Here is a 288,358-nt window from a genome sequence, read left to right on the forward strand (position 1 = left end):
GGTATTGCCTCTAAAAGAAATAAGGTTAGGAATTGAATAGGCCATGCCAATGGGGGGCAGGAGCGAGGGGGTAGGGAGCAGAAGGGGAGGTGGAGTTGCATTTTATTTTATATATATATATATTTTTAATTAATTTATTTTTGTTACAGATGTCTCTCCTTTTCCCCCCACTGATTCCTCCCTCCTCCCTGCTCTGTCCCCAGCTTTGTTGTCCATGTTCATTGTTCATGCACAGATGCATATAAGTTCTGTGGTTTATCTCTCCCCCCTACCCCTTCTTCTGGGGATTGTCAGTCTGTACCCCACTTCCACATCTCTGGGACTACCCCATTCCTCAGACTGTTATGTTCATCCCACAAATAAGTGAGATCATATGATACTTGTCTTTCTCTGTTTGGCTTGTTTCACTTAGAGTAATACTTTTCAGGTCCCTCCACGTTGTCTCAAAGGATAAGAGATCTTTCTTTCTTACAGCTGCATAGTACTCCATTGTGTATATGTACCACTGCTTTTTTTATCCATTTGTCTACTGATGGACATTTGGGCTGTTTCCAGATCTTAGCTATTGTAAATAGTGCTGCTACAAGCATGGGGATACATATATTCTTTCTGATTGGTGTTTCAGGCTTCTTAGGGTATATTCCTAGAAGTGGGATCACTGGGTCAAATGAGTTCAATTTTTAATTTTTTGAGGAAACACCATATTGTTTTTCATAGTGGCTGCACCAGTCTGCATTCCCACCAGCAGTGTACTAGAGTCCCCTTTTCTCCACACTCGCCAACACTTGTTGTTTGATGATTTGTTGATGGCGGTCGTTCTGACACGCGTGAGGTGATACCTCATTGTTGTTTTAATTTGCATCTCTCTGATGATTAGTGATGTTGAACATTTCTTCATATGTCTCTTAGCCATTTGTATGTCCTGTTTGGAGAGGTGTCTGTTTACTTCCTCTGCCCATTTTTTAATTGGGGTCTTTGTCTTCCTTTTGTGGAGTTGTATGAGCACTCTATATATATTGGAAATTAACCCCTTATCTGATGTATCATTGGCAGTTATGCTCTCCCATAGAGTGGGTTGCCTTTCCATTTTGGTGGTTGTTTCTTTGCCGTGCAGAAGCTTTTGAGGTGGATATAGTCCCATGTGTTCATTTCCTCCTTTGTTTCTGTTGCCTTAGGTGATGTATCAGTGAAAATTCTGCTTCGTATGATGTCTGAAATTTTGTTGCCTACATTTTCTTCTAGGATTTTTATAGATTCATGAGTCACATTTAAGTCTTTTATCCATTTTGAGTTTATTCTTGTGTATGGTATAAATTGATGGTCTAGTTTCATTTTTTTGCATGTAGCTGTCCAATTTTCCCAACACCATTTATTGAAGAGGCTGTCTTTACTCCGCTGTGTGCTCTTGCCTCCTTTGTCAAATTTTAATTGAGCATATTGTCTTGGGTCCGTGGAGTTGCATTTTAAATAAGGTGGTCAGGGAAACTGCTTGAATGGCGACACTAGAGCTAGGCATGTGCTTACCTGGGCAAAGAGGGCTTTGGGTAAAGAAAATATGAAGCGTGAAACCCTGAAATTGGGGGCCTGCGAGGAAGCCAGTGCGCCTCGAGTGCTGTGCAGGGGTCACAGGGGGAGGACGGAGGCAGAGAGGTCGTGGCAGGGCGTGTTTGGCACCCACGGCAGATTGGTTTTATACCTCCTCCTTTATATGACACATGCTTTTCAATATGAAATAAAATAAATGACAAGAATGGCTAGAAAATGAACATACATAGACACTAAAATCGTCTTTCATTGGATTTTGTATGTGTAATTATGCCAGTGAAAATAATTTTAAAAATGAAAAACAAAATAAAAATTACATACATAAAGGAAGAAGTAATGAATGAATACCTTTCAATTACATGAATGTATGTGTACAAAGGAAGAACACATACATTGTAATTAATAGTAGTATTGCAGTAACTAATAAATGGATTTTGATGAAATCAAAACATCTGCAAAAGGTCAAATTTGGGCAATTATCAATAATAAAATGTTCTATGCATGTAACATTTTATTTCCATGACCCACTTTTTAGTTTTAAAACAATTAAAAAATTTGAAAGGAAAAAATATATTTCATTTCATAGATATTGTTCAAATTGGTAATTTATTTTAAGTATGAACTAAAACTTGCACTTACCATACAAAAACATTTTAACTTGCAATGTGCACTCTATTTCATTCTTTTTGACAAAGAGCCTTGGGGGAAAAAACAAAAAAACTAGACAATTAAAGTGGAGCCAGGATGGAAATCGGAATGATCTAGCTAAGGAGTTAGGTTTTGTGCGGTTTGCAGAATGCATCCCTTGGAGGTGTCACAGTAGCCCACCAAACTCTTCAGCTCTCCACAGTTCAATTCTGCTCACGTGTGTGAAGTATCCTAGACCTTACAAAGAGAATCCAGAGATCACTGCGGCTAGAATCCCACCCTTACGCTCGGTCTACTGAAGCCATGCTCCTGAATGTAAATGTTCTGTGTTCTCTACTTTCCTCCAGCTGCTCTTGTGACCCATGTTACCAAAGGGCTTCGACCAGCTCTTCCCTCACTGACAGGTTCAAGATCGGATGGCCACAGATATGTAAATCGTTCATTGCTTCGCTGGGTCCTCTGGGATGACTTCCTCCTATACAAACTGGAGGGTTCAGAATCTGATGTTTGAAAGTGGTTGGTTGTTGGAATATGTGAACTGGTGATAGAAACAAGGCAGCCCGGGGACTCCTGAGGCAAAGGGGAAAGAAGTACTCCACCTTTCCCACTCACGGCTGACACGGGACCAAGGAGGGGAAGGCCCCCTGTTCTATCAATGCCTTTCCCCTGGGCTCTCATTTCTGCCCCTATTCTAGGCATGGCTGCCCCTCCAACTGCCTCCAAAGGGGCAGAGACACAAGTTAGGTGGCTGAGCTAGCTCCCCCATGGCCTATGGGAGTCAAGTGCCAGAACTTGAATAAATCCTAGGCTCTGCTTGGTCTTTCTTATAAAATTAGCCTTAGGCATTGCGGTATCTACTGTAATTTGGTGTGGACCATTGAAGCAACCATTCTTTTTTATTTAATTGCTTCTGTTTGGAATTTTAAAAAACATTCTCTTATAAGTATTCATTGTTTTACTCTATTATGGAGTCAATTCGATTTCCTAATGCTTTATGTGTCCCGGGCTTGGAGGCCTTCACTGCCCTTTGGGTCCACCAACTTTGTTTTGGGGACCATTCCTATAGCTTTTTATACATAGGTGAAAAATGGCTCTTATCACACTCAAGGGAAAGAACCATTCATCTTCAAATCCAAGCACTTCACTCAGGGAGTGGCAGATATGGCAGGTGCTCAATAAATAATGTGTAAATAAATCGGTCACTTTTTCTACCTTGGAAGTTTGCGTTACAGTGTTCCATTTTTCAGATTAGGTAAGTGCTTACAGAATTTTTCCTTTAGGATGGTCAGTGACAGACTGGAAAAGAGAATTATACCAGATATTGTCTATGGTCTGTTCAAATCCCTTGATGCCTTCAATGCCCTCACAGACATTTGTGACCTGTACCTGCATCTCTGCAGAGGTTGTCCTTCAGCCCCTTTGCCTATCCCAGCAAAGACCAAAAGTACCTGGAGTTTCCTGCCCACCCCCACCTGCCCAAGCAGCCCTGAGCCAATGACTAAGGCTGGCGCCTGAAGAGCTCCTCCCTTGCCAAGGCTTGGGACACTGAGGTGAAGTCTATATTCTAATGCTTCCTGACAGCATTGGATTGAAGTTAAGCTTTGTCCTGAAATCACTTTATTTGTCTTATCTTTCACTCCCTTACCAGTTTCTCCTAGAAATATTTCCCTTAGAAAATAAATCCATGTCTCAGTGTCTGTTTTTGGGGAACCCAACTTCAGAAAAGGACTAAGTATTTCTAATGTATGTACCCTCCTAGATCTATAGTTTCCATCAACCCATTTCTTCTTGGGGGGAGATCACCTGCTATATAGTAATGATTTCATCTTTTCATTCTCTCACCTGGCTGTTACCGCTCTCACTGCCAAGCCTCTCGTTTCCTCTCTCCTTGATTTTAAATGTTCCATGCGACCACCCTGAATTTGTTCTAACCGTTCTTCCTGCCTAAGATCCTAGGATGGTTAACCTGAGACAGCAAGCTCATTTCGCACTGCTGGAAACGTGCTGAGTGTAGTCACGGACTCGAGGCATCTCGACGCTGATGCCACACCGCCACGGCGCACTGTGTGTTTAGTCGCTGCATCGACCCAGAAGGTCTGGTTAACATTCTGGGAGGCTTTCCAGGTGACTGGCCACAAGAACAAATCTACACAGACTGCCAGTTGCATGGCTTGTTGGTTGAGCACATTAAGTGCCAGCAAGAATGAGTCAAATGCTAACCATGTTTGTCACGTAAGTCACCAACAGGAATCTGACTAGTGGCCAAAAAGATGCCCAGCGCTGTCAGATCAATAATACCTTGGTGAGCACTGAACGTGCCTCTCTGCCCCCCTCACTGCTGCTGAAGACGCTGATAACCGCGCAGCTCAGTGAAGAACGTTGCACCCCAGGGAAAAGGCATTTCCCAAACTGGTGTCTCTGCTCAAAGAACGGGTTCAATTTCATTTGTCAACTCAAGAGGCTTCCCCAGGAAGAAAAGATCTGGGATGAGGTGAGATGATTACAAAAATGTGGGATGGATTTAGGTATTACAGTAAACAGGATCCCAAGATCTATCCTAAGAAGACAATAAACCTCTAAATTGATGTCCTGAAGCTAGTTGATTTCTTTTTTTTCTACTTTTTATTTTTATTTTATTTTTGTTACAGATGTTTCTCCTTTTTTCCCCCATTGACACCCTCCTACCCATCACCCCTGCCCCATCCCCGGCTTTGTTGTCCATGTCCATTGTTCATGCATACATGCATATAAGTTCTGTGGTTTATCTCTTCCCTCCTCCCACCACCCCCCTTTCTGAGGGCTGTCTGTACCCTACTTCCATGTTTCTGGGTCTATCCTATTCCTCAGTCTGTTATGTTCATTATATTCCATAAATAAGTGAGATCATGTGGTATTTGTCTTTTTCTGCTTGGCTTGTTTCACTTAGGATAATACTTTCCAGGTCCCTCCATGTCGTCTCAAAGGATAAGAGATCTTTCTTTCTTACAGCTGCATAGTACTCCATTGTGTATATGTACAGCTTTTTTATCCATTCGTCTACTGAAGGACACTAGGGCTGTTTCTAGATCTAGCTATTATAAATAGCACTGCTATGAACATGGGGGTGCACATATTCTTTATGATGGTGTTTCAGGCTTCTTAGGGTATATTCCTAGAAGTGGGATCACTGGGTCAAATGGAAGTTCAATTATTAATTTTTTGAGGTAACATCATATTGTTTTCCATAGTGGCTGCACCAATCTGTGTTCCCATGAGCCGTGTACTAGAGTCCCCTTTTCTAGCACTACAGGCCTACATCAAGAAACAAGAAAAATTTCGAATTCACTGTCTAACCTCACAACTTAAAGAAATAGAAAGCAAACAAAAAGAAAACCCCAGAGCAAGTAGAAGGAAGGAAATAGTAAAGATCAGAGCAGAAATAAATGACATAGAGACCAAAAAAAACAATTCAAAGGATCAATGAAACAAAGAGCTGGTTTTTCGAAAAGATAAACAAGATTGATGGACCCTTAGCTAAACTCACCAAGAAACAAAGAGAGAGAACCCAATACACAAAATCAGAATGAAAGAGGAGAAGTAACAACTGACAGCACTAAAATACAAAAGATTGTTAACAGCTACTATGAACAATTATATGGCAACAAATTCAACAATCTAAGAGAAATGGACAAATTTCTAGAAACACACAGTGTCCCAAAACTGGACCAGGAAGAGATAGAAAACTTGAACAGACCAATAACAACAAGGAAATTGAAGATGTAATCAAGACTCTCCCAGCAAACAAAAGCCCAGGCCCGGATGGCTTCACGGGGAGTTTTACCGAACATTCAAAAAAGAACTAACACCCATTCTCCTCAAACTGTTTCAAAAAAATCAAGAAGAAGGAAGACTTCCTTTTATTAGGCCAGCATAATTCTAATTCCAAAACCAGAAAAAGACACTACAAAGAAAGAAAACTACAGGCCAATATCCCTGATGAACATAGACGCCAAAATCCTGAACAAAATACTAGCAAATTGGATCCAGCAATACATCAAAAAAATTATTCACCATGATAAGTGGGATTCATTCCTGGGATGCAAGGCTGGTATTCAAATCAAAAAATGTGATACACCATATAAACAAAGTGAAGAATAAAAACCACATGATCACATCAATAGATGCTGAAAAACATTCGACAAAATCCAGCACCCATTTCTGATAAAAACACTCAGCAATGTGGGAATAGAGGGATCATATCTCGACATAGAAAAGGCCATATATGAAAGACCTACAGCCAACATCATACTCAATGGGCAGAAACTGAAAGCATTTCCCTTAAGAACAGAAAAAGACAGGGATGCCCACTTTCGACACTCTTATTTAACATAGTACTGGAAGTCTTAGCCACAACAATCAGACATGAAGAAAAAATAAAAGGGATCCAAATTGTAAAGGAGGAAGTGAAACTGTCATTATTTGCAGATGACATGATATTATACATAGAAAACCCTAAAGACTCCATCAAAAATCCACTAGACTTAAAAAATGAATTTGGCAAAGTAGCAGGATACAAAATTAACGTCAAGAAATCAACAGCATTCTTATATACCAATGATGAACTCATAGAAAGAGAAACTGAAAAAAATATCTCATTTGCCATTGCAGCAAAAAAATTAAGATACCTAGGAATAAACTTAACCAAAGAAGTAAAGTACCTATTTGCAGAAAACTACAGAACATTTAAAAAAGAAGTAGAGGAAGGTATAAAAAAGTAGAAACACATACCTTATTCATGGATTGAAAGAATTAACATCATTAAAATGTTCATATTGCACAAAGCAATCTATAGATTCAATGCAATCCCCATCAAAATACCAATGACATATTTCATAGAACTAGAACAAATACTTCAAAAGTTCATATGGAACCAAAAAAGACCCCAAATAGCCACAGCAATCTTGAAAAAGAGGGACAAAGCAGGTGAGATCACAATACCAGATATCAGGTTATACTACAAAGCAACTGTAATCAAAACAGCCTGGTACTGGCACAAGAACAGGCATATAGACCAGTGGAACAGAATAGAGAACCCAATAATGGACCCAAGGCAATATGCTCAATTAATATTTGACAAAGTTAGCAAGAGCATACAGTGGAGTAAAGACAGCCTCTTTAATAAATGGTGTTGGGAAAATTGGACAGCTACATGCAAAAAAATGAACCTAGACCATCAATTTACACCATACACAAAAATAAACTCAAAATGGATAAAAGACTTAAATATTTGTGACTCGTGAATCCATAAAAATTCTAGAAGAAAATGTAGGCAACACAATTTCAGACATCATACGCTAGTTGATTTCTTACTAATCAATTTCAGATGATCTGACCTGGTTGGAGAGATGAGGATTCATTTAAGATATTCAGACCTGCCCATGGTCCAGGATCAATTATTCTTCCCCCCCTTATCTGAAGAGTGGACTAGATTGAATATCTTAAGGACTAGAGTTTTATTTATTTATTTTTTGGCATAAATTATCAACCAGCTTCAAGAATACAAGATATTAAACACGATCCTGTGGCCCTGGCCGGTTTGGCTCAGCGGTTAGAGCGTCGGCCTGCGGTCCGGAGAGACCCGGGTTCGGTTCCCGCTAAGGGCGCGTACTTCAGTTGCAGTTTGTCCCCGGCCCTGGTTGGTCGTGCGGGTGGCAGCCACTCGATGTGTCCCTTCACATCGATGTTTCTCCCTCTCTCTCCCTCCCACTCTATCTGTACAAAAAATGGAAAAAAATAAAATAAAAATAAACACGATCCTGTGTTTTTTGCCTTTGGCTGGTGGCAATGTTTTTCCCACTGAACTTACATCAGGTGATTGTTTTGTCAAGAATACAGCACTGAGATCTCTAACAGTAAGCAGGGAAAACTGGGCTCACCTCAAGGGGGAGAATCCATCAGCAGGCTTTATTCCCTCCAGGGACAGCTTTTTAAAAAAAACTTTTATTTTTATTGTTGAAAGTATTACAGATGTCCTCCCTTTTTCCTCCATTAACCCTCCTTCCTGCCTTCGCCACACGAATGTCTATGTCCATGGGTTGTGCATATATGCATATAAGTTCTTTGGTTAGTCTCCTCCCACCCACCCCGGCTTCCCTCTGAGATTCGTCAGTCTGTTCCATGCTTCCATGTCTCTGGGTCTATTTTGTTCATCAGTTTATTTTGTAATACAGAGTAGGGAATGCATAGGGACAAACATAGCATTTCCAAAGGAAACATACCACAAACTGTCCTGTCAACACTGTGGAAGTCGGCAGGGAACACTGTAGATGTTTATTCCCCAGAGACATGGGCTAACAGGATAGGATAGCAAAAAGATCAAGCACACACCACCTGCAACCACATCTGAATCTGGACTGTTTTGTACAGGTCTTTGCATCTCAGTGGAGATCTTGAGGACTTGGAAATTATCCAAGAAGGGCCTATTTATAAAGCAATTTTTCAGGGCAGGCAGATGATGAAACATGAAGGGCTGCAAAAGGAAATCTGAAAAGAAAGTTGACTCTTTTGAAGAGGAAGTAATTGACTCTGTAAACAAAGGCTGTAGGTAAGTCACTCTATCTTATTTTAAATAAGTAAAAATAAACAGATTAACTAAAAAATAATTTTGAGCAGTTGGTAAATCATAAATAATTGCATTTTAATTAACATAGAATTATATTTGTTCAATTCCTAGAAGCGTGTAGTATGTTCATTAGTTCATTCATTCTCCCCTTAGGCATTCTTTTATTTACTCCTTTACTGATTCTCATAGCACATTAAATAGCTATGCTTTATGCAAGGCCAAGACTTAAGAATTCTCCTTAAAGCTTGAGATATGTAGGAAAAAAAATTATGTGCCACATTTAATCTTCTTCGATTTTTGCAGTTATGCCTGAGGTAATAAATAATATTCTCAGGAAACTAAGATGCAGACATAGTGACTAATTTGCTCAAAATAACGAATTAAAGAAATCAGGATTAGAGCTCAGACCTGTCTGACTCCTAAGTTTATATTCTTTTAAAAATATGTGTATTTTACTGATTTTAGAGAGCGAGGAAGGAAGACGGAGAGAGAGATAGAAACATGGATGAGAGAGACACATCAATTGACTGCCTCCTGCATACCCACTACTGGGGATTGAGCCGGCAACCCAAGCATATCCCATGACCAGGAATCGAACCAGTGACCTCTTGGTACATGGGATGACACTCAACAAACCGAGCCACACTAGCCTGAGCTTATACTCTTTTATTAAAATAATTTTCTTTATTGATTTTAGAGAGGAAGGGAGAGGGAGAAAGATAGAGACATCGATGAGAGAGAACATTGACTGGCCGCCTCCTGCATGCCCTCCACTGGGGATCAGGTCCACAACCTGAACATGTGCCCTGACCAGGAATCAAACTGGCGACCTCTTGATGCATGGGTTGATGCTCAACCACTGAGCCACACTGGCCAGGCTGAACTTATACTCTTAACTGCCATATGCCATTGCCTAAAAAAAGACTTATGAGATTGACTTTATCCAGGTGCTGTGTGGTCCCTGATAACATGGTCAAACATGGGGTACTGGTCAAGAGTCCATTTATTTCAGCTAATGTGGCTGCTACTATGACCCCAGAGGCCACTTTGCCCTCATATAGGCTCTAAATGTAGTCCCAGAGTTCTGTTGGCCTGAGCCAACTACTACGCTGGGACACCTGTGAGCCTTACTATCTGCTGTGCTAGTGTGAGGTGTGGGCAGATACAAAGATCTGGCCTGTCCCAAACATGATTCTTGGTAACCAGACCAAATCAGATTCCAGGATCCATCTAGGGTAGATGCAAACCTACACAATCATCTCCAGATTAAGCCAGTTTCTAATTAGTCATGGACTGTGGCTAAATTCTTGCTGCTATTTAAGTCTTAACAAATTCTCAAAGCTAACCTTGGGCTAGGTCATGAGAGAACCAGCTTAGCTTTCAGGAGAAAGCATCCAGCCGGCTGTTGAGTCAACTTATCTTGTACTTTGCTCAGTTCCTGAGCAGACCAGGAACAAAGAGTGGCCTTGGGGTCCTACACTGCTTTCTCAGAGTGTTGTCCCTTAAGTGTTCCTGCATGGACTTATATCAAATGGGCATTCACCTAATAGGGAGGTATCTTTTCTATCTTTATAACCTATGTTTCCCTGGTCACATAAACCTGGGACAGTAGTCAAAAACAGGATCACAAAAGTCCTCCACTCTAAAGGCCCTGTTGAGTGATCAAGAAGGTCCTCCACTCTGAAGGCCCTGTTGAGTGATCAAGAAGGCCCTCCACTCTGAATGAAGGCCCTGTTGAGTGACCAAGAAGGTCCTCCACTCTGAATGAAGGCCCTGTTGAGTGATCAAGAAGGCCCTCCACTCTGAATGAAGGCCCTGTTGAGTGATCAAGAAGGTCCTCCACTCTAAAGGCCCTGTTGAGTGATCAAGAAGGTCCTCCACTCTAAAGGCCCTGTTGAGTGATCAAGAAGGTCCTCCACTCTGAATGAAGGCCCTGTTGAGTGATCAAGAAGGTCTTCCACTCTAAAGGCCCTGTTGAGTGATCAAGAAGGTCCTCCACTCTAAAGGCCCTGTTGAGTGATCAAGAAGGTCCTCCACTCTGAATGAAGGCCCTCTTGAGTGATCAATAAGGTCTGCAGACTGTTGCATGCAAGACTCCTGGTTACAGCATGCTCTTCCCTCCTGCAACTTGTGTTGGCTGTGTGAGCCACAGACCACCACCCTGAGATGATCTCTGCTGATTCCATGAGGCTTCTCTGGGCCTTGCCCAACCCTGAAATTGGTTGCAGAGTACACTCAGCTTCTACAATTGCATGCCACTGTGTCATCCTGGTGACATTCTCCATCTCTCTTAACCATTTTCTATCTCCTTTAGCCATTTGGAGCCATGGTCAGACTGTTTATGTCACCTTTGTTTCTCTTTATGATGTCATTAGCCACTAGCAACATGCATCTTTCACATCACAGAGTCACATTACTGCCAGGTGACAGAGGCCACAGATGTTTTCTGTCCACCTGCTGTTATTACACTCTGACACAAAGACCACAGAGTGGGCCTTTACTATTCATTTCTCTATCTCTGTCTCTGTCTCTATCTCATTTTATCACAGATTTCTTTTACTTGGGCCCTTGCAAAAGTTTCTAAAGGTAGGGTAAAACCAGATAGCAGATTGAAAAATTGATGCCCAGTTGTACTTAAATGTTGCCCCTGTTCTGTAAAATCGAGTGTTTGGCTTTCAAACACATTTTCTTGCCTCAATGGTCTCTTCTCCTGGTTTGAGAATCTTCCAAGCAGAGTCTTTGCACGTGTGTACAAATACGCCTTTAAATCCCTCTACATGTTGAGATAGTCTTTGTAGCATATACCTAATGGCTCTAATTCCACAGCCACCTCCACATGCCCACCATGTAAATGGACAGTCAAACTCATTAAACACAACACAGGAATCACTATACTGTGTATTGTCGGTTGTTTTATTCATAGTCTTATTGTTTTGGTTAAGTTTATTTGTATTGAATGAAGAACAGATGTTCACTGACAAAGGAGGAAAAATAAATCAACAGTGATTATATTTTTTTTATTCAACCATGCCACAGCTGCTGGCTGAGGCCCAACTATGGCCCTGTGCTAGGTGCAGAGTAGGAAGATGAAATGAATCAGACCTGGTTTCTACCCTCAGAGAATGTGCTTTCCGGTTAACGTGAGGTTGCATGGGGGTTGGAGGAAGTTGAAACACTACAGGACCATAATACAAGGTAAAAAGAGCCTCATGCCACACAAAAGAAGGACATGTAGAGTGTGATGTATGTGTGGATACAGAGACCTCCCTTCTGGCCTGGCAGAGCAGTGACATTGTAACTGGATCTTGAGAAATGGGTAAGATTTTGATATGTGAAGATAAGAGTAAAAAATATTGATGCCCCCAAAGAGAAAACAGGATGAGCAAAGGTATTAGTGAGAAAATTGCTGTATCATGGAAACAAGCGAGTTACTGGGTGCTGGGAATAATAGTTTGCTTCATTACTGAGTACAAGAAGAAATGTCTAAGATGAAGCCAGATATGGCCAGGGCAAAGGGTCTTGAAATATTTAGTAAGCAGTCTGTACCTTATTTGGTAGATAATTTAGACTATGAAGGGTTTCTGACCACGGATGTGACATGATCAGAATTGGGCAGTAGAATTCAAAGAGAACTTGAGAAGCAAAGTTAGAGAGACCTCAGCTGGGGAAAGCAGTTAAAAGGTTCTTATAATCATCAGGTGGTGCCCAGGGGTCCTGGAGAAGAGGAGGGTCTGCATGACAGACACTGCCAGGAGAGTGCAGGGACATAGGAATCGGGGGGGGGGGGGCACCATTAGATAAAGTAGTCAGGGAAGGTTGCATTGAAGAGGGGACATGTGAGATAAAACCTGAAGGAAAAGAACTCGCCCTGGCCGGTTTGGCTCAGCGGTTACAGCTTCGGCCTGCGGTCCAGAGAGGCCTGGGTTTGGTTCCCACTAAGGGCACGTACCTCGGTTGCAGTTTGTCCCTGGACCTGCTTGGTCATGCAGGTGGCAGCCACTTGATGTGTCCCTTTCACGTCGATGTTTCTCTCTCTCTCTTCCTCTCTCTCCCTCCCACTCTATCTGAACAAAAAATGGAAAAAAAATGTCCTCGGGTGAGGATAAAAACAAAAAACAAAAAACAACCTGAAGGAAAAGAACTCAGTCATGGGGGGGGGTGGGGCTGGCAGTGCAGGGAGCATTGGAGAGGAAAGGATGGCGAGGGCAGACTTTCCGAGGAAGAAAGGAGCTTGGTGTGTTTAGGAGGCCAAGGCTCTCAACACCTCCAGGAAAGGCGTGTTTTGTTGTTATTTGTATGTCTCTTCAATTTTCAAGAAAGTCATTTTGTTGAGAGAGTGTAGAGGGTTATTTTAACAAGTCTAATGGAAACCAAAATGCGAGCCAACTATTGTGTGGCAGCAGTTTTCAAGTTTTTAATGCATAAAGAAGTGAGCATAGTTCAAACCAAGACAGACTCGATATGACCCTGAAAAGCTGTGAAAGCAGGGGCTGAGCAAGTTCAAGCAGAGACATAGGTTTCTCTGGTTTCATGATTTTACTCTCTCAGCAGTGGAAGTTGATCTCTTCTGTAATTGATAGTCAGGTTCAAGAGAACATATATGAAAACTAAAAACTCTCTCTAAAGGAGGTCGTACTCCTGATAGCAATCCATTAGATGGTTGCCTTTCTTGACCCCTGGGTTTTCAGTGCTGCAAACATTTCATCCTGGGAAACAACGTGGGAGGGACACAGCAGGGAACCCACAGGCTGAGGTCCTGGACCCCGCTCCCGCTCCTCCGCTCACTCACGGACAAGTTACTGAGCCTTCTCGAGGGTCTGGTACCTCATCAAAGCAAGGAGGATAGTAATCTCCTGTCTTCCTCCTGAGATCGTTATGAGGCTTAAATGAGAGACCGAGTATAAAACTATTTTGTACACTCTTAACTCTCTGTGTACAAAGCAAGGAATAATAGCATCTGCAGTGTTAGGAAATGACCAGAACTTTACAAAGATGTTGCTTTGATTCAACATTACTGGAATAGACCCCGTCATTTTATTAGCCAGAGTGAAAGACTCCACTACAGAAAAAGAGAAAGATTGATGTTAGCACAACAGAATTACACATTCTACTTGCCTTTTTAAATACAGAATAATTTATTATAGCATACACTAAATACATGGCTCTGAATAAATAATTGTGTTTTCCAGTCAGTACGTCTGCAAGTGGGCACATGCACAGTTGTGTGAGCACATGAGGACACAGGTGGCACACGCGTATTTCCATCCTCGGGTCACTCCATGTCAGTGAGGAGGCCCCGAATCAGGGCTCTTCTCTGTGGATAAGAGCTGTGTACCTTGGTGTGGACATACAGGGGACCCTCTCCAGTGATTTGGATCAGGTGACTGTCCCTTTCTCTTCCAAGTCCCGGTCAGAAAGCATACTGGGCACAGGTAAACTCTGCCTTCCGCTTGGGGCGCTCTCCCAGGTTCTTTTCCTCAAAACTTTCAAACACCTATTCCTAAGAAAATGCACACATTGAAAGGATTTCACGGCTGTTGACTTGGCAGTCAGGACCCCTCCCTGGGCACTGCTTTTTTAGGCTCTTACCTCCTTATATGAAGTTATATAGGTTTCAGGTGCACAATTCTATAATACGTCATCTGTACACTGCATCATGTGCCCACCACCCAAAGTCAAGTCTCCTGCTGTCACCAATTTATCCCCCGTTTACCCTCTTCTACCTCCCCTCATATCTGGTGGTCGTCTGTGGGTTTGATTGTTTTGTGCTTAATCCCCTCACCTTTTTCACCTATCCCCCAACCTCCCCACTTCCCCTCAACAGCTGTCAGTCCGTTTTCTGCATCTATGAGTCTGTTTCTATTTTGTTTGTTAGTTCATTTTGTTCATTAGATTCCACATATGAGTGAAATCATGATACTTATCTTTCTGTGACTGGCTTATTTCACTTAGCATAATACCCTCCAGGTCTATCCATGATGTCACAAAAAGTAAAATTTCCTTCTTTTTTATGGCTGAGTAGTATTTCATTGTGTAATGTACCACAGCTTTTTTAATCTACTCATCCATCTATTGATGGGCACTTGGGCTGCTTCCAAATCACGACTATTCTAAATAATGCTGCAATGAACACAGGGGCTCATATGTTCATTCAAATTAGTGTTTTGCGTTTCTTCGGATACCTTCCCAGAGGTGGAATCGCTGGGTCATAAGGCAGATCCATTTTCAGTGTTTTGAGTAAGTCCATACTGCTCTCCAGAGAGGCTGCTGCGTCCCCCCAGCAGTGCGCGGGCTCCCTTCTCTCAGCAGCACTTGCTGTTCGTTGATCTATTGAGCACATTGCTCTTGCTTGCCCCTGGGTTGTAGACCATCTCCAACTTGTCCTGACTGCCGCCCCCCACTTTTGAAAAATAAGAAAAACTATCCATTTTAGAAAAAGACATTCAGAGTTGTCATATCACTACTGAAGCTGACTTTGTAAATGGAAACACGTCTTTCTGTACCAAGGAAGACAATGATGCCGCAGCCTATTTTAATGATTCTTCGCACTCTATTTTAAAACCAGAAGCAACAAGGTACCTTCAGGGCTGGGAAAACACCATGCTCCCAGAGGTATTTGTAGTCACAGAGCCACCAACCACGCTCGGTTCAACCAGGGAAGGGAATGATTGCAGACGTGGTTGGTAGCAGCAGGACACTCAACCCTGCCCTCACATTCACCTAGGATTTGATGTGCACAGTAACAATGTCGCTTTTGCTTTGAAATGATATTTGTGGACTTTCTGCTAGAATTCAGTATTGCCGGCTGAGCTAACAGAAACCTGGGTGTTCTCTGTGCTGAATAAATCCAGTATAACCTAACTAATAGCCACGATATAGGGGATGTTTCTGTTTTCTGAAAACTGAAGCCTCACACTTCAGAAATGTGTAGGTTGTGTAATGACTTACATCAATGGTAACATAATATGTTGTAGCACAAGACTAACTTTTATAAAAAATAACAGAGTGGAGGGGTAAAAATTCCTGGCGTCGGGCATGTGAGATGAGGAGTCTTAAAATTCAACAGTTGATAGGGTCAGAAAAGGTAGAGATTGGGAGACAGTACCAGAGCTCTTTGATGTGTATGATGTTCCCTTCTTTTCCAGGAATACAGGCTGGACCAACTACACAATTTGTGGGGCCCAGTGCAGAATGAAAGTGTGGGGAGCTTTATTCAAGGAATGTTAAGATGCCAACAGCAGAGCATTAAAGCAAAAGTGGGGTCCTTCAAAGTATGGGCACTCTGTGACAGGTCATATGTCCATGAAGCCAGCCCTAGACACAGGAGACTAGACTCCCCAGTGGGTGGTAGAAGAGACATGCGCCACTTCCAGCGTCTGGCGGTGACGAGGCCTCGGGTGATCTCCAGGCCTTTCTTCCCCTCTGGAGTCCTGTGTTAAGTGGGTGGAGCCGTCAGAGGGAAGCAGTCACCACTCTGAGCAGAGCTCTCAAGGAGTCTCCTGGACCGAGAAGGAAGTTCTTGTGTGTTAAGCCACTGAGACGTGGGAGTTGTCTGTTACTGCAGCATCAGCTTAGGCGATCCTTACTAATGTAGGGGAGGGCCAGAAGCAGAAGGAAATGTCTCAGATCTGAAAATCACTACAAAGAAAAGGAAACTAAACAGTGAAGATCATGTGATGGTTCCCACGCATTCATTTCTCTACCAATGAAATAAGAATTCGAAAATGGTGTTACAATTCGATGACTATCCATAGGGCTACTTTCCCTCAATTTATTTTAAAAAATCTGTTATGTAAGAAGAAAGAGTACAGCTTCTCCTTTAGCCGTCCAGCCTCTTGGCCCATTGCCACCCTTGGCTCAGTCGTGATTCATCGAACATGTCGAACACTTTCAGAGGCCAAGAGGAAGGCACTCTCCTGGGGGAGTGCTCTGCTCTGCAGAATGTTTTATCAAACAGACTTTAATTTGTCACCATGATTGAATAGGTGCTTGATTCCAAAAATTCCTGCGGATATTGTAAGAGTCTCATTGCTTTAAAAAAAATCACGGAAACGGGTCCCTTCTGTCGTTGTTTCCATGTTTTATCAACTTGAATATCCCATTGCCTTTAGAGTTATTCCTCGTTGCTCTCAAACACTGGATTGCTGTAAGACACCCCCTTGCCACATTCCGGCAGATCAGAATGGGACGTTTGGTTTAGTGGGGGCCAACGGGGGTCATTTGCCAAGGCCCTGTGCCATACCCGATACTGGCTTTTTGATCGATAGCCAAAATGCCTTTTGATTGTCATCCACAGGGCGCGGTTTTCAATAATGGCCTCCTGCAAAATAGAAGAGTTGCTCTTTACAACCAGAGGTCAAGTGTTCTCAGGTTATGGACCCCCATAGACTCTAGTAATATGCTTCTGCATTGGCTGTTTAGACCCTGCTTGATATAAAACTTCAGCCCTGGACAAACACATCCAAAGTGGTTTCACATGATAGATCTTAGCTTCTCAAACCTTTCCACTGAAGGAACTCTTCTAGGAGGAGAGAAAAGTACATACTTTCAAGAATTTGGAAACATAGCCTGAAGCAGTCTGCCTCAAGGATGAACTTTCTTTTGAATCTCATAAAGAAATTAAATTTAGCCCTGGCTGGTTTTGCTCAGCTGTTAGAGCATCGGCTTGTGGTCCAGAGAGACCCGGGTTCGGTTCCCGCTAAGGGCACGTACCTCGGTTGCAGTTTGTCCCCAGCCCTGGTTGGATCATGAGAGTGGCAACCACTCGATGTGTCCCTTTCACATCGATGTTTCTCTCTCTCTCTCTCTCCCTCCCACTCTATCTGAAAAAAATATGGAAAAATGTCCTCGGGTGAGGATAAAAAAGAAAAAGAAAAATTAAATTTAAAATCATTCAAATGTTTCAGTCCACTCCATACCACATCCATATTTGACTTAATATAAAATGACGTTTAAAATAACCACCAACTGAAATTGACCCTATAGAAAGATGTATGGTGGGCCTTTCGTATACCCTGGCACAGTGCTGCACAGTCAAGAACAGAGGTCAGTAAAACTGGAATATGGGCCATAGCCTTGGAGTTGAACAGATCTAGATTTGAATTCCAGCTCTGATACCTACCATGGGCAAATTACTTACTTTATCTGAGCCTCCGTGATTAGAAATAATAATTCTTTCCTCTTAGGTTTGTCCTAAGGATTATATAACCCTCCTAACAATGCAGGACACGGCATGGCTCCTGCCTCCCTTTTATACCCTTCTGAACTATTCATTTAACAGGCCATGCACTATGGCCCTGTTCACATACATCTCTAACCTTCACCTACAAAAAATTGCAATGCATTTTTTAAGATTACAAGGTAGCTCTCTTTGGAAACATTTTGGACTGCCATTTTATTTCATGAGTTAGACTTAGCCTCAAATAGAGCCCAGGATATAAGTTACAATACAGAGTGGGTGAGAGATTATGGTAATTTTTCATTTTTATCATGTTTAGTCATAAAACCGGAGATCCTCGTGACTTTGATTAAATTTAGTTTTAAATCCTAGCTCTAGAAATAATATATCTCTCTCTGCCTGTCTATACCCCTCAGAGACCTATTTTTTCCCTGGATAATCTGCAACCCCCAAGACAGCAGAAGACAGTTGCCTGGACCCAGCTAATGATCACAAGGCCTGGACCTCTAGCAGGCTTGACCTAAGTTATGTTTCAGTTCCTGAGCCCTAAGATGGAATTGGCTTCTTTCACCCCCTGGCTACTTTCCTATGAGACCAAACAGAGGGATGCTGGACAAAATCTCAGAGCTGTCTTCAAGACCTGATGAAATGATTCATTACTTTTACTTCACCTCTGACCAATTAGCTCCCAGCAGGACCATGAACCCCTAACCCACGTGTCTTGTGATTTTGCTCCATATAATCTGTAACCTACACACAATAAGGGAGTTCATTCATAATAAAAGAGCCAGTCTTTCTCCACTGCATTTCTCGGGGTCTAGTGTTTGGCTTTGCTAGTGCCCAGGGACAAACTCTTTCTGTTCTCTAACAGTCACAAAAGTTGGCCATCTTAGAAGTTATGAAAGAAACAAAGAAAAAAAATATGAGGAGCCAAGCTGTCCCACAGAATTAGAACTGGTTTTGGGGTCTATCAGTGGTATCTTTGTTAACCTGAAAGAATTAATTCTGTAGTATTCTACAAGAAACTTTGCCAGAAATAAGAATTTTCTGAAATCCACCCATCTTTGACACTGAGTCCCGTTGCCAATGAAAAGAATAGAGAACAACTAGTCTTAACCTTCCTGTAAAAACTGATCTTTTGCAAACAGGCTTTTAAAGACCCACATGGCTAGCAAACCTCGGGCCTCACCTAGCCAGACCTGCTATTCTACTTTCCCACAGCAAGGCTTTTGTCCTCTTTAATTTAATAAGAGAGCAGTAGTTCTCCTTGGAGCTGGAGTAAGGCAGGATTCTGGGTATCCAATTAGAGTTTTTAATTTTTTAAAAATCTAATTTACCTTCTGGAAATCTTAGCAGGCTTTAAACAAAACAATGAAACAAATCAAAACACACACACATGCACACAAAGAAAGACTTTAGTGGTCTACACCATGCCTTGAAGTATGATGACCTTTGTTGCTTTGCTACTCTGGAAAAGAAAACTGAAACCCTGAGTGATAATCTGTCCTGTCACTCTACATCGTAAATTAAATTCAGAACTAGAAACAAAAGGAATGCCTTGATAAGATGCCATTCCTAAAACAACAAACAAACCAAAAAAAACCCAACTTTGCCACATGCGCACTCCTGACTGGCTACTCAGGTAATTCATACATATATACATACAATATTAGCCCCTGTGCTATCCAGCGGAAGGTTAGATCATGCAAATCGGCAAAGTAAGGATAAGGTGTCACTCAAACCTGTCTGTTTGCTGAGCTTCTCTAAGATTCATCAGGCTCAGATCTTTCAGCAGACCAGACTATACTCAGCACTCCGCAAAAGGAAGCTGGCCAGCCCCCACGCTTCTCCCTCAGTGCTTCTCTGGACCACCTGTTCCATAGCTTGGCCAGTAGTATGGAGTTAGCAAAGATACTAGGAATCCCTATTCTCCTGTTTCAGACATACCTAGACCACCCGAGGAAAACATCTTGCAGCACCCACAATAGTCTGAGGTCTTTCACCTACTCTTCTAGGCTCACCTCAGGAGGCAGGAAGTCTCAGTGTCCCTAATTCTCCATTACAACTGTCTCCATCCAAGACTCAAAGGGCTTGCGTTTGTTCCTGAGTATGTACTTTCAGCAGGGGAACAGGTAACTTCACGGAGGAGACTTGGGGTGGGACCTGGAACCCTGCAATTAAAGCTGCTGGGAACCCACGCTAAGCGTCCACGAGAGTCTCAACTTCTCACACAACATGAGAAAAAATGGAGAAACCCTATCTTGCATGAGTGTCAAACTGCCCTCTCCTTTGGCTGGTATCATGCCCTGGGCTATGGCACATGGTCAACAACTGCTCGTGGAAAGAGTGAATGAATAAACAAATGCCTGAGTGATTGGGGGATACAAGGTAAGAAAGGCTAAATACCACACAGGTAATACACTAATCATAGCTTGTACTCATGAAGCTTACTCTGTGCTTTGCACTGCCCACATGTCCTGCTCACAGTAACCCCTGAGGTAAGGTATCATTAGTATCACTATTTTACAGATGAGGAAACAGAGACACAGAGAAGTGGAGGAGCAAGTGCTGTCCAAAGTCAGGCAGCAAGAAATGGGGAAGCCAGGATTCAAACCCGGGGAAACTACCCCGGCCTCTGCTCTTGACAACAACTGTGCTGACAAGGGGACCGTGGCAGACTGTGTTTCTTGATTACCCCTACAACCCATTCCTGCCAAGTCTTCCCTGCTTTCCTGAAAGGAAAAAACATACGAACAGCCTAAGATGATCTGCTTAACGTTTTGGCATACATCTACTTTCCCAGAAGCCTTTTCTACTCAGGATGCCAATGAGACACAGTTATAACCAATGGGACATAAGGAAAATCCGCAGGTGGGCTATAGGAATTTTTTTTGTTCATTGGTAAAAGATTCATACTTGAAGGAAAAAGCATGCTGGTGCCTCCCCTGCCTTTCCCCCCCACACTGAAAACAGATGCAATGCCCCGCTGTGCAGAAGCCACCTGGGCACCACAAGCAACAAGCACAAACATGAAAGGCCAAAATCCAAGGCTCGTGGGACAGAAAGGTAAGGGAATGCGGATCCCCAGTGACACCCGGTCACTAAACCAGCTCTATAGCCACTTACCTCCAACCTTCTTAAGTGAGTCGATAAATATCTGTATTGTTTAAGCCACTGTTAGCTGAGTTTTGTTACTTGCCTAACTGGTCTAGGCATCGAGAAAGATTTGTGAAGAGGATAGGTCTGCAGCTGTGCCACAGAGGGTAGAATAGCATATCAGTGTGCAGGATGGGAAAGACGTACTAGGCAGAGGGAACAAGGAGATTTCAGGCAGGGACAGGATACATTTTCCTTTAAAGGCAAGGACCATCTCCTTTCCCATCTATAAAGTAAAAATGATACAGGTTCTTAAGTGAAAGAAGTCAGACACAAAAGGCCACATACTGTATGACCCCCTTTATATGAAATGTCCAGAACAGGCAAATCCATAGAGACAGAAAATAAATGAGGAGGAAGACAGGGGAATGAGGAGAGACTGCTAATGGGTACAGGATTTTTGGGGGGATGACGAGAACGTTCCATAATTACATAGTGGTGCTGGTTACACAACTCAATGAACATACTAAACATTTCTAAATTGTACGCTTTTAAAAGGTACATTTTATGGTGTGTGAATCATATCTTGATTTCAAAAAATGAATTCAGATGGGTCTAAATTTTAGAAATAATAGGGCCTCAGAAATCTTAATTCTAGTCGCCCCAGCTCCTCTTTACAGGTGGGAAAACAAACACCTTGTTTTGAACTCATCAGAAGAAAGTACCACTGCTCATGTTGCCAAGGAAGGGAGCCCCTGGCACCGCTGGGCCTTGTCAGCCAAAGCTGTTCCTTTTCAGACTTCCCAAAAATGTCACCACCACCCTCAGTGGTCAGCGGCCTGAGGGCACTTACCTCCACAACAAAGGACACGATGAAATTGCAGCTGAGCATGATGACAATGTAGACCCTCCACAGAACAGGAGTGCAGAGCAACTGGCCAGAGATAAAGAAGCAAGTTAGTCTGAAGACAGATGCATGCTGGAAAATGTTCACGTGTTCACAGTGTACATTTTCATAGGTTATAAATCACACATGCAATAGACACATACATGTGTGTATGTGTTATATACATGTGTATGTATGTTTATGTGTGTGATATTTCTATGTATGCATGCACAGAAAATAGTGTGGAAAGATTCTATCCAATGATTTCAATGATCTAAGGACTGTGATAGCTATTTTCTTTCCTTTATCTTCCTTTTTTCCTTCTCTTTTCCCCTGTCATTTCTAAATCTCCTAAAATAAATCTGGTCACCTTACAACAAAAAATAATAGTGAAAGTATTTTTTGTCTGCTTGTGTTTTGCTTTCACTAGGGCATCCAGGAATGTGGCTCTGCTCCCAGGAGGCGCTGAAGGAACACATGGCACACCTCGGCGGGGACACTGCCCTCTTCTCTCGGCCACAGTCTCCTCAGAGCCCTGCTGCTGCACCCTTGACCAGGCTGCACCACCAGGACTGTGTGTCCAGTGGCATAGGTGCTCGCCAACAGTACAAAGGGCTGCAATCATTGTCACTACCTGTTTCTTCCCCCGCTTCCTCTGTATCTTCTTTAGCCCCTGCCCAGGCTCAAGATATATATGTTATTTTTGTATATTAAATGGGCGGATGAATGAGTGAATGAAACAAAGCCAGGTGTACTGCCTCTTACATTGCCTTTACCCTGGGGAGAGTAAAGACTGGTACAATTCCAGGGAGGGACATGCTATTAAAATGAAAAGTTCAGTCTGGCTGGTGTGGCTCAGTGGTTGAGCATCGACCCATGCACCAAGAGGATGCCAGTTCGATTCCTGGTCAGGGCACATGCCCAGGTTGTGGGCCTGATTCCCAGTGAGGGACATGCAGGAGGTGGCCAGTCAATGTTCTCTCTCATCGATGTTTCTATCTCGTTCTCCCTCTCACTTCTTCTCTCTAAAATCAATAAAGAAAAAAAATTAAAAATAAAATAAAAAGTTCACATTTATTTCTAGGAATTTATCCTGGAGATGTACTGATACATGGTTGAAATGATCTATGTATAAGGTTATGTTATGGCAGCTTTGTTTACAATAGTGAAAAATTAGAAACAATCTAAATGTCGATCAGTAGGGGACTACACATTAATTATGATGTATATATAACAAAATAGTATATTAGCATAAAAAGTGAGGATGTTTTATGTACTGATATACAGACAGTTAAACAAAAGCACAAGGTGCAGGACTGTCTACGTGATGTGGCAGCCAGGACAGTGCTCCACTCAGACCTCCTCTGCGGGGAGGGTAAGCGACAGATGCCCAGGTGGTAGGCACAGAATCAGCCACCACAGTCACCCTAAGGCCACACTTCCATGGGCTGCTCAGAGCTAACACTTGACAACCTCAGGGCTTCCAATCACACTCACTTTTGTGAGACACCAGACACCTCTGAGGGCAACTTTGGCTCAACTTCCTTAGAACTGTGCTGTTGTCTGAAACCCGCCTCACCTACCCCTCCTTCCTTCCCTCTCTCCCTCATAGGGGTCAGACCACATAGTGTGGTACCTTCCCACCTCCTCTAGCTTCCTGATTTTTTTCTCCTAGAGGCAATTCCTGCAATAACTTTCTTACACATTTCATCTCACCCTGGATATCTCTATTTCAAAAGACCTGCACGAATGTAATAATTAGCTACTACGTGTGTAACAATGTGGCAGAATATACATATAAGACACACATACACACACATATACATTTGGCAATGACTTCACCGTGCTCCCTTCCGACCCAGTACTTTCCCTACTTTATCATGCCGGAGGACCGAGCCTTTGGTTAGTCTTCACGATTAGAGAGTGTGACCAGACCCAACACATCTTAATCTTAACTTCCGCAGGACTACCAAGTTTCAGCTCACTTGGAACACTCGTGGACAAAGGCTGTTTATCTCCATCAGTACTTCATGTAATTCATGAAGACACTTCACCACAGTGGCAATTACCCTGTTAACCACGGCCATGCAATTATAAAAACAAAGCTGAATGTAGACCTTATACGTCACACTGGGTTTGTGAAGGTGCTGTTGTTCAGAGTGCACTGTGTGCTCCGAGTACTTGTCTACATTTAGGGAACACAGCCACCTGTCAGTCGTTCGTACGCGAGGCACTGCCTACTCAAGAACGAATGAGGTAGGACATTGACCCTCAGGAAACTCGTCTTGGAGACAGAGAGGCAGGGAGGCAGGTCCTACAAAGCACTGGGTGAAAAAAAGCCCAGTTTCTCAATTTCTCTTCTGCTTTCTATTTACTAGTCTCAAGGACATTTAGTAATGATCAACTTCTAATGGAAAAATAGGGTAAGTTAGAATAACCAAAATATATACTTTCCCTTGCTAGAATACGTAAAAGTGCTGTCTCTTACAGAATTTCAAAGGTGTAACAAAATCTAAGAGAGTTCCTGAGGTAAGGCCTGGCTCTTTAAAGGGAAGTTTTTCTGCCATTAAGTATGAACATCAGAAAAGCACATTTCTGAAGAGGCTAAAAAAAAAAAAAGATGTAAGAACAGATTTAAGAATTAACTGAAAAAGTGTTATAGGCAAAATGGTTTTGAAGAGCTTCAAAACAGAATCACTTAGGTGAAATTCTCTCATATATGAAAAAGAAAGAAATAAATACATTTTCCGATCTTAAAGGGAATCTTTTAAAAGAAAAGTGTTTAATGCTTTGGAAATACTTGAAATCAAGACTAGGCAAAATTTTACTTTCTGACCAGCTTAAATGAAAAATATGGATAAAAGAATAATTATTGTCAAAAATCCAGGTCAATTGCGGTTGTGAACTGCTTTTTGAAGTCAGGGTGTTAACTGTAAAACATCACCATATCCCAGAGATAAGACTTACATCCAAACGCCCATATAAATCTGGAATATCAGCAAATAGAATGAATAGACACACGGCCAGCTGTACCATCAGCATTAGGACAAATATATCTGAGGAAATAAGAACACAAGCTATCATCTAGAGAAATCAAAATATAGACTGTCACATCTATTGAAAGACATATTCTAGATTAATGCTGATTAAATTTACTTGATTTCCACATCCAAACACAGCATAATGAATGGAAAGTACTCATTTCTATGCAGTGGGTCTCACCTCTAAAATTTCTACGTATGTCCTTGAGGCAAGTGGAAATTTTCACATCCGTGTTATAGGTTTCAGTTAATAAAATTGGGAAATATATATAGGGTAACATTGACAAAATACAACTCTATTATTACAAAACGTTATTTTTATTATTACAAAATAAATGAACTCAAGTATCTGAGTCTCTTTAATGCAAATCATCCACCTCAAATCCTTTTCTAGAAGAAAAGGAGGACTGTAAATAAACAAATGTTTACATTGCAATCATGTAGAAGTCCACGTTCAATGACTTTGTCATCCCAAGAAGAAGGGCAAATAATTTTCTCTGGACAAACTTTTATGAAGATACTGTTTTTTTTAACTTGTACTTCTAAATTTTCCAATCAGAGGGGTGGTGATGGTATCCAAATAAATGTCCCAAAGGCAAAGCAGGTCACCTACTTCTAACAACGCTCCATCCCCAGCCCAGAATGTAAGGAAGTAGGAGGTAGTTTGGCCAAGAGCCTCCACAGCTGTCTGTAGTCAGGTTCCTCCAGGCTGGAGCCACTCCCAGCCTTCCAGCCACACAATGCCATCCTGACCACTGTCTTTATGGCAAGGGACACCCTCCAACTGAGTGCTGTGTCCCTTCTCCCCACCTCCTCCAGGACAAATTCTGACAATAGAGAAATAAGTGAGTCTTGCTAATTTGGAGTGATCCCATGAAAAGACACCTAGAGACAAACTTCTGGTGAAGGTCCAAGGTGGATAAAGAAGCCTTAATACACTCTGGCTGGTGTTGCTAAGTGGTTAGAGCATCCGCCTGCGGTCCAGAGAGACCCGGGTTCAGTTCCTGCTAAGGGCACGTACCTTGGTTGCAGTTTGTTCCCGGCCCTGGTTGAGTTGTGTGGGTGGCAGCCACTCGATATGTCCTTTTCACGTTGATGTTTCTCTGTCTCTCTCTTCCTCTCTCTCCCTCCCACTCTATTTGAACAAAAAATGGAAAAATGTCCTCAGGTGAGGATAAAAAAAAAAAAGGAGCCTTAATATTTCCTGCAGCTTTGAGGAAGGAAGCAAAAGACTACAAAATAAGGCTGCACAAAGTGTCTTACAGAGACCTGGAGTGGAGGTGAACAGACCCAGGATAAGTGCCAGTTCTGCAGCTGCTCCCTGGACAACCCAGGTGTGGCTGTGCTCCTCTCCGAGGACCGCTCGCCTCCGACCCCGTACAATGCTACTCACAGTTTTTATAGGTCGGTTGCCTAAATGGTTTTCCTTTAGAGAAGACAAGAGCCACAATAATACAGTTGATTGTTCCCAAGAACCATATAGTCGTGTTCTCAAAACTGGTGTAGGCATCATTACTTTCAACTTTCTCTGGAGTAGTGGGAGGGGTAGTTAAATCTGAAATGTTTTTCTGTTGCACCGTGCAGGCACTAAAAAGGAAACCAAAGAAGTGAATGAAGTAAGATGACAGACAAACACCAGTGGAGCATACCATGTCCTCAATGTTTCTATTATTGCCTAGACTTTGGGAAAAAATACACTGAAAATTCGGAGAAAAAAACAGCACAGATAGATCTATGTTTTGGATAGATGGATAAATGATAGATAGATAGATAGATAGATAGATAGATAGATAGATAGATAGATAGATAGAAAAATAGATTCAAATTATTTATTTAAAAAAATTGAGCACCAATCATATATTAATGCTATGAGGGAGAGAGAGACAGACAAGTAAATCATAATTCTTCCCTCTATTGTTTAAAAATCTCTAAGCAGTTTCAAATAGAGTGACCATATCATTTATCATTTAGCAAGAACAGATTTGAATGTGAAAAGACATTAATAATGTCAGTAGATACCAGGCTTAAACCGGGGATGTCCAAGCAAACTACAATGCATGGTCCCCCTGGATAGAAAAGATGATCATAGATAATTATCTAAAACAGGCAAAGATGAGTGCCAATAAGTGTTACCATCAAATTGTGCTACAGAGAAATGAAGATGATTGGAAAATTACCAGAGACTGATGGAAGCCAAATCCTTTGGCAGAATGGAGACCCAGTCGCTTCCATCAGGTTGGCCAGGTGATGTTTGATAGAAATTAGAGAGTGAGAAGCTGGAATGAAGTCTGTGATCCTACCTGTGCACCCCCGTGTTATACCAAGGCTGCCTCTGAACCAGAATGAAGCCCACAATGTGCATAGCCAGGCTGAGAAGGATGTTGAAAACCACGGAGAGCAGCAACGGTGGTGAGATCAGCCGTCCTGCGGGTCGGAAAGGCACCAGCTTGGGGTAGGCACCATTCAAATTCACTATAAAAGAAATTCAAGTTTTAATGTATGAGAGCAGGAAATGTTATATTCTTCTGAAGAAGAATGGTATAACTTCTTGGGCCCACAGAGCTGAGGAAACTGACAAATTGAACTAGCTCACAAACTGAGTGAACAATACAATAAATGGATTCAAACTGAAGTCATGTGAGAAATTCTCAAGACAGCACACATAGAACAACCTCAAGATGGGGTCTGTTAAGTGAGCAAAAACTATTAAATTATAGGTAAGGGAGTATTAAAATGCACACTTTTCTTACACTGCTTGTGGGAATATAAATTCACAAAACCTTCGCTAGGGCAACTTGGCAATGGATACAAAGAGATTAAAAATTTTTCATAACTTATTATATAGTTATTCCACTCCTGAAATTGTATCCTATGCTAAAAAATCAGAGATGTAGAAAGATGTTCATCACAGCACCATTTACAATAAAGTATGGCACATCTATATAATGGAACAACATTCAGTCACTAAGAAGTAATGCTTTCAAATAGTTAGGAAATAAAATGATGAGCAACATCAGCAAAATAGCAGAGTAAGCAGTTCCAAGATCCCCATCCCTGCCCAGAAATATTGAAAAATAGGCAGAAACTGTAAGAACCAACTTTTTCAGAACTCTGAAAAATAGACAAAGGATTACAGCACCCAAACAAATGCTGCATCAAGTAAAAGGCAACTTAAAAATGTTAGGAAAGCTTTGTGCATTTCCACTTGCCCTCTCGCCCCTACCCCCAGCTCAGGGACAATCTTAAAGATGGTAGGATATATATCGGGTTGGGGACCCTGGTCCCTACAGAGAGAGAAGAGCAGGATTTAGCCATAAATTATTCTGCATGACTGTTCCAACTTGTCTGGGGACTCCCTGAAGTACTGGTATAAGGTGCTCATCTCTGTTTCACCGAATGCAAAACTTCCTTGGGGTGGGAAAGCAGCATGCATTGATCCAAAGCACTGTACCTTTAACAAACTACCTGCAGTTACCTGGGACAAAAGATTACATTTGCACATAAAATGAATGCCTAAAGCCTGGGAAGAAAAGCTAAAGTACGTTTCTTTGGGAAATCATGGTATTAGGGAACATAGAAAGTCACGCACATGCCCAGGCAGATGCATGCTCAGAAAGGACCAGAAAAGCCTTACGCGTTCAGCTCTGAATGATCCCCAGACTCAGGATGAGCCTGGCTAAGTGTTGAAGTGCCCAGCACAGAACCAATCTGCAAAGATTGGGAGAGGTATTTCTTTGTTCATATTTTTAAATTTACAGAGTTCAAGGAAATCTCTGTCAAAACACTACTTGAACAAAAGCCAAAGGAATAGAAATTTCAGTGACCACACATGACAACTGATACAGTCTTTACAAAAATAGTTAAGAAAAGTCAATAAACAAATGGATTACTATAGCCTTCAAAAAAACCCCAGCAAAACAAAAAAGACATCAAGCCTAAGGGACAGGGGAGAATCTGATTTCCAGAGTTAAGACATAAAATTCAACGGCACAAAACAAATTAACAGAAACCCTCTCTGAAGAAGCCCAGATATTGGACTTACTGAGCAGAGACTTTAAAACAGTTGTCATAAATATGCTCAAAGAACTCAATAAAATCAGGAAAACAATGTATAAGCAAAATGAGGATATCAGTAAAGAGATAGAAATTATAAAGAGAAGCCAAAAGAAATTCTTTTTTTAAAAAAAATCTTTATTGTTGAATGTATTACAGATGTTCCTCATTTTTCCCCCATTGACCCCCTCCTCCCCACTCCCGCCCCCCTCCCGCCTTTTCCCACACTATTGTCTGTGTCCATTGGTTATGCATATAAGTCCTTTGGTTTATTTCTTCCCACCCCCTAACCCCTTTCCCTTTGAGGTTTGTCAGTCTAGCAACCAATTTGTACTTCTTAATCTCTTCACCTTTTTCACCCATTCCCCCAACCTCCCTCACATCTGGCAACCAACAAAATGTTCTCTGTATCTATGAGAATGTTTCTGTTCTACCTGTTCATTTTGTTTGTAGATTCCATTGTTGATAGACATGTGTTCATTGACATTTTGTTTGTTCATATAGTTTATCTTTTTCTTCAAGAAAACCCTTCATCATTTCATATAATAACGGTTTGGTGGTGATGAACTCCTTTAACTTTTTCTTGTCTGGGAAAGTCTTTATATGGCCATCGATTCTAAATGACAGCTTTGCAGGATAGAGTACTCTTGGTTGTAGGTTCTTGCTTTTCATCACTTCGAGTATTTCTTGCCACTCCCTTCTGGCCTGCAAAGTTTCTTTTGAGAAATCAGGTGACAGCCTTATGGGAACTCCCTTGTAGATAACTAACTGCTTTTCTCTTGCTGCTTTTAAGATTCTCTCTTTGTCTTGAACCTTTTGCATTTTGATGATGTGTCTTGGTGTGAGCCTCTTGGGGTTCATCTTGTTTGGGACTCTCTATGCTTCCTGGACTTGTATGTCTGTTTCCTTCACCAAGTTCGGAAAGTTTTCTGCCATTATTGTTTCAAACAGGTTTTCAATTTCTTGTTCTCTCTCTTCTCCTTCTGGCACCCCCAAGATGCAAATGTTGGCATGCTTGAAGTTGTCCCAGAGGCTCCTTACACTATCCTCCTTTTTTTGGATTCTTTTTTCTTTTTACTGTTCTGATTGGGCGTTTTTGTTTCTTTATATTCCAAATCAATGGTTTGCTTCTGGGATTTACATACTGTACTATTGAATCTGTGTCAATTATTCATTTCAGTTAGTGCCTCCTTCATTTCTGACTGTGCATCCATCATTTCTGACTGGTCCTTTTTTATGCTCTTGAGGCCCTCACTAAGTTCATTGAGCATCCTTATAACCAGTATTTTGAACTCAGCATCTGTTAGGTTACTTATCTCTATTTCACTTAGTTCTTTTCTTGGGGTTTTGTTCTGTTCTTTCATTTGGGACCTGTTTCTTTGTCTCCTCATTTTGGCTGCCTCTCTGTGTTTTTTTCTGTGTATTACTTAACGAGAGGTATGGGGTTATCTGAGAACAGATGCTGCTTGTTTGAAAGAATTTAGGAAAAACCTGAAGCAGGATCCAAGACAGGCTAATCCTATGGTTAAGCAAGTGGCAACAGCTTGGGTGGGCCTGAAAGTTGGGTGGGGCAGGGCCTCAGGGAATCACCAGGGTGGGGCAAACAGTGTGAGCCAGGTTGCTGGAGTCCCAGATATGGTGACTGTCTGCTGCCCCAGGGAAGGATTCGCCAAAGGAACAAAGGCCTCTGACAGCACGTTTGTCCCCCTCTCCAGCCCTCACCCCAATGCCAAACAGCTCAGTTCTTCCCTGTATGTCTCTGGTGCCCCTCGAGCTGCCTCCCCTCCAAGCTTAGAGGGAGTGAGTCTGATAAGTCTGTGCACGGGCCCTTTAAGGAGCTGCCTGGGGCTCCAGCCGCATCAGCTTCCCTGAGCCTCAGTTCCTGCTGGGTTTTCCCCGCCAGAAGTTATGGGGACTTCTCAAGAAATTCTTTTTAAAGCATACTTTTTTAAAATTCTCACCGGAGGATATTTTTTTCATTTATCTTCAGATAGAGTGAGAGGGAGGGAGGGAGGATGAGAGAGAGAAACATCAACGTGAGAGACACACATCGCTTGGTTGCCTCCCACACGTGCCCTTGGCAGGAATCGAACCTGTTACTCTTTGGTCTGCAGGCCAACGCTCGAACCACTGAGCAAGACTGGCCAGGGCTGAAACATCCTTTTTATAATTTCTAACTCTTTATTGACATTATAATTTTGTCTAGTAAAGGTAACTATTTGGGCAAATATAAAAGTAAGTAGTATTGTATTTTTGGTTTTTAACTCTACTTTTGGTTTCAACATTATTTAAAAGACAAATAAATAAAAATAATTACAGTGATACCTCAGTTCTCGAACATAATTCATTCCAGGAGGACGGTCGAGAACCAAATTGTTCGAGAACCGAAGCAATGAAACCCAATAGGAAATAATGGAAACTGGATTAATTCGTTCCAAGCCCCAGAAAATGCCTATTTACTGGCCTAATTTGTATATAATATGTAGAAAAACATAAGTCTCAACAAGAAATAAAAGTGTACAGAATGTCTAAGGGTTAAATTCAGTGTAAAGCGTGACTCTCTCCATAAAGTGTGACTCTCTCTCTGCACTCACACTGATGACGCAAGCAAGGCGCGCTGGGCCGAATGAACGCCATTCGGCTCAACTCGGCTCATCTCGGAAGTTCGAGTTCCAAATATTTGTTCGGATTCCAAGACAAAAGTTTCTCGAATCTCCTGGTCGAATACCGATTTGGTCGAAAGTCAAGGCGTTCGAGAACCGAGGTATCACTATATCTAAGTTACTGGGCACACAATTCATAAAGACATCATAATTTGTGATGACATAAAAAGGGGAGACAGAGCTGTATAGTAGCAGAGTTTGGGCATGCTGTGGGCTTTAAGGTATCAGTTCGAACTAGATTGTTATAAATTGAGGATGTTACATGGATTCCCCATGATTGTGTATTTTGTTATGAAAAACCCACAGCTAACATGATACTCAAGGGTGAAAGACTGAAAGCTTTTCCCCTGCGATCTGGAACAAGGAAATGATGCCCACTTTTGCCTCTGCTATTTAACATTGTACTGGAAGTTATATCCAGAGCAACTATCTCAACTCACAAGTGGCATTAATCTATATATTGGAATCTCAAAGAATCCACAAGAAAGCTACTAGAGTTAATAAACAAATTCAGCCTTGTTGTAGGGTACAAGACCAATACATAAAATCAGTTGCATTTTTATACATTGCTGACAAACAATTTAAAAAGAAAATTAAAATACAATTTCAATTCAATAGCATCCAAAAGAATACATACTTAGGAAAAAGCCTAACCAAAAAGAAGAAAGACTTGTACACTGAAAATTATAAAATGTCGTTGAAAGAAACTAAAGAAAACATAAATAAATTGAAATGCATCCAAATGTTTATGGATTAGAAGATGTAATATTGTTACAATGTCAATACTACTTAAAAGAGAGCTACAGATTCAGTGCGATCCCTATCAAAATTTTTGGTTTTGCAAAATAGAAAAGTTGATCTTCCAATTCAAACAAATCTTGAAAAGGAGAACAATATTGTAAGACTCCCACATTCTGATTTTTAACTTATTATAAAAGTAGTAATCAAAACAATGTGTTTGTTACTGGCACAAAGATAGACATATAGACCAGTGGAATAGAACTGAGGATCCAAAAATAAACTCATACATCTATGGCCAATTGATTTTTCAACATGAGTGTCAAGACTATTAAATGGGGGAAAGAACAGTTTTCTTAACAAATGGTGTTGGGACAACTGGATTTTCACATGTAAAATAATGAAGTTGGACCCCTGGCTCACACTATATATAGAAAATGAATCAATGACCCAAAAACAAGAGCTAAAAATCATAAATTCTCAGAGAAAAACAGGGTAAATCTTCACGACCTTGGATTTGACAATGGACTCTTAGATATGACAATGAAAGCATAAGCAACCCAGAAAATAGATAAATTGGACTTACTCAAAATTAAACACCTTTATACAACAAAGGACAGTATCAGGAAAGTAAAAATACAACATATAGAATGGGAGAGATTATTTTCAATCATATATCTGATAAGGTTTTAATATCCACAGTATATGAAGAACTCCAGGATTCAGGAATCAAAAGGTAGAAATTTAGTTAAGGAATAGACTTTAATAAACATTTCTCCAAATAAAACATACAAATGGCCACAAAGATTTATACAGTGCAAATTGCAAGCACATGAAAATATGCTCAATATTATTAGTCATTAGAGAGATGAAAAATCAAAATCACCAAAAGATACTACTCCATACAATTAGAATATCTAAAATAATTTTTTAAAGTTAAATAACAAGTATTCATGAGGCTGTGGAGAAATTGGAACCCTCATACACTGCGGGTGAAAATGAAAATTGAGGGGGAACAAAAAATGGCGGCGGAGTGAACAGAAGCTACACAGACCGTCTCCCAGAACCAAACTGGAATTACAACTATAACACAGACAAATCGAAGGGAAAAACCAACAGAAAAGCAGCTTGCGAGGACCATAGAACAAGGGACACTGACTCGATCCTGGTAGGCTTGCAAAGGCACGAGACAGGGGGCTGGGAGCCCACGGTCGGCTGGTTGGCAGCTCGGCAGCAGCCTCAGCTGGGAGCAGCGCCCTCGGGTCACACTCCCAGGCGGCCCCACAGCGCAGAGCCGGGACAGAGGCTAAAACAGCCACAGCCACTCACCTTGGGCTCCGGCAGAGGGAGGGCAGACTGGACTGGAACTGTGTCGGGACACTCAGGATTTGGAGGGCACTGAGAATTTTTGCTGAGTGCAGCCACCCAGGACGGTGGCCACATTGCTCCTTCCCAGGGCTCTGAGGAGAGGCAGCAGCCCCTCCCTCGGAGATCCAACCCCACCCTGTGGGCCATTGAAGTGCTAATTGAAGCTCATTAACAACCAGCATCTGCCCCACCCTCGGGAAATCCCCTTGTGCTGAGCACCTGAGGGAGCTTTTCAATCAACTGACAACCCAAAACTCATCAAGTAACCTCCATTGCTAGCCTCCAGGCAAAAAGCTAGAGGATAACAGTACTTTTCATGGGCTGGCAACTTGTTAAGTAAGACTTGACAGTGGTGTTTAACATGGGTCCTCCCTCACTCATCTAAACCCAGGAGAGGGAGCCACAAACAGCAGAACACCAACACCCACACGGAAAACTTGACAGGTTCCAAAGCCCACAGTGATAGCCAAAATGGTGAAACACAGAAACAGAAGCCAAATGAAAGAGCAAGAGACCTCCACCGAAGATGAGATCAAAGTGGAGCAATTAGGCATGTTAACAGAGCTAGAATTCAGAGCCATGATCTTGAGGAAGCTGAACAGCATGACTAAGGACAAAGAGGCACTGAAAATAAGCCAATTGGAAATTAAAAACCATCAAGAAGAGATAAAAAAATGACATATCAGAAATGAAAAACACATTGGAAGGTTTAAAAAGCAGAGTAGAGGAAGCTGAGGACCGGATCAGTGAATTAGAAGACAGGGTAGAAAAAATCAACCAATCAGAAAAACAAAAGGAAAAAACTATTAAAAAACAGGAAGACAGCTTAAGAGAACTGTGGGACAACTGGAAACGTAATAATATTCGCATCATAGGAGTCCCCGAAGAAGAAGAAAATGAGCAAGGGATAGAGAATATATACAAAAAAATAGTGACAGAAAACTTCCCTAATTTGGAGAAGGAAGAAGGCATTCAAGTTCAAGAAGCACAGAGAGTCCCAAGTAAGTAGAACCCAAACAGGCCCACACCAAGACACATAGTAATTAAAATGTCACAAATTAAAGACAAAGAGAGAATCCTAAAAGCAGCAAGAGATAAGCAACAGGTTACCTACAAAGGAAACCCCATAAGGCTCTCAACTGACTTCTCACAAGAAACACTACAGGCCAGAAGGGAATGGCATGAAGTAATCAAAGTCATGAAAAACAAGAATTTGAATCCAAGACTACTCTACCCAGCAAGGCTATCATTCAAAATAGAAGGTCAAATAAAGAGCTTCCCAGACAAAAAAAAGGCTAAGGGAATACATTATCACCAAACCAGCACTGCAAGAAATGTTAAAAGGACTGCTGTAATTAGCAGTAGAAATGGGAAGAAAAATAGAACCACACTAAACAAAAATGGCAATAAATAAGTACATATCAATAATCACCTTAAACGTAAATGGATTGAATGCTCCCATAAAAAGACACAGAGTAGCTGATTGTATAAGAAAGCATGATTCATCTATATGTTGTTTACAAGAGATCCACCTCACAACAAAAGACTCACATAGGTTGAAAGTGAAGGGATGGAAAAAAATTTTCCAAGCAAATGGAAAGCAAAAAAAAAGTTGGGGTAGCAATTCTCATATCTGATAAAATAGATTTCAAAATGAAGACCATAACTAGAGACAAAGAAGGCCACTATATAATATTGAAAGGATCTATCCAACAGGAAGATATAACCTTGATAAACATATATGCATCCAATATAGGAGCACCAAAATATATTAAAAATCTTGTGGAGGACTTCAAAGGAGAAATCAACAACAATACAATCATAGCAGGGGACTTCAACACCCTGTTGACAGCACTAGATAAATCCTCTAGGCAAAAAATTAGCAAGGAAACAGAGACTCTAAATGAAGCACTAGACCAAATGGATTTAATAGATATCTACAGAGAATTACACCACAAAACTACAGAATACACATTCTTCTCAAGTGCACATGGGACATTCTCAAAGACAGACCACATGATAGGACACAAACTAAATCTCTACAAGTTCAAGAAGAATGAAATCATATCAAGCATCTTCTCAGATCACAATGGCATGAAACTAGAAATCAATTGCAACAAGAACATGAAAAGACATTTCAACACATGGAGGCTAAATAGCATGTTATTAAACAATGAATGGGTCACCGAGGAGATCACAGAAGAAATTGAAAACTTCCTGGAAACCAATGAAAATGAAGACACAACAACACAAAATCTATGGGATGCAGCGAAAGCAGTTCTGAGAGGGAAGTTCATAGCACTACAGGCCTACCTCAAAAAACAAGAAAAATTTCTAATTGACTGTCTAACCTCACAACTTAAAGAATTAGAAAGCAAACAAAAAGAAAACCCCAGAGCAAGTAGAACGAAGGAAATAGTAAAGATCAGAGCAGAAATAAATGACATAGAGACCAAAAAAACAATTCAAAGGATCAATGAAACAAAGAGCTGGTCTTTTGAAAAGATAAACAAGATTGATGGACCCTTAGCTAGACTCACCAAGAAACAAAGAGAGAGAACCCAAATACACAAAATCAGAAATGAAAGAGGAGAAGTAACAACCAACACCATGGAAATACAAAAGATCGTTAACAACTACTATGAACAAATATATGGCAACAAATTCGACAATCTAAACGAAATGGACAAATTTCTAGAAACACACAGTCTCCCAAAACTACACCCGGAAGAGATAGAAAACTTGAACAGACCAATAACAACTAAGGAAATTGAAGAGGTAATCAAGACTCTCCCAGCAAACAAAAGCCCAGGCCCAGATGGTTTCACGGGGGAGTTTTACCAAACATTCAAAAAAGAACTAACACCCATTCTCCTCAAACTATTTCAAAAAATTCAAGAAGAAGGAAGACTTCCAAACACGTTCTATGAGGCCAGCATAATTCTAATTCCAAAACCAGAAAAAGACACTACGAAGAAAGAAAACTACAGGCCAATATCCCTGATGAACATAGACGCCAAAATCCTGAACAAAATACTAGCAAATTGGATCCAGAAATGCATCAAAAAAATTATTCACCATGACCAAGTGGGATTCATTCCACGGATGCAAGGCTGGTACAATATTCACAAATCAATAAACGTGATACACCACATAAACAAAATGAAGAATAAAAACCACATGATCATATCAATAGATGCTGAAAAAGCATTCGACAAAATCCAGCATCCATTTCTGATAAAAACCCTCAGCAATGTAGGAATAGAGGGATCATATCTAGACATAATAAAGGCCATATATGAAAGACCTACAGCCAACATAATACTCAATGGACAGAAACTAAAAACATTTCCATTAAGAACAGGAACAAGACAGGGATGTCCACTTTCACCACTCTTATTTAACATTGTACGGAAGTCTTAGCCACAGCAATCAGACAGGAAGAAAAAATAAAAGGGATCCAAATTGGAAAGGAGGAAGTGAAACTGTCATTATTTGCAGATGACATGATATTATACATCGAAAACCCTAAAGACTCCATCAAAAATCTACTAGACTTAATAAATGAATTTGGCAAAGTAGCAGGATACAAAGTTAACATCAAGAAATCGACGGCATTCTTGTACACCAATGATGAACTCATAGAAAGAGAAACTGAGAAAACAATCCCATTTACTATCGTGCCAAAAAAATTACGATACCTAGGAATAAACTTAACCAAAGAAGTAAAGGACCTATTTTCAGAAAACTACAGGTCATTGAAAAAAGAAATAGAGGAAGGTATAAGAAAGTGGAAGCACATACCCTGTTCATGGATTGGAAGAATTAACATCATTAAAATGTCCATACTACCCAAAGCAATCCATAGATTCAATGCAATCCCCATCAAAATACCAACGACATATTTCATAGAACTAGAACAAATACTTCAAAAGTTCATATGGAACCAAAAAAGACCCCGAATAGCCACAGAAATCTTGAAAAAGAAGGACAAAGTTGGAGGGATCACAATACCCGATATCAGGTTATACTACAAAGCGACTGTAACCAAAACAGCCTGGTACTGGCACAAGAACAGGCATATAGACCAGTGGAACAGAACTGAAAACCCAGATATTGACCCAAGTCATTATGCTCAATTAATATTTGACAAAGGGGGCAAAAGCATACAGTGGAGTAAATACAGTCTCTTTAATAAATGGTGTTGGGAAAATTGGACAGCTACATGCAAAAAAAATGAAACTAGACCATCATCTTACACCATATACAAAAATAAACTCAAAATGGATAAAAGACTTAAATGTGACCCATGAATCCATAAAAATTCTAGAAGAAAATGTAGGCAACAAAATTTCGGACATCATACGGAGCAGAATTTTCACTGATACATCACCTAAGGCAACAGAAACAAAGGAAAAAATGAACACATGGGACTACATCAAACTCAAAAGCTTCTGCACAGCAAAAGAAACAATCATCAAAATGGAAAGGCAACCCAGTGTATGGGAGAACATCATTGCCAATGATGTATCAGATAAGGGGTTAATTTCCAATATATATAGAGTGCTCATACAACTCAACAAAAGGAAGACAAAAAACTCAATTAAAAAATGGGCAGAGGAGCTGAATAGACACCTCTCCAAACAGGACATACAAATGGCCAAAAGACATATGAAGAAATGCTCAACATCACTAATCATCAGAGAGATGCAAATTAAAACAACAATGAGGTATCACCTCACACCTGTCAGAATGGCCGCCATCAACAAATCATCAAACAACAAGTGTTGGCGAGGGTGTGGAGAAAAGGGGACTCTAATACACTGTTGGTGGGAATGCAGACCGGTGCAGCCGCTGTGGAAAACAATATGGTGTTACCTCAAAAAATTAAAAATTGAACTTCCATTTGACCCAGTGATCCCACTGCTAGGAATATACCCTAAGAAGCCTGAAACACCAATCAGGAAGAATATATGTACCCCCATGTTCATTGCAGCACTATTTACAATAGCTAAGATCTGGAAACAGCCCAAGTGTCCATCAGTAGACGAATGGATCAAAAAGCTGTGGTACATATACACAATGGAGTACTATGCAGCGGTAAGAAAGAAAGATCTCTTATCCTTTGAGACGACACGGAGGGACCTGGAAAGTATTATCCTAAGTGAAAGAAGCCAAGCAGAAAAAGACAAATACCACATGATCTCACTTATATATGGAATATAATGAACATAACAGTCTGAGGAATACAGTAGACCCAGAAACATGGAAGTAGGGCACAGACTGACATCCCTCAGAAAAGGGGGTGGGGGGTGGGAGAGATAAACCACAGAACTTATATGCATGTATGCATGACCAATGGACATGGACAACTAAGCCTGGGACGGGGCGGGGGTGGGGTTGGGAGGGGGGTGCCAATGGGATAAAAAAGGTAAAATATCTGTAATAAAAAAATAAATAAAAATTTATTAAAAAGAAAATGAAAATTGATGCAGTCTCTATGGATAATAGTTATATATGATTACCATATAACACATTCATTCTATTCCTATAGCAAAAAGAATTGAAAACAGAAACTCAAACAGATATTTTATGCAAATATTCATGGTAGCATTATTAACAATAGACAAAAAGTAGAAGAAACCAAAGTCCATCAATGGATAAATGGATAACAAAATGTGGTATATATGTGCAAGAGAATATTATTCAGCTGTAAAAAAGGAATGAAGTTCTGATATAAAGTGAAATATAAATGAACCTTGAAAACATTGTGTTAACTGAAATAAGCCAGACACAAAGGGACAAATATTGTATGATTTGATTTATTTAAAATATCCTGAATAGGCAATTCATAGACACAAAAAGTAGATTGGAGGTTACCAGAGGCTAGGAGGGAGGGCAATGGGAGTTAATGTTTAATGGTTACAAAGTTTCTGTTTGAAGTGATGGAAAGTTTTGGAAATAGATAGTGGTGTAATTGCACAACAGTATGAATGTAATTAATGCCCCTGAACTATACACGTACAAATGGCAAAAGTGGTAAACTTTGTTATATATATTTTACCACAATGAAAAAGAATTTAAATATTTAATAACATTTAAAAATAGTTATAAAATTAAATGAAAAAAAAACCACAGGATGCATATTTACATAGAGAACACAATTCAACTTTATATATATGTATATGACTAGAAGGAAATAAGTCAAAATGCTTTACTTGGTTAACTCTGGATAGTAGGATAAAGATAGTTTTTTTTCATTGTTATATCTTCTTTTTACAATGAACATATGTTAATCAATGATGAATATAGAAAAGAATCAAATTATTTGTTCCACATAATAGAAAAACCCTGGAGATGCTTGTTACGTGGAGGAGAATAATCACAGAATAAATGAGAACTGTTATTTGATATTTTCAAACATCTTAAAGACTGCTATGGGGAGGAAATTTAGCCTATGCCATGCTACCGCAAATGGCAGAACTGTGATGTAAAACTTACACACAGAGAGATCTGGCCTGATGTAAAAGAAAACTCTCTGAACAATAATCGCTGTCCCAGGGTGTTCTTTCAGTAGATTTAGCAAATACTTAATGGGCTCCTTTACTATGTCAGGCACTGTTAGATGTACTGGGAAACAGCAGCGAGGTGCTGTTCTGAAGTGCACACACTCTGGGTGGGGGAGGCAGGCAAGAGCAAATAAAAACAGGTGAATATCATAATTCAGATTGTGACAAGTACTGTGAAAAGATAAAGCAGAATTGTGAGCTAGAGAATAATTGGCTTGGTCATTATTTAAAATGACCTTTATGAGGTGGTGACATTTGAGCTAAAATCTGAATAATAAAAAAAGTCAAAGTCACATGAAAATCTGAAAGGAAAGTGGTTTAGGCAAAGGAAATAGCAAAATCAAAGTTGCTGAGGGGACCACAAACTTGGCAATGCCCAAGAGACAGAAAGACCAGGTGCCTATAACAGTAAGTGAGTAGGAATATGGTTAGACATAAAGTTGGAGAAGTAGACAAAGAAAAAATTATGTTAGACTTTGGATTTAGTGGAAATGAGAAGCCACTTGAGCACTTTAAGCAAGAATATGACAATAAAATTTAAACTAAAAAAACTATCACTATTACCACTGTTGGAAAGGTTATTGGAGGTGCAGGGAAGGGCATAAGAGTGGAAGCAAGATCATTGTAAGGTCATTGCAGTAATCTACAAGAGAAGTGGCATTGTTCTGCACAGTGTCTACAGTAGAGATAGAGAGAAGGGATACAGGATATTTTTTGGAGGTAGAGTCAATGGAAATTTTACATGTACTGTATGTGAAGGGTAAAAAAAAAAGAGAGCGAGAGAAATTAAGGATGACTCCAGGTCTTCGAACAACTAGGAAGATAGTAGTGCTATTTTAAGAAATTTTTTTTTCATTTACATATTCCAGGTGCCAATATCAATTAACTTTGACCAAGAACTGCAAGGCAGAAAAAAAAAATCTTTATTTGGGACTTTAGGAATTGCAATTTATGATGACACTCAGAAACCTGATTGTGTACCAAGGGAAAAAGAAAAAGACAGAAAAGGAAGGGTTTCAAAAGGAATTATACACATTGTTTTGAAGGAGCTGTGGGTGGTGCTGACAAGCAGACTTATATTATATATATGATTAATTGCTTATGCCTGTTTCTAGCTGAAATTTTTATTTCTTAATAGAGAGTTCAGTGATGCAGAGCCAATTCAGGATGTAGCCATTTGTGTGTTAGTCCAGTTCAAAAGTTCAGTTTCACATGAGGGAGGTGAGTTAGCTCAGCTTCACAGAGGCCTCCCAGTTCATTTTACACTGCTCTCTTGACATTAACTCCATTTTGCTGTTTTTCTTTCACACCTATTACAGTAAGTAGTACAAACTAGACATTCAATATTTAATGCTTTTGTTAATTATAAGAACTGAGAAAAAACAGAGTTCTATTTGGACATGTTAGGTCTACATTCTGTTAAATATCCAAAATTAGGTTCTGTGTAGTTGCATTTCTCGAGCTCAGGGTAGGCATCAAGGCCAAGGATATACATTTGGGATTCATCAGTGTGCAGATGACATTAAAGTCATAGGCTTCGTTGAAATCACTTAGGGAGATGTTGTAGATTGAAAAGACCAAAGAACCCAAGAACAAGGTTTGGAACATTCCAAAAGTTAGGAGACAAGTCATGAAGCAGAGGCCAGCGGACGAGGTAGGAAAACTACTCGCAGAAGTGAAAGATAATCCAGGCGTGCATGGTATTACAGAACCCAAAACAAGAAACATTCTGCGGAAGGAGAGTGCTGTTGGGAGAGTCAAGTCCAGTCAGGAGAGTGGTCATTGTGGTCAACGGAAGTCACTGATGGACTTGGCAAGAGCAGCACTGTCAGGTGACTGCTGAAGTGCACATAGTAGGTGCTCCCCGTGAGCTCGTTCTCCAAAAACAGAGGTTTTGAACAAGTTTTTAAAATGGTAAGGTGGTATGATGGTTGTTAAAATTACGATGAGAAGATATAAGAGGAAATAATGTGAAAGCAAGACCGTGAGGCAAAGAGAATCTAATGTACTTCTGCATGGGCCAGCAATGTGCGCCCTCCCAGCTGTGGTGGCTGGAGATGGCTCACAAGGGCCAATTTCTGCTAGATTTGCAAGGTGGTTATTAAATGCAGCCATTATCAAAAGCAAACTATGTAAACTTACAATTAGATATATGACAGACAAAGATAATGAACACGCAAAAATGATAACTTCTTAATTATCTTACATTTTTAAATTATCTGTATTCTTGGAGTTAATAATGGAGATTAAACTTAAAAGTGTGTCATGTTTGTAGCCATTACATCATGAACAAACTGTTTTGTGTGCATATGTATGTTTCCTGAGGAAATACTCTTCCAGCCTGCAAGAACCATTATCCAAGTCAACAAATAAGTTGCTCATATCACTGATGAATGGTTAAAGTGTCAACATAAGTTTGTGTTGTTTTGCCATTCAGGGAAAGAAAAATGTCAGTAAAGATTCATGTTAAACCAAATTCCATCATCAGTAGCATAGGTTGACTATGGATACCAGAATTTGGTAAAACTCCATGAAAACATTCTGTGAGATTTAATTGGCTACATGGAGTTTACAAGAAAGACATTGAATCGTTTTTTATTATTTGAAAACGTCTCTTGCCTGGCTGGTGTGGTTCAGTGGTTGAGCGTCAACCTACCACCAAGAGGTTGCCAGTTCGATTCCCAGTCAGGGCACATGCCCAGGTTGTGGGCCAAATCCCCAGTGTGGAGCATGCAGGAGGCAACTAATCGATGTCCTTGCTCATTGATGTTTCTCTCTTCCTCTCCCCTCCTCTCTCTAAAAATCAATAAAGAAAAATAAATTAAAAAAGAAAACTTCTCATCACACATTTTTCTTTTTCAGTAATGTTTATAATGTACATGAGCATATATGTACAAACAATTTTTTTTGGAAAGCCCATTGTTAAACATTTGCCAACCTACCACTGCCTCCCACCAAACCAACACAAGCCAAACATCCAAATGTATGTCTCTGAATGTTAGAATCTTGCTGAAATGATAGAATTAGAGATGGCAAGTGGAGAAAGTGGGCATACACAGCTACTCAGGGAGTTTTACAATAAGGGGCAAAGCAGAGGGGGTGGATTTGGGTCAAAGAAGAACTTTGAAAGAAAGAAGGTATGGAAATATATTTCTATACTGCTGGAAATGATCCAGTAGCCCAGAGAAAAGTTGACCATGATAGAGGAAGGGATATTACATGAACAAAGTCCTTAAGAAGGTGAGAGGAGGTAGGATTTAAAGTGCAGGTGGAGCTGTTAACATTTATATGTAACAGAGAGGCAAGCAGAGAATTTGATAAAGATGATGGTTAGTGGGTGCGCTGGAAGAAAATCACATAACAGGGAAATTGAAAAGACAATTTATATATTAATTAGAGGGGGGTGGGAGGGGCAGAATTTAATCTCTGTTCTAGATCTTGAGAGGCTAGAATTTAGAGATGGAAAACATATCAGCTATACACTGAGCACATTCTAACTATAACTGTGCCTAAAAGCACACTGAAGTCAGTGTTCCTGATTTTCAAGGTGCTTTTGTAAAATATTTAGTGACCTTTTATGGAAGCTCTGTACTTTCTGGAAAACAGCAAAATAACAAGCCAGCTTTTTCTTTGCGAACACTTTCTTTCAACACTCAAAAATGAGGATTGTTTTCCTTTCCCTCTCCGTACATACCTCTGGGAATAAGTCAAAGGTCATATCTGCCGCAGCTGCTGTCCCTCCCCTCCCACTGGGCTAGCCCTTCTGGAGCTGAAGGGATCACCTCTGGGAAGAAAGTTTTACAAATGTCTTACTTGTTACACCAATCAGAGTTGTAATGGCCAGATCCTGGAACAGAAACTGGTAATTTGATAGGCTGTTTATCTCCTGAAAATAAAAAGGAAAACCGGTCAAAGGAATTACGACCTTCTGGATGAAGTTTGACATCAGTTTCACTTTCTCACTGCAACATAGGATTGTCAAGTAAATTACCAAGGAGATGGTGTGGTCACGGGCCTGTTTATGCCAGTGAGAGCACCCAAGACAAGGCTGCGGAATCCTAACTCTCTGGGCTGGGTCCTTCGTGTATCACTCACCCCCATTGAAGGGAATATCTCGCTCTACCTGATTCATCTCTGCTCTTTTCTCCACTTGTTGGCAGAAAAGTTGGGGTGTGGTCTGGCAAACTAACAGAGCACATTCCCAGCGGTAACAAGTGACAAATGTGTCGTGAGCTTTCCTAAATTTTACTGATGGAAAATGACAACAACTGAACCAACTATTTGCATTCTTGGGTGTTGTTAGAAAGTCTCTGGTAAAGCACCTTGATATTCTTGAGGAAAAAACATTTAGGTCTTATAGACTGCAAGTAACTTACCTCCTTGCCCCCCACCCCTTGATGGAAAGGAGATAATGACGACCCTTGTTTAACTCTAGTTTTGAGCAAGAGTTGCTGTGATTTCAAAGTAGGACCAAATGTTTATAAATAGCCTCTTTTCCTCCAGTTTATTCATTAGTAAGTGGGAAAGTAATCTGAAGATAACTACAACTTTCAACCCAGGAGCGAGAGGGCAAGATATAGAGATGAATCCAGATATCTCCAGCACATATAGAGTTTCCCTTTCTCTGTGTTAGCTAATAGAAAAGCCTTACATGTTGTGTCCACAAGCAGTAGCCACGAATGTTCTCCTTTTATGTTTGGTTAAATGGTAAAATCCATCACAAGACCTATGTATTTTTTGTGGTGTGATATGCCAAATTTTAAATCCCTATGTTCAGGGAATCAATGATATGCTGGCTTGTAATAGCTCATAAAAGGACATTGCTAGATTTTTAAAATTTTTATGAACTGGCTGTTAAACACAACCAACATAAAATCTTAAATTATACAAATTTACTATTAAATAAATTATACTGGAAAAGAGGTAATAAATACTAAAAACCCAGCACTTCCTAATTATTTTCCTACACTTTACTGTTGTCTATGTTCTTGAGGTTATTCACAACTCTTGTATCTATATGGTGCAAGTACTTTGTAAGGGTAGGCTACTGTACATCTCTCCTCAATTCCATGTTCAGACGGGTAGCTTGAAACCAGCCGTGGGGGAGTATTTACACCACTGCAATTGGCAAACATTAATAATCAGGGCTTATTTTTCCAGGGAGAGCCAGTTATGAAACATTCCAGCCCCCAATCAGAGAATCATCTTTTTAGTGGATGGTGTGCAAGGGGAGAGCCAGGCTGGATTGGAAAGAGACCAGGTCTAAACAGGGGAAGGCAACGGGGAGGTCAGCTACCACTCGATCATTTCTCTCAGAGTCAGAGAAGTCACACCAACTTTTCCTGTGTACATTGGTCTACTTCTGATTTATTTTCAAAACGTGAAAGATCGTTTTAGAGGGGCCGTGAGTGCTTAGCTCTCCTCTGTGCACTTGTTTGAGAGGGACTGCGTATTGAGAGCGACCGCCCTGGTCTCAGTTCTCACTAACCAAGAGGCTAGGTCCCAAGTCATACCCAGTAGAGCAGCAGAACACCAATATACTGAATCATGCTGTACAGAGCCATGTACTTAAACATGCAAAATGAGGTAACGAGGGCTGCACGTCCTTCCCTGTGTGAGAAAAGAAATGAAAGAGTAATGAAATGAAAGTAATGGAAGGAAATACGCTCAGGATTCTGTGCTGCTTCAGCAGAGCTCAGGAGAAAAGATCAGAAGTCTGATTATGCCATTGTTTGCCAGACAGACTGGACAGCCCTGTGCCAGGGGGAGCTGGCTGTCAGTGTGCTAAATGACGACGTTTGCAGGAAAGGCCAATTCCACTCCACGGTCCACGGGCCTGGAGCCAGCCGGGGGCCAGCTTTAGAGTTACTCTCGTCCTTTGTGCAGACATTATTTCTGCTCAGAGTCTGGGGACTTGGGCTGGTCTCAGACCTCATACCTACTCACTAATGTGATTTGAAAGGTCATTTCCCTTCTCTTGGTCATAGTTTCTTTATCTGTGAAGTGAGGAATATAAGTAAGATTGTAGGTTTGGGGGCTATTTTCTTGCAGGTGCTTCAGGAGTTTGGCAGCAGTTCATTCACATTCCATTTGCAAGTCCCAACTTTTTCTAAAACTGGACTAAGATAACATACACACTCAAATTAGTCATTTATCAAATGTAAATATACTGGAAACGATGAGTATGTTCATTTTTGTGACTATTGTTTTCCTTGGAGTAAATAGTATATATTTAAAGCATAAAGTAAATTATTGATGAAATAACACTTTTCCTTCTTTCCTTTGGGAAAATATAGAGTACGAACTTACTTCTGGGCATCATGTTTTCCTGGGATTCCAAAGCCTGATCCTCGCTCACGCTCCCTGCAGATTAGAGCTTTGCTGCCGCCGCCTGCTCTCCCTGGACCGCAGTTTCTCCCCATCCCTCACCTCCTTCAAGAGGCATTTTCATTTACCCCACCTGATGCCGCCAGTTCCACCTCCCTGGTCATCCTCCCGGCTCTCAAGTTACCCCTGATTTATCTGTGCACGTGTTTAGTGCCTGACTTCTTCACTGGAGGAAAACGCCGGGAGATTGAGGGATGTTTGATTTACTGGCTTCTGGATCCCCAGGGCCTCCGACTGCTCCTGGCATTAAGTGTCTACATTGTAAATATTTGTGGAATGCATGAATACATTTTAAAAATGAGAAGGAGCTAGCCAAATTATTATTTTAATGTGGTGAAAGGAGTATGACATTTGTAGATAAAACACATTTAAACAAAATTAACTCTGACAAATTAATCTAACAAAATTGGATATTTAAATAATTCCCAATCCTATATGGCTCTGCGAGCTTGGGTAGTTCTCTGAGAGCCTCAATTTCCTCCTCTTCTTTTTTTTTAAACTTAAAAAATTTTTAATTTTTATGGTATTACCGATGTCCCCATTTACCCTGCCCCTTTTGCCCACCTAAAACCAGCCCCCACTCCAGGTCTCAATTTCTTTTTTTGTAGAAGAAATAGTGACCATTCCTACATTTCCAGGCTTATTTATTTATTTCGTGGTACGTGCCCCTAGCAGAAACCGAACCCGGGACTCCCTGGTCCACAGGCCGATGCTCAACCGCTGAGCCAAACTGGCCAGGGCACCAGGCTTTTTGAAGTACAAGAAGATAGGCATTAGAGCACTTTATAAACTGTAAACACATATTAGTTATAATAACTGAAAGCAGCCACAATGCTAAGCATCTCTGCCATTGAAATAAAATGCAGCAGAAGTACATATCCGCGGGAGGGGAGGTGGGGGAATAAGGTGTGAAGGGAAATTTTAGTACAAGCAACAAAGACAAATATTTTGGAAACCAGAGATGAGAAGGATATCCCAAGGTAGCTTCAGAAAGCAAGAGGAAGGAAGGCGAATGGGGAATAGAAAGTTTCAATCCCCCGTTATAAAGCATCTAAGGAGATACATTTAAAATAATAATAATAATAATTACCATTTTCAAAGCAGTAACAAGTTCCAGGTTCCAATTTTCCAAAAATAACCTATTCAGTGCTTTTCACTGGAAATGCTACTGTTCTCCCACGGTTGTTTTTACTCCTGGTAAATCCACTGGGGAGTAGAATGTTCGACTGCATTTTCCTGCAAAGTGCCCTCCCCACCCAAGGATGCAAAGTTTCCCTGGGCTTTGACTTGCAGAAAAATAATGGGATCTGATAAGTCAGTCAGAGAAAGATAAGTACCATGTAATTTCACTTGTAAGTGGAATCTAAAGAATAATAAAATGAACAATCAAAACAGAAACAGACTCGCAGATGCAGAGAACAGACTGATGGTTCCCAGAACACAGCGGGGTTAGGGGACTGGGTGAAAAGGTGAAGGGATCGAGAAGCACAGATTAATAGTGACGAGCAGACACGGGGATGGAAAGCACAGCAGAAGGAATATGGTCAATAATACGGTGCCAGTTGGGAAACGCTTCATAAAGTGATTGTCTAACCACTCCGCGTGCACCCGAAACCAAGACAAAATAATACTGAATGTCAACTGTCATTGAAAACAATTTTTTGAAGAAATAATACAATAAAAAGAACAGTGGGATCTGGACCTAGAAGTCAGGGGAGATTAAAGCAATGTAGGTGAGAAGTGTTACTTACTTGATAAGCTGAGGTACACACTCAATGTTTGACGTTTTGGAAGTGAAAGGTGAGGCCACAGATGCCTCCTGCTCGGATAAAGAGATGCCCACATGAGCCATTTTCAAAGCCTGAAAGCAGAGAGTCAGTTTACTTTACATGGACAGGCACATCCATCTCCCCTGAGGCCTCACAAGAAGGCCAGTTAAGCTATCCACAAGGTGGTGTGTGGACCCAGGCTCTAGCTAGGATATGGCCTGGTTTTTCTCTGCTTGCCACATAAGAAGGAGATGCTCAGGACACCCAGTGTTATGCTGCCCCACTCAGTCTATAATGACCACTGAGTTACTGTGCAGCTTTGGTCAAGACTCTCCCAAACCTTCGATATCTGTTTCTCCGGGAGGAGTGGAGAGAGTGTATACCCAGCAGATATTATCCTTACAGGACTCTGGGCAAGTACCATTGAGGGTGAGATGATGCTCCCGCACACTGGCACTACTTACCCCACAGTCGTTGGCTCCATCCCCGCACATACCTACAAAGTAACTAAAGGCAAACCGTGTCAATTGTAGAAGAGATCAAAGCAATCTTAAATGCTAATTTCTCTAATTAAAGGGATAAAATGAGTGTCATTACTTAGGGTTCAAACTTATTACTTCAGGGGTGTTTCCCTAATAGTATGGTTTAACCAAAAAGTGAAATTTGACTCAGCAATTCCTACAATGGATAAGAAATTCCGGACATTAATCCTGACTCCAAGCACTTCAGGGAGACCCTGCACATCACTGTTCAGGAAGGAGCTTTGGCAGATGTCAAACGGGATGCTCGCAGTTGTATGATAAGGCATCATGACATGGTAGAGAGGACACAGGATTTGAAACCAGAAGATCTACATCATTGATATGATCACGTGATGGTTGGAACTATCATTTTTCTCCCCTACAAAGTGTTATGAATATTCAGTGAGGTCCTATATGGAAAAGTGCCTTGTAAATTCTAAAATGATAGATAAAACTAACTTGTTGGTGCTGTTAATAGTACACAAGAAAAACACTTCCATGTTAGCAGTCACTCAATAAAAAATACAGTGCCAAACCCTGAAGTGGAAGAAAGAAAATACATCCCTTCTCCAGGATGGTTTTTTGAGGCTGAATGAATACTGCTCTTTTAAATGGTTGTCAAAGATCATGTATAGTCTGTTTTGAGGGTAAGAGCACTCTGACAGCATTTACAGAACGTGCTGTGCTCCATACACACTGCTGAACGGCAGCGTGTTCACCGCCTGGGTTTTCAACCGTGCTGAGACGACAGGGCTTTCTGAACAACGGAGAAGCCTGCCTGGTGACTGAATCGGGTAAGTAGCAGGATGGAGCAGCAGTGAGAAGGAGTAGAGTCATATCTATGTGTTCCAGCACCAGAAATAGAGGAAGCCTTCAGGACTCCGGGTTCCATTAATAAGCAAACAAATAAATAGTCTCAAGTGATGGGCACTTTCTTTGAACTGCCCAGTCTATCAAAGGAGACCCTTTGCGTTAGAAAAGAAATTGTCTGATTTAGGATAAGGAGGATGCTTTGGCATAGAATGTTTTCATTGTTTGATGGTTATGTGAATCTCTTGTCACAGAAATCTCCCTATATGATAACTGTGACAACCATTCATAAAAATGAAGTCTCAGTGTTCATTATCTGTTGGGGAGCTGAGCTCGGATGACCTTTCCAGGCTTGTTTCTCACCGTGCTTTTGCATGCTCCTAATGTTCTAGTCAGTGCTTCTCAAGTCTGAAGGCAAAATTGACTTATGTGAGGAGCTTTGAAGCAATACTGATGTCGAAGCCCCATGTGAGCAATCGAATCAGAACTGCTATTTTTTCAAAGCTCCCAAGGTGACTGACATGTGCAGACAGGTTAAGAGCCACTGTCCTAGCCAAGTAGAGTGACTTTCTGCAGCTCTTACTCTGCCCCTGCCTGCCATGCCTCCACGCACTTCACACCACCGAATTGGTAAAGAACCTACTCCAGTTTCTGAAATTCTTCCACCAGGTTGGATTTCTGCCCAGGAGACATTCTTGCAAAAATGGTCCCATTCATCAGTATCTGTAAGGAACCGAAGAGAGAAATATTTTACTATGTCAGCTGGTCATACATAAAATAATGAATAATACTCTTAACACTGGCAGGGCAATGATATCCATGAGTGAGAAGAAAAAGAATTGTTTTCTAAGAAGTCTTCCTTTGGATTTTAAAATAGATATGAGGACATTGGTCATCAGAGAAGTGACCAGGGAGACCAAAATCAGTAAAGATGACTACTCATAAAAATATTTGGTGAGAAGGATGGCCTACAAGAATTTAGGTCAGCTGCCATGGAGAATGTGGTCCTGAAAAATCCTGAGCTTAATGGAACCTTGAGCCAGTAGAGCATGAGAAATTGCAAGGATCCCAGAAACTGCAACTGCTTCTAAGAAATTGTTCAGAACAGCAGAAAATCAACCTACTGGTGAAGTAGTCAATTGAGTATTTGTGGCCTTTGACTGAACCGCACCATCCGGATTTGATCAATTGTAAAATTCAGCTGATATCCCAAGCCTAATTTGGACTATGGAGCACTGATGGTTCGATGCTTTATGAAGCTCTACCAGCCCCTCCACCTGCGTTCCATTCCGCAGAATCCAAATTCTTCTGTGTTAGATCTGCATGCTCCCTGCTCTCCCTGGCAGTGAACTCAGCCTCGTGTTCACTCAGCCTCAAAGTCTTTATTCTTTTTTTCTTAAGCAGTGCCTAAGATGGTGAGTAATCGAATACAAATAAATCATCTGCCCCCACTATGGGTTTATTCTTCATCAGAAAAGTTGTTAAGTTTGACCCTCTTTTCTATCGAAACCTAATGAAATTCCTCTATTCCTGGCCCATCTTCTCGTATAATTGCTGGATTTCCACTCTACTGTGAGACTCCAAAACCATGGCAATAGAATAACAGCTACCGAAAGCAATTTTGATGACTTGAGAAGTCGCTAGTACCTTAATCCTATAAATCAGTGATTTTCCGGACAGTTTTGTGTTTTTTTTTCCTCACCCGAGGATATTTTTCCATTTTTTGGACAGATAGAGTGGGAGGGAGAGAGAAGAAGGGAGAGAGAGAGAGAAACATCGACGTGAAGGGACACATCGAGTGGCTGCCACCCGCACGACCAACCAGGGCCGGGGACAAACTGCAACCGAAGTACGTGCCCTCAGCGGGAACCGAACCCGGCTCTCTCCGGACCGCAGGCCGACGCTCTAACCGCTGAGCCAAACTGGCCAGGGCTAAATCAGTGATTTTCAACCCTTTTCACCTCATGGCACACATAAACTAATTATTAAAATTCTGCGGCATACCAAAAATATATATTTTTGCTGGTCTGACAAAAAAAAAAAGGTATAATTTTAATTCATTCACACCAGATGGCTATTGTGTTTGCTGTTGTCATTTTTCATTTGACAATCTAAGGGAAAAGAAGTCAGCGTTTCTGACTAAATAGTCAGGTATTGAATGTTTTAAAAATTCTTACAGCACACTGATGCTGTAAATGATAGAAAATTGGCTAATCAAGTTTACTTATTTGAAATCTAGTAGGAAATGAGACAACAGTCACCTCTGTAAAAACTATCTGCCTCTTTTATGATATATTCGGTATAGCTTACCTATTTAGAGGTTTGAAATTACTGAGGACCGTGCTCTATAAATGACATTGTCGGCATCTTTACCAGAAGATCAGTACCCTCTTAGAACTTACCTTTGGCAGTAGGCTGCTGAAATGTTGACTTATAACCTGAAAAGATTTTCCATTTAGGGCAAAATGGTAAGTTCCTTCTTTGCTATTATCAGAGACTTCTTCCCCGATGTTAATGTAATTATCCTGCAAAGCAAGACACAGTTATCTTAGACTAATAGAGTGGTTAGGATCATAGCATATCTGAGAGAAGACAATGATGGCAGTCTGGGGTCTCTCTTTAAAAGCCACTCTCTAGTCCTGATTCCTCAGAGAAGCACTTTCTTTTTTGCTGGATCCATCTTTGCCCATCACAGCCTCTAGAGTGAATAGGAGAATAACACTTACTCATGTCCTGTTCTCATCCTGATTTGATCTCGGTGAATTCCCAGAGAAGAGCACATTTCACACAGTTCAAGTGTAAAATACAAAAGCACTGCAGCGTAACAAATCTCTCCCTGAAGTGAGAACTTACTTTTTTTTTTTTTCTTAGAGAATTAATATTGTTCCACAAGGACACAACAGAGATAGGATACTGACAAGATTGGAAATAAATGAATACAACTTTCTACCCTACGCTGAAGATATAGTCTGATTTTCCAATGCACACACTGGTATCTCTCCTAGGGATTAGATCCTCTTTGAACTCAACAGGGTGGCTGGTAAGCAAAGGAAAAATGGGAAATTAAATTTGCAACCCCCCCCCCCTTGTTATATTCTTTCTCATACAGAGCCAAAACCTTTTTAATTTTAAAAGAAAGGATTATTTCCAGCACCCAGGAAAGCACTGTACCTTAAAGCTCAGTTGGAAAGATATGGGAGACTGATATAATTGAGCTCTTCACACTGCCTATGTGTTAGTCATTTGGAGAAGTATGTTGACCCTTGGTCACCTGTACACCTCTGTCCGTCAAAGCTGCTCAGTTGCCAACACTGTGAAACAAGTGAGATAACATGGCAGAAAGTCTGTCCTTAGGTATACCTCATTCCCATACGCAATACATTTCTTCTCTTCTACTAACTTCCAAGATATAGATGCTGATGAGGACCCAGTACTTTCACTCGCTTCAATGAGGATGACTTTCTGGCCTTTGGAAACCATTCCAGACTTTCTGGCCACTGTTATTGCAGTCTGAAGATTGTCACCTAGAAGAAAGGAAGAAAGAATATCTTAACGTGAGGTTGAAGCCACAGAGCAAATTCATAGAGGGTCTGGGAAACTAGGTTAAGGAGTTAAGACTGTATTGTAGATGTGAAGAGATACAAGGTCTAAGGTCTCCCTCAGCCCTGACCTTCCTTGATTTCATGATCCCTCTTCTGGTTCTTGCTGCTTTTCATCTAGTTACTTCATGACCTACCAGTATATTTTTGTTGGAGAGTGGGAAGAAAAAACAAAAAGGCAAAATTCAAATCTATTTCTGTTAACGGCTTGGTGAACATTTAACAAGAGCCTGCTGGTTTCTATAGTATCTGGTGGTTCCGTTTCCAGGAGAGATGGAGTTATCTCACTATAATCTGTCTATCTCACTGACAACAACGGAAAACTCTGAACAAAAATACAAAAAGTAACTATCCAAGGAAGTTGAAAGTAGACATAAGCAGGCAGAATATGGAAGAGGGTTCAACTTGGAGAAAAATCTACAAAGTGCTAAGATTCTAGGCTTTTTCTTCTCTTTTGTCTCACATATTTGACCCTAGAGCTGTGCAGGTAGCAAAGACTCTGAGAAACTAGCCTTTCTAGCCAGAAGAACTAGGAAAGGGGGTGCCTGAGGACTAAAGAGTTATGACAGAAATTCTAGAGAAGAAAGACCTAGACAAGGAAACTAATTCAGTATGTGAACAGTGTAAGTCCTTGGCCCAACTTAGAGCTGTGTACATGCAGAACAAACCCAAAGAAGAATAACAAAGGGGATATTAATCACTTTCTATATTCCTGAGTTTTTCTAGGAAAAAAAAAAAAAAGGGCACCAAAAAACCTTCTCATTCTTCAGGGAATTTTAACAGTATCCAAAATCTCAAAGCGTCATATTTGAAATACCTAGAATGCTCAACATTCAGAAAAACCTGGAAAGTCTGGTCAGTTCTCAAGAATTGCTTGTCCCAAAATAACCCAGATGCTGTGATTATTACACAATGGTTTTAAAGGAGCTATTGTAAGTCTCATCCACATGGTAAAGGTTAATACTCTTGAAATGAATGGTGAGCTAGAAGTCCTCAACAATAAAAATCTATACTCTATAAAAAGGAACTGCCCTGCCAGTGTGACTCACTGGTTGAGCGTCGACTCATGTACCAAGAAGTCGCCAGTTTGATTCCCGGTCAGGGTACATGCCCAGGTTGTGGGCCAAATCCCCAGGGGGGGCCATGCAGGAGGCGGCCAATCGATGTTCTCTCTCATTGATGTTTCTATCCCCCTCTCTCTCTCTAAAATCAATAAAAAAAAAAGATCTAAAAAGGAACCAAATAGCTACTTTAGAACTAAACAATATAATAACTAAAATTTTAAACATTCAGTAAATGCACTCAGCAACAGAATGGAGATGGGGAGAAAGAGTCAATGAATTTGAATATAGAGAAATATAAATTCTACATTCTGAAGAACAGAGAAAAAAACTTAAAATAAAAGAGACTGAACAACATTAAATGTCATTAAATCACCCCCAAAAAAGGAAAAAGAGATTGAAAAAGGAAAGTTATTTTTGAAGAAATAATAGCAGAATGTGTTTAAAATTTTAAATTTACAAATTTAAGAAGCTCAGTAAATCCCTAACAACTCAGTGAAAACCACATCCAGACACATAATCATACTGCTAAAAAGCAAAGATAAAGAAAATATCTTAGAAGCAGCTAGAAAAAAAAAATACATTTAAGGAAATAATGACTCAAATTAAAATTAGCACAGATTTCTGATTAAAAAATAATGGAGGCAAGATGACAGTGTAACGACATCTTTAAAGTGCAGAGAGAAAAACCTATCAACTCAGACTGTTATAGATAATGAGAATATCTTTCAGGAATAAAGAACAAATAAAGGCATTCTTCAATAAAGGGAAACTAAGATAATTTTTTGCCAGACAACATGCTCAAAAACAAAATGCTAAAAGAAAACGATACCAGAGGGAAACTTAGAACATAAGGAATGAAAACATAGCAACAGAAATAATAAAAGTTTGGGTAAATATAAAAGCCTACTTTTCTTTACAAATGTTCTTGAACTCTTGACTATTGAAAGTAAAAACTTGAACATTGTCCAGTGGGGTTTTCATTGTCTGTTATATACATGGCCACTATAGCCTAAAGGAGAGAAGGTAAAGAATGTTTATGGTTGTAAGGCTTCTTGAAAGGGTAGGTATGGATGTTGTAATTGCTAGAACTACTGAAAAATAAATACTATAAGATCTGGCTGGCTACCCTTAACAGAGTTTCGGGTTTCTACCGAAATCCTTCTGAGGATCCTCAAAAGAGCAGACTGGTGGGAAAGAGCTGCTGCACCCTGAGGTTGGAAGAGTGTAGGGGGCACTGAGCGCTAAGGGGTTTCCTCCACCTGCCTCAGCAGGACTCCAGGAGCTGGTCTGCTTTGCAGTGCAGGCCCATTTTGCTCTACCCATCAGAGTTCTACTGTCTAAGATACACAGCCCGGGCCTAAGCCTCAGTCATCTAACAAAGACACGTAACAACCTATTTAAGAAACCCCAGTAGGTAGACAGGAAAAGATCGGGTGAAACACCAGGACACACAATGGGTAAAATAGAGTAGCTGCAGGAGACAGACAAAACCTGCACTAAAACAAGGAAAAAAGGTTTTCTAGAGCACTCTCACCACAAAACATAATTTCATAATTTAAGAACTTAATTCGGCAGGTAATTTGGAGAAGATAATAATTATTTTTGAGACCCGCATTTGTGGTTTGAAAAAACTGGGTGCAAAAAAAAAATCTTAAAGCACGAAGCAAATTTATAGAAATATAGTAGTCACCAGGAAAAGATAAGAAACTGTGAGGATCGATCCAGGTGGCCTGTCATGTGAGAAATAGAAACTCCAGAGGGAGGAAGGGAAGAGAGAGAAGAGAGGCAATAATGAAATGAACAATAGAAGAAATTTTTGAACAATAGAAGAAAATTTTCTGAGAGGAAGAAGACAGATTAAAAGTGCTCACTGTGTTCCAGACCAAATTAATAAAAAATGAGAAACCTATAGGCATATTCTGGTAACATTTCTAAACTTCAAAGTTAAAGGAAAAGGATTATATGTAGAAAAGAACAAGTTACCCACAGTGGACTGGCATCGAACTTATAATATGCAATACCAAAACAAAAGCAGAGGAAAAAGCAAAAATACCTACAGATTATTAAGGGAAAAAAGGGATGTAACCCAAAAATTCTATGCTCATTCAACAGTCAGAGCAAAGAAATATATTCCAGGCTGTGTAAGAAATTAGAGAGCACATCACCCTTCTAGCCTATCCAAGGACAGTTTTTGAGAAAAAATTATAACCAAGCAAGGAAAGAAACAGAACATAAATTTAATATGAAGGAAGAAGTAAAGGGGGAGGGTGATCAACTCTTATTTCTACATAAGTCTAAACGAGTAACGATAGATTATGAGAATGTGTAATACAGTGCTAAATAAAGATATTTGAAACAGAGGCATCATAATTAGGGGAAATTTTAATAAGTAGCAAATTAACTCAGCAATGCCTAAAAATTGAATTGAGGGACTGGAAAGGGAGGGAGTAAAAGCGATCCAAAATTCTCTTGGATTGTGGAGACAGGAATAGGGGGTGGAAAGTATAGAAGGGGAAGTAAACATATTCTAGAGTTCCCAACAGTAGAATTGGGTTCAGGGGACATCAGGTGCGGAAATAGTCTATTTTGGTAACATAATTAATAGAGTTGAATGCATCTGATTGCGAGGGAAAGAGAAGACACTAAAAAAAAAAAAATTAATGCATTAGGAAATCATGTATTCTCCATTTAGAATCATTCATTAGGAAATTTCACACATTTCTCTTGCATGATCCTTTCTCACCTCTCCCTTCTTTATGTCATTTGGTGCTAGGGGGTAGAAATAAAGAGATTTTTTTTTTAATCTCCAGAATTGTAGGTGTTATTATTGATGGACTTTCAGTGCAGTTGACAGACCATGCTGACTAAGCATTTTCCTCTCCTAACATTTAACAATAAAATCATCATCTTTGCATGGCCTGTATCTTCTCATTCAGGTGATATCTCAAATGTCCCCTTTCAGAGAAGACACCTCATCTAAATTAGTCAGTCAGACACTGCCATATCAGCCTGTTTGGTTTTATGTACCTCATAACACTCATTACTAGCCATTTATTTGATGATTTGATTATTGATTGATTGACTGATTTTCTATCGCACCCCACCTGAATGGAAGCTCCCTGAAAACAATAACTCTGCCTTCTTGTTGCCCATCTCCAGCACCTAGAATGGTGTCTGGTCAACAATATTTGCTAAATAAATGAATTTCTATTTCCACATCAAATTCTTAACTGTTTCTACTTTTTTATATACCTGTGATCATTACTGTCCTTATCTTGGCTGAGATGAGCTCTTCTAGGACAGGTTTTGTCTCTTCCTTCAATCGATTCTCCAAGATCAGCAGTCCCAGAAATATCAGGTCGCATTCTACCTCATCCCTGGAGGATGTATATATATCGTTATGAATGATTAAACAAAAATAGTACATCATAGTCCTTCTTACAGGAAACAAAACAACAGCAAAGACAAGTATCTTCCTGTCAGAGTGGTACCAACTCACTTCTTTGAACTCCATTCCTGAGGCATCAAATATATGTCAGGAACCAACCAGATAGGAAGGGGACACACAGGTCCTGAGAAATTTACTCTGACTCAAGAGGAAGAAAGAGTAGTTATTAAGCAAAAGACTGACTTTAACCTTTGTAGAGGATGAACTAGTTGTTGCAGCCCTGATTCCACACATAGGTGCTAGCAATAGACTCCTTCATTTTGTTTTAATGGAGACAGCTGAGCATTTATTGAGTTTATTACTTTTGTAATCCATTGTATTTTTGCTTATATTTTTACTGTATAGGATGGCATCATATGTACTTTTATAAAGAATATGTACAGGATATACACACATGAATTTATGTTAGTATATAAAAGGAAGTGGTACAAAATATAATTACAACAAGAGAGTGTTGTTCAGTCTGACAGGGTTAGACCTCTCAAATTTAAAATCCTAAATAACAAAATAAACCTTGATTATCTCCATAGCAGTGTTACCACTAATGGCTGGAACAGAGTACTGAACGTGGCACTGAAGGTGAAATAAACACAGTAGCCTAAAAACTGGAAAATAAAATAAGTAAAATGGAACTAATAGTCCATTTTAGCTCTTGAGGACCCCTCTTCTAATCCAATCATATCAAAACCTTCTTTACAATGGCCGCTTGGAAGCTCTTCTTGTTTATCTATAGACAACTTAGTTTATGTAAATCCGAGCTAAATGTTTTTCATTAAGTTGTGTGTTTCTTACCAAGATTTTTTTTACACAAATGTTGTTTTCTAATTTTCAACTAATTCACCAACTATAATTTTAAACATTAACTACTTGTACTTGTTTCGAAATGGGGACATGACCCTAATTTCACACTATGAAACATTGCTTATAGTCATATATCTGTATTCACAAAGCTGCACAACCACACCCTGTTTCATAGCATATACAGCCATTTCTCATAAATTCTCCCAGTCAGTGTGCACATCAGCTTTTTGATTCAGACAGGGTAGGGATGACTATGTCCCTGTCTACTAAGTACAGAGACATTTCATGCACAAGAACCCAGCACTCGGTGTTGCTCAGTCTACTACCTGACCAGTGCACCTTCCCACCAGACCTCCCCCTTTGTGAAAACCCTGCCCACGCACCTGGCCAAGGCAGTGGTGTGGTGGTCCATGTCCAGCTTTCTGTAGGCCAGTGCTATGACCCGGAAGCCCTGGGTCGTGTAAATCTGAAGTTCGCTAACAAAGCTAGTTGGTACTGTTCAGAAAATAATACAAGGTTAGTAGGCAATATTTACTCCTCCATTGGTACTGGTGGAGAAATTCTTTACAAACAGATTACCAGAACCACATCTCGAAAAAGGTACACAACAAGTCAGTGGGAGCCCACCCTAAATATAACTATATAGTCAGGATTGACCTCTTGGTATTCAGTGAAGCTGAAATGAGAAGGAAGCATTTTTGAAAAAAAAAAAAAGGATGGAAAAAGTGTATCATTCATTTTTATCCAGTATTTATTGACAGTCTACTATATGCCAGGCATTGGTTCTGCACAGGTTAAACTGCAGGCCCTCTCTCAGGCTCTCTGTCTCGTAGGGTAACAGGCAGCAGACTAACAATACAATTGAATGAGATCACTGCTGTGACCCAGGCGACTGCAGTGTCCCACGGCTATGGAAGCAGCTAGGCACGCACACAGCAGCCTGGGAGGAAGTGGTTAGAGGAAGGAATAAAGGGCATTTTGGCTGAGGGAGCACCATGTGCTCAGGCATGGACACATGAGAAGCCAGCTTTGAGCAGTTAGTTGAGTTCAGGGAAAGCACAGAATGTGAGGATAGGTGTGGAGAGGCGTGCAGAGTTCCTTGCCACTTCGCACTTCAACTAGCGTGGCTTCACTCTTCACGGTTTTTTCAAATACATTCATTAAAAAGTTGATCAAGATAGTGAAAATGATACAGCATGCGCTCAGTTGCCTGAGTCAATTATATGCCCCTGTATTACAATTAAAATTAAAATTACTGTATGTGTAGACTGTAGGCCTCTGTATTCGAGCACCCCAGGGATCCTTCAATGCCAGGTGCAACCACTAGAGTCTGGAACGGATTAACCGCGATAAACGAGGGATGACTGCATCTGGAAACTTTAATGGGAATCAGAAGGCCTTACTAAGATTTTGAAGGAGCCTAGCAGGTGTGGCTCAGTGGATTGAGTGTCGACCCATGGACTGAGAGGTCCCCGTTTGATTCCCGGTCAGGGCACATGCCTGGGTTGCAGGCTTGATCCCTAGTGGGGGGCGTGCAGGAGGCAGCCAATAGATGTCTCTCTCTCACATTGATGTTTCTACCTCTCTTTACCTTCCTCTCTCTCTCTAAAAAATCAATTAAAAATATTTTAAAAACAGATCTTGAAGGAACTTGAGATTTTCCTGGAGCCCATGGGAAGCAACCAGAAGAAGAAACATGGAAAGTGACTACATAGTTGTATTAGGAGATGGAAAACCAACCTAGTCAGAATATGAAGGGTAAATTGGGGAAGGAGTGACTGGGAGCAGGGGGTCAATTCACCATCACTGGAGTGATCCAGGAGAGGGAGGATGAGGGCCTGAGCGGACAGAGCCACAGGGCTGTGGATTAGCCACTGGCAGGACGGAGGCGCTGAGGGAGAGGGCAGATCTGGGAAGCACCTTAAGCTGTGGGTAGGAGAAGGTAGTACCATTCACCATGATGGGAAATACAGGAATGAGAAAGAGAATTTTGATTTTGGTATTGAATTTGGGATGTAAATGAGTCATCCTATTGACAATGATCAGCAGGCAACTGGATTCATAGATCAAGTACTAAGGGGACCTATTTGGGCTGAAAATACAAATTAGGCAGCTGTAAAACAAGTCTGTTCATTTACCTGTCTCAGGTTGGCAAAAGCTGGCCACCTTCTCTGGGGCACCTTTCATGAATACCAGCCGGTCACCCCCCAGCTCTTGGACAATGACTGTCATCCTCTGCAGTGCTGATGAGAAGGGGAACTGATGCAGGATTGCAATTCCTTCCACTGGCACCTGGTTGAGGGATAGGAATGGAGAGGGAGGGACACACCAACCTGCAGGTTAATATAGGCTGATTACCTGTTGGGAATTAACTATTCCTCCCTTAACCCTTTTTCAGCAAATAAGGGACACAAGTTCTCACCAATTTTCTCATGTAGAATTCGAAGAAGGCACATTTGTGACCTTTCACAAACGTGGGCCTGACGGGACTTTCCCCTTGAGGTTGGGTGTCGCGGGGTGGGGAGCAGGCGAGGCTTACCTGGCTGGCTGATTTGCAGGGCTTCACTACCATGGAGTGTGCCGGCGCTCCCTTGATGTGGACACTGTGCCCAGAAACAGCCATTTCCTATTTCACAAATGGGATATTTTTGTTGTAGGGATTTACTTCTTGTTCATCCACTGATACTTTGCTCAAACTCTTCCTTTGAGAAAATCCTTAGACCACCTCAATGTATTCTCGGTTCTCCTCCCTTGTCTAGATGGAGGTGAACCAGTCTTATTTTGCTACAGAAAACAATAATGAATTGAAAGTGCTGTGGAACTTCAAGGGCAGACACTTCTGAATTATTCATGCAATTTATCCTGCCTTCCCTGTTGGAGTGTGCTGTACGAAGGGCTCGGTGTCTGTTTCTGAGGAGCTTGACTTGAAAATAGTCAGCATGAAGAGCCAGACGTACTGTGTGTGAGGCGAGTACCTTCCTGTCTTTCTTTCCCTGGAGTCCCTCTCTGTCTAATTTGAACTGATGGTCCTCAGGGTGCAGCACGGCAGGGACTGTGGTGTGTGTGGCTGATGTTCAGTAAACACTCAGTAATTGCTGTAACGATGACCCTATAGTCAAAGGAACCTTTTACCAAAGATGTCAAAATTCTTTGTAACCATCACATTGAGCGGCAGAAAAAATCTCAGAGAGGAAATTGTAACCCCTACTTAAAGATACAGAAACAGTAACCCAGGGAGGATAAAAGATTGGCCAAGTCATATCAGACTTTCAGAGTCGTTCCCACTGGAGCTGGAAGGAAGCCGAAGGACTGCTCTGCCTTCCAGAGAGGCTCACACATGTAGCACAGTGGCCCACAGCCGCCCCTGGCTGCAAGGGGTAGAGGTGGGCTGGGGGAGCAGGTGAGGATGAGTGTTCCCTAATCTCTACCTTGACTCCCCATCTCAACCACAGCAACTCCAACTATTTATTTTGTTTGTTTGTTTGTTTTTGGGTACGTGCCCCTAGTGGGAACCAAACCCGGGACTCTCTGGCCTGCAGGCCGATGCTCCAACTGCTGAGCCAAACCGGCCGGGGTGAACTATTCATTTATAGAAGGTGCTTCTAAATAAGGTTTCCTCTTTAAAAAAAAAAAAAAAGATTCCAGCTTTTTTGTTTTGTTTTATGTGAACACTGCTGGTCTACTGCAACCTCCTCATGTTAAGCTCATGGGAGCAGAGCCCCAGCATGAGAGAGGACGTCACAGGGTCAGGTAGTCAGTCAGAGCAGAGCCCGAGCTGGAACGGGACAGCCAGTTCCTCTTCCTGAACAACACCCCTTGCTCTCAGATCTGGTCTCAACGAAAGCACTCACGCTTTCCTTTCTGTTGTCTCCAGTCTTAGAAACAAAATCAATGCCATGTTAGTAGGAATACAACTCCTGTTAACAACAAGCCATCCTAAGCACAGGGGTCAGTGCTGTTTCCTAATCCCCATGTTCTAGAAAAATTTGAAACCAGACATTGCTCATACTATAATCTAAAAAACTGGAAAATAGTCATATAATAATTATAATTTCATTAACATGATTGAGCCTGTAATATGTGCCGGGAATTTTTCAGGGGCATCATTCCATTTAATCTCAGGACCCCTGCCACGAAGAGACAGTGCACAGGAGGAAAATGGCTCCCGCTGGTTTGCCCCTCACTGCCTTATGCACTCCATACTGGCCACCTCACCTTTGACAAGCATGGACTGTCAGTAATAAAACCTGTGCTGCTCGGGCATTGAAGAAGCTTCTTGGATTCTCTGCAGATCAGGAGCTTACCCACTTGGTGGCTTCAAACATTTTGAGGTCCAGAGGGTCTCCCTGGATGGTCTCGTCGAGAAGGACCAAGGAGTGGCAGCTGGCCATGGCGGCGCACAGTGGGCCCCACGGCAAAGCCCTGCCCGAGGCAGAGCAGTGGACTTCCTGGAAGCTAAAGGACACAAGGGAAGGGCTTCAGTCCAATTCTCCATCCAAAGGGGTGCTTCCAGGGGTGACTTATTTTTTTTTCCAGAGGTGACTTTTAAAAAGGAATTTAATGTGCTTTGTTCGATGATGTGCCCACTGTCCAGTCCCCCAAATTAACAGTACTTCGTTTAGCCATCATCCTAACAGGAGTTCAGTGAGTATGAGCAAGGTCGCTGAGTTTTTTTCAAGCTCTTTCTTCCCTCTTTTGCTCACTCTTTCTCTGGCACGGATTTAATTCCAGAGGTATGGAAGGAACTAGAAGTATCACTTTTAATTCTAAGCACATCCACTCCCGCTCCACCCACCAGACCCCTTCATTTCCAATGCTGTGAAATAGAACAGCCTGGCTCACGCTATGGCTGTTTGTCTCTCCCTCATTAATCCTTCAGGGCAGGGCGATGTGGTCTCTCTCTCTCCAACATATTTGATGTTTGACCAACGTTAGACAGTCAATAAAGGTATGAGTGAATAAATGAATGAGTAGGTACTGAAATATGAAAGACAATGCTGGTAAAGAACTATAACCTAAACAGATTTTTTAAAGGGACACTGCATTCCCCTCTTCCACCTCGGCGCCCAGTGCATCGCCTTGCAGTCATCGTCACCATCACTTCCTACAGAAACTGGCTTCACCTAAAACCCATTGAGCTACAGCTTCAACGTCACCTGCAGTGTGCTTTCACCAACTCAGGGTTGAAGTCATCAAGCTCAGCCTCTGGCCCATTAGAGGACTGTCCTCTGCAGCCAAGTTGTCAGTCCCTTCTTAAATGTGTAGCACAGTAGATGTTTCATAGAGCAGCTCATCCTGGGCGGACTTCTGATGGCAGAGGTGCTTCTTGAACATTGAGGCAAAACGTGCTTCATGGAGCCAGTCAGAATCTACTTGTTCTCCCTCCTCCACATGCCCACAGTTGTGGACCAGCTCAGCTGTACCCTTTCTCAACCTCTCTTCCTCCGGGGGCTACAGACACCTCTAGCTGTGCCTTCAGTAGGTAGTTTGCAGACCACTCACCTTTCTAGTTACTGTCTTGAAAAAAGTTTTTATTTGTCACAGTTTGCCTTAAAATGTGGTCTTGAGGATCAGACTGTTATTAGTATGATACGGACACTGCATTCTTTAAATACTGCCTTGGGTTGCTCGAGCCTTTGGTTCTTGAACGCCTCCACATCCCACTGTTGACTCATAGTCCAGCCATATTTCTTCCTGGCTTCCTCAAGAGTTCGAAACCTCTCAGCTGATTACCAACCCTGTTGAACATGTCTGTTGTCATATACCAAAGGATCCAGTTATCTTAGAGGTTTACAACAGCCTCCTGGTATTTTAGTAAACATGTAAAAGGAAGAAACCACCAGCAGTGTGATTAACGCTGCAGCTAAAGCTCACACCGAAACGCAAACACAGATCAGGAAAAGTGGAATCTTGTTTTTAAGACGGCACACACACTGACATCAGCATGTAATTCTGAATTCCTGAAATTGGGCCAGACTGTGGCTTACACAACAAATAAATAGAACACTCTGTCATCTCTTCCTTGTATTTTTATGTGAATGCTTGTGATTTATGAAGCTCAGGGAGCCCAGGTAGTATGCCGATGGTTCTTCAAGTGTCTGGCACATAGGGCAAGCCCTGTTACTTTTTGGAAAAGTAAGAATTATTAGAGCTCACCTTTTATAAACAGATATTTAATAGCCTGCAAGTCAGGTGCTAAATTCTTACCTGAAATTGAATCTGCTTTCTCTCATGTTATGAATTAAATTTGGCAATTTTTAAAAAAATTTAAATTGTTCTTTTAGTCATTTGAAGCCAACTTTCACCCTTTTGAATAAAGAGCAGGAATAAAGAGCAAGGCCAAAATAGTATATCAATTATCTTTATTTAATCAGTGGTCTAAATAGTATATCAATTATCTTTATTTAAACTTGACAAGTTGCATTTAGAAATAAAAATTTTGGTGAACAAGTTTGATGTCAACTCAGTTAAGTAGAATAACATTCAAAAGATGGAACACACTAGTTAACAGACATACTGTGCATCACTCTGGGTGCCTGATATCAGGCTACACGTTAGGACACAGATATAAATAAGAAAACGAGTGCCCTCAAGGTGCTCACCCGTGTTGATAAATGCATACACTTTTTGAACAAGCTGAAACAGAAAAATAGTAACAAACAAGGAGACCAGGTATATATCTAAATCTATCTTCAAGGTTAATTTCTTTAACCCAGGAAATAGGCTTGTTTATAAATATGTTATATTCATGTTTTAATACGAAAATGTATTGGACCCGTGTAGTTAAAACATCGTATGGATAAATTGTCATCAGCATAATGGGGAAGAATGGCTATGGACCTTTTAGGAATAAAATGCTTTGTGATTTCGTTTGTAAGTGAGAAATTCTTTTATTAACACACACACACACACACACACACACACACACACACCCAATGTTTCCTGTTCCGATCACACTGGAGGTTGCAGTAGAGAGAGCAGGCAGAGGAGTAAACCCAGAAACGACCGCCAGAGGGCCTCAGGAGAGGCCGTGCAAGCCTTCACCACACCGAGCTAGCTGAAAGCTGCCCAAATGCGAAGTCCTCAAACCTAGAATACCAAGGAAAATGAGCTGCTAGCTCCCGGTCCACAGATGTTCCTCTTACTGAAACTCAGTGTACACAGTTGAGTATGGTGTTCTTCCTCCTCGCACACCAGAAGGCTTCAATTTGTTCAAGGAATGTTACCTCCCTGAAGGACAGTGTCCTAGGTAGTGTCCAAATTAGGTACATGGGCCAGCTTTAGGCCCCTAACTAATATGCTGATTGCAAGTTATAGTTTAAGGAGGATTTTTTTTTTTTTTTTGGCACGTGCCCCTAGCAGGAACTGAACCCAGGACTCTCTGGTCCAAAGGCCAACGCTCCAACCGCTGAGCCAAACCGGCCAGGGCTTAAGGAGGATTTGAACGCAATGTCAGAACTTTTTCATCTTCTGGGTTTGTGTATGGCATGTGGCAGGGGCTGGGGTGGGGGGACACATCTGTGTTTTAGTGCAAAGTGTTAGTGGAAGTATTTAAGAGGCAAAATTAAATGAAGCTGTGTGGCAACCACTGCTTGCTAAAGCCAAAGCTAAAATGTCTCTTAGTTTTCATAAGAAAACACAGAGTTCTGGGAAAAGCGAAACTACAGTGCATTTAGTCCAAGGTACTGTGGACCATAAAGGGGTTCTATTTAAAGTAACCTCACAAGTGATTCGATCATAAATTCCTAACTGGGCAGGTCATAGTAGTTAGTCACGCCCCAGGCCTATAACTTCTTTAGTAAAAGGTTTATCTTTGCCTTAAGTAAGCCCTCTCTATTGTTTTTGTGTACCTAGGTTAATGCACCTTTGAAATAAGCCTTTGAAGTAACCACAAAATCTTGTGAACTATCCTGTAACCCAATCCCTGCCCTGCTTTCTCCCTCCTTCACGCAGTCTTCCTATGGTCCCGCCTTCATTTCAAATGCGTAAAAGAAATTTCGAAATGGCCACTCTCCAGAGCATTTGAGATCGTGCTTCTCAGCACTTGTCATCAGTTTTGGTTCAAATAAACTCTTGTAAAAGTTCTCCACAGGTTTGGGTGTTTTTACATCAACAGTACTCACCCATTCTTGCCGCAGGGCACGACTCCCCAGAGATCCAAGCCCTCCCTTGTCAAGGTGCCTGTCTGAACAGAAACAAGCACTCAGTTCACTCTGAAGAGCCATCTCCCATGGTAAAGACTAACAAGGTATGTTTTAATAGAAAAACATATGTTACAATTTTATTGAGACCAGCACTTCAAGCAAGAACACAGTAAGGTGGGTATCTGAACTCCTTGGGAAGCTTTGATGAGCTCATACCAGCTGTCTGACAAGCTAGCACTTAATCTCTGTGTACTTAGTGTTCCCAGCAATAAAAAAAGAAACTCATATCTGCCTTACATATTTCAGAGGCTTGTTTTGAGGTTCCAAGGGCAGACTAAACAGATGGGAAATTTCTTGGTAAGCCTGTAAGAGCTATAAAATGAGTGAATCCCAGTTTTTGTAGCAGAAGTTAAAAGTTTGTCATCAGAAATAGTAATGGGACTAGAATAATTTTTTATGGTTCTGAAGAAATGGTTTGTTATTTGACACATATTTGGTTAAAAGGTGGTTGTTGTTATTTCTCTCAGTGCAGTATTATGATGAAGAGCTTATCTGGGTTAAAACACCAGCTGTATGATCTAAGAAAATCATGGAATTCCTCTAAACATGAGAGCTTTTACTTGTAACATGGTTATAACCATATAGGATTGTTGTAAAGATTAATTGAGATATTACAGTAAAGTGCTTAATTTAATGTCTGGCATAGAGTAAGAGCTAATAATAATGATAATTAGTCATAATTATTATTTATTTTATATTCAAATTCTTGTCACAATTTCTTGTCCCGCCCCATTTTTTCCCCAAGTCCAAGGATAATATGATTTGATAAATGAAGCATCTTTCCTTATGATGCTAGTTTGGTCACAAAATAATACTGATATAGTGGCAAAGTCCATATTAACCTTCTGTTCTCAGTGGTTGCTCGATAGTCCAACAATTAGATAATACAGCTCTGATCTCATTAATTCTCTGCTATCAAAAACCCTTAATGTGAATATGGTACAGAAGTTAAAAAAGAAAAGAAGAAAAAGAAAAAGAAAAAGAGAAAAAATCTTCAATGTACTGTTAGTGAGTACAGATTTTACATTTGGGAAGGTGAATAAAATTCTGGAGATGGGTTGTAGTGATGGTTGCATAACAATTTGAATGCACTGGAAGCCACTTAAAAAGGTTAAAATGGTAAATTTTATGTAATGTATGTTTTACCACAATAAAAAGAATAAGAAAAGGAAAGGCAACAATAAAAAATTAAAAAATTAAATCACTTCCCACTGCTTAAAGAGTATGTGAAAGGTTCTCAGCCTGACAGTCAAGGTCTATAAACACCTCTCTCATTACTAAAGTCCTGCTCTGGTCAAAACCACACTTTATTGTTCTTCTGACTCTATTCCTTTGCCCACATTTACCTGCCTACAATGCCTTTGTATTGTAATGTTTTGACATCTTAAAATGTCTTTCTAACTGGAGAGAGACTTCCTCTCTGGGGCTGGAAATTCTTAGAAATAGCCAAGGACTCAGGCAAGATAAGCAAATTAACCAGTGGGTAGCCAAACCTCCTCTGTCTGGCCACATTCCCCAGGAGACAATATTTCTCTTTCTTCATCGTCCCAGGGTCCTGTACCAGACAACTAGGGACCATCTCTATAGCCAGAAGCTCACCCAAATCATTCAAACTAACCAACCGGTAGTTGTTTACCCACCTTGTCTTGCGTTTCCTGCAGAAACCCCAGTAAAGGCCATAGCCTAAGCACTAACCCTTCCTCCTGCTTTGCTTCCCGATCAAAACCTGGCTTTCTTCCAGTGGCCCTGCATGGGGAGGTATGCCTCTTCTTTCTAGGGGGACTGTGAGTAACACTAAATTTTTCTTTCAATGTCATTGACCATTCCCTGTCATCGCTCAGTCACCTTTATAAATTAAGACTCAGGCACAAAACCGCCCTTCATTCCCGTCTTATCCTCTTACAGCTCCCACCTTTACTCTAGCACATGTGTATACAGAGCAAAAAAATACCTTCCAGAGAAGGTAGACTAAGAGGCTGGCTGGGAGTAACTACCATAATATAACCAATATATTGCAGATGGGAAAATATAGTAAGTGTTTGATTGGGGCTTTATTGTAATCAAGTCAAACAGTAAGGCACAGCTAAATAAAGTCCTCCCTCCCTCCCTCCCTCCCTCCCTCCTTCCCTCCCTCCCTTCCTTCTTTCCTTCTTTCCTTCCTTCCTTCCTTCCTTCCTCCTTCCTTCCATAAATGTTTATTCAGCGCTGACTACACCAGGCAATATTCTTAACATTAGGGATACAGCAGTAACCATAGTAAAAGGTTTAAATTTTGTTCTGAGGGTTTTGATGATAGACAGAATACTATTTTAATTAGTTGTGTTTTGTAGAGTATTGAAGCAGGAAGGATCCTAAAAGATTCACTGGTGCCGTATCTGTGGTTCTTTCTCCAAACCCTAGAATCTGAGAGCTCAATAGACCTCTTAGGTCACACAGCCAGCCAGGGATAAGTGAAGTCACATACCCAAATCTTATGTTTCCTGCCTCATGAGAGTGTAAAGCACCTACACAGGATGACAATGACGGTAAAAATGGGGGTGAGAATGATGAAACACACATACCTTGTCAAAGCAGACGAGGTTTAATTGCCCACAGACATTGATCCTCTGGGGACTGATACAAAAGATGCCTCTCTTCTTTAGCCTCCTCTGGGCATAGATAATGCCTGTGGTCAGGGCAGCAGGTAGAGCAGGAGGAACTGCAATTGTGATGACATCCAGGGCCTTCTTCACCACCTCCTCGGGTGCTTCCTGGAAGACACATCACTCTTCACTGTTCCTGCTAAATTGGTCACGGACAGCTTTGTACACATGACTTTCTCCTTCTTTTTGTTTAGTTCTTTAGGTCAAATCACGAGAAACAATGTGAGCAGGTTAAACATGGGTAAAAGGGTATGAACATCTTTTGGCTCTCAATACGTTTTGCCAAAGTGCAATGAAAAGGCTCGTAAGGATTCGTCTGTTACCCGCAGAGAACCATGGACCAACTGGCTACGTACCCTTAACAACACTGAGTATTTCTCTGGGTTTTCATTAAAACTCCTCACTTCATAGCTACAAAATACTACATTATTAAACTAAATATATTCCCAGATTGAAAATAGTGTAAGGAAATAGTGTGCAAGAGTAGAAGCATATTGCTATCTCAATAAACAAAACATCTTATCCCATCAGATCTCATTGTTAGGGACCTTGGTGATCAACTGCTTACATTGAGCTGGGAGAATACAGGCCAGTTTCAGCATTTGGCTCTGTTTTGCAGGTTTGTAAACCGCCCCTAGATTAAGGTCAAGATGTAGAGTATAAAGCGGGCATTGGCCAGCGTGTCTGGGTGTGTAGTAGAAGAACAAAAGCGGCTTACCCCACTGAGCACGTAGACACACAAAGTATAGATCATCCCAATGGTGGCAGTCCCTACGAGGCACAGGAGGAACCTGATGGCGTCCCTGTAGAGCTTAAAATTCATCGGCTTGGGATACAGAATGGATCTCACAAGGTCCCCCTTTGCCGTGTTGAACCCTGAAGCGATAAACACACGCCCCCCCTCTAATGATGACAAATCCATTGCTGGCGCTCCTCTCACCCCCAGCACTGCCTTTAACAGCGTTGAACCCCACATGCACCTACAGGATGACTGGGAAGATAGCTAAGTGCTGGATGGAAATGTCGTATCTATCTCAGAGCCTATCGCTCTGCCCTTCCTTCCCTCTCCTTTCAATGACAATGTGTCCCAGAGACAGGAAAGTACTATCCTGGGGACAGCACAGCTTTTCCAAATGCAGCTTCCTTCTAAGGATGTGACTCATGAGTGTACATGCACACACAGAAGTCACTAGAATTTAAACTAAATGGCCCAGTAAATACGAATGGACTCAATTTTTAATACTTTTCAATGTCAAATTTTCAGTTTCCAGTTCTACCTAGAAAAAACTTGGGATTTGAGGTTAGAAGACCTGAGTTCTGGGTCCAGCTCTGCCCATGCCTAGCCGTACAATATGTGAATGGTTCAACTGAATTGTGTGGGCCCCAGAGCACATGCCCAGAACAGGGACAGTAGGCATCTTTGTTCTGCAAGTATGATATGTGCTAATAGTTCATAAACTGCAAAGCACATAAAGAGAAATAGTGTCATCATGATTGTTACTTTTAAAAGGCATATGCCGTAGTTCAATTCACATTTAAAATCTATACGTTTAATACATTGGGTTTGTTGTCTAAAGACTGCTTCTTACAGAATACATTTAACACACTAGACACTGAACAGAAATATTTTATTCAAATAACAAAGTGAAAGGAAGAGGGCTGACTCACCCGTCTGCAGTACCACGGCTCTCACGGCCCCGGAGCAAGCCGCCTTGGCCTGGATGACCTCTGTCCCGCAGAAGAGGACATGCCGCTTGTAGTCCGCCTCGCTCTGGGTTTTCCAGGGCACACAGCTGTCCATCTGGGGTAACGGAGTTTTAGTGACCGGAATACTTTCTCCTACAGAAAACAAGCAATGCATTTTGTGAGGCAAGAGGCCTTCACTCCTTTCTATCACACGCACACTCACTCATCCCACAGTAGACGTTTGTCGCGGGCCTGCCATGTGGCAGGGACAACTCTTGACATGGGAAATACACGGAGAAACATAGAGAAACTTGTTTTTAAGAGGTGTGCAGTCCAGAGAGGATCAAAGACATATAAATTGTGAGTATCCTCAAATCAAACGCAGATGCTGAAATAGGCTGGAAGGAACCGTGTAGGGAAGAGCAAATCGTGCGGTTTAGAATGCGGGGGTGTTGGGAGTAAACCCATGAGACCTATGTAGGAGTCAAAGCCTTCAGGGCTGTAAGTGCACGTGTTTCATTGTTCTTTCCATAGACACTAGTGGCAGAAAGGGAGTGAGGAGCTGTGTAACTGTTGTGTTAGGTTGGAGGCTGGACACTGAGTTAGAGAATGATCGTGAGAGACCCTAGTGGAAAAGATGAGGCTTGAAGCATGACAGTTGGCAGTGAGAGTAGAGAGGAAATGCTGGATTTCAGAAATAAAGAAGTAAGAAGCCACAAAACTTGGGGGAGGTTTTTATATTGGCAAGTTAGAGGGACAGAGAAATTTAAAGTGGTTACGTGGTTTCTGACTTGGGAGACTGAGCAGCAGGTGCCATTAGTTATCGACATAGGGACCAAGGAGGAAGAAAGAACTGCCTTTGGACACCCAGAGCTGGCAATGCCTGTGGAATGACCATGTTGAGATGCCTCGCAGACAGAAATGATTGGGGTCTGGAGCTCAGGGGAGAGGTTTGACCAGGTGTTTAGTCAGAGCTCATCACCTTAGAGATGACAATGAAGGCAATGAGAGACCACCTGGGGACGGAGTGGCGGGTACGAAGAGGAAAAGGCCAGGACGTAGCAGTGACAAAGACATGGAGGGAGAAGAACAGCACAGGAAGCCGACCGGTGTGGATGGAAGTAGAAGAATTGGAGAGACAGCGGTATCTTGTAAGCTAGGGAGGAGAGAGTTTTCAAAAGACAGAGCTGGTGAGAATAGTCCAAAGCAGCAGAGAGGTCAACAAAAAAAGAAATTTAAAGAATTTGGCAGTTGAGACATCAGCCACTTTTGCCAGTGCAGGGGGAGGGGTGGACTGCTGTGGGTTGAAGTGCAAATGCAGGTGGTAAATGAAGCTGTGACAGTAGGGACGCCCCTGAGGGACAGAGCTTGCAAAGCCTCCCCTGGTCTCTGCAGAGTGGCCAGTAAAAGTCAGTCATGTGTTCCGTAGAGTAGGGCCGCTTCCATCAGGAAACAGTACTTGGCATTGCAAAAGTCCAGGCACTCGGGGATGTGCATCCATCTATGGATTCCTTAGAGAAAGGAACCAGACCTGCCCTGTTTCCTTGGCTGTTTTTGTTTGTTTGGGTAAGCTCACATAGGAGAGAGGTGTGTGTTTGTTCCCATCTCATACCTTTCTGGTCTGCCCAAGACGAATGGATTTGACTTGGACTGTAATGGGAACCACAGTGTGCACTGTGTATTCATAGCCTCCCATTTCGTCTCTGAAGACTTTATGATTCTTCTCTTTCTCACAGAAATATTGACATACCACCTCCTAATAAACACATATGGGAGTGAGAACTCAAAGCACTATGACCTTGAGCAAGTGACTTCTACTCTCGGGACCTCAGTTTTCATACCAATGAGAAGCAGTGACTTGTAAGGACTTTCCCAGCTCCAGGATGCTATTTAAAAATGAGCCCTGGCTGGTTTGGCTTAGCGGGTAGAGTGTGGGCCAATGGACCAAAGGGTCTCAGGTTCAATTACCGGCCAAGGACATGCACCTAGGTTGTGGCTTCAAACCCTGGTTGGGTTCATGAAGGAGGCAACCAATTGATCCCTCCCCCCTTCCATTCTATCTAAAAAATCAATGGAAAAATATTGTCAGGTGACAATTAACCTAAAAAAAGGAAAGAAAAAGGAAAAGAAAAGAGAGAGAGAGAGAGAGAGAGAGAACAGTTAGTCCCAAATACCCAGGTTTGCCAAATCCTGCATCATAACCTTTTTCAATATTTTCAAGCCAAGCTAGGAAGACCTTGGACTTAACTGTGAATTTCAGGATGTTCTTAAATGTTTGTAAACCCCACAAATATATCTGAAGACACATTTTATATAAACATAGTAAACATAAAAGCCACAGCTAATTCTGAAACATCTCATGCTCTCTACAGTCTTTTACGGTAGATGACAGGGTTGTAGCAACTCTTTGTTCAGGAAGAAAACGCTAAAGATTCTCAAAGTGATGACTGTATCCAACATAGCACACAGAAAGCAGCGTTGAACTGAACTCTCGTGTATAACCAGAGCAGAACTGTTAACGAGATTGGTGGGGACAGGGAGAGCCCACAGCAGCCCCCCACTTTGCCCTTGTCATTCCGGCAGAGGAGGAGCCTGGGAGGCGGGAGCTGAGGAGTGGGAGAGCCACACCTGTCAGCATGCCTTCGTTTACCACACAGCTGCCATCTATCAGGATGGCATCACATGGCATCTGCACTTTGTTTCCTGTCAAAATTAATAGATCTCCAGGGACGAGGACGCGAGATTCCAGCTCTTGGACTCCAGCTGAAAGTGTGAGAAGACAGAGTCCAGTCATTTTCTTTTCCCCAACAAAACACAGCCCAACATCTACCTACGTTAGAAATCAATGAAAAAAACACAAGCAGGGCACTTGAGAAAAGGTTATTTCTCAATATTGATTCAAAATCCAGAAACAATAAGGGGGGAAAAAGGCAATAAATTCAATTACATAAAATTTTAAAAAACTTTGTGAGCAAAAAGTAAATAAGCAAAGTAAAAATGAATCATAAATTCAGAAAACATGTTTGAAGCTTAAAATATAGACAAAAGATTAATATTCCTCAGATAGAGAGTTCCTAAGAAAAGAGATGTATGGCAAATGACCGCATAGCAACATTGATAGATGTTAACAGAGAGTTCATACACACACACACAAATTGCAAGGAACATGTTAAACATTCGAAAAGTTGCTCATTCTTACTCATAAGAAAAATGGGAATTCCTTCCTGTTTTCCTGCCTTCCTTTACTTCTTTCCTTGCTTATTCAGCCCCAATGCTAAACGGAGTTAAGCAAGATAAGCACCCATGCAGGATGCTGGGGGAGGTGGGGTCGGGTAGCAGCCTGCTGTGGGTGCTGGAACCTAAGAAGGATGGCCTGGTGCGGGGTGTCAGGGCCCATGGAGAGAGAGGAGGACCCCCAGAGTGGCAGTGGCTTGGTGTAGGATGTGGGAGCCTGAGCATGGCAGTGGGGGAGGGGAGCATCAGCATGACTCCAGGTGAGACTGATAATTAGATATCAAGAGGCTCAGGGAGGCCAGGTTTCTCAATGAAGCCAGAAAGTTACAAATATAGACAAAAATAAAACTAGAACGAACTCTGTGGTCTCCATAGACTTGAAGACAACTGATGGTTTTCATTAGACAGGAAAGTAATATAGATGCAAATGGCAATCCATTAATATAGAAGGAAAGATAAAATTAGAAAATCACTATTTAGCAACAATTAGAGCAATAATCTAGCCAAGAAATACCAATGGATGCTAAAAATAGTGGGTAAAATTTTGAAGAGGATGTTTATTTACATAGTGTCAAAGTATTTCTTAACAAAATAACTACTAATTACAGAGAAAAAAGTAAATTTACAATAGAGAAACCTGGCAGACACCATTTAATTAAGTAATTCAAGTTAATATCACCAGTATAGGATACATTTAAATTATGTACCACATGAGAGGAAGGATGAGAACTCAGCATTACTTCTGTGATATTCCAGCTAAAAGAAATGCATAACCTGAATTTAACTATAAGGGAACAGCAAACAAATTCAAATTGAGGGACATTCTGTGAAATAACCAGATCAAAGAGTCAAGATCATAAAAGTCAAGGAAAGATTGAAGAAGATTAAAGAGACAAACAGTATAATCCTGAGTCCTTTTCTATAAATAACATGACTGAGACAACTGAGCAATTTGAATGGGTCTACGCATTTGTTGGTTTTAATATATCAATATTTATTTCCTGATACAAATGTTTGCACTGTTGTTTATATAGAAGAATGTCCTTGTCTAAAGGCCCTGTTGGTTTTGCTCAGTGGTTAGACTGTTGGCCCTCGGACTAAAGGTCAAGGGTTTGATTCCAGGTCAAGGGCATGTACCTAGGTTGTCGGTTCAATCCCCAGCCCTGGTCCAGGTTGCGTGGAAGGCAACCAATTGGTGTGTCTCTCTCTCACATCGATGTTTCTCTCTTTCCCTCTCCCTCTCCCTCCCTTCCACTCTATCTAAAAAAAAAAAATCAATGGAAAAATATCCTCGGGTGAGGATTAACAAAAAAAAAAAGAAAGAAAGAAATATGCACTGAAGTATGAGGGATAGATCCTATGTCAGCACCTTATTCTCAAATGGCTCAGGAAAAAAAGTAATTTGAACTATTCTTGCTAAAACTTCATACATTTTAAATTATTTCCTAAAAAGAAAGAAATATACATGAGATAACATTGCTCACTTATCTGATTAGAAAAACCTACAAGTGTGCCAGCCTATTGGCACATGTGAGGAAACAGGCGTTTTCACACATTTCTGGTACAAATGCAAACTGGTACAGAGTCTGAGGAAAGACACTCGGCATATCAACCTTTTAAAAGTGCAAAGGCATTTATTCAACTCAGCAATTTTGCTTCTCAAAATCTATACCAAAGATAGACTGGCAAAAGTATGAACAGACAAAAATAAAGTATGAAAAACATATGCACAAGGCTTTATTTATTACAGCACTATTTATAATAGTAACAAATTGAAAAAAAAAATCCTTCAGTAGAGAACTGATTGAGTAAACAATGATTTATCCGCATAAGACAGCACTACGCATATGCAGTTGAAACAATGAATGAAGAATATCTACATATCTTTCTATGAACGGGTCCCTGGGAAACATAGTTAAGTATGTAAAACATACACACCAGGAAATATAAGTTAAGTGAGTATGTTATACTCCTGTTACCTAAAAAACAGCAGTATAAATACATGTCCTTTTCTGTAAATATACTATATAGCTAGAAATATTATATGTAATTTGTATTTTTTAAATGTAAGAATATACCAAAAACAAACAAAATGATAACTATAAAGGGAATGAGTACATAAGGAAGAGAGAAAAGGGATAGAGATTAGAATCAGCTGAATGTCTTCTGTATTAAAAATTCAACTTCCAAACCATGGATATAATTTATATAATATCTACACAAACTAATACCAAAATAAATTTGGAAAACTAACAGTAAAAGGCTAAAGCAAAATGAATGAGATGAACCTATCATGTTATTGGCATAACCATACACAAAAGAAATATTTTGAGTGACTTTACAATATGATTTTTCTGTAAATCAAGCCTCCCATGCTTTTAATTTATTAAAATATGATTTTTTTAAAAGCATAATTTCACTGTACATTCTTAATGGTATAGCACAAACAGAGGAAAGAAAGAACTTTAAAAAATCTTAAATTGTTTTTAGGAATCCTATTGTTGCTGGGTGTGTTGGTTTGTTATTCCGAGATTATTGTGTATAATAACAGGATAAAGCAAATGACTAATTTGTTGCTGTCATTGAGAATCAGGACTTAGGTATGGAGAAAGCAGAGACAGAGGTAAGTAAAAAACCCATACTTAAATTGGAAATGTCAGTATGAACTCATAATGTATTTTACCTTTAAAACATTATTTCCTAGGTAGGCCTTCTGAAAAGGCCAGAAACAATTAGTCACACCATAGAAACGAGCACTCCTAATTCTCTGAGTTCTCTAAGTACCATACATAAGAGCTCCTTGGCAAAATGAGTGTGTCTCAGTTTGGAGCAAGAATTGTTCAAGATGAGTTTAGAATACCTTGTTATAGCAGAAATCACTAAAATATTCAAAGACTACTAGAATCCTGTCAAAAGAACTCAGAAGCCAACCTAAAGAGGCTCTGAATGGCTGAAGATTGAACAACTTGAGCAAGAATAAGAATAAAAACGGCAATAGTTGGAAATGTATCAACTATGTTTAACATTATACATTCACAATGACACTAAACAAAAAAATTGAAAACCTGTTATTTTGGAAGCTGATAAAGAGGAAAAGCCAGATATTTATACTTTTTTAAACTGAATCTCTGGATAACAAAATAGTTTTCTGGATTATTTACAGAAATATTCCATTTAATATATAAAAATGGCATGATAGAAGTTGAAATTTGAAATTCCTAATGAAATAAGAAATCTAGATCATAAGCATTTATGTCTTCTTATTATCACAAAAAGAAGACAAGCAGATACTATGTAACTCTCATTAGAAGTACACAATACCAACTAAGAAGTATTCTTGCCAAAACACAAACCTCATATCAGACTACCAATTTATAGAAAAAAACAAAGAATATAACATTATGTTAAATAACTCCATGAGTATGCAATTAATATAATCTAAACTGTGGAAACTACATGACAAACCACTTTACTTCATCAAAAAATTTGCAAGGAGACTTCCGGTCAAGATGGCGGCGTGGGTAAACACAGTATTGCCTCCTCCCACAACCACATTAAAATTAGAACTAAACTATAAAATAATCATCATTCAAAACCACCTGAAATCAAGCTGAATGTAAGTCCTACAACTATAAAATTAAAGAAGAAGCCATATAGAGACTGGTAGAAGGGGCAGAGGTGGAGGGGCTGGTCCTACACCTACATGTGGCAGATAAAAATCAGGAGGACACCTCGGCCGGGAAGGTCCTCCCTAAGGAGTGAGGGGTCCCCGTCCAACACCAGGCCCCCTAGTTCAGGGTTCCAGTGCCAGGAAGAGAATCCCCATAACTTCTGGCTGTAAAACAAGTGGGAACTGAGGCTGAGGGAGGCTGAGGGTTCTGGAGTCCCAGGCAGTTCCTCTTAAAGAGCCCCTGCACGCACCAAGCTCCAGCATCAGGGAGGCAGCTTGAACAGCACCAGAGCCATATGGGGAAGAACTGAGTTGTTTGGCATTGGGGCAAGAGCTGTAGGGCAGCTTTCTTCCAGCTAGACATGCTGGCGGAGGCTGATGTTCCTTTGGTGAGCCCTTTCCCCATGGGGCAGGCAAACAGGCACCATATCTGGGACTCTAGCAAACTGTTTGCTACACCCTGGTAATTCCCTGCGGCCCAGTCTCACCCAACTTTCAGACCCACCTGAGCTGTTTCCAGTGGCTTTACCAGAGGAGTGGTCTGTCTTGGCTCCCATTTCAGATTTTCCTAAATTCTCTCAAAAAAGCAGCATCTGGCCTCAGCTAGCCCCATACCTCTCACTAATGCCCCAGGCCTGGCACTAGGAGCAGCCAACCTTCGTTCACAGCTTGGCCTCTCCTGAACACCTCCAAGCCCAGCACAAGAAGCAGCCATCTGCAGATCACTTTGTAGTTTATTCCTGGTGGCCCTGGGTAGAACACAGGCAGAGGCTGACCTTGCCCCAGAGCCAGCTTCAGACCACAGTGAAGCACCACCACCCAACCACCTCCACAAGTGACACACTCAAGGAATGGATTCAGTGGGTACCAGAGTCCTGCTAAAGTAAGTCTTGCTCTGTGTGGTGGGCCACTGCACAGCTGGTCCTCCAAGGTAGTCAGAGGTCAGTTGTCAGTGGGGACAGCCAGTCCTTGCAGTTGATCAGCCCGAGTAAATCCCTCCCATTGATGTGCCAACAGCAATCAAGGCTCAATTACAACAGAAGGGTATACAGTCCATACATGGGGTGCACCTTGAGGGCACAGCTGGATCCTACAGGACACCTACTACAATAGGCTACCGAGGAAGCCAAGGAGGCATAGGAACTCTACCTAACACACAGAAACAAACACAGGGAGGCAGCCAAAATTAGGAGACAAAGAAACATGTCCCAAATGAAAGAACAAAACAAAACTGCAGGAAAATAACTAAACAAAATGGAAATAAGCAATCTAACAGATGTAGAGTTCAAAACACTGATAATGAGGATTCACAATGAACTTAGTGAGGGTCTCAAGAGTGAAAAAGGGGCCAGTCAGAAATGAAGGATGCACAGTCAGAAATAAAGGAGGCATTAACTGAAATAAAGAATAATTTACACAGATTCAATAGTAGAATAGGTAAAGCCAAGAAGCAAACCATAGATTTGGAATATAAGGAAGCAAAAAACACCCAATCAGAACTGCAAAGAGAAAAAAGAATCCAAAAAAATGAGGATAGTGTAAGGAGCCTCTGGGACAATTTCAAGAATACCAACATTCGCATCATGGGGGTGCCAGAAGGAGAAGAGAGAGAGAGAGCAAGGTCTATTTAAAAAAATAATGACTGAAAAATTCCCTAACTTGTTGAAAGAAACAGACATGCAAGTTCAGGAAGTACATAGAGTCCCAAACAAAATGAACCCCAAGAGTCCCACACCAAGACACATTATAATCAACATGCAAAAAGTTAAGGACAAAGAGAATCTTTTTTGTGTTTTATTTTTTTTCTTTATTGCTTTTTAGAGAGAGAGGAAGGGAGAAGGAGAGAGAGATAAAAACATCGATGAGAGAGAATATCGATTGGCTGCCTCCTGCATAACCCCACTGGGATTGGGCCCACAACCTGGGCATGTGCCCTGACCGGGAATCTTGGTATATGAGTAAATGCTCAACCACTGACCCATGCTGGCCAGAAAATCTTGAAAACAGCAAGAGAAAAGCATTTACCTACAAAGGAGCTCCCATAGAACTGTCAGCTGATTTCTCAAAAGAAATTTTGCAGGCCAAAAGGGAGTGGCAAGAGATACTCAAGATGATGAAAAGCAGTGACCTACAACCAAGATTACTCTATCCAGCAAAGCTATCATTTAGAATCAATGGACACATCAAGAATTTCCCAGAAAAGAAAAAGCTAAAGGAGTTCATCACCACTAAACCAGTATTATATGAAATGTTGAAGGGTCTTCTTGAAGGAGAAGAAGAACAAAAATATGAACAATAAAATGGCAGTAAATACATATCAATCAACAACTGAATCTACAAACACAATGAACAAGCAGAACAGAAACAGAATCACAGATACAGAAAATTTTTTGTTAGTTGCCAGATGGGAGGGGAGTTGGGGGAATAGTTGAAAAAGATGAAGGAATTAAGAAGTACAAATTGGTTGTTAGACTGACAAACCTCAAAGGGAAGGGGGAAGTGGGGCAGGAAGAGATAAACCAAAGAATTTATATGCATATATGCATAACCAATGGACACAGACAATTGTGTGTGGAAGGCAGGAAGGAGGCGGGAATGGGGAGGAAGGGGGTTATAGGGGGAAAAGGAGGGACATCTGTCATACATTCAACAATAAAGATAAGTTTTTAAAAATTTTGCAAAGAAAGAAAATTTGACTTTGGCTGGTAGGCACACAATGCAAAATACAGGTGATGATCATTGAATTGTACACTTAAAACTTATATAATTGTATTAACCAATGTCACCCCAACAAATTTAATTTTAAAAAATTGCAAAGAAAAAAAAGATATAAAGGAGTGAAAGTTTGGATCACAATAAATTTGAGCCTGGACCATGTGGCTCAGTGGTCTGAGCGTCGTCCCATGGACTGAGAGGTTCTAGTTTGATTCCCAGTAAGGGCACATGCCCAGGTTGCGGCTCCATCCCCAGTAGGGGGTGTGCAGGAGGCAGCCGATCGATGTTTCTCTCTCACATTAATGTTTCTATCTCTCTCTCACTTCCTCTCTCTCTAAAAAAATCAATAAAAACATATTTTAAAAATAAATAAACTTGAAACATATCAACCAATTACAGTATATGGACTTTATTTGGCTTCTGATTTGAAAATTAATGTATTATATAGCATATATATCATAAATATATATATGTATGCACACACATATACACACTTGTAATTCAATTGATAAATTTTTTTTAATCCTCACCAGAGGATATTTTTCCATTTATCTTCAGATAAAGAGAGAGGGAGGGAGGGGGTGAGACACAGAGAGAGAGAAACATCAATGTGAGAGAAATATATTGATTGGTTGCCTCCCACAGGACCCTGACCAGGGTTGGGGACCAAACTCCAATCACGGTACCTGCCCTTGACCAGAATCAAACCCAAGATTCTTTGGTCTGCTCACCGATGTGCTAACTGCAGGGCCAAACCAGCCAGGGCTCACTTGATAAATTTTTAACATTGCCTGTATAGTTGATAATTTTTTAAATTATAATGGGTTTATTTTAGATGTTAAAAGGACTTGAAAAAGAGTCTTTAACTTTTAGGTATATACTAAAATGTTTTTGAATGAAATGACATGGCAACTGGAATAGTTAAAAAATAATTCAAGGTGAAGGAGGAAGTAGAACAGGTGAAAAGAGATTCAATGAGTTGATAATCACTGAATCTGTGTGGTAGGTACATAGGGTTTCATTATCATAGTCTCTCCATTGTCATAAATATTCAAAATATTTTATCATAAAAGTTAAAACAAGAAGCCCTGGACATTTTTAAAAGGTAAAGGTTCACTTCCAGCCAAGATGTAACAAAAAGAACTAGATTCATCTTCCACCTGAAACAACCAAAAACCATACAAAATATATAAAGCAATCATTTTTAGACACTGAACATAAGCTAAAAATGAAAAGGGAAACAAAGGTGTCCAAAATTGCTCAATTCACTGCCTTTTGAGAGTTTCCAGGCCACTATACAGGGAGGGGAGCCCAGATTACGTTCAGAGAACACCTGAGTTCGGTACAGACATGAAAGTCAATAGAAATCAAGGTGGCTTGAGTTCACAGGACAGAATATTGGAGAGGAGACAACTGCCCAGAGGGACAGCCCCCTTCCATGTTCAGCAGACTAGTGATAAACACATGTACGTAAGAAAACTATTAGCAAATGAACAATTGGACATTTACATTTTAAAATATCATTTGCAACAGCATCAAAATATAAAATAGTTAGGAATAAATCTGAAAAAGAATGGAAAGACCCATACACTGAAACTAAAAGAAATCACGAAAAACCTAAATAAATAGAGAGAGATACCATGGTATGCGTCACAAGACCCAAATTTGTTAATATGCTGATTTCCCACAAATTGATTTATAGATTCAACACAATCCCAATAAAAAATCTCAGCATGGTTTTTGGTGGGGTTTTTTTTGGTGGAAATGGATAGGTTGATTCTAAAAGTCATACGGAAATTCAAAGGGCCCAACATTGCCAAAACAACTCTGAAACAGAATAACAAAGATGGAGGATTAACATTATCCTATTTCAAGTCTTATTATAAGCCACATTGTTTGGAATTGGTGTAAAGGCAGACAAATAGATTGGTAGAATAAAATGAGGCCAGAAATAGACCCACCCATATATAGGCAACTGATTTTTGACAAAGCTACAAAGGCAATTCAGTGGAGAAAGATTAGTCTTTTCAACAAATGGTATTGGAACATCTGAATATCTGATTACATAAAATAAACTTTGATTAAAAAAAACTCAAAATACAACATAGATCTAAATGTAAAACTATAAAACTTGTAGAAGGCAACATAGGAAATCTTGATGACCTTGGATTAGACAAAGATGTCTTAGATATGACACAAAAAGCATGATGCACAACAGAAAAAAATTGATAAAATGGACTTTAACAAAAATAAAAGCATTTGCCCTTTGAAAGACCCTGATTTTATAAAAAAATGATTTTATGATTTTTTTTCATTATTTATGTAAAAAATAAGTTGTAGCCTGGGAAAAATTATTTGTAAATCTTATCTGATGAAGGACTAGTATCCAAGATATAGAAAAACTCTCAAAATTTAATAAGAAAATAATGTAGTAAGCAAGAGATTTGAACAGACACTTTACCACAGAAGTAATAAAATAAGCTCTTGAAAAGATGTTCAGTGTCATTAGTTATTAGGAAAATGCAAAGTAAAGCAATAATGAGATATAACCATATACCTGTTAAAATGGCTAAGATTAAAAAGACTGACATATCAAATGTTGGCAGAAATGTGGAGCAACTGGAATTCTCACTCATGGCTGGTGGGCATATAAAATGGCACAACCACTTTGGCAAACAGTTTGGCATTTTCCTTAAAAGTTAAACATCTTTCTACCACATGATATAGCTACTCTACAGTTATGCATTTTTCCATGAGAAATAAAAATGTCTGCTCATACAAAGACTTAAACCCAAATGTTCATTGTAACATTATTTGTAATAGCCAAGAACTGAAGACAATCCAAATTTCCATCAAGAGGTGAATGAATGAACAAATCCATACAATGGGATTCTATTCAGAAATAAAAAGAAATGAACTATTGATATACTTAACAAAATGGATGAATTTTAAAATATTTATAATTTTAATCCCAATAAAATTAACCCAAAATATATTATAAAAGACAGAAATACATATTGTACAATACCATACTTATAAATTCTAAACGTGAAAACTGGTTGCCTAAAGAGGTAGAAAGAAGTTGAGAGAGAAGATTACAAACAGGCAACAAGCAATGGTGGGAGGTAATGAAGTCATTATTTTTATCTTGGTGATAATTTTATGGGTGTGTGTATATGTCAAAACTATCAAATTGTATACTTTAAATATGTACATTTTATTCTATGTCAATTTTACCTCAATAAAGTTGGATATTTTTAAGGTAAAAAGATCTCCAGTTTCTCATCACTTTAAGTAAATGCACAAGAAGAGATTAAAAGAACGCATTAGTAGGAACCATTATAAATATAAATTTAAATTATTTTCTGATTCCATGTGGACAACACATAGATCTAAAATAATAGGACTTACCTTTTCTCCCACATACAGGGACTGTAATGCTATTATGTGATGCAACCAGACGGTGGAGTTTTACGGATTGCTGAAAAGGAGGGAAAACAGAAAAAGGCTTATTTATTTGAAGATAGGTCCCAGGTATTATTCAGTAAAGTGCTATCCCTCTTTCAAGACGGAGCACTATGATTTCACCTTTATTAAGCAACTTTGTGTGAAATACTTTTATCCAATTCTGGGGGGGGGGGGGTGTTAAATATCCCCATCATTCAGTGTGTGTGTGTTTTTATTCTGATTTTGTCATTTAATGCACTCTCTAAATCTCCTAGTTTTAAACCATTTAAAAATCTAATTAATAAGTCCTAAGAATGATTAATAAAATATATAAGGTCAAAGACAGAGTGTTCTGCTATTAACTCATTCTTTTATTTATTCAGACATTCACTCAACATTTACTGAACAGTCTTTATGTGTCCAGGATTATGCTAACAGTTGGGGATAAAATGAATAGTCAACAACAAAAATTTTGTTCTTATCATCAAGGAATTTACAACCTAATGGGAGAAATACATTTAATCAAATACAGTCGTCCCTCACCACTTCGCGCTTTGACTTTCACGGCTTCGCTCTATTGCACTTTTTTTCAAATATATTCATTAAAAAGTTGATCGAGAACGTGAAAATGATACAGCACGCTCAGTTGTCTGAGTCAATTATACACCCCTGTATTACAATTACAATTAAAATTACTGTACGTATGGACTGTAGGCCTATGTATTCGAGCACCCCAGGAATCCTTCAACACCAGGTGCAACTGCTAGAATCTAGAATGGATTAATCGTGATGTATATAAATGTATCATTACAATCAGTATTAAGAGGGTGATTTCAGAGCACTTATAGACAATGGATGCAGTAGAAATCTTTCTTGAAGAAGTGACATTAAATGAAATAGGTAAAGGATCTGAATCTGGAACTCAAAGAGGTAGTTGGACTTGAGATATATATATAAGTTTAGAAGTCATTACTACGTGCCTTTAGAAGTCATTGATATATGCAGCTATAAAAATAATGAAGAATCAATGTACTCAAATGAAAAGACCCTCAAGACATATTAATAATAATAAAGCTAGGAAGAAAGTAATATAAGTATGCTACCTTTATATAAGAAAGAAAAAAAGCAAAAATAATATACTTCTATTTGCTTGAATTGCCTAAAACAGTTTCTGGAAGAATGCACAGGAAATGAAGAAAAGTGATTGAACCAGTGGAGGAGGAGAGGAAGATGGAATACACATGGTATACACTGTGAGTATGTATTGTATACATTTTGTATGTTTTAATCTTGAAACATTCATTTTTTAAAAGGCCAGGTGGAGGAAATAATAAACTATAAATGAGAATGGAAAAGAGCAGCTAGACAGCACGGAGAATGTGTTGTCAGTGAAGCCAAAGGGAAAGAGTACTTGGTAAAGAAGCACTAGAGCCATTGACTGTGTCAAATGCAACTGAGAGATAGTGACATCTAAGTGTCCACTGAGGGAAGGGACCCATAAAATCAGCAAGCAAAGACCAACAACCCAGCAAAACTTAATGGAGCACATGAATACAGTTCATAGTAAAAGAAATGTAAATAGCTTAAAACATGAGCAAGCTCTCTACTCATAGTGGAAACCATGCTATTAAATTTATGGGATTCTATTTTTGCTTATATTGGCAAAGATAAGGAAAACACTTGTCTACTGTTGGGAGGAGTGTAAATTGCTATTACTTATTTAAGGGGAATTTGGACAACCTTTATTAAAATAATAAAACTCAACACCAAAAAAATAAACAATCCAATTTAAAAATGGGCAAAAGACCTGAATAGACATTTCTCCAAAGAGGACATACAGATGACCAATAGACAAATGAAAAGATGCCCAATGTCACTAATCATCAGAGAAATGCAAATTAATACCACAATGAGATGTGACCTCACATCTGTCCAAATGGCTATTACAATAAATCAATAAACAATAAGTGTTGGTGAGGATGGGGAGAAAAGGGAACCCTTGTGCACTGTTGGTGGGAATGCGGATTGGTGCAGCCACTGTGGAAAGGAGTGTGGAGTTACCTCAAAAAATTAAAAATGGAGCTGCCTTATGACCCAGCAATTCCACTGCTGGGAATTTATCTGAAGAAATCTGAAACATTAAATTTGAAAGAATATATGTACCCCTATGTTCATTGCAACATATTTACAATAGCCAAGATTTGGAAACAGCCCAAGAGTCCATCAGTATATGAGTGGATAAAAAGCTGTGATACATTTACACAATGCAATTCTTCTCTGTCTTAAAAAGGAAGGAAATTTTACCCTTTGCAACAGCATGGATGGACCTGGAGAACATTATGCTAAGTAAAATAAGCCAGCCAGAGAAAGACAAGTCCCTTATGATTTCACCCATATGTAAAATTTAATGAACAAACTTAACTACCAAAGAAATTACAGACTCATAGATAGAGAGCAAGCAGATAGCAGGTGGTGTTGTGGGAGACTTCTTGGGGGAGGAGTAGAAATATTGAGCAAAAAAGAGAGAACTCATGGACATGGACGACAGTGTGGTGATTGCAGGGGGGAGAGGGTGGAGGAGGTGGAAGGGGCCATAGAGGGGATAAATGGTGATGAAAAAAATAAAATAAAATAATATACCTAACTAATGAGTATATACATTTTATATCTTCATATCAATATAGATATAGCTAAACATACATATATATCTGTTATATATATGAAATTATATGTGATATAAATTATATGCTTGTTATTTATATATATTTATAAACACACATATAGATGGATGTGTAAAACAATATATGTGCAAAAATCATTATTGCAGCATTATTTTAATAGCAAAAGACTAGAAACAACTTAGTATCCATCAACATAAAACCGGTTTAAAAATTATGGTACAGCCCTGGCTGGTGTGTCTTAGTAGTTAGAGCAGTGGCCCATGGACCAAAGGGTCGTGGGCTCGATCCCCAGCCCCAGTCGAGGCATATGTGGGAGGCAACCAATCTATGTGTCTCTCTGACATTGATGTTTCTCTCTGTCTCCCCTCCCTCCCTTCCACTCTCTCTAAAATATCCTGCAGTGAGGATAAACAAACAAACAAAAAAATGATGGTACATGTAGAAAATACATATTTCTGCAGATAAAGAAATATATTCAAGATTTATTCAGTAAAAAATTAAAGTACAGAATAGTATACATAGTGTAAATGTATACATTCCATTTGTGTAAAACAAACTAATGCATATGTGTTTAATATTGCTGAAAGTATATATACTATCTGGTCCCCTAGGTGCCTCTTGGAAGGTAACCTGGACACTGGGAGAACTGAAGTGGAAGGAATATTTGCTTTTCATTTACACTGTTTTATTGTTTGAAATTTTTAACCAAGTCCATATATATTACTCCTTCTATTAAGAAAAAAATAACTAGTTAAAAAAAAAGAAATTTTTAAAACATTTAAAACTATCTACCAGCCTTAAGATCATAGGGGTGACTTTAACAAGAGTTGCTTACATAGAGTCCCAAGAGGAGCAGCCAGGCCAGTATAGGCAAAAAGTGAGAGGGAGATGAGTAAATATTGACAGTGTGCATAAGGAACTCAAGAATGTTTCCTATGAAAGGGACAAGAGAGATAGAGTAATCGCTGAAGGTAAAAGAATGGTCCAGAGAACACGCTGTTTTATTTGTTTGAGTTTTTTAAGTTGGGAGAAGCTTGAGCATGTTTGAGTGCAGATGAGAAGGCTCTTGTGGAGAGGGCGCACAAAGGGGTCATCTGCTGACTGAATAAGCCCTCTGAGAAGGCTGGAGAGGATGCTATCTCAAGCCAGGCAGAGGGCACTTTCTCCTCTGCAAATGAAAGACCAAGGCAGGCTGGAGGTGGAGACAAGGGTCATTTGGCAATTAGAAAGTGGGAAGTTAAGTAAATCCCTGTATTATGGCTTCTGTCTGTATAAAACAAGTGGTTAGATCATCTGTTGAATCAGAGAAAAAGTGGAATATGGGCAGCTAGGAATTTCAGAAACTTAAGGAGAGATTTGGTTTGAAACCGTAATGTCAAAGAATGGGATTAGACATCAGAGAGATGCAAATTGAAACAACAATGAGGTATCACCTCACACCCATCAGAATGGCCACCATCAACAAATCATCAAACAACCAGTGTTGGCGAGGGTGTGGAGAAAAGGGGACTCTAGTACACTGCTGGTGGGAATGCAGACTGGTGCAGCCACTATGGAAAACAATATGGTGTTACCTCAAAAATTTAAAAATCGAACTGCCATTTGACCCAGTAATCCCATTTCTAGGAATATGCCCTAAGAAGCTTGAAACACCAATCAGAAAGAATATATGTACCCCCATGTTTGTAGCAGCACTATTTACAATAGCTAAGATCTGGAAACAGCCCAAATGTCCATCGGTAGACGAATGGATAAAAAAGCAGTGGTACATATACACAATGGAGTACTATGCAGCTGTAAGAGAGACCTCTTATCCTTTGAGACGACATGGAGGGACCTGGAAAGTGTTATCTTAAGTGAAACAAGCCAAACAGAGAAAGACGAGTATCATATGATCTCACTTATTTGTGGAATATAATGAACATAACAGTCTGAGGAATGGGATAGTCCCAGAGTCATGGAAGTGGGGTACAGACTGATAATCCCCAGAAGAGGGGGTGGGGAGGGAGAGATAAAAAACAGAACTTATATACAAGTATGCATGAACAATGAACATGGGCAACAAAGCTGGGGACAGGGCAGGGAGGGAGGGGGAGAGGGGAATCAGTGAGGGGAAAAGGAGAAACATCTGTAACAAAAATAAATTAATTAATTTTAAAAAATAATAATAATAAAATTAAAATAATGGAATTAGAGACACATAGAATGCTTGCCCAGATGAGGTTGGTATTTATGACTTATGGTGTAATCAACCGATCTGTTCCATATGATTTTTTTTCCCAGCAGCACCTACATCCCCTGGTGTAGACATAAAGAAAGCCACAATATGGATTGAGGCTTTGACAAGTAAGGACCAACCTTTACCCCTCTTCCCCCATCTTCAACATCCATCAATATTTTCTAGACATATTTTTTCACTTATTCACAACTCATAACTCTGTGCATAGTCTTCTGGCTAATCAGTCTGAATAAGTCAAAGAGAGGGCAAAAATAACTTGAAAGTTTAGGAATTAGGGTGTGAGAGAAGAAAAAGTTACAAACGTGGTCTCATTGATAATGGAGTGGGCAATGACTATGTCCTGAGTGTCCTTTCTCACAAAATTTCAATGAAGTTACTACTGTTCTCTTTCTGAGACCTCAAAACTGGTGGAAAAACTTACCTCTCTGAGATCATATACTGTCAAAGATATGGAAATGATGGACATTAATATGATGGCCAAAGCATATTCCTTATAGTCTTCACTAAACCACAAACAGACACTGAAGAGTTGAAATATGTAAAATGGATTTAAAACCTGTGGGCACACACGAAAACAGGAAGATAAGGGAACTATTTAGGCTTCACACTTAGCTATTCATTGACATTTGTTTTCATGATCATTTCTATGTCAAATCATCCCACACAATATTCACATTCTTATTGTATTTATTCAGAAATTGTCATATGAAAACACTGCACTAAGCAACTTCACCTGAATTTGCTCATTTAATTATCATAATTACCTTATTAACAAAATGTCATTACTTAGCTCCATTGTAAAGATGAAGAAACTGAAACTTATATCTTGTGAAGCTTGCCCAAGATCACAGAGCTATGACTATAACTGGTCAGGACTTGAACCCAGATGATCTGGCTCCAGAGCACCTACTTTTAATCACTGCTATCCTTATAATTTACAAAGTAATGCCTCACAAATACTCATCTTGACCATCACAACAATTGTATAAGGAGTAAATATTACCATGTCCAGTTTACTGGCCTTCGGAAGGATGAAGTATTAGCTCAGCTTTACGAAGTTAAAATGCTTTCTAGTCTATTGTTCTTTATGACAGAATATTTGCCATATTTAAAGCCATTAAAGTACTTTTAGATTAATGGATGTGTTAAAGATGGTATTTTGCATAAGTAAAGAGCCAAGCTGAAAATGGTAAGGTGTAGCTGAGCGTGTGGAAGCCTGGGCGAAAGTAGAGGCTAACTCCAACAATTGTAGTCCTACTTCGGCTGAAAACATTTTTGGGCCCTTAGTTTCCATCTATCAAAAACAGGAATGGTAATCCTAGCCTCTGGTGAAGGAAGAACCACGCAGGAACTTTGCCTACTGGTTTTCTTTGCCTTTTTTCATGCCTGAAAGCTTACTAGAAAACACGTTAAGTTTTTAAGCATTTTTTTTAAGGCAAGGAGGAGTGCAGGCAAAGTGCAGAAAACCCAGAGTATAGCTGTATGGTTATAGCTTCATAACTAATCACTATTAAATAAAAAAATAAGCCCAGTGATAGAACCAAAGGGGAAAAATTGAGCTCAGTAATGATGGCCAAATCCCTCTTTTCCTCTCACACACACTTTGAGATCAGTAGAACTAAGATTGAACAGGTGTTTTTCTTTCTACAGTTTTAGGTGCTGAAGAAATTGTATATGTTTCCCATAAGAAAAGAACAGGTTTTCAAATTTTCATTATTATTTTAGTGTCATAAAATTGAAAAAGACTAAGAAGCAAAGAATTAAAGAATATGTTTATCCAGTCAGTAGGGGGTAAGTAGACACATGAGCATCGTATTTTATACTGTATCTGGAAATGTATGCAAAAGATAGACTTCAAGAAAATGAGTAGAAAGAGATATAAAGAAAATATGCTTGTCATTCTCTTAAAATATCCCAAATTACAATGACCAACTAACAAGTAGCATTCTTGATCAATTGACTAGAACCAAACTTCTTTATTTCCTATCCAGCACCAAAAAAAAAAAAAAGGCAATATTACCTCCTTGACGAGCAGTTTCCAAATTGGTGTGATTTCAACATCAATAGTGTTAGGCCCACATATTAACCTCCTAGGGAGAGATCACAGATCACTCAGTTACTAATAAAAATAAAACTCATTTCTTGCCCATTCAAAAAAGATCTAGCTCATGTTCACTTTCTCACTTATGCTCAACATAAGCCTCTCTTGTTACATAACACCCCATCCTTCTCAAAATAACTGGGGAGGTGAAGTGGTTCCCAGGTGCCAAGAAAATAAACATGATCATATTGCATCTATTAAGCCAGACTCCTAAATGTTTAAACATTTCCCTCAGGGTAATTTGAGTATTTAATATTAGCAATAGTCTCATTCAAGTGTTTCAAGATTGGCATTCTCTCAACTCTGATTCTCCTCAACTTGGCTCCATAGAAGTGGGAAGGAGGGGTCAACAGAGAGAGTAGTTCTACTGATAAGGAATACGGTACCAAGCTTCCTACTCCCAATCAGTTCTAGGAAGCTTGCAAACTGTATTTCAATGAGTGGAAAGGTGTTATGTTCTCAAAAATAGTTCTACACAGAGTTATAAAGCCCTTTAATTGAAAACCCAGAGATGTGTTTCTTTGATTATCATAGTAATGACCCTTTATGAGTTCTTTTGCTGTTGAGAACACTGACCACTGTCTCTGTGCCTTCTAAACTTTAATGTTTGTATGGATAATTTTGTTATCTTGTTAACATGAAGATTCTGATTCAATTGGTGTGAGATATGGTCTAAGATTCTGCATTTCTAACAAGCTCCAGGTGATGCTGATACTGCAAAGTTCTAGGTCTATTCAAAGTACAGAAAATGGGGTGTAGAGGAGTGTGAGAATCAAAGGAACTTAGCACCAGCAATGCCTTTATAGAGTTCTCTTTCCCCTTTTAACCATTGGGAAATGAAAGCCCAGAGAGGAGGAACTATTTGCGCAAAGCCACATAGTGAATTAGCTAGACTTTTGATCTTCAATCCAGTGCCTCTCCTAAAACGTGCCCCTCTGCCCAGAAACAGATTTGGAACTGTGGAGCTACCGGTCTTACATGATATTCTCCTGCTGCTCCACAATTATTATTTAACTATGTTATTGTAGTATAATATATATTTCCTGAGGCAGTCAAAACTGGCTCAACCCTATTATTATAATAACTTTGAGAGGTCTTGTGTAGAATAGAGAAAGCACCAAGCCAACAGTCAGATGTGTGAGACTTCGTTCTTACTCGATCATTTCCCATCTGTGTGATCTTATGCAGGCCATTAAACCTCTCTGAACCTCAGATTTTCTATCTGCTTCACAAAGCTGCCCTGATAAAGTGAGATAACATGTGTGAAAGCATTTACTTTAATACTACTAAGGAGAGCATTACAATGTTTGCTGATATTGACCTGTTAGGATGACTATTAACTGGACTGTCCACTTAGCTAACTGGTAAGAGTCCTTTTGAATGGGTATAAATAATGGTATGTGTGGTACCTAATCTCTTGTTCTTCTCTTGTTAGACCTGATCCAAATTTTAGATGGATCTTGGCAGAACTGAGCCAGTCTTCCAAAGAGCTAAAATAATAATAATGAGAAAGAAATATTAAGCAATAATATTTTTGAGATAATATTTTTCTTTTTTGGATGCAAATGCTGAAACAACTTACCCAATTTTTTGAAATTGTCCCTCTGAGTTGTTCCAAACATATCTTATTTTCTGCACTTTTATGCACCTCACCTACAAAAGAAAAGTACTAAGAAAATCTCTAGTTTAAAGATCAGCAAATATATAGAAGTGTAATGGCTAAAGAAGCATTTGAGGAAGAAGCAAAAATATAGCCCTACTATACTTATTTAAGATTTTATCTTTTTCTAACACACTATCTTTCCCTACTACACAAATGGCATTCTAATTTCATTAGAAGTCATCATTCGATCTTGGGCCTACTACATGGATAAGTATATGAATAAAACTTAGTCTCTGCATTTCACTACCTTATAACCTAACAAGGAAAGAAAATAAGTTACCAAAAAAAAAAAAAGGAAGAAGAAAACTATGCTATCAAATATATATGAGTCAAAGAAATAAAAATACAGTAAAGTTAAAAATATAGTATTGAAATACTATAGAAATATGGAGAGGGCAGATGATAGAGGCATCATGGAGAACATGGCATCTGAGCTGCAGCCTTGAAAGCCTGGAAGAATTTTGCTCAGATGAGAAGGCAAGAGAGCATTTCAAAGAAATTATGCACATGTTAGTGGGGGTGGGGGGCAAGTGAGCGAGTCTATTTGAGGAATGGAGAATGAGGGTGGAAAGATAAATAAAGATCAGATCTTACTGCCTTAAATGCTAGAACGAGGTATTTAGGACTTTGTCTTAGAGGCAATGAATGCGCAGAGTAACCTAAAATGGGGGCACGAGAAAAGATAAGGCTGGCAGAAGGTACTGGAAGGAGTGAGAAGGTTATTGCAAGAAACGTGGTCCAGGAAGAGAGGATCTGAGGGTAGTGGTCATGGGAAGGAAAGAAAAGGTCTGTGCTTATGACAGTTATGCCATTTCGTTTCTGATTTCTTTAAGCATCTTTTCATATGAATCTGAATTTACATTAACTGGTGACCTAATTAACCACAAAGAAAAATAGTGAGACTGTCAAATTGCTGTGGAGCAATGATTTAACCTCATTTTGCCCACGAGAATCAACTGGGAAGCTTTAAAAAGTACTGACGCTGGGTCCCATCCCCAAGAGATTCTGATTTCATTTGCCTGGGGTACAGCCTGGGCATAGATATTTTAAATTTCCTCAAATAATTCTAATATGCAGCCGAAGTTGAGAAACAGGGTTCAAGACTTTCTTTTATACCACTGTAATAATTGTGTCCTTGAGAAATTCAACTAACTTTCTCTGCACCTCAGTTTCTTTGTGGATAAATCAAGGCAACTGGCTAGATTATTCCTGAGTTCCACTGCAACTCTTCTGAAGATGTTCTGTACCTACATATATTATAGTCAGTATAACCATTGGATAAATGCTAAAACTGGGAAGGGCATATAGCTGGTACATAATAAGTACTCAATACAGTTTTTGTTAAATAAAGAATGTTTTGTACAACCACATGTACAATAAATAAATAGTTCAGATTCACTTGAGGCACCCCATGTCTTGGAGGTAAGGGATTTAAACTCCACTTCATGAGAGATTTAGACTCTTCATTTCCCCCCCAAAGTTCATTTTTGTTAAGTAACTTGCCCAAGATGGTACCTATTAAGAAGCAAGGTGAGCATTCAAACTCAAGCCCATCTGGCCCCAAAGTCCAGTTTCTCAAATGACCTAATAGGCTAGTCTCAGAAGAAGGTCTGAAAACCCCATAACTTCCAGGATTCAAATGATATAAAGGGGGGAAGGGTCCCGTACTTTATTAAGTCTGTAAGTTCAAAATCCTTATTGGGAAATTTTAAAGGACAAATGATGGTAGAACAAAGTTAGAGAATGACGGTCAAGAGGCCTTTAATTGAGATGGAGAAATTTATAAAACATAATAAACACAAAACATCAGCAGAGGAAGGCAGCAATAATGAGGAATAAAGAGGTTACTAATAAGTTTTACCTCAGGCCAGAAAAAAGAAAATTCCATTAAATCCTGACAATTTCTAAGGCCCTTCTTCACAGAGTAAGAATAATCGTCATAGACCTTTACATCCCTTTGGGATTCCCCTAGCAGGAAATACCTCTGCCCAGAGTTTTCTCTGCTTCCCTCATCACCTTCTGAGGCTCTAGAGGCTGGTAAGTAGGGAACTATTAAGTTTACAAGGGGTGGAGTTTATTTGCCCATTTCCTGGAACTTGAGACCAAGAAATAGTAATTAGAATATCAGGGTTCTGCTGCAGGTTGAATTTCATCCTTCTGTTCAGAACCAGGAAGCTTCTCCCTCACCAGGCTTCCTGCTCTTCATTTCTCATTGAAGTCTGTTGTGAGAGTATCCTGTTTAACAGGTTAAGCATTGGGTTTCAGTGGTGCATGCAATCCTACCAGATGGTTCTGAGAGGCTCCTCTTAGCTTGCATTTGCAAACTTGACAAAGTCCTTTGCTGCAATCTCCAAACTCCCCCTAAATGGCCCTGACTAGTTATCATTTTAGTTTTGTTGATATTGTTATTGCCATCAGTGTTGTCATGACTGAGCCTGTGACATCTCCTCCAATTTTAATGAAAGTTTCTGTCCTTTATGAACATAGCTTATTATAGTTCATAAATCACCTTAATATCCACCTTCTCCTTTTAGGTTCAAACTGCCCCGAGAAACAGGCAAAGATGGAGTTGTTACTCTTATTTGATAATATGAAACTCAAGGCTCAGAGGGGCAGTAACCGGCCAAACTCTCCATGCCTTATGCCGGTACATGAAGATGTCAAGAGTGAGTGTCAGATGTTCCACTTTAAGACCTCTGCCCCTTCCTCACATTTCATTTGTTTATTTGAGCATTCCTTCATTCCTCTGTCCACTTGTTTGCCTCGTGCAATTAAAGATGCTGGAGGTTGCCCTGGCCAGTTTGGCTCAGCGGTTAGAGCATCGGCCTGCGGTCCAGAGAGACCCGGGTTTGGTTCCCGCTAAGGGCATGTACCTCGGATACAGTTTGTCCCCGGCCCTGGTTGTGTCGTGTGGATGGCAACCAACTACTCAGTGTGTCCCTGTCATGTGGATGTTTCTCTTTCTCTCTCTCTCTCTCTCTCCCTCCCACTCTATCTGAAAAAAAAAAAAAGGAAAAATGTCCTCGGGTGAGGAAAAAAAAAAGATGCTGGAGGTTAATAATACGCTGAGGCCATGTCCATAAGGCTGATTCGGGATGCTTACTTCTCCAGGTGAATGGCCACCTAACATCGTAAGCAATCTGTTCCTTGGAGGTGCTTGGCCTCCCTAGTTTTTGTTTGTTAGGATAATTGGGTAATAACAATACAGAAACACCTCAAAAACTGACCATTGTTATTTTAAAAAATTAACCTTGAGTTCATATAACGAATTTAAACAGCTATCTACACATACATAAATGTGAGAGAAAATGGTCTGTCTGTCTTATAAAATGTTTTTAATATGAATGGTAACTAATCATAATCCAAGTAGTGCTCATTTAATATGGAGAGGTGGGAGTAATTCAAATACATTTAAATGACAGAGTCAAACTAAGATCATCTTGCAGGCATAGCAAACTCCCTGGGATATTCCTGAGTGATTACCTTTACTGCAAAATACACTTTGTTACATAGCATGATGCTACTAAGAGCTAACATGTACTGAACATCTATACACATGGCACCATATTAATCTTCGTATTTCTTAATTTATTAAATTTCATCAATTAATATTAGAGGTAAGCAGAGCTTAGTAATTGATTCAAGGTTGTCATGAAGGTTGCACCTAACCATTCATATTGTTCTACACTGTCAGTTGAAGATTAGCACAGTGGAGGACCTAAATTAATCTTACATTTTTTTGTGGGGGGGAAGGATTAAATTTTTCTAGCATCAGCAGTAACCCTAAATGTACTTACCTTTAGGTCTGGCTTTTGTATGGCTCTATTTATGAGACACTCCTCATCTGTAATGAGAGGGTGGTCAGGAGTGAGAGCAAACGCGCTGTTTAATGCAGACAGGTAGATCCACACTACCTTTTTCCAAGAGTAGGTTTGGAATTCATCCTGAGGGAAGAGACACCAAAACCCCAATGAAATTAAGAGAAGTCATCAGGCTAAAACTCAACCTGAAAAACATCGTTTTAGTATAATTCTATATATTTGTGACGCTCATCAATATTCTAGACAGTTCTATACCGTTGAAAGCTGGTAGACACAGAGCCTTGAGGAAAAGAGTGTTGTCGTCACTCACTGAGGATGGCACACACAATGGAGCTCAAGGTCGAGAGGCAGCCTCTCAGGTAAGAGTGAAGATATAGTAGTTGTAGCTAATCTCTCACATCGATTCTCCTCAAGAAAAACCCACCTACATGCCTTTGCTCCTGCTGCTTTCTTAGTCTGGAATTCATATCCTCCTTTGCTCTCCATAAGTTTCCATGTGGCTAGGTCCCAACCATCCATTTAGGGTCCAACTCAAGGTTTGGGAACATCCCTAATTTCTCTAGGTGACCTTTCCCATAAACGAATCGGGTACAGAGATTCTTACCACACTGCACCACCACGGCAGTGCTTTTTGTCTTATCACTCTTCTTGGATTGTAGGTGAGGCTGTGTCTGGTGCATGTCTGTGTTCCAGCCAGGCTTAGCACAGGGTGTGTGTGTGGGGGTCGGGGGGGAGAGAGAGAGAAAGATGGGAGGAAGGGGGAAAACAAAACAAAGGAAGTGGAGAGAGTAGAAAAAGAAAACGGGGGGGGGGGCTAGTAGAAATCTGAGAGTTAACAAATTAATTTAAAAAAACAGCAAAATGGTCTATTACCTCGTATTTTAAAAGATTACCAAATCAAATCAAATTTGCATGGAGTTACTTTCTGAACTTAAGAATGATTGAAGATAGCTAAATTTCTAATGACTGAGCCAATGAACTGATAGATATGGTCTAGGTGTTGTAGAACAGGTGACTTAGCAAAGCAGGGACATCTGTAATACTTTCAACAATTAAGATAAAAAAATTTTTTAAATAATAAATTAAAAGAAATTTTTTAAAAGAAGACATCTTGATGTAGTTCTCCTTTACAGAGCTTTGCCTTTGACCACCTCAAAGAAGGCTTTGTTATAAGAATTTTGAGTTTCTAGTAAAAACAAAAATAAAAATCGTTAATATTTATTTAATACTTACTATGGCCTAAGCATATAGTGCTACATATGTATTATTTCATTTAATGCTCAAAAATCCTATCATTCTCTTCCTCATCTATAGGTAAGAAACCTGAGACATACTGGGTAACTGTTAGAACAGGGATTGAACCCCCATTCCATGCTACCTACCCCCTCTAGAGTCCCCTGTGACCCTCTCCTCTACATTTAGTTTAAAAATACACATTTATTGGACTCCCATTTTTATATGCATCCTGAACTGGGCTGCCAAAGAACAAACTTCATGGAAAAATTTGGTAATAAAACACATACATTTGTAGGTAAATAGGAACACAAATTATAAAAGCACCGTCAAGACAAGAGACCTCTGGCCACCAAGTGAGGACAAGTAGGAAGACAGCTACCCTTGGTCCTCTTAAGTAAAATAATATTAACTACTAAGTTTTTATAATTACTTATTATTTTATAAAAACTTTTTGTGTCAGTTATTTTATTTTAGGCTCAATTCTTTAATGTTGGTATTATCTGAAAGGACAGAAAACAAGTTTTTCTTTTTTTTCTTTACAGTTTTTTTTTTTTTCCTACAATTTAAGAGAAGCACCTGGGAATTAAACACGGAGATTGCTGGCATCTGAAATTGCCTTTCTACCCAACCGAAAGGGGCAGGAAAGAATATTAAGATTAATAGAAAATATTAGAAGAAAAAGCCCACTCTGACCTGGCTAGGAAGTGTGCACCTTGGGAGTTTATCTCAGGAATGCTGTTCATTCTCCTAATGAGGACAAGGAGGAGTATCAGACATCACGGAAAGATTAAAAACCTGATTATCGGGACACTGGACCCTGGACCTCGCTGGCAGCCAGCCCCCCACCCTCATTCCTTCTCTCCTTTTTCCCTAGCATATTTTACAGGCTCTAGAAGATATGATAAGAAATCCCCCTGGCACAACTGCCCTTTACTCCCAAAAGCCCGCAATAAAAGAACAATCACTTTTTCTGCTCTGCCTTTGTATTGCCAGTCAGTGCATGGGTCCTTTCCCTGTCTACGGGGAAAGAGAAATAATTTCCTCCTTTTTCTCTCTTGTCTCAGCTGTGAATTCTTTCGCAAGCCTGCGTCACTGGCCTCAGCACAACCCTAACATCATCTACCTCTATTTTGGAAATGAGAAAACTCTCCAGATTGCGGCTCCTTCCTCTTTGTTTCAATAAGTTGCCCCATGGTGTTTGTGGTTCATGAATGAAAATCACTTTGAATTGTGTACTGTGTAGCAAATAGCATCCAGCTTCTCAGAATTTCTACTGTCTTGGCAGCAGAGAACCTGATTCCTAAAATCAAGCTGCCATCCTGTGACACACCTCTAGATTATAATGCCTAAGAAGGAAAATGCCCGGCTGGTGTGGCTCAGTGGTTGAGCATTGACCCATGCACCAAGAAGTCGCAGGTTCTATTTCTGGTCAGGGCACATGCCCAGGTTGTGGGCCAAATCCCCAGTGTGGGGCATGCAGGAGGCGGCCAATTGATATTCTCTCTCATTTCTATCTCTCTTCCTCTCTCTCTAAAATCAATAAAGGAAAAAAATATTTTTAAAAAGGAAGGAAACCCAGAATGAAACATTGGAACTCCCAAGTTCTCACAAACCAGTGGTAATCCAATGCACTAACTGCATGCCTTAGCCAAAGTGAGTATTAAAGACTAATATTCATCAATATGCCTCTGTCTTATTATAGCCTCTATCATGACTAAATGGAAGGTGTTTGAATACATTTGCCTTTAGATCATTTCCTGTCATCCTGTGACCCCTGGGTCCTCTATCTCATAATTCTGTATAATGCAAAGTAGAATTCTATAGTCTAATGAAGATACCAAGTGAGTCAACCATTTTTCTTAAAGTAAGGTAGTATTACTGAGTTTTTTCTTGTTTACTACCCTGTTTAAAAAAAAAACAAAAAACAAAACTCCATAAACTCATCCATATTTTTAAAGAAATTCACTCAACTTTTTAAGGAAAATAGGCAAAGAAATTGAAGCAAAGTAAGTCAAAGTGAAGTGGTCACTCCAAGTAACATCATCAATTTCTCTCAGTTTTCAGTTTGGCATTGTCCAATATGGAAAGAACAAGGCCCCTTCCTGAGTCCAAATCTCAGCTCCAACCAGTCGAAAACCACTACAACTCTCTGAGCCTAATTTTCTTTATCTGGCAAGCACGGATAATAATACGTATTTCATGGCTGTTTGAAGGATTAAATGCAGTAACATACGATGCACCCCTCTGAGGTGTGGCACACTCCAGGTGCAACAAATACCAGCTGACCACCTCACAATAAAAGACTAACACAGGATGAAACTGAAAGGATGGAAAAAAAATTTCCAAGCAAATGGAAATGGAAAAAAAAGCTGGTGCAGCACTACTCATATCTGATAAGATAGACTTCAAAACGAGGACCATAATAAGAGACAAAGAAGATCACTTCAGGGCTGTGCCCTCGCACAGCTCCCAGGGCCAGAGGGGCCTCTCACCAGCCTGTTCCCGTGACCCCAGAGGAGCGGTCGCAGATCACCCCACAGCTCGAGGAAGGCAGGTGGAGAGTAGCCCACGTCAGGCCCAGAGGAAGCTCCCAATTTTCAGAAATTGAACATAGGACTTCCGGTCAAGATGGCGGCGTAGGTAAACACGGTATCACGTCCTCCCACAACCACATCAAAGTTACAACTAAACTACAGAACAACCATCATTCAAAATTGCCTGAAATCAAGCTGAATGGAAGTCCTACAACTACGGAATTAAAGCAGCAGCCACATCCAGACTGGTAGGAGGGGCAGAGGCGAGAGGGACGGCGGTGCGACAGGCTGGTCCCACACCCAAGTGTGGCAGATAAAAATCAGGAGGATACCTTGGCTGGGAAGGTGCTTCCTGAGAACTAAAGGGTCCCTGCTCAGGGTTCCAGTGCCAGGAAGAGAATCCCCATAACTTCTGACTGGAAAAACCAGCGGGAACTGAGACTCAGGGAGACTCGAGCCCTAGGCAGCTCCCTAAAGGGCCCGCGCACGGACTTATCGGACTCTCTCCCTCTAAGCTTGGAGGGGAGGCAGCTCAAGGGGCACCAGAAACATACAGGGAAGAACTGAGCTGTTTGGCACTGGAGCGAGGGCTGGAGAGGGGGCTTTCTCCGGGACAGACGTGCTGTCAGAGGCCATTGTTCCTTTGGTGAGCCCTTCCCAGGGGCGGCAGATAGAAGCCATATCTGGGACTCCAGCAACCTGGCTCACACTGGTAGCCCCGCCCTGGTGACTCCCTGAGGCCCCACCCCACCCAACTTTCAGGCCCACCCAAGCTGTTGCCACTTGCTTAACCATAGGATTGGCTTGTCTTGGATCCTGCTTCAGGTTTTTTCTAAATTCTTTCAAATGAGCAGCATCTGGTCTCAGCTAGCCCCATACTGCTCGTTAACTAATACACAGAAACAAACACAGGGAGGCAGTCAAAATGAGGAGACAAAGAAACAGAACAAAACCCCAAGAAAAGAACTAAGCGAAATGGAGATAAGCAACCTAACAGATGCTGAGTTCAAAATACTGCTTATAAGGTTGCTCAATGAACTTAGTGAGAACAGCAGTGAACTTAGTGAGGGCCTCAAGAGCATAAAAAAGGACCAGTCAGAAATCATGGATGCACAGTTATAATTGAAGGAGGCATTAACTGAAATAAAGAATAATTTACACAATTTCAATAATAGAGTATGTAAATCCAAGGAGCAAACCATCGATTTGGAATATAAGGAAGCAAAAAATGCCCAATCAGAACAGCAAAAAGAAAAAAGAATCCAAAAAAATGAGGATAGTGTAAGGAGCCTCTGGGACAACTTCAAGCGTGCCAACATTCACATCTTGGGGGTGCCAGAAGGAGAAGAGCAAGAACAGGAAATTGAAAACCTGTTTGAAACAATAATGGCAGAAAACTTTCCGAACTTGGTGAAGGAAACAGACATACAAGTCCAGGAAGCATAGAGAGTCCCAAACAAGATGAACCCCAAGAGGCCCACACCAAGACACATCATCATCAAAATGCAAAAGGTTCAAGACAAAGAGAGAATCTTAAAAGCAGCAAGAGAAAGGCAGCTAGTTACCTACAAGGGAGTTCCCATAAGGCTGTCAGCTGATCTCTCAAAAGAAACTTTGCAGGCCAGAAGGGAATGGCAAGAAATATTCAGAGTGATGAAAAGCAAGACCCTACAACCAAGATTACTCTATCCTGCAAAGCTGTCATTTAGAATCAATGGCCATATAAAGACTTTCCCAGACAAGAAAAAGTTAAAGGAGTTCATCACCACCAAATCGTTATTATATGAAATGATGAAGCGTCTTTTTGAAGAAAAAGATAAAATATATGAACAAACAAAATGGCAATGAATACATATCTATCAACAATGGAATCTACAAATAAAATGAACAGGCAGAACAGAAACATTCTCATAGATACAGGGAACATTTTGTTGGTTGCCAGATGGGAGGGGGGTTGGGGGAATGGGTTAAAAAGGTGAAGAGATTAAGAAGTACAAATTCATTACTAGACTGACAAACCTCAAAGGGAAAGGGGTTGGGGGGGATGGGAAGAAATAAACCAAAGAACTTAAATGCATAACCAATGGACACAGACAATAGTGTGGGAAAAGGCGGGAGGTGGGCGGGAGTGGGGAGGAGGGGGTCAATGGGGGGAAAATGTGGAACATCTGTAATACATTTTACATTCAACAATAAAGATTTCAAAAAAAAAAAAAAAAGATCACTTCATAATATTAAAAAGATTAATCCAACAAGAGGATATAACCCTGGTAAAAATATATGCACCAAATACAAGAGCACCAAAATATATGTAAAAACTCCTAGAGGGCTTCAAGGGAGAGATCAATAGCAATACAATCAGTGGGTGACTTTAACACCCCACTGACACCACTGGATAGATCTTCTAGACAAAAAATTAATGCAGACACAGAGTCCTTAAATGACAAACTAGATCAGTTGGATTTAGTTGATATTTACAGAACATTTCACCCCAAAGCTGCAGAATACACATTCTTTTCAAGTGCACACGAGACATTTGCAAAAAATAGACCACATGTTGGGAAACAAACTAAATATCTACAAGTTCAAGAAGATTGAAATCATATCAAGAATCTTCTCAGATCACAATGGCATGAAACTACAAATCAATTACAACAAAAATATTCAAACACATGGAGGCTAAATAGCATGTTATTAAACAACAAATGAGTTACCGAGATCAAGAAAGAAATTTAAAAAGTCCTGGAAACCAGTGAAAATGAACACACAACACAAAAATCTATGGGACTCAGTGAAAGCAGTCCTGAGCAGGAAGTTCATAGCACTACAGGCCTACCTCAAGAAACAAGAAAAATTCCTAATTGACTTTCTAACCCTACAACTTAAAGAACTAGAAAGTAAACAAAAAGAAAAATCCAGGGCAAGTAGAAAGAAAAAAATAGTGAAGGTCAGAGCAGAAATAAATGACATAGAAACTGAAAAAACAAACAAACAAACAAAAAACAATTTCAAAAGATCAATGAAACAGAGCTGGTTCTTTGAAAAGATAAACAAGATTGATGGACCCTTAAACAGACTCACCAAGAAACAAAAAGAGAGGACCTGAATAAACAAAATCAGAAACAAAAGAGGAGAAGTAACAACTGACACCACAGAAATACAAAGAATCATTAAAATATACTATGAACAATTATATGCCAACAAATTGGACAATCTAGGAGAAATGGACAAATTTCTAGAAACACACAGTCTCTCAAAACTGAACCAGGAAGAGATAGAAAACTTGAACAGACCAATAAAAACTAAGGAAATTGAAAATGTAATCAAGAAACTCCCAGCAAACAAAAGCCCAGGCCCAGATGGCTTCACAGGGGAGTTTTACCGAACATTCAAAAAAGATCTAATACTCATTCTCCTCAAACTATTCCAAAAAATCCAAGAAGATGGAACACTTCCAAACTCATTTTATGAGGCCAGCATAATCCTAATTCCAAAACTGGATAAAGATACTTCAAAGAAAGAAAACTACAGGCCAATATTCCTGATGAACACAGATATTAAATTCTTAATAAAATATTAGCAAATCGGATCCAGCAATACATCAAAAAATTATTTACCATGACCAAGTGGGATTCATCCCAGGGTTGCAATGCTGGTACAATATTCACAAATCAATAAATGTGATACATCGCATAAACAAAATGAAAGATAAAAACCACATGATCACATCAATAGATGCTGAAAAACCATTTGACAAAATCCAGCACCCATTTCTGATAATTCCCAGCAATGTGGGAATAGAGGAATCATGTCTTGACGTAATAAAGGTCATATATGAAAAACCTCTGGCCAACATCATACTCAATGGGCAAAAATTAAAAGCATTTCCCTTAAGAACTGGAACAAGATAGGGATGTCCACTTTTGTGACTCTTATTTAACATAGTACTGGAAGTCTTAGCCACAGCAATTAGACATGAAGAAAGAGTAAAAGGGATCCAAATTGGAAAGGAAGAAATGAAACTGTCATTATTTGCAGATGATATGATATTGTACATAGAAAACCCTAAAGACTCCATCAAAAATCTACTACATTTAATAAATAAATTTGGCAAAGTAGCAGGATACAAAATTAACATCAAGAAATTGATGGCGCCCTGGCCGGTTTGGCTCAGCGGTTAGAGCATCGGCCTGCGGTCCGGAGAGACCCGGGTTTGGTTCCCGCTAAGGGCACGTACCTCGGTTGCAGTTTGTCCCCGGCCCTGGTTGGTCATGCGGGTGGCAGCCACTCGATGTGTCCCTTTCACATCGATGTTTCTCTCTCTCTCTGCTCCTCTCTCTCCCTTCCACACTACCTGAACAAAAAATAGAAAAATGTCCTCGGATGAGGATAAAAAAAAAAAAAGAAAGAAAGAAATTGATGGCATTCTTATACACCAACAATGAACTCACAGAAAGAGAAACTTAAAAATAATCCACTTTACCATCGCAGCAAAAAAAATTAAGATACCTAGGAATAAACTTAACCAAAGAAGTAAAGGACCTCTTTAAAGAAAACTACAGGTCATTGAATAAAGAAATAGAGGAAGATATAAAAAAGTGGAAGCACATACCTTGTTCATAGATTGGAAGAATTAACATTGTTAAAATGTCCATACTACCCAAAGCAATCTACAGATTCAATGCAATCCCCATCAAAATACCAATGACATATTTCACAGAACTAAAACAAATATTCCAAAAGTCTATATGAAACCAAAAAAGACCCCGAATAGCCACAGCAATCTTGAAAAAGAAGAACAAAGTAGGAGGGATCACAATACCAAATATCAAGTTATACTACAAAGCCACTCTAATCAAAACAGCCTGGTACTGGCACAAGAACAGGCATATAGACCAATAGAACAAAACAGAGAACCCAGAAATTGACCCAAGTCATTATGCTCAATTAATATTTGACAAAGGTGGCAAGAGCATACAGTGGAGTAAAGACAGCCTCTTCAATAAATGGTGTTGGGAAAATTGGACAGCTACATGTAAAAAAATGAAGCTAGACCACCAACTTACACCATACACAAGAATAAACTCAAAATGAATAAATGACTTAAGTGTGACTGGTGAATCCATAAAAATCCTAGAAGAAAATGTAGGCAACAAAATTTCAGACATCATACTCAGCAGAGTTTTTATTGATACAATGCCTAAGGCAAGAGAAACAAAGGGAAAAATGAACACATTAAACTACATTAAACTCAAAAGCCTCTGCACAGCAAAAGAAACAAGCATCAAAATGGAAGGGGAACCCACTATATAGGAGAGCATAATTGCCAACAATATGTCAGATAAGGGGTTAATTTCCAAAATATATAGAGTACTCACACAACTCAACAAAAGGAAGACAAAGAATCCAATTAAAAAGTGGGCAGAGGACCTAAGAGACACCTCTCCAAACAGGACATACAAATGGCCAAGAGACGTATAAAAAAATGCTCAATGTCACTAATCATCAGAGAGATGCAAATTAAAACAACAATGAGGTATCACCTCACACCTGTCAGAATGGCTGCCATCAACAAATCATCAAACAACAAGTGCTGGCGAGGGTGTGGAGAAAAGGGGACTCTAGTACCCTGCTGGAGGGAATGCAGACTGGTGCAGCCACTATGGAAGGCAGTATGTTGTTACCTCAAAAAGTTAAAAATTGAACTGCCATTTGATTGAGTATTCCTACTTCTAGGAATATACACTAAGAAGCCTGAAACACCAATCAGAAAAAATTTATGTATCCCTATGTTCATAGCAACACTATTTATAATCACTAAGATCTAGAAACAGCCCAACTATAGATGAGTAGATAAAAAAAGCTGTAGGACATGTACACAATGGAACACTATGCAGCTGTAAGAAAGAAAGATACCTTATCGTTTGAGAAGACATGGAGGGACCTGGAGAGTATCCTAAGCGAAACAAGCCAATCAGAGAAAGATAAATATCCCATTATCTCACTTATTTGTGGAATATAATGAACAAAACAAGCTGATGAATAAAATAGACCCAGAGACATAAAAGTAGGGTACAGACTGACAAACCTCAGAGGAGGGGATTTGCGGGGGAGGGAAGAGATAAACCACAGAACTTAAATGCATGTATGCATAACTATGGACATAGACAACAAAGCTGGAGATGGGGTAGGAGGGTGTCTGGAGGAGGGTGTCAATGGGGGGAAAAGAAGAAACATCTGTAACAAAAAGTAATTAATAAAAAAAATTAAAAATACATAAAAAAAAAAAAAAAGAAAGCACCAGTCAAAAAAAGAAAGAAAAATAAATAAATAAATACCAGCTAAGTACAGCTCTGTCCCTCATTTTTCACAGGATGTTGTTCCTGGGATACTTATTTAAATAAAAACCTCTTTTCCCTTGGAGTAAACTTCAGAATGTATTGTGCGAAAAGCTCTTACACAAGTCACAGCATTGGCCTGAACTTGAAGTGACTGTTACACAGCTTTTAAATTCCAAGAGATGAAATGCTTGGAGTCTGTTTATTGTCTCTTTCTTGTAAGAAAGTGTCTTTACTTGGAAATGGCTATTTCCATTTCAGTCTGTTTCCCAGCTCTCTGAAGAAGTTAATGATTTGTAAAGTACTTAAATGCGCCAGAGGAGCTACCACTTTAAATAATTGCTTTGTAGTACAAATAATCCACACTACCAATAAAACTAGACTTTTAACGCCTGACTTGTCATTGAGCAGGCTTTACTTCCTCTTTCTCAAGAGAATTAACCACATCAGTCCTTGAGTTCTAAGAGAGCAGAATTTAAAATAATTTAAGAGTGCATTTCAAAGAACTGAATGTACACAGAGGACCTGTGTTTGACCTGGAGAAAGACCCAGAAGGAAACCTGGGCATTTTTTATTTCCTGGGGCCTTGCACTTCCTACACCTGAAAGCCAGACTAGCTTTTATCTGTGAGTGAAGTGAGTGACTTCGCTTATCTTCTTCCAACCTTTTGCTCTAAGCTTCATCTCTTGGAATTTAAAAGTAGTGTAATGGTCACTTCAAGTTCAGGCCGATACTGTGACTTATCCCCTGGTGGAAGAGTTTTCTCCACAAAAACGTACTTCTGAGTTTCCCTTAAAATGAAAAAGTAACCCATTGCAAAGAGACATTAGGAAATCAGTACTTTTCCCTTGGAGGTGAAGACACTGCAATGTTAAAAGGCTGAACTCCAACTCAGGTGAAGTACTTAGGGAATTATAGATAAAGCAATAACTTGCATTTTGTAGGCTCTTTCTAAAACACTGTGCTACCTTTGCAGACCCATAGCTTTGGCAAAAACCTATTCTTTCTATATTTAAGTGTCATTTTTCTTCTTTTTCTTTCCCCTTTTTGGTCAGACCCACTGATACTCTAGTCATCTTAGCCTCGCAATCCCAAAGTTGCCTAGCTGGGAAAAGTTGACATTGGCTAGAACATAGAATTTAGTTATTAAAATATAGAGAAAAAGTTCTAAGCGTTGGAGAAATCTCACATTAATTATTTTCTCAGCACTCCTGAGACTTGTTGACAAAAGACAAAAAAAAAAGTAAGTGGAGTTTGTGAGTGCCAAAGCAGGGAAGTTACATGACAAAGCCAAGGCTTGAAGGCTGTGTCCACGTTTGTATGCAAAACAAGAAAATCCTGAACGAGGCAGCATATGTTTCCAGAGAGACTGGTATTCTTTGTTTGTTTGTTTGTTTTTACAGTCATTTTCTGAGGGGACAGCAAGTAATGAATTATCTGAACTATCGGAGATGCATTGTATGGTTAAGAAGCAATGAATAAAAAGTTAAAATTGGGTTTAAAATGTGTGTAGTAACCAGTGGCCATGGGCTGCCTCCATGCCAGGCATAGTTTCATCTCAGCGCTTACAACATACCACCTCATTTAGTCCCCATGACAGTGAGGTAGGTACTACTGTTAGCCCCACTTAACGGAAGAGGTAATAGAGGCAGAAAGGGGGTGATAACTTACTCATTACATACTGAATTCCCCAAAATTCATATGTTGAAGACCTATTCCTCAATGTACCTGCATTTGAAGACAGGGCCTTTAAAGGGGTGATCAAGGTTAAGTGAGGTCACCCTCATCTAACAGGGCTGGTGCCCTTCTAAGAAGAGATGGATAGCAGAGCCCCCCCTCGATCACATGAGAACACAGAGAGACACCCAGAAGTCTGCAAGCCAGAAAGAAAATTCTCATCAGAAACCAACCCTTGATTGTGGACTTCTCTCTTCCAGAACATTGAGAAATTTCTGTGGTTTAAGGAACCATCTGTGGTATTCTGTTATGGCAACCCGAGCTAAGACGTTACCCAAGGTAGGTCAAAGAAAACACTGGGAATCAAACCCAGACACTCAGGCTCCACTCTTACAATGAAACCACTTCACCATATGCCTCTCGAGAGCCCAGTCCCTGAACAGGAAGTAACAAGATTTCCAGTTTACACTCTAGTTCAACTCTCCATAGAAGTTTGCTTCCATTGCTTATAGCTATGGTTGCTGAGCCTTTCTTTTAACTTCTCTCTGCCTCCATCTGTAAAATGGGGGAAAAAATAACCTCTGCCAGTAAAGACCTAATGAGACAATGTATATGCAAATACTTTGCAAACTGTAAATCACAAAATAAATGGCCCTGTGTTATAAAGTATAATGATCTCAAAACTATTTGTCTTAACATAGAATCATTCCTGAAAGGCCAGCCCACAGCTTCTCAGGGGATGTGTAAGGAAAACCCAGGTTGAAATGGAGGGAGGGGAATGGGATTCAGAAGAGGGAATGTGTACTTAAAAGAAACAATACTGTCTTCTCTCACCTTCTCAATCGTGATGTTTCATTTTAGTGTCTTTGGAATACAATGCGGGTAGAAACTGCAAAACCGTTTATTACAGATTCAATTATATTTATTTAATGGAATTAAATAATACTGAACACCTGCTGCAACCATATGCTAGGTGCTGTGGGAATGAAAAGTGAGCCATGGTTACTGTATTCGAAATGCTTATCATCTAATAGAAGAAAAAGCTTAGTGGAAAATAAGCTTTTAATAGAAGAAATGTAGCATAGTGGAAAAATACTCCAGATCTTGAGCGTCAGAAGACAGGTTCAAGTTCTTTGTCCACCTATTCCCTTTACCTGGACCATTTCGATGTGTTCCCCCCCACCTGCCACCATTACCTTTTAACTCAACATCCATTGGAGCTCGGAAAAGTTTATCCTGGCTTTCTTGAGTTGGTCAAATCCCTCTTCTATAATCCTAACATACCTATGAAGCTTCCCTAGGTAGCTCTTATAACAGTTGAAATTTTTACGTTTATCTGTGTAGTGATCTCCCTGATATCAAGAACTCTTATTTTCCTAATTGTTATACTCTCTGCCCCAGCCGTGAGCTACCACGGTGGCTGGCACACAACCACCGTGCTCATCAAATTCATGAAGGAGGGAGGAAGGGAGGCACTTGGTGGGCATTTACTAGTTGGCAAAGTTACTTGTTCACTCAATAGAGATAATAATGCCCATTTTCCAGGCTTATTATGAGAATTAAATAAAATAATCAATGAGATGCTATTTTACAAGATTTAAAGTGAATATCATTTTACTACAAGGTAGACTGCTAAAGGCTCTATAGCAGTCGGAGATGAAAATACAGACCTAAAAAAGAATGAAGGGAAGGTCGTTAATTCCCTCCGGAATTAGGACAGAGAATGGATCAACGAAGACTTAACAGAGAAGGTAATATATGGCAGAGGAATATGGAGGGTTGAATAAGTAGAGATATAATACCTACTTTCTATATTTACTCTATAGAAAATGTGTGTGCATGAGTGTGTGCATGTGTGTGTGGGTGTGTATGTGTGTTTGAGTTGACTCTTTACCAGAATACCACTCTGTAAGAATATGGTTTTCTCTCTGTTTTGTTCATAGCTATATTCTCAATGCCTATAAATGTCTGGGACATGATTGGAGCTCAATAAATATTTATTGAATGAATAAATAATAATGAACCAATAATAATGAATGAATGAATGAATGAATGAATAAAGGAGATAGGGAGGATCAGATGAAATTTTATGAGTAAAAGCATTGACAAAACATAGAAAATGGTGTTAATGTGTGAAACCTGGGCTTGGAGAGACCAGGTTGCAGACAAGGAGGGAGGAGAGGAGGTAAGAGATCCAGGAAATTTAAACATAAACGCTGGTGGCTGATGAATGCCCTGGTGGGCTCCTGGACTTTAGATCACATTTGCATGGCATATTTACAGAATTTCTGAGTTTGCAAACAAAAGCCCCTAGCACTGACATCCTTAGATGAAATGGAAGGGGAAATGCTCCTATTATTAAAACACTGAAGTGAAATTCCCTTGGTCAGGCTTAATAACCAATCATCACTAAGTCCTCCTCCGCACAACATGGGACTTTGACAACATGCAATGACAGTAAAGGCAAAAATGTGTCTGTGATTGTAATAAAGATGAAACTATGGGAATCATCAGGAGCATCTGAATTCAAAATGCCAGTGAATATAAATCATGTTATTTGCATAGAAATGTGACATCGCAACAGATATTGGTTAAAATTCAAAAGTAGATGAATAATAAATAAAGTGCTGCCTTTAAAATTATAAAATAAAAGTGTAATTGCTCTTATCTTTTGGAAAAATCTCACTCATAAAGGCACTTTATATGAGAAGGGGAACTGAAAATAACCTGGATGCTAAAGACTTTCAGTCAGTGCATGATGGCCTGTTTTTTAAAGTGTTAAGAAATTACTACCTAATCAGTATCTGTGCTAATGATCTGTAATCTTACCAGTGTGTGATTGATGATAAATACCAAGTACTGATTTTTTAATAACATAAAAAGAACAGATATACAACATATTTCCAAGTCATTTAGTCTGCCTTAATGGAAAGTCTTTACAGTCCAGCTATTGTGATATAATTCAAATAAAATCTTTTTTTAAGGTGTCATTTTAATGCAAATAACCTAGCGACAGATTTTTAAACTATTGGTGCCCAAAGCTTATTTTTATCTAAGGCTCAGCAATAATTAAATTCTTGTCTAATTACATAACCCTCTAATTTAGAATCTCATTTATTTAGAGAGTCTTAAATCCATTTGAAATGACACAGAAAAGCAGGTAATTAAAAATTAAAGTGGGAATCAAGATGAAAAAGGCAAGGTTGAAGCTAGTTTTGACTGTGCTGATTAGTCGAGGACAGTGAAATGGTGGATAGGCTTGGTAGACTTTCCAAGAGGCAAAGAAAGAGGCAGGATAATGGAGCGCAGCTCCCTGAGGCACCAATCACTTTTTAAATCTTTCTGGTGTGTTTCCAGTTGCAAAGCCGACAACATGCAACTAGAAGAGATTACTTGATTGGGTATTGATGTTTGTTGAGATTCCCAGCCACAGGAAACCTTCTCCATGTCTCCTGTCCTATAAGAGAATGCCAGTCTTCCTGGCTGGTTTAGAGGAGTGGACAGCATCCAGTGAGCAGGGCCATTCTACATGGGTGTGCCTAGTCTACAGTGAGCCCTTTGGTACAGCAAGCTCATGGAGGTGCTTGAGCAACAATACACACACACACACACACAATCAAGATGGTCTTTGATAATGAATTTTATAGTTTGTGAATGGTTTTTACATACATAATCTCACTTCATCCTCATGCCAGCCCGAAAAAGAACAAGTACTTTCACTAGTCCCATTTTACAAGTGGAGAAATTGAGGTCTTGAAGGGTTAGGTAACAAATCTAAGGTACTAGGACTAGACTTCAAAAGTTTTCACTCCAAATCCCAAAATATACTAACTGCCTCATTGTTGACACCTTTTTATTTCTTTCACCCTTACTTCTCCATCTTCATTTTCCTTTTACCAACTTCCTCGCCATTTCTTTCATTCTTCTCCCTTCCCTTGCCATATCCTGCTCACTTCCTCTTGTTCCTATCTGTGCTTTGACTCTGCCAGCACCTCAGAGAGGGTCACTCAGCTGAGCGGCGTCCTCAGACGGGAAGAGTCTGGTGACGCGCCCTCAGAGGCAGAGAGCTTTTCTGTTTCTGAGGTTATTTCTGCTGCAGCCAAAGCATCGCCCACTGAGAGCTAGTTCTGGGAAAAGGAAGTACCCATGGGGTAGATGTAAGTACTTTTCCAAATTCGCCTTTTATACCAAAAAATAAGATGTCATAGGTCCTTAAGTTCACATGGAGGAGGTCAGTCTATGAAAGGATCCCCAATATGTGGCCTTCAGTATGTTCTTATGTCCCAACTCGGAGCTACAGAAAGCAAACCTCTGTCCCTGCTCCAGGAAGACAGGTAGGCTCTGTACAGAAAGACCAATTGTAACACTTATTAAATTCTTGATAAATATGTAAAGGCAAAGCTGTGATGGAATCTGAGGCTGGAGCCTCTTCTTGCCACCTGCATTGTGCACATCTCTCCACAACCGTCCCATAACACAATGGAGAGTTTGACCAGGTACAAAACCAAGCACACACTTACTGTTGTCCTCAGCAACACGACGTCTGCTTCTTGCAAGGAACATGGGACACAATTTGCCCATACGTGCCAAGCGGGTCTCCAATAAAACACCAAGGGGAGAATCCCAAGTGAGAAGATGGATCCAGCAAGGCAGAGGGTTTTCCGGCAGCTGTGAGTCTGGTAGCCAAACATCTCCTGAGGCAGAACCAAAAGGACCCAAATATTAATTGAGCACAATAAGCAACATGTAAACAAATTAGGATGTTGGTGATGAAACGGAGAGCAGAGGAAAGAAGTTGAGCGAGATGATGGGGAGGACAGGATGAGGGGTTGAGAGAGCAGAGAAGAATCCCTGACAAAATGGAAGACATGATCCCAGGCCTCCAAGAAGTCACAATCTAACTGGGAAATTCAGTTTCTGTGATTTGAACACCCAGGTACCCAATGCCAAGCACTATGCTAGGTGTTCTGTTATCTTGTTTGAGTCTCACAATCATCCTGAATAGGATATCACCCTCATTTCATAAATGACGACATTGAGCTCAGAAAGGCTGAATGGAATGACTTGTTCAGGGTCACAGAGCTAAGAAGTTGGGATGCCAATATTCAAACTCAGGTCTGTCAGCCTACAAACCTTGAGCATGATCCACAGCCTTCACAGATGTGACCATGAGACAGGTGACAGGAGCACTAGGTGATCCCAGCAATCAGTGATTCCTTTAGCTGGGACCAACAGCCTCATAGGTAAGAGGGACAAGAGCCAGGCATTCAGTCTGGAGTCAGGATTTGGTGAAAGTGTTTGACCACAAGAAGATGAACAACTAAATACTAACTTGCCTTTGGGATTTTAGGGTAGAGCTATGCATTCACAACCTCCTCTCTTGTTCAATAGCAAAGAGAATTTTACAGAAAGAGGAGAAAATCACAGAGATTATTTGATTTATTTTACTAAGGCCTATTGGGCACCTGCTATGTGCCATGAGGGGACAGGAGGCCCGGGAGGACATGAATATGAAAGGGTAAGAGACCTACCGCTAATAAATTTTTAATTTGGACAAACTTCTTTCTTTCAAGTAAAGCCTGGGACAGAACAGAAAACCATCCCAAGTTTATGGCCTCAGTTTCACAGGTACATCCCACAAAGCCACAGGTACATTTTATACTGGTTAAAATGGCTCAAATTGAGAAGTAGAGAGTCCCCGTTAAAAGCCCATTCTCCGGACCAAGACACTTTGGGTTCAAAGCCTAGCTCTGCCACTCACTCACTGAGTGATACCTGGAGGAAGTTATAGAACCTCTTCCTTCCTCAGTTTGTCATCCATAAAATGGGGCTGGTGATGGTTCCCACCTCACAAGATTGCTGGAAAGCTTAAATTTGTTAATATGTGTACATTTTAGGTAAGCATTTACTGCTGCTGCTGTTGCTATGACTACCATTTTACCATTTCTCAAAACATAAACCTGGAATTCTACCCCCTTGTTTATTGGCATTCAGATCTAAACATTCCAAGTGTCAATAATTCTGCTCTTATTAGAATTGCCTGTTGGGATAACAAGAAGTGGGAACATGCAACTTTAAATCCACCAGCTTCTCTATCTGCCTTGATAAAGATCATGATCCTTGGCTGAAAGTTGCTTTCATGTGTAATTATTAGGCTCCTCCCTTTCATTAGCAACACCTGCAGGTGCTGACTAGCTTCTGTGGGTATAGTCCCCATTTGGTATGCCTTTAATGAAATATTCACATGGACTCAGAAATACAAGCTCTTGACTGAGTTTGCAAAATAGCAAGTCTATCCTAACATAAAAACTCTTCTGTCCCAAGCTCCAGTGTTGCTCAGCAGATGTCATGCCTGGAATGGCTCGGTTCCCTCACCACACCTGGACCAATGCTCTATCAATCCCACAGTGTGCAGGATCCCAATTCTAAATTTCATACCTGTCCTGAGTCCATCCTACCATCTTTCCCCATGTGTTTTTTTATGTTCTGACACTTTAAAGTAGATCAGCTTCTACCATCCAACTGGGCCATTTTATCATCTTTTTAAAATACTATATTTAAAAGCTTTCTTATATTGCCATTGAGCCCCATCTTATCTGCCGAGTTATGCGGTCTTAGCACAAGCCCTGTGGCCATGCATTCTTTTGCAGGCTAAGCAATGAGAGCCCTTGGTATTTTCGAAGGGTCTTCATGGTCATCATCAAAATTAAGTAAGTAGAATGATTATCCTCAATTTCCAGCTAAGAACTATGAAAGTTTAAAGTTATTATATGTAATAATTATTATTAGCAACTATTTAGTAACAATAATAGCAGCTAACATTAATTGAATATTTTAAAACACTTTACCAAGCACTTGACACATTCAGTGAAACACATTAAATAAGCATCCCAAGGCATAAATCCCACCCACAACTCAAAACTGAGTTTCCAGTCTAGACCTTTGCAGCACAAGAAGATAACGTGAGCTGGCCACTTTTACTCTAAGGCTCTTTCTCTTTCTGTCTTGAATTTTAGTTCAATTTAACAACCATTTTTTAAGTGTCCCCCAAATAGCAGGTGTTAGAGGCAGAGATGAAAGAGACCATGTCTCTAACCTCAAAAAGCTCATTAGTTTAATGGGAAGAGAGACACATAAGTAGATAAGAACAGATAAGGTCAGAGCAATAAAAGGAATACATAGAGGGGTGACTATACAAATTGTCATCTAAATGAGGTCCTATTAATAACATGGAACAACAGGGGTAGATCAGAAGGAACCCAGAAAAGTCAGGTGAACACTCCCCTGGTTATGCCAGAGTATTTCTCTGACAGCTTGTCTGCTCTCAGTCTTGTGGGCGCTATAACACCAGTTAGTAGCTCCTGACCCATAATCCACTGCCAAATTTCAGTAGGAAAGCTGAAATAATATGGATAAGGAGTGTTCAATTACTGTCTGTTGAAGTAAATTGAATTGTGCTAACTTAAAGTGAATTGCATTGCAGGGAACATTAGTAGATACTAGGTTTAAAATGGCAATAACCACCATGGTGCTGTTTATTACCACCCCATAGCAATTTACTTTCTCCCATGTCCCTGAATACACTTGAGGGAACTATCTCAGCCACCCCACACTCCACCCAGTCTTACCTCCCACAAGAAGGAAGCAATCAGCCAAAAATAGAATATTGGGAAAATGTCAAAAGAATATTCCACTCATGGCAGTCTACGTGCATTATGCATTTGCACACTGTCCTTTTCTTTATCCCCCTCTGACCCACAGATTCTTCTCTTTCTGTCCCTGGGCATCTAATCTTGTGCATCTTTAAGGGCTTCACCTTTAGCTTCCATGTATACAGACCGTCTCCCCCGCAGAAGTCCAACTGTGGTCCCCAAAGCAATGGTTTAAACTTTGTTACCAAATAATTGCCAAAGCCAACTGAACCCCTAATGAATCTATAAATTCTCTCCCCAGAAAAATACACAAAGATGCACACACATAAATGTCTCCACAGAGTAGGGAGGCTCCCAGCACCTAGAGAAGACACTGCCCTAGATGGTTCCTGAGGCTGAATCAAGGCCGGTCCTGCAGAGTTGAGACTCTGTGCTTAACTCAGGTCCTGACACTACGTAAGCACTTCGTGAATGTAGAGGTATGAAGACAGGGGCTCAGGGAAATGCAGGTGAGGGCGAGAGCAGGGCAGTGGCTGATTCCAAGAAGCTTCATAGAGTGCATCCCCTGGGCTCACCAAGCCCTGGGAGTGGCTCGCAGCCTTCTTAGCCCATGGCCTGCCAGCAGGGAAGACTCCAGTGAACCAGGTCTTAGGGATGGAGGGATGAGAGAGTGAGATGTAGGTATACAACTGTCCAACCAGATAAATATATGCGTAGGCATTAAGAGTTTGTTTCTCCCTAATGGCACCATCGCCACAGTTGTGACTGTCATGCTGTGGAGCCATAAGCAAGCATAGCGCTTAAAATGAGCTCTGGAATCTCCTCTGACCATCTCCACCCCGAGTGACATACCTTCTTTAAACATATTAATTTATCCCATCAAATTACAATCATATCCTGTTGGTTTAAGAGCCATTTATTCTCTTTAAGACAATTTTGCATTTCTCTACTGGCTTCATTAAATATTTGGAAGTCTAAATAATTCATTTCTTAAAGTTTACCTTCCTAAGATGATCTCTTTTCTCTTATTCTGGTGGGGAAGAAAAAGTTTTACTATAATTTTCATGCATGACAACAATTCACCTCATTGTTTATCACAAGCCCTATTCACATTTCTGCCTCAGTAGTTTCTTGCTTCACACACTTCCCGCTGAAGGATGATTCTCCAAGTGTCCTGTAAGTTAACTCGACTTCTGATCCGGGTGAGAAAATTTTAACCTGAGTGATGTAATCTAGAAATCTTAAATCAGAGACTTAAAAATTACGACTCTTTATGACCTGCTAAATATTTCTTAAAACTTTAAATTGGTCCTCCAGTTATTTTCATATAAAAATTATAATGTCTACCTTTTCTTTAAAATAAATCAGGAATTGTAAGCCCTGGCAGTGTGGCTCAGTTGGTTACAGCATCGTCCCAATACACCAAGGTTGTGGATTAGATCCCCAGTTGGGGCACATACAAGAATCAACCAACAAATGCATAATAGGAGGAACCACAAGTCTGTCTGTCTGTCTCTGTAAAATCAATAAAATTTTTAAAATACAATAAATCAGAAATTGTGACGGCACGGTGCCCACATTCTCGCACTGTAAGAATCAGCTGGAGAACACCAGGACACATTGTGCATCATCACCCAGGAGCTAACCCCACCCCATCCAGAGAGAGGCAGCACGCGGCGCGTTCACACGGGGGCCCTTAAACAGCAAATCAACTCCAGCAACATGCAGTGTGGATGATCCTCATAATAGAATAAATAAGAAATGAAACAAGTCAGTGGGAAGGATTACATCAACATGAAAACTTTTTCATAAGGTTAACAACAACTAAAACGTAAAACATATTTTTAGGATACACTTAGATAAAAGAAAACTCTGTAGAAAGGAAAGCAAGGGAGTAATGAACACATGAGGCCGGACAGTGCTTGCCTGTACTGGGGCAAGGCAGGGATATGAGCGGCTACCTTGGCAGATGTAGGTTGTTGTCAAGGTCTTAGCTTGTGTCTGGGGTGGTTGGATCATCACATTATTACAGAGATCTAATTAACTAACTAACTAACTAACACAGCATGGCAAATGACAGTATGCCATGAACCAAGGACAATCTCATTGTGAGCACTGAAGTCTTAGGGGAAAAAGGAAAATCAGCCAGAGCGAGGAAGAGATGCTCCCCTTTAAATGATCAAGCGGTCCTTTTCCCATGGCCTTGCCATGGTTTTTTTTCTCCCAACACTGAGGCCATAAGTCAGATTCCATTTCTCAGCTCATACGGGGCCTACTCATGGGAGTTACCGCCTTACCCTATAGGCCAGTGGTTTGTAACCAAACCAACGGTAATTTTGTCCCACAAGGGACATTTGGCATTAGCTGGAGACATTTTGGGTCATTCTCAACTGGGTTACAGGTGCCACTGATGTCTGATGAGTAGAGACCAAGAATACTGCTAAATACCCTGCAATGCAGAGGACAGCTGTCCCCAAGAAAAAATTATCTGCTCCCAAATAATGCCATGGTTGATAAGCTCCCTGTAGGCATATTGGTCTCCCCCACCTAAACTATGAAGATCTCTAGGTCCGAATGCCAAGAAGGTCATCCTCAGCACCCAGAGAACTAGAGCATTTTGACATGAAATCTATATTAAAAAAGGATTTGCACTCAACGCCAAATGACCACGAAGGTCCGTCATGGTTACAGCAACTCATTTTGCAGCTGAGGGAACTGAGCTGTTAAGAAAGAAAGACAATTGTCCACGTGGTCTGCATGTGATTCCATCCCTGACCTGAGCCACTCTATCTCACTCTCCTGAAGCCACAAGGACTCGACTTTACCTTGAACTCAGGGGGCCCCTTCCTGTCTCGGGCTCTTCCCATGGCTGGCTGATTCTCATCCTTCCAAGTTTCCTTTCACTGTTTTCTGCTCAGAGAGGTTTCAGCCACTCTCTTATCTTTTAAATATAAGCACCTGATCTCATACACTCTTTACACATAGGTTTTTAGCATTTGCACAATGTGCAGTTAGTATTTTTTGCTTGCTCTTCTCATTGTTTCTCTTTTCTGCCCCCACAACGAGACTTTAAGTTCTGTCAGTTTCGGATCCATTCAAGTTGTTTTCTTCTAGTGCTGTTTACCCAGCACCGAGTGCCTTACCTGCATATAGTGGGCACTCAGAACACACTTGCTGGATGAGGACAGGAAAGCAGGAAAGGAGGCAGGCAGAGAGGGAGGGAGGAAAATGAATACACATCACTCTCCTTGTTCCTAGCCCAACTAGTTTAACTCTGTCCTGTTCTTGGACGCTCTAAACACTAAATCAGTCCACAGTGGGAGGGGGAGTGAGGAAATATAAGCAACCCCCCGATACAGCTCTTTGCCTTTGGTCTTAGCAAGTGTTAACTAGTCTCATCATTGGCATCACACTCAAGTTACTGTAAGGCTAGGTTTCTTAAACATCCTTGACAGATCCTTATAATCTGTCTCCAAAAGTTCAAAAGTTGCTAAAGTTAAGACTGAATTTCACAAACTTCTTACCTTCAACAGAGACAAACCGAGAGTCTGGGCTGGAAGGGACTATCTGATTTGGATATCTGCTGCCCGGGCTTCTGCTATGGACCAAAAGGTGTGTTCACACTTGCCTTGGGGTGATCTGTGCTAATTCCCCAGTCTTATAAAGAAAATTTTTCAAAGAAATATTTTCCAACAAGGACTACTTGACAGCTGTCCCGTTTCTATGAGCGATGTTGACATGTGCTGAGTGGCGGCAGGAGTGAGCCTTGAGGGGATGCTTAGGAGTCACGTGGCCTGGCTACCCTTCTCTGTCCCAGGCTGCTCAAATGTCATGTCAACTCAATTCCTGGCCTTGGAATTTCACTTCTCTCTCAGTCCTAGCCTCGGAATGCCGCCTCGCTGGCCATCGAGTCCCAGCGTTATCACACAGTCGCTATGGGAAACGGTGAAACGACACCTGTGTCGAGCGTCTGGTCGCAGAACCGAGGAGCTCGTCCTCGGTGCCGCATCCCGGGCATAAAGCCCGAGGTGTCTGTTCAATTCAAATCGCCTCCTGTATCTAAGGCCACGGAGAAGGTGGGTCTGCTGGAGACGAATTTCCCACCTTCAAGGGGCTGACAGGAAAGAGGATGAATTGAAAAATAAGTAGAGTTCAGAGCAGAAAACATTGTCATATGTGTTCTGAGGGGAAATGCTATTAGCTTCCGATGATAAAGATATACTACTGAGATGATGAAGAAAAACTTTTTTCAGAATTGCTACCTGAGGTGAACTCGGAAAGAACTGTTAGAATTTCAACAGTTGCTAAAGGAGGGGAGGGGAGAGGGCCCAATGGAGCTAGCCTTCAGCAAAGGTGCAAAATTTGAAAACATGGAGTGTATTTAAGGACAAGATGTAAGGTTATGGTGTTGCAGGTTCATGTGTCATTGTGTTACAGTGAAGCCAGTCACATATGGACAAATAATGCAACTTTCTGTGGCACTTTTGGATTCTTGAACACGTAGTCTACTCCAGCTAGCCACTGGCCAAAAGAATTTGCTGAACCCTTAAAAACTGCACCTCCATTTTCCCCCTCCACAGCCAGCAGGTTGACCTCACAGGGCTTCCCGAAAGCTGTGTCCTGAGGCAAAGTCAGGGGTAGAGGGGCCACTGCCTCTGGCCATTCTGACTGGGCAGCAGTCAGGTGATGGAAGCGAGATGAACATACGTGCTTGGGACATTCGTGTGCTTTGACCGATCGGGGTTTCCTTTTCTCAGCCCCGGAGGTTGATTGGCTGGCAGAAAAGCAACCTGCCCTACCCACCCCTCCGTGGCAGGCAAGGTAACACCCTGCCTTGTGGATAATTGTCCACTTGGCATGAAAACACAGTTCGTGCGAATAATTACTTATTATGTCTCACTCACCCTAAATACTTATTTTTCACATTCTGCTTTAATCCTATAAGGAAGGTAATATTAGCTGTGGGCAAGAAATAAGGAAGGCAGATTTCATGGAAGTTAAGGAATGTACCCAGACTGACCCAGATGGTAGGTAACAGAGCTGGATTCTTCTTACTTAGCTCTTCCTGCCTCTCACGTAGACACTCCCTTTTCAGCCCTCATCTGGCAGGTGTCATGAGGGACAGTACTTGAACTTGGGCTGATTGTTTACATTTGAACTAAAGAATTTGCTGCCCAGACAAGTTATGTTCCCTGAAACAGGTTTTCACAAGCTTCAAACTGCAGAGTGAGAGGGTATGGCCAAGAGAGACTCCACCCAACCAGAGGGTGGTTTCTACAAGTAACATTTTAATCTTCTGATCTGGCCATCTGGGGCCAAAGGCATGTTCTAGGTTCTCATGTGATGCTGAAACTAAAACATTTTTGCTGGTGACGTTTGAGAAATGTAAGACGGTCAGAGCACACACAGGTCAGTATCTGGAAATGCCATCCTGTCTGGGAACTTACTCACTGCACTGACTGACTCTCAGGATAGAGACCCGACACAAGGCAGAGCAAGAGAAAGGCCACATTGAAAGACAAAACACATGGATTCAAGACCTGTTTCTGCCATTTATTAATTTTATCATCTGGAAGTCACTATCCCACTTAAAAAATAAGGCTACTAATGACTGACTCACAACACTGTTACGACAATGAAATGGGATGACGGTGGTGAAAGTGTTATCCATATATAAGCTGCTATTTTGAAGGCAATTAATTAGACTAAAGGCTCCCTGAGGCACCCCCAGTGACACCCTAGCCTGTCTGGCCCCTCCTTGCTCAGATCAGCTTCCCTGACCACCAGCAGAAAGTAGCTGCCTAGCACAGCATGCTGTTTTAAATCTCTGCGTGATATTTTTCTTTTTCTTTTTTTTTTTTTTTTTAGAAACTGTTACTGGAATATAAGTAGGTCTGCTTTGTTCATTGTTACAATTCTGGCACACAGTTAAACAGCTCCTGGCACTTAGCAGACTCAAATATACTTTTCAAGTGAACAAATGTCTTAGATTACATTGTAGGGATTGCAGTTGAAGGAAGTAAATTGGAATATTAGTAGACTGGTAAACAGAGTGGCCAGAAATGACGGTCATAGACTGTAGACTGTAAGCGTCTGGTGGGACTCAGCAAACATCCAGTCAAACATAACTTTGCAGAGAAGAAAACTGAGAACTTAAGAGAATCTCCAATAGGATGATGCAGGGAAAAATCACAGAAAAAGCGATGATCTCCTTCCAGAGGCATACTTCCACTCTTCGATCACGGGGGCATGTATCTTGGCAATAAGTTGTATCCCCAAGTATTATTTGTCTTTATTCCCTTCCCATAGGATTTCTGACAATGAAAGAGGGAGAAGGATGCTATCATGAACTCTGAGGGAAGGAAGGGTCAGAGATGGTCTGGCTCTGCCTTTCTTTTACAACTTGAAACACTCACACCTCCAACGAAGCAAACTTGACCTCCTGGGGAAGCCTGTTCCGTTTTCAGAGGCCTATCAATAATGGCACCATGTGCCAGATATTGGGTTAGAGCTCATTCTCACTCACCACACACATGGCCACACACAAACACTTCCTTTCCCACCAGAACAACTACATTTTTATTTGTTCAAGCAACATAAGATCAATGTAACTATATTGAGCTTTCCTTACAAGTTTATATCTAAACAAGGGCCTGTGTAGATAAAAAATTATTTTGAAAATCACTCTCTTACCAGTCTCTCTTATTGAGAAGGCCTAAAATCTTTTCCATCTAATGAAAGTAGACGGCAAGCATGCTATAGAACAATGGTTACCATGCTTTTTTTTTTTTTTTTTTTTTTTAGCATAAAAAGCCCTTTTTTAACATTGTTGGCAAAAGATAAATTGTTAAAAACCACTTTGGAAACCAGTTTTGCACTCTATAATTAGGCTAAAGTTAGGCACACTGTGTGATCCAGTAATTTCACTTTTATCTTCTCTACAGAAATGTGTGCCATGTGCACCAAGAGATGCAAAACAAAGAAAAATTCAAAGCTGAAAACAATCTGAAAGTCCAGCAACAATGAAATGAACTTTTAAAAACAAAGTGTAGACTTCCGGTCAAGATGGCGGCGTAGGTAAACGTGGCATTGCATCCTCCTACAACCACATCAAAATTACAACTAAACTACAACACAACCATCATTCAGAACCCCCTAAAATCGAGCTGAATGGAAGTCCTACAGCTACGGAATTAAAGGAACAGCCACACAGAGACTGGTAGGAGGGGCGGAGGCACGGATGGGCTGGTCCCACACCAACGTGAGGTGCATAAAAACCAGAAGGGACACCTTCCCTGGGAATGTCCTCCCTGAGGAGGGAGGGGTCCCCGTCCCACACCAGCCGCCTAGCTCAGGGTTCTAGTGCCCATAACTTCTGGCTGTAAAAACCAGCGGGAACTGAGGCTGAGGGAGGCTGAGGCTGCTGGAACCCCAAGCAGCTCCTCTTAAAGGGCCCATGTGAGGATTTACTTGAATTTGCTCCTTCTGGGCTCCAGTGTGGGGAAGGCAGCTTGAGGGGTGCCACAGACATACAGGGAAGAATTGAGCTGTTTGGCCTCAGAACGAGGGCTGGAGGGGCAGCTTTCTCATGGACAGAGATGCTGGCAGAGGCTGTTTCTTTGGTGAGCCCTCAGCAGACAGTCGCTATATCTGGGATTCCAGCAACCTGGGTCACACTGTTTGCCTTGCCCTGGTGATTCCCTGGGGCCCTGCCCCACCCAACTTTCTGGCCCACCTAAGCTGTTTCCAAAGTTTACCATAGGATTGGCCTGTCTTGGATCCTGCTTCAGAGTTTCCTAAAATCTCTGAAACAAGCAGCATCTGGTCTCAGCAAGCCCCATACCTCTTGTTAAGTGGCCCTAGGCCTGGCACTAGAAGCAGCCGGCCTTGGTTCACAACTTGGTTTTTCCTGAACACCTCCAAGCCCAGCACAAGAAGCAGCCATCAGAAGATCACTTTGTAGCTTATGCCAGGTGGCCCTGGATAGAACACAGGCAGTGGCTGACCTTGCCCCAGAGCCAGCACACCCAGTGGACAGCTTCAGACCACATTGATACACTCAATGAGCAGACTCAGTGGGTACCAGAGCCCTGATGAAGTAAGTCTTGCTCTGTGTAGTGGGCCCCTACACAGCTGATCCTCCAAGGTAGACAGAGGCCAGTGGCTAGTGGGCACAGCCAGTCCTTGCAGCTGATTAGCCTGAGTAAATCCCTCCCATTCATGTGCCAACACCAATTAAGACTCAATTACAACAAAGGGTGTATAGTCCACACTAAGGGTATAACTCAAGGGCCCAGCTGGGGTGATCAGGGAGGCTGTGCCATTGGCCACCCTACAAAGCCTAGGAGACATAGCAACTCCACCTAACACATAGAAACAATCACAGGAAGCAGCCAAAATAAGGAGTCAAAGAAACATGTCCCAAATGAAAGAAAAGAACAAAACTCCAGGAAAAGAACTGAGCAAAATGGAGATAAGCAATCAATCAGATGCAGAGTTCAAAACACAGGTTATAAAGTTGCTCAAGGAACTTGGTGAGACATTCAAAGGACTTAGTGGGACCTTCAGGGAACTTAAGGAAAACTCCAAGGAACTTAGTAAGAACATCAACTAAGGACCAGTCAAAAATTAAGAATGCACTAATTGAAATAAAGAATAATTTACAGGAAATCAATAGTAGAGTAGGTAAAGCCAAGAAGCAAACCATCGATTTGGAATATAAGGAAGCAGAAAACACTCAATCAGAACAGCAAGAAGAAAAAAAAATCCAAAATAATGAGGGTAGTGTAAGGAGCCTCTGGGACAACTTCAAGCATGCCAACATTCAGATCATGGAGATGCCAGAAGAAGAGAGAGAGCAAGAAATTGAAAACCTATTTGAAATAATAATGACAGAAAACGTCCCTAATTTGGTGAAGGAAACAGACATGCAAGTCCAGGAAGCACAGAGAGTCTCAAACAAGTTGAACCCAAAGAGGTCCACACCAAGACATATCATACAGAGAATCTTTTTTTTTAATCCTCACCCAAGGACATTTTTTCATTTTTTGTTCAGATAGAGTGGGAGGGAGAGAGAGAAAGAAAGAGAGAGGAACATCGACATGAAAGGTACACATCGAGTGGCTGCCACCCACACGACCCAACCAGGGCTGGGGACAAACTGCAACCGAGCTACGTGCCCTTAGTGGGAACCGAACCTGGGTCTCTCTGGACCACAGGCCGACGCTCTAACTGCTAAGCCAAACTGGCCAGGGCCAAAGAGAGAATCTTAAAGCAACAACATAAAAGCAGTTTATTACCTACCAAGGAGCTCCCATAAGACCAGCAGCTGATTTCTCAAAAGAAACTTTGCAGGCCACAAAGGTGTGACAAGAGATGTTCAAGGTGATGAAAAGCAGTGACCTACAACCAAGATTACTCTATCCTGCAAAGCTGTCAGTTAGAATTGATGGACACATAAAGAGCTTCTCAGACAAGAAAAAGCTAAAGGAGTTCATCACCACCAAACCAGTATTATATGAAATGTTGAAGGGTTTTCTTGAAGGGGAAGAAGAACAAAAATATGAACAATAAAATGGCAATTAATACATATCTATCAACAATTGAATCTACAAACAAAATGAGCAAGCAGAACAGAAACAGACTCATAGATTCAGAGAAGTTTTTGTTGCTTGCTAGATGAGTGTGGGCTAGGGAGATGGGTGAAAAAGATGAAGGTATTAAGAAGTACAAATTGTTTGTTAGACTGACGAACCTCAAAGGGAAGGGGGGAGGGAGGGCGGGATGAGATAAACCAAAGAACTTCTATGCATGTACGAATAACCAATGGACACAGACAATAGTGTGAGGAAGGCAGGAGGGGGGCAGGATTGGGGATGAGGGTGTCAATGGGGAAAAAAGGGGAGAACATCTGTAATACATTCAACAATAAAGATGAGTTATAAATAAATAAGAACAAAGTGTAGTCCTACTTTAATATAGTCTGACATGATGAAGATGAAAAAATTACAATTTCATGCAATAATATGGATACATCTCACAAAAGAATAAATGTGATCACAATCATGTAAACTTCAAAAATATTATTATTGGATGCATACAAATTTAGAAAAAAATACTTTTTAATAGGCAAAAATATAATCATAATTACAAAAGTCAGGTGAGAGGTTTCCTCCGGGCTGGAGGAGGGCAACAGAGATGGCTTGTAGTTAGAAAGGGCCCCAGGAGAAGTTCTGGAATGCTAGCAGTGTTCTCTTTGCAACTTAGGCAATGATCGTATGGCTTTTGATTTATTACTAAAATGTTTTTATGCATTTTTTACACCTTTATATGACATTTAAAAAATGTCACATATTATCAAATGATATACTGCTACTTCTGCTTATGGGAGCTATATTAATGCTTGTTGGGCATATGAGTCCTTGGACCCACAACAATAACCCTAAGACTTACTTAGAGTCAGGGCCCACAGGGTTGCAAACACTGGGATAGCAATTACAAAAAGAGCATTGATTTGGAGATAGCAGAGCCTGGGTTCTAGTCTGAACTCTGGTCCTATTAAACAATCCCTTTCCCCTCTCTGAACCTCAGTTTCTCCATCGGCAACAGAGAGGATTGAATTATATGGTCTCTTGAGTCCCTCTAAATTTTGAAACCCATAGTTCTTGTAACAATAGAAACCTCCCCGTGTGATAGCCTACAGCCCTCTCATGGGTGCACACCTAAGGTCATAAATCCCTTTCATGGAGATGCCTCCACTTCAAAGTCCACGTCCACATGGCCTTCACGCAAGCTTCAACATTCTTTTAAGGAAAAATAAAAAGTGGTTTCTATTGCACCATTTGTACAGATTGATGCCAACATAGTGTGCAGACCACCTGCCTCAGAACTATTAGACAGCTTTCTTTGGAAGACTAAGAATGCCCCCTGCTTGACCCTGAGAATGGGTGCTAGCACACCAACGTGTGACTCTCTGGCCACTATGCCATATTTATCGACTGAGCATCGGAATCCCTCAGTATAAAACTACTTGATTCATTTCTATAACTTGTACTCAGACTTGAGCATGGCCTTGGGGAAAGTTTCTCATATTCTGTAAGATGACATTATCAAGCCTCATGCATAATTCTGGTTTTCACTGATAGTAAGAGAGCAAAAAAATTTAATTTTTGTTTCATTTTGCATTCTAATAAAAATAATGTAATTTTATGTCGATTTAAGTTTGACTCAAAGGGACTTTCTTAACACGATGTTTCCAATTTTTTTTCATATAATAAAACCCATATTCAGACAATATTTGCATAATGCAGATCAGGTAAAAAGATGAGGCTGTTTAAATCTGAAGGGGCCCGATAGTTTGACATTCCTATAAGGACCTCTGTAATGCATCTGTAAAACCCCAGTGCCATCCATGCAACCCCAGTCCTGTAGCCCTGCCTTATCCTATATGTATAGCAAAATAATACCTTTCTCTTCTCTTATCTCCTTCAGTCTAATCATACCCATTATCTGGCAAAGTTGCACCTAACATGAGTATGTCCTACAACTACTCATTATTCCTAGAAATCTTCTAACAATTTTTAAAAGCACTAGTCAAATGCTTCAGCCGGTTTGGCTCAGTGGTTAGAGCATCAGCCTGAGGTCCAGAGAGACCCGGGTTTGGTTCCTGCTAAGGACACGTACCTTGGTTGCAGTTTGTCCCTGGCCCTGGTTGGTCATGTGGGTGGCAGCCACTCGATGTGTCCCTTTCACGTCGATGTCTCTCTCTCTCTCTCTCTCTCTCTCTTTCTCTCTCTCTCTCTCCCCCCCACTCTATCTGAACATAAAATGGAAAAAAAAAATGTCCTCGGGTGAGGATAAAAAAAATAAAATAAAAATAAAAGCACTAGTCAAATAAAACTTTCTTTGTGAAGCATCCTCATTTAGTATTAATCTCAAGCTCATCCACACCCTCTTCTCTCTTTGAATCATCACCACCACTATACATCCAGTTATATGACTTAAAAATCTAAAAATTCCTTTTACTATTCTCCTCTTCCTCTCTCAACATCTAAGTAGTTCAAGGTCTCTCTCTCTTTTTTTTTTTTTGCAAATATTCATAGGAGCTTTATAAGCCAAACTTGGAATAACCCAAACTACAGACAGATCAATGGATAAACAAAGTGATTATCTATGGAACACAGTACTGCTCAGCAATAAGAAGAATTAATTATTCATATAAGCATTATTGTTGAATCTCAAAAAAACTGTGTAGCATGAAGGAAACCAGTAGTTTTAAAAGAATATACACCTTATGATGCCTAAAATTATGGAAAATATGAAATAATATATTGTAGAGAAAGATAAATCTATGATCTCCTGGAGGGCTGGGGAAGGCAGGGAGAGAGATTGTAAAAGGGCAGGGGGTACATACGGGGTGGGGTGAAGGTAGGTCAAGTTCTATTGATTGTGTCCTTGATATTTCTCAAGTTGGCCTCCTCTGCACATTCCTGATGCTATTGCCTTAGTTCAACCTGTATTCTCTCTAAAATCACTGCAGAAACCACTGTTTCCAGTCCCACCTCCATCTACACTGTTGTCCACACTGCTACAGAGTTATCTTTATAAAACAATTACAGTTCCTTATAGAGTGACCAACTGTCCTGCTTTGTTCAGGACTGAGGGGTTTCTTAGAATGTAGGTGTCAGTGCGAATGCCCAGAAAGTCCAGACAAACCAGGATGGTCGGTCACTTACTTAAACCACTAAATCCATTTAGAATGGCAAGACAAGTTCTACTCATCTTTCCACACTATCTTTTCAGCCTCAACTCTGTTTTCTCCATCCTGCCCCATCACTCATACATACACTCTGCGCACCGGCTTTGCCAAGCTACATTCAGTTCTCCGAATGGAATGTGCTTTGTTCCTTAACATCTCAGTACCTTTGTACATTGTGCCTCCCTGATCTAGAATGTCCTTTGCCTTATCTAGGTTTTGGTAAACCCCTATCCGCCTATCATCTAAGTAGGGATCTGGGACTTTCATCTCTACCAGGTAGCAACAAGCACCGTTCCCCAACTGGTGTCAGTGGAAACCATGTGGAGCCTGACCTTCACTCCCACTCAGCAGTGACAAAACTCCCCTCACCCTCCATGGTGGGGTGCTGTTAGAGGAAGTCTAGTGGAGAGAGTCATGATTTTTTACTACCACCTAATAATAACAAGACTCCATCCAAAAGCATCGTGTGGGGAATAGTGAAAGATTCCCAATCCTCCAAGCCATAGAGGTATGATTGAGATATAATAAAAAGTTGGAACACCCCACTTCAATCAACAATAATGATGAGTCTCCCCTTCTCATGTCAATGGAGGTTGAGTAGTCAACCTGGACCTTCACCACCAACTGACAGTTAGAGGTGGTAACTTACTCTTATTCTATTAGGGCATTGTCAACAGAAGCCAACTAAGACATCAGTTTTAAATAAAATCCAGAGTTTTACAATACTACCTAGTTACATAATACATAAAATGTCTAGGTTTTCACTTTTAAATAGTCTCATCAAGCACAAGAAGATCTTAAACTGAATAAAAAAGCACAACCAATAAATGCCAACACCAAGATAAGAGAGATATAAGAATTATCTGGTAAGCAGCCATCATAAAAATGCTCTAAGTAATTACAATCACATTGAAAACAAACAAAAATGTGGAATATTTCAACAAAGAAATAGAAAATATAAAGTAGAACCAAATGGAGATTTTGAAACTGAATAATCACAATTACTGTTTTAAAAACTTAATTGATGGACCGAGCAGTAGAATGAAGGGGCAGGAAAGAATCAGTGAAATGAAAACTAGAACAATAAAAAGTGCCCAATCTGAATTACAGAGAGAAAATAGTCCAAAAATGTTGAACAGGGCCTGTGAAACTATAAGATCATGTCATTGGAATCCTGGAAGGAGAAGAGAAAGAGGTCGTGACTGAAAAAATACTCAATAGCTGTAATTGCCAAATTTTGGCAAAAGACATATGCCAGCAAATTCAAGAATTTGAGCAAACCCTAAACAGAATAAACCAAAAGAAACCCACAAAAATAAATGTAATAATCAGACTTGGAAAATTGAAGACAAAAAAAAAAAAAAGTCTTGAAAGCAGCCCCAAAATAGCAATACCTACCTACAGAGGGAAAAACAACTTGAATAATTGCATATTTTTTCATCAGAAAATATGAAGGCCAGAAGAAAATAACACAACACATTTCAGGAGCTAAAGAAAAAGAGCATGTTGCCAACACATCAACCGTAAATGAATGACAAAGAAAATATTTTCTAAAGAGGAAATAAATAAAAGAAGAAATCGTGGGATATCAGGAAGAAAGAGAGAAATTATGATAAACAGAAATAAGAGCAAATAGATTTCTTCTTGAGTTTTCTAAATTATGTTTGTGGTTGAAGAATTATAACACTGATATGGTTTTAAATGTATGTAGACATTTGAGACAATATAAACAAGTGGTAAAAAGATAAAAAGATTAAGATTCTTAAATTTCACTTGATCTGATAAAGAGAGGACAGTAGTAGCCCTGGACGGTTTGGCTCAGAGGTTAGAGTGTTGGCTGCAGACCAGAGAGTCTAGGGTTCGGTTCCCGCTAAGGGCATGTACCTTGGTTACAGTTTGTTCCCAGCCCCAGTTGGAGTAGTGTGGGTGGCAACCAGTCAATATGTCTCTTTTTTTTTTTTAATCCTCACCCGAGGACATTTTTGCATTTATTTTCAGATAGAGCAGGAGGGAGAGATGGAGAAAGAGAAAGAGAGAAACATCAATGTGATAGAACCACACTGACTGGTTGCCACCCACACAACCCCAACTGGGGCCAGGGACAAACTGCAACCAAGGTACATGCCCTTAGCGGGGGCTGAACTCAGGTCTCCCTGGTCCGCAGCCCAATGCTCTAACCGCTGAGCCAAACTGGCTAGGGCCAATATGTCTCTTTTATATCTATGTTTCTCTCTCTCTTTCTTCCCCGCTCTCTCCCTCCCGCTCTATCTGAAGATAAAGGCAAAAAATGTCCTTGGGGAAGGATAAAAAAAAAGAGAGAGAGAGAGAACACTAGTCAAGTGTGGCAAGTTATGTATATACAACTTAATATTTAAAACAACCACTAAAAATTCAATACAAAGAAATATGTTTACAAACAGTATCCATTAATCAAAAGGGTATTCTAAAAATTGTTTACATAGCCCACAAGAAGATTAAAAAAAAAGTCAAACAAAAAAAGACAGAAAACAAAACAAAAAATAAAATGGCAGACATGTTCTATCAATAATTACATTAATTTTAAATGGTCTAAATATGGTTTAAATACATCAATTAAAAGACAGAGATCATCTAAGTGAGTTAAAAAAACATGACCTGACTATATGCAATCTATAAGACTTGCTTCAATGTAACAATATAGGAAGGTTGAAATTTTTAAAAAATTTTTAATTACAATTTACATTCAATATTATTTTGTATTTATTTCAGGTGTACAGAATAGTGGTTAGAAAATCATATATTTTACAAAGTGTTCCCCCTGAAATTTCCAGTGCCTCAAATAGGCAGGTTGAAATTAAAAATGGAAAAAGATATATCAGTCAAATATTAGTCAAAAGAAGTCAGAGTGACTATATTAATATGAGATATACTTCAAAACAAAGAAAATTACCAGAAACATAGAGGGACAGTATATAATGAGAAAACATTACTGCACCAAGAAAACATGGTAATCCTAAAAGTGTACACATCAAATAAGGGGGCTGAAAAACACATAAAACAAAACTAACAGAACAGGAAGAAAAAACAGACAAATACACAATTATAGTTGAAGACTTCAACACCTCTCTCTCTCTCACCAATTCTTTGAACAACTAGACAGAAAATTAACAAAAACTTCAAAAACTTATTCAACTAACAGTTTCAAATGGATATTTATAGAACACTCCACCAACAATAGCAGAATACACATTTTTTACAAGTGTTCATAGAATATATCCAAAGATGGACCATATCCTAGGCCATTAAAAAAAAAAATACCTCAACAAATTTAAGAGAATTAAAATCATATATATTGTCCTCTAACCACAATAGAACAAAAATGAAAATTATTAATAGAAATACAACAGGAAAGTGCCCAACCTCTTGGAAACTAAATAACACACTTTTAAATCATTCATGGTTCCAAGAGGAAGACTCAAGGAAAAATTTTAAAATACTTTGAACTGAGTGAAAATGAAAACACAACCTATAAAAATGTTGGGGACACAGCTCAAGCAGTGCTGAAAGGGAAATTTTTATTACAAAAGAGTAAATTTCCAATACATTAATCTAAGTTTCCACCTCAAGAACCAGAAAAACAAGAGCCAAAAAAAAGCTCAAAGCAACAGAACAAAGGAAATAATAAAGATAAGAATAGATATAAATGCAATTATAAACAAAAATACAATAGAGCTCATTCTTTGAAAAGATTGATAAAATTAACAAACCTCTGGTAAGACTGAGAGAGAAAAAAAGAGAGAATATACAAATTATTAATATCAGGAATAAAGATATCAGAAAAGAAAGAAAATATTATGAATAACTCTATATACATAAATTTGATAACTTAGATTAAATGGACCAATTCCTGGAAAGACATAACCTACCACATACATGTAACATCCAGAAACAGAAGAGGATAGAACGTTTCCAATTCATTATATGAAGCTAGTGTTACCCTGTTAACAAACTATTTTGTACAGACACTACACAAAATGAAGAAAAGAAGCAAGGGGGTGTGGGAGGAAGGAATGGAAGGAAGGAGGAAACTATAGATGAGTATCCCTCAGGAATTCAGATGCAAAAGTCCCCATTGAAATAGCAGCAAATATAATTCAGCAATATGTCAAAAGAATTATTCACCATTACCAAGCAGGATTTATTCCAGGGATACGAGGCTACTTCAGCATTCAAAAATCAATGACATAAAGAAGAAAAAAATTACAATCATCATATAAATTGATGCAGAAATAATATTTGATGAAATTTCACACCCCTTCATAAAAAACTTTCAGAGAAATAGGAATGCAAGGGAAATGCTAATTGATATAGAGCATATTTTAAAAACCTATAGGCAGCATTATATTTAATGATGAAAGACTAAATTTTCCCTTAAGGTCAGGAACAAAAAAGAATGTTCATTCTCACTCTTATTCAACATAGTGCTGGAATTGTAGCAAGACAAGAAAAAGAAAGAAGCAACACACAGAAATAAAACTGTTTCTACTTGCATATGACATGATTTCTATAAAGAAAATCCCAAAGAATCTACAAAAAAAAAAAAAAAAAACTTTTAAAACCAATAATTGAGTTCATTCATGATCACAAGATACAATATAAACATACAAAGATTATTACTATATGTACGAGTAATGAACATGTGGATACTAAATTAAAAATACAGGACTTTTACCATCACTTAAAAAATGAAATACTTAGGGTAAATCTAACAAAACAAGTATAGGACTTGTATGTTGTAAACTATAAAATGCTGGTGAAAGAAATCAAAGAAGGTTTAAATAAATGGAGAGACATTCCATGTTCATGCTTTAGAAAAGTTAACATAGTAAAGATTTTATGTCTCCCCAAACTGATATATGAATTTAATATAATTTCTATCAAAATCTTAGTAAGACTTTTTATAGATATATAAGATTGTTCTAAAATTTATATGGAAAAGTAAAAGAACAATAATTGCTAAAACAATTTTGAAAAAATAAGATAGTGATAGTAAACTGATTTCAAGACATTATATAATTATAGAGACATTAACTGAGACTGAGTAGTATTAGCACATAGATTAATTTAACAGAATAGAAGCCAAGAAATAGATCTACATAAATATGCCCAACTGATTTTTTATAAATGTGCAAAAATAATTCAATGAAAAAAATAGCCTTTTCAATAAATGGTGCTAAAGCAATTGGACCTCCATAGGCCAAAAAAAAAAAAAAAAAACCTCAAACTGTTTCACACCTTATATACAAAAATTAATTCACAATAGATTGCACACTTAAATGTAAAACATAAAACTTTAAGGAAAAAAATAGGAAAAAAGTCTTGAGACCTAGGCCTAAGCAAAGAGCTCTTAGGCTTGACATCAAAGTCACTATCCATAAAAGAAAAAATTGATAAATTAGATTTCACCAAAATTGTAAAATTTTGCTCTGTGAAAGAGCCTGTTAAGAGGAGGAAAAGAGAAGCTATCATCTGGGGGAAAATATTTGTAAACCACATACCCAACAAAGGACTAGTATCTAGAATATATGAAGAACTAAAATTTTGTAAAAACAATTCAATTAGATAATTGACAAAAGACATAAAGATACAGATGGCAAATAAACACACAAAAAGATGTTCAAAGTCATTACCTATTAGAGAAATGCAAACTAACACCGCAATAACATATCACTACACACTTATGAGAATGGTTAAAATAAAAAATAATGACAACAGCAAAATGCTGGTGAGGATGTGGAGAACCTGGATTACTCATACATTGCTAATGGGAAGTAAAATGATACAGCCAATCTGAAAAACATTTTGGAATTATTTTTTAAACTAAACATGTAACTACCATACAACACAGTAATTGCCCTCTTGAGTATTTATGCCAGAGAAACAAAAACTTATGTGTACACAAAAACCTATGCACAATATTTTTAATAGCTTTATTCACCACAGCCAAATACTAGAAATAACTCAGATGTCCTTCAATGGGTGAATGGTTAAATCAACCACAGCATCACAGTATGGAACACTATGAAACACTGCTCAGCAATAAAAAGGAATGAACTAGCCCTGGCTGGTTTGGCTTAGCAGTTGGAGCCATCGATCCGCGGACTGAAGAGTCGCAGGGTCGATTCTGGCCAAGAACACATCGTACCTTGGTTGTGGTTCAGTCTCTGACCCTGCTTGAAGTTATGCGGGAGGCAGCTAGTTGATATGTCTCTCTCACATCAGTGCCCCACCCCAATCTGTCTGAAGATAAATGGAAAAAAGAATATCCTCGGGTGAGGATTTAAAGAAAAAAAAGGAAAAGAAATGAACTTGTCATACACACAAACAACCTGGATCAATCTCCAGAGAATTACATTGAATAAAAAAGCCAATCCCAAAGTTCACATACTGTATAATTAAAATTATATGATGTTCTTGAGAAATAAAGAGCAGGTTATGGTTGCCAGGCCTTAAAGAGGGGCTGCACATAAAAAGAGGATGGATGTGGGACGGATGAGATAAACCAAAGAACTTATATGCACGTATGGGTAACCAATGGACATGGACAATAATGCTGAGGGGTTGGTGAGATAGAGAGGAAGATGTCTAGGGGGGAAAAGGAGAAACATCTGTAACAAAAATAAATTAATTAATAAAAATAAAAAGGGGGAAGAGGATCTGAATAGATACTTCTTCAAAGAGGACATACAAATGGCCAAGAGACATGAAAAAATGCTCAACGCCACTAATCATCAGAGAGATGCAAATTAAAATGGCTATAAGTTAACACCTCACACCTGCCAGAATGGCTGCCATCAACAAATCATCAAACAAGTGCCGGCGAGGATGTGGAGAAAAGGGGACACTAGTACACTACTGGTGGGAATGCAGACTGGTACAGCCACTATGGAAAACAATATGGAGTTTCCTCAAAAAATTAAAAATGGAACTGCCATTTGATCCAGTGATCCCACTTCTAGGAATATACCCTAAGAAACCTGAAACACCAATCAGAAAGAATATATGCACTCCTATGTTCATTGCAGCACTATGTACAATAACTAAGATCTGGAAACAGCCTAAATGCCCATCAGTAGATGAGTGGATAAAAAAGCTGTGGTGCATTTACACAATGGAATATTATGCAGCTGTAAGAAAGAAAGATCTCTTATCCTTTGAGACCACATGGAGAGACCTGGAGAGTATTATGCTAAGTGAACTAAGGCAGTCAGAGAAAGGCAAGTACCACAAGATCTCACTTATTTGTGAAATAGAATGTACACAATAAGCTGTCGAACAAAACAGACCCAGAGACATGGAAGTACAGAACAGACTGTCAAACCTCAGAGGGAAATGGGTAGGGGTGCCGGTAGAGATAAACCAAAGACCTTATATGCATATAAGCGTAACCAATGGACACAGACAACAACGTGGTGAAGGCAGGGATGGGACGGCAGGAGCCGGGTGGGGGATGTCAACGTGGGGGGAGGGACAATAAAGATAAATTAAAAAAGGAAAGAAAGAAAGAGGGTGGATGTGGCTATAAAAAGACAAAAGGAAATATCCTTGTAGTGAAGGAAATGTTCTCTACCTTGACTGTATCAAAGTCAGTTCCGTGATTGTGCTATTATACTGTAGTTTGGCAAGATATTACCAGTGGGAGGAAATGAGAAAAGAATACACAGTATCTCTGTGTATTTTATTTCTTGCAACTGTATGTATATTTACAACTATCTTTACCAAAAAAAATTAATGTGTTAGACTAGATTATCTCTGACTGATTTTCTATATCTGAAATTCCATGATTTGGGGAGGGGGTGTTCTAAGGATCCATTGATTCTTGGTTATAAATGGCTGCACTGTTTTCAGCAGGTGAAGTTTCTTTCTTTAATATATTTTTATTGATTTTGGGGAGATAGAAACATCGATATGAGGGAGAAACATTGATCGTCTGCCTCCTGCACGCCCCCTACTGGGGATCGAGCCTGAAGCCTGGACATGTGCCCTGACTGGCAATCAAACCCGGACCTCTCAGTCCTTGGGACAACGTTCAATCTGCTGAGCCACACCAGCTGGACAGCAGGTGAACTTACAGATCTGGACACCAATGTTCATGATGATAAATAAATAAGGCTCTGGACAACATCAAAATGAGGTTGTAACTGAGTATGTAAAAATGAGGTATGTAACTAAATCAGACAGGGCCTACAGATCTATATCTATTTAGAGATGGAAAAAGCAGAAGCCAGGCAAAGGAAAACGCCTCACAGAAAATGAATGGTCAATGAAATAATTCATATTAAGAAGAGCCGAGGACAGTTTCTAAATACCTGCTGACCTAACAGGCTGTCCAGACCCTTAAACATCACCCAGCCCAAGTGTTTTCAGAGCAGTACTAGATCAATACCAGCGGATGAAAATACTTGGGCAATCCTAACAAGTGACATTTTACTATGGCAATAAAGAAAAAGTTAAAATTAAAAAATTAAATTAAAAAAAGGAATGAGGCCAGAAAGGAAAGAAAAATAGCAAAGGCCTGTCCACTTTTTCTGTAAAGGACTAGATAGAAACTATTTTCATCTTTGTGGCCCATCCAGGCTCCTTCACAGCTACTCAGCTCAGGTGCTGTTGAGCAAAACCAGCCAGAGACAACCTCTAGGCAAATGCAGGGAGCTGTTGTCAACAAAACTATTTTCAGAACAATCTGTGGCCAGATTTCACCCACAACTCATAGTTTGCAGACCCCTGCCATAGAAAAACAATAGAAATATTTAGTGTTTGCACCTGTAGCTATAGATAGTACTTACCTAATGGGGTTATTGCGAATTTAAAATGAACTAGCACATGAAAGTGCTTAGCAATGGTCATAGGACCTTGCCAGTAGTCAACAAATGTTAATTTAAGCATGAAACAGTCTGATCAGATAGATACCTGTCTGGATCTGAACAGACAGGTTTGAACTCCTTACAATCAGCAACCTTAGTAACACAGTAAATGGCAGCTGTCCTTCATGTTCCACCTGGTAGGTGCCCCTTTGTCCCAGACTCCCTGTGGATTTCAAAGAGACAATCACACTAAGAGAGAGTGGCTTCTTTAAACTACCATAGAAGATATCTTTCTAAGACTTTCTGAGGTAAATTCCCAAGTCCTAGGCCACATAAAAAGTGGTTGAAAAAACTGAGTGTGCTTGGATTGAAGAAGACATGCCTGGAAGGGTGGAGGTGGGGGACATAGAAGAACAATTTTTAAATGCCTGGCTTGTAGAAATGGAAGCCAGATTTTTGAAAGGTGGCCCCAAAAGGCAAAAGAAGTAAGACTAATAAATACAGGTTAATAGAACCATATTTAAGTTCAACACAAGGAATAAATTTTTAAATAGTCAGCTCTGTCTTATAAGTAATGTATTTTATGCTAAGTTTTCTTCTATAAGGGCATTTATGAAAAGGTTGGATGGGTGACCTAAGGGGCAGGAGAAAGTCAGATAAACTTTGAGGAAGCTTCTTGCCTGAGATTCAATGATTCTATGGAATAGGTGAGACAGAGTGTAGTAAATCCATCACCTATATCTCTACATTCAAATTCATATTTACCTTTAGATTTGTATACTATTTCATATAATTTTGGAATATAACTGTAACTAGTTATATTCACTTATTTATGTATTCTAAAGATATATAGTGTATACTTACTATATGCCAGGCATTTTTTCTAAACATTGGAGATATAGCAGTAAATAGTTGATTTTAAAAATGAAATAGAAAAGTATATCTTCCTTGGGGTAATGAAATATTCCACTTGTATTTGCACATTAATTTTGCTACTTTCAATTGACCAAATTATTTATACAGGAACACTCTGTAGGCAATTATTTCAATGATGTTAAAACTAAAATAATATTTTTTTTCCTGCTCTGAGATCTTGTGCAAAAAGTTCAGAAGGAAGAGGATTAGTGTTTTATACCCATAAGGTTGAAAGCACCCGTACTCGGGCCTTTATTAAAGAACAGATACTATAACTGTGACCACAGGGGATAGAGTTGATACCTAGATAATAGAAATTCAAGTTTTTATTTATTCCTTCTGGGGCAGGAATCGCAAAGCGAGAGCTACATAGAAAACTTTTCTGAAACTGCCCCCTACCCCAGTCTGCTGCTAGAGCCTCGTTCACCTCTGCGCCATGACTCTTCTGTGGTCCAAATTGATCCTTTATATATGTGTGTGTGCATGATACCTTTTGCCTAAAATGCCTTTAAATAAATAGAACCTTCACCGCTTCCTATTAAGCACACCCTCTTCACAGTTCTCTGAGATGAAGAATGGCAAACATGGTGTTTTTGAGCATCGAAATCATATCTCTTCATGGAAGTTCCTCATTCGTCCTGATCTCAACTCCTGAGATGGGTATTGAAAACCGATGTGGCCTTACGAATGCGCAGAAAACCGAAGGGTATGATTTTAGGTCACTAAGAATCTCTTTCTTTAAAAAAAATCCCTCCAGCTTATACAAAACCCAGACAAGTTTTATATGCAGGATGGTTCACTGCAGTATTATTAGTAGTAAATAGAAAGCAATCTATGTATATGAGAATAGTAAGCATTAAAGAATACTATATAGCCATTAAAGTTTTGTTTATAAAGTATTTTAATAACATGAGGAAAATATGTATGAAATAATATTAAGAGAAACAACATAAAATTATGCAGTGTGATTTCAAATGTAATTGAAAAATGGTGAGGCACAAACAAAAAAGACTGGAAGATAAATGTATCAAATATTTGCCTAGAGTAATGACATTATTGTGATTCTTCTTTTACTTCTATAATGTATGCATTTTAATCATTAAATATATTTCACTTTTTAAATCAGAAAATAAATATTTATTTTTTAAAAGTCTTTTTCTGCCTCTTCACAGATATCAAAATATCAGCAGGATAGCTCTATATTTTATATTCTCTCTTGCAAAGAAAATCGCCTGGGGAACCTGACCACGTTAAATACCATTGGTTCAGTTCAGTTAAACTATTATTTATTAACTGTCAGATTGATTCTGTTCGTTTGTCTATTTGTATTTTTTGTTTGGACCTCCCAATTACCATTGATGTCATTTCAGGTAATCGTATCCAATACCCAATTCTCTTGTCAAACCACCCTCACCACCCTCAGCTGATGTGTTTCATGTAGAGTTGACTCTGATCCCAACTCCAGGAGTGAGCATGTGACTAGGAGCATGATATTCAAACATTAATAAACTTGAAAAGGGGAGATGATCCAATGAGGAAAAAAATGAGTATTTTACTGAGACTTTTGAAAGAAAACCAAATTTGTTTTTCCCACTGGTATGGAACCTAGGGATATGTAACCCTAAAGTGATCAGAAGACCCCATTGAGTCTGAGAATAAAACCAGTATGACCAAACTGACAAAGATTAACTATTTCTACGTAGGAAGTCTCCCAGGACACAAGCAAAAATCCATTGACCCTGGATGAAAGACAAAAGCAAAAACCCTCTTCTACTAATTACCTTGAAACCAAGATTCTATAAAACCAAGCCCAAGTAACTGCTAGAGGAGGGGCAGGAAACCGCACCAAAGGCCAATGACAGATAGAAGACAGGATGAAAGGAACGTTGACAAAGACCACTCCCCAAATCCCAGACACCAAGAGACAGCCCAAGACTAAGTTGAACAGAGCAACAGATAACTCTCTCCCCACTGCTAGGAGCCAGCACTGAGTAACAAGCCAAGGAGGCCACCTCTGGGGGAGGGGCAAGAACATGAGCAGAGATCACTTCCGTGATGCAGGCATGCATGCGTGGCTGAAAACAAAAGGGGTATCCAAGCCATCTGAATCCAGCAACTGTGCCCCTATTCATCTCTATTCCCCCAAAATCAGAGAGCTATGACTTTTATAAAATGAGACCTGGATGTTTTATTTCTCAAAGCTCAAAATGAGTCCAAACTATAAAACAGCTGCTAAAAGAGCACACACTGTCTTGGGCTTAAATAATAATAATAGTAGTAGCAGCAGCAGCAGCAGCAGCAGTGTAGTAGTGATGGTAATAGTGGCAGGAGTAATAAGTGGCAATAGCGATGGCAATAGTACTACTAGTGGTAGTTAGGGTAGAAGTAGCAGCCTCCGTGGCAGTGGTATGGTGGTAGCAATAGTGGTGGTGGTAATGGTAGTAGTCTTGGTAGTGGGGGTAGTGGTGGCAGCAGTGGTGGGAGCCGAAGGCCCTGTCTGAAGGCCTAAGGCAGTTCACTATTGGAGTTAGAGCAGGAGCCCTGAGTGAACCAGCCTAGATTCAAGGTCTGTTTTTGCTACCCCTTAGCATCCAGATTTGGACAAATAATATAATTTCTCAGTGCTTCATTTTGTAAAATTGGGACCAACAACTCAAATGAGTCTGAACAAAAGAGAAAATCTTTGGTAATATTTTGTACAAAAAAATCTTCAATTCATCTTATCAGAAACATATTAAGTAACTTCTACGTTACATGTAAGGTATAGACATGAAATATGACACAATCCCTGCCAATAACAACTCACATTCAGCTGGGGGAGAAAGACAGACACCTGACTCTGCTATAAAACCTGGCGAAAATAGCTATATGAGGTATTCAAACCTACTCCCGACAAGGAAGTAATTAAGAGTGATTCAGGGGCACACAGATGGCTTAATGAAGAAAATCAGACTCAAGGTGGGTTCTGATGGATGGACAGAAATCTGATGACCAGGCACGAGCATGAAGTACCTGGCAGAGAAAGTTTGTAATATTTAAAAAAAAAAAAAATTTCTTTATTGATTTAGAGAGAGAAGAAAGGAGAGGAAGAGATAAAAACATCGATGAGAGAGAACATCGATTGGCTGCCTCCTGCATGCCCCCCACTGGGGATCAGGCCCAAACCCTGGGCTTGTGCCCTGACTGGGAATCGAATTGGTGACCTCTTGGTTCATGGGTTGTCACTCAACCACTGAGCCACACCAGCCAGGCAAGTTTGTAATATATTAATGCAAGAACAAACAGACCACATTTGGGTGGTTGGAGAAGATGGAAAGTAAAAAACTATCTCTTGGAATTAGCCCCAGGAAAAACCCACACAGGGTGGCTTGGCCTCTGATGCAAAGATCCTTGTTCTGCTTGGTGATTCCAAGTTGAAAGAGAGCAAAGTTGTAGGTAAATGTGTGCCATAAAAATTAACCTGCTTCTTCATTAAAAAGCAAATAGAAGTAACCACTCATCTACTGAAACTTAATTCTTGGATACTTTTGTTTTAGAACTGACCTCAAAACATTGATCTGTCCTCACAATATCACCTTATGTGTACTGATTCAGAGATTTGAGTACCAGAGTTTCAAAGTTCTCTAGCCATGGTTCCCCCAAGAAACTAATAGGTTGCAAAAATTTCTCAGATGATTACAGTCTCAGCCAGGGCTCTATGTTGCAACAACTAAAATCAGAAAATGACCTGGACAGGAGGACATATATTTCTCTGGAAAGCATAGGTATAGTTGGGCGTCCTCTCTGGTCTTTTTCGGGGTGGGGGGAGGGGGGCATGTAGGGCATCGCTGTGCTCACTGTCCATCAGAGCAGCCTTAGGCTGAGGGCGGAGTTGAGGAAGCTGTGTTCCGAGCTCTTTCAATCCTTCCCCAGGCTGTGGTTTCAGGCAACTCACCAAGGTTTACGTGATGGCACCCAGAAATAGCTATAAGCCATTTAGGTAGGTGGTCTCACTCTGGCTAGTATTCACAAAGCTTTGAAATAGCCACAAAGTTTTGAAACTGGCACCCCAGGATGAATCTCCTCTGGACACATCACCAAATCACCAACTCTTTGGAAGGTCAAATCCCTGTGCTTTATGTCTTCTGTGGGATTTAGCATTGGTCATCATTCATTGTTAGATTCATTCTTTAGTCCTTTATTTATGAATAATTCAAACAACAATGGCCATAAATTTCTAGTTCCCACTTAATGAAATATCTCCAGATATGTTCTCCTTTTCTTGACTAAAAAATCTTACAGTGCTTTGAAAAATTCAAGAGATCACTTAAATTCGTAAGATGTTTCACAATGATTTCATCCACCTGTTTTAAAACTTTTAAATTATATCTTTTTGTAGGTGTTGGAGAGGACCTCAAGAATATCTGCATTGGTCCCTGGTTGAAACCAATAAGATATTATTATCTTCACCTTATAAAAGAGGTGAAATCAAGGAGAAGTGACTATGATTTATTTTAAGAATGTAAGAATAAATAGTGGCAGAGCCAACACCAAAATGCTGGTCTCCAGCCTCCTAATGTTTTGGGTGTTCTTCCAATTACACTTGCTGTTTTTTCCACCATTAATAAATAAAATAGTGCATCCAGAATTTAGCAAAACCAAGAAACAGGAGACCACTATGTTTGAAGCGAGGACTTAAGCTATAGCTTGTCATTTACTTAGCCATATGAATGTGGGCATATCATTTAATCTCCTTGTGATTCAGTTTCTTCACTTGTAGAAGAGAGATGATAATTCCATATAGGGCTGCTGCAGGGATTAAATAAATTACTAAAAGTTCTTAATCCTTATCAATCACCATATAAGTATTTATTATTGCTCTTGCCATCTCCACTCCCAACCTGTTCCTAATTTTCCCAAAGGAATTAAGTGGTAGTATCATCTTCTCCCACTGGACAAACTAGGAACTATTTATTTATTTATTTATTTATTTATTTATTTATTTATTTATTTTAATCCTCACCTGAGGATATGTGTATCACACCCCAACTGAGGATTGAACCCGCCACTTTTTGGTGCAAAGGATAATGTTCCAACCAACTGAGCCACCCGGCCAGGCCCAAACCAGGAACTTTAAAGACATCCTTAATAACTACCCCATCTCTCTTACCCCACAGTCTATTAACTATAAAGTCTTTTTAATTCTCATTTTAAAATATCTCTTAATTCCATTCTCTACTCAGTATCCTATCTGACAAGGCTATAGATTCAACCTGAATGCCTCACTTGAACTATTTCAAACACCTCTTCCTGGTGTCTTCTCTTCCAACCGACCTTCCTTATCCCATGATATTCTTTGGAAAGGCAAATCCCAGCAGAATATTCCCTGTTTCAAATTGTCTTGTGGCTTCCCTGTTGTGTTCACCAGGCTGGCTTCACAGTCATTCTGACCAAGTCCAGCTCCACCATCAAAGATTCTGACTCAACCCTGGCCAGTGTGTCTAAGTGGTTAGCGTGTTGGCCTGCAGACCAGAGAGTCACAGGTTCAATTCTGCTCAAGAGTATGTAACGTGGTTGCAGTTCGATCCCGGCCCTGGTCAGGGTCGTGCGGGAGGCAACCAATCGATGCATCTCTCTCACACCGATGTTTCTCTCCCTCCCTCCCACTCTATCTGAAGATAAATGGAAAAGCATCTTCAGGTGAAGATTTAAAAAATAATAATAATAAAGATTCTAATTCAGTGGGTCTGGAATGGGGGCTAGGAATCTCTTTTTCATATACACCTCAGTTTTTTCCATGGACCAATTTCTGGGAATCATTGGAAAAGATAAAATGTATGCTCATTAGGATATCTTATAAAATCCTTCACACTCTGACCCTCAACTACCCCTGCAGGAAAATTAAATGGCATCTTTCCCCTTTAAGTTGTCTTTGGCTGAGTTGCTCCTCCCGTGCTCCCAAAGCTCTGTATGCATAATTCCCCAATGACACCTACTTCATTCCACTGCCTTGTGTTTGCACCACTAGTTCCCCACTTGCAGGGCCAGCTTTATGGGTGTGCAGCCTGTGCAGTCACACGGAGCCCTCCTCTCAAAAGGGCCCTGAACTTGGTTTGATGCTCTGCTACAGCCATCCTGAAATTCTGAATAATTGTTGAACAGGGGGCACCTCATTTTCATTTTGCACTGGGCCCACAAGTTCTCGTTCCTGCCCACTCGACTGTGAACTCTTTGAAAACAGAAGCCATTTGTTATTCACTCAAAATCCTTCTTGGTTAAAACAGAGGACGCCTGGTACAGGGTAAGGGTTTGGTAAATATTTGTTGAGTTTACATATGAATGGATGAAAGGATAAAACAAAGTATTGCATAGAAAAAAAACAGTGTGTAATGGCTAATTAACTGTGAAGAATAAGTTTTGTTTATGCTTGAGGAAGAGAGGAATCAATTGATAAGTTCACAAGACAACTGACCTTTTCAGATAAGTAACATAAATTTTCTTAGATTTCTCTTTAAATTGCTTCAACTGCTTCTCCTTTGAGCCCTGCTGCCTCGTTGTTCTCGAAATGCTGAATCGCTGGTTAATGGAGCTTGCAATGGCTCTATCATAAAATATGCCCTGAGTGTTTGTGCCAAGCACTGTGCTAACTTTGGGGGTTACTGGGAAAGGGAAAAAGGAAGCCATAGAAGGTGAATCATGCAGGGTCCCTATTCTCAAGAAGCAATTTAATCTTATTCTTTAAGACCTTCTGTCAAAGACGAGTTGATGTCCAAAAGATGGGAGTTTTGCAGCAATGAATTGAAAATAAAGGCACTAGTCTTGGCCAGTGGCCCGGCTTCCTGAACATTTCAACTGACAAAATGTCTCAGGAATTGAACACAATTCCTCCACTATGAGATCTGTGGGTTCACTAGTTAACACTGGCAACCAACTAGGAGGTGCTCATGAAGCATAATAAATAAGGGGCTATTGAGGTGGGGGAGGTGCTTTTGCTCCCTGGTGTTAGAGAAGAAAAGACGAACACCAGCTATCAAAGTGAGCCAAATAATTGGTGAGAGCAGATAGATGTCCCTAGCTTATGCTGAAGGCATAACAGGACTTCCAACGTGGCAAAGCCCACACGCCACTCTGCTGCCACGTTAGTGCTGGTGGCAGTACTAACTTCCTGCTGTTCTCAGAAATGACATGGACCTTCAAAAAGAGTTTCTTTTTCTGTTTCACAATCCCCAGTCTACTAGTTGATAAACCATCAGTGATAACATTAAGAGATTGTAATAAAAAAAAAAAAGTACAAATGCCAATAAACTTATACAGATTTGCCCAACTTCAGGTCAAGGAAATGTAAAAATAATGCAGCCATAAAGTATCATTTTCACATACCAGATTAGAAGAACGAAGTTCAAAAGATAGATAGTTTTTAACATTGGCAAGAACGGTGGAGAAAGCCAGTAGTCTCAGAAACATTGCTAGCCAGAATATAAATTAGGACAACCACGATCCTAAAGAGGGCAATTTGTCATTATATACCCATCAAAATTTAAAATGCACATCCCCTTTCATGCAGCAGTGCCATTTCCAGGAATCTATCCTAAGGAAATAATCTGACAAATAGGTAAAAATGCATGTACAAAGTTGTCCATCACAGCCAAAAGTTTAGAAATACCCTACGTGTGCAACATGAAAGATTTCCTTAATGTTGCATAGTTCATCCAAACACAGTTTAGTTAAACATTAGAGAAGCTCATTTATTGTATCCCCTTCCCGGTTAGTGTCAACTCTTTAAATGTGTTTTCTGATTATATACTTAACCTATGATTAAAATAGAAAATTTCAGACACTGAAAAAAAAAAATCATTTAAACATCAAAATGGTTATATGAAACTATTAGTATCAAAAGGGAAACATATCCATAATATATTTTGAGATGTAATAAAAAGTCCAGCTTAAAAAATGGTATATATAAAATAACTCAATTTTTGGTTAAAAAAATATAATTTTGTGAGTACGTGGGTCCATTCTTTTAAGAAGAGATTGTGATTGATTTTGCTTCGGCATAATGCATAGTGCAGATGTGTGGATGATTGTATTTGGTGGGGTACAAAGGTAAGTCTTGAGGAAATAATATGTTCAGTGGTATGTTGGTAAATATTTAACAACTGCCTTCAGGTCAGGCAGGGTAAAAGTCCTATATAGCATTTACCAATTTCTATCACAAATACTCCTGGCATTACGCTTTTCAAGCTACTAATGTGACGTCACTGGATGCGGAGTTGGGAAGAGATGTACAGTAGCACATCGTTACATAGTATTTCCATGATACATATACAACCTACAAATAATCGCATGAGTATAGATAATGTTAAAATCCAGTAAACTAATTTGAAAGTGATGAGTTTTGTGGATGTATTTTTTCTAAATCTGGTAGGAGAGTCACCAATATAATAATATTGATCATGTCTGAGTGGAAATTTCATGAATCTATTTACTTCATTCTTTAGGCCTTTATATGTCATTTTCACATTTTTACAAAAATAATTCAAGGTGTTATTATTTCTTATTTGTTAAAATCTAAGAAAGAAAAATATCAGGGAACATTACTTTTAACACAAGTCTCACTAGAACAAAACACTCTTCAGAAAGGGGTTTGATTCCATTAGTGTGTCACTCAGGATAATGGTGAGCAACATTTGAATAAATTAATCTATGATATCTTTGTTTAGAAGTGGTGAAGAAAATGAGCATTCAGTGTTTATAAGACCTTTCAAAATATGAATATGTAACATCTGAATTCAAATGCCCTGTGATACTCTTACTTAAAAAATAAGGAAAGTGAGTCCTAAGACAGGTAGGTAGTTTCCCAAGGTAAGCACTACAAGGCAGTGTATAAGGTAATTCAAATAATCTTCATGTATACATGGTCTCTGTAGCTTGTGACCCAAGTATATATATTCCTCACTTGTCGCTATTTGTTAAGAAGAGATGACCTCATTCTGGGAAGTACTATTCATTCGGTCAGCTAATTGCTCAAGACTGGACTTTTCCATCTTTGTTTAGATAAGAGCAGCTTATACTTCTCCAGAGCTGTACACTTCTCCAAACACTTTTACATAGATGATCTCAGTTGTATTTCATAGGAGGGCTGTGAGACAGTTGGGTAAGAAGGACCGTTCCTATTTTACAGATAGAAAAACTGAGATTAGAGTAGGCAAGCGGCTAGCCCAAGGCTAGTGAGAGCCCGGTGTCTGGTCTGGTCATGGGAGTCAGTTTCTTCTTTGAAGCCTTTCTGAGTCATCTGGGTGAATCTCCTCTAAATGTCCATTTCTCCCCTTTCCTTCCTTGTCCCTTTAACAAAGTCTTCCTTCCACTGGCTCCAATCTCATTTTGTATTTAAGGATATTACTTTCAGGACACTCAGAGTTGCTCTTTAGTTTGTTTGTTTTTATTCTAAAATGAAAGACAGTCCCGAGCATCTTTAGGCCTGGAAATATTCTTGTTCTTTTCCATTTGACATAAGGGCTAAACCCTAGGATGCTGTTTTCGCTTGAAATTTGACGTGATTTCTATCATCAAAGGAATGACTTCTGCAAAGGTCCCCTGAATATTATAAAGCAAGAAACTGGTAGACACTTCAGTGTGGCACATTTCTAGATGACCTTGGCTTCCTAAAAGGGTTAACACTGACGTCTGAGGAGACAGGCTTACTCAGAAAATACAAATCATGTACAGTAAAACCCTCCATTTTGTAGACCTCAATTGAACAGACTTTGGATTTAATGGACAAAATGTCTGGTTGGTATGTCACATGTGAAAATTAACACCCTGTTAATTTTAAAATGCTTTAAACCAAGATTTGCTTATAATTAGATTAACAGGTTATTTTTGTGTTATGAGGTCACTGTTATCTTGAACAAATTTTAGCAAATAAGCCATATGTTGGAAAAAACACTGTAGTAATATTATGTATCTACAACTATTGTCTACATATTTAAATTCAAGAGTCACGGCTGGTAAACCATGTTCGGTGACTGATTAGCATGTGATCACACTGAGTGGAGTAGTAACTGGGCTGTCATGACTTTCTGTGGCGGTTCCCATGCCTACAGCTGATGCTCCCATGTGCAACGAGCCACACCCCAGTGTGCACATTTGTCACTCACGGTGACCAGTGAATGTACACATTTACTAGGCCTATTCAGTATCCATTTGAAATTACAGTAATACATATAGAACTCCTCTGTGAAATTAAACTTTTCATATATATTTAATTTTAATTACACAAATGTGCCTACATGAGTAAAGACAGATAAACTACTAATTTGTCAATTGTTTAATATACGCCAGAAAACCTACTTTATTATATAACAAACTTTTGGCTTTAATGGACACCCCCTCATTGAATTAGTCCATTATATCAAGGTTTTATTGTATAACAGAATGGATGCTGGGGAATCTAAGATTATATGTTCTCCGAGGCTTTGTTTTACTAAGGAAGGAAGGGGGGTTCTCCAGTTAAGAGTGCAATGTCCTTGGGGAGAACTGAAAAAGATATCAGTGAGCTATGTTCAGGTCCGGAGACAAAAGAGCTACCAACTTATACTAACCCATGTGGTGTCTCAGCTCCTGGACTTATGCAACCTCAGACAATCAAATTCTCAGTCCACCAGTTTCCTCTTAGTTAAAATAAAGATAACAATGTCTCCCTCACAGGGTGTAGTGAAAACTTAATTAGCTATTAGCCAAAAAAAAAAAAAGATTTGTCTCACAAACTAAAAATCACGATGTAAATATGTGGAATACATTTAAGATATCTTGCCCAGCTATGGCTCAGCGGATTGAGCATTGACCCATGGACTGTGAGGTCCCAGTTCGATTCCTGCTCAGGGTACATGCCCAGGTTGTGGGCGCAATCCCCAGTAGGGGGCGTGCAGGAAGTAGCTGATTAACGTTTCTCTCTCACATCAATGTTTCTCTCTCTCTTCCTTTCTCTCTCTAAAAAAAAAATCTATAATAAAATAAAAGATATCTTGATAATTTTAGAAGTTTACTGCTCTGGACAAGAGGAGCAGAGTAGGAAGTTAAAAAGGGACAGAATGTCAGACACTGGAACAGGCAGGTGGCCAGGTTTCTCCAGGCAGAACAGGACGCATACTAATTGCTGCACCTCCACTGAGACTCTGGGCAAATGACTCCTCTCCAGAAAACACAGTGTCCCTTTCCACATCAAAGGCTCTCTCCTAACTGGGCTTTCAGCTGCATGCAGAATGACAGGACACCCCAATGCATTGGGGAAGGGGTGATATGATGAAGATGAATATTAACAAAATTGCTTTGTGAGAATGTGTAAGCTCCAGAAGAAATAGTAGTTTCCCTAGAATTAGGAATATCTACTCGCAAGGACTCTTAATGACTCTTGAATGACAAATTGTTGAAGAGCAGAAATGAGTGCACGGAAAACATGTTGGTGTGTTTTGATCTGATCATTTAAGGGATGATTTAAAAAAATTAGAAGGAAGACCCTGCCTTCTGGTTAATAGTATTCAATATGGGAGTCAAATTTTCAACTTCATATAGAGAGTAATGAAATACTCACTCTCTAAAGAAAACACTTTGGAAAAATAAAGATAGGGTCAGAAGGTCATTCTGGTGACATTCATGCAGGGCCTAAAGGCAATTGCCATTTGGCCGTCAAATCTAAAAAAGTGAAGAGATGGTTAAGAAAGCCACGTAAATTTGGGTGCCTTTTACTCCTTTATAATTTTTCAGCTTTGATAGCAGAAGGGATCTGCTTTTGAAGGTCCAAAAAATGTTGTTGCTATAGGAACAGGTAAGCAGATTAGAATTGAAAGACCAGTTTTGGAACAAAGAGTTTAATAGACAGGGAGCAAATAACCAAGAAAACACTTTAAGGAGCTATCTTTTGGGTTTGTTATTTACATATTAATGTCAGGAAGATAAAATGCTATTATAGAATGAGAGCATCACATTTTAATTACACCATTACTGACATAAAAGGCTATGCTTACACAATTAGCAGAAAGGCCTTATTAAATAGAAATACACATTTCTAGCTCACTCTTGATTACATTGTAATTGAGAAACACAGCTTTACATTTCGCAAGAGTATGAGAATCATCTTTGAGTTTTCTGCAGTTCCCCAGATGGGAACACATCTAAAATAAAAGAGAATGTGAAACTACAGAAAGTTTTCTGTGACCAACTTCAATAATTAGGGAGCTCCAGGTAAAATGTATGTAGGATGATAACTGTTAATATTTTACACGTTTTTACTGTCCAACAGTCTGAGAACACAGGTCTGTGAGAAGAGAAAAAGGTCAAAGACCCAGCTGCACTCCTATTTCCCTGTTGATGTTTTACTTCTTCCCACCAGGGAAAGCACTGCTCTCAACCTTAGGGGTGTGCCGAAATTATTCGGAGTTTTGAACAGAACTTGCTTTACTGGGAAGGCGCAAATATGCACCATAAAGTAGCATTGTGCTTCTCTCCCTTTCTGTTTTATTTTAAAAAGCAAACATTCTTGGTAAAATGAATACACATTTCTGTTGTCAGAGGTTACATTTATGGGACAGAGAGATTTCTTAGACATTACTTTTTCTCTCATTATAGCAGAGTCAAATTGCAGAGAAGCGTGTGTGTGTGTGTGTGTGTGTGTGTGTGTGTGTCAGCACTGAAAGCTGGGGAATCAGAATAGGAAGAGAGGAATGTGACTAGAATCTTACCATCTCGTTCTCTTCTCCTTCATTGAGCAAAGCATGCTGGCCCTTCTCAAAGTGGTCCCCCATGAGAAAGTGACTCCGCTCCTCCTCTCTGACCTTCCCAGAGCAGCCGCTTCCAGGACAAACTTGCCGAGCCACCAGCGTCGCCAGCTGACTGAAAGAGTTAATGATCCTCCAGGTTAAAACTCCTTCTTGAGTACACACCTTCACTCAGCAAATGACAATACTTAGCAAGCTGAACTAACTCCTCCCATGAGTCACCCTCTGCTCCACGACTTTCTGCCTGCTCCTTGCTTACTGCATTCTCTCAAAGCAGCTGTCCCAAAGGAGGCTGCTCCCATGCCGACCTTTTTGTGCCCAACTTACAGGGAGAGAACTCATTGCCTGCCCAGTGCCTGCCAGCATAAGACATCTGACTGCAAATCCAACTGGACAATGCAGAATTGGCAGGACCTTCTGAGGAGCCGGGCAGATTCGAGAACTCCCAGGTCACTGCTTTATTCAAGGAGGCTAAGGAATTGGGGTCGGAGTGAGGCTAACAGAGCTGCGGATTTTATTTGCTAAATGAAAGCCCCAATCCTGTGGCTTTTAATAGTATCTGCATTCATTTTACTTACAAAAAGTACAAATTATGACTTATCCTCTTCAAAAGGTATTTGTGATCACACTTCTTTGTGTGTGCAAAAAGCATTCTACTTAATGTGTATGTGGAAGTAAGTTTACTTTGGTGAAAAACATGTAGAGAAAGAACAAAGGTATAAACAAATTATTATAAGTTGTAGCCTTTCACTAAACTATTAGTAGTGAAATGCGTAAGGGGGTTTAGAAATAAAATAACCAGGTGACTATGTGGCAAAACCCATTTTTATAACATATTCACACATCCATTCATTCAATACACATTATTTGAACACAGAGACTGCATGTATAAATCAAGTTATATTTGCTACCTTCAGACTGATGTAAGGATTCATTCAAGCATGTGAACAAATACAGTAGAAGGTGGACAGTTACTATTAAAGCTGGAAAGATATTTGTAATCACATTTGTGTATGCAAAAAATAAATGTGTTTAATGTGTATGTGGAATTAACTTTACTTTTGTGAAAACCGGTAGAGAAAGAACAAAAGTATAATCAAACTATATTATTCAGTCTCCTTTCATTAAAATATTGGTTGTTAAACTCAAAAGAAGGTGAAAAATAAAATATTCTTCCAACAGCTCTGTAAAGTTATTAGTCCTATTGGGTAGATGAGCAATCTTTGCAGCCCTGAACAAGCTTCCCCAGCTCGTTGTGGATCCTGGCTTCAGGATTTGGGGTGACTACAAATGCATATGCTTTTCAGTGCAGTCATGAACTGCATAATGACCCTTTAGCCAACCACAAACCTCATATACTACAGTGGTCCCATAGGATTGTAATGGAATTGAAAAAATCCCTATTGCAATAGTGTCAACAACAATTAAAAAAAAAAAAGAAAAACCCATTGTCTAGTGATGTTATAGACATCATAGCCATTGGAATGTTATAGCTCAATGCATTACACAGATGTTTGTGGTGATTCTCGTGTAAGCAAACCGACTGCATTGCCCGTCGTATAAAAGCATGGCACATACGGTTATGTACAGTACTTAATACTTGATAATAACAACAGTTGACTATGTTACTGGTTTGTGTATTTACTATACTATACTTTTTACCATTATTTTATAGTGTAGTCTTTCTACTTAAAAAGAAAAGGAAGAAAAAGGCTTGTAAAACAGTATGCCATGTTATGCTGGCAGCAGCCCCATCCATCTTGGGTTTACCACGTCACTTGATTGTAGCATTTTCTCTTGTGCTTGACTTATTCTCCCCATCATTAAGCAGAACCTGACTGCATTGTGGAAATAATGGATAAAGTGGAAGAGGAGTGTTCGTTATTGCCTGCAGTTGGATGGAAGATTCTGCCCTTACTTTTTTCCCCCAGAGAAAGAAGCAGATTTTGTCATGGAATCAATTGCTTGCCCAAGCTCTTCAGCAGTTAAAGGTGGTATTTTGGGTATCCCCATTTTCCCAAGGGTGCCACCCTGGGCCCAAGATCTAGATGGGCTGCTCTGCCTTGGCTCACAAGATCATGGGAAGGGGAGTCAATGTGGAGGACCCCGGGCAAGCTTCAAATAGGATGAGGGCCAATCAGGTTTGGGAAAGGTGGGGGCTGGTCAGGAGCAAAGAAGAATGAACAGGATGGGAAGAAGGAAACACCCTAGAGGAAAACAGAAGGTCTAATGCTTGGTCGCTACATTTTCATTTTTCAGGGCAGTTCAGGAAGTTTCATGGACCCTTAATGAGGAGAAGGCCACTTGGATATATTCTATGTAATTGTAATAAACTTGCATTACATTTCCAGCTCCTCATTGTCCGAAATAATATTAACTTCTAGTTCATGGGCCAAGCCAAAGAGATTGACATTGCCCCGATGGGGACAAGCAAGAAACCTGGGCACAGCAGAGGTTAAATAGAACCTAAAGAAATTATGCTCTAGCAAAAAAATGTTTTTAATAACATTTACTTTGTCTTGTTATGGCACTAAAACATGTTTATTGTGGAAAATTAAGCGAATAAAGCAAACACTGAATTCTTCTACTCAGAGATAGCTGCTGTTAGAATTTTGCTGTGTTTTTTCTTTTTCTTTCTTTCTTTCTTTTTTTTTTGCCTATGCATCATGGATAATATCAGACTCATGTTACATATAAAAATTTACATCTTATAAAGGAAGGTGAAGAGATTAGCTAAAGAACATATATGCATAGACCATGGACACAGACAATAGTGTGGTGAGGGCCAAGGGGGGGGGGGGTGGCTGGGTGGAGGTGGACAAAGGCAAGGGAAATGGGGGCATCTGTAATAGTGTCAACTATAAAAAATTTAAGTAAAAAAATTGCATCTTGTTGTTTCACTTGACATTTTGTTACCTTTTTCATATTATTAAACATTCCTGAAAATCTTTATATTGAAGATACATAATATTCTATCATATTGGATATGTTCAGTTTGAATTATGCTGTGATAAACTTTTGTACAATATATATAAAATACAGCCAAGATTATTCCCTTATGAACAATTTCTAGAAGTGGAACCAAGTGGTGATATTAAAAGTACCTGCCTCATAGAGTTGATGACAGGAAAGTGAGATAAATTTAACAACTTACAGTAGTGTTTGGTGCATGTAAAATATTCAGTGAATGCTAGGTATGATTATTGTAGATATATTGTACTTGATAAATATCAACAAATAGTCTTTTAGAAAACTCCTTTACATTCTTAACATAGGCATGTCATCAAATATTTCAATAGTAATTGAAAACACTGTGAACCACAATACTAGGCTTCGTGAGTGACATCTGGGGTAAGAGATGCAGTCTGGCCAAAGGGACTGAAGAAATTAGCAGTAGGCCCCCAAAGAGTAGGTTAAAGTGGTGAGAAACTTCATGGAAAGGAATGGTGAGGCAAATATCACCATGGGGTCTAATGGAAGTATGACCAAGGCTCATGCTAGGACAGTGCATGTGTGTACATGTATGTATGTGCATGCATGTGTGTGGGGGGGTGGGGGATTGTGGGGATAGAGAAAAAGGGATACAAGGCTCTCGTGATGTCTAATGTCTTCCTGGGACTGGGAGGCCCCTGCAGATCAGGGGTGCACACCCATAAACGGTCACAGATTATAAGAGCAGAAAACAAGCTGAATGGGGTCATTAGTGCTATGAGGAAGGAGGCAGACCAACTGCTGTCTAGACACGTGGAATGTTCATCTGTGGTGAACATATAAGCTGAAGATCATCCGTTTGATCATATGGGTTAAAAAGAGCAAAGCAAACAAAAGCCTAACGATTCAAAATTAAGGCTAAAGAGGCAGTAAATTTCAACAAGTTAAGTAGCACTTAAGGCAGCAGCAAACAGAGTACACGAAGGGAACAGCGGCAGGCAAGCAGCCTCCAGAGAACCACGGTCTAAAATGCATCCATGTTACCAAAAGAGAAGAGAGAACTTTGTCTTGCTCCTTCCAGCACCCATACAGGTTTGTGAGGTGAGGACTCAGGTGTGCTCCATTCTCTCCATTCTTTTTTGTTGTTGTTGTTATTTCTCACCTGAGGATATTTTTCTGTTGATTTTTAGATAGAGTGGAAGGGAAAGAGGAAGAGAGAGAGAGAAACATCAGTGTGAGAGAGACACATTGATGGGTTGCCTCCTGCACAACCCCAACCAGGGCCATGAATCGAACCTGCAACCCAGGTGCATGCCCTTGATCAGAAATTGAACCCATGACCCTTTGGTCCGAGGGTTGGGACCAGTGCATACTGGAGTGACTGACAGGCACCGCTGGCAAAGAACCTCTGCTATTCTATGCCACCACCTGTGGGGTGAATGAGACGTAAACAAACAGCAACAACAAAACATGCAACCAGCCAACAAGGGCCCTGGTTCCAGAGGAAGACTGAGAGGAAAAGGGAGGAGACCGGGTTCGATTTCCAGTGGGAAAAGTACAGTAAGATTCCTGTGGCAGACACAGAAAGGGGTGTGTTTCACAGGGACTTGCGAAGGAGAGAACTGCTGAGAGGGTGACAGCCCCCAAATGTTTCTGTAAGGACAGAGATCAGGCTGCAATCTGAGGGTCTAATTTTCAAGTTGCAAGTGTGGCAACACAGTATGTACTTAGCTTGTTCATTTCAGGTGCTGGGCAGGGTGGGCGGAGGATGTGGAGAGCTGAAACACCCAGAGAGCCCCTTTAATACCACAGATCTGCGGAAGGGTCTGAGCACCAGCAGTGCATGAGTTCCACTCTCCCTTCTTCCATCAGGAAATAATAATTCCCATGACCCATTTGCATATGGCTTTGAAAGACACATGTAATATAAGCAAATAAAAGTTCTGAACTTCATTGGTTGTTCATTTCAGTCTCTTCTCCCTCCAAAATATCATGGGTTGATCCACTGAGAGTCTTCCTCCTTTCTGCATAGCATCTTACTTGATGATGAAAAAGAAAACTTGCAGACATCATTCCCAAGTGGACTTTAGAAAGGATGGTAAACAGGGAGTGCCCACAGCCAGTCCCAGCTTTGCCTATTTCAGTCTCTCTCCATCTCTGTCAGGGACCTGGTTCTTGATTCCCACCAGGGGCCTCAGCTCTGTTCCTAGGTCACCCCAGACTTTTAGTGGGAGTCCTGAACTTAGCTTAGCCTCACGCTCCACTGCCCAACACCAAGTCCCACTCACTACCAGTCTGACCGGATGCCATGACCTGATTCTGCTAATAAGACTTCTACTCCCTTCCTAAGCCTAACATTTCCTGTGGGTACCACTGTTCCAGGTTCCTGCCTAGCACCCTGCTTCGAGCCTCAGAATCTTCCTATGAGCAAGGACTAGACTTTCTCTTGCCAGGCTCCTACCGGGAATTGGAATACTGCCCCCAGTCTTTGGCTGGGCTTGGTCACTAGAGGACAGACTCGGGGAGCCAGCTTCCTGTCTGGACTTCCAAGTATCGCCTGACCATCTTCCTCCTTGTGGGCCCAACTGCTTGTTGGAAACATTGCCACTTCCGTCTTGTGGCCTCCTTCCTCTTCCCGCTTGGCCAACTGCTCTCCTGAGCTGTAAGCAAGGTTGCCACAAGCTTCAATTGCCTGTTGGGCTGGACTTCCTTCGTCAGCACCTGCAATTTCATCTGTTCCCCAAGTGCAGATTTTTACCTCAGTGGTATGCCCAGTGCCACACCCCAAGGCCTGTCTGTCTTGCCTAAGTAATAGGGCATGCCTTACAATTCTGTGGCATGGCCATGGCTTTGACACAATGGGTATAAATAGGAAACAGCCTGTTTAAATCAAACTTTCCAAATAAAATCTTCTTTTAAATATTCTAGAGAGACATTTTCAAAGAATTGTTTTCTGATCATTTGATGAAAAAGTGGGGAGCGGTATGGTGCTATGTAAAGGGTGTTGCCTAAGACCTGAGTCCTTGATTTGCATCCCAGCTCTCACTGATTGTCATCTTGGAATAATCATTGCAGTTTTCCCAGAACTTTTACTTCACCTGAGAAACAATGAGGGTAATTTAGTCATTTCGAACGCCCATTCTAATTGTAGCAGTCTGTGATTCTTAATAGTGACAGCTGAATATGTATTGTTTTGTATATTTTACTATTCAGGTTACAAGTTCTCAACATTAAATACACTGGCATGAGGTTTCTGCCTGGGGATTTGCTCTTTTGTTGTTGGTGGTTTTGTTTTTATAGACTGTCCTTAATGACCCGGAATTGTCATAATAGATGACAACTAAGGTAAGCTTCATAGAAGGAGAGCTGCCTTATCTTTAGAGAGAAGCTTTTTTATGTTTGGAAATAAAAGCAAAAGAGGGCTCTTCTGAATGTGGATAGATGGACCACCCTGAGACACTCTGAAAAAGTTCAGAACCCGGTGCCAAGCAGGGATGGCTGAGAGCAATGCCTCTGAGAAATTAGCCAACTCTTTTCTTTGGTAATTAATGAGGAGGGGAGGCACTGTATCTGTGCATTAGACCCTTTGATCTAAGTGTTGCTAACTGTTTCACAAACATTAATTAATTCAATTAAACTTCATATCACCACCTTGAGGCAGGTAGTTCCTCTCTGGGATACCACATCTTGGCTTGCTCCAGTGTGGTCCACAGATCAGGCACTAGTGCAGATGAGCATAATTAATCATAAAAGTGAAACTCTGAGTTCAGAGAGAGTGGTGTAACTTAAGATCGCAAGCATTTTACAAAGATCAGACTCAGGTACCGAGGACTGAAGAGGAAGCTTGAGGTCCCATCCATTCTGCGCAGCACCGAGGGCTCATGCCCTTGAACAGTCCTTCGTGACCCCTTTGTTCCTCAATTGCTACAGCTCTCAAGTTACTGGCAGAGATGTTGCAAGGAATGTTTGCAATAGGCTGTGAAGTTCTCAGAGGAAAGGTGGAAATTAATCCATGATGAGACATTATTACCACTTGTTTCCACACCACCTAAATGGGTTAGGCAAGGGAAGTAGCAGCATCCTCACAGAAACTGGTCCTGCCATTATTTCCATGTATTATATACACCCAGGGAGACAGAGAACTGCTCGGAGCAGCAGACATGCTCCCGGGATCAATGGAAGCAAGCTGAAATGTCAGGTCAGCAAAGAAATAGCAAATTACTTATTTTCTTCCTTTTTCATTTTCATCGGAGATGGAGTGTTTAAAAGGAAATGAGTGCAGAGAGAGAACCAGGGAACGGCTGAAGCAGCTTTTCCTCTCTGACACTCCTCTCAATTCTGTTATTAGTCTGCCTGTGTAATTCAGGGCTCGGGTGCAAGTCCTCCTCTGTGCCTTTGCTTCCGTTCTCCCTTGTCAATGTTTTCCCTCTCTGAGTCCATTTCTCTGGGCCAGAGGGAAGTCCCTACTTCCTTGAAGCCTTCTCAGCCTAACTCCTTACCTGAACTCTCTCTGCCACTCCTTTGTATTTAGTGCACGTTTTGGATATTACCATATACTTTGGTGTTGCTCTTGCTTCCTATTAGACTTAACTCTTCCAGGGCATCTTTTTTTTTTCAATTCTCCCCTGAGGTCATTTTTCTATTTATCTTCAGACAGAGTGGGCGGGAGAGAGAGGGAAACAGGAAGAGAGAGAGAAACATCATTGTGAGAGACACACTGACTTGTTGCCTCCCACACGATCCTGACCAGGGCCCAGGATGAACCGCAATCTAGGTACTAGGTATGTACCCTTGACCAGAATCGAACCCACGACTCATTGGTCCGCAGGTCAACACTCTACCACTGAGCTAAACTGGTCAGGGCCCCAGGGCATCTTTTATTAATCTCTGTCCTTCCTCTAGTACAGGTCATGGCATGAAGTTAAACAAATAAATGAATGAATGGAATCTGTCAGCAAAATGTTAAGATTCAAATTCAGAGCACACCAAGTTCCTATCTGCTGTTCTCACCACACCATATCAGACCCTGTGAAGCACATGTAGTGCAGAATAGAAATATCAAACAGACAAAAGTAAGGGAAGGAAAGACTGATATAAAGAATAAACTTTCAGCCCTGGCCAGTTTGGCTCAGCGGTTAGAGCATCAGCCCGCCGACCAGAGGGACCTGGGTTCGGTTCCCTCTGGGGGCGCGTACCTCGATTGCAGTTTGTCCTCGGCCCCGGTTGGGGTTGTGTGGGTGGCAACCAGTTGATGTGTCTCTCTCACAGCAATGTTTCTCTCTCTCTCTCTCTGCCTCCCTTTCTCTGTCCTGCTCTATCTGAAGATAAATGCAAAAATGTCCTGGGGTAAGGATTTTTTTAAAAAAAGAATAAACTTTCAACTCCTTTGGGTGAATACCAAGGAGGTTGATTGCTGGATCTTATGATAAGATGTTTAATTTTGTACGAAACTGTCAAACTGCTTTTCAAAGTGGCTGTACATTTTGCATTCCCACCAGCTATGAATGAGAGTTCCTATCGCTCCACATCTTTGCCAGTATTTGGTGTTGTCAGTGTTTTGGATTTGGGCCATTTTTATAGGTGTGTAATAGTACCTTATTGTTGTTTTAATTTGCAATTCCCAAAAGACATAACCAAATAAGTTAAAAACATGTGCACACAAACACCTACACATGAGTATTTATAGCCACTTTATTTGTCATTGTCAAAAACTTGGAAGCAACAAAGATGTCCTTAATGTGAGTGAATGGATAAATAGACTGTGGTACATCAAGACAATGGAATATTATTCAGGTATAAAAAGAAATGAGCTATGGGGCCATGAAAAGACATAGAGGAAACTTAAATATATGTTACTAAGTTCATCTCGCCCTGGCCGGTTTGGCTCAGCGGTTGGAGCGTCGGCCTGCGGTACAGAGAAAGAAGTTCATCTGAAAAGGTAACATACTGTATGATTCCACCTATATGACAATCTGGAAAAGACAAAGCCATGGAGACAGTAAAAGAATTAGTGGCTGCCAGGGGTTAGGTAGGGATGAATTAAGGGGAGCAGAGAAACATTCAAGGTAATGAAACTACTCTGTATTATACTATAACAGTGGAATCGAATGTACAACACCAAGAGTGAACATTAATGTCAACTATGGACTTTACATGAAAATTAATTTTTTACTTTTTTTTTTTTAACATGTAAAATGTAGGGACTTATTTTTACATTTTTAGGGACTTATTTTGCTATTTAACTTTAGCTTAAATGGTGTTGTGGCCTAATCAGACTTGTGTAATGGGGTAAGTATGTGCGCAGTTTTTCCTGTAACTCTTAATCAATTACACACTCATCTCAAGCCCAGAATTGTGCATGAATTGCCAAGTTTGTTCAGGAACCCAGCCAGAAGGAAACAGTGCACACATTGTCAGTTCTAAACAGGAGAATGAAACCTCTCTCTCGCACCTGAACACAGGCCCTGCTGTGGCTCAGCCACTGAACAGCCCACCCCTTCTCAACCTGTCTGTGAGGTCAAGTTTGAATCGTCTTCTCTGATTTTGTGTCTCTTCTAAATATTTAAATGACCACCTGCTTGAGCTCTAAAGCGTTCACTTCCTTTTTTGAGGTATCATTTCTATTAATATATAATCCACATTTATAAGATTCACCCTTTGAAAAGTATACAATTCAGTGAATTTGAGTGTGGTCACAAAGTTAGGTAGCCAGAACCATTAATTCCAGAACATTTTCATTTGCTTAGAAAAAAAATTCCACATTCCATGTGTTTTGATCTTGTGATAAAATGTTAATTTCACTTTTTAAAATGTTTTTGGTGAAATTGTGCTAATGATTTTTAGAAATTTAAAGAACTGCATATATGTATTTGGTAATTAATACTATAATAATTACTGTTTTGTGTTGATCTTACTTAAGTTTTGCCATTTGCTGAAGATTTTGTACACACACACTTTATTTAGCCTTGGCCTTGTTAGGGTTACCAGTGTCAGGCTGGAGGCATCAGGGCTGACAGCTCTAGGCAGCTTGAAGCAAAGTGAGTAGATACAATGAAGGTAAAAATAATTCTCCTTTTTTTTTTTAACTTTTTAAAAATATGTTTTTATTAATTTTTTTAGAGAGAGAGAAACATCAGTGTGAGAGAGAAGAATTGATCCTGCACGCCCCCTACTGGGGATTGAGCCTGCAACCCTGGCATGTGCCCTGACCAGGAACCAAATGGAGACCTCTCAGTCCATGGGACGACGCTCACCTGAGCCATACTGGCCGGGCTAACTCTCCTTTATTGAAAACATACTGTTTTCCAGGCACTATACCTCACATAACAGTTTTAGGAGGTATCATATGCGATAATAGTTTTTATGTTACACGTGAGCAAGTGGAGGCTTGTGGAGTTTATGGAACTTACTAAAAACTTACTAGTTACCAGCATAACTAATAAAGCCCAAATTTGACCTCAGGCCTTCCACATTCAGAGTACATGACTTTGACCACTATGCCCTACCACTTCCTATTAAATGGAATGTTCAGTTTAATTACACAAGCAGCACTTGATCAGTGCGAGACAATCTGCTTTCACAGTCCCCGTTCCACTCGTCCGCTCCTCTCCTTAGTGGAAGGGAAGAGCCAGTTCCTGCAGATCACACGATCACACAGCTCACCCAGCACAAGGGAGCAGCTGAAATCCAGGGCTTTTTCCAGCACCGGCGTGGATGTGTGTTCCTCTACATCCCATTGGAACATCTGACAGTTATCTCAGACTTCTATTCCAGCTTTCATAATAACTAATCATTTCTATTATTAGCTTGCATGTTTGAATCTCTGCACCCATCTGAGGTGAGCCAATATGACTTGATTTATATATGAAGTTCCTGAGGTCAAATAATGTGTTTTGGTCTTGGCTGGTATGGCTCAGTTGGTAGGAGCATCATCTAGTACACCGAAAGGTTGTGGATTGGATTACTGGTCAGGGCACATACCCAGGTTGCATGTTTGATCCCCAGTCCCTGGGTGGGGTGTGTGTAGGATTCAGCTGATTGATGTTTCTCACATCGATATTTCTGTTTCTCCCTCTTAAAAAAAAAAAAATCAATGAAAATGTCCTTGGGTGAGGATGAAAAAAATAATGTTTTGAATGAGTGTGAATAACCCAAAGTATAAAATAACGATCCAAGAATCCACACTGATATAAATACAGGATAGAATAAATAAATGAGTCATGCCACATACATGAATATTTTATTTCTAGACCTTTTTAAGCATTTAACCACAAATATTTCAGTGAAAGAAGACTACATAAAATAATGTTGTTATACCTTTTATACACGTATACCTATTACACATATTTTTCACAAAAGTAAACTGAATTCCATATACCGATTAAGTAGAATGATTTTTGCATACACAAAAAAAATATGGTTACACATACCTTTTGGAGAGGATTGGTCATAAGTTGTACCTTTTGTAAGCAACATGAATGAGGATATTATTGAAAGATGATGGGCTGAGGCTTTCATTAACCAAATAAAATATTCAACCGGAGGCCAGGCTCCACAACTAGCTGGGGGAGTCTGTGCAAGGCTGCAAAGACTGCTCAGCTATAAAACAAGACTATTACCTGTACGGGGCTGTTGGATAAATAAAAGATGTGCAAAATGTGTGCCCAAGTGAACATAAGCCTCGTGCCAGCTCTGTGTTTCCAACACCATTTCCCTTGGGGAAAATGGTTGATAACAGGGTCTGGGCACCAAACATACAGGAAGAGCCTGGAGTCTCATTTAGTGCCAGAAAGTAAGAAAGTGATAAAAAAAAAAAAAGAACAATAATGGGAGATCAATTAAAAAAAAAAAAAAAGGCACTTCTGCAACTGAAAGAGCTCCCAATGTGCAAAGCTAAAACAATTTGAGTAACAAAATTTAGAAATTGGATTTGGATTATAACCCAAAGGATAAAGTAACTATCCATGAGTCCACACTGATATAAATAATAGATAGAGTAAATAAAATAATGGAGAAGAAGAGACAAATCTCCTATGCAGAAGGACACAAATAATTTATGTGCACACTCCTCAAGCAGAGGTCCATGGCTCCTGGCCCTTTAAGTGTGAGCTGTTATAGTGACTTCCACCAGAGGGCATGGTACAGCAAGGGGAGAAATAACTGCAGTGGAAAACGCTAATAGATAACTATCTGCAGCAAGATGATCAAGGTCAATAGCAACCGTAATAAGTCATGTTGAAAGTATGTACACTGAATATTATGAGATAAGACTGACCCTTTACCTTGGTGATGTTCCTCCCCAAAACTCATAATTCCAGTCTGATAATGAAAAAAACATCTGACAAAACCCAGTAGAGGGAGATTCTACAAAATACCTGACCAGTACTCCTCAAAACTCTCAAGTCCATTAAAAACAAGGAAAGTCTGAGAAACTGTCACAGCTAAAGAAACATAAGAAGACATGACAACTACATGTCAAATGCTATTCTTGAACAAAGAATATTCAGTTAAAACTAAGAATATCTGAATAAATCATAGACTTTAGTTAATAGTAATTCATCAATATTGATTCATTAGCTTTGATAAACATACCATACTAATGCACGATGTTAACAGTAGAGGAAACTGGGTTTTGGACATATGGGAACTCTCTGTACTGTTTTCACAGTTTATCTGTAAATCTGAAACTATCCTAGAATAAAAAGTTCATTCTTTCCAAAGCAGTGTGACTATAACGTGTCTGTTAGAGTCATTGGAAACTGCCCGTTTTAAATTTGTAGCATCCCCACTGTTGTTTGTTACCTTGTTAAAATGATGTCAGGATTTAGATCTAGATTGATGGTATTAAACTAGCCTGGGCTTTACAGAACTAACCAACCTTGGTTTAGTGAGATGACTCTGCCCCCTATGGGCATAGTATTTAATCTACATTTAGTGGCAAAGGACAGCCTTCATGCTCCAGTCATTCTGGTGTTTCAGTCTGGACAAGAGTCAGGCTGCACGTGGAACCTCTGATCTGCGAGGACCTCACCCCACTTTGTTCATATACACAGAACTTGACCCTCCTGGGTGTTCTCTGAAGAAAGACGCATCCACACGAGGGAACCAGCTGATGGAAATGTAAATGGCGTGGCTTACTTATGCTAAGTGAAATAAGCCAGTCAGAAAAGACACATACCATATGATCTCACTTACATGTAGAATCTAGCAAACAAAATAAACTAACAAACAAAACAGAAACAGACTCATAGATACAGAAAACACACTGACAGTTGTTAGAGGGGAGGGAGTTAGAAGATGCTGGGTGAAAAAAGTGAAAGGATTAAAAAAAAATACAACTCTATAGACACAGACAACAGTATGGTGATTACCATAGGGAAAAGGGGTCAGGTAGAAGGGGGTAAAGGGTGCTTAAATGGTGATGGAAGGAGACTTGACTTTGGGTGATGAACACACAATACAATATACAGATGATTATTATAGAACTGAATGCCTAAAACCTATATCATTTTATTAACCAATGTCACCTCAGTAAATTCAATAAAAATGTTTTAAAAGTCAGAAAAAAAGGAATATAGTGTATATTACCTACAACATATAAAACTTTTGTTGTTAATTGACTGTTTGTGTTATCGTCAAGGCTTCCAGGCAACAGTAGGCTATTAGTAGTTAAGTTTTGGGGAGCCAAAGTTATACGTGGATTTTTGAATGAGCAAGGGAATGGAGCCATTAACTGTTGTGTTGTTCAAAGGTCAACTGTATACACATATACAAATAAACAATGTTACACATTTCTTAGGTCACTGTGTGCAGAAAATGTAATGTTATATTTTTATATCTCAACTTGATTTCTTTTAATCCTTCATTTTCCCTAATCACAGAAAACACATCTCGTTGACTATGAGGTAGCTCAACAGATGCAGGTACTGCCAAGCACTTTCTGTTTAAACAGTCGAGTAAGGATTCTCCCCTTCTCTCTTCCTTCCATTGGATTGGCGTCTCTGGTCATTGGATTTGGGCATTGCAGAGTGAGGAAAGGCTGGCCTCTCCCCATCCCCTGTCCTTTACCAGCAAAGGTTGAGCCACCACTTGTATTTGCATCTCTGGTCATCTGCATTTACTCTGCTTGCCCCCGCTGAGACATCTGTGGCCCCACCACAGGTTTTGTCTCAGCCCTTCTCCACCACCTTTGGGGCAAATGCAACTCAAGGGCGCGTTCCCAAGCCTCCTGGGCCATAGGCAAAATGGGGAGTGGTCTCCAGCTAGACTTCCCTGCCTTACCCATCTCTTCTCCTACTATTGGGACACGACAGCACAAGAAACTTCTCTGTCAACGTTACTATCCTCTCTTATTTCCCCAGAAATCAAGATATAGTTCTCTGCTTTGAGGTCCCACCACCCCAGGGCTCCTAGCATTCCTCAAGGTGAGGGAGTGTCTCTGAGATCCGCACCAGCATTGATCCCAGTCATATCCAGTTACTCCTTTCTCAGCTGCGAAATGTTTATCACAGCCATGGCAGGACAACTGGCTCTACATCATTCATTTTGACAAAGTCCATTATTTATAAAATAAAATTTAGCTTTTCTACACAAAAGTCAGACTTTGAGTCTCAGAAATCCAGTAATGTCTCTTCTGGAAATTTCTAGCCTTTTTAGAAAATGTAAGCACTGCTTGGCCTGTGTGGCTCAGTGGTTGAGCATCGACCCATGCACCAAGAGGTCGCCAGTTCTATTCCTGATCAGGGCACATGCCCGGGTTGTGGGCCAAATCCCCAATGGGGGGCATGCAGGAGGTGGCCAATCAATGCTCTTTTATTGATGTTTCTCTCCCTCCCTCTAAAAATCAATAAAGAGCCCTGGCCAGTTTGGTTCAGTGGTTAGAGCGTCGGCCTGCGGTCCGGAGAGACCCGGGTTCGGTTCCCGCTAAGGGCATGTACTTTGGTTGCAGTTTGTCCCCGGCCCTGGTTGGTCGTGCGGGTGGCAGCCACTCGATGTGTCCCTTCACATCGATGTTTCTCTCTCTCTCTCCCTTCCTCTCTCTCCCTCCCACTCTATCTGTACAAAAAAAAATGGAAAAATATCCTCGGGCGAGGATAAAAAAAAAAAAAAATAAAAAAAAAAAAATAAAAATCAATAAAGAAAAAAAATTTTTTTAATTAAAAAAAAAAGAAAATGTAAGTGCTGATAATTATCTCATTTATTTCTTTCTCTTTGCATTCCTGCTATAACCTTATCCTGAGTCACATACACAAGGCTTAATGATAATGAACAATTAGAGGACAGATGAGAGTAAAAAGGAATAAATGTATATGCTTATACACACATAAGTATATATATAATACGTATAAGTGTAAATATTTATATAAAGAATAAAGAAATCAATAAACAAAGGTTTTAGTGGTTCTTTATGCATTTTTTCTTTTCTATAATTTTCCATATTTTATAAATTTCTAAAAGCAACTCATGTTTTATATCATTAAAAAATTATATGTGTGTATGTATACATACACACATATAGTCAGAGACAATATATATATTTGGTCTATGTATATATATAGTCTCTGACTCCCAGCATCAATACCCACAATAAAGGGGGGGGGGGACCCAAGTCTTGTGTTGACCACACCCACCCAAAGCTGTCTTCTCCTCAGTCTCTGTGTTACTTTTTTTTTTTTTTTTAGTGGAAATTGAGAAAAAATGTCTGAGTACCACATTCCTGTTGACTTGGTTGAGAACAGGGACAATAGGTACCAATTCCTACCCTGAATTAATTTAGAACAGTGGTTCCCAACTGGGAGTGATTTTGCTCCTCAGGAAACATTCAACAATATCTGAGACAGTTTTGACTGTTACGACTGGGAGAGGGCAGCTACCAGCATCGAGTTGGCGAGACCAGAAGCGTTGCCATAATTCCTATAATGTACAAAACAGCCACCCACAGTAAAGAGTTGCTCGGCATAAGATGTCAGTAGTGCCAAGGCTGAGAAATCCTAATTTAGAGGAAGCAAAAGATTTGAGTCAGATGTGTCCAGAACCCAAGTCTCCTGCAGAATTTGGAGAAAGTCTGGATAAGACACTGGATTTCTACAATCTGTGGAATGTAGTTTGAATCAACTTTATCTAACTCATCAGCTCTCGTCAAAATCTGGGTTACACATCAAATGAGAAAAATGAACCAGTTAAGGTTCTAATTACAAATAACAGAAACTAACTCTGAAGCACCTGGGCAGGAAAGAAATGTACTGAGTAACAGTGGACAGCTCATAGAATCCATGGAAGGCCTGGAGATAAGCAGTCTCAACTACTCTCCATGTGTTCCTCTGTAGTTCTGTTTGTGGTTAAGTTGGCCACATCACTAGTTTCCTACCAACACAATGTGGGCAGAAGGGACCTTTGACCCTATTGACGACTCTCATAGCAGTCACTCCCAAGCCATTTCCCACCCAATCTCAACGAATACAATTATTAAGTGCTTACCATGTTCTAGGAACTCTTCTGAATTCCTCATATACATGAGCTCATTTTATAATGAGATGAGCATATCAGCTTATATAATGTTATGGTAATAGAATGATGCAGAAGTATCATTCCAGTATTTCTTCCCTCCATCCTTTCTATTTGTCTGTATTTCACCCATCCCCAAGAAAAGAACAAAATGGCAAACTGGGTAAAGGAAACAAAAGGAGAAGGAGTTCTAATTTGTGTTTGTTGTATTAAATACATAAATCCAATCCTGTTTATTAAGAAGTTCGTGGGTGCTATACATACCTATCATCTCTTCTGCTGGTATAACCTGTAAATTAATTACTGTAAGCAGATTAACTTGGTCTTCCCAAAATGGGAGTACCATTGCTGCCTGGGTCTCCAATCTGGGAAATGGTAACTCTCACTCCCCTGGTAGTGTTTGTGAACCAGCTTACAATTATAGTAATAATATAGGAATGACCACTAAGTACAAGACCTAGGCAGCAGAATTAAAGATTAGATTCATTGGTCAATACTTACTTTGCTCCATAAAACAAAGTAAATGCTCTGGCCTAGAAGAACAGAATAACAACAAAAAGATGAAGTCTGTGAAAAAAAAATGTTGTAGAAAAGAATGAAAGGAGTTATTTAATGTAAAAGGGTAGCACAATGCCTACCACACTAAATGAGTGTTCACTGGTAATAATAACCACAATAGTCATTATAATAGAAAGATCCAATGATCACATCCATGAATTTGTTATCTGTGAGTTTATTTACTATAGGGACAAGAAAAACTTTAGAAAGTAATCTTGCATCCTTAATGAAATGGGGCGGCGGGGGGGGGGGGGAGCTTGACTTCTAAGATACTGGCACAGAAAGCAATAAAGATAAATAAAGGAAATAATGTCAGGATTTACAATGCTGTTGTACATTTTTTTCAACAACTCAGAAGGCTGGGAAAGGCAAAAATGCCACTGCAGAAAGTGAAAGTTGTGATGTGGACTACAAACTTCACATTTCTTTTTTGATTGCAGGAAAACAAGACAAAGATATAAAAATCATTAAAATAAGAAAATAATAAAAATGAAGAATAAAGATTAGAAGTACAATTTTAAAACAATAGCTACTTCCAGGTGTGGTTGGGCTGGATAAACTTGATACTTATAACACACACACAGGGGACTTCCGGTCAAGATGGCGGCGTAGGTAAACACAGTATCATCTCCTCCTACAACCACATCAAAGTTACAACTAAACTACAGAACAACCATCATTCAAAACTGCCTGACATCGAGCTGAATGGAAGTCCTACAACTACAAAATTAAAGCAGCAGCCACATCAAGACTGGTAGGAGGAGCAGAGGCACAGACAGGCTGGTCCCACACCCACGTGTGGCGGATAAAAATCAGGAGGACACTTCAGCTGGGAAGGTCCTTGCTGAGGAGTGAGGGGTCCCTGTCTCACACCAGGGACCCAGCTCAGGGTTCCAGTGCCAGGAGAGAATCCCCATAACTTCTGGCAGTAAAAACCAGTGGGAACTGAGGCTCAGGGAGGCTGAGGCTTCTAGAGCCCCAGGCAGTTCCTCTTAAAGGGCCCGCGCACGGACTTACTCAGACTCACACCCTCCAGGCTCCAGCGTGGTGGAGGCAGCTTGAAAGGCACCAGAGACATATGGGAAAGAACTGAGTTGTTTGGCATTGGGTAGGGCTGGAGAGGCAGCTTTCTCCTGGACAGAGGTGCTGTCAGAGGCCTTTGTTCCTTTGGTGAGCCCTTCCCTGGGGCAGCAGACAGCCTCCATATCTGGGACTCCAGCAACCTGGCTCACACTGGTAGCCCCACCCTGGTGATTCCCTGAGGCCCCACCCCACCCAACTTTCGGGCCCACCAAGCTGTTGCCAGTTGCTTTACCATAGGATTGGCCTGTCTTGGATCCTGCTTCAGGTTTTCTTAAATTCTTTCAAACAAGCAGCATCTGGTGTCAGCTAGCCTCATACCTCTTGTTAAGTGGCCCCAGGCTTGGAACTAGAAGCAGCCATCTGCAGATCACTTTGTAGCTTATGCCAGGTGGCCCTGGATAGAACACAGACAGTGGCTGACCTTGCCCGAGATCCAGCACACCCAGTGGACAGCTTCAGACCACATTGATACACCACCACCCAACCACCTCCACAAGTGACACACTCAATGAGCAAAGTCAGTGGGTACCAGAGCCCCGATGAAGTAAGTCTTGCTCTGTGTGGTGGACCCCCTGCATAGCTGATCATCCAAGGTAGTCACAGGTCGGTGGCTAGTGGGCACAGCCAGTCCTTGCAGCTGATCAGCCTGAGTAAAACCCTCTCATTAATGTGCCAACACCAATCAAGACTCAATTACAACAGAAGGATGTAAAGTCTACACAAGGGGTGAACCTTGAGAGCCCAGCTGGAAGATCAGGGAGGCTGTGCCCACTGGACCCCACAGGACACCTACTACAACAGGCCACTCTAGGAAGCACAGGAGACATAGCAACTCTATCTAATACATAGAACAAACACAGGGAGGCAGGCAAAATGAGAAAACAAAGACACACGTCCCAAATGAAAGAACAGAACAAAACTCCAGGAAAAGAACTAAGCGAAATGGAGACAAACAACTTAATAGATGCAGAGTTCAAAACACTGCTTATAAGGATGCTCAATTAACTTAGTGAGAACTTCAATGAATTTAGTAAGGGCTTCAAAAGCATAAAAAAGGATCAGTCAGACATGAAGGAGGCACTAAGTGAAATAAAGAATAATTTACACAGATTCAATAGTAGAGTAGGTTAAGCCAGGAAGCAAACCATCAATTCAGAATATAAGGAAGCAAAAAAACACCCAAGCAGATTAGCAAAAAAAAAAAAAAAAAAAAAGAATAAAAAAAAAAATGAGGATAGTGTAAGGAGCTTCTGGGACAACTTCAAGTGTACCAACATTTGCATCTTGGGGGTGCCAGAAGGAGAAGAGAGAGAACAAGAAATTGAAAACCTATGAGAAATAATAATGACAGAAAAATTTCCTAACTTGGTGAAGGAAACAGACATATAAGTCCAGGAAGTACAGAGAGTCCCAAACAAGATGAACCCCAAGAGGCCCACACCAAGATACATCATCATCAAAATGCAAAAGGTTCAAGACAAAGAGAGAATCTTAAAAGCAGCAAGAGAAAGGCATCTGGTTACCTACAAGGGAGTTCCCATAAGGCTGTCACCTGATTTCTCAAAAGAAACTTTGCAGGCCAGAAGGGAGTGGCGAGAAACTACAACCAAGATTACTCTATCCTGCAAAATTATTATTTAGAATTGATGGCCATATCAAGTTTCCCAGACAAGAAAAAGTTAAAGGAGTTCATCACCACCAAATCATTATTATATGAAATGTTGAAGGGTCTTCTTGAAGAAAAAGATAAAAAATATGAACAAACAAAATGGCAACAAATACATATCTATCGACAATGGAATTTACAAACAAAATGAACAGGCAGAACAGAAACATTCTCATAGATACAGAGAACATTTTGTTGGTTGCCAGATGGGCGGGGTTTAGGGAAATGGGTGAAAAAGGTGAAGGGATTAAGAAGTACAAATTGGTTGTTAGACTGACAAACCTCAAAGGGGTGGGGAGTTGGGGGTAGGAAAAAATAAACCAAAGAATCTATATGCATAACCAATGAACACAGACAATAGTGTGGGGAAAGGCAGGAGGGGGGAGGGAGTAGGGAGGAGGGGGTCAATAGGGGAAAAAGGAGGAACATCTGTAATATATTCAACAATAAAAATAAGTTAAAAATAAAATTTAAAAAAAAATAAAACACACACACACATACACAATCCTTTAATATCAGAGAGAGATTAGTCAACAGAATTAAGTGTAGCAGGGTAATAGGCAGGGTAATGCCCCCCACTAAGAAATCTGCTTCTTAATCCCAGGGACCTATGAATACAACAAAAGGGCATTAAGGATGTAGATGTAATTAAGATTAAAAGAAGAGTATCCTAAATCATCTGGGCGGCCCAATGTAATCATAAGGGACCCTAAAAAAGAAGCAAATGAGTTTGTTGACCGAGTGATGCAATATAAGAAAGATTAAACCAGCCATTGCTGGCTTAGAAGACAGAAATGAGCTACAAGCCAAGGAATGTGGGAAACCTCTAAAAGCTAGAAAAAATGGATTGTTTCCTAGAGCTATCAGAACAGTACCACAACTGTACACACTGGCTTCTATTTCTGACCTCGAGAACTACAAGAGAATACATTTGTTTTATGTTATGACATTGCATTTGGAGTAATTTACTAATGCAGCAATAGGAAAGCAATCCAGCTGAAATAAATTCTACCCAGCACACAGGCTATTTGCCTTTCTTAGTCATCTTCTCCTAACTCTTCTACTGAGACTGCCTTTCTGTCAAATGCATTTTATTCTTCTTATTGTACTATTTTTACAAGAAACATGGTACATTTTAAAATTTGTCCAATGTACACCTTCAAACACACATAAAGTGAACAAAGTATAATGAATCCTCATGTACCTACTACCCAGCTTCCACAATTACCAGCATTTTAGCATTCTCATTTCAGTTAATCTCCACCTACTTTAGCCCTCCGACTCATTATTTCTTATAGACTTATTTAAATCTATATTTATTTGAAATTTGAAATGTACAAATCTTAGCTGTACATTTTGACAAATGAATACATCCATGTTATTCAGACTCCTATCACATAAACATTTGCATTTTCCTAGAAAGTTTCCCAAGGTTCTTTTCCCATTCCCAACACCCAGTTTCCCTGTTCTAGAACATTTCGTCAATGGAATCAGATAGAATGTTCTCTTTTGAGTTTAGCATGTCTGTTAGACTCATTCATGTGGTTATGTGAATCAGTAGTTCATCTCTGTTTGTTGTATTATCTTGTACAAATTTGTTTATGTTTTCTTGTTAATGAACATTTGGTTTGTAAATGTTCATAAATAAAAGTGTAAATAAATAAAAGTGCTATGAACATTTTCATATAAGTCTTTTTGTTGTTCTTAATCTTCAACAGAAACGACTTTTTCCATTGATTTTTAGATAGACTGGAAGGGAGGGAGAGAGAGAGAAAAACATCGATGTGAGAGAGACACACTGATTGGTTGCCTCCTGCACGCATCCTGGACCAGGGCTGGTATTGAACCTGCAACCCAGGTATGTTCTCTTGACCGGGAATCAAACCTGAAACTGTTTGGAGTGAGGGCTGCTGCTCTAATCACTGAGCACACTGGCCAGGGCTGTACGAGTCTTTTTAAACACGTTTTTTTATTTCTTAAATTAGTCCCTAAGAGTGAACTTGCTGGGCCAAAGGGGAGGTGTATGTTTAACTTGGTAAGAAATGCCAAATAATTTTCAGTGTTTGTACCATTTTACATCCCACCCACCCCAGCAGTGTTCTGAGAATTCTGGTTGCCCCAAACACTTGCCAAGCTTGGTATTGTCAATCTTCTTCATTTTAGCAGTTTTAGTGGAGATAGAGTGGTATCTCACTGTGGCTTTAATACACATTTCCCTGATGACTAATAACACTGAGCATTTTGTTTGTGTGTTCTTTGGCTATTTACAAAGAAAAGATATTTATATATCTTCCTTTGTGCAGTTTTTGTTTATTTTTTGTTGTTGTTATTTTTAATTGAGTTGTGTCAGTCTGTTGCTGCTATAACAAAATATGAACTGAGTGGCTTATAAAGAACAGAAATGTATTTTCACAGTTCTGGGGGCTGGGAAGTCCAAGCTCAAGGTGCCAGCATGGCCTCATTCTGGTTAGTGGGAGCCTGCTTCCCGGTGCCTGTATGACTGTCTTCTCCCTGTACCCTCACATGGTGAAAAGGGCAAGGGAGCTCTGCGGGGTCTGTGGGGTGTCTTTTATAAGAGTGCAAATCCCATTCATGAGGGCCTCACCCACACAATTTAAACATCTCCCGAAAGTCCCACCTCCTAATACCACTGGGCACTAGGGTTTTAACATGAATTCTGAGGGGACATTCAAACCACAGCGGGTTGTGTATCTTACTATTGAGACGTAAGAGTTTTTCACATATTCTGGATGAGTCCTTTGTCAGATATATATTCTAAAAATATTTTCTCCTAATGTGAGGTTTGCCTACTCATTTTTCAAGTGCTGTTATTTGATGAGCTGAAGTGTTTTAGTTTGATGAAGTCCAATTCATCAATTTTTATTTTATTGTATGGTATTACTTTCTGGAATCTCAGAAATATTTGACCATCCCAGGTTGTAAAGTTACTCTGCTTAATTTTCTTCCAGGAGCTTTATAGTTTTTGCTTTTACATTTAAGGCGATGTCCCAGCTTATGCAATTTTCTGTGTAGATACTAATTTTTATATATGATATAAATGTGTGCTAAATTTTGTATACAGTATGTGTGCAGTGTCTTTTTCCATATGGATATCCAATTGTTGCACCATTTATTAAAAAGACATTTTTCTTCATTAAACTGCTTTTGTTAAAAATGAATTGACTGTCCACATGGAGATCTATTTCTGAACCTTCTGTCCTGGTCCACTGGTCTATTTGTCCTTATCCAAATACTACGCTATCTCAATTATAATAGTCTCATATTAAATCTTGAAGGCAAGGAGTTATAAATGCACCAGCTTTGTTCTTTTTCTCATGGACATTTTAGTTCCTTTGCATTTCTTTATATGTTTTAGAATATTTTGTTAATTTATACAATAAATACCTGTTAGGATTATGACAGGAATGGGTTTATTATAAAGACTAACGGGCAAAATTAGTATCTTAACAATATTGAGTCTTCTAGTCCATGAATACAGTATATATCTCTATTTATTTGTTTTCTTTCATTTCCTTCAGCAATGTTTTGAGTTTTTGTGCACATATTTTGTTAAATTTATTGCTAATTATACATGTACATATGTGAATATATGTATATATATAATTACACATATGAATTATATATATATATATATATATATATATATATATAATGTTTCTATGAATGGAATTTTTTTCATTTAATTTTCTGTGGCTGCTATAACAAATGACCAAAAACTGGGTGGCGTAAAACAACAGAAATGTATTGTTCTGAAGGTCAGAAGTCCGTGCTTGGTATCACTAGGATGAACTTAAAGCGTCAGCAGGGCTGTTTAACCAGTGGGAGTTCTAGGGGAGAATTCATTCCTTGACTACTCCACCTGCTGGTGGTGGCTGGAATTCTTTGGCATGTGGCCCCATCACTCCAATCTCCGCCTGAGTCTTCACCCTGCCTCTCTGTGTATGTGTGAAATCTTGCTCCTATAAGGATATATGTGATGATATCTAGGGCCCTTCTGGGTAATCTAGAATAATCTCTTCCTCTCAAGATTCTTAATAACATCAGCAAATACCCTTTTTTCCAAATAAGGGAACATTTACCAATTCCAAGTAATAGGGCCTGATATCTACAGAGGTGTTTTTGCAAGTACATGGAAACAATTTTTTTAAATAGATTACCATTGTATTCTGAGACTCTCCAAACTCACTAATTATTTCTAGTGTTTTTTGTTTGTTTGTTTGTTTTGTTTTTTATCCTCACCCGAGAGTATTTTTCCATTTTTTGTACAGATAGAGTGGGAGGGAGAGAGAGGAAGAGAGAGAGAGAGAGAAACATCGACGTGAAGGGACACATCGAGTGGCTGCCACCCGCACAACCAACCAGGGCCGGGGACAAACTGCAACCTAAGTACGTGCCCTTAGCGGGAACCGAACCCGGGTCTCTCCGGACCGCAGGTCGACGCTCTAACCGCTGAGCCAAACTGGCCAGGGCTCTAGTGTTTTTTTTTTTACTGATTTCTTAAGGGGTTTTCAATGTAAACAATTTTGTCATCTGAAAATTTTATGGCATATAATTATTTTTCTTGCATTATTGCACTGGTTATAACATGTTTAGTCTTAAAATGTAAACATTAAAAATAATGTGGGCTCTGGCCACTTTGGCTCAGTGGTAAGAGCGTTGCCTATTGACCAAAGAGTCCCCGGTTCAATTCCAGCCAAGGGCATGTACTTCAGTTGCAGTTCGTCACCAGCCCCAGTTGGGGTTGTGTGGATGGCAACCAATCGATGTGTCTCTCACACATCGATGTTGCTCTCTCTCTTTCTTTCCCCCTCTCTCCATCCCGCTCTATCTGAAGATAAATGTAAAAAAATAAAAATAATGTGGACTTATCATTTACAATTACAAAATTTTGCACAGCTTCACAAAGGCTAATGTGACTCAGTTTCACCTTATAAAGACAACTCTCAAATCTGTATTTCTAGCCTTACCTCCCTCGAGAATTCCAGGACTTGATTTCTAAATGTCTCTTAGATTTTTCCACCTGGATAACTCATTAATACCTCAACATTAATCATCAATCCAACACCAGACCAGAATTATCATCACCCCTCCGAAGTAGCTTTCCTGTATCGGTGACTATTACTAGTGCTGCCCATTCAGTATGGCTTGGAACCTTAGCCATCTTTGATTCTTCTCCCTAATCCTGCATTTTTTCTATTGCTTTAAATATTCAGAAGTATCCTTTCAAGTGACCTCTCACCTCTATTCCTATCCTTTAGTTCAAAGCCCTCACACTTGACTTTCTCAATACTTAGTCTCCAGGTAACCAGTTTTCCTGACCCTCAATCTCTCTTTTTACAAATTTATCCTTTTCTGTTTTTCCAGAATTATGTTTCCTTTTTAAAAAAATTTTTTCTTTGTTGATTTTAGAGAGAGAAGGGAGAGGGAGAGAGAGACATTAATGAGAGAGAACATCGAATGGCCGCCTCCTGCACATCCCTTATTGGGGATTTGGCCCGCAACCTGGGCATGTGCCCTGACCAGGAATTGAACTGGCGACCTCTTGGTGCATGGGTTGATGCTCAACCACTGAGCCACACCAGCCAGGCCAGAATTATATTTCTTAAACTCACTTGATTATTCTATGGTTCTGCCCTGTAACAGAACTGCTATCTCTTACTTGGTCCTCAGCATGTACTCCTTCACACTGTTTGTCTTTTTATACCCATGACTGTCTTCCTAACCAGACCATGTTTATGTGAAAGCAGGAACTGGGTTTTACTCTTTTCTTATATTCCCAGAGCAGAATTCAAAGGAAATGGTGTAAAAATGTTTGTTGGCGAGGATTATGACATGCTTTTCTGAGTGGTCGGGAGAATTTGATAATAATGATTGTGCAAATATGTGTGACTTAGCTAGTTTCCCTCCCCAGTAAACCACAGAGGAAGGGTGCAGTGTCAAGGAACTTAGGCACCTCTCAGGGGGAACTTTGCAAAAACTTTTATTGTAAAAATTTTAATATAAAACTTTTTCAAAAGTAAATATTTTGGTTTCTACTAACATCTTCCACTATCTCCCTTTCTGATGATACCTGCTTTATTGAAAACTCTGAAAAGTGTCTCTTTGCAAGTAAAAGTAATGTTTTAAGAGATTTAACTACTAGATTTTTCCATTACCAGCTGAACATGCGAATTAAGTTTAAAATAGTAAAATTATTTCATGACTGCTGGGCCAGAAAAATATTTTCAACATCCATTTCTTTAAGTAAATAAAAGCCATTTTAACAAATTCAGAGTAAAAAAGGGTTTGCAAGTAAGTTTTTCCTCCACTCATGATCCACTATCTTCAAGTTCTTCCCCAGATCCTACTTATAAAGGAAAATCATTCTTCCTGTGTGTCTACTTTCAATACTCTCTGAATATTGTACTCACTTCTGATTCTTCTGCTCACCAAGTGTGCTGGGAGCGGGCTGAGGGGATAAATTCCCTCCCGCCAACCAATTCTCAGATCCTGCAGAGACCAGCTGGGTGTCCTACAATTCAACTCAATCCTAACACTGTCTATGTGGAATTAGCCTCAGACCCCACAGGTTAAGGGCTCAGTCCCCCAAGACTGGCCCCCCTCTCTCACTTCAGGTTTCTATCACAAGTCAAGGTATTTACCTATTTCTTTCTTTCTTTTTTTTTTTTTAATCCTCACCCGAGGACATTCTTCCATTTTTGTTGTTGTTGTTGTTGTTCAGGTAGAGTAGGAGGGGGAGAGAGGAACAGAGAGAGAGAGAAACATCGATGCGAAAGGAACACATCGAGTGGCTGCCACCCGCACGACTGACCAGAACCGGGGACAAACTGCAACCGAGGTACATGCCCTTAGCGGGAACTGAACCCGGGTCTCTCAGGACCGCAGGCCAACGCTCTAACCGCTGAGCCAAACCGGCCAGGGCTATTTACCTATTTCTGACTGACTGTCTATAAATCAGAGGTTCCCATGACCCCCTCCTCAGGTTTGATTAATTTATGAGTGGCGCACAAAACTCAGTGTATTCACTAGGTTATCAGTTTATTACAAAGGATATTAAATGATATGAATGAACAGCCAGATGAAGACAAACTTGGGCAAGTTCCAGAGGGTATCAAGCATAGGAACTTCTATCCCCTTAGAGTTTGGCTGCACAATCCTATCAGCACATGGATGCATTCTTGTTCACCAACGTGGTGGCTCTGTGAACTGTGTCCTTTTGGGATTTTATGGAGGATTCATTAATTAAGCATAATTGATTAAATAATTGGCCACTGATGATTTACTCAACCTCCTCAGAGTTGAGGGTGAGGGTGAAAGATCCAATCATTTAATCAGTTGATTGGTTGCCCTGGTAACTAGCTCCCATCATTAGGGGGTTTCCAAAAGTTGCCTCATTACATAAACTCAGATGATGTTGAAAGGGACTCATTATGAATAACAAGACACTTCTTTCATATTTATCACTTTGGAGACATGTCAAGAGGACAAAAAGCAATTGTTATGATAAAAGATATCCCTATTGTTCTAGTCACTTATGAAATATTAAGGGTTTGGGGAGCTGTGAGCCAGGAGAGGGGACTAAGACCAAATACATATTTCTTATTATAAATCACAATATCCCACTGTATTCACTAGGGTGCATCAATTCAAAATACTTTCCTGGGCCAAGCATGTGAGGTGAATAATGCACGTGTATTTGTTGTATAATACCATCTTAAATTGTATTCTTTTAATACCACATAATTTATTAGCATAGTTACGTTCTTCTGAAAAATGCTCTTTTTTCTTGTTTTGGAAACAACTGACTCTCTCAATCTTTCATTTTTTTCACTTTTAATATAAAAGAAGTTATAAAATAAGTAGTGGTTCCTTTCCTCTTATTTTACTAGAGAAAATAAAAGCACAAGTTTTGTGATACATGGCAACAGATGTCCTCTTCAATTTCAGGAAGACTTGAGGAAGGGGTGTGAAACCCTGAAGAGGACATGCATGTCTGAAGGAAAGAGCTACTATTTGCTTCTTGTTTTACCTGATTTTTTCTTTTTTGCATGTAAGTTTGATGTTGTCAGACCTGACACTTTAAGAGAAACCAGAATTTTTTAAAATGTGGAATTCTGTTTTTTAAATGTTGGCAACATATCCAATATTATTTTAAAAATACTGAATAGGCCAACACAAGCCAAGCAAAACAGGTCTGAGAGATGAGTTTTGATCAATGATGGCAGTTTGATTACTAATATTCTGCCCTTTTTTCCTCAGCAATACTATATATTAGATATTGTTCCTTATCAGGACAAAGAGGTCTTAATGCATAGACTTTCTTGCCTAGTGTGAATATAATTTATTTAACTAGCTTTTACCTATGGACATTTATGTTGTTAAATTAATTAAACAAAGGGGCTGTCAGACTGAGATGGTTCTAATGCCTTGTCAGTCTATAAAGCAAAACAAAACACAAAACCTAAGTCTGTAAATGCTTTAAAGTTAATAAATCAAAACCTGAGACAACCAATCACAAACAGCCAACTAGACTTTCCCAAATAAGGCAACCACTTAAACAATAGCCAATCAAATAATTTTCTTGCTTTACTTCCTTGTCCCTAGAGAAGTCTTTCCCCTAGCTCCTGTTGGTGATCCACTCCAAAACACTTGCAGTTTGGCACTACCTGACTCAGATCAACTTTTTGTAAAATAAACTCTTAAAATTTTTAATTTGCTTCAGTTGATCTTTTAACTATGTTGATTCCAATCTTCTACTATTTTATGCAATGAAGAAATAAACATCATGCATACATCTTTGCACAAATGTGGGAGTGTTTCAGTAGGATAGATGCCTAGAAGTATAAACGCAATAAAAGGGCTTTGTATAATGTAAAGATGACCCCTATATGAAAGGGGTTGCTATTACTTGGTTTCTCTTATTCCTTTTCTTTTTTTAAACAACTAGCTAGTAACAGGAACAAAGAAATTTTTGTGCAACTCTACAATCCTGGAAAGATCTACAATTTGCATAGATCATTATAATAAGTTCCTATCTGGATCTGTCATTAAAACAGTCACCACAATAAACACAATAAAGTAAATTCCCAGGGTCCTGCGTTTGGGAATTTTGCTACCTATGGCTGAGTCTATACGGGGTGTTATTGTGAATGGGTGGATACTAACTAGGATTCTGACCTGAAAAGAAATTGTTTTAAGCTTTGGGGGCGGGGTGGGAGTGTGCCCTTGAAGTGAAGCAGGGACACAGGACCCTTTGATTTTGGCTATGTCACTAAATTCCTTCATGATCTTTCACAGGCCACATTCCTTTTATTGGCCCCCGTTTCCTCATAAAACATAAAATGATAAGAGTTGCAAAAGGGAACAAAGGGTATTTAAAACCACAGAACTGACTTAGGTTACTTATGAAAGAATGAAGAAAGGGGAAGGGGCTCAAGATCTGGGTCCCTCCAACACTGAGAAATTGGGAGAGGAGGTGGAACCAGCAAAGGAGAGTGGGGAGCAGCAGCTCCTGGAGAAAAAGGAGAATGCTGTGATCTGAAAGGGAGGAAAGCAGCCGCCGGAGGAGAGCGCTGAGCACCCCGTTCCGAGCTGAGACCACCAGGGAGGCGCTGACCCGGGCCTTTTCAACAAGTTGGTGAGATTAAAAGCCACATGAATGCCAGGTCAAGAATGACCGGACAAAATCACTTCTGACGCTTTTATAAACTGCACAAGCTCATTCCAAACCCATCAGTGCCTAATAGATCTCAGCCCTTTCCGATACGACCTCAGATAGGGCTGCGACCCCTCCTCCGGCCTCTCCGAGACCGTTCTGAGTCTACGAAAATGTTCAGTAATCAAAGACGCCGAGGGAAAGCAAGGGGCAAAGGAGCAACGGTTGGTTTTATTACACTATTATTGTCCTCATTTTGTCCTCTGTAGGATTCTCCGTGTTCTCGCAATGCCTACATTTTCTTAACTTGGTACCAACCAGGGAGAATTGGTCGATCCGACCCCCAGCCCTCGCCTTCGTCGGTCCCCGGCCAACTCTCCATCCCTCCTCCACTCGGTCTCCAAGCTGCGAGGCTCAGAATTCCCCCCTGAAACGAGGAGGGCGGGGCTGGTTGGGGGAGGGAAAGATTTGGCTGGGCTCCGAGCGCATGCGCCAGTCCTCCTCGGACCATTTGTGCTGCTCTCCTCGATGGGGTGGGGTGGTGTTTGCCTGACGGACTGAGTACGGGTGCCGGGCGGGCTCTCGCGGAAGTCCATGCGCCATTGGGAGGGCCGCAGTGGCTTCTCTGTGTCCTTGTTGCCCACGGCCTTTTCCTGGGTCATTCCTGGAGCCGGCGCCGGACTGGGACTGACACCCGGCTCCCGTGTGGCCGTCTCAGCGCCCGTGTGACCTCCTCGCTGGAGGGATGTGGCGTCTACCCCGGGCCGCCGTGGCCTGGTAAGTGCAGGCTCCGACCTGGCCCCGTTATTTCTGGGGCCTCCAGAAAGCGGGTTTGCCCCATCACTACTAACAGAGTGTGCAGATAACAGTACAGACGGAGGGCGGCGGGAGGATCCCGGGACATTGAAGAGCCAGAGGGAGAGGAGCCCTGACTGGACTTACCTGAGGTGCCAGCTCCAGCACTGCCCTTGTCCCAGTTCCTGTGCCACTGGAAGATTCTGGGCGCCTTTCAGTCTTGGCCTGTCTCTATTGCCCCTGCCCTTTTCACCCTTCTGACCTCGCTGTTATCTCTGTCTCCGATTGCTTCTGTTTTTGCCCGCTCCCTCCCCGGTCTTTGGTTCTATCTTTGTGTCACCTTTTCCGCGTCTCCCTTAACTCTCTCTTCTGTCTCCACGCCGGGCGTGCGTTGCTCCTGCAGGTACTTTCGCTCTTCTCCCTGGTGAAGGGGACTGTCCCTCTTTTCCCTAGTCCGCTGGGTGAACGTGATTTTGGAGTCAGGTCTGGAGCAGTGACGCATACCCAGTCAGAGATGGTGATTAGAGATACCCTCTTAATAGCACCCCCCACTCCCCCCAGAGTTTAGGGAAAGAGACTTGGCACATGTGGCACTCCCTTTCTAATCACACTTATTGTTGCCCTGGCCTGGTTTAATCCTAAGTACAAAGTCGTAGAAGTCTTTTCATTTCCGTGGGTTACTGTATGCCTTTTAATGAGATTAAAATGACTTTATCTTGACGTGTAGTTGTATTTTAATATCCTTAGGTACCTTCGGAGTAAACTCATTGTTGCAGGCATTTGATAAGAAGTAATATACTTTAAACAAGGTTAAAAAAAAACACACTAGGTTTTCCCGAATTAACTCAACCTCCAAACACCTGTCCTGAATTTTTTCAGAATGTTTTAAATAGTTTAGGTCATTTGTAGTATTTATAAAGAATAAAATTCATTTATTTCATGAAACTTAACTTGAGTTTAAATTGAGAACTGGATGGCATACAATAGTTACAGTTTTGTCAATTAGAATAGTTGAATACGTTATTTCTAATTTCATGAAACTTTAATTTCTGAGTAAATTTACAGCCCTCGACACTAAAGTTCCATACAACCCTTTTATTTCTACTCAGTATTTACTGGGGAAACATCTGATTTTCTTTAAATAAAAACAGAAAAGACTGCAGAAAATGGTATGCTTTATTGAAGCACTGTCTGTAGGAAAAACTTTAAAAATTCATTTAAAAAATAAACTGATCAATAACTGATATTTGTTTATTCAACTGGATGCTGTTGGGCTAAATTGTTTCTAAAGTTACTATGGACTCCATAGTGTTGTGGCTTAAAATGGCATCTTAGGTTGATAGCACAGCTTAGCTACCTGCAGAAGCAGAGATGTGAAAGGTTAAAAACCGTAAGCCCTGGAATTTGTCTTTTGCTGTAGTTCCTCTGTCTTTTATGAATAAGTATATTTAATTTCCTATTCTTTAACAGATGGGAACATAAACATTTTTTGACATGTATACCTAAATACATGTTGGTAGACATGTAAGAAGACCAGTGACCAACATTTATTTAGGTGCAATAAATATTTCTGTAAAATTGTTGAAAAAAAGGATTACATATTAGGGAATAATGTACAGATGACAAGAAATGGTAGATGAGAGAGAATAGATGATTTCAAGGAGAAAAATCTTAATTGATTCATGTTTGATTTTTGGTTTGGCTGAATATGGAAGTCTGTTCACAATCCATTTCCTTCAGGACTGTGAAGGTATTGTTACATTTCTAAATCATCTTTTGTTACTAATACAAGCTCTTAGGACAATCTGATTTTTGTGTTTGTAGGTATCCTATTTTTCCTTCATGGAACCTTTTAGGATATTGGCCTTATCTTAAAATTCTCAAGGCTTTGTCCAGGTGTGCGTCTTTTCCCTTTCCCACTCTTTACCCTCCACCCCTAACCCCTGCTCCTCTGGCCTGACACTCATTGGGCCTTGCTGTTAAAAAGATTTTTTTTCTTCAGTTCTGGGAAATTTTTCTTCTTTTAGTTCTTTTTCTTTTTTTCATGTTTTTTTTCCTTCTCTCTTTAGACATCTGTTATATGAATATTGTTTTTTTTTAGGTTGTTCATTATTTCCAGAATATGATACATACCTGTTATCTGTTGCAGAAGTATGCATGTACCACAGTAGGTGTATATGCACACTTAAAAAAAATTATAAATGTACCTCTGTACTAATTGATTATTTACATTATAAATTGACGCTAATATAATCTGAAGGACTAGATACAAAAAATAAAAATTCAAACAAAAACAAAAACCTTTATCTAGAAGCTTTGGAACTTTTTTTCTGGATCCCAGCAGATCACTTTGGGAATCCCGTGGATTGCATTCTACAGAACTCACATTTTAGATACTACTTCTTAGAGTCAGTTAACTTTTCTCTCATGGTTTCTATTTATTTGTTTATATTCTAAGTTTTGGAGGATTTCCTTAATTCATTGTCTGGTGTTGCTGGAGGTTTTTTTTGTTGTTGTTTTTTTTTATATTGGCCATTATAGCTTTAATTACCATTAACTCCTTTTTAACTTCTATTAAACTTACAAAAGACCTGTAATTCTGTAAATTTTGCATTGTTCTTCAATTGCTACTTTTGTTTAAAAAAAATTTTTTTTTTCTTTTGTTGATTTTAGAGAGAGAGAAAGTGAGAGGGAGAGAGAGATAGAAACACCCATGAGAGAGAACATCAATTGGCTACCTCCTGCATGCCCCCCACTGGGGATCAGGCCCACAACCGGGGCCTGTGTCCTGACCCAGAATTGAACCTGCGACGTCTTGGTGCATGGGTCGATGCTCAACCACTGAGCCACACTGGCCAGACTTCAATTGCTATTTTTAATACAACCTGCTTTTATTTTATTTCTGCAGTATCTTTAGGAAGCCTCCTGAGAATATTAATTAGTATTTTGTATTGTCCCTTTGTCCAAGATTAATAATGTTGTTTATCTTCGTCTTCCTTTTCAACAAAAGCCTAGTTATCTAATCATATCTAAACATGAGGACTAGTGATTGATATAGATGGCTATGTGGGTTACCCATGAATGAAAAGGCTGATCTAGCAAACTCTTTAGGTATATGATATGCCAGCTAGCAGGCTTCATTTTAGGGTTTTTAGGGAGTGGGCAGGCTATCTGATCTTGTTACAAATGCCAGTATTGTTGAGGCCCACTCTAGGAAGAATCTCCCCCCCCCACACACACACACTCACTGGGAAGCCTTAGCTCTTCCTTGCCAGATTGCTTAGCCTAGGAGCAAGTGTTGCTGTTAATACTCAGCTGCATTGGAATAGGGTGCAGTGTGACCCAAACCACCTTTTCCCAATTGGTGCTTCAGTAAATCTCTATTTCGTCTCCTCTTTTCATTCTCTTCCCTGTATTTTAAGAGGACCCTGTTGAGAAAAATAGTCTTGTATGAGCATTGATCTTTTAGATTATCATCATGAATTGGAAGCTCTAGAAGTAATTCTTGAGGATGCCTTTTCAAATACTAGGATTTTGCTTTGCATCAATTATCTCTTCCAGGGGACTAATTGCAGAATATTTTACATGTAGTTCCTCCTGACTTGGACTACCATACACTCTATTGTAGTCCCCCCCCCCCCCCCCCAGCTATTGCTGCCACCATTGTGGAAGTAGGAATTTTAGGGGTTTGGAAATAAATATGAAGAAAGTACAGCAAGCCCTTGAACAAAGTTATATTCAGCACTGTTTTATAATAACATTTATGAGATGCCATAGGAATTTAACTCTTTTTTATATCAGTTAGCTTATGGTAAAACTGTTTTTATTATATATCATTTGGCTTCAGGTTGCAAAACCAGAACCTATCAATAATATTATGTGAGGACTTACTATAACAAAAAACAGAAACATCTTAGGGATATGACCACTCCATCCTAGAGTTCATCTATTTGGTTATGTATTTGGATTAACTCTTTTCTGAAAATGGCAGATAATTTTTTGAGGGTTAAAGAGCCATTCATTCATACATTCGTGGAGGTTGCAATTAATGTTGAAATTACATTTATTGAGCACTTTTTCTGTGGTTATTACTAGGTTCTTTCACTTAAAAATTTTTTTTTTACTGTTTAATTGTCCCACTATTCATTAAGCAAATTTATTGAGTGTCTACTATTTGTGAGGCATTGGGCTAGGCTTTAGAAATACAATGGTAAGCAAAACAGACAGGATCTTGCCCTTATGGAGACTGCAGTTTAATGGTAGAGAGAAATGTTCACTAATTATACTATTATAGAATACACATTTTATAAGCATTAAAGAAAAAATGCAGGGAGCCAAGAACTGTGGCAGGGGGACTTGAATAAGAATGAAGGAATGTTCAGGGAGGGGAGGAATGCTTGAGGTAAACCCAATTCTAAAAGGAGTAACAGGAATTAAGTAGGTAGAAGGGGTTGTCCAAAAACAGTGCTCACTAAGGCCCTGGTGTGGAAAGAAGTATGGTGCTATTGAAAAACTAGATAAAAAACCTGTCTGGAGGTAAGAGGGAGAGAGATGGGGACCAGATGATGGAGGGCTTTAAATCCAGGAGTTTGGATTTTAGTTTACATTCACTGGGGGGGTGGGGAGGGATTTAAAAGATGTATGCAGGTGAGTGACAATGATCAGATTTACATTTCAGAAGAGTGCTCTGGTTGTACTGTGGAGAAATCTTGGTACAGGCCATTGTAGCCACCACATAAGGAATGACAGTAGTGAAGGTGGGAGAAGTGGGAGATCTGAGATCTGTTTTCAAGTAGAATTAGCAGAACTTGAGGGTAGAGGGTATCAAGAATGATCCCCAGTTCCCTGGCTGGTTGCTCAGTGATTAGAGCATTGGCCTGTGGACTGAAGGGTCTTAGGTTTGATTCCTGGTCAAGGGTATGTACCTGGGTTGCAGGTTTGATTCCTGGCCCTGGTGGGAGTTGTGCAGGAGGCAACTAATTGATGTGTCTCTCTCTCCCTTCCATGTTTCTCTTTTTCCCTCCCTTCCACTCTATCTAAATATCATTGAAAAAATATCCTCAGGTGAAGATTAACACAACAACTAAAAGAATGATCCTGGGGCTTATGTGATTGGATAAGTGCTTCTGCCATTTTCTGAGATAAGGAGTACTGGAAGAAGGTCAGGGTTTGGGGGAAAGGAGGAAAGCTATCAAAATTTTGGACACCTTGAATTTGAGATATATTTTTTTTAAATATCTAAATAGTAATGTTGAGTAGGCTGTTGGACAGCAGGATCTAGAACTTAACTATTTGTATTAGACATACATTTGAGAAACATGGGTATGTAGATGGTAAATGAGGAAATAGATGTGGATAAGATTGCCTAGGAAGAATATGTACAGTGAAAAGAGAAGTGGGCTTAGATCTTAGCATTAATAAACTAACCTTTAAAAGGTAGTTGGGGAGGAGGCGAGTGAAAAGTAGTGACCCGTGAGATAAGAGTAAAACTAGAGACTGCCAAGGAAGAGGGAGTTCCAACAATGAAGAGGTGTCAACGTTAACAAATATTGCTGAGAGAGTTAGAATAGAAAACCAAATGCCCATTGGAACACTTTGGGGCACTCTGTAAAAGCCATTTCACTGAAGTGATACAAATGGAAATTAGGTTGATTTGGCTTCTAATGAGTAGCTAAAGAAATGAAATGGGATCATAACTTGACTTGTGATTCCTTAAAAGGCTGGAGAAAGAGAATTCAAAACAGGGATTCTCTGGGAGGAAGAATACTTGCTGTAATCTCACAGGGGTTGTAGGGAGAGGGGGAGCTAGAGAATATATGTGTACTAGCTGTGGTAGGTGAACAGCATGTTTCCATCTGGTGGCTTCTGTTTTCTCAGTGAAGTAGGGGGCAAGGTCATCTACTGAGAGTTGGAGGAAGTATGGGGGCATATGAGAGGTTAGAGGAGAGTGGAAATTTTCTGAAATAGTTCTAACACAGAATAGAAGAGAAATAAGACTGTCAGGCAGTCTGGAGGGCCTAGGTGATATGTCTGTCCAATAGGTATGATTTTCTTCAGCAGTGCTTCATTCCTCAGGTCAGATGGAGAAAAGTGATAATAAGGATCACCCAGGGTTTATAACTTTTGCCAGTTAAGTAAAACAGAAATTCAGAGGGCAAGGGAGTTCAGAGTATTTGCATAGGTAGGTACATAAACATTCAGTCTGTAGTACATTGCCTTTAATATCTTTTAAAATTACTGTTTAATTATATTACTCTACTCAGAAACATTTAGTGGCTCCCTATTGCCTACAAAATAAGGTTGAAATGAAGCCTGATGTTCAGTGGCTCTGTGGTTTTGTTCTTAGACTTCCTCTCCAATTTCACCTTTCAAAATGAACTTCCATGCTAGCTCATTAGGACTTGTGCCATTTCATTGTCTTGGTTCTGTACCCTTCTCTCTATCTGGAATTTCTTTCCCTGTTTTTGACTCTTCCCACCTAACTAAGTTTTTCTTTTTCTGGGGAATATTCACTGACCACCTCACCTCACTTTCCTGTGAACTCTTGTATTAACTGTCTCTACTGCTCCTTTGACGTAGAGGCATTTATTGTGTTATGAATTTTCTTGTGTGTATGATTACTGGGCTAGAGCCCATTTTGAAGCTAAAACGAGGACTTTGCTTTTTATATGCAGAGTTTGAGGTCAGGAAAATTTAATTTCTTGGTTAATAAAAGATGACAGGACTTGCTTTTTATAAGATGGGAGAAATTATGATTTATCCTAATCATAATATCTCAAGCTCTACAGTCAGCTTTTAAAATATTTACAGAATGTTTACTAAATTCTAAAAAGGAGGCAAATGTTTTTGTGACCAGAAATAATCTTTACATGTAGAATTACAAATGAGCAGTGCGCCTAAACCCAGAAAATGTATTTTCTCCTACTATTAAATCCTGTTTGCCTCAGGTTTCCTAGGTTGGAGGGGGTCCTGTAGAGTCTTAAAGCAAGGCCTAGTGTCAGTCATCCCGAGGGTTCCAGGGCAGGTGGCAGATGCTCCAGAATGTATACAGCCTCATGTCTGAGGCCACACCTATTTGTATAGCCACCGACTCCCATACTCTTACTACTATTGTCTCTTATGGGAAGAATTTGGGCTATATTGTCAGACTGAATCGAGTTTCAATCCTTCCATCATTTACTAGTCATTTTTCCTTGGGCAAGACACTTTCAAAAAGCAAATGGGTAAAAGAAGGATACAGTCAGCCCTCGTTTATCACGGTTAATCAGTTCAGACTCTACCGTGATAAATTAATTTCCGTGAAGTAGGGTTCTTTATTTCTATACAGTTGCCCCTCGCTCTATCACGTTTTTTTCCAGTAGTATAATGTTTGAAAAACTGGGATAGAGTGAAGCCGCAAAAGTCGAAGTGCGAAGTGTGACGGACGACTGTACTTACCATGTGGGGTTTTTCTGAGCATTAAAGTTAGCATTTGTGAATACATCTAGCGTAACGCCTGGCATTTAGATATCCTTCTGTCCCCCATTGTCCTTCACAAATTGTGTGTCCCTTGATTATTTTTCTTAAGAAGTTTCTACTCTAATGTAATTAAATGAATTAATATTTTAAAACTACTTAGGACAGTGCCTGGCCTGTACATAGTAAGCACTATGAATGTGTATTGAGTAAGATAAATGATCAAGCATGTGGTTATTGGTGTTAAATTTTCATTCTCTGCCAGGAAGGAGAAGAGGGAAGAGCTCACAGTAAGGTGTACATTTAGTTTCTCTTCTCTTTTAGTGTTTTTTTGTTTGGTTGGTCTTGGCTACCTTCATTTTTCTGGGGAACCATATGCTTAAGGTGTTAATGATTTTTCCTTAATTTCAATCCCTGGATTATCTCATCATTGTTAGATATAAATGAGTGGGCAAAGAATAGCTGTTCTAAGCTGCTGGAGTTTTATGCTAGAAAGCAAAAGTTTGCATGCATTTTGTTTTCAATGTTTACTTAGAGTGAAAAGCATTAATAAAAAGTCTCCGCCATATTTCTTTTCCATTTCAATTCTTTGAACCAGGATCTTAGCCCACACATAGTAAATTAGAGGACCTCCAGAGTCCCACTGCCTGGGTTTGAATCCCACCTTTACTCCTTCTATCAGTGTGCGTTTAGGCAAGTAATTTTCATCTATGTGCCACCTTTTCCTTGTTTGTGAAATGGGGATAATTTCATCACAAAATTATCAGCAGGATTATGTGAGGTAGCTCATGCTGCAACAGTGCTTGGCACATAGCAAATGATTAATAAATGTAAGCTATTGTATGACATAGTGTGGTTGACCACATGTGCTGTGATGTGTGTTTTTCCTTTTGTATATTGCTCTTTTTATATCATTTCCTTTGCATTGTTACCCTGTCTAATCTTTTTCCCATACCCATTTTTCTTTCAGTGAGGTCTGCCAATCCTTAGTGAAACATAGCTCTGGAATAAAAGGAAGACTACCACTACAAAAAGTGCATCTGGTTTCACGAAGTATTTACCATTCACGTCATCCTACCTTAAAGCTTCAAAGACCCCACTTCAGGACATCATTTCAGCAGTTTTCCTCTTTAACTAACCTTCCTTTACGTAAATTGAAACTTTCTCCAGTTAAATATGGCTACCAGCCCCGCAGGAATTTTTTGCCAGCGAGATTAGCTGCAAGACTCTTAAAACTTCGATATCTCATACTGGGATCTGCTGTCGGGGGTGGCTATACAGCCAAAAAGGTGAGTTTAGCTTTCCTTACTGCTTTTCCAGTTTTTCAACATGATTATTGTAAGGTTTTATAGCATAAGTAATTTTTCTTTAGTGCAATAAAATATAATTGGATGTTTAAATATTTATTGTATCTCTACTGTATGCTAGATTTTTATTCATGTATTGATCTTAGAGAGGGAGGAAGAGAGAGAGAGAGAGAAACAGAAACATTGATGAGAAAATATCGATGTGACAAAGATGATACAGGCCCTGACCAAGACTGAACTGCAACCTAGATATGTGCCCTGACCCGCAGTCAAACCAATGACCTTCCAGTGCACAGAAGGACACTCCAACCAGCCAGGGCTATGATAGATAGTTTTAATGGTGTGAATAGTAATAGGAAAATGCCTTCCAAATCTTAGTTATAATTACTGGAGTTAAAAATGGCCTAGTGGAGCTCTGGCTGGTGTGGCTCAGTTGGTTGAAATGTCATCCAGTGCACCAGCACACTGAAGGATCTCAGGTTCAATCCCCAGTCAGGGTGTGTATGGGAGGCATCCCATTGATGTTCCTCTCTCTCTCCCTCCCTCCCTCTCTCTCTAAAATCAGTTAAAAAACACATATTTTCAAATGAAATTTTAAAAAAAGGCCTGGTGGCAGGAACACTGTGCTTGGAGTGAGAACACTTTGGTTTGATTTTCAGCTTTGCCATTTAGTACCACAGATAGGAAACTTAAGTGGTATATTCATGCAGCCACTTCTTGGCTAAGACCAGAGGCAAGGTGTCCTGACCCCTGGTCTGTCTTCCTTCTATTCCACAGTATTGTTTAAAGCCACATCATGAAACCTGTTTGAAATGAGAATATATTTTGAATTTTTACATTTTTCATATTTAATAAAGGAACATTTACATTTTTATGTGCTTGCCTGCTAATTTGTTTTGAGAAGAGTTGAGGCTACTTTGTTTCTAAAACTTTCTGACATAATGTGTCACTCTTAGTAGATTAGCATGTTTTAATTCAATAAATTAAAATAGTGTTTCTTATTTTTTTATATGGCATTCAGAGCATTTGACTGTCATTCTTTCTTATCTTTTAGACTTTTGATCAATGGAAAGATATGATACCAGACCTTAGTGACTATAAATGGATTGTGCCTGACATTGTTTGGGAGATTGATGAGTATATTGATTTAGGTTTGTATTATCAACATTAAAATATTTTTTTGATCATATCTATAGGAAAGAGAATCAATTGTGTTGAGATAGTTTCCTAAGTTGTGAGCTTAATGTGTAGTTTTAATGATAAAAATAATAGAATATCTAAGAAAAAATTTATGAGAAGATAAAAGTATCCACTAGTCCTTCACTTTAACAAAGCTGCCGCTGTTTTTATGGAGAATTCTATATTAATTGTACCAATTCTGTGTATGTGGTTAATATTTTAGTGGCCGTACACTTCAGTATCTTATCTTGTGCTACCTAACAGATTTTGTTAGCATTTTCCATACTGCCAAGCAATCTTCCCAAACATCATTTTCAGTGTTGTACGTTACCCAGAACTGATGCACCGTAACCCACTTAACTACTCTTTTTTTATAGGATACCTTGGTTACCTGTATTGTGGTAACCAGGTTCTTTGAAAGTTTTCTAGTGTCCAGAGTAATTTCTCCCTGTAGTCAGCCACTGCCCCTTTCTTCTAACAATAGGTAGGTGAGAAAAAGTGTATTTGATAGTTGTGATTGTCAATAAGTTATGGTGATCTTTAAAAAAATTTTTTGGATGAAATTATTTTCCTCAGTCTCTTTTTAAAAACTGTTTAATTTCTTAGCTTAGGTGTATATTGGGGTGGAATTAATATTTACATACACTTATTCACAGCACTTTCTAAAAGATAAAACGATGCTGTATTGACAAAGGTCTTTACAGGAAAAGTACTCTTTCAAATTATTTTTCTAATGTGCATGAGGATTGGTTTTTAATTTGATACATTTGCCTGTACCATGGTGTATGAGAAGCCTAGATTCTGAACCTAGACTGCCTAGGCTTAAACCTTGACTCCCTTGCTTCTTTGCTGTGTGCTTGGGTCCAGTTACATAACCTCTGTGTTCCTCATATGGAAAGTGGAGTTGATGATAGCTATTTTGTAGAGTTGCTCTGAAGAGTAAGCAAGTTAATGCTTTTACAGTACATAGAATATATTCTTATTTTGAGAATATTTATGCATTTTGGTCTTTTCCAGAGAAAATGAGCAAAGCCCTTCCTAATTCAGAAGACCCTTTAAAGTTGTACTAGACTTGGACATAATTGTTAAATGTTTTTAAAACAAAAATAAATACTTTGACCATTTTATAAATAAAGCTAGCTAAAATAAAGTAAAAGCTTGCCTTGGATTCTTAATTATTTCCAGTTGGTAACAGGGACTAAAAGAGGTGGAGAAGTAATGGAATTCTGTTCTTCAATTTGAACTGGGATGTGATCACATTTTTTAGTTAGGCCAGGGACTATGAGAGATGTTCTTCTCTTTTTTCTTTGATGTATTGCCTCTTTGCTGTGGTTTCCTCCCAAAAAGTACTTCTGATTCCAGTCCAGTGTTACAGTTGTTAATATAGTGCTTCTGTCTCAAGCCATTTAACTTATAAATAAAAGGTCTTCATCTAAACCATATGTTTTTGGTGAATCTTTTATAAAAAATACTAGGGCTTATGGAATATCATCAGAATAACACATTGTTTTAGATACATAGGGTACATGTATATACAACTTTGAATAATTATAAAGCCAGTGTTTATTGAAGTACATTTCATTTTCAAAATGTAATAGAATCTACAGTCGCCCTGTATACATTTTTTTGGGACACTTTGTTTGTAGCAGCAATACTTGTAATAGGGAGAAAATAAGAAAGGGTTTTAATTTAAATTTATATATGGTGATATTTAAATTTTATTAATGTTTTAATAGTCAAATTATTACTTTAGGACTGTGAATGAGGTGGTATTTTTTGTTTGTTTGTTTTTTATCTTCAGAGAAAATTAAAAAAGCCCTTCCTAATTCAGAGGACCTTGCAAAGTTGGCTCCTGACTTTGACAAGATTGTTGAAAGCCTCAGCTTATTGAAGGACTTTTTCACCACAGGTAAGGAAGGACTCATTTAAAATGTCAGGGACCACAGAGGAAAAATCATTAGATATATCCATTTGTTTATTTCCATCTTTTAAATGAAAACATTTAATACAAATGAAACAGGTTTAAAAATATATATATATATCCATATATATACACACACACATATATAAACAAAGTTTTGTTGTGCAGTGATTCTAACTTTTGTTTAGCCCAACAGAATGAAAGTTTGTCACAACTTAAATAAGCTAGGTCTTAGTCAGTAAGGAAAAAAATACCATTTGTTCTTGACAAGTAGATGAGACTTCCTATGTGTTTGCTTTTCATAATTGGTTAGAGCCAGTTTGATGATTTTTAAAACAAATTTTATTATGATGGACTATAATGAGTAGAATTTACTAAGGTTAATCTGGTGTATTTGCCTAATTACTGCCCTATCTTGATATACACCTGAGATCTGAGACATCTTTGTTTGCTCATTCCTGTTAAAGTTTTACATTTCTATTTCCCCTTTTGCTGATTTTTCACAGGTCACAAATTGGTTAGTGAAGTCATAGGAGCTTCTGACCTACTTCTCTTGTTAGGTGTGTAAACAGACGTTTTTGCTGATCTTGATATGCCTTCTAAATGCTTCTAATAAACTACTTGCAAATAAAATTTCAGACCAAATTTATAATGCCGCTTATGCTAAATTTCAAACCCCAGAACTATATTGAGCAAATTCATTCTCCTTTAGGTGGAAATAATAAAGTAATTATTTTGTAGTAAAACTAAAATTCTTAAATATGTTTCTGTATTTTAAGAGTAAAGCTATTAAAAAGAGAGTTTGCTTTACCAGAATATTTTCTTGAAATTGTTCTGATTATTTTTGATAATTGAAATGAAAAGTAATTTTAGTTTGTCTCATCTTTACTATCATAGGTGACATTTAAAATTTATTTTTTAATATATATAATCTTTACATAATGGCAGTGATATATGGCCGAACTGTAAGTACATTCTTGTAAAATAATTCTTATCAAAAATTATTTTATTTTTTATTGTAATTTTTAGTGGTACTTTAAAAAATAGGTTAAACATGGCCTACAATTTAAAAAAAATTTTTTTTTTGCCTAGGTTACCAGTATTTTCCTTAAAGTAAGAATAGTTTTCAAAAAAAAGTTGTATTTACTCTAACGTCCACTTACCTTTTTAAAAAAAATCATTCATTATTAAATGTGACAGCATGGATGGACCTGGAGATTATTATGCTAAGTGAAATAAGCCAGTTAGAGAAAGACAAATATTATGTGATCTCACTTATATGTGGAATCTAATGAACAAAATAAAGTGATGAACAATATAGGTCTAGAGACATGAATGCATGGAACAGAATGACAGATTGCAGGGGGGTTGGGGGGGTGGCGCTAGAGGAGACAGGAAGAGATTAACCAAAGAACACACACATATATATGCATAGCCCATAGACACACACATAAGTGTGGTGAAGGCCTGGGTTTGGGCAGGGCCTGGGTGGAGGCGGGGAAAAAGAGGAGAAAATGGGGGCCATCTTAACTAAACACAATTCGAAATTTAGTTTAGATTATTGACATCACTGGATAGTTTAAAGGACTGCATATTTATCTTGAAGGTTCATCTGGAGAAACCACATTTAGAGCTACAGATCATGGATCTGAAAGTGACAAGCATTATAGAAAGGTAAGTATAAAGGAGAATTCTTCACCTAGGTAGTCTTGTAAGATTTTTAAGACGTTTTTAACCTACCTGCAAGACTTGAAAATGGTAACATCTGAAGGAACAAATATAAAACACCTAAGTAGAGTATTGTTACAGACCTTGGTACAAAATGCAAGGTATATATAGCAGTTTTAAAAATATAATTGGAGAAGCCTATTTCTTTTAAATACATGCTGTGAAATATTAGTTTCAATGGTTTGTCCCTAACTAAGGGTTTTGTTGTTATATGTGGGGGAGAAGCGTGTATAAATAAAACAAGCAGGCTTTTTTCTTCTCCCTGGGATTTCTCAGATCTTAATGTGAAGCCTCAAGAGAAGGCAAAATGTACAGGGTTTTCCAGATTTATTTAGCAGCAGAGCCCTTTTTCATTAAATGTCTTCTAGGGACCAATGTTATGGAATATACTTAGGGGAAATATTAAGGGACTAGGAAGCAGGTTATTAGGGAATAAATTCTGTTACATTGATAGTCAACCAAATTATGTATGGGGTTATTTAGAGTTTGTCGATTTCAACACATGCATTAACAAAATTAATATGAAAGTTTTAAGAGAATTGCTTGTGTAGAATAACATACACTGCTCTGTATTTATATTCATATGTTAACCTTACATTTTTCTTAGTCTTTTTTTATACTTTGGAACTGGTAAGATACCTGATTCCATGAATATTAAAAAATATATGTCTAAATAGAGAGATGTCTGGAAAAATACTCTGAACATTTTAAAATTAAATATGGACTATGTAGCTTTTATACTGAAGGTTATTATGGTTTTAATACATTGAAAGAAATTATTTTGTGTTGATTTGAGAAGCAGGAAGAAAATAATTTCTATCTGTAGGGTTCTCTCTCCTTTTCCTTTAACTTTGAACTTTTTACATAATATTCCAAATTTTAATTATATTTCAAAAGTTATCTTTTTCTTTTGCCTTTTAACTTGATCTTTTGGAGAAAATATATTTCGAAATATGTGTGTGTGTGCACTTGTGCATTTGCCTTTTAACTTGATCTTTCTTTATATCTTTTACATTGATTTTATTATAATCGAGGGATACCCTTGACTATTCATACTACTAGTGAGAAAAAAATGAATGGAAATTAGCCAACTATGCACAGCTTATTTTGAGCTGAGGCCTTGACCTTTCATGTATAAGTAGACCTACTTTACAGAGAGGAGCTAATCTAAGTGGGGAGAAGGAGCCTCTGTTACAGATATGGTAGTGTGTTTTCAAGTAATAAGATTTCTTGTTGCCTAGATTACATAGTGGAGGTCAGCATCTCTGCTTTTCTCTGATACAGCCTTGGATTGTTTTGGTGAATGAGAAACCTATTTTCAGGGCCTGACTCAAATAATTCCCTTAACATTCTACGAAGGTGATAAATGAATAAGCAATAAAATATTTGGATCTCAGGGAATTTAATTATATTTATAGATTTGATTTTATGCAATAGACATGAAAGCAAATTTATTGCTTTATTTTATAATTTATTCCTTTGCTTGTTTGAAGACCATTTTCTTTCTTAATTTATAGTGATTATCTTGCTCATAAAAAACTCACCAATTATTATTTTCAACTATCTGTTGTAAATACTAAATCTAGAGTTGGAATTAAGCTGCTTTTTTATAGGCTAAATCAAATTGTAGCAAATGCTATTATAAAAAATTACTATACGGAAAAAGCATTTTTAGCCTCTACTAATGGTTTTAATTCTGTTAATATGCGGCATTTTAGTATCAAGGCTTGACTATTACTTTTGATACTTGGAAATAATGAACCATTCAGACAAGATGTAGAAAAACTGATTGTAGGAGACCTGGCTACAAATTGATGATGTAAGGTAGGAGAGACCTTATAGCTTAGTCCTAGCCTTTTTGAAATTACTGTAAAACATCAAGTTTGAAAATTTGGGCAGTGATCAAAGTTGGTAGGATAGCAGCCAGAATTTAGCTGATATCTTTTGATTGGTTCAGTGTGGTGTCTGAGAGCTCCAGATCGAAAATGGTACTCGGGGTTTGAAGCAGTCATGCCTTAGCTTAATGTTTCTCTGGTGTGTACCTACATTTCTGGCTAGACTTCTACTAGAAATGTAAAAGTAAGTGTGAATCAGATATTTTAAAATAATAGTAATAAATTGAAAACATTTCTACAACTAGAACTAAAAAAAAGATTTGTGCTTTCTAATAGGAGAACACATCTGGAGAAGTGCTGGAAAGTAGAGGAACAGTTAGGACCTTTCAAAGTCAACTGATGTGAAAGTGACGGGGAGTTGAGGGAACACATGTCAGATTGTTTGACTTGAGTCAGACAGAAGGAACAACATGATGAAATGATTACCTGTGGTTCCCAGTCTGGGGTCACTAGACTTACAGGTGTTCTGGAAAGTTGTAATGGAGGTCTTCAGAAAGTCGGCAGAAAGCGATCTTTGCACATAACAATGTATGGGCTAACTAGACATCAAGTTTCTTTGATTTTGCCTGGATTTATATCCATTCAGTTTCTGGAAAGTAGTTATTTGTGTTATGTTGATGAAAAGTTCTGATATGTATCTTTAATAAATAAAAAATTGAAAAATACTGAAACCACTTTTTAATAAATGCTTTTTGTTAATCAAACATTTTTAACTTGTGTCCTCTTTAAAATATTAGAAAGAGCGCTTCGTGTGAACTGAATAATATTTTTGAGACTTGGAGACCTTTAGAGCTAACTGAAAACAAGTTAGAAATTGGAGTGGTGAGCCTGTTTTAGTGAATTAATTTATCAGTAGATTTCTGTATGTTGGTCATAATACATTATAGGTGACAAGTGTTCTCCATTTTTGGATTCAGTAAGGTTGTGTTCTAGTGAAAATTTGCTAAGTGAGACATTTTATTATTTGTGCCTTTTTAAAAATCATGTTTCTTATTGGTCATAAACATATCACAGAAATAAGGAATATGGTTATTCTGAAGGTTACAAGCACAATTATAATTTATAGAAAATATTTGGAGGACCTTTTAAAAGTCTAGTTTATTAAAAGTGGTATTACTGTTTTAAATATATTATTAAACAGGAATACATGACTGCTCTTCCTTTCCACATGTTATTTTATTTCCTACTTGTGTGGCTTATGTTATATCTCTCAGCTGAAGTAGCCTAATTACTCATCCTTAAAGCCCAGTTTAGTTGTCATATTCATTACGCTTCTATAGTCATTTTAGTTTCATTAATTATACTCAACATTTGAAACACTTGCCATATGCAACACTATCTATTTTGGTTTGCATTCTTACTATTGATGGAATATTTCTACCACAAAATCTCTGTTCTCAGAGTACCTAGGATGGTGCTGAGCTCTTAGCAAAATCTGTTGATTGATTTAAACTCAGTAAAAGAAAGGCTAATTTAAAGTAAGAAATTTTATTGATGCCAACAAGAGTGGGCCTGAAGATGTTATGTAATATGTCTTTTTGCTCTGGTTACCTGTGAATTTCTCTCAGCCTTCAGTATTTGGCAGCTATCGAGGAAAAGAATAATGTGAAGGTAGCACATGTAACTGAATTGTAACAAAGCAGTGTTGCTTAAGCACTATTTACATTTCTGGATTCTGTATGTAACAGATGTGGTAAGAAAATGAAATTCTCACAACCAGCACCATCAGGTAACTAAGATTCAGGACACTTGAGTTGCCTAAGCATCTAACAGCTAGCAACTTATGCTTGGTAAGATTCTTAGCTAGGAAGCCAAATCACTTGTGTGTTGGAGTATCGAGGATGGGAGGCAGAGGGGTCAGAGGAAGAAAAGCAGCGAAGATCTGCATGAAGAGGAGTGCCAAACAGGCAACCTTATTTTATTCCTTACTAGTATGCATACTGCATTTTTATGTCACTTAAAAAAGCATTAAGTATATACTGTGTATAAATGTTTATCAAGTATAAACATTAAGTATAACACTGCATAGGAAATTTAGAAGGGGATTTGGTAGAAATTATAATATTCATAATACTATTGCTAATATACTGACTTGTTATCTCTTAAAGTTATTATTTGTAGAAATTGTCCAAGTAGTAAAGTTGGATATGGTATTTCTGAATTGAAGCAAGTTAAATAATCCAAGTCGAAAGGTGCATTTCCTTCTGATAACCAATAATAAACATTTTCAGTTCTCTGTACATATCATGAACAGTTTTATATTACTGGGAGAAAAAAAAAGGAAAATAGTTCTTTTTCACTAGTCAAATAGCAGAATTATTCAAACTGAGACGTAGTTTAGTGACTAGAAATATTTTTTAAATAGAAGGAGAAAGATGTTTTCATTTTCATGAAATTCTTTTCTGGCCCCAAGTTACTTATAAAACTAGTATAGCAGGGGTTGGCAAGCTTTTCTTTAAAGGGCCAGATAATAAATATTTTAAGTTTGCAGGCCAGAAGGTCTCTGTGGACTACTCAGCCAGCCTGCTTGTTCTTTTAAGTGTAGATTGAGCCCTGGCTGGTTTGGCTCAGCGGTTAGAGCATGGGGCCGCAGACCAATGAGTTGTAGGTTTGATTCTGGTCAAGGGCACATACCTTGGTTGCAGTTCAGTCCCCGGCCCCAGTTGGGTCCTGTGGGAAGCAACCAGTGTGGGAAGCAACCAGTTGATGTGTCTTTCTCATGTTGATGTTTCTCTTTCCCTCTTTCTCCCTCCCTCCCTCCCTCCCTCCTTCCCTCCCTCCTTCCCTCCCTCCCACTCTATCTGACGATAAATGGAAAAATATCCGCAGATGAGGATTAAAGGAAAATGTAGATTGAGCCTGAAGGGTCAAAAGTACTTTGAAAATAGTGAGACCAAAGTGCTAACAGGATGGTATCAAGTGCAGACTTTGTGGTCAGTCACAGTGCCTGCATTCAGATCCTGCCTTTTCTGCTTTCTGAGCTGTGTGACTTTGGACAAGTTCCCTCGCTCCTCTGAGTTTCTGCTTACTCTTCTGTAAAAGAGGAAACCCTATCTGATAAGGTTGTTGTGAGGATTATGGAAAGCCCTTTAGCATGATATCTGACACATAATAAAATTAAATAAATATGGGCTATTAGGATGATAATGATGATTGTGATCATTGTTATCTTACACTTTTAGTGTGTGTTATAGCGTATTAACATATTTAATTAATTTTCTTCCCCTTAATCTCTGTGGAATCTGTTCTGGGTATTGTAAAAAATGGAAAAATGAGTTGTAGTGTTGTCAGGGAAATGAGTGGGTCCAATTTCTCCATCACTAGTGGGAGTGGAGTTCTTGCGATATCTTGAGAATATAAATTTTCTAAGACTCGCATGGGAGAAAGAGATGTGGTAAAAAGCTTTATTTGCATGGAGTTATATCCCTCGAGTTGCAAAGTATCATTCTCCTTAAGCCAGTCCTGGAAGACATGCAGCTAGGATTTCAATAGAGCTATAGAAACAGGGCCAGTGTCTAGAGTTTTCATTCCATAGTGGAGTTGAGTCCCATTTAGCATCAGGCATCAGGCTAGTCATAGTCCATCAGTCCATTGTATGGGTGCCATATGGCCATAAGCCATGTTGGCGAATGTAGGGGAACACTCCCCCTGCAACCAGAGAGCCAGGAGCACAGGCAAGCAGAGGTAGAGGCAAGAAAACAAGAAAGAGAAATTCCTTTGTTTAGGAGCTTATGTATCTCAGATTTTGTACCCTTATGGTGGCCACGTCTATTCTGGTCAATGACTTACTCCTAGGTCTGACTGACAGGCAAGCATCTTCCCATGTTATTCAGATCTTACTGGGCATGTGTCTAAACTGCCTTTGTCCAGTCCCTTTCCCCACTGATCTATGAGGAACAGATCTGGAGAGTGTTAACTGCAGCCTCCTAGCAAAGCTGTATAAATGACATGCCTGTACTATCTAGTCCTCCCTTTGTTCTTTTCCTGTTAAATAACCAGGTTATTAAAACAGTATCAGTAGGGTTTATATTTAGCTTATCTACATTTTATAAGAAACCAGTTTAGATTTTATGCTGGAAACTTTGCATGCAGTATTAAGTAAAAGTAGGTTGAAATTTGATTCATTTAAGCCACAGACATGTTTTAAGCCCTACTCTAGTTGCTGGCTTAAACACATCCAACATGTTGGGCATACTGCTAGATAATAGGTATAAAAACAAACACAATAGGGGCCCTACTCTGCTTTATAATTTTTAAATATGTTAAAAATACAGTATTTTAAAGGTACTCACCTTATAATCTTGACTTACAATTTCAAGATTACTAGACATTTCTTTCTACCAAACTCATCAACTTTTAGGTTTTTGCAGTATTTTTGGTTGATATTTTGGTTTCTGGAGTTATCACTGATTTTCTTGATCTGACATTATAATATTTTTAAAAACTGAGAACATGATACATGAAGTATGAGACTGAGAGCTACAATGTCAAGCTGACAGTAGCTAGGTGTTTAGAGAGTATATCATCTGTAGTTGTTTACAATAACTTTATTGTTATAATAATTATTTTATACATAATATATATCATATAAAAATATTTGCTATTTTTTGAGAGAAAAATGTTTGAGCTTGGGAAAATATTTATTGAAAAAAATGTGTTTTATCCATTAACGGAGTATATCTTGTATAGTAGAGACACATATTTCTTCCCCTTCGTATTCCACATGGCCTTACCTTAGTAGCTGTATAGCCTACCACTGGGCATGTGGGGTGAGATTTGTGCCTAAAACTGGATAAGGGTAATATCCTTTAGTCATGTAGCATGATGTAAATAGCTTTTTCTATGTCTAATTCTTGTTTTTTGTGTGTTTTTTTCCTACTTTTTTCAGGAGGTAACAGTTAGTTTCAACTATATTGACATTACAGTGCTTCCTTCAGTAACAGACTTGGAAGAAAAGTAAAGTGTCACTAGAAAGAGGGTGTTTTCTTGTTATATAATAGATAGTAGAGTATTTACCATGGTTTATATTTAGATATAAGCAATGAATTAGGGAAGGGTGTTTAAGCTCTCAATAAAAAAGAATAGGGTGGCTGATAGACCAGCACAGTTAAGAAATGTGGAATATTTTATCACTGCTTTGGCACTGTATAAATTAGAATACTGGTTGGTATGTTAGTTAAAGCACAGGTACACTACTATATGAGCCAATATGGGAATTCCCTTCTTTAAAAGGGAATTGTTTTGAGAAATCTAAATACGTGGATAATTATAAGAAATAACTACAATAAGAGACTAAATGAATAAAAATAAGTTGGATTTGGAATAAAAATAAGTTGGATCTTTCTGTTTGATGAAAAGCAATGATACAAAAAATTGAAAATGACATAAAAAATTATGGGAATGATGAGGGTAGTGAGTTGGCATTGTCTTTCTTTTGTAGACTTATCAATGACCATAAAAGTATTTATTTGAAAGATATATCTTTATAGATAAGGTTTTTATAAATATATTTTATATAGTTGAATTTGGAAACAGATGTTGAAATTTCATTTATGTTACCACTTTGATATTCTCTTACTTATCCTGCAGAAATATCAACTAGTTTCATCCTTTGATTTATAGTAAGTTAGCCAGTGCTGTTATTATTGACAATAATAATAGTCTCATTAAATAGTATTAAAACTAAGAATCAAACAAAATAAAAATCCCCAAATTATATGATAATACTTCCCCTTAATTTAAAATGTGTTTTTTGTTTGTATTTATATTTTCTGAAAACCTTTTTAAGTTTTTGGATTATACGAAATAAACCAAGTTATAAAGTCTCTGGATGAGGCTACTAATTAAAATTTGAATCTATTTTATTTTAAGAGACTTTCTAAAGGTATTTTTAAAAATACAAAATATTTTTGACAGTTATTTTAAAACACGCTGAAGCCATCTGAAACTCCTAATTTAGATTATTTTAATGAGTATTAGTTTTTCTAACTCTTATTTTTATAATTTAGTAAATATTGAACCCATTGTTCTCCCAGAACACTATTCTCGTGCAAATTACTGACCTTGTTCATTGGAACTTAAGTCTTTTTGGGGTTTCTAATTGAGAAAATATTAGGTTTGTGACATTGTCAATTCTTAATTGTCTTTTCTTCCACATTTCTTAAGCTCATTTATCTAATAGGTCAAGAATTAAAATGTACAGAAAATTACATGTATTTTAATATCATGCCACATGTGAATAATATATGGTGATAAAAACTGCACCGGGTTAACATTTCATGATTATTAAATGGAATGAATTTTAAATGTAGAAATGGTGATTATTTTGTGCATAGGTCCAAACTGGGTTTTGTTTCATTTTTATTTATTTTTATTTCAGAGAGGAATAGTGGGGGGTAGAGAGAAATATCGAACCAACTGAGCCACACTGACCAGGACTCATTTTTAATTTTTATAATAATTATATTATCTCCATATCTTAATTGTGTTCTTTTATAGTGCTTTTGCTTAAGTAACTGATACATGCTATATTCTCTGAGGATATTTTTATTTAATGTCAAAACAGCTCATAAAAAGTGAAAATTTAGTCAAACTACTTAATTTGGTGTTGTGTAAAGTTAAAACAGTGCCTAAAACATTATTTTTTAATTTGCAAAAAGAAAAACTCTAAATGTTAGTCAAGTATGCTTGTGTGTATAGGCATGTAGAATATATGGATTAATGTAAAATCTTGATTAACTTAATGCTCAGAAACTCAAATTAATAGTTTTGAGGAACTATAATGTTTAGTTGAAGACATAAGATATCAAGAAAAATATTCACTTAAAATAATGTATATTTTTAAAAAACACAGGACAATAGATCTATTTTATATATTTGCTTTTCAATGTTTAAGTCCTTAAGGGGTGCAGCATCACACAGATTCTCTGTCTGGTGGCCTTAGAAAGGAGGTTGCTTCTGAATTTAGCATGAGCCATGCTCTATTTCCGTTACCTTTCACCCGATTACTCTGGTTTTGTTCAATTGCCACCAAAAGTCACTGTGTTGTTCTTTGCTTTGTACACATAAATACAGCTCTTGCCTAGAGAGCATTCATTTTCACCTTGAGCATAAACACCTTCAATTTTAAGAAGAGCTATGTGCGTCCTCTGATTCGATTCCAGAGACCCCTCTTATAAGCCAGCAAAATGGCCTTGGACCACAGCCTTCCAGACATATTTGTCATAGAAGTCCTGTTCCCAGCAGCCCCCTGTTCTCAGCAGCAGGAATTCCACTCTTAAAATAATAATTTAATAAGTAAATATACCCTTTTGTATCCTCCATTCAGTCCTGTGAGAATTATGGTTGACAATTAAAAGATTTAAGCCTATGAGGTCAACACTGTTCAAGAACTGTTTCATTTTTCCCCCATATGTATCAAGTCTAGAGCATACACTAGTTCATATAGGCAATTCAAAAATAGGTGTTGAGGTATTTGTTTTCTTGTGTTTCCTATTACTAGGAAATTTAGATAATGAATTACAGCACCATCTTTCTTGAGCATTCGGGTTAGTCTAGGTTTTACTGTAGGTGAGTATTATATATCTGATTCATTTTATTCAGCAAATGGTCACTTACTGCATTTTCCTTTTCACTTTTTAAACTATGCTGTTTTATATTTCTGAGACATCTTATTTTACCGAGGGAAAAAATGGAAATGTGGTACACAGCCCAGATATATAGTGGCTCTAACAGTACATAAATGTTTCCATTTTTTTTGTATATGCTGTCCATTCCTCCCTAACTTACATCTGTTCCTTTCTTGTGCCCTTTGGTTTAACATTGTTCTCCTCCCCAATTTTCCTCTTCTCCTCATTATAAACTCATGGCAGGGTCTGCTTGGTGAGCTCATTCTCTTACAACAGCAAATTCAAGAACATGAAGAAGAAGCACGCAGAGCTGCTGGCCAATATAGCACGAGCTATGCCCAACAGAAGCGCAAGGTGATGGATGGTTTAAGGGGGCTACTGATGTGTTCACATTAATCAGCCATTTCTACCAAGATCATGTCGCCTTAATCCATTCATGGACTCCAATTATGAAAAATTATTTTTGACAAAGTAAAAATATGAAAGATACATAATGCAAATATGTAACTTTCCTGGAATGGGTAAATATACCCTAAATATATATTTTCTAAAAATGAGAGAGTACTGTGAGGGTCCATGGATTTGTATTTAGGTAAGAGTTATAAATTATGGTTCACTTGGTCCAGTTATTTAGTCATCCTAAGTTCATAGCCAACTTGTCTATATTTACTTGTTCTCCAAGTTTTTATTTCTAAAATGAAAAGTATTACAATGGATGACTATGTTAAATTATTTAAAGAATGAAATGTATTTATTTTAACTAAAATGGATCATCAGAGAACAGTTTTATTTTTATAGAAAACTATTTTGGTTTAACTTTTTGGCATCGTTATTCTTATTCAGGTTGGTAAACTCATTGCATAAAGTTTGTCCACATTCATCATTAAAGTTAACGCAATTGAAGTTTACCTTGCACCACTGAAAGAACATGAAAAATCTGATCTAACTAATTCTGTCTGCTAAAGAACAGATTCTAATCAAAATCAGCATAAACCTATATAAATATTTGGTTATAGGTACAATCAAGAAGTCCTTTAAAATTTGTTTTTGGGTGTTAGATGACCCCACAGTCTAGATCCCAAGGTTAATGTTCTAAATTTCAAGTCAAATGAAACAAATGTAATGATTTTAAAGTTATATTCTGATGAAATCAGCTAATTGTCACATATCAGAAAAGTTTTAGAGTTATGTACAAATCTTAGAAAAGATTCAGTCATATGTATAATTAGCTTTCTGTAGGTTCTGATATTGGAATCAACCAATATCATGATTTAGTGCAATACTTCTGCTGGCTAACCTTATCTCATTTTGGTGGTTAATACTTGAGAGTACTTATCACAGTTTCATTTATTTTTTCAGTGTCACTTCCTGGCTTTTCTCAATTCTATGGCTGTGGAACCAGCTACTGTATATGTTTAGCTTTTAGTGAATGAATAGCATAGATGGATATAGAAAGTAAATTATTTTCCTACTTGGTTAAATTAAAGCATGTGTGTTACCAAGGAAAAACTTATTTTGAATGGTGCTTTAGCATTCTCTGTATTGAGAGTGCCTTTTAAATATTCTAACAAATTGGATGCTAAGGCTGATCCTTCCTTTCCTTAGCTTTGTTAAAGAAAGAAGGGGAAGGAGTTATTATGTTCTGGTATGTTATTTAGAAATATGAATAAAGTTCTAATTAAGAATTGTTCTTAAGTTCATAATGGTAAAATATTTTAAATGAGTCCTATAGATCTGCCATTTTAAGATTTTAAAGTTTAAGCTTCTTTTTGATCTGATGATTTAAGGGCTATTAGTAGTGAATACTGGTTATTTTCTACATTGCCAAAGGTTGATGCCTATTTGAGGCCTACTAGTCTTTTTTCAGGACTAGAGACATTCCTATTTCTAGTATTTAATGGATTATCCAATAACTCTTCTTTCTATATCTTGCTTTCCTTGTTTGTAAAGTAGTGACTGACAAGACTGTACCTTCATCTGTTTTATTACGACACACAGTAGAACACCAAACAGAGCCTGTTCTGCCCACTGTAAAGTTACTGTGTGAAAGTAAATGGGACTTAAAAACTATTTACGCTCTTCTATAGCAGTGACGTCATTCTCCCTACTGTCCTGAAAGATGGTTTCCTTACTGTATCTTCCCTGCTTTCCCCCTGCAGTTAGTACACAGTTCACTTTTCTGCTCTTCACTATCACAGTGATCAAAAGTCTAATTCATAAGATTTATATCATTCCAGGCATGTGATGTTTACTTGAGGTACAAAACCACAGCTTTTTGTTGCTTTTTAATCATTCTTTCTCCTTACTTTCTTGACAATATAAGTAGGTCTTCATTTTTATATCTTACTAGAGCAGCAGCTGATAAATTTTCCCTGTATCTCCCAAGCAAAGGAGCTCATGCAGTGACAGTAGATTAAAACTGCCTTTGGTAGTTTTGCCTCCTATGAATATGTACACATACAAATAACTTTTTGAGTCTTCTATATATGTATTTAGGTATTTCAGAATGGCCACAATGGCTTAGTAGGAAGAAATACTTAAAATTTTTCAATCAGGCTTGATTTTGTGAGTGGCTAGTAAAGGTTTTTGTCTTTCAGCATTAGCTTGTTTCTGCGGAGGATTCCGCTCTTTCTCAATCAGTTCCACAGCCCTGGAATTGTAGAAAAGCCCTGGTTTCAAGACCACTGACACCCATTTCTGTCAGGGTGAGTTCTAAATTAATTTCATCATGCAAACTGAATATATTAAACAACAGGACAAGAACTTACTCTTGTCATAAGGAGTTGACTTTTATCAGTAAAGTACATCAAAATAAAATACACCCAAATTGCTAGTTAAGACCTTAAATGACAGCTTAAAAATAGCATGTTCTAGTCTCTTTAAAAAAAATGTGAAAGTATCTTCTCATTAGTCTTTAATACTTATTGTATAAACCTGAAGGTTTTCACCTTGTTTCCTAGAAAATATTTGGTGTAATTATTGACTCCCCTGTCACTTGTCTTGTAATATAACATTAATTCTGATGTTCCACTAAGCCAAGCAGATGGAAGGTAAAACTGGGCATGAGTTATTCCTAACAATCATGCCGGAAGGGCAAAAGATAAGTCTAAGTACTCCTAAAAATATAACAGTCATGATTACTAAATACTGTTAGCATCAAGATGGTGTTTGTAATCTTCTAATAACTTTATATCATTTTAACTTTTTGTATACCCTTCTTATTTTATCAAATTACCAAGTTAACCTTTTAAGCCCTTAGCTCATAGTTAACCGCCTAACTTTTTTGTGTAATTGAATTGTTTTCTTAATTATTGCCCCATTGTGTAATGTTGAATTTTCTATTGTAATTTAGGGTATATTGCATGAAATCATTAAATATTCACGTTCAAACTAAAACAGTTTATACTAATACTGTTTATACAGTTCATACTAATTTAGCTACAGTTGGATGAATATTTAATGAGACAAAGTAAATCGAAGTACCTTTTAAAATGAATTGGGAATTTAATCTGCATAAGAAAATTTTTATGACCACATTGTTACATGCCATATGATCAAAATGTGGAATTATATATATCTTCATTGGCTTTCAATATTTTGTTCTTTGGGTTGTGGGATCCTCTCTAGCTTTCTTGTTTCCTCATACTTTGGGAGACTATTAATAATTCTTGTCCATACTACACAAACACAATCAAGTGAAAAATGTTTCTGTCCACAAGCCTCTGCTTGCTATACAGGAATGAGAAAACAGCAATGAAGTTTGTTTCATATTATCTTTTTTTCTAATTACTGAAACATATTTGGAGATTTTTTAGGCATAGGCTTTTAAGAAAAAAATAACATGTACCTATTATTTCTAAGAAGCGTTGTCATTTTTATTTAAAAGAAGTGTTTGGGGAAATTTTTGAGAAAGTATTTGGAAATAGGAATTAAAATCTCAAAATAACTTTATTGCATGGATGAGAATTATTAATGCTTTCTTAAATAAGCAAATCAAAAAAAATTTTATATATATTTGCTTCCATGATGTCTTGATTGCTTAAATAGCCAATGAATAACAAGGATTTGCATGAATTTTAACTTGATTTTTGTGTCCTATGAAATAAATACATGTTCACAAATTTTAGTGATCAGAAATTAGACAGTTATTTTATAAGATGGAGGATGACAACTTCTGTACCTCATCAAGGAGTCAAAGCACAGTTAATGTGGATTTGTCATAAATGCCATCATTTTGATTAAAATTAATCATTGTATTTTATATTTAGAATTGTATTGTGACTACTTTAAAGCATGTTATACAATAAAGTTTTTTTTGTCATTTTGGATATTTTATCTTAGAACTATTAGTACTAATAACAATTTGAAGTAGGTTCCACAATACTTGCGGAGTTTGTCCTCCTTTTGTTTTATGTCCAAATTTATTTTAGTTGCTTTACTTGACTTGATTGCTAATAATGCATTTGCTATATTATGTGCTAGCAGATCTTGCACTAGAACTAAATTTAAAAACAATCATCTGGCTCCACTTAGAGCTCTAAAAATGCAAGCTATTCTTTGCATTTATTAAATGCTTCCCTTCTTACAGAATGGAAATGGATAATATTTGCTTAAAATACATACTATGATCAATGAACTTTTTCAATATCTGTAAATGATAACATGTATCTGATTTCCCAAACACATTTCTGTAGGGCTGTCAATGCTTGATTTCTCCATGAATCAATTTCCTGTGCTTGAGCACAAAACAAGCTGTGAAGAACATAGTAACCATATATGTCTTATTTTTCTAACAAGCCATTCATAAATTTCTAGAATGACAACAGGAAAATGATTGCTTTTTAGGGTTTTTACTTAATGTAAAATTTTGATGAGCTCCTTTTATTGATGAGTACAATTGTTTTTCACTTTCTTAAATATCACTTGATTTAAATTTTGCTTTTATTAAATATGCATATAAAATCAGTAGCTTTTACTCTTAAAAATACTTTAAAAAATTTTAACTTACTGTATATTCTAAATAAACCTAATTCTACTCACAATTGATTTCTTTTAAATATTTAGGTGTCAGACAAAGAGAAAATTGACCAACTTCAAGAAGAACTTCTGCATACTCAGGTAATTCTGATGAGTGAGAACTGGAGACTTTTTCTTATACTCTAGTATAAGTTTGGTGATATGGAAATTTACTTTTCTTAACAAAACAAAATTTGGAATGGTTTAACAATAGAATCTTATTATCATTAGATGCAAAAAATGCAAAAGTTAATTGAGAAATAAGAAACAAAGAAGGACCTTATAAGTGCGTTGACTCAAAATGTGTAAAACCTATATTTTAGTGAACCCTGTGCTTCTAACTTTATAGAAAAACCATGGAAAAAATGAGGGAAAGTGGCTTGTCCTTATATAAACCTATGCTTGCATTTTTACATTTATAGGCTAATTTAAGTAATAGTTACTAATTAATTGAAGTAACAGTTGAGTCTACCACTGTTCTAGTGAGCCTCAGGAAGTTTTACTAAGTAAAAAAGACTTGTTTTGGGTCTGTCTTTGAAGGGAAAAACATACAGCATGGAGTAATCTAGCTGAAATTAAATAATAGTATATTTTGATTCACATGTTTCCTTAATGTCTATGAATTGATTCTTGTACCTGACTATACTTTAGAATCACCCATGGTCTCTGGAGCAGTAACATCAGTATGTTTTGGGTTCTTGTTAGAAATGCAGATTATTGGCTCCATTTGAGACGCACTGAATCAGGAACTCTGGGATTGGAACCCAGTGATCTTTATTTTTAAAAGCCCTCAAGTGATTCTGATGCATCCTTACATTTGGGTATTGTTGGTCTAGAGCTTTGGAAGACAGCCCAGCCCAGTTGCACATCTCTGTAAAATAGCTACAGACTGGCACTTGTTCCAAAGAATGGTTTTTTCCTCAGAAATTTTGGAGATACCATAATTCATTCCATATTTACAAAGAAATGAGCCAGAGGAAATCCCACCACCTGTATAACATTCATTGATACAGACCCTTGAACTTGTGCAATTATAATTGTTAGGCATTGACCATTATTGACATAAACACTATGTGGAGAATTTATGATGTAATGAACTCTGCGGTTATCTATATTGTTAATATCCAATAGAAATAGAATGTAAGCCACATGTATAAATAGGATCCTGTAGAATTGATTTTAATATATTTTATTTAATGCAGTAGATCTCAAATCGTATCATCTAAATATGTAAATCAGAATAATAAATATTAGGTGTTTTATTTATTTACTTACTGAGTCATAGAAATCTGGTGTGCATTTTACACTTAACAGTATATCACAATTCAAACTAGCCACACTTGATGTGCTTAATAGCTACACATGGCTAGTGGCTACTATATTAGACAGCTAAGATCTAATTCTTAAATACTGGCAGAATATTGTTATACATATTATTCTACTATTACTACATATGAATTAATAAATTCTGTAAAAAAAAAAAAAAGGTTTATAGTAGAATCTAACCTATAGTTCTACCTGTTTCATACTATATAGTTAAAACTAAGTTTTTCTTTGGCTTAAGCTGGACATTCTCTGAGGATAGAACCATAATTTCCTGTTATTTACTATGTTCTTAGAAGATTGATTACAACCTAAAAACACATTACAAGAAATATTTTCCATTATAAAAGGCATGATAATTATAAGTTGAACATAAACATTCTTCTGGTGTAGGATAGAATAATTCTCAGTAGCTTTCCAAACCTTGTTAATGCTTGGAGAAGAAATTATAGTGTGCAAACTGAAAGGACCAGTTAGAAAAGGATCACATTTATTTAAGAGAAGTGTGTAGCCAAGCATGAACTTTGACAAAACAGCCTGTCTAAACTCATTGTTTTCTTAAAATCTGTTTTTATATCACTATCTTAAAAATTAATGGGTAATCTCTGGCCACAGAAACTTACCAAAATTTGGAAGCATTTGAGATTCAAAACTCTGACCTTGCATAGGCTACCACGCGTCCCTAACCTCAGGCTCCTAATCCATTTAACCGGTGCCTCATGTGAAGGCTTAAGAAAGTTAATGTAGGTGAAACATTCACTAAAGGGCCTGTCACATAATGCATGTTCAGGTACTGTTAACTATTATTATTTTATATCATTTCAATTAAAACGTAAAATATTATGGGGACTGGGAAGAATTTGAATTTTTATCAAATGTCCCTTTAGTGAAGACTTCAAATTTTGAAGTAGTAGGAAATACTGCTTCATGAAATGTACTTAATGACTGGCTACTTTCCCTCCTCCTTCCCCCTTTATTGATTTTGGAGAGAGAGGAAAGGAGAGGGAGAGAGAGATAGAAACATTGATGAGAGAGAACATCAGTTGATCGCCTCCTTCATGCCCCCCACTGGGGATTTGGCCCACAACCTGGGCATGTGCCCTGAGCAGGAATCGAACCAGTGACCTCTTGGTGCATGGGTTGATGCTCAATCACTGAGCCACACTGGCCAGGCAAGGACTGGCTTCTTTAAAGGCTTACATTTTTAAATAATTTAATTTCTTCATTGTAAATAGAAAGAACTTTCCAAATAAAATGCCTTATTATAATAGAAAACTAGAATGAAATTCACTGAAATAGTATTCATAATTTATTTTATTCTCTGAACTGATTTCATAGGAACTTTTAAAGTGAAATAATTTATTTTAAATAGGAGATAAGACTTCAGTATTTTGGAAACTTTTAATTTAGATTTAATTAATGTTATTTATTAAGCTATTTTTTTCTTATATAGTTATGGTATTATTTTGTTTCAGTTAAAGTACCAGAGAATCCTGGAACGCTTGGAAAAGGAGAACAAAGAATTGAGAAAATTAGTGTTGCAGAAAGATGACAAAGGCATCCATCATAGAAAGCTTAAGGTATTTTTTTTATCCTCACCCGAGGACATTTTTCATTTTTTGTTCAGATAGAGTGGGAGGGAGAGAGAGAGGAAGAGAGAGAGAGAGAAACATCGACGAGAAAGGGACACATCAAGTGTCTGCCACCTGCACGATCAACCAGGGCCGGGGACAAACTGCAACCGAGGTACACGCTTTTAGCGGGAACCGAACCCGGGTCTCTCTGGACCGCAGGCCAATGCTCTAACTGCTTAGCCAAACTGGCCAGGGCAGCTTAAGGTATTTTAAGTTTATCTTAATTTATTCATTCTTAGAACTTTGCCATTTCACATTGAGCATTCATCAATACTAGTGTGTAAAGAAGCATAAAGTGTTCTATACCCCTTTTAGTTCTCATCGCTGTTCTTCAGGACATTTTACAAGTTGTAGTTTCCAGACATTTATTTTAAACTATGCTCATAAAATTTTCATACTTTTTTTTTAATCCTCACCCAGGGACATTTTTGCATTTATCTTCAAATAGAGCAGGAGGCAGAGAGGGAGTAAGAGAGAGAGAGAGAAATATCGATGTGAGAGAGGCACATCGACTGGCCACCACCCACACGACCCCAACTGGGGCCGGGGACAAACTGCAACCAAGGTACGTGTTCTTAGCGGGAACCAAATCCAGGACTTGGGTCCCCGGGCCAACTTTCTAATCGCTGAGCCAAACCGGCTAGGGCAAATCTTCATACTTTTAATAGTCATTTCGCAAGAATCAGTTTACTTTCCAGAGATACCTAGTTTATATTTAGGCCTATTTCATTTCTACATTCTAGTATTAAACCAGAATTCTGATTTGACAGACATTTATATATGACTTATCATCATTGCCTTACCTGTGCTTCTAGTGAATGACTAGGCTACTTTTTTTAAGAAAGTTAAAATTTTCTTCTGGAAAGTTCCTTAGGCATTTTAAAGAATTTTTGAAAAAGCACATGCTTATTATCAGCATATTGGTAATTACCATTATCAACAAATTAAATTTTATTATTAGTCTGCCTAGTTGTCAGAGTGCACTTAATCAGGCTTACTGATTTAACAATCTCTTTTGGAAATTCTTTCTCCACTTTAATCCTCTTTTCAGTGTTCCTTCCCCCCACCTTACCTCCATCTGTCTGTCTTCATATCTGACACACACACAAATTTGGTAGAAAATGATGACCTTTTAGTTGGTCATCTGACTCCTTATTTGGCCTTTACAGTGTTAATGGTTTTCCTTTGTTGGGCATTTAATATTAACTCTTCAATATTAAATAATAACTTCCCTCTTTTATCATTTAATTAGAAGATTAGGAAATCTTGAATTAATGTACTTTAATAATCAGTATATCTAAATAAAATAAATTGGATAAGAAGAAATGGAATTTTATTCTATACTGTTTTACTATGAATATGTATTTACATACTTAAGAAAAAATAATACAGTAATTATGGAAAAACATTTTGAATGTATCAGCTTTTTTTCTCTTGACACATCTGTGGTGTTTTAAAAATATTTTTACTGTTCAATTAATATTAATATTTTAAATTTATAGAAATCTTTGATTGACATGTATTCTGAAGTTCTTGATGTTCTCTCTGATTATGATGCCAGTTATAATACCCAAGATCATCTGCCAAGGGTAAGTGAAAAGTTGATGCATAGCGAACTTGCCCCTTAGGTTTTAACAAAGTTATGTGCATGTATATATACCACATAACACTATTTATAATCGCTAAGGTTTGGAAACAGCTCAGGTGTCCATCAGTAGATGAGAGAATAAAAAAAGCTGTGATACATTTACACAATAGAATACTGTGCAGCTGTAAGAAAGAAAGATCTCTTACCCTTTGAGACATCATGGAGGGACCTGGAGAGTATTATGCTGAGAGAAATAAGTCAGTCAGAGAAAGACAAGTATCACATGATCTCACTTATATGTGGAATATAGTGAACAAAATGAATTGATGAACAGAATAGATCCAGAGATATGGAATTGGGGAACAGGCTGACAAATTTCAGAGGGAAGGGGGTGGGAAGGCGGAAATAGATAAACCAAAGAACTTATATGGACATAGACAACAGTGTGGTGACGGGGGAGGGGGGTTGTCAAGGGGGGATAAAAGGAGGGATATCTGTAATACTTTCAACAATGAAGCTTTAAACAAAAATAAAAACAAACCTGGCTGTTTCCCACTGCATTCCCCGAGTCCTTTGCAATACTTCTGTTATAACTTTATATTGTGTTCAAATTATTGCTTTACTGTCTGACTTTCTCAAGTGCTCATGAGTTCCTCAAGGGCAGGCATTCTTCCATTTGAAGAAAAAAAATTGTGTGATAAGGAGTTACTTATTTTTCTATTGTTTGTCACATTTGTGTTAATAAATAGTGAGGAAATTGTTTCTGGATGAAAAAAAAAGTTATGTGTATATGTGTACACACACACACATACACATGCATATATATGTATACGTACACACATACACATAGATTGAACCAAGTAAATATTTTTTTGACCTATGTAATATCATTCATGTGTTCTAGATGATTTTTTAAAAAATATTGAATGTTGTTTGAGTATTTTGATTCATTGGTTGACTGATATTTATTTTTAATAAAGGAAGGCTATTAGATATTTAACATTATGTATTCATAATATCCGTGATATCATAGTACCTGAACAGTGGATTAAATTTGGCACATGAGAGAAATTTAACCTCATAGAATTGAAAAGGTTTTTTGTAAAGAGTAAACTAGCTACGAGAAAGACTTGTAGAACATGAATAATCTGGTTTTAGAAATAATGCGTTAAATTAACACAAGTTTTTAATAAAAATTTGGCTATAAATGGATCCAATTCATGTTTTGCTATTTATATTTTCAGTGTGCATACACATTCAACTATCAGTTTTTTTAATGGATGATAATTTTAAATTATTTAACTGTAGATATTTTAAAAGGATAAAAAAATTTCAGCAACATTTCAAATGTATTTAAATATAAGTTGGAATCGAATAATATGAATAAATGTTATTTGTTTTGCTGTAAGGTTGTTGTAGTTGGAGATCAGAGTGCTGGAAAAACTAGTGTGTTGGAAATGATTGCTCAAGCACGAATATTCCCACGAGGCTCTGGGGAGATGATGACGCGTTCTCCAGTGAAGGTAAGAAAATAGGCCATCTGAATAAAGTTCCTTGGAAAAGTAGCTGCTGCAGTGAACTATTGTTCATTGTGTTGAAAGGAAGAATTTTAACTAGGTGCTTAGTAAGTTCAAGGCCATTGTGGCTAAAACACTGTGAAGAGTAGTTAGGTGATGAGGTCAGAGGGATAATGGGGAAAGCAAATTATTAGAGCCTTGTAGGTCATATTGTGAACTTTGGTTTTTATTTTGAAGAAAATGGGAGCCAATGCAGTGTTTTCAGCAGATTAACATTATTTTTAAAAGGCTCACTCTGACTGTTGTGTTGAAATAGACATAGGCAAGAGGGAGAACCAGGAAGACCAGGTGGGAAGCTATTAGAGTACCCAGGTGATACTTGCACCAGAGAAGTAGCAGTGAAGGTAATAAAAAATGGTTGAATCTATTATGAAAGTAGAATCAACATGATTTTTGACATATTTGACACGGAGAGAGAAGAAGTCAGTTGTCAGGATGACTTGAAGTCTTTGGCCTGAATAAATTAAAGCATGTAATTGGCATGGGGAAGTCAGGATTAGAGTTTATTAGCTTTGGGAAAGAAGACGAGGAGTTTTGGACATGCTGAGGGGTGTTAACAAATAAGCAGTTAGATATACAAGTCTGGAGAGCTGTCTGAGCTAGAGATTTAAATTCAGGAGTCATAATCAAATATCTCAAAGTAGTATTTAGAGCCATGGTCTTAGTGGATAAGATCACTGTGGGAGTGACTAGAGAGAGAAGACAGAACTAAGGATGTGTCCCAGGCACTCCCAACATTGGAGATTGAGGGAGATGGAAACAATGAAGGAGCTTGGAGGGAGCAATCAGTGTGATAGGAGGGAAACTAGAAAGGTGTGGTCTGCGTGCTGCAAGTCAGGAAGAAATATCCAGGAGGAGGGAGTGATGGGCGAGGTCAGTGCCGCTGATAATCAAAGAAGGTGCCATCTGAGAACTGATAACGGAATGTACAGTAGAGGCAAGTAAGTAGAAATGTGGAAGTTGCCTTCTGATCGCTTCCACTTCCTCAGAGACATGAAGCTAGACTCTCGGCTGTTGAGTAGAGAGAGCGGAGAAGGTATTGAAGATTGAATAAGAGGAGAGTGTGAAGTCTTTTGCAGGCGAATGATGAGTCCAGGATTGAGTTGCCGAGGCAATTTGAGAAATAGGATTACTGAGTGGTGCTGAAGTCCCCATTAAGGTCTAGACACAAACTTAAGGGAACACTCTATGTTTGTGTATTTTTTTCTTTTAGTTCAGCTGGTGGGTTATTATAGAGAGTAATTGGAGAATTGGAAACCTGAAGTCACCAAGAATGAAGGCCAGAATAGTGGTAGAAAATGAGACAGTGAAGTGGATGCTAAAATCTGTCTGTGGTGGCAACAAGCAGTCTGGTGTGATTCATAGAGGGCGCTCGAGTCTGGCTGTGAATTCCACCATATGTCAGCCAGTCTCTTCCATTGTTCCACGGCAGCGATTTTCAGTCGGGTCGCCGCAGGAGTTTTTAAAACTTGCAATACCTGAATGTTTAGTCAGGGGCACTGACCTTGTCCCTTAGATTGTCAAATAAAAAAATGACAACAGCCAACACAACAGTAGCCATATGGTGCGAATGAAGCAAAATTATACCTATTTTGTTGTTGTTGTTAGACTGGCAAAAAAATACATTTTTTGGTATGCTACAGAAATTTAGTAATTAGTTTGTGTGCCATGAGATGAAAAAGGTTAAAAAAAAAAATCACTGTTCTATAGTATTGTTTGAATGTACCACACTTTGCAGATCCATTTGGGATACTTCTAATTTAGAAGGAAAAGAAATGAACTGGCTACACCTCATATCATGCTCTGTAACCAACTGTAACAGCATTGTAAACCTACCTTTTACATTGTTATCAGCACCCTAATTGTAGTGCCTGTGGATGATGTTATACTTCAGCAGGAGTTCATTTTCTTCCAGCAGGCTGATCCAGCATGGACGGATTTCCTTGAAACCTACAAGGCTGGACTCTCCAGTGTGCCCTTACTCCTATAGTATTTCCAGGACTTCTCCTCGGTAGACTCTGAACTCAGAGTTTTGTCTCACCTGAAGAGAGATTGCCAGTCTTGACTTAACATGTTAGTTTCGTTAGCAGCTTTTTTGTTTCTTATAAAAAAAATTTTTTGTTTGTAATTTTAATCCTCACTCGAGGATACTTTTTCATGGATTTTTTAAAAATAGAGTGGGAAGGAGTGAGGGAGGGAGAGAGAGAAATGCATTGATGTGAGAGGCACATTGATTGGTTGTGTCCCACATGACTTTTACCAGGGTTGAACTGGAGCCAGGGATTGAACCTGCAGCCGAGGTACATGTCCTTGATCAGGAATCAAGCCTGAGACTCTTTGGTCCTCGGGCTGATACTCTAACCGCTGAGCCAAACTGGCCAGGGCCTGCTTTGTTTCTTAATGTGTGCCTCAAAGGGAAATTGTGCACAGGATGTAGGGCTCGGATTTGGAGATTCATTTCTGTTGTGCGTTTTTCTCTGGGATCTTGGGATCCTAAATGGTGGCTGCTTGATAACTCTGGTTCCTCAACCCAATGAAACTGCTCCAAGTTTTAAGCTTTTCTCTCAGGCCACCCTGTGCCACAAATTAGCAAATGCCCTAAGAGAAAATACCTGCAGAATATCCCCCGCCAATCTTTGGGATCTTGGACTCAGTCCAGTTTGCTCTCTGATGCCTTCAAACAGCTGGTTTTGGTTTGTTATCTATCTAGTCTGTTTATCTACTCTCAGTAGAAGGAATTGTATTTTAAAAGTGAAATCGGATCACTTATAATGACGCGTGAAAAGTTACAGTTAAAGCGTCAAGGAATGTGAAGTTGGGAAGTTGAAACTACTGACTGTTAACCTGTAAGTCAGGATTTCTTGCTCAGAGGGCACTCCTTGGGGAAAGGCTGCCCTAGTTCTCCTTTAGTTAGTGCCACTCTCTTCTGCAGCAGCACCCTAGGTGTTGCTCCCCTGTCCTGCTTTTATATCTCTGTCCCAGTGTGTAGTGAGGTCTAAAGCAGGGAGAGTCAAGTCTTTATGTTTCCCCGCCTACAACACTTGACACAGTTAGCTCTCAATAAATAGATGTTCAACAAATGAATGTCCTTTACCTAAATTTACCTGTGAAGTTAAATGTAAGATTTTCTTTTAGTTTTGCAGGTTTTAGATTGATGGCTTTGTGCTCAGTACTCTATATAGCACTGACTGAAACAAGAAGGGCAGCAGTATTTTAGGTCATGAAAGATAGAAAGTAGCAGCAGTCTTGTCTGGCAATCACAATATATGTGGCAAACGTATGGACAATACAGATACGGTGTTCTGTGGTCTCCATGTTGCTATGTTGACAGCCCCCAGGGATACTCCTGATGTGTATGTAAAAGGAAGGAATGCCTGGATTTGTGTGATGCACTGGCCTATCCAGACCATGTAAGTGCTGTGGGAATTAACATGAATTGTAAATGCATTATTACATCTCACTTTTCTGTTAATTTCAGGTGACTCTGAGTGAAGGTCCTCACCATGTGGCCTTGTTTAAAGATAGTTCTCGAGAGTTTGATCTTACCAAAGAGGAAGATGTAAGTAGCATTCATGTGAGGTTCATGTGTGTCACTTTATAACCTGTGTAAGCTTATAAAAGACAACTAAATGGAATATTTGTTAACTGAAGATGTTCTTAGGACTTTGTTGTTTTCCATTTATAGCTTGCAGCATTGAGACATGAAATAGAACTTCGAATGAGGAAAAATGTGAAAGAAGGCTGTACTGTTAGCCCTGAGGTGAGTGTTGCAATTCATTTCAACGTTTTATGGAAATCTAATGCCTTTGATTTGAAATGAATGATGATATTGGCATTGATATTTAGATTGCTGCTTTTTCAAAATAACATAGACTTTTTAAAAATATTCCAAATAATGTATCATTTTATGGGTAATTATCTAGACTAATTACTTTTAGGATCAGAAAAAGAATAACATTTTTCTGAGCACCATATCTGAATGGATGAGATATACAATTTTCAGAATATATATCAACAAAGAGTTCCTAACACACTTCCTCCAAAATTTGTGTTGTTTTCTTTTGTCCCCTGAGTAGACTATATCCTTAAATGTAAAAGGCCCCGGACTACAGAGGATGGTGCTTGTTGACTTACCGGGTGTAATTAATGTAAGTATACACAAAACCTGTATTTTATCTTATTCCTGTATGGAAAACATTTATGATGACATTTAAAACCTTTTTCTTTAAGACTGTGACAGCAGGCATGGCTCCTGACACGAAGGAAACTATTTTCAGTATGAGCAAAGCTTATATGCAGAATCCTAATGCCATCATCCTATGTATTCAAGGTAAATCTTATCAAAAGATTTTTTTTCCCCGTTGGTAATTAGAGAGAACATAAGGGAGGGAAGGTGAGAGAGAGAAACATTGATGTGAGAGAGACACATCATTTGGTCAGCTCCAGTATGTGCTCCAACTGGGCCAGGGATCAAACCTGCAATCCAGGTACATGGCCTTGATCAGGAATCAAACCCACTACCCTTTGGGGGTGGGAGGGGGGCAAGGCTCTAACCACTTAGCAACACCACCCAGGGCTTATCAAAAGATTTTAATTGCACTGATATACTTTTAGCAATCCAAGTTTTACTCTAAATATGCATGTGACATAAACAGAAAAGATAAGTATGTTTTATCATCTCTTATTCATTTTATTAGTAAATAGAATTGAAGTTGGGAATATTTTGATATATACCACTGTAGACAGCATAGACATTTTTATTGACTAGAGTATCTTTTCATAATAAAGGCATATTAAGGAAATTTTTCTTACTATAATGTAGACACAAGAGTGTAGCTTGTGGAAGTTTTTAAAATCCATTTTGGTATTATTACATTGTCATTTTTTTCTTTTTTTCCAGATGGATCTGTGGATGCTGAACGCAGCATTGTCACAGACTTGGTCAGTCAAATGGATCCTCATGGAAGAAGGACAATATTTGTTTTGACCAAAGTAGACCTGGCAGAGAAAAATGTGGCTAGTCCAAGCAGGGTGAGTGCAAGTTCTTTATTATGAGATAAAAGAATCTTTGTACAAGCTCCAGTTATGACATGGCTGTTTATAAAAACAATAAGCCTTATGGAATACTCCATCAGAGAGTAGTAGAGAGATTTTTCTTTGTTCTCCATAAAAGCAAAGTATTGGAAAGTTATAGTAAATTACTACAGTGAAATTTTTGAGGTGTAAATAAAATTCCATAATTATTGTTTGCTTTAGAAATGCTTAAACTGCTAATGTTGCATACTCATAAATAATTTGGTATGCTGGCATACAATCATTAACCTCATTTGTGGTGTTTCTCTTTTTAAATTTTTTTTTGTAAATTGGTGTTCGTAAGTTAGGGTAAAACTAGTGACAGTATAGATTCCTTTTGGACCTATGTGCGCTTTTTGTGTTGTTGTTGCAGATAGACATTACCTTTCTATCTGGTCAAAGGCCATGTAGTAGGTTTTTACAATAGGAAAGGCATTAGATGAGATGTGAGGCGTCAGCATTTTTATCTGTGCTCCACTATCAACTGGGTGTGTCCTTGAGCAAATCATGTTACTTTCTGTATGTAGTCAGTGCACAAGCCAGCCTGCTAATCTAATTCAGCTGTGTGCTGCAAGAATTTTTAAAGCATGCAGTACCTGACTATTTAGTCAAGGGCACTGACTTCCCTTAGATTGTCAAATAAAAAATGACAGCAGCCAACACAATAGCCATCTGGTGTGAATGAATCAAAATTATACCTACTTTTTTGTCAGAGCAGCAAAAATACATATTTTTGGTGTGTCACAGAATTTTATTAATTATTTTATGTGTGCTATGAGGTGGTTGAAAATCTCTGGTATAGTTGATCTTTAGGGTATTTTCATTTCTGAAATACTGTGACTTCAACTGTACATGGTGTTCAGTGTCCCTCAAGGAAAGAGATGTATTTCAAAGTAACATTGTGTTATGAGGGTTCATTCAGGTCTTGGTTTAGGTCATGCTCTCAACTTAATTGTAAAGGCATAAGGTCTCATGGTTAAGAATGCAGGGTCAGTAGTCTGATTGCTTGGTCTCAAATCCTGGCTCTACTGTTTGCTAAATTTATAACCTTGGATACGTTATTTAAGTTTTCTAATGCTTTAGGCTTTCTCATCTGTTGGAAATGTACTAGTACTAGCTTATAAGTTGTGAAGGTTTAATGAATTAAGTACTTCTATTAAAAGTGCTTGGCACAAAAGTTGTTATATACATTGTGGCTGTCATCTGTTATTATCACTTTATCTTTATAAAAATAATAATATAAAATATAGAACAACAATTTCAAATATAAGTGCCCATCCCTCATTCTGCTGCTCAGGATTTCTCTCCTTTCCATCTGAGACTTTCTGGGACTGTTTCTCTCTATCAGGGATTCCCGAGACAGTTCACTGATTGTCTAGAAGGACTCACAGGACTGAAGCACATATTCCTACCTATACCTAAGGTTTATTTCAGTGAAAGGAGACAGAGGAAAATCACAAAGGGAAAAGACACAATGTCTAGCGGAAACCAGGCTCATGTTTTCAACAGGCCTTTCCCAGTAGAGTCACAGAGGACATGCTTAATTCCTACAGCAACAGTTTGCTCGTTAGAGACTCAGCACCTAAGGTTTTGATAGGGTTCTGGTATGTAGGCACCAACATTCCAGACGCCCAAAGGAAGGCAGATGTTCAGCATAAACCACATTGCTTGTACAATGAGCTACTGTTATTTAGGGAAAGTTTTATATCAATGTAGAGAATTGTTTACTAGTTAAGTTCCCAGATGCCAGCTAGGACAAGCAGGCCTTTCTGAGGACAGCAGTTTCAGGCCTGCTATGTGAGCTTTTTTAACACTGACCTTCGCTTTGCCTTACTTTATGGGTGAGGCCTGCTGTGGCAGTATTGGTCCTAATATGGAGAGGGGGAGAAATGGGGTAGAAGCAAATTTCTGTGCTTTCTTCCCATCTCTCTTCATTCCTTTCATTTCTTTTTGCTCTTCTCTAGGATAGTGAGTTTGTATTTCTTTTGAAATGCAATTGAAGCTATAGCAGTCCTTTTTCTATACTAGAGTCAGCGTTAGCTTAGGGGTGTGACCTATTTTAGAGCAGCGATTCTTACATCCCTAAGTCTTCAACTGAGTGGACTTCTGGGAGTAGGAACTCGTACATTGTGTAAATGATAGATCTCAGCACAAATGTCCATTTTTCTGGGGATAAAGTCTGTAGTTTTTGTTAATTTAGAAAAAGATTTTTGACCTTAAAAGAGTTGAGAACCAATGAATTCAAATATTTTTTTACCAACTTGGTTAGAATTTAGATATTTGAAGAAGAGTGTGGGGAAATAATAGCAGCTCCCATTTATTAAATATCATTATTATCTCATGTAATCTTCTTAACCATTATGAAAAAGTTGTAGTGTGCTTAAGGCCACATAGCTAGTAAGTGGCAGACCAGAAACTAACAGAGGCCTTATTCCAGGGCACTGCACATCATTCCAAGATTAATTTTGGTACTTGTGTTTTAATAATACATTTTTAATATACTAAAATTAAATGTATTTATTTTTTCCTCAAATAGCAATTGAAATACATTTTAATACATTGTATGTATTTAAATATTTAAATAAACATATACATAAACAGAATTTTAAATTTGCTTTCTAAATAGCATATAAAATTATGTTACCTTTATCTCACATTTATTTTTCTCGCTTTTAAAAATAGATTCAGCAGATAATTGAAGGAAAACTCTTCCCAATGAAAGCTCTAGGTTATTTTGCTGTTGTAACAGGAAAAGGTATGCAAAGATGGGTTACTGTAATTGAAGTTTGTGTTGTTTTCAAGTAATAAACATTAATTTTCTTAGCGAGAATTTTACTATGATGTTTTCCTAGGAAACAGCTCTGAAAGCATAGAAGCAATAAGAGAATATGAAGAAGAATTTTTTCAGAATTCAAAACTCCTAAAGTAGGTATCTTGTTTAAAAATTTAAAGATTTTATAGTGAGGGAATAGCCTAAACTCATAGTTTTCACTTTAAAGTTGGTGTGTAGCACATTTCAAGGGCCCAATAACCCCATGTGGCTAGTAATAGCTACCATATTGGATAGTTCAGATATAGAACATTTTCTTCATCACAGAAAATGTTATTGGACAGCGTTGGTATAGAATGTATATGTGGCTATTCTCATTAGGTTATCATACAAAACATGTTCTCGAACTTAGTGATGGTGTAGTCCTTTTTGCCATTTTAGTATACTTGAACTCTTGTTACTTTTTATAGGGCAAGCATGCTAAAGGCACACCAAGTGACTACAAGGAATTTAAGCCTTGCCGTGTCAGATTGCTTTTGGAAAATGGTACGAGAGTCCGTTGAACAACAAGCTGATAGTTTCAAAGGTAAGTTGGGTTTTTTAAATAAAGCAACACATTTAGACATTGTGTTAGCTGGCAATCTTAGGTATCCATCAGATTCTTGACTCCCCTTTCTTTAACAGTTGCTTTATAGTTCTTTTATTGTTAGTTAGTATGTAGAAAATGGAAAAAATACAATTCTTCAGTTGTAGTACTACAAAAACAGTTTTTTTCCTCTCAGAGGAAAAATTGCTGGGAGCATATTGTGAATTTAAATAGATTAGAAAGTTTGCAGTAGTATTTGGGAGAAAGAGCTTTGTAAACTTCAATGAACTCAGAGTCCCCCTTTGGGGTGAGGGGGATGGAAATGTATTAGGAATCAGAGCAGCCTGTACTTCGGCTACTTCCTGATTCCCATACTTTCCCTGCTGCATGGCTTTGCTTCCATAGTTTCATTTGGTAAGAGTATACTTTTCTTCCCTTTTGTCATTCAGAAATCCTACTGATTTATTCCATTTAGTCCCTGAGCAACCTTGTCAGTATTATTATTATTCCCATTTTACAGAAGAGAAAACTGAGGGACAGAGTACCTTACCTAAGTGACACACCCAGAGTCATACAGTGGTAGACGCAGGATTAGAGTTTTGGTGGTATGAACGCAGAGTCCATGCTCTTAGTTGCTGTACTAAACTGCTTCCATTGTGTTTGGTGCATTGTAAATGTAGAAACTAGAGTTAAGGAGATTAGTTAGGAAGACTTGCAATAATGAGATTCGGAGCTGTTGAGAGCCCTAAGTACTCAGCAGCCATAGGTGCACACTCAACTTCAGTTAATGCAGAAGATACGCAAGATAGCCTTTCGCCACTGCACGGGAAAGAAAGAATCATCTAACTGGAACATCTTTCCTTCCTCAGCAACACGTTTTAACCTTGAAACGGAGTGGAAGAATAACTATCCTCGCCTGCGAGAACTTGACCGGGTAATATTGTGCACCTCATATATTTTGCATATATCTAATCCAGTGATTTTCAGCTGGTGTGCAGCAAGAATTTTTAAAACATTTAGTACCTGACTAGTCAGGGGCACTGACCTCTTTCCCTTAGATTGTCAAATAAAAAATAATAGCCATTTGGTGTGAGTCAAAATTATAACATTTTTTGTCAGATCAGCAAAAAATACAATATATTTTTTGTTGTGCCACAGAATTTTAGTAATTAGCTTATGTGTGCCATGAGATGGAAAAAATTGAAAACCACTGCTCTAATCTATTGCACTCTAACAAAATGTGTGTTGATGAGTGAAATCTGGCGAGCCAAATTGTTTTGGTTTTGACCATGATTACTAATTGAGAACTGCAAGCATACATTCCCAGGTGCAGTTATCTTTTCTATAATAATTTGAATAATTTTTCATAAAATGAAAACATAATTAGGGATGTCAAAACAAGTATTTAAACATATTTTCTGAGATGAAGAATATTTTTAAAGTCTTATAGAATTAATATATTTATGTAATGTAAACTTTTAAAAATTATATACCAAATTTTTACCTTTTCAACATTTACTGTGGAAGAATATACTCTAATTTAGTGGGTTTTAAGTACTGGTTTTTCTTGATTTTAATATGCCATTGTTTGTAAAACAGCATCAGTTTACTAATACATTGAACTAATATGTATTGCTACTTTCACATAACTTTTGTTATGTGAAAAATTTATCTGAACAAGTGTTATGTGAACAACTGCATTCAGAATTAAGTGAATAAGATAGACATTTGTGTTGGTGTCTTTGTCCTGGTATGGATATCGGCATTTTTACAGAAGAGACTAGAAGAGAAGAGCATTAGTGGCTGGTCATGTGTGCTTCAAACCTGAGCTCATCCCACTACCTGTCAGAGGCCTACTTTTTACTTATCTCTGAAAATCATGTAAGGGCAAATTTACTCTCTTATGGAAATCTTACGTATTTGTATCTGTATTGCCTAGAACGAACTATTTGAAAAAGCTAAAAATGAAATCCTCGATGAAGTTATCAGTCTGAGCCAGGTTACACCAAAACATTGGTGAGTACTTGACCATTTCTCAGACTTTACTATATGAATTATAATGAAATACTAAACTTTAGATTGATAAAGCAGTGATTGATTATAGCCTTGGCTCATCCCCCAAAACATAGGCAATGATTTAAGTAGAATAAATTGTGTATTTAATATCTTTCAGAAGAGATATTCTGAAAGATACCTTTATACTCTTTTTTTTTAATAGTTGCCAGAATGATTTATTTAAAAGGTAATCAGGTTATCTCACTCCCATGCTCAAAACCTGTAGTGGCTTCATAGAGCACAATCCAAAGTCCGCAGAATGGCCTTCAGATGCCACCCGCATGATATGGCCTTGGCTACCTCTTAACCTGCTTCCAGTCTGCCTTTTACTGCCTTGCAGTTGTTCTGGCAGCTTCATACTCTTTTTAAATTTTGATTTGTCTTAGGCTTTTTTTACCTTTAATACATTTTATACAAATCACATTTCAAATTGAATCCTATTTGAAATTTTTAAAAAAAGGGCAAGTAAATGGATCCTTGTGAAAAATCCTCATGCAGCCTGGCCAGTGTGGCTCAGTGGATTGAGCATCATCCCGTGGACCGAGAGGTCCTGATATATTCCTGGTCAGGGCACATGCCCTGTAGGGGGTGTGCAGGAGGCAGCCAATGTTTCTATCGCTCCCTTCCCCTCTCTCTAAAATAAATAAAAAAATAAAAGGTTTAGTCTGGCCAGTGTGGCTCAGTGGTTGAGCGTCATCCCATGTACTAAGAGGTCGCCAGTTTGATTCCCAGTCAGGACACTTGCCCAGGTTGTGGGCCCGATCCCCAGTGGGGGGCATGCAGGAAGAGGCCAATGTTCTCTCTCATCGATGCTTCTATCTCTTCCTCTCACCTTCTCTCTCCCTAAAATCAATAATGGAAAAAAAAATTTTTTTTTAAAGGTTTAAATATTTAAAAAAAAATACTCATGCAAATCTTTCAAGGCATACTATCACCTTGAATTTATGTTGTGTATAAATTTGGGCGCTGTAAATTTGTTGGAGTGGGGCATTGTAACCAAAGCAGGTTCTATGTACCCCAGGTATGCTATGTCTAAATAGCCTTGAGATTTTTGCAATCATATGTTAATTAACAAGTGTCTGGTGCATCTCTTTCTAATGAAGTCTGTAGTATTTTAAAGAATTTATCAGTCTTGGAGCAGAAATATGCCCACTGCAAATAGTTACAAATAGTTACAAATAGTTCCTGTACCTCTTCTGTTTGCTCAGTTGAAGATGACCAAAATTGACGCTATGTAGTAGTGTCCAGTCCTTAAGTTTGAATTCACTATTACTAGTTTCCCCATCTTGGTGAGCTTTCTTCCTCAGTAGTGTACCCTTTTCTCTCTTCAAGTAGTCAAAATTTGCCTGTTTTTAATTTTTTCCCCTTATCAAAAAAAGAATTCTGATCTGATTTGTATTTATTGATTGATTGTATACTACATAACTTATCTTTGTCATTATTTGTATTTTAAGCCAGTTCTGTGGCTTTCTCTAAGCCCATTTTTGAAGTTGCAAGAGATAGATGTGTGTGTGTGTACATGTGTGTACAGACAGAATATGAATATAATACTACTTGCCTTACTAGGTTCTATGAGGAAAATGTACATAAAAGGTGATTTGTAAACTATAATAACTAATAATGCTATTTATGGCAGAAAAATATGGTGCTACTGTAAATTTTTAGCATCATCAAATGGCATGGTTAGTTTCGTTTGGACAAAGCAAGTCTGAAATCAAAGTATACCAGCACTAAAACGAGCCTTGAAGATAAATCTCATTTATTTAGCGCACAGTAGCTGCGGAGAATTGTGAAAGGACAGGAAACCTGCGTTGCCAGATTGCCTATTGAGAAGGCAAGGGAGAGAATTATGACAGTGGCTGCCAGAGAGTCAATCTGTGCACTGCTAGAGCAGATGATTTTGTATATTTTCATAATTTTTGTCAGGCTCTATAGCTTAACACAAACACAGCTCAAAATAGCAGGCCCTAATCTTAACTTGATACCACATTGAATTCACCTGCATTGTATCCAGAAACGTTTTATTTTTGTGACATAGTTGATGTTGTCTTAGGTGGTATCCTTTTGCTGCATAATGCCTAAATGATATTTTGGAATACATGCCTAAGATGCTTATAATAATTTAAGTCACAGGACTGTTTGTTCTATATATGGTGATTTGGAAGCAGTGTTATAAGCATTTTATGTCCTAACATGATAGTTTGTTATTTACTTAGAGTATTCTGCTATACTTTAATTATATTTTAATAAGGTTATTGGGAGTTTAGGCTTGGTGCATTATAGTGGGAAATAGGCTCTCAACATTTTCACGCCATATACCTGATCATCAGGAATGGATGACTGACATTAAGCAGGAGATGTTGGTATATCTTTAACATTATGTGACTATCATCATAGATTTTTTTTTTCCATATGTTATTTGAAAGGATAGCTAGTTAGATTTATAGAAACACACCTTTTTAAAAGAAATGGTACCATGGAATGGATATAATTTTTGGTGAAAGGAGTAGTTTATTTTGTTGAAATTAAGAAATGAAAGGAAAATGGGAATACACAGTTGAGTCCCATAACTCAAATTTGAGGAATCAAAAAAGATTTCTGATATAATCTGAGATTTAAAGGGTGAAAAGGCGTTAGGTAAAGGCAGTTTGTGACAGGGATATTGCTACCCAGAAGGTGAGAGCAGGAAAGTGAAATAGGTAGCTGAAGGCCGTCACCTCTGGCTTTAGCATAGAAGGAGGCAAAACAGTAAATGTAACCAAGATATAGAATGTTCTGGGCCTTACAAGTCAAGTTAAGAAGACTGGAATTTATCCCATGAGCACTGAAGGCCATTGAGGAAGTTTAGGTAAGATTTGCATTTTAGAAAGATCTTTGTAGCTAAGAAAATGGAATACAGGTGGAGAAAATTGTAAGCAAGGAGACAGTTGGCTGTTGAAATAATCTAGACAAGACGTCATAGCGGCTTGAACTTGAATAGTGGCTGAGCAAGTGGAGAAGAAGAGACATTTTTAGATATTTAGGAGGTTACCTAGAAGATAGAATTGACAGAATTTCGTGATTTTAGTGATTGGATGTATAAGTAATGGAGAAGAGGAGTCAGTTAAACAGTGAGTACATTGATATCCAGTAATTACATTGTTAGGAATCTATGGAAAGGAAGATGCATTTGCGAAGTTGAACATATAAGAATCTTTACCATGGTTTTGTTTACAAGTGTAAAAAATTGAAGTGTAAAAAAAAATATTGTGTTTCCTATTTGGAACCATGTAATATTTGATGTATCCATGGAGCAGATTACTGTGCAGCCACTGAAAAATATAGGATGATGACATGTACAATACCCTTTTAAATTAAAAAAAAAAAAAAAGTATATTTAGTATGTGTTAAGATCTACTTGTGGAAATACACATGTACACAAATATATGTATAGCATTACATTTTTAACATGATAGCTTAAGCTGCAAATAGTGATTGTCTACTGTAGGAAGAATTATTGAGGGGTTTTTACTTTTTCTGTATTGATTGAAATTAGTGTATGAAGTAAGTCCTCTGCATTAAAAGAACAGATTTCCATTTTGAAAAGTTTTAAAATGAAAATCGAATAGGGAAAGTTTCTGGAGATAAAGAGGGTAATAAATAGAACTGTAATGTGAATTGTACTTTGTATATTTGTGGGATTTGTCCTGTATGATTGCAAAACTGAAGCTGGCGAAGAAGTCTGTGTTCACATGGAAAATGTGCTGGGGAAAGTGGTTGGTGTAAGTAAGGATGTAAGTAAGGATAGCAGATGGTTTAACAAGCTGTTTTTACACGTGAGTTGGGAACTAATGGTCTAGAAGAGAGGTGGGGGGGGAGGAAAACAGCTTCTACTTCCTAATTCTGAAGCACAGTCAACTAATGAGCAGCTTCCCCTCAGCAGAATTTGAGAACAAGCACTGTCTATAGGAAGAGCCAGAAAAGGTCTGAAGATACAAGGAACAGGGGGAAAGTGAGAATGTAAAATGATTTGTTTGCTATGAAACAGAGTTTAGAGATACAATAAAAGTTATTGTGATGGGGGCGGGGGCAGGGGAAGACTGGACAGCTGACAGCAGCTTGATGATGAAGGGACCAGTGAGGCTGGGGTAAGGTAGGTGACAGCAGCTACCTTGGGTGGGTTGGAAAACAGCAGCCTCCTTTGAGAAACGTACTTTAGGCTTGTGAGCATATGGTGGTCTGGGTTTCTGCTGTCCTCGGGGATGTAGATTCCTGGCCCAAAGACTCCTAGGAAGAGAGAACCATGTCTGTTCTGAGGCAGGTACAGCAGAAAGCCCTGGTAGTCAGAAGCTGGATCATGGTCTTTTGTTAATTTTTTAGAAATGTTTTTGAGTTTGTGCTAAAAATGGTGTGTGAATAGGAGGCCCTGACAAGCTGCTTTTCTTCAGCTGCTCCTAAAATTCTCTCATTATCTGCCATGAACACCATGACTAAATTGACTTTGTCCTTCGCTCCTCAGTGGTGTATCTGAAAAGACCTGAAAGTTAGCAAGAGGAGACTACCAGCTAAGCTCATTGACTTGATAGACTTAATTTTACACAAGATATTAAGTGTGAGTCGTTTCAGATAAGAGGGAGTGTTGACTCTTCTCACCCAGAAAAGTTCAGTGTGGCTTTTGGATAGCAGGGGTGTTTGTTTCCACACCCTCGGTTTTGTGGCTGCATCCTGGAGGTCGAGGTGACTCTTACAACAGACCACTTGATAAGCAGAGTGTTTTTATATACTGTAGTATTATTTTACGGTAGATATTCATTTGGGACAAGTCAAATATTTTCTTGAGATTTCAGGTTATTTTCTTGATTGAAATCGTTGTCCTTTTTCTTATTTAGCCATCTCTGTTCATGTAAAATATCTTTTAAGGCAGAACTTTCAACTTGTTTGTGCATCTCTTATATTTTTACTATAATCATGAAGTGTTGAACAGTATTACCTAGCAATATCCCGTAACATCTCTGTGCTTCATACTGTGGTCTGATAAATTATTTTCTTTTTCAATTTATTTTTCTTTATTGATATTAGGGGGAGAGAGAGAGAAACATCGATGAGAAAGAACATCAACTGGCTGCCTCCTGCATGCCCCACACTGGGAATAAGGCCCATAACCTGGGCATGTACCCTGACCGGGAATCAAATCGGCAACCTCTTGGTGAATGGGTCTGTGCTCAACCCCTGAGCTACACAGATCGGGCTAAATTCTTAAAATTATACCAACTTTTCAGTGTTGGACTCTATAGTCAATACATATAATGTATGTATTAATATTAGACAAGTAAGCCAATGAAAAGATGCTTAGAATTATTAGTCATTAGGGAAATGCAAATGAAAATCTCAATGAGATACCACTGTAAACCTATTAGAATGACTAACATTAGAAGAAGTAATCAAAATATATTAAAAATCTTCTGGAGGACTTCAAAGGAGAAATCGATAGCAATACATTCATAGCAGGGGACTTCAACACCCTGCTGACATCACTAGGTAGATCCTCTAGACAAAAAATTAACAAGTAAATAGAGACTCTAAATGAAGCACTAGAACAAATGGATTTAATAGATATCTACAAAGAATTATACCCCAAAACTAAGAATTCGCATTCTTCTCAAGTGCACATGGGATATTCTCAAAGATAAACCACATGTTAGGACACAAACTAAGTCTCTAAAAGTTCAAGAAGATTGAAATATCAAGCATCTTCATAGATCACAATGGCATGAAACTAGAAATCAGTTGCAATAAGAACATGCAAAGACATTTGAACACCTGAAGGCTAAATAGCATGTTATTAAACAATGAATGAGTTACTGAGGAGATCAAGGAAGAAATTAAAAACTTCCTGGAAACCAATGAAAATGAACACACAACAACACAAAATCTATGGGATGCAGTGAAAGCAGTTCTGAGAGGGAAGTTCATAGCACTGCAGGCCTACCTCAAGAAGCAAGAAAAATTTCTAATAGACTATCTAACCTCACAACTTAAAGAACTAGAAAACAAACAAAAAGAAAACCACAGAGCAAGTAGGAGGAATGAAATAGTAAAGATCAGAGCAGAAACAAATGACATAGAGACCAAAAATACAATTCAAAGGATCAATGAAACAAAGAGCTGGTATTTTTAAAAGATAAACAAGATTGATGGACCCTTAGTTAGACTCACCAAAAAACAGAGAGAACCCAAATCCACAAAATCAGAAATGGAAGAGGAGAAGTAACAACTGACACCACAGAAATACAAAGGATTGTTAACAAATATGAACAATTATATGGCAACAAATTCTACAATCTGCGAAATGGACAAATTTTTAGAAACACATAGTCTCCCAAAACTGGACCGGGAAGAGATAGAAAACTTGAACAGACCAATAACAACTAAGGAAATTGAAAATGTAATCAAGACTCTCCCAGCAAACAAAAACCCAGGCCTGGACGGCTTCATGGGGGAGTTGTACCAAACATTCAAAGAAGCATTAATACCCATTCTCCTCAAACTATTTCAAAAAATTCAAGAAGGAAGACTTCCAAACTCGTTTTATGAGGCCAGCATAATTCTAATTCCAAAACCAGAAAAAGACACTACAGAGATAGAAAACTACAGGCCAATTTCCCTGATGAACACAGATGCCAAAATCCTGAACAAAATACTAGCAAATCAGATCCAGCAATACATCAAAAAAAGTATTCACCATGACCAAGTGGGATTCATCCCAGAATGCAAGGCTGGTAAAATATTCGCAAATCAATGAATGTGATACACCACATAAAATGAAAGATAAAAACCACATGATCATATCAATAGACACTGAAAAAGCATTCGACAATATCCAGCACCAATTTCTGATAAAAACACTCAGCAATGTGGGAATAGAGGGATCATATCTCGACATAGAAAAGGCCATATATGAAAGACCTACAGCCAACATCATATTCAGTGAGAAAAAACTAAAAGCATTTTTCTTAAGAACAAGCACAAGACAGGATGCCCACTTTCACCACTCTTGTTTAACATAGTACTGGATGTCTTAGCCACAACAATCAGACATGAAGAAAAACTAAAAGGGATCCAAATTGGAAAGGAGGAAGTGAAACTGTCATTATTTGCAGATGACATGATATGATACATATAGAACCCTAAAGACTCCATCAAAAATCCACTAGACTTAAAAAATTAATTTGGCACAGTAGCAGGATATAAAGTTAATGTCAAAAAATTGATGACATTCTTATACATCAATGATGAACTCACAGAAAGAGAAACTAAAAAAACAGTCTCATTTACCTTCGTGGCAAAAAAATTAAGATACCTAGGAATAAACTTAACAAAGAAGTAAAGGACCTATTTGCAGAAAACTACAGGTCATTGAAAAAAAAGAAATAGAGGAAGATATAAAAAAGTGGAAGCACATACCTTGTTCATGGATTGGAAGAATTAACATCATTAAAATGTCCATACTACCCATAGCAATCTATAGATTCAGTGCAATCCCCATCAAAATACCAATGACATATTTCACAGAACTAGAACAAATACTTCAAAAGTTCATATGGAACCAAAAAAGACCTCGAATAGCCACAGCAGTCTTAAAAAAGAAGGACTAAGTAGGTGGGATCATATTACCAGATATCAGGTTATACTACAAAGCTACTGTAATCAAAACAGCCTGGTACTAACACAAGAACAGGCATATAGACCAGTGGAACAGAACAGAGAACCCAGAAATTGACCCAAGACATTATGCTCAATTAATATTTTACAAAGGAGGCAAGAGCATACAATGGAGTAAAGAGAGCCTCTTTAATAAATGGTGTTGGGAAAATTGGACAGCTACATGCAAAAAAAATGAAGCTAGATCATCACCTTTCACCATACACAAGAATAAAGTCAAAATGGATAAAAGACTTAAATGTGACTTGTGAATCCATAAAAATTTTAGAAGAAAATGTAGGCAACAAAATTTTGGACATCATATGCAGCAGAATTTTCACTGATACATCACCTAAGGCAACAGGAAAAAATGAACACATGGGACTACATCAAACTAAAAAGCTTCTGCACAGCAAAAGAAATAACGATCAAAATGGAAAGGCAACCCACTGTATGGGAAAGCATAATTGCCAATGGTACATCAGATAAGGGGTTAATTTCCAAAATATATAGAGTGCTCATACAACTCAACAAAAGGAAGACAAAGAACCTAATTTAAAAATGGGCAGAGGAACTAAATAGACACCTCTCCAAATAGGACATACAAATGGCTAAGAGACATATGAAGAAATTGTCAACATCACTAATCATCAGAGAGATGCAAATTAAAACAACATTGAGATATCACCTCACACCTGTCAGAAGGGCCGCTATCAACAAATCATCAAGGTGTGGAGGGTGTGGAGAAAAGGGGACTCTAGTACGCTGCTGGTGGGAATGCAGACTAGTGCAGCCACTGTGGAAAACACTATGGTGTTACCTCAAAAAATTAAAAATTGAATTGACCCAGTGATCCCACTTTTAGGAATATACCCTAAGAAGCCTGAAACACCAATCAGAAAGAATATATGTACCCCCATGTTTGTAGCAGCACTATTTACAATAGCTAAGATCTGGAAACAGCCCAAGTGTCCATCATTAGACGAATGGATAAAAAGCCAGTGGTACAATATACACAATGGAGTACTATGCAGCTGTAAAAAAGAAAGATCCTTTATCCTTTGAGATGACATGGAGAGACCTTGAAAGTATTATCCTAAGCAAAACAAGCCAAGCAAAGAAAAACAAAAATCACATGATCTCACTTATTTGTGGAATATAATGAACATAACAGTCTGAGGAACAGGATAGACCCAGAGACGTGGAAGTAGGGTACAAACTGATAACCCTCAGAAGATGTGGGGTGGGGGGAGATAAACCATAGAACTTATATGCATGTATGCATAACCAATGGACATGGACAACAAAGCTGGGGATGGGGAGGAGGGTGTCAATGGGGAAAAAAGAGAAACATCTGTAACAAAAATAAATTAATAATAATGAAAAAAAGAATTAACCACACCAAGTGTTGGCAAGATGTAGAGCATCTAGAGCTCTCATATTTTGCTGGTGGGAATGTAAATGGTGCACCCAGTTTGGAAAACAGTTTATCAGTATCTTAAAAAGTTAAATATATGATTACCATATGACCAGCACTTTTAGATTCTTTGCCCAAGAGGAGCAAAAGCTTCTTTCCATACAGAGACTTGTACAAGACTGCTCATAGCAGCTTTATGTGTAATGGACAAAAACTAACAACAACCCAAATGACCACCTGCAGGTGAACAGATAAACAGATTAATGTAATGGAATACTAAGCAATAAAAAGGAGTGAAATACTGATATGCATACCATAGTTAAATCTCAAAATAATTATGCTGAGTGAATAAAGACAAAATAAGAGTACATCCTGTATGATTGCATTTATATAAAATTCTGGAAATTATAAACTAATCTGTGGTGACAGAAAGCAGATCCAGTGGTTATAACTTTTGAGGATGATTGATATGTTCATTATCTTGATTGTGGTAATGCACAGGTGTATACATATGTCAACACTTTTAATATGTGCAGTTTATTGTAACTTAATATTATATTTAGATTTGGTGTTCTTGAAACTTATTCATTTTTAAATTTCAGGGAGGAAATCCTTCAGCAATCTTTGTGGGAAAGAGTGTCTACTCATGTGATTGAAAACATCTATCTTCCAGCTGCACAGACCATGAATTCAGGAACTTTTAATACCACAGTGGATATCAAGCTTAAACAGTGGACTGATAAACAGCTTCCTAATAAAGCAGTAGAGGTTAGGATATAATTTAATTAAATGGGTAAGAAGCATTATCTGAAGGGAGTAGGAGCTGTGGATTTTAGACTTTATTCCCATCACTGCCACTATCTTTCTTTTTGTCCTTATATTCCATCTATTCTTTATTCCTCATCTCTGTGTTGGGATTAAGTTTAATGCTGCTACCAGTCACTACTTTATCAAACTTGACTAATTGGTATGGTGTTGATCTGAGGGTATTGTTTTTTGTTTTTGGTTTTTTCCAAAAGTATCATTTAATCACCAAAATTTTCTTGAATGTGAAATATTTTTAACTTCTTCTGTGGATAAAGATTCCATAAGGAAAATGTTTAATGGATAAAACATTTCACATATTGATTTTTTGCAAGGCTCAATTATACTTAAAGAATCATTTCCTTAGTTTGGCTCTTGCCAGAAGGTTAGACTGCAAATTATAAGCAAGTGCCTTAAAGAATGCATTTCTGTTACCCACATATCTTGGCCCTACCATTTAGTAGCTGTGTGCTCCTTGGGCTTGTTGCTTAAGGGTTCTGACTCCTCATCTATAAAACGGGTGGTCATGTTGCCTACCTCATAGATTCTTATAAGGAGTAAATGAGTTGATGTATGTAGAATACTTATACAATATCTGGCCCATAGTAATTGTTCAGTAAATGCCAGCTGCTATTACGATGATAATGACCCTCATCCAAGGAGATCAGCCATGCATATTACTCTGAAGCATGTTCTGGCTAAGAGTCAGTGCGCCAGTGCTTCTGTGTGAGGATGCTCAGGAAATTAGAATCAGTATTAAAAATAATTTTGTTTTTCATACCTACCTTAGAAACAAAATGTCAGTTTCTGATTATTCAGGTATGTTTCACCCTTTTCCTATCCTGTTCCAGTCCTAACTTCACCTCTGTTCTCAATTTTATTAAGCCTCCTTTTCTAAGAACTTTTGTAGTGGTACCACCTGAGCTGCATGTCCCTGACCACTGGTCAGTTTTCCACACATTTACCCCTAAAGTGATTAGTGATGCTGCCACCACTTCACTAGCTCTCCTCACTCTGGCCCCGACATTTTTCTGGCCCCTGTCTCACGATAGAATTTTTTTTTTTAATCCTCATCCGAGGACATTTTTCCATTTTTTGTACAGACAGAGTGGGAGGGAGAGAGAGGAAGAGAGAGAGAGGGAAACATCGATGTGAAAGGGACACATCGAGTGGTCGCCACCCGCACGACCAACCAGGGCCGGGTACAGACTGCAACCGAGGCACATGCCCTTAGCGGGAACCGAACCCGGGTCTCTCCGGACCGCAGGCGGACGCTCTAACCGCTGAGCCAAACCGGCCAGGGCACAATAGAATATTTTTATATCCTACGGTCCAAGCAGAGGAAATGGTCATAGAAATGGCAATGATTCTGTCTCCTGCTGCTTTGCCCCTTCGCCACCTAGGTGTGGTAGAAAGATGTGGACCTGCTGGAGGTCAGGAATTATCTATTTTAATACCTCACAGTGTATTCTTGAATAGTCACCTCTCTTTATGCCATAATTTCTTAATGTTTGCAATGAAGAGGGCTAAATATAAAATAATATTACCTAGCTTACCTTAACTTTAAGTAGATTTAGTTGTTAATTACTTCTGATACTGCTCTTCCTTTCACTAGCCATGTAATTAGGAGTTAGCTATGATACAAGGCTGAGTAACACTCAGCTATGTTTGAAAGTATTGATGTGTTGCTTCAAGTATTTGCCTAAAGGCAAAAATGTGAAGAAGACTAAATCATTAAGAAATTTTAAACTTCTGCAGTGTGGAAGAAACAGGCAAACTCAGGTGTTGTATGAATGCAATGAGGGAAGTAAGCCTGGTAGCTGGCTGGGGTACACACCTCAGCTAACCGGGGCAGCGCTGCCCAGCTCGGGCAGGTGGTGTTATGAGAGAAGGTGGGTCTAGTCTTACCAAATAGTTTCAGAGAGGCTGGAAATGCAAATTTCTATGTGAAGGCTCTCGATTTTTAAATGTTGGGTACTAATTTTAAACATGTGAAACTCTGTGTATGTCTAGCAACACACGTGGCAGTTCAGATCTGTCCTGCCAGCCACCCAGCCACCAGCCTAAGAACTCCAGGCCAGAGTTTATATTTGCTGAGTTGTTTAGTGTGGTTCATATGTATTTTCTGATAAGCTGGTTTATCACAACTATTAGACTTAAATTCATGTGTGTTTTTCATGTTATGCATTAAATAAAAGTATGTAGTATACATTTTTTTCTTCTAAATAATTCTAGGTTGCTTGGGAGACCCTACAAGAAGAATTTTCCCGCTTCATGACAGAACCAAAAGGAAAAGAGCATGATGACATATTTGATAAACTTAAAGAGGCGGTTAAGGAAGAAAGTATTAAACGCCACAAGTGGAATGATTTTGCAGAGGACAGTTTGGTATGTCATTTGTGTATTAGGTTGTCAGCCTCGTATATTTATATAGTTTCTAAATTCATACTTTTTTAGGAAGCTATTTTTATATGACTAGATTCTGAATTTAAAATAATGAAGGAAAGAAATAGATTTATGCTCTTTTAATTGACCCTTTGATATTTCTCTGCCCTTCTGTTTTTTTCTTGGCTATTATTTCAGAAAAAAATCAAACTTCTCAGTAAACAGGCTTCTGTAAACTTCAACAAATTGTTGTTTATTTGTCTGAACTAAAAGAGGGTAGCTGCTTCTCATTTTACTCACTGTGGTGATCGAAGGAATTAGATGTTGATTTTCAGTGGATTTAAGTCATAAAATGTTAGACTCCTAAAATCATAATGCTAACTACTAATGCTTAGAAGGTGCCAGAAACTCTGCTGTGTATTTTGTAGGCATTTTTTTAGTTCTTTTTTTTTAGAGAATTAACCAACTTCATTTTATAACGATGTTGCAGAAAGCAAAATAATACAACTTGAAACTGCTATAAATCTAATCTGGCATCATAACTACACTAATAGGGTCAAAAGTGAAGGAAAAAAATGTTCAGTGCAGTTAATAAGTAAGTCCCTGTCAGATCTCTGGTGTCAGCTCTAAATGGTCTAGCTTACTTATACCCATCAAAAAACCGCCATAGCCACCAGCTCCCCTCCCTGGTGCCCTCAAACCTGTGTGAATCAAGCTATCCGAAAGAGACAGACCTGCTGCTCAGTAACAAAAGGTCAGTTACACATGGAGACAAAGAGGTTTAATACAAAGTATGTTCTACACAAATGTTCAAACAGTGGAAAGGACTGAAATTTGGACATGTTAAGAAAGACAGCACTAAAGTTTTAAGCTGCCTGAATATTTTAGAAGAAGGGAAGAGATCATTTCTCTTTCTCCTCCCTCCTATTTCTCGAATGCTGCCGAAGAGCGTGTGTCTAAGGAGCACTGGCACTGAGGTCTGGTGGGGTCTCCACCCACAACACATGGTCAACAAACTTCATAATTCTCCAGTCTGGAATGTCAAAGGGTTCAATATAAAAAATATCCTCAATGAATTTATTAATCATTAGGAAATTTTTAAGATATAGGAATGCTTTCAGTCCATATTAATTATTTCTCATACTGTATATTTACTGCAATCTGAAAATTCTGTAATTTAGTGGGAATTCAATGGGAAGAATCTGGAAGAAGGAAAGCCATTATCCAAATCAGTCAGTTTCCTTTCTCACAATAGCACCTGTCTCAGTGGACAGCACCTTACCTGCTGGCCTGGCTTTGTTCACTGTCATTGGATCAATTGAGTCATAAAAAGCAGAAATTTGTACACAAGGCAAACAGGAAGCAAAACAAAACTAATTTAAAAAAAAAAAAAAAAAAAAGGAAAGGAAAGAACCAAGAATATTTAGAAGTGGTTATAAAATAAAATATATATTAAAATGTGAGAGAACAGTGTAGCCCAGAGCTGTTAAGGTAAGGTTTGGTGTTGGTATTTTAATGCTTCAGGCTTCTGGTCATTGTTACCAGTCATAGTATAAATTTACTGGAGTAGTGGTGTGGCAGTAGGACTTGAAATTGCAAAATTATTCAAGTTTATAAATGGATTTCTTAGTTTACTCTTCTTCTTCCTCCAGTTCAGTTTCTTTGCACACGCCGGGGTGCGGCTCTCTGGCTTCCCTGATGGCCTAGGCCGGTCATGATCACTATCTGCATCTCCTGGATCACGATGCGTTTCTTAGTTCTTGTTTCAAATAGTCGACCTTTTATAGTCTTGGTGATGAGTGTGGTGGTGGTTGTCAACGCAGAATCAGATGTGATGGTTTGTGCTGTCAGTAACATGCCCGAGTCACCAGCAGCCCTGCCATCAATCTGTGGAGACTTGTATGTGATAGTATTGGTCTCGGTTTGGACAAAAGGGACTTCCTTGGTGGAGACGTCTATCCTTTGTGAAACATAAGGAATTGTTACCATCTCTGTCTTTACTACGGGGGGGCTCTGAATAACAAATAATTTGTAGCAAAACATCAATGTTAACATGAAACACTTCTCCATTAACTTTATATTGCTCGTCCTCTGTGTCTGCTCACATCTTGCTTAACAGCACCTTTGTGTATACTCTTCTCTGCAGATGTCTTAGGGCAACTGCATGTTCCTGGGTCACTGTTTTTGCTGCGCTTACACTGGCCCCCACTTGTTTGCCTGTGCTGGCTTCTGGCACTGGTTCCTCCCACTCTACTGCCTGGGCAACTTGGCCGGCTTCTTCTTCCAGACTCTCGTTCTTCCTTTGTGGTGCCCTCCATCACTCGGTGGTGGGACTGGCACTCTCCCACATCTTCCTCCTCGCTCTCACCACTGCTGCTGCTGCTCTGTGTGTCAGAGGCTCCACCTCACAGATCTCCCTAGGGCAGTGGTTCTCAACCTTCCTAATGCCACGACCCTTGAATACAGTTCTTCATGTTGTGGTGACCCCCAACCATAAGATTATTTTTGTTGCTACTTAATAACTGTAATTTTGCTACTGTTATGAATCGCCATCAGAAATACGTGTTTTCTGATGGTCTTAGGAGACCCCTGTGAAAGGATCGTTTGACCCCCAAACAGGTCGCGACCCACAAGTTGAGAACCAGTGCCCTAGGACTACTCCCAGGTGATATCTTTACCATGCATCTCTTCTGTGGTTACTTGTTCATCTTTCCCAACCTCTGCCTGCTTCTTCGCCTCCACTGCATTCAGAGTCTCGTGTGAACTCTTTCCTTCAGTGAGTGGCACATGTGGGGCTTTAGTGAGGCTTCTAATGTCCCTTCTGCCATCCCCATTCTGGACCGTGGCAGTGCTGATAACTCCACGGCCATGTGCTAGAACCTCCCCAGCAGAGCCAGGAAAATGCTTCATAAGACTTGGTCCACAACACCAATCAGAGCTCCATCTGGAATCCTGGAGACCCGCTTTCTAGATGTGCTCTGGCCTGTCACTGAGGGTGCTTGCCTGTCAGGTCTGGGCTTGGGTGCAGTCATTGTAGCAGAATCTGGACCCCAAGGTCAGGAACTTGGACTTTGGTGGCTGCTTTGGAGACACAAGTCTATAAAAAGTATAATATCCACACACACTTTCCACAGCCTTTTGTGACCCAGTGGTTCAGCAGTTTCAATCCAGTGGGCTCTCAACCATTCCAGCTCTGCTGGCCTAACTTTAATGTAGAAGTTATTGTACTTATAGGATCAGGATTTTTGGCCAAGCAAAATGATTGGTTCTCTCTCTGTCTTTGTAAACAAGGAGCCCACTAGCATGCACGCCAAGCTTGATGTCCATGCCTTTGGAGTCCTTGGCATGATGTAGGCCAACGCCATACATGGAAAGCCTCTCTGCACTTTCTAAGAATCAGCTTGTGCTGGAAATAAGCTCCCATGGGTTTTATGCAGCTTCATCATCTTCTCTTCCAACTCCTTCGTCTAGGAGGGGGCAAACTGGAAGTCACTGAGGTCATGACTGGCATGCCCTTCTGGGTCAGAGTCTCTAAGTTCACTGTAGTGTATAAAGTCCCAGGAGGGCATGAGTCCCAAAAGAGCAGGCCAGGCAGCCGGAGGCAATGTGCTGGCCCAGTTGAAGGCACAGGCTGGTGATATCTTCAGTCAAATGAAAGGGATCAGGAGACTAAAACTTCACATTAAAAGCGAATAGCCAGGGAAGACTTTGTAATTGTTTATTTGTTTTGTGGGGTCTAGTTAGTTTTTCTGCTCAGTGCTTTCCTGAAATGAAAGTCCAAAGTAGTCCTTCTTCAAGAGGTTGAGATATTCACACACTTTGTCAAATAACACGTGTCTCCCTTACCATGTTTCTCCAGATCTCAACTGTACTTGAGCGGCCTTCTCTGCTTTTAGATTATTTGTCTATACTGACTTCGTCTCCCCTTTTGCTGCTGCTTCTGATTTCTCTTCTTGCATTTCCTTTCCCTTCTCCTCCTCTCTCTCCTTCCTTCCTTCTTCAGCAGGCTATCTCAGGACTGCTCACTGAAGGTTTTTCTTCCTTGACGTCAACTTTAAAGACCTGTTTTTTCCTCTGAGCTGTTTCTTCAGCATCACCCTGGCCTACCTTTCTTCTTAGGAAGAACTTCCTTTGTCTGAAACCTGCTCTTCCATAACAGCTTGGGTAGGCTCTTTCTGTCTCCTTGTCTTTGGCCACTACACAGGGGTGTGAATCAAGGAATGCCCTCCTCCCAAACGGACCCTTCTGCTGCTTCTGGAGGAGACGATTGGGCCTCTTTTTCGTTCTCTGGATCAGATGGCTGATTCTGCTGAATTTCTGCTGCTGCTTTAGGTTTCTTCTTGGCTGCATCTGGCCCTAACTGGTCAGACCCTTCTGCACTTCAGACGTGGCGCCTCCTTCAGAAGTCACGGTCACCGTGTGTTCTGGTGTGTCCCAGAGCCGTTTGTAGGTGCCGGTTTGCCTCACAGAAGTTGTTTTCCAGCCACGAGCTACTTCAGATTGTTCAGACCTTTGGGCAGCAACAGGCAACTGCCCTTTTCACCCATTCTCCCACAAAAATATAGTCAATTTCTAGGCCTATTTAGTTCTTACACAGTCCTATAATTGTCATTGGCAAAGCTGGGCTCTAAGCCCAATTCTGTCTAATTATGAAGCCTGGCTCCTGACTCCACCTCCTGATAAATCCTTTGTTATGTAGAACATTCTCATCACCATAATCAAACCTTACTAAGCACCTGCTCTGCTCACACAGTTTTGAGAGGCACTGTTGAAAGAAGATGAAGCAGTTTTCTAGGAAATTGCATATCTGTCTGTAATTATAATTTTTCAGAAGAAATATTTGCCTTTGTATTTGAAAACCGTATTTATTCTCGTCAGCCGCCTTGTAAAGACTGGCCTTCTAAGAGTGTGCCGTTTTCATTCATTTAACAGTTACAAAATTTGAAAACTAATTTTCTTATAATAAATAACATTTACTTATGGTTATTTAGACCTTTTAAGCTTCCCAACATTACATTTTTCATTGCTGTTACCAGTGAGATAATGGTTATTATTTTTTTCACTTCTCTTTTATGAAAATACTCACACATAGTTCATACATATGACACAAAGGAGAGGTAGAGATTATCGGAATCATTAACTCCTGAAAATGAGGTTCTAGGTATTGGATTTTATGTAGTTAAATGTGTAATATGCACACCCTCTTCCCCTCAAAATGATCTTAGAGATGGTCAGCTCATTTCATTGGGGCTAGGAGAAAGTCTCCACTGTTTGTTTTTCAGACAGAAAGCTGGCCAAAAGGCAGGTAATAGGACTGCCTGAATTTCCGCATCTGTGTGGAAGGGATGTGCTTTTATGTTGTTTTAACATCTGTTATTTTGGATATTTGCTAAGCTGTCATTTTGAATAAAATTACTAAATGATAAGACGTAAATCATGTGAGCTGTTTTTCTTGTTATTTCAGAGGGTCATTCAACACAATGCTTTAGAAGACCGGTCCATATCTGATAAACAGCAGTGGGATGCAGCTATCTATTTCATGGAAGAGGCTCTTCAGGCTCGTCTCAAGGACAGTGAGTAGGGACACAGGCTATTCAGTTTTGAGTATTCCCCAGGGTGAAGGAATCACCCAACTTTAAAGAACATTTGTAAAAAAATAATAATGATTAATATTTCAAGGTCTTTGTTATTAATATTGTAGTTGAATATAATTTGTAGGGTTTTATAGTCAATTGCTTAGTACCTACTAAAAATATTAAATAAATTAGACACATGTTTACAGTACTGATAATCTGAAAAGCTACATTCAAACTAGTGTTTCCTACTGCACTTATGAGAACTTGACAAGCAACTGTATTTTTCTTAGGTTGTAAAGATATAATTAAATTCTTTTTTATATATGCACCTTATCAATCATAATTTTTTCTTCATTTCAACTAACTTTATATTGATCTATCACTTTGAAGTAGTTAAGGGAGCAAGAATATTATTTGTTATAATTTATGTACTTGGTAAGTGATAAAATTCATGATGAATTAAAAAAATTAAAAAAAATTTTTTTAGCTGAAACTGCAATTGAAAACATGGTGGGTCCAGATTGGAAAAAGAGATGGTTATACTGGAAGAATCGGACCCAAGAACAGGTAAAAACAAATAAATCTCTGCTCTTATGGTGATATAATTTTGTTCATTTTAATTCAAGCAGTAAAATATAACCTGTGCATTCCTCTAGATCAGTCTTTATCATTTCAGATGTTTATGTCAGCCTTCCTAAATTATAAAATCTTTAGAATAACCAGTAAACTATGAATGGAAGTTGTCTTAAGTGAAGTAACTGTGTTATTAAAAGAAAGGGGAGAATGAAACATGCCCCTTCTGTGGTTGATTACTTTGTTCATTTCTGTTCCCTGTTATGAAAAAAGGAAAAGAATGACAAGGATTTCAGAGGATGTAGAATGACTATGATAAGAATAAAATGTAGTGACTTTTTAAAACCTTATTCTATTATATAATCTCTGGATTTTTTTTGTTGTTGTTGTCTATTCAAATTATATTCTTTTACGTTTTTTGCTTCTATGCTCATAAAATAAGTATAAAAATTTAGAAAGGAAACAGAATTATAGAATTCATTTATATATTTACCTTTGATGAGCACTTCGGAAGAACAGAATGGGAAAGGCAAGTATAAATAACTTTACAAATAAGTAAAAAAGGGAAAACGTGTAAATTATTAAGCCCCCACCCCCACCCTTTTAATCCTTTCCTTATTGTTGTGACTCCTTTTTTCTATCTAGTATTCAGTCTTACCCCATATCTCATTCTTATTCATTCCTTAAATAGAAGAGGGTAACTAGAGTATAGAATTAGAATATGTAAATGAAGGAAGTAGCAAGGCAGAAAAAGAGGTGACGTCTAACCCACTTTCTTCCTGAATCCATGTAATTAGAGAAGGGAGATAAAGATACGGAAATATTGACAGAGGAGCTGAAGAGAATGAAAATTTACCAAATTGCACATTATTCCTGTTTCTTTATTTATTTGTTTTGTTTTTATTTTAAATACAGAGGTAATTATATAATCAACATCCTGTTTTTCCTAATTTCATGCATTTCTTGTTTTGTAAGCTGTCTCTCAGTTGTGAGTCCCTATTTGTCTTAACATAGTGACGGAACAGTATCCTCTTCTCTTTTTCCTGATATGATTTTTGTGGGGAAAGGAGTCATTACCAGACTGAAGAGAAGCTAAAGAAGTGGTCAGAGTGCGTGGCTGGATGATGCCTGTACTCAGGGTGCATCAGTCATCTAAAGAACTAGGGGACCCATCAGCGGTTTTTTACTTTGAGGCAGAAGAGGCATTGATTGGGAGAAACTGATGTAAGGCAAATAAACACCAAAGAAAAACAGTGTCTGACCTTCAGGTCCTAGTGAGATAGGCCCAGACTAGAGTCTCCAGAACCATTAATGGTGACAAAACTTGCCTCCACAACTTGTGGTAAATATGCTTTGGCCAAACACTCTCAAAAAGAAGTGAGTCTTGGTTGTAAGTTATTTTTCTCAAGAACGTGACCCACAGGGGATCCCTTCAGGAGGAGCAGAGGAATTAGTTTTAAGGTCAGTGCAAGGATCTGCAGCGTAGAAGAGGAATATGGAAGCCCTTCAGAGAAGAGTGTTCTCCTCCCAGGGTTTCAGGGCAGCATGGGTAGGACTCAGGGGGACTTTAGAACAGAGGCTATAATTTAGGGGGTCAAGGGGAGGGACATCAGAATATTTGTGCATGTTTGTTTATTCTTTCAAAACAAAGCCTTCTGTCAGACTCCCATCAAGTTCTCCTCTAACCTCGCTAACCCTCCCTCTCCCAGCTGAAAACTGCTGTTTCTAGACCTCATGCCTGAAAATCACAGTGAGAAACAGATTCTCGAGGAGGTCGGAAATATCTCTAGGTCGCATGTGGCAAGTTTAAGGCAGCTGTCTACAAGTCTTTATCTTTTTTGAGTGACCAAATTTAGCAGGAAAAGATACTTAAGATTGTTCTATGTTAAAGATGATGAACCCATGCTCTGAAAACTCGTTTGTATTTTTGTGGAGTTAACTTTTTCCAAAAGTTTTCACTTTGTTTAAGCTGAACGAACGCAGATCTTGGTCAGGACAGATGGGAGATGAGTGCTGTCCTGAAGACCAAGTGAGGTGGGGACAAAGGCACAGGTGAAGTGAACAGGAACAGAAATAGCTGGGGAATATTGTATCTAGAGATTTCCTCCCTACCTCAGACCGAATAGCAGATGTTTAAGGAAACAGTGCAATTTCTCCTTATTAAATAATACTTCTTCTAAAATGTCATGTTTTCAGAGACTATTAATTAGTAGTTCTATTTACAAGCCAAGTTTTTGTGTTTAAGTGTTATTTTTGTATAAATGCTCAGATGCTGTAGCTTGGTACAGTGTGGTAGTAACTTGTTTAATTCATGAATTTGAAGCTTTTTTACCACGCAATTTTGAAAGAAGGGTTGAAAAATGAAAAGATAAGCCCTGGCCGAGAAGCTTAGTTAGTTAGAGCATTGTCTCAATAAGCCAAGGTTTCGGGTTCAATCCCTGATTAGGGCACATACAAGAATCAACCAATAAATGCATAAGTAAGTGGAATAACAAATTGATATCTCTCTCTCTCCCCCCTCCCCCTTTCTCCCTTCTCCTTGTCTCTACAATAAATCAATCAATAATTTTTTTAAGAGAAAAATGAAAAGATAAACAATTCAACACTGTATAAGAGTCTTATTTTCAAACATATTACTAATGTGTATATGTTTTCCTTTGGTGCAGAGACTGGAAATGAATTTAAGAATAATAGGCACCTTACAGAAGCACTCTAAAGCATGATTTTTTTATTGAAAACCTTTTTAAAATCCCACGGTGAATTTTATATTTAATTTATTGGAAAAGAAACATGTCAAGAGGTGCAAGTCCTTACAGTCATCTGATTCTGACATATAAGGCATTTATAGAGCATTATGTCTTCCCATGGATGCAGAGTATTTTTCCCAGACTAACATCACACTCTAAGCTCAAGAAAGAAAGTACATAGTAAGATGCCTGATGCTGTAACTTCAACAGTAAAATATTTCAGCAAAAGTAAAATATAACAAATAGGGCTCAATCTTTTTTCTTTCTTTCTGTTTATTTTGCCTGTCGTCACTGCAAGCTGCTCTGCCTTCATCAGCCAGGGCTCTGTGGTTGTCTGTCTGGCGAGACTGTCAGCTGTTGTGGAGCTGCAGTGTATTTATGGGCTGTTTCATGTGTGCCGGCTTCACAACCAGCTAAACACTGTTTTCTTTTCAACATTTTAAAGTGTGTTCACAATGAAACCAAGAATGAATTGGAGAAGATGCTGAAATGTAATGAGGAGCACCCAGCTTATCTCGCAAGTGATGAGATAACGACAGTCCGAAAGAACCTCGAGTCCCGAGGAGTAGAAGTAGATCCGAGCTTGGTAATAGACATGCCGGAAGCATGAACTTGCTTCCCTAGTCTTTGTTTCTTGTTGGAAAATGCCTTTGGATTCTCTTTTTCCTCACGATAAATATGAAGATCAAAATAATTACAGTTTGCTTACCTTCATGATACTTATTTGGGGAAAATTAAAAATAAAAAACCAAGAAACTGTTTTTGGGCCTGATTTCCTAGTTAGGGTGTAAAGGATCGAAACCTCATTTTAACATGAGTTTAAGTTGTCTTAAGAGAAACCCAACGAGAAACAAATTCTAGTGGAGAAAATAATCATATAAGAAATTTCAGAGCCGCATATAAATTCTTTCAAAAATTATCTGCTATTTATGTTTTCTTTTTTGAGAAATGAGTATACTTATTTTAAGTTTCACTAGAGATCAGAACAAGAAAAGAAATTTGAAATTCAAAACAGATATAGCTGTCATACTTATAGCTTTATATACAAAAAAATGAAATTAAGACTAATGATTACATGAAATTATTAGTCGAATATAGATCTAATTTACTCACATTGTCCTATTTCTCTTTAACAATTAGTTGTATTCAGTTGGATACTTTTGAATTTTATGTAGCTCTGAGTATTGACACCTTGGTTAATACAGTGGGAGGGACTTTGTCCGTAATTAGGATCTGGATTGGCTATATCTTAATTACTTTCTGTGAGCAAGAAAATCTCAGGTTTTTTTCCAGGAGACACTTTGTTTAATGCACTTTATGAAGCTATGAAAAAGGTAGGAAAATACTATGACAGGAATAGTAGATAGACTACATATCAGGAGATGTGAATTCTAGTACAGTTTCATTCATTAGTAATATTACCTGTAGTAATTGATAAAATCTCTCTGAGCCCCTTTTTTCATCTATCAAATGGTGGTGATACTTCTTCTACCTACTTAATATTATTATTGTTATGCTTAAAAAAGACAGTAGTAGGAAAGAACCTTGGACACTAACAGAGTGTATAGCAGTAATGTGGGTGGTCACATGGATGCGGTAACTGAAATGTAATCATCAGGAAGTATTGTTGGTTGGTGTTGATGGTCTGAGACCACCTTCCTAGTCCTAACTCTGTCCAACACTCACAACCTCTTTTTGCCTTGAATCAGGGGAAGATAATCCCTACCTTATCTACTCTGAAAGATGATTATTTGACTATAACAGTAATGCTTGTTGAAAACATTGTGATTTTTGAAGTACATAAGCTGGTGAAGGGACAGAGTAGTAGTAAATCTAAATCTAAACTCTGTCGTGAAAAAACATTAAATGGATGAAAAAGGTTGGTAGTATAACAACTTTGCCATTGGTTTTAATTAACTTTTTTATAAATAAGCTGTGTGTATGACTTTTCAGCCTGTACTTGGTTAACCTGAAGAGTATAAAAACATTGGTTTTTGTTTTCTTTTTTCATTTTAGATTAAGGACACCTGGCACCAAGTTTATAGAAGACATTTCTTAAAAACAGCCCTAAACCATTGTAACCTTTGTCGAAGAGGCTTTTATTACTACCAGAGGCATTTTGTAGATTCAGAGGTATGGTTTCCAAAAACAAGAAGAAAGTTTTTTAGCAATAGTTTTTTAGATGCTTAAAATTAACTTTATCTTTAGCATTCATTTTAAGTCCTTTGATCTTCTGGGAAAAAAATGTGTGGTTTATAAAGAATAACCTAATCCCTATCTTTTCAAATATATTTACCACTTGGGTAGTATCTGCATCTTACATGCACCTCATCCCAGAGCCTATAAGATTGTGTGTGCATATACTAGGAACTAAACCATTTAAAAAAATTTTTTTTAGAATTAGCTTTTTGTGTTATAAAATAATACACTCCCATTGTAGAAAGTAAATGCAACAAATAAATGTAGATAAATATGCAAAAGGAAATAGTCCCTTATAACACTTGACCTAGAAGTAATTTTAATTTACATTTTAATAATATTTTTTCTTTGTGTACAGGTTGTGTGTGTGTGTGTATACAACATAATCATCCATTGCATAGCGGAAATCATATTGAAAAATAATTTTTATTGTGCTAGTTTTCTATATTAGGTTGTAATTCTTTCTGTGTATCACTAAAACATTGTTTTAAATAATTCTTTTAAAGAACTGTATAAAGTTTTTGGAATGGACAGTTGTAAATAGTTTAATGTCATATTTTACAAAGTAACCTCTAGGTGGCAGCAGACTGATGTATTTTGAGCGTTTTCTTACAAGCAGAAGTGTTTTTTAATGCATCCTTCTAAAAGAGCTCTATTAATCAGTGATCTTATTTGTGACCCTTAAATGCTTTCCTTTTGAATTTTCAGCACCTTAAAATAAATGTACATTTAAATGTACCTATGTAAAAAGTGGCCCTTTTTTTTTTTAGTTAAAAATTTTAAATGCTGACAAGACCTCTGCAGAATAAGCTATTTTTAAAAATATCATTAATTTATTTTCATGTACAGCTAAATTTCAAAACTTTCTTGCATATACACTCAAAGAAAAGAGGTTAACCTAAGGACATATTTTAACATGGTTGTGAGGTGAAACTAAATACAAATTAAGGGTCAAAATATGCTATGGATTTCTACTTATATATAACGTAATGAAATGCCCTAGTTCCCAAGTTTATTTGCTTTCTTATTGGAATTAAAGCAAAATTATATAGGTGTGGGGTAGCTAGAACCCAAATCATGTAGAATTTGATGGATCCCGTGCAGAAAAGATTCAGTAGCTTTTATCTACGATAGGAATGTGTACGTTTCGTAAATCTGAGTATTTTTATTTAAAGGTTAGGCTGTAGGTACTCACTTCAGTAGTTGTCTGTGTTTACAATCAAATTTATGTTTAAATTTGCTTCTGCTAATCCTAATTACCTGATATTTCAGCTGGAGTGCAATGATGTTGTCCTGTTTTGGCGAATACAGCGCATGCTTGCAATCACCGCGAATACTTTACGGCAACAACTTACAAACACTGAAGGTAAGCATCGAGGGACTGTTTTCTAATTTTGACATAAAAAAAAATAGTGGTAACATCCATTTTTAATAGCATACCTAAATGCTTCCTTTACATTAGATTTATTTGAAAAAGCAAAAATTATTATTTGCCCTTAAAATATTAATGAAAATAAATCATAATGGAAAAAGATGGGAAATAAAACATACCAGCTTTATTACAGAAAAATTCTGTTAGAAAAGGACTCCTAAGCACCACTTAGTTTTTTTTGAGAAATTGACACTTCTGTTAAAGTGTTAGGGCTTGAAAGTATGATTCTCTGAGAATATATATTAGTTTTATGTTGTTAAAAGTACTGAATAAGTCCGGCCGGTGTGGCTCACTGGTTGACCATTGACCCATGCACCAAGAGGTTGCCGGTTCGATTCCCAGTCAGAGCACATGCCCAGGTTATGGGCCCAATCCCTAGTCGGGGGCATGTAGGAGGTGGCCAGTGGATGCTCGCTGTCATCACTGTTTCTGTCTCTCTCTCTCCCTCTCCCTTCCTCTCTCTAAAAATCAATAAAGAAAAAAAATTTTTTTTAAAGTACTGAGTATCTACTTATAACTATGAGAAGTCTGAATTTAATAGATCAAATGTGATGAGAAAATAAGAACTTACTCTCCATATGTTGTTAATTTCACATCCTTATGCATTCATAAAAACGGTGCTTCTCAGGTTTTTCATTTGCTTTGAACAGTCAGGCGATTAGAGAAAAATGTTAAGGAAGTATTGGAAGATTTCGCTGAAGATGGAGAGAAGAAGGTTAAATTGCTTACTGGTAAACGAGTTCAACTAGCTGAAGACCTCAGTAAGTAGTTTTTCCCTGCTTTTTCAAAACCTTCCCCATTTCCGTGTATTTGTTCACCCATTTAACCTCAAATTTACAGAAAAGTATACACAAAGAACTTTTCTTCCTGAACTATTGGAGGGAAAGATGCTGACTTGAAGCTCTATCACTTCCAAGTAATGTGTGTTTCTTGGAAACAAGGATTTTCTCCTAGCAACCATTAAAATCAGGGTGTTGACACTGATACATTACTACCTCTAATTTCACACCCCATTCAAATTTCCCCTGTTGTCCATGAAACAAGATGTTCCATGCTTACTCTGTGCTTTTTTGGGGGGAATGATGTTTAGAAATCAAGAGCTAGGAACTGGATATGCTCATTGTTATTAGAATATCACACTTCCCAGACCCTCTCAGTGTAAAGAGCTGGGTTACAAATACTGTGTGTGTGTGTGTACATATGTAGATACATCTACACATGTTTGTGTCTGTATTCCTAGTCATATATATATGTCTGTAGTGAAAACCATAAGTTGACACCAATACTTACCATTTTAATCCAATAATTCAGAATTTGTTCTAGTTTTCTTTTTTTTCATATTTGTAACTCTTTTTTCTGACAGTGAGAAATCTGCTTTCAGGTATTGTTAATATATTTACTTTTTTTGATGTGTAACCAAACCTGTCGCTGTCCCCTTCATTGAACAAACATTCTTTTTACCCAGCTCAGACTCTTATCACTGATTGCAGGCCCCCTCCACTTTGCCTCGCCCCATGTTGGTGCCCTTTTCACCTCATCTGGGCTCTGACATCCTGTCAGGTTGCCCTTCTTCATGGAGTCCTTTTTGTGAGCTCATGCTCTGACCCTTGGTGCAGACATCTCCCCCTCGCATTCTTCCCTCCCCGCCCCCTATACAAGGACTCCCGCCTCCCCTGAAGCCAGACTGCGTTTTTCTGGAGACGCCTTCTCATCCTGCCTGTGCTCCAAACCTTGCACCAGACTGCCTTCCTCCTCAGATACTCTCCTCACTTCTGGGCCAGGCCCCCGGCCCCCGTGTGAACACACTCTTACACCTGGTCCGGCTTTCTCACCCACACTAGGCAATGTGGCTTTCCCCTCCCCTCCACCCCCGTTCCAGCTGACCTACTGCTCACATTGTCAGTTGTTGGGGGGGGGGGTGTATTTAGTTCTTTCCTGATGGTTTTAAGTTTCTAGTTTTAAGATGTTTTGCTTGCATGTTAAGATTTACTTAGATCCTTGAAAACCCAAGGAAGTCAGTGGAAGATTAATATTATTAAATAAAAGTAAAAATATGGGGAGTTGGTGCTTCTATTTGAGCTTTCCTTATACAAGTTCCCCTTATTTCACGTTCATGAAACAAAGTATTTTTTCTTTCAATGTTTACTTAAATTTATTATCCAAGGAGTTTTCTGGTACCTAAAAGAGCGTATGTGCTGAATAGAAAGAAGTTCTTCAAATTTGAAAACAGTTTCCAAGATGAATTTATATCACTACAATCTACTCACTAGATTGTCCGCGAGAAAACAGGTGGTTGTGCTGTGTAACCCTGTGCCCGAGCAGCGTGCTGTCTTCCGCGGCTTGTCTTCCTTCTCTCTCCATGTCTGAGTTGAGTTCCTCATTTCCGTCTTTTCCTTTTCTTTCTTTAACCATTTTTGTGAAACGTATTTTAACTTTTATTTCCACTTTCTGTTGCCTTTCTTTTGTTTTCACTTTCATGCTCCTTTGGCAACATAGTTAAGTTTGTGCTAACTTACAGAAGATCTGTGTTTAACTCAGAATTGCCATTTATTAGCTGTGTTATCTTGGGCAGAGTATCTTCCAGAACTCTAGCTCTATTGTGAAAATGACGACTATAATAGTTATTGTACAGGGTGGTTAGGAGAATTAGTTCAAAACCATTTGGAAGTCCCTGGCTCATAATTTCATGCTAAATTAGAACTGTTCCAGTAAGAGCTGTGTGGGTGTCACAGTGTATACAAATATATCTCTCTTCTGTTCCTCAGGACGTCCTTGTCAGACAGTGCAGTACTTCAACCTATTTTAACAGCATATGCATTTTTAAGTGATTAAAAAAATGATGTGTCTCTTCTCATGTTTTGTAATAGAGCCTTGTGTGTAACCCCATTACTTTCCATTCCCAATTTGATGCTTTAAAGAAAGAATTTGTGCACTGTCAAGCCAGGTCATATGTTCTGCTGGGTTTTCCGAAAAAAACTTATGACTCCTTAAAATGATTTACTACGTCTGTACATATAAAATTATGGTCATGTTAATGTACCAAATAATATCCTTGGAAGCAAATGTTTCACCAGTGATTCAACTTCATCAGTCCCACTAAGGGAGATGAGCCGTGACTTAGTCCATTAGTTGAAAAGAATATTGAGTGTCTTTTCTTATTGTTTATCTTCAGTCTAACACTTGGGAATATGGTCATGGATACTTTCAGTGAGAAAACGTTTAAAGTGTAATGGTTACTACTATATTACAGATCAAAGTGTCTAGTATAGCATGTTCAGTTAGAATATAGTGTGTTAGCGAACAGAATGTAGACAAGGGAGACAATCAAGAGAGTTTTGACTATAATTTTAAAATTGTACAGGGTAGAATAGTGTAGAGATTGGTAAAGTTTGATGCATCACATTTATTGCCAGTCTTAAATTTTCTTGAATTGAAATCATTTCACCACTTTACTTTTGAGATTCACCAACTGATTGTGCTATGAGATGAGTACATAAGAAGTAGTACAGTGTTCTCTCATATTCTGGAGAAAATATACCGTGCTCACTAGTGGAATGAAACCATGGAGCCAGAGTTAGGAAGGTAAAGACCTGAGAGAAGAGCCCACCTCTTCTGGTCTCAGCAGGCTCATGGGAAGAGGAGTCATATAGGAACCAGGACTCTTTGGGGATATGGCCGATTACTTAGCTGGAGCAGGAAAAGATAGGATAGGATGAATCTAGAAAGTAAGGAAGTACTTGAAGAGTGGTGGCCACATGTCAATAGGATGTAGAGCTGCTCCAGATGGCCCAAACTAGGACAATTTGGGCATCAAGATAAATAATGACAGTTTTAAATTGTAACCCATTGAATAAAACAAATCCATAAATAAATGAATAAAGTCAGTGGTGAGAGGAATGGGATGTTTGTATAATCACACAAAATAACTCCACACAAAATAATTGAAAAGGGGAAAAGTAATTTTACAGTGGAGAATCCTGGAAATATCATCTAGTCAAGCGGTCAAAGTTAATATTATCAGTAATGGTCAAATCAGACCTGTGGGCACCTTATAGAGCAGTGAGAAGAACCCAGCATCCCTTCTCGGATGTTCTTACCAGTGATGTACAACTCAGGTCCAATCGAAAAGGTACACCAGGCAAACCTAAATTAAGGCACAGCCTACAAAATAGCCTGTAATCTTCAAATGCATCAAGATCTTGTGAGACAAGGAAAAACTGGGAACTGTTCCAGGTTGAAGGAGACTAAAGAAATGCAGTGTGTGAGCCTGTACTGGACCGTTTTGCTCTAGAGGACATTAATGTTCCAGTTGGCAAAACTTGAAAGGGATCTGAGGGTTACACGGTAGCCGTCCCTTAGTGTTAATTTTTAAACTTTAATAGTTCAGTTGGTATTATTCAGGAAAACATCCTTGTTTGTAGCTAATGTACAATAGAATATTTGGGGCTTTGAGGGCATAATGGCAGTAAATGATTGAGGAAGAAGATGTACTTTGTAGTGTTCTGACAACTTTTCTCTAAGTCTAGGATTATTTGCATAAAAAGGGTAAAAATATTTAATTTTGTTTTATAACTGATAATGGACTAGGTTCATATGAAAATAATGAGAGTAAATGAGACTTAAAAACATAGCCTCTGAAGATGTCAAAAGACTGTTACCTCATGGACAATTTAGTGAGACACATAGCTCATATTTTCACCTTAATTTTTTCTGTGTGATGTCAAGTCCCACTCAGACCTGCCCAGTGTTTGAATATGCCCATTGTGACTTTGATGAAATTACTTTTATTTTTTAATGAATTTTATTTCAAAGGATATTAGTTGATATTTAAATATAGTGTTAAGTTGGATAAGGTATATTTGGATTCCCAGGAGAATTTTTAATAATGTTTCCAACCTGTTTATTCAAGCAGACTGCAATCTTAATGTGCTTTCTTTGGAGAGGGGAATATTGGCTTAGTATAGCTTAAATCAGAGTTTTTCTTTCTGTTATGATCTGTTTTATGATTTATAACATTTATTTTATAATTGTCATCATATAGAACAAATAATAGTGCTATCATCTCAGACATGTTTTGAGTTTGTTCTCCATCACACCCTGGCACTGGTAGTAATCGCTGGCAGTGTTGCTAAACTGAGTTTCATCACTGCGCCTGGGATTCTTATTGTTTGCTACGAATATGGTGTCAGCTGTTAACTCAGTTATTGTGAGTGTTTGGACCTTAAATCAATTGCTTAGGATTCAGAGCTTAAGTTTCTTTTAACTCTGTTCACTAAAGCTTGAGTTACACTTTTCATTCTCTTTGTACATAATCAAAGAATCATTGACAGCCAGGAATTAAAGGGACATTACCCATCATTTAGATCACTTTTTCTAAGGGCTACTTACTCTTTCTGTCCTTATTTTACAGTAAATTCCTTTTTATTTTTGTATCAGAACCTGAAACTGTTTATGAATGTGTATTTGAGTATTCTCTCAATTAGATTATGTGCTTTACATGCATTCTCTTAGGTTCAGTCATTTTCCTCATTTTATAGATGAAGAAATGGAGGCTTAGACACACATAGATTATAAATGATAAAGCCAAAATTTGAGCCCAGGTCTTTTAACTACTGTGCCGAACTAATCTGAGAAAAAAACTCAAGCCATTAGAAAATGTGATTACATAAAACGGTCCTTTATGTTTGGAAACTTCCATAGTTAGCAGCATCCTTTACAGGGTAGGTCAGAAAGACATACATATTAGTGATGATCATCATCATCCTTTGTGCTTCCTACACTATAAAAAGCACTGCAATTTAAACTGCTTCCTGATATGAAAACTGATAGAATTAGAACATCTGGGTAAGAGAACACTGAAGTGTAAAGGAAGCCACAGGACAGGTTGGAGGAAGTTAATTTTCTTTGTGTGACCTGTAATCATGTCTGGAAGCACACCCTGTCAGATTCCACCACAGTTAGGGAGTATCTGAGCGCCCTGGGCTCAGACAGCTCTTCGGTGTGATGTGCCCATGCTTGGAGACTTACGATCCAGCTATAACAGATACAGGACTTTTATGGAGCAGTTGAGGCTTTTTGTTGAGCTAGTCTGTGAGTGTTGAAATGTTTTATAGTAAGCTTCAATGTATTTCTTCATATTCCTTGTACTTCACAGATGTGCTTGTGAAAACTGAATACTTCATATTTATATCCCCTACACCAGTGAGATGTGAAAACAGTGGTAAACTCCTCCACTTGGGTTACCATTTCATTGCACAGGCATATGTTAATGCTGCAGTGTGATGTCCTTAAATGTTAAAAAACAGTGTAGCTTGAAGAGGCTGGTAAATTAGAATTTTCCAATATCCGCAGCTTTTTTCTCCGGCAGTTAATTTGCTCTGCTGACTCCCTACGCGAGGTGGCAACAGCTGGCCTTTTTACTAGAGCCGGGGGATTAGAGAGGAGGAATCACAGCGGCGTGCTCGGCCTCTTGCCTCTGTTGACTGTTCTTTATTGTTTGATGCCTGAGCATCTCCCAGACAGCAAGCAATTGTTTCTTGAAACTTAAAGTTTGTTTCTCTTGGGAGTGTACAATGCTGGTGGGGCTGGTCTTTGTGTGTCTTCCCTTTCCCAGTCTCCTCTTATCCTCCACCCTGTGCTTTCTCTTCATAATTAGAAAGGAGCAAAGATGCAAGCTTTGTATCTTAGTGCACGGGAGATTCAGTTTTGACTTTAGAAACTTTAAGAAATATAGACTACAGATGGAAACTTTTGTCTCTGAGCTACCGGATATTCATTAACAAGTCGTCTTTATAATGAGAACTTTGTTCTCCATAATTAATGTAGTAGTACACGTTTGGAATTGTGGTAAAGAGAGAACGGCAGCAGAATGATTCAGTCCCACCACCTTAAAAGCTGAGATCAGAAGAGAAACGCAGCACAGCTGCTTAAATCTACAAAGACCTTCCACTTGCTCTAACCCTCGTTCTCATTAATAGGAGAGTTAGGAAGTATCTGTAGGTCATGTTAAACTTGGAATAAAAAGTAGTTAGAACATATGTAGATGGGACCTTCAGCCAGATTGATTTTGTTGTTCTTCATTTGGAAAAGAACATTATCAAGACATTCTTGAATTTAGTTTCCATGAGTTACTCCACATCCCTAAACTTCTCCCGTACCTGCCATGTGCTTGAGGGCCACTGTGGGTAAAAATAGTGGCCATGAAGCAGTGTGAGACTGAATAGAAAGATTATTATAGTCCGAATTTGGAACTTAAAATTACAGAAAAGGAATATCAGATGTTTAAAACTGTTTTCCAAGGTGGGGCTGTGGCATGCATATTTTGACAAGTCTCCTCCATAGGTGATTCTTGGCGTGTACCACCGCCACCCACCCTTCTGGCCCCGACCAGTGCTCTAGAGAGGTCTTCCTGTTCATAGCAGTACAGTTAGTTATTAATTGGGATAAAATGGACATATATCTTCTTTCAGTAGATTTTGATAAACCATATAGCTGTTGAAAAATTGGTAAGTTATTTGAACTAGTAGTAGTAGCATGTTCATTTTATTTCTATAGATGTAACCAAAGAAAATGAATTTTCAAGGGATTTAAAGGAGGAGGAAGTGTAATTACGTTGTAGAATTCTAGGTGCCTAGGCCCAGAGGGCATTTAAACAAACAAAAAAGCACAATCACAGAGACTAGAATAAGGTGCCCTGGAGAAGAAGCATGAACTGTAAGGACCACAAGCCCAGGAACATCATTTATATCTAAATACTGTTGCTGCACTTCTTTGGCCAATAATTGGAGACCTCAGTGCTGTTATTCTCATCTCCTGACTTCCAGCACATTTCTAAACAGTCTTCCCTTTCTCTCTCTTATATCTCTCACTGAGCCTTCTCCTAGATCGTCATCACTGGGTCCAAAACCAGTATTTTTCCTCTGCCCTACTTATTTTCCTTCTTTCAGTGATTAAAAACCTTACTGAGGTATTTCTAGTGTTTAACTGAGCAGAAGGCAGGCTGCCCACTGTAGGCAATCAAAATAACCAATTTTGGGGGACGGGAGGCTATGTTAATTATGATTGCTTTATTCTACCAAAGTGACTTGGTTCTTTCATAAATTCACCATACCTATATGTTACATATTGTATGTGTTCGGTGAATATTTGATCATGAGCTTTTATACACACGCTTACTTAGCCCATTCTCTTGACTTCAAAAAGAAGCTCTCTCTTCTCATCCTAAGGAACCCTTTTTCTACTCGCTGTGTCGGAAAGCTCCTCCCATCTCATTTCCCTGTAGAGCAGCTTGCATTTACCTCACTCACCCTGTATCCACGCCCTTGCCAACACCTGTGGTCTGGCTTTCATCCCCCGAGAAACCGCTGCTTTCTCGTCACCACTGGTTTCCAGATCGCCAGTTCACCAAAACACTTCTATAATTTTTTAAGTTTATTAGGGATTTTTAAGTTGTTTGGAATGTTTTCATTCTTTTTGACATTTGTGTACTTTTTTGAATGGTTATTAGTAGAAATGATTATATTTGGAAAATGAAAAGATTGGAATGCTTCACTTCGCTACAGAGTAAACAAGACATCTTTTTTCTGTGTTATCAGTGTTTATAGTCTATAAGGCATCTTTTCAGGGTAAAAGTGATTAAATTTTTAAATTTTGCCTTTGGAAATAATCTTTTTCATAGTAAGCTGAAATTGCCACATTAAAACATCTAAGGAAGCCCTGGCCGGTTTGGCTCAGCGGTTGAAGCGTCAGCCTGCGGTACAGAGAGGCCCGGGTTCGGTTCCCGCTAAGGGCACGTACCTCGGTTGCAGTTTGTCCCCGGCCCTGGTTGGTCGTGCAGGTGGCAGCCACTTGATGTGTCCCTTTCACGTCGATGTTTCTCTCTCTCTTCCTCTCTCTCCCTCCTGCTCTATCTGATCAAAAAGTGGAAAAATGTCCTCGGGTGAGGATAAAAAAAAAAAAAAAAAAAACATCTAAGGAAGATAGTGAAGATTGTTTTTACCTTGAGTCTGCATTGATGAAGTAGACTCTGCCTTGTGTTGTAGCTGAGAGCTAAGCCAGAGGGAGAGAAATAACAGAGTGGAGCAGTCAGTCCTCTGTGTTAGAGAGGAGTCTTTACGCACAGAATTCTGCATCACCAGATTGAGTGGTGCTTTCCACGTTATTGGGGAGAAAATCCAGACTCAAAATGGAGTTTTAGGAGTCAAGCATTTTTCATGGCCTAAGTCTGTTTTTTAAAGGCAACATTGAAGGATATTAATAAATTGGTACAAGATTAAAAGAATATTTACCTCTCTGTAATCTTATACAGGCTACTGGTACTCCATGTCTTACTAGCAAATATATTCTTTTTGCTTTAAACTCATGTTTAAAAGTAAGAATAAGGGTAAGAAAGGTCTGTCTCTTCAATAACTTATGGGTTGAATTTTTTTATCATTTTCAAGTAGGTTTTATTTACGCATTATTATGATAGGTGTTTATGTTTAGATCCTTATGTATAAAAAGGCCAGTGCACAGAATTAAAGCTAGGAATTAGGCTGTTTTTCCCCTTACTAATAATCCTTACCACTTCCTTAGTGACTGAGTTCAGAATAAAATAACATCTTTGAACTTGGGATTAAACTTTGATTTGTTTTATTTTTAATTGTTTTATATATTCTCTCCATTTCTAAGATGGAAAAAAAATAGAATCTAGTAATTGAAAACAGTCTAATCACAAATAATCCTTTGGCCCGGAAAAAACAGCATATTAAAAAAATAAAATTAAGCAAGACGTGAATAAACTTTTTAAAGAATGTTCTTGAAGGACAAATTGATGCACACTATACTCGTCGCCTCTGTGAAGTGGGATTTCAGGGTAGTTGAAGAGGGGATTAAGGGCAACAGGAATTTTAGTTTTTTATTATTTTACACATTTCTAAACTGTTTCTTTTCCCAAATTATCATAATTTTATATTCTTAATGATCGTAGTCATGGAAATGATGACACTATTCATGATATGATCAATCTTAAAGGTGACAGAATATTTTCCCAAATAACCTCTTGGTGCTTGTGACACCAAGAGACATTTTATGGGACCACACGGTAATTGCTTGTCATGGCACCCTCCTAAGTGGTTAGGGTTCACTTTGATTTCTTTTCATTTCCAGCAACTGCCTATCATGGGTCTGTCATCTGTGAATGAATTGAAATCTGTCTGAACCAGTGAAGTTTTCAAGCTTGTGCAAATCATTTAAGACAATAGATTTTCTCTGCTTCATTGTTATCTACTGGGTATGAAAATAGTCCATTTTAATTTCTCTTAGAAGAGCTGTTTCTTCTATTCCTTTGTTTTAGAATTTTGAGCTATAGAAGGAAATTCAGTTAGGTCATTTTTTCTGGGCCAAGGAATTCAAGTCTTTTTAGTCTCTCATTTTATTGACGTCACTATACTCTGATTCACATGTACAAACTGTACCTGTCTTCAACTGCATTACTGGAATTTTTAGATGTTCTTGTTTTAATCCTTTTATCAAAGAACTAGTATATATGCATTGTGGAAAATTAGAAAGTATAGATGGCAAAATTTATAAAACAATTGCCAGCACCTAGAGATAACCACTGTCACACTGTGTTCAAATTTAATGTGGTTTTAGGGAAATAATTTCAGTCACACATTTTCATGAAGAGATCTTAGATGCAAATCTTCAGTTCATCGCCATTGCTCCTATTTCTGGTTTCTCAGAATAGGCTAAATTTTTCTTCCTTTTCTTCATATAAACATTTCAAAAAGGTTCACTGAGGGGAAAAGCAGCATTAGTAAAAGTAAAACCTGTAATACCCGTTACTTTAAATAGGTCAGGTATACCAAGGCTATTTTGTAGCAGAACATATATTGAAGATCCTCTGTTTTGAAGGTTCATTTCCCACCCACAGTCAGGACCCTGCACTTCCCATGTGTGCTTGTGTCTTCATTGTGTCTCTTCTTTCTTCAAAAATGTTCAAGTCAGTCCCATCTTAAAATGGTTGGATTCTTCCATGCACTGTAGATACTTTTGATCTTGATTCTCTTTTAAACTGGAAAACCTTTGAATGTTTGCTGGCTGCCTCCACTTTTAATATCCACTCAATTGTTTGTAATCTTTTATTCTCATTTCTACTTAAATTATTTTTTTTCTAAGAGTGCTGACTATCAAGAGAAAGCAGTGAATAGAAAGTATTCTCATGTAACTTCATAATTTGGTACTTTGGAATCCAAATTCTGCTTGGGGCTTTCTGTCTGTCCCTTACATTTGTAGAGAGCTTGACACTTTACAGAATGTGTTAGGTTTTTCATGTCTGCATCTCGTAAAGGCATATGAGGCTTGTAAGGTATTATCCCCATGGTTCAGATGGGGAAATTGATGTTCACTGAGAGAAATTATCTTATTAGTTCTCTAAATATTTATGGCAAACCTGGGGCTAACAACATATGTTAGCGATGGTAGCTTTTTAGATTTGTTTTGGGTTTTTGTTCATCTTTTAGTCTTTGGGTTTGTTCTTGTGGAGGACTATGGATATCCAAGTTCATTTAATTTTGCTTCCTTTTTTATATTATTTTCACTGTGTTAGTTTAGAACCTACTCTCCTAGCTAAACCAATAAGTATCTTGGACAATGAAGTTATCTCCTAAAGACATATGTAATGGTTTCATTCTTCAAAAAAGATAACCCAGGTTTATTAATCTATATATGTATTCTTATTGCAATTTCAATTTATTTTTTTCTTTTATATAGAAAAAAAGAAATTGTGACAAAATTTAAAGGTGATTTTCTAAATTAATGAATATGTGAAATTAATTCTGACGTTATTTTTCTTTCTTTGAGCTTTGTTGTGAAGGCTTCTGAAGCCTATACCAGTAATGATACCTCCTTACAGGGTTGTTGTGAAAAGTAACAACTGAAAACTTACGAAATCAGCCTCATGAAACATGAATGCCTGTTAGTTCTTCTTGTGATCAATTTAATAATACTTTGTCCTAATGCAGCATCTTATCTATGAAATATATATTTCCATTTTGCTTTTCATTTCACTTAATAACTGTATTAAAACCTGTAATGTTTTAATTCCATACTTTTCCATAAACTTAGTTTGATTCATAAATCAGGATTACATTCTGTTTATGTATTATTTTCTTTTACTTTTAAAATTACATTAATGAGCTGACTATTTAAGAATCATTCTCATGATTCATTCATCTGTTGCGCCTCCTTTTTAAAGCTTCAGCACTGACGGTCTTTTGACAAACCAATATTTATAACAGTTTGACAGCGGGATGAGGAACAGCGTTTGTCTTTGTAACAGCTTGAAGAAAGACCCTTTCCAGGACCCAGTCATGCAGTTACAATCTTGACCTCTTTCTTAGGCTGGGAACATACATACAGCAGCATGTGTTTTCTTGTCCCATTGACTGTCCATTCACTTCCCATCTGTTTTGCAGTCTTAAAGGAACAGAAGGGGCCCTCTTCTTATAAATCTGTCTTTGCAAGTGATAAATGATGTCCTGTCTCTTTAAGGGCTGCCTGGGTGGTTTTCCTTTTCTTAAAATGTTTCAACTTTACTCCTAACAAAATTCAGAATAAAATATACTTTTAAGAATAAGAGGAAATAGAAAAGAAAAAAAAGATGGATTATTTTAAAATCTTAATTGATTGGGACTATTTTACTGGTCATTAGGCTAAAGCTTTCCCAATTCATTACATCAATCATATTTTTAAAATTGTATTGATATTTAGATTGCTCAATGGGAACAAAAGTAATGTGTTCATTTTGAGATAGTGTATTTAGTTAAACTTTTTTTGGAGAAATAAAGCAATATATTATTGAGTTAGCATATAAGATAACTTTTAAAGGTTTTTTGGGGGTTTTTTTTTGCCATGATTTGGGTTGATATAAGTAACCAATATGGAGCATTTTATGTACTGGCTATAGAATAAAATAATTCACAGTAGACTTATCATCTTAAGGTAGAATCAATCTTACTTTTACATTTAAAAGATGATCATGAATCCCATAAAAGTGTAATTTTTTTCTTCTGTTGCTGAAAATAAATACTTTAAGTATAGGTATTTATCATTGACTTTTCCAAGAATTGAGCAGAAATTAATTTTTCTCCCATGCAGATATATTCATAGAAGTTTAAATATAACAAATATTTTCCCCCCTCAATCTTCTTAAATCACTGACATAAAAAGCATTACCAGTATAAAAAGACCACTTTTAGAATATTATAGTATATTGTATGAATCAGCTGCCTAGTGGTGCAAAAAGTAAAAATGGAAAAGTAAAATGAAAGGGAAGATAAAATTCAGGCAAGTGAAATAATGTGAAATTTGGGATGAGATTGGTACCCCCTCAAAATTACATGCTCAAGGGTTCTAGATACTTTGCTCCAAGTACACTGCAAATTTAGCCCTGAGCTTCCTAGGGGCTGCTGCAAAATGGAAAGCAAAGTTGATTACATGATTTATGGTAGCTATTAGACAACGACACAGCAGTTACTTAGATGAAGTATAGGTCTTCCCGGTACACAAACTTGAAGGAAATTTCATCAGTCTTCATAAAAGGAACACTGAATTATATGGGATAGTGAATCAGATGGTTACATATACTCATGAATTTCATGGCTCTCTTTCATGTTTTCAATGTAGGCCAGTAGCATAAGCAATCCTGAGCAAAATCAAAATGATGTAGTCCAGATACATAGCTATATGGTTTGGCTTATCTAGAGATGAATATATCTAGAGAAGTAGATGAATTATACATCCCCCATCCAATTTCCTATAAATATATTTCTTACAACTGAGCCTGTTAGTATCAGGTAGCAGAAAGTTCAGTGTTCTACACTCTTTGACATTGACACGCACCTGGAATCGTGCTACTCTTTTTTAGTGAAGAGCAGATCACAAAGATTAATAGTTAGCTGAACTAAAAGTAGGGTTGCCACCTACTTATGAAAGTTGAAGGGCATAACCAATATAAAGGCCTGAGTATAAGGCTACTCTGTGTTCATCCACACAGAAATCTTTTGGAGAATTGGCTTTAAAATATTAAGAAAGTATCTTAAGAGATTTTGATTATATTAACCTAAAGGTACTTTGTAGAAAAGCTTACAGTTAAAAGAGTTCAAAAAAATTTAGGAAAGCTAAATGTATCCACAAGTCTCTTTGAGCTTTTGATATGTTGAGCAGGCATAAGTTATAATTTACCTCACAGACTTTCTTATGGCAGCTTTTTTCCCCTAAATCCTACAGTTTGGGGGTTTGAAAATAACAAATTTTAAAAATAATTGTCTTTAACATTTGAATTAAGTACTGGTTAAATCAGACCACTCAACAATGAGTGAATGAACAATGAATATTCATGGACATCTATTACATAGCAAATTCTGTGCTATGCTGAGTGATTATAAATGACAGATTTTTGGTAAGTATATGATTCATCAAGCAGTCCCACACTGATTCCTATAAAAAGCAGTATAAAACTGATCTTTCTAAAATGAATTATGTAGCCCTGTGAGAATAATATTGTCATGTGTGACTTCATTTTTTTTACTAGGAGCTTAACGTGACATTTAAAAAGATACTAAGTAATAAACAAGTTTAAAAAGATGCAATTAAAACATGATCAGTTAGAATAGTACATGTGTCAGTCCTAAGTTTGAAAGTAATATGAGTGAGTGGGCTTTGGATTGTTCTGGATAGATTCCTTCATTTTATAGATAAACTAGGACTGCGACTTGTCTACAGCCGTAAGGTTAATGGCAGAGCTGGCACTAGAAATAGTTCTCCTGATCACAGTATTGTATACCTTTTAATAATTGTTTTGTCTTTATAAAAAAAAACATATAAAATAACTACCCTATTGATTATTTGGGGGTGTTAGACAAGGGATATCTAACTTTTTTTTCATCAAACACTCCATTCATTATTGTATATGCCTGTGAAGTTCATGTTTTAGATTTGCCTTCAATAATACACATACATTCTTTTTCATTAGAAATATACTTACAATTTTATCTTCATATCGCATAAATGATTATGAGAGTAGATATAATTCCAACCCAAACAAAGATTTTTATTTGAACTTTTGAAACAATGGAAATAATTTAGAAAACCAACCATGTTACCACTTTCATAGACCCCCAAAGTCTGGAGACCGCCCCCCGCCAGCTTTGAAATGACAATGACCATCCCAGTCTCAAATAGCTTTCCAGAAAACAGGAAATTATGCCTCCTTCTTCTATAATATGCACTAATCTATTTGTCTTTATTAATGAGTCTGTTTAAAAATAATTATGCATATTTGTAGGGGAAAACTATAGGACCAAGAATGAGAAGGTAAGTGTTAGGTTTGGTTATACACCTTTGATTATCTCTCTTTGGTTCTTCCTTTCATTAACTGTAAAAGGTGCACATTTTTCCTTGCGCCAAATCTAAGATTTTGAGCGTAGTTTTGAGAATCTTGAATCTAGTCTCTTATTTACCTTTTTTTTAAATTGTTTTTTTTTCTTTGTTTCCCTTTACCCTAGATGATTCCTTTAAATATTAAACTTATAAAGATCACTTATAGTATAATTGTCTAATGAAAAGCAAGCCTTGTCAGGAACAGTGTGTAGTACATAATAAGAAATGTTCCTTTAGTTTTCAGTGCTTTAGTGAACAGCTTTTTACAGCAGAATCTCACCTACAAGGTGTCCTCCAGCTTGGTACAAAGTGTGTGTGCAGCATATTATAAAACAGTTCTGTTAAGGCACGTTAGGATCTTCGGATGTGTGGTTTGCTTCAGGTCCACTGCATCAGTAAGTTTGCAGCATATTTCTTTATGTTTTTAAAAACATCAGAAGTTGTAAAAGGTTTATTTTAGTGCATGTAGTAGTGTGTTGTGTGTGATTCTTTGTTCCTGTTCTAAACTGTTATTAACCACTGACGTGAACCTTCTCCCGGGTTTGGCCTTTGGTATTCACAGTGTATTCAAAACCTAATTACAGATTAGTCTATATTTGAGACTTTTAGAGCGAGTATCAGAAGACTCAAAAAGAATTTGAGAGTAGCAGTATCATTTCATGTGGAGATAAAGAGCCCCAAACCATGAATGAGTGTCAAGTCATCTGAAGAAAAGAAAAAAGAAGGAACTTCATTCACTGAGACTGATGGTTTATGAGTTGGGGATTATGGGAATATTCATGACTCAATCAAGAAGGACAATGAATTGATGTTTGAAATAGTTCATCTTTTAAGTAAACATTGGGTAAATGGAAAGTAGACTCAGTAGTCACTCCATGTAGACTTGGCTGTTGCAGTGCAACAGAAATAGCAGTATGTTAATGTCTTCCTGAGTTGGCTTAATTTATCAAGTAAATCACAAATTTTACAGGAATTCTCTAGCTGTAAACATTTAATGCAAACATTTAACAGAAAAGGGAGTTTGCTTTATAATTAGTCATGGTAATCTATACACATTTCTGTGGGAAAGTAATTTCTAATGGTGAAACAGTTAAATACAATGAGATGTGGGGATTTGAAAACACTGTTATAACTGGGACATTAATTTGGAAGGATCAGAAAGTAGAAAGTTTTAGTTGTTAACATTCAACCTTGATTTTTATGGATAATTCAGTTTTCTGTGCAGTGGATGGCATAGTTAGGAATATAAGACAGTGCTGAAAACTTACATCAGAACTTAAGATGAATGAATTCAAATATAGGGAATAATGATGCTTATTATTTGTAATATAGCTTTCTTATAAAGCCCGAAATTAGTTTTCCTTCTAAAGCTGTGTGTGTTTGGGGGGGGGGGGGCATATTTTAGCCTTCTTAATAAGGTGCAATAATTAATTTGAAGTTTCTTTCTCCACTGGTATTGTGTTTTGAGACCTGAGGATTCTGTTCCATGTTGCTTCTGTGGTTCAGGTGACCCACCAGCCTGCCTTGATCTTCATGGTCCCTGCGTACCTTGCCTCCTGTTCCAGGCTTGCCGCAGCTCTTGTGGTCCTGGCTTCTGCCCTCTGGGTCACTGGTGTAACATCCAGGAAGCCTTTCAAGTTGTTCTTTTGTTTGTTTTGTTTTTCTTCTTGATAACCTACAGCCCTTATTTTCTATGCTATATTTTGGGGAACTTTATCATTTTTCAAGTATTTATTGAACATGTATACTGAGTCAGACATTGTTGTAGAAACTGAAGGTGCTGAATATTTTTGGTCCAGTTTCATATTCATTGTTCTCAAGGGTTTCTCCAAATGTGTATAGATCTAGTCTGCTCAAGAGGTGTAATCTTTATCAGAGGATAATAATGTATTAGCTATTTTTTACTCATCCCTAGCCATAGCACAACCTAGGAGGTGCTCGGCAACTATTTGATTCTCTAATTTTTACCAAAACATGTCCTATTTCACATAAAAGATAAAACATATAACACCACACTGGAAATAATATCATTTGCTGTGACCACTTCGAGTGTGCGTATGGCACAGGTCCAGTGTGTGTTTCTGGATCAGAGGGACGCGGACAGGCAGCTCTCCAGACTCACTGTCCTCACCCTTGGCACCGATGCCTGCAGAGTTGTGTGAGGACCAAGTCAAGTGTGGGAGTCGAAATCACCCAAAACATAGCAGATGCATCATAGACTTGGAATGAGGGTGGAAGTCGGCAAGGAACTCCCCAAGGCAGAAGGTCCTCCGTGCCTCCACATCGCTCCGCTAAGGACGGTGTGTGCATGAAAGAATAAACAAAGAAGTGAATTTTTTATTTAGTGTTAAAAAGAGACTTTTATCACAATTATTCCTTTTTTTTTTTTAACATTTACTCCATCTTCTCTCCACTCCCTCTCTCTCCCTCCCCATTACTTCCTAGTTGTCCTTCGTGGTGAGGTTCAGGGCATGGTGATAGGTCCTGCTATTCTAATTGTAAAATATTTGTAAAAACAGCTTTTTATGGGAAATTTGGAATTTTTTTACTTCTGATGTTTATATAATAGTTAATTAAATACTCCGTTTACTTTCATTTAGAAAGCAACACAGCTCATCTCTAGTTTCGGAAGAATTTGAATTTGATTTAGACACCTGCGGTCCAAGCGGCTCTTGGTCTCTTTCCATACAAAGAGATCTTGCTCTGAAAGTCCCTTGTGAGTGATGCTACTGTACCACCCGCTCGCAGATAGTCTGTCCCCTGAGGATGGAGGTCATTGACAGGGCAGAGGGATGGACAGAGCTGGCCCTGCAGCTGCCTCATTGTGCTGAGATCGTGGAGCAAATAGAATCACGTTTCCTCTCATGCAGTACAGCTTTCCCAAGTAGAGTAGTTCGCAGTAAATGTTTAGAGGAGCTGCTGGGGTTCTAAACGCCTCTTTTCGATTTCCATGTGTTGTGCTCTTTAAGTAGATGATTTTTTTAAAGCTTTCATGCATTTCCAGAATTCTATGAGACAATTTAGAAAACTCTTTTTTTTAGCTCCCACCCTCCCCGCCTTTTTTACATTCTTCAACTGACGAACTATGTGGAACTCGAAGTATTCATTGAGGAAAATCTGTGAAGCTGTTTCTAAGCAACTAGATGAATTAATCTCAAAAATAAGAATGTGGCCTTATTTTGAGAAAGGAAGTATGTTTACTGTTTGACTGCCAGTTAAAAAATAATACAGACTAAGAAAAAGTACAGACTAAACTTTCACGAGATAGGTTGGGATTTTGTTTTCTTTTAATTTGTCTACTTTAACTTTTATATATGGAGTTAATGCTGCCTTTATGAAAACCATTATCATATTTTCTCATTGAATAATTTGACTTAAAAAAATAGGGTTTGTTTTTCTATAGATTTTGTGTTAGTCTCAAAATACCAGGAATTAGAACTGTTAAATTACTGGGAAAAGAATATGAAGACATTGTGTTCTTTATATGCAACCATGATAGGCTTTGTTGAGTTCCTGTAATGCTAATAAGATGTCATAAAAAGGACCATTTTTTTTTTTATAGGCTCCTCATCACAAGTGCTCTCTCACTGGTAAAAAGGGATACTTATATTTTTAATGTAAAAGATGTTAATGTTGAATATTAATGTATCTTATATGATTTTTTTCTATAGATATAAAGTAGAATGATCTGCATCTTTTTCTTTACATCATTGGCTTTGAACCAGTCACCAGTTGTTAACCCACTAATAGGTTAAATTGCATTAAAAGGACAAAAATATTTGTTGCTATGCCTACTATAACCTATATTTTAAAATAAGAGTTACATGCCCGGCCGGTGTGGTTCAGTGTTTGAGCATTGACCCATGAACCAAGAGGTCGCTGGTTTGATTCCTAGTCAGGACACATGCCCAGGTTGTGGGCCGAATCCCCAGGAGGGAGCTTGCAGGAGGCATGCATGTTCTCTCTCATCGATGTTTCTCTCTCTCTCTCCCCCTCTCCCTTCCTCTCTATCTAAAATCAATAAAGAAAAAAAAAAATTTGCCCAGCTGGTGTGGCTCACTGGTTGAGCGTCGACCCACGCACAAGGAGGTCACCGGTTCAATTCCTGGTCAGGGCACATGCCCAGGTTGTGGGCCCGATCCCCAGTAGGGGCATGCAGGAGGCGGCCAGTCGACGTTCTCTCTCATCGATGTTTCTGTCTCTTTCCCTCTCCCTTCCTCTCGCTCTAAAATTAATAAAGAAAAAAAATTTTTAAATAAGAGTTGCGTGATTACGTTAGCAATGAAGTAGAATACATCACAACTTTTCCATATGTAATGCTGGGAGATTGACATGTACTGTGAACAGTTTGCATTTGTGAAGGAAGTCTTGACACTTCAGAGAGAAATTGTAGATTTTATTTTGGAAGTCTATAAACATGAAAACCTAAAATCAGATAAAATCATGTAAATCTGTCTTTAGTGGCGCTGGTGTTTTTAGCCCTTTCTTTATTCACAACTAGAAAAGAACATGTCTGTATTTATTTTAAAGTTTAATACCCGTTTTATGTTTGTTGGAAATATTTTCTACAATTTTTTTAGTCTTATAATTTTAGGACATTTTGACATATAAAGTGTACATTTTAATGTGGTCATTCATATTAATCTTTTTTTTGTAACGCTTCCATTACTTTATACCTAGAAAGTAATTTTCCAGTCCAAGTCCAGTTAAATACTTATATTCTCTTTTAATTTTTAAAAATAACTTAATTATTTTATATTTTTTCTTTGGTCCATATATTACTAATTGTGAGTCCTTGGTTGGACTCCAGAGAATCTGAGAACTTCTTAAAATTCTATACAGAATTGTATATATTTATTTATATAATTAATAAATTATTTTTCTGTGTAAGATTCCATAACTTTTATTAGAATCTCAGAAGGGTCTGTCATAAACCCCACTCTCCTCCCCCTTCCAAAAAATGTTAAAAGCTACTACTGCAGTTCATTTGAACTTTATTTGGATATAAAGCGGTGTGTGGTACTAAGTTCATTTTTTTTTCTCCTTTTCCAAATAGTTAAGGTATCCCAGACTATGTATTGAATGATTATCTTCTATGATTTGTGATGCCTTTGAAAGGTAAATTTGTTTTTAATTTATTATCTCCACAGAGAAAGTTAGAGAAATTCAAGAAAAACTTGATGCTTTTATTGAAGCTCTTCATCAAGAAAAATAAATTGTAATAAGTGAGTAAAAGTCCTCTTTCTACATTAGTACTGACAAAATGCAAAATTTGTATTTTAAATTTATTTTAATAGTGTATCATTCTACTTGACTGTGTCCTACTTGCTCCTTAATAATAACTTCAGTGGCAGGAATCTAAATTTCATGTATAATGTTTTTTTTAATAACTTGATTGCCTTGGAGCTGAACTAAAAATATTCTCTAGAGCTCATTTTGAACAGAACAAAGGTGAAAAAACTAAGATATTGTGTAATATGCAGGTGGCTCTAAATGTTTGGCATGTAAGGAGTTAAACTCTAGCTCTCATTATTGTATTCTTTGTTTGTATTTGATGGGTAACTGTGTGTGTATTAGCTTGCCACACTTTACTTGGCTTGACTAAGAATTTTATTAATTGTTCTTAATCTTACTGTCTTATGTTTAAAACGTTAGATAAACCTTTTCCTTATTTAAAGTAATTTAGATAGCCTTAGAATCTAGTACTCTTCTGAATGTGTGGACTTTCTTAGCTAATTCTATAGTCTGGCATTATAAATATGTTCCCAATAAAATACTATATATTAAAAGACTTTTCTTAGTAGCATAGTCAATTGTTAATTATCACTGAAGTATTATAAGTAGTAGGTCTTTGCTTTTGTTGAAGAAATTGAGAAAGGGAAAATGCTATGATTAAGACATTATTATTTATTTAAAATATTTAATCAATTTATTCATGAGCCTCATTTTAGGCAGCCTATATAACACAGTCAGAACAGGAAGGGGTAGAAAAATGTGAAAGATTCCCTCCCTAGCTGCACTCAGTTCAGAAAAGGACCTTAAACTGCAAACTACCTACGTTCCTCTCCTGCGGGGCAGTCTGGTAAGACGGCAGGCTGCAGAGGGAGGCACGCTCTGTCCGGCAGCACAGCAGCCGTGAGTGAGAGAGGTTAGGAAGCGTTAGAGTATGGATTTGTTACTTTGTTTTGTTCATCTCTTTCATAAGTGAAGACAGATATGCAGATGTATACAAAAACATATCTAGGAACTAAATATCAGTTATCTTTAACACAACCAAAAATAATTCATCGTTTTTAAGTGTCTATGTTTGTAAAAGTTTTATACAATTTCATTGTATGAAAATTTTCTTTTAAAATCATCAAGTATTATAATATCTCTGTCATCATCATAATTACTAGCAATAGTTAATGTTAGAGATAAACATTTTGACAGCCTTCTTAATTTAGAAATTCTCTTCAGCACCAAAGTTCACTTGATTTTTTTTGTTTACAAATCTGTGTTTTGGGGGGATGAGGAAGTCATGAATATCACAGAAACCCTATTAAAAATATAAGCTACATTGCTATCGTTTTAATGAAAAGAGAAAGCCCAAAGTCAGCCAGTGCTTTACGTAATAGTCCCTTCCCTCAGATGGTTAGTGTGACATCCAGTTACCGCTGCTGCTGGAACAAGCCTTTTTCTGCCAAAGAGCCTGTCCCGAGTGCAGGCCAGGGCCATCCAGGGAGCCCGGCAGTGAGGGTGTTTGTGTACAGGGAAACCGTCCCAACTTTCTTCGTTCCCTACTTGTCTGTAGTCTCCAAGGTCCTTCCCATCCCTTGGGAAGTATGACTGTGAACTGTTAGAAATATCCATGAATTAGGAAAGAGATTGATATTAATATACCTTGAAAATCCACATAAAAGAATAAATCTGGTAAAACAGTAGCCTTGCTTCATTCTGATCATTTAATAAAAGTTACCAAGCATCTTAAGGAATAGTTTCTCAGTGATAGTTTTAACGTGTGGAGTGAGTACCTAATTCTGAAAATGTTTATACCCAACATAGTCAATACACAGAATCCTTCCACTGGTCAGCTTTAATATACTACAGGGGTTTGCAGAACTAGGTGTACAGCTGTGAGGACATGGAACACAGTTTATTCTTGTATATTATTTATTAATTATTGTATCCTTTTCAAAAAAGACAACTGTAAACCTACTTTTGCCACCCCTGTATGTTTTTTTCCTCTCAGAAATGAATTTCAGTATTTATTTATATATCATGTTTGATGAAATTGTTAAATTATGGTAGGTGGTATTTTAAATTTAATATAACTAGCAAATTGCAAACTTAGACAGTTAAGCTTCCTAAGTTAGGCAGTAGTTTTGTGGTCATGCAGTAATGTCTCCCCAGACTTAAACTTATCAAATGTGTTTATTTTTACAGAATACTACTCCTAATATCATCACCCCTGCATATATCGAAGAAAGAAAGCTCCAAAGTCCTTTGTCCTGCCTTTTTTCCTTCTTCTATCCCACCTTTCTAAACATAAAATAAAGTCACAGGATAAAAATAATGTATGTGTGTTAGAGGCACTTTAACCACCAGCTGCCTTTGGACTAGAGCAGGACAAGTGGCGTTGACGTCCTGTTTCACTCTATTGAAGTGACAGGTGGGATATGTAAGTGGTATGACCATTAGGGTCAGTCCTAAAGGTAAGAAGCTTGCTCTCCTGCTTGTCTCATGCGCGGTGGCACCAGTTCAGCTCGTACATTCGCTGATGTCGCTCCATGTCAGCTTCTTTTCCAGACAAAGAACGCTAGGTGTTGTGAAATAAAACTTAGGGCAATTTTCTAAAAGCTGTCACCTGTATATAAAAGGATGGTAACCCGCTAAGTTGTCTGTATCTATAAGGTTCTGTATCCAGAAACCATGATAATTCAGTTCATATTCGTCACATGAAGAAAACAAATAAAAGAACCCCTCACCTGGGTGATTGGGATTACAGCAATTCCACGTACATTCTGTGAAAGAGATTTCAACCCTCCATTGACAGCTTACAGGGTTGCCTTAGAAGCTGAGTCATTAGCAGCTTACCTATTTGATTCAGTTGATGTTTTTGTACTCTTCGTATCCATTTGAAATTCATTCATTTTGGATGTTGTATACTTAAGCTAGGCTTTCTACTAACAGTGGTTTTTTTTTACCTGTTGACAAAGCTATTGGATTGTGACAGGACAGGAAAGATTAAGAATAATCAGTTGACTGATTACATTTAGACTGTTGTCAAACATTTTAACTAGGCATCAGGAAAAGGCTCTCTTTCATGGGACTATATTTAAATAGAAATTATTTCAACAACTAGAATAATATTGAGCATCCCCCTCTTACCGGAACATTTAAAGAAAAATTCAGAGTTTAATTTAGCAATTCAACTACAATAATACCCTCAGAATTTTTATGTTTTATATAAATATTTCTTATTGGCTGAAGGACTTGAAAGCAAAGAAATATGCCATTTTTTAAAATTTAAAATGTCTTTCTCAATTAACTCTGCTCTCTACTGCCCTTTCATTAAGCCTTTATTATTCTAATATAAAGGCCTATTGTGTGACAGTTTTTATTTTACAATTTACTTAATTTTACAAATTTCTTGGAATTATGTTTTGGTAACAGTTTCCTTGCCACCCAGCATTATTTTTTTTTAAAGTTTAACATCAATACATACTTCTTTGTGGTCTCTCTTGAGGTCTGGCCCTGCATACGCAGGTGTGAAGGCTGTCACAACCTGCTTCAGCACCGTGAGCCCGGGGAGCGCTTGCTTGACACTGGGTGGTGAGCAGCCCCAGCTCTCGGCAGCCAGGCGCGGTGCACTGGTGCTTGGTAGACGAGTGGTCGAGAGCATTTCCTGTCTGAGACTCAGGGGTAGTGGGCGAAAGGAAAGGGAGCTCCCCAGGGACAGGACCTCCCTGGTTACCTCCCTCCGACCAGTGCTGGCCAGTGGGTTAACCCCGCACTGAGGCAGACGTCATGCAATTATTAATTCTTTTGCAGTTGTTAAACACAACCACTTTACAAATACAAATCTATTTCTGAATCAAAAAGGAAATAGAACTATATTTATTTCTGTGAGCTCTAGATGGGGGAAATGCCCTCAATTGCATTTCCACTGATTTTTCCCAAGCAAAAGGCTAATATTATGTAAGGACTTTTATCACATCCCTTTGTATAAATTTAAGAAAGGACGCTGGCCGGTTTGGCTCAGCGGCTGGAGCATCGGCCTGCGGACCAGAGAGTCCCAGGTTCAGTTCCCGCTAGGGACACGTACCAAAAAATAAATAAATAAATAAAAAGAAGGGGTGGGATGTCTTTATTTCTTTGAGATCAGTATTTGTAATTTAAATACATAAATAGATGATAAAAATGAATGCTATTAAATTTTCCCATCCTAAGTAATATACCATCTCATGGGTAATAAATATTTTTTCTTTTTTTGTTGCTCCATACTAAGCATGCTTTGTTTTTGGAAAGCTAGGTACTTATTAAAAGCAGATGTTAATAAAAGAAACAGTGAAATGCAGCTTCTCATCCGTCAGTCCTCTGTGTGGTGTCTGTAGTTGAGAAATGACACGATGCCGATTTAAGCAAATCACTTCAGAAACCCAGCATCCAGAAGTTAAATTCTAACTAGACCAGGAATTATTTGTTTTCCATGTTGGGATTTGCAAAGAACAGCGTGAACAAAGCTCTCCATGGAAGACTGAACAACTGTAAATAAATTATATCTGAAATAGACTCAGTCAGGTATCATTGTGAAAACCAGTCTGTGGAGGCCGTGCCCAACAGGAAACAGATCCTTGCTGTTAACTCTGTTCTAGTTTAACTGTGTCCTCCCCTCTCTGTGTTATCCCCATTTCCCAGTCTTGACTCCAGCAGACTCCTCCCAACAGCCAGCGGTGCAGACGGAGAGAGTACAAGTGAGGAGGGAGTGGTGCCCCGAGTGCGGCTTCCTAGCTCAGTCTGGGAATCTCACGCCACGATGAGACTGACTGTAGCTCTGAAAGATAAATCCCGTATTTAGTTAATAACTGTATATTTATTTATTTTAGATGCATCCATGTAAAGGAATGCGGTGTGTTAGTTTACCAGTAAAGGGGATCAAAGTGATGCTTTTTGTCTCACGTGTCTACGCTGGTCCCGGCTGCAGTGGCAGGCGCTTGAGCGGTGTGGAAACGTGCTCACAGATACGCTCGTGGACAATCATGGCTATGTTTAAATATTTAAAACAACCTGTTTTTACGTGTGCGCTGCGAGTGAACTTTGTATTATTTTTTAAAGCCTTCGTACTCCATGTAGATGTTCTTCCCATTTATCTTTTGCCTGTGCTTGATCTACGGTCATTTGTGTAGATTAGTAATTAAAGATACTATCTAAAGAGCATCTTTTAAGTTTTCTCTGTCTTAATGAGGGGGGAAGAGAGAGAGAGACCTCTGCACCCATGGTCACAATTTGACCCCACAGTGTAACCAAAGTCATGGTATAACGAGCCCCTCAGTGTGGCTGTTCTCGGACACTTTAATTCCACGTGTCTCACGCTTCCCAGTTAGAATCTCACAGTCAAACAATACCTTTCATTTGTTTGTTGATAACTCACCTGAGGATGTTTTTTCCACTAATTTTTAGAGAGTGGAAAGGAGGTGGGGGGAGGGGTTCATGTGAGAGACACATCGATTGGTTGCCTCCTGCTAGGACCCGGACTGGGGCCAGGGAATCGAATCTGTGACCCTTTGGTGTGAGGGCCAATGCTCTAACCACTGACCCACAGTGGCCAGGACCAAACAGTGCCTTTTTTTTTTATGTCTTGATACTTGTCAAAGCATTTTGTTTTTTAGGTAAAATATATCAAAATGTTTTTAAATTACATTGCACTGCTATTGCCATCATTTTCACTAATGATGCCAACATGCTCAATTAGTTGTATGTGAGGCTTACTAAAAAGTCATAACTAAGTCTTAAAATGGCACGTAACCTTGAAGATCACTTTATCTATCTACCACCTGATTATCCCATTTATCATTTCTCATTTTTTATTCCTCCAAGAACTATCCTCATAAATGATGCTTATTAATCTTGGTTGACCATTTGATGTGTAAAATGAGGCAGAATGTGGGTGTGCCTTCCCCAGGATCTGTGTCCACTCTGCTGCTTACTGTCGGAGGGACTGAATCACATGGCAACAAAGTAGGAATTAGAATGTAGCCACGTGTCAGGAAACATGGTCATGGTTTACATGACCTGGCACCTAAGCCTCTAACACTTGTGAGAAGGTAGGTTAACTCCATCTACTTGCTTTGCTAAAGTTTTTCTGTGAATTAGCGAAAACATCAGAAAGTGAAACAGCCTGGACTTGCCTTTGCCTGCCTCTTAATTTATCTAATATCATGCCCTTGGCTTTCACTAACAAATACTGTATATTGTACCTATTTGAAGAAAATACACAGTATCTTTTGCAGATGCAAAACCTAATGACATGTTTCTGTTATCACTTAAGTTCATTGAGGAACGTGTTACTAGATAACTCAGTGACAGCTAAGTTTCCTGCTCCAGACAAATACATGTGCTACTTTCCTTCTGTGAGAGAACCCAAGACCTTACCTGTTCCTTGGCTTCAGCTGCCAGGAAACGTTGACGTTAATTTACCTCTGACGGCTGAACCTGTCCATTTTTCTGCTCCCTTAGTTTGTGTTGCATTAAGGTTTGTAATCTCTTTTCCATGCATCTTAACATAGGTAGTGACTAACAATGCGATGCTTACTGTTTCTCCGTTGAGCAATGTCTTTGTCAAGAGGACTGAAGTTGAAAGTTCTTGCACTTGCAGTCAATGACGCACAGCCAATACCCTGTGTGCCACGTGGACATAACTGCTTCCTACAACCAGTTTCTAACAGTAAAAACCAGAAGTCACCTAACCTGTGCCTTGAGAACACAGTGACAATAGTGAGCCCGCCTCCCGGCCGCCAAGAGGAACACACAGGAGGAGGCGGTCCCTGATGTGTGTTGAAAGAAAAGGTTTATAGCTCAATACCCCTGTCTGCAGCCATTCCAGGGATAGTAACCTAACTAAGGGCCCGTTATAACGGTCCTAGTAGGACTCATAGACGTGTACTGTCTCTAACCATTTGCATTTGGGATCCATCTAGAAATTGCCCTGAAGCCTTTTTCTTGTCTTGCAAGGATTGATCCCATGAAACTGTGTTGGTCTTCCTTTTAAATTTCGAAAAAAGAACTTAAATCTAAAGCAGCGATTTCCAACTGGTATGCTGCAAGAATGTTTAGAACATGCAATAACTACTCTGGGACACTGACCTCTTTCCCCTTAGATTGTCAAATTTAAAAAATGACAACAGCCAACACAACAATAGCTGTCTGGTGCAAATAATCAAAATTACACCAATTTTTTTTTTTTGGTCAGATCACTAAATGTATATTTTGGTGTACCGCAGAAGTTTAGTGATTTGTTTATGTGTGCCGTGAGATGAAAGGGTTGAAAAACGCTGCTCTAGAGCAAAACCGTGTGTCCTGTGTTTTGCACCCATTACCCGAGGCAGTGCTATGTCCATTTTATAGATGAGCAAAAAGGCTCCGAAAAGTTTTAAGTAACTTGTCTAAGGTCATTCTAGTGAGCAGCAAAGTCTAAGTTTCATCACAAGTCTGGTTGGAAGCCTAGGCACTTTCCAAAACACTTTCCCTCAAAAATACTTTTAGGAAAATGAATTTATTTATGAAAATAAATAGTGCAGTCATACACTGGAAAATGCAAAATGAGCTAACTTTATGGACATGGCCCAGGGTGGTTTCTCTAACTACATGAGGCTGTTGCTCACAAGAATGGAAATAGCAGAGGTGTGAGGTTCCCTGTGGGGCCCTGGAGGACAGGGCGATAGTTGAGGTTCAGGGGGCTCTGATCTCAGGACTACCCCAGACCTTAAGTCCTAGCAGTACAAACTCTGAGGACTTTCCATTTTTCCTCAACATGTCCGTCGTGTTACCTTTCCCGTCTGACCTACGCAGAGTCTCTAAATCTTTTGGAATCAGCCCCGCTATTAAGATACAGAATTATTTTTACCCCAGTGTTTAATACCTTGATTATGTTATTTTCCCCAATTTTGATGGCCTTTTTGATTCTAATAAATTTAACACTTGAAAACAATGAGCAGAAGCCTTTACAATTTCAGCTCAATTTATTTTCAAGATCATGTATGTTCTTTATTTAATGATCTTGCCCTGAGAGCTAGTTTCCCAAGACTGTTGGGATGGAAATAGGTACTTTCCGGCCAACATTCTCATGAGTTGACCTGTCCGTGGATCGGACCATCCTCATATGAAGCTCAGTTGAACAGCCCTGCCTTTGCTGCCTCTACCACTCTGGAGGCTCTGGGCAGGCACACAAAGCCACTCCCCTTTTCACACGCTGAGATTTCTCTTTAATATGAGACATGTACGTCCTTGCTAATTATACCAATGCTACGGTCATGGCTGACTCGGGATTGTGAGACTAGCTCCACTCACGTCCGAAGCACTGTTTGGTCACCACATTGGGTGGATGAGGCATTTGGATCTCATCCTCTCCCTTGGGCGCCCCCGAGGGTGCGGTTCGCCAGCTGCGGACCCTGTGATTGGCTGTGCTTTTGATGTGCAGATACTACAAGTTGGTCACAAACTTGTGTACAATGGGCCTGTTCTGGTTCATGTGAAAATCAACATCCTTTTTTGTGTTCCCCGGGTGACAGGATGCTACAATACTATTAGCATTTGCAAAGAGTGTGCTCTGTCCAAGGGTGTAACCACAGATCGTGTGCTGCTCAGTTTGTGTTTCTCTATTATGTGCGAGACACAAAGAAGCTGAAGGCAGGCAAAGGCCTGTCAAATCCTGTAATGTAGCGCTCGACCCCCAAACTCCACTTGGCCTCCACGCAGCCCTTGTTCCCCGTCCCACCCCTTCCTCTGAATGGGCTCTGAGGTAGGTAAATGAATTCAGAGGCCCGTGGGCGGGGGATCCCTTTCTGACCTCATTCCTGTACCATTTGTTTGTGGCTTGTAGGGGAGAGGAGGACATTCTGGAATCCTTTGTGTCCAATCATTTTCCTGCAGGTTGGGGAGTTAATGGTAACTTTGTCTGAAGCCGGTGGAGCAGAAAGCCTCCGCGGACCAGGCGTGGCGTGCGCAACCTCGAGCGACAAGAGGAGAATGTGGAAACGGAAATTTCTAGAGCAGATGGGTATGCGGCCTGTCGGCCTGCCCAACATCTGGTCGTGGGAAGCCTAAATCTCCCGTGTGTCTAAGATAGAGTCGTTCTTCCTTTAAAAATAGTTTCCTCTCTCCAAACCCCCGTGACTTTTATGGGGATGCGGGTAGTGTGGTTGCACGCACTCTGAAATATTTTTCAAGCCTTGTGCCAGCTGGCTACCTATAGCGTATGGTGCGATTTCTAGAGGTTTTAGATCATTTTCTACCCTCCAACTCACTTTGTTTATCTAAAAAGTGAATTAGAGTTTTAGAAAAATGGCTCTAGTGCTAAAAAGAAGAAGGAAAGGGGCCCAGAGAGGAACAGCAGAGTGTTCAGTGCATAGCTAGAACCCTCGCCTCCTGACTCCCAGGCAAGCGGTTTCTGCTCCATAAAGGTTGAAATCAGGGACCAGGAATTCAAGCCTCCAACACCAGGCATTTGGGGTGGGGGCAGAGATCTGGATGGATATATCTGGGTATTCACATGAAACCTCCCTCCTTTTAAATGTGTGAAATCTTCCCCAGTGTGTGTCAGAGAGAAACCACCTCAGCCAGCACGCAGCCCCACCTGCCACGGTCACCATGGGAACCTCTGATTGAAACTGCAGCTTTCTGTTCACCTCTGGCCTCGGGGCTACAAGTGACCATACTACTAGTGCTTCTGAAAATAGCATGATTTCTGGTCGTTCTTAGAGATGCGTTCTTTTAGCTTCGTTTATGTGCATAGAACTTTAGCTTTATGATAAACTGAAAATCTCATTTATTACATGCCAACTCTCTCCCAGGTACTTTAAGGATATTACCTTACTTGTTCTTACGAGCCCCTAAAGTAGGCAGCATCACCATTTTACCTGCAGGGCAACTCTGGCTCAGAGAGGTTGCCTGAATTTCTGGGGCTGGCGAGTTGGCAAATTCTTTCTGAGATACCATGTGGATTTGACTGCAGAGCCCACAAAAAGGAGCCAGGGTTGAGTGGGCTGGCAGCGTGCCAAGTCCTTCCCTTACATGTGCAACTGTCCCGAGATGGCAGTCTTTTTCAGGTTTTATTTGGCAAAAAGTATATATTACTACTGAGAGAACTGCGCACCACCCCAGCACACCAGCCAAGTCAGTGTTGAGAAACCCTGCACGCACTTCCATGAAAACCTTCTGTTGTAGCCTGGCCGGTGTGGCTCAGTGGTTGAACATCAACCCATGCACCAAGAGGTCAGTGGTTCGATTCCCGGTCAGGGCACATGCCCAGGTTGTGGGCCAAATCCCCAGTGGGGGGCATGCAGGAGGCAGCCAATTGATGTTCTCTCTCATCGATGTTTCTATTTCTCTCGAAAATCAATAAAGAAAAAAAAAAAACCTTCTGTTCTAAACAGCAAACTTTCTAAGTTCTGAAAGTCACATTAGTGAACCTCAGCAGGGGAAGTGTTACACATTTTAAGTGCATTCTGAGTATTCAGAACACGTTCCATTTTTAAGGTTATTGATGAAGAGGTAGCTCAGAATCTCAGCAATTACTTTGTATTGTACAACTTAAGTAAAATCATCTCACTAACGAAAGGGTGCTGCTGTATTATAAAGGAGAGCCAGTTATCTACCGTGAGTGTGTGTGTATTTTAGATTTGTAACAAAGAGTTCATCTTTGCTTCCAGAAAAAGCAGTCCTTGGAGAAATTCTACCAGGAAAGAGGCCACCGCTGAGAAGGGGAAGGCAGTGCACACACACAGCTCGGGCGTGTGTTCAGTATCTTCAGAAGGGCAGGAGCACAGCCAGGACCGTAAAGCAAAGACGTGCTCCTAACGGTGCTACCCCACACAGGATAAGTGGGCTTATTAGAACTATGTCTTTCTCCAGACCCGACGTGGAAAGGACAGTGAGCGTGGGTAGTCCCAGCAGATAGCCAGTGAGTTTCTGCCATTGGTTATACTTGGCATCTGAAAATGTTCTCCCATAACCAAGGGAAAAGCCTGGTCCAGCTCAGTCAGGTTACATACTCAAGTACCAAGCTTTCTAATATTTGCCTCAAAACCAGGCTCATGGTGTGCCTCTCTTGAATCCTAAATGATAGCTAACGTTTATTGAGTGCTTATTATGGGTCAGACACTGTTTTAAGCTCTTAACCCCCATGAATGCTGTTAATTTCTACAACCCTGAGAGACAGGTACTGGTTTTTCCCCATTTTACAGAGGAAAACAATGAGTTGTTCAAGTTGTCAGAGTTGGCAACGCTGGGGTTTCCACCCTGGAAATCCAGTTCCTGGTCTCTGCGTTTAACCATCTCACTATCCCATAAACCCTTTCTCCACTATAAATGGTCTGCCTTGTGCAGTAGGAAGCACGCGGAAGAAGTTACCGGTGAAGGATGTCAGAGAAGTTGGAGAGGTTGGGAGTTCAAAGGCAAGTGTTTGGTAGCTGAGAGCTCCTGCTTTCCCAGGAGTGTGTGCACCCTGGCACACCTCACCACACGCCTTCAGAACCAGGCAGCCCGTTCGGGGATGCCCCTGCCCGCCAGGGAGCCAGCTCAGATCCAGCAGCTCCTCCCTGCCAGGGGTGCCGGGCATGAGCCTGCGTTCATCTGCACTGGAACAGGGAAGGGCGAAGACACACAATCCAAAAGTAAGCTTTTAAAGAGACGGCTGATTGGCTACCGAGAGAGGACACGGTGAGAGTTGTGTGGATTTGACTTCTGTTCGTGGCCCGGCCGAAAAGGGACTGGATCAGTATTTGCCAAGGGCCCTGCTCCCAGGCCACACCTTTATCAACCTTGTGGGTATGTAAGGGAATTCGACTGTTGGCGTTTTCGAGTATTCAGTGCGGATGCTGTCATTTGCGATTTTTACATTTTTCTAATTTGAACAGGTTTTCATTCTTGTTTTATACCACCATCACTTTAACATCCTGTGTTCTGGGTACTCTGGATATAACTATCTGGAAATAAGGCAAATGAACTTTTAAAATGTCCTTGAATCCCAGAATCTAGAAATAAGTTGGCATCGTCGGTCGGTGTACACATCTGTACACTGCGCTTTCCTTTCATTCACGGCCACGCTTCCTCTCAGAGACGGCGCCCCCGGCATGTTCCTTCACTAGCGGCCCCGCACCACGTCCTCACTGCCACCACCAGGGCCACTCAGCCAACTGCCACCACCAGGGCCACCAGTGACCGCCCCCCAGCCCCCATGCTGCCAATCCACCCAAACACTTCTAAACTTATTTCGCTTGATCCCTTACGGCCATTTAATTCTCTGTCTCTCTGTCTCTGTCCCTCTCTCTTTCGATTTTCTTTCTAATAATGAAATGGCTGCTGACTTTCGGTGCTGTTTGCAGCCCTCCCCAAATGTTGGCCTTCCCTGGAGCTCTCCCTCGGCACGCCCCTTTCCCTAGCACGCGTTCTGCCGGCTGGCCGGCTCCCCACTCTCTGGCTCCATCCTGTTCCTCTCCCCGGGCTCCAGGCCCATCCCCGACTCTCTGCTTGCATGTCCCTCAGACACTGGACACTCAGCCCGTCCAAAATGCAAGCAACCCTTTCTCCAGGAAAACTGTCTTCTCCCGATGTCATCATTCTGGTAACAGTCACTGGGATAGCGGTCCGAGGCAGGCATGTGGGGATTTCCCAGTCACCCATTTCTGCAGTTCTCATCTTAACACCTGCTCCAGTCTCACTCCCTCTGCACACATCAGATGGCCCACGCGTCTCACCTCCACCAGCGCCACAGGCGTCACACTGCCGCTCTCCCACAAGCCTCCACACTCGCCAGGGCGAAGTCTAAAATGCCAGTGTGATCACTTGATGGAGACCGTCTCCAGATAGCTCTCGAAATACAGTTCAAGAGATAAACCACAGAACTGATATGCCTATATGCATAACCAACGGACACGGCATTGCGGTGAAGGGGGGTGGCGAGGAACGGGGGGAAGGGTGTCAACGGGGGAAAAAAGGAGGGACATCTGTAATACTTTCAACAAAAAAAGATACATTTAAAGGAATTTTTTAAAAGTTCAAACTTTTTAGCACATAGCTCTTCATGACGTGGGATCTGCCCATCTTTTCCACAGTAATTCCATCCATCCCCTGGTCCCGCACCCATAACTGGCACTGTCGACCCTTTCTGATGCGATGGATGATGATATTAATGAATGTGATTTTTCTGATAATTGTGCAAAGAAATATGTTGGAAGGTCTGCATAGCCAAAGAAACCAGTATTTTCTGAATGGCTAATGGATGATGGGGCCAAACCAGGCATGGGGAGAGGTCCTCTTCCAGGGAAGGGACACCAGTGGACGTGACATCACAGAGTATGAGCAGCTCACTGATAGGTTTCAGATTCCACATTGCCGCTGACCCTCGTCAGGTGTAGGTGTCGTATCAAAGAAGATTCACAGTTACCTGAAAAGACTATTAAATTCTCCTTCTCTTTTCTAATTACATTACTGTGTGAAGCCAGGTTTTCTTCATATACTTCAACCAAAACAAGATATTGCAATCGACTGGATGCAAAAGCAGATATAAAAATCCAGGTATCTTTTATCAATTCAGACAGTAAAGAGAATTGTAAAAATTTTTAAAGAGCTACTCTTATTGCTACCTTTTTTATCATTTTTGTGTATAAAAAATGTAATTTATGATAACATGAAATAGCTTAATTTTTTAATTGAGTAAATATTTTAAATATTAGCTTTAATTTCTAATGTATCAATATCAAATAGTAAATGAAATATTAAATATCAATAGAATAACCCACATAAACAAAAACACTTTTGGGTACTCAATAATTTTTAAGAGATTAAAACTTTAGCCTTGGCCGGTTTGACTCAGCAGTTAGAACATCAGCCCATGAACTGAGGGGTAATGGGTTCGATGCCCGGTCAAGGACATGTTCCTGGGTTGCAGGTTTGATCCCAGGCCCCAGTCAGGGACATGTGGGAAGCAACAAGTCAATGTGTCTCTCTCACATCAATGTTACCCCTCTCTCTCTCTCCCTCCCTCCCTCCCTCCCTTCCACTCTCTAAAAATCAATGGAAAAATATCCATGGGTGAGGATTAACAACAACAAAATTAAAAAAAAAAACTTTAAAAATCACTGCTTTGTACTATGAGGCTTAGCTATAGAGTCAGACCCTTTGTTTAAATTAAAGTATCTGAAGCAATGCATTCCCCCTGAGAATTACTTCTCAGTTTCATAGCCTGAATTCAAGATATATTTAAAATCAATGGCAAGTGGTAGAAGCCAGTCTAGCAAATGTCAGTGACCACTGGGCGCGTTGTGTTCGCACCGGCTGTACCACACCATGAGCCTGGCTCTCCCCGAGGGCGCCAGGGCCCCCGGGTCATCGCATCCGTTGCACAGTCTTCAGGCCACATCTCACTTGACCCTCACTGCATTTCGCACCTGACCACTTCTTCTTTGACGTACCTGCCTCTCTTGGCTTCCCCCGCAGTACATACTTTTGATTTTCTCCTACCTTCCTGGCTCTTTGTTTGATGGCTCCTTTGCGGGTTCTTCCTCCCCCACTCAACCACTAAGTGTGGGAACTTCACAGAGCTCTGTGCTGGCCCTCTCTCTTCTAAATTATGTTCTCTCCTCAGATTGCATCCCTCCCACAGCCTCAGCAGGCCTTCATGGCCCGGGATTCCCAGTGCCTAGTCAGCGTTCCCCCGTGCACTTCTCAAAGGTCGCTCATAGCTAGACGCATTATCACCTTCCCCACCTTGCGCTCACTCCTTTCTGCCCTATTTCACGAAGTGTGAAACCACTCACCTGCTTGCTCAAGCCAAAACCTCGGTTCATCCTTACCTCTTCCCCCTCCCTCAACGTCCACACTGAATCATCCAGCAAGGCCTATCAGTTAGACCTGTGATCATCTATCCAATCCATTCACTGTCCCTGCCCTGGCCCCAGCCATGATCTAACTCATTGCCTCCTTGTTTTCCTCTGGCTTACTTCCATACCACCAGATGATGTCTTTAAATCACACCTATGATTGTTACTCTCCTGCTTAAAACCGTTCCATTGACTGGCACTGTCCCAAATCACCAATAAGGCTTTTGAGGGTCCTGTGAGATCCGCCCCTGCCTTCTTCAGCCTCCTTTCTCCTTGTGTCCAGTCACATGAACTTACAGGTCTTCAAATACATACTGTGCTACCCCCGGCCTTTGCACATTCTCTCTTCAACCTTCAGTCCCCTATTTGCCTGACTAACTGCCACTTATCCTAAGGTCTCCACTGGATTATTGCCTCCTTTAGGAGTTCCTGCCTGGCCCAGCCCCGACTCAGACTGCTATAGTTGTTGATGTGCCCCTGGCACACTAAATGTTGCCTTCCTAATACATGCACATGTCTAGTTACTTACTCAGCATCCATCTTTCTCATTTACACTATAGATGCTGAGAAAGGAGAGACCATCTGATTTTCCCGCAACACGGTGTCTGCCACTGTAGGTTTTTATAGAATAAATGAGTATATCTGGATGTTGGAGCTGTGAAGTATTTTAGAGACTTCAAACCATTTGAAAATACGTCACAAGTAAATCCGTGAAGGAGAATACAGCAAAAAGCTAGCATGTCGTAGCAGTAATCTCAGAACCAAGACTGAAGTTCTCCTGATTTCTAGCATGACTTGCTTCCCGAGGCAGTACATGGTGAAAACCTTTGGCCCTGCAAACAGGTGGAACTGGATTCAATCCTAGCACTGCTACAGTGTGTGTGTGTATGTGTGTGTGTGTGTGTGTGTGTGAGTGTACAGTATATCTCATGGAGTTTTTAAGATTAAAATAAAACATTTAAAGCACTTTCAAAGAGTCCAGCACATGGTGAGTGTTATTATCATACCATGTGGGTTCAAATTAAGATCCAATCCATGGTTATTTCCAAACCAAGGACAAGAATAGCATGAGAAATATAAATGGAGTCCTGCCCCTCTCCTGCAACATTCTCTCACTCCCAGGGACACCTGAACGTTGCTCCCAGCCGTGTTTCTTCCACACTCTGCTGAGCACAGCGTTCCTCCGGCCAGTAGCCCTGTTTCCAGGCCTGGCCCCTGTGAGGCCATGGAGCTGCCCACAAGCTCCCGCCCCGTGTGCATTCAGGCCGCCCGAGCGTGCTCTCTGCACAGGCTCGGTGGGCTGCACTTACGGATTCTGAAGAAAACTTGGGTGGCCACATGCTCTTCATTTCTCTTACGAATTTGCAGAGAATTTAGCTGTAAAGTATTTTATAGCACAGCTTAATGACAGTTATTCTAGGGACGACGTTTTTAATACAGTAAACAGTGTTTTTGTTTGCGTGAGGACCCGCCGTTGCCAGAGTCTCGGGCTTGGGTATCGGGGAGAA

The 288,358-nt window shown here is 39.0% G+C and overlaps 2 protein-coding genes and 1 pseudogene across 7 annotated transcripts; 1 reads left to right on the forward strand and 2 right to left on the reverse strand.

Moving 5' to 3' along the window:
• Window positions 1-16,277: 16,277 nt before the first annotated feature.
• ATP13A4 (ATPase 13A4) lies at window positions 16,278-151,715 on the reverse strand. The gene is made up of 30 exons (XM_036242856.1): window positions 151,557-151,715; window positions 113,194-113,367; window positions 96,865-97,011; window positions 92,987-93,057; window positions 92,814-92,894; window positions 91,324-91,393; window positions 89,725-89,859; window positions 84,348-84,417; window positions 73,946-74,080; window positions 71,300-71,470; window positions 70,350-70,507; window positions 69,551-69,739; window positions 66,909-66,970; window positions 63,090-63,240; window positions 61,325-61,411; window positions 60,924-61,077; window positions 59,169-59,280; window positions 57,789-57,913; window positions 53,234-53,397; window positions 52,276-52,398; window positions 50,517-50,596; window positions 49,007-49,049; window positions 48,525-48,634; window positions 45,900-45,996; window positions 44,200-44,272; window positions 27,296-27,467; window positions 26,389-26,582; window positions 24,922-25,010; window positions 21,922-22,002; window positions 16,278-17,114 (listed from the first exon to the last, which is right to left on the reverse strand). Exons 1-30 carry the CDS (start codon window positions 151,617-151,619, stop codon window positions 16,908-16,910), a joined length of 3,588 nt encoding a protein of 1,195 aa, XP_036098749.1. The 5' UTR covers window positions 151,620-151,715; the 3' UTR covers window positions 16,278-16,907.
• A 29,871-nt stretch (window positions 151,716-181,586) lies between these two features.
• On the forward strand, window positions 181,587-276,028 carry OPA1 (OPA1 mitochondrial dynamin like GTPase). Of its 6 annotated transcripts, XM_036242381.1 has the most exons (31): window positions 181,740-181,786; window positions 190,230-190,548; window positions 191,621-191,717; window positions 193,547-193,654; window positions 194,173-194,226; window positions 195,273-195,340; window positions 205,161-205,271; window positions 209,982-210,035; window positions 212,732-212,836; window positions 214,393-214,479; window positions 215,888-216,001; window positions 219,534-219,614; window positions 219,741-219,815; window positions 220,132-220,203; window positions 220,286-220,385; window positions 220,956-221,086; window positions 223,811-223,883; window positions 223,981-224,053; window positions 224,369-224,484; window positions 225,354-225,418; window positions 226,424-226,500; window positions 236,239-236,404; window positions 238,676-238,828; window positions 244,290-244,398; window positions 244,889-244,968; window positions 248,167-248,307; window positions 249,738-249,854; window positions 251,193-251,286; window positions 252,003-252,113; window positions 271,923-271,997; window positions 274,198-276,028. In XM_036242381.1, the coding sequence occupies exons 1-30, from the start codon at window positions 181,755-181,757 to the stop codon at window positions 271,985-271,987; spliced, it is 3,048 nt and encodes a 1,015-aa protein (XP_036098274.1). In that variant the 5' UTR covers window positions 181,740-181,754; the 3' UTR covers window positions 271,988-271,997; window positions 274,198-276,028. The 6 variants fall into 6 exon arrangements, with proteins under 6 accessions (XP_036098275.1, XP_036098277.1, XP_036098276.1 ...); XM_036242382.1 differs by lacking the exon at window positions 274,198-276,028 and having other exon boundaries at window positions 181,587-181,786; window positions 271,923-271,990; XM_036242385.1 differs by lacking the exon at window positions 248,167-248,307 and having other exon boundaries at window positions 181,611-181,786.
• LOC118617555 lies at window positions 240,457-243,372 on the reverse strand (annotated as a pseudogene).
• Window positions 276,029-288,358: the final 12,330 nt, after the last annotated feature.

Source organism: Molossus molossus, unplaced genomic scaffold (assembly GCF_014108415.1).
Source record: "Molossus molossus isolate mMolMol1 unplaced genomic scaffold, mMolMol1.p scaffold_m16_p_5, whole genome shotgun sequence".
Lineage (NCBI taxonomy): Eukaryota > Metazoa > Chordata > Mammalia > Chiroptera > Molossidae > Molossus > Molossus molossus.

Excerpts from the sequence above, each read along its gene's own strand:
- ATP13A4 (XM_036242856.1), bottom strand. The coding sequence starts at position 151,619 with ATGGGGGACCACTTTGAGAAGGGCCAGCATGCTTTGCTCAATGAAGGA. Across the intron at positions 70,508-71,299 it reads AGCCGTGGTACTGCAGACGG|GGTTCAACACGGCAAAGGGG; the intron begins GTGAGTCAGCCC and ends TTATCGCTTCAG. Across the intron at positions 61,078-61,324 it reads CCTGCAAATCAGCCAGCCAG|GTGCCAGTGGAAGGAATTGC; the intron begins GTAAGCCTCGCC and ends TCCCTCAACCAG.
- OPA1 (XM_036242382.1), top strand. The coding sequence starts at position 181,755 with ATGTGGCGTCTACCCCGGGCCGCCGTGGCCTG. Across the intron at positions 205,272-209,981 it reads ATGCCCAACAGAAGCGCAAG|GTGTCAGACAAAGAGAAAAT; the intron begins GTGATGGATGGT and ends TTAAATATTTAG. Across the intron at positions 220,386-220,955 it reads CATCATCCTATGTATTCAAG|ATGGATCTGTGGATGCTGAA; the intron begins GTAAATCTTATC and ends CTTTTTTTCCAG.